The sequence below is a fragment of the Leptinotarsa decemlineata genome, unplaced genomic scaffold (assembly GCF_025532065.1).
Source record: "Leptinotarsa decemlineata unplaced genomic scaffold, Ldec_3_MD MMD2_P_RNA_scaffold_2, whole genome shotgun sequence".
In the NCBI taxonomy this organism is placed as follows: Eukaryota; Metazoa; Arthropoda; class Insecta; order Coleoptera; family Chrysomelidae; genus Leptinotarsa; species Leptinotarsa decemlineata.
In genome coordinates, this window is record NW_027412529.1 from 13,159,821 (window position 1) to 13,410,039 (window position 250,219).

Consider the following 250,219-nt stretch of genomic DNA (forward strand, 5'->3'; position numbering starts at 1 on the left):
TCAGATAAAATTTCTTTTTGATTTATAGGTTTCTATCATTACCTACATCGCCATTGGCATTATTGTCAAAAAAAAATCCTTCACATATTTCAATTGCAACATATAAACGACCGTTGAATAATTATTCACGATAATAGGGAGCAATTTTTCAATTATTAATTACGAATAGTGGCACGTTGAGGCAATGGAAAATGAAAACTAATTCTACTCAACCTAGTCTACTTTTGTCTAACCTCTCTTGTCCTTTACATATTTTTCTATCACAGAACTAAATTTTCAGATTTTAACTACTTGAGGGTTGAAAAGTGATGGTGTTCAGCTAGCTATTAATTTTATGTCATTTGTCAAATGTTGTTCTCGAAATTGTTTCGGCAATAAGACAAGTGTCTTATTCAGAAATCTTGGATGTTCGCCATTGAGGATGATAGTGTTCCATGAAAGTGAAATTTTACCCCTTTCATAAACTATATTGTGTAGCAATCCTATAAATCTATTCTGATTCAATTCCATAACAAGGAGTACAAACTGGAAAAGAAAATGTGTTTTTTGTATAATTGAATGTACTTATAGAAGTAGATGTTTCGAACGTATTTTTTTATGTAATTCAATGTTTATATAAAAGTAGTTATTTCGAATTGGCTTTTTCTTCCAGTTTGTGTCTGAAAATTACTTTTTTGCATTTTGCATGGAAATTAATTTGCTTTCTTTCTTTGGAAGATTCCCACATGTTTTGTACAAGGATGGAAAAGTAGAAAATTAAAACTTTTCATTCCTAAAAATACTTATTCTCAATTCGCATACTTTTCTCATTAGACAAGGGTCTCATAAAGATCTGCCACCCGGAGAATCGCAATGGGTAATGGCGTCCCTGACTGAAGATTTCCCTATTTTTTTTTATTGTAGGATTGCACGCATTTTGATCAATTGAACTTGATGTACAAGTGATATATATGATGAAATTTTTCATAGAAAAAGAAAACGATAATACATCATCAACCATCAAATTTCTGGAATTACTGATGTTCATTTCAATCGGTTAAACAGGTCTAGTGTATTCAATCGCTGTAAAACTCGGTAAACGCAATATAGCCTTCAACTATGTCATCGTGTTTATGCGTTGAAAGAATTATTCACTAATATTTGCTGATTTTGTTCTCTTTTGGAAGTTCTTTATTTTTAATATACTGAGAAATTATCAGAATAATCAGTTATATCTCCTGAAAATATATGTTCTTGTTTCACAACTATGAATATATGAAACATTTGCACATATTCAGGAATGATAATAGCAATGAAATAAGAGAAAATATCCAACCAAATTCAAAAGTCAAGTGAAGTTCTACAACATCTGGAATATAGAGCTCTAGAAATCACACGTCGAAAGGTAAGACCTGGTTAATCTGTGTATCTTGTGAGTTTGCTAGACTTTTGAGAGTTGTCGATTGTATGGGACAACTGGTTAGAGAAAAAACCTATAAAAACAAATTTTAACCCGTTTCAACTCGCATTCACTGATTTGAAGAAACTAATGAAAAATGTATCACACACCAGAAAGAACAAACATTCATGACTGATCCCAGATGAGTTTTACCAACATACATATTATTTTTTCTCTCGTATCTCGTATATCACTATATCAGCAGGTACTGCTGAATTTTCAGATTGAAAGTCATAAAATTTTAGAAATATGATGCTAATAAATTATTCAGAATTTTGAAAAAGTACAATAGTATGAAGTATATCCTTGCGATACATTTAAGCACCCAATATATTTGGGTGCTTAAAGTGTTTTCATTGATGTGAGTCTATTAGTTTCCAGTTACATCTACATACATTTAGGTGTGGTAGCAGCCAAAGATTTTGGAGAGGGGGAAATATATTGATAGTAAAACATGTAGAGTACGAGTAAATTGAGATATCATACGTAAGGTATGATTTTCAACTTAGACCAGGGCTGAAGCCTTCAAAAATGGTAAAAAGTGATAAAAATAATAGTAGGATGAAAATCTGTTTAAAATCTGTTTAAAATCTGTTTTTCCGTTAACCAGCTGTCGCACCCCTACGAACGATAACCCTCAAAAGTTGAAACTTGTGCGAGCTGAGGATTAACGAGGTCTTACCTTTCAACGTGTGATTTCTAACACGGAAACCCATTAGAAAAAGAGGAAAATATGATAAAAATGAAAGGAAAAATAAATTAAGGGTGGTCTGAGTTCAGAAAGTGGGAGGGGGTGAGTTTTTAAGGAAAAAAATGGTTTATCTCGATTTCCGGCAAAACTACAAGTCCTATAGAAAAAAGTTAAATGGCGAAGTTGTAGGTAATAAAAAGATCTACAACTTTTGATTATACAATTTTTTCACATATTCTCAAAATTTATGTGAAAAATTCGAATAACCAAGTTTTTGGTTTTTGTATTTTTATTTTATTATCATTATTATTACAGGGTTTTCTTGTAAACAAGTATAAGAAGATGCTGATGCTGACATAATTAAGACCTCGATAGAAATTGCCAGAGATACTAATAAAACTGTCATTGCTGTGGGTCAAGATATTGATCTTTTGATCCCTTTAAATCAATTGAATTCAAATAATCATGACATTTATTTTCTCAAATCAGGTTCTGGAAATGTGAAGAATCTATTTTCCACGTCTAATAGTTTCAAACATGAATCCTTCAAAAATATTGTTGCATTTCTGCATTGTTTTTCCGGTTGCGATCTGGATTTGCAAGTAAAGAAGATATAAAAAATTGATTACAATGGATCAAATCTATTTATAAATGTAAAATTGAGAAAATAACACGGAATCAATTAATATTTCAAAAATATCAATTGGGAAAAATAAACCTTCTTTCATTTTGGCAAACCTCCCACTCACAGAAGGAGCCGCAGAACAACATTGTTACAGGGCATATTATCAGCTTCAAACTTGGTTGGGTAACGAACTGACAGCAAGAGATTGGGGCTGGAAGCAACATCAACGTGGCATCATGCCCACATTTACAGAAAAGGGATTAATTCCGGAAGTATTGCTTGAAACTATTTGCTTCAGCATGTGAAACCGGATGTAACAGTTAAAAATGTGACTGTCGAAGACATGGTTTGAAATGCACAAATTTATGCTAAAATTGTCATGGTTCGGAAAATTGCTCCAATATGGAAGAAAAAAGCTATGAGGAAGTTAATGATTTAGATGAAATTGTGGGTGAAGAACCAATGCAGACTGGAAATAATATTGGAGACGAAGAACGTGATGGTCTCGAATATTTCGAAGATCAATTAGAATTGGAAATAATTGGCGATTCTAACGATGAAGAAATGCCATTAAAGAGACACAAACTAACAGATAAGTGATTAAAATTCAATGATAAGTTATTGATAAATAACAAGATTAACGTTTTTAAAACTATTATAATTAATAACGTAATCAGAATGAAGAATCTATTCAATAGTAGGATTTACATGTATATTTATATTTTATGAGATTTTCTATGACATCAATGTAATTAGAATAAACTTTTTAACTGAATAAAATTGCATTTTTTTGATGAAATTGTACAAAATGATTGAAAAATTTTTTTTTGAAAAAAGAAAAATAAAAAACTAAAAACTTGATTAGGTATATGGGTTTTTCACATTCATTTTGAGGTTGTGTGAAAAAATTGTAAGTACGAAAGTAGTAGATCTTTTTATTACCTACAACTTTGCCATTTAACTTTTTTCCATAGTAGGTACTTGTATTTTTGCCGGAAATCGAGATAAACCATTTTTTACCCTTAAAAACTCACCCCCTCCCACTTCCCGAATTCAAATCGCCCGTAACTTATTTTTCCTTTCATTTTTATCATATTCCCCTCCTTTTCTGAAGAGTTTCATCCAACTGTTATTTTTTTTATCTACCCTGGTCTTACTAATTATTCTTATTTCAATAATGAAGCAAAATTGAAAGAATAGATAAAAACAAAGTTTGTTTGAAAGTGGTTCCCAATGTTTCATGGTGATATAAAATTATTCAAAATCACTGAAAGAACGAAATAGAATTGAAATAATAATAATAAATATGCTTTATTGTCCAAAGAAAAACTCTTATTGACAAAGCTTTGGTGAACATTTTGAGAAAGAAAAAACATAACCTACTAATGAATAATAGACAGTTTTAGCTGCAGTTAGTCCTAGTTCGTTAGAAGTTATTTTCACAGCATAACATCCAGATGAAAATTTTTTGTTAAGAGATCCTCATATTACAACTTATTATCAATCAATAACCCAAGAAATTTGTTGCATGCATAAAAAAATTAATAACTGAAAATGAAAATCATAATAATCAAAAAATAAATAAAAAACCCTGCAATGAAATTATAGTGAAATAAAATACAAGCAAAAAATTGAAGATTGAAAAACTGAACAAAGAAAGAAAAAAAATTACCAATAATAATGACTATTACACCAAAGGTTCCAAACAGTTCATCACAAGTACAGAAGAAGCAAGATTGCCCGAGAAATGAGAATGAATTTTTGATCTATTTTGGCTTGAAAATACCTAACTAATAAGGTAATTGGTATCCGAAGGAAGTCAGTGTTTTAGGTCAATCGTTATGCTCTTCAAAACTACCCTTCGGAAATATTACTAGTCATTCTCTTGATAATCGTCGCGAAGGATCTGCCAAGCGGCTTCTTAATTCATATAGGCCTCGAGAACTATGTTGTGAAAATTTTTTCAGCGTTTTCCCGTTTATGTATCATAACATCGAATGCTATCTTCAACTCTAAAGTTGTTTTTGTGGCAACGTGAATCACAGTGTATCTGTCAAAATTATTTCATTGTTTAGACGATTCGAAGAATTAATGTTTAGAAGGACCTGCTGATTATAATAATCACTTTCCTATTTGCAATGCAGATTCCCAGCTGCAAATGAACTAATAAGCAGCTATTTTGTGAATGGTTAATTGCAGCACAATCAATTACGTTGAATCAAAATTATTCAAAAAAAAATATTGCTTCTGCTATTTCAGTTAAAACTTGTACAAGAACCACAAATATTCGAAACGACATAACTCATCAAAACCTCAAACACAACCCCGTTAGGGCCTATTGTAGTTTTTGTGATGTTCCATTGTGCCAAAGATACTTATTAGCACCATTCCAATTATAAATGTGTTCAGTGTTTGTATAATAATAATAATAATAATATTTATTTTCCATTAGACACAGATAACATGTATTGGAATCGTCAAAGTACACATAAAATAATGTCACAAAATTCACATTGTGAGCGACACCGTTGTTATTAAAACAACAACAAAATAAAATAAAATAAAACACAGCACAGATACACTTACATATTACGAATTGTGAAATTCTTGCAAAGTATAAAAACAATTCTCAATTGAATAATTCTGCAACAAGTTACTAAATTTATTGGGGTTTGTTATATCTTTTAAACACCTAGGGAGTTTATTGAAAATAGTAAGACCTACCACTGATAGACAATTTAGCGTTGTTTTATACTGACGAAACGGAACATGGAGATCATTTTTTTGTCTAGTGTTCACATTATGAATACTTCCGTTTGTAGGAAATCTATTGTTTTTAAAAACATAGATTGACAGTTCAAAAATGTACACACAGGTTAGGGTTAAGATTCTAAATTTTCGAAATATATCCCTACAAGAAAATGTACTAGGAACTCCTTCTACTATACGAATATTCCCTTTTTGTACAATAAACACATCTGAAGCTAATGTAGAGTTACCCCATATAGGTACATAGGCCATATCGCAACCTTGACGCAACTTGCGCGTGATATAATGTTAATAGTTGTTGTTCTGTTAAAATGCTTCTGAGGTTTCTGAAAAGGTTACATAATGAATTCAATTCGTTCATTACGAGGGTGCAATGTTTTTCCCAAGTCAGACATGCATCCATGGTTATCCCCAGAAATGCTGTATCATCTGAACTGTCGAGTGTTTCAATATTTATTTGAATTTGTACTTTTTCGCACTCTTTGACGATTGCGAAATCTCACCAACTGAGTTTTTTCAGCATTGAGGTACAATGAATTGTTTCCTGTTGTGTGCATAGTCTTAATTTCATTATCAAGAGGTACGAGTAAAAGCCATCAAACCATCGAAATACTTGATAGAAAACACGACCTTCCTATTATTTCCGAAAGGAAGAATACAGTTCCATGTACTCGTATGTTATAAGGGTCAAATAATCTGACATCAAAGATTGGGTCAGATTCTGAGTGGGATTTGGAAAACTAGAAGAATTTATTACTCGTTCAAAAATGTTTATGTCAATACTTTAAGCGTTCCACACCGTTATTGAAAACCTGTCGCATTAGAGAACCGTTACATGAAATTATCTCCGTGCGGAAACAAATAAGAAACTTATCGAAGTACTCACCAAGAATAGCAGCAACGACAAAACTGAAAGACCGGTGGCCAGCAAGTAAGTTTTAACTAACTATAACAATTAGACCGGCCACTTGACTTTACTGTTTAGTCACCACAAGCAAATGTGGAAATAATTGTTTACACACCCACTACACGAAGAAAAACCTCGAAGCGCACCGCGTTTCTGCCGCGTCCAGCGTGAATCAGCGATGGATGAGGCTAGCGGTAAAAATGTTAACTTCCACCTTTGTAGTTTCTCGCTGTAAAAGTTAGTCCGCAGCCATTAGGAATTGCACTGTTTCAAAGAGTCTATATAAAACATTTTCATTCAAACGACAATAACAGACCAATTCCAATGACAGAACAATTATATACACTTTAGATACATTTGAGCAAAACGAATCCGAACACTGCATCGAGGAGATACACGAACGTCCTGAGAAAATAAATGTTTCGAATTGATTTCAAAACACTCATCTCTTTCAAAGTCCATATACAGTAGGATGTGGCAAACACCTGCCGGAAAACAACCACTTCTCCGGCTAATACCATAATAAACCTTGAATAATATAATAATGAATGGATGTCCCCCTCTATTTTCTAATCACAAGATCACGCCGGCTTGCCGCACTTATCTTTGCCGGACAAATGGAGAGGACTGACATTCTTGATTCTTTGGGTCTTTTTACGGCAAATGATTCTTGGACCCAATGATCACTTTCCTCATGATGTGGGGGATAGCCATACATTGATGATGCTGGCGCGTCCTTCTGAATGTTAGGGTGCTTCTGGGACAAAATCCGAACAGCGCAATCTTCAAATAATAATAATAATAATAATAATGTCTTCATTAATCTTACATACATTCGTTTTACCAATGTCATGTATCTAATAAACATTTAAGAATAAATGACGAAGTTCCAGTCGGTGACAATGAAAGTAACTTTGTTGTTCTTCCACTTTTTTTTTCAAGTAATTATTTTAAATATTGCAACCTATTAGTACTGTAAATAAACAATGATAAAAATTTTGGCGGGCAAAATTTACACGAAAAAATAAGGAAGGTTACTGACTCTAGTATTTATTTTATGTGTTCATATTAATTATTTTTTCAATTTTAAACAAAATTCTGAATGATATTTGATGATTGGTAGAGGGCAGGGATAGCAGCAATGGTATGTGCATTTGCTATCATTGTATTTTATAGAAATTTTCCTCGTTTTCAGGATATAGTTCTTTATTTCAGTTTTGAAATTCCTTAGTTTGTGATTTGTTTTTCAAATGGTGTTGCCTTGTAAAATTTTGGACCGAAAAATAGAAAAGTTCTCTGTTTATAGCTGGTTGGTTGGACACATCTGCTTTGAAGTAAGTTTTCAGTTGTGTATACTCGAATTATACATTGACTGATTGGGAGGATTTTGGTTTCTACATATAGAATTTTGGGAAATACTTCCAGAATATGATTTTTATGATAGCATTTTGTAAATTGGACGTAAATTGTTAAGAAGGCTCCTCCCCATATTATAATACTGTATCTTAGAATGGATTTTACTAGGGAAGTACAAAGCATTAGTAGGTTTTTGAGTGATAGGATATCTCCTAAAGTGTAAAATATGTGCAGTAATGCTCTCAGTGGTTTATTTACATTCAAGATGTGCTCGGTCCAGCGAATATGCTGATCCAGAGGTATTTTATTGACGATACTTGATCTATTCCTGGGCAGGTACATGTATTAGTATCAGTGCAAGTTGCTTTGTGAAGGTTTATGAAATATTCTGTAAGGGTTTGCGTATTAGCCGTTGGTGTAAAAGGTATTAATTTAGTTTTAAGGTGAGTAGGTTATGGCTCAGCTAAATTTGCCATTTTTCTAGATCTGCTTCTGCGGTTGACTTCATTTTTTTCCCAGCTTGTACCTGTGAGTATCAAGACTGTGTCATCGACATAGCATATTTTGTCGGACGACACGCCTCGTACTTAACCTGTATTATTCATATAAACCAAAAAAAGAAGTGACCCCAGAATAGTCCCTTGTGGTACACCCATTTTGACAGTCAAATCTGAGCTCACTTCTCTTCCAATCTTTACTTTTTGTGTTCTGTATTTCAAATAGTTTAGCATCCGGTCCAATGCGATACCTCGTATTCCGTAGTTTTCTAATTTTTTCAAAAGGATATTATGTGAGACCGTATCAAAGACCTTAGCAAGGTCAAGGAAAATGGCCAGACACTTTGATGATTCATCTAACGCTCGCACTGTTTTTTCGAAGAAATCAGCTATGGCGTTTTTAGTACTAGATTGTTTAATGAACCGTACTGTCTGTCAGTTATAATTTTGTGCATGTTAAAAAATAGAGCAGTCTGTTTTTCAAAACTTGTTCAAATATTTTAGCAAAATTGTTGATGACAGAATTGGGTCTGTAGTTATTCATGAGAGAGGTGTCTTCTGTTTAAGAGATAGGGGTTACGACAGATTCTTTCCATTGTAGTGGTATTATAGATGTTTCGAAGCAGAGTTTATTTATATACTGTAGGGGTGTTGTATAATGGTTGTGTATATGTTTAATACTTATGGCTACGATTTCATCGTTGCCAGGAGAGCTGTTATTTTTTAATTTTGATATTATGATAATTATTTCATAATATTCATTGTTATTTAACCCTTTAGATATTTCTGTGAGCATGAATAAAGGCAAAAAAAAGTTTTTTAAAATGCAATATGAATATTGTTATAAATTTTACTTATTTGACAACTATATGATAGCCTAAAAACTTCTAAAAGAAGGTGGCGATATTACTCATTTTTGCCGAAAATTGACATTATGAATATATTATTTTCTGGTCTTAATTGGAAGGTCTATGAATGGTAATAATTTCATGGAAAAGATTGCCAGCATGAAAAGTTCTTCTATTTTTCATATTCACTCAACCAGTTTCGGGTAGTTTGAAAAACATTATCTTCGTTCTTCTCATTCCGTATATCAATCGTAAAATCGTAGGCATAAATTCTCAACTGGCTGAATTTTTTTACTTCTACTTAGCAGTAAGGTTTGGCCCATACACCAAATGAAGAGTAATTGAAATTTGATAACACCAATATCTCATAAATTTCCTCACGGAGAAAAGTCTTGCAGATACTTTCTTTTTTTCTAGCAACAGGACTTTGCCAAAATAGTTTAGATGATCATTTACAGACCGGTTACGAAGCATAACTCTTGGATAAGGCAAGACATATATAACTAAGACAGCACGCATTTGCCATATATTACTGTGTAGGAACGATGACAGTGGAAAAAGTTTCAAATTTATTTCGGAATAAGAAGTATGAACAAATCTTAAGCAATAGAGAATCTGCTAAAGTGTTATAAAGGGCAAAGTTTACCTTAAAAAGTTACCGAAGCGCCCAATTACTAAGTGAATTTCTCTCACAAATTTAATAACAAATGAAAAAAAATCAATTTATGTTTTTGATTGAATTGAAAGGGGTATATTTTTTGGAGGAATTAATTTTTGGGAAAGAAATGTTTAGGATTTCCACTTCAAAAAATTTACTCTAGACAGAGATTATGTAGATCATGCATAGAAGTTACTTTCAGACACAAACTAGAAAAAAAAATCCCTCTCGCAACAGCTACTTTTATATATAAATTGTTTCAAAATAAGTACTTTTGTATTAACACTGAATTATAAAAAAACTCTTTTGTATTCAGTTTGTATTCCAAACATTCGTTATGAAATTGAATCAGATATCAATCATAGGATTACTACACAATCTAGTAAATGGAAGAGGTAACATTTCACTTAAATGGAACACTGTCATCCTCACGGGTGGACATCCGATGTTTCGGTTTAAGACACTTGCCCTATCGCATCTTCAGTACCAAATCCAGATAACATTATGAGATGAAGCACTCCATTCATTCATAAAATTACTACTTTATGTCACGAATGAGTTTAATCTACTCATGTCATCGACGACAGTACGTAATGACATTCACTAGCTTATTTGATTAAATCTCAGCCATAGGAATCTTGTTTAAATTGGAAGGGGTATATTTTTGAGAGAGAATAATTTTTGGGAGAGAAAAATCAACTAGAGTTATAGAAAAGAAAAACGAAATGGAAGCTGAAATGTCAAAAGTTCATTAAATGAGCTGTAATACGTGACAGAATAGACGCGACATTTGCTTTAAAGAACATACTGCTTATATCCGATTTGGTAGACCAGAAAAGTCTAATTTCGCCCATCACACTTTCGAGAACGGGGAATTTTATTGATCAGAGTATTTTCTGTCTGATGAGAGTGTCCGCAACGTTTTCAAATTTATATTTTCTTCGTAGTATCTACTACTGGAGATTCTTGTGAAAGTACCTATCCCATAGTATTTTCATTCACGTCATCACGCAACATTCCATCAAAGGTATTAATTAATGATTTAAATGGACTTGGATCGAGCATGCACGTGTGTCTTACATTGCAGACAGTTTCTGTAATATTGAATGAGGTGAAACGAAACGACAACTACTGATTGAATTTCTATACCAGGCAATCAGATATTAGATTAGAAAGAAGTATTTGTCACGAAATTTTAGCATTCAATGCATTTATGAGCTTAGAGGCCCTTCCTTCACCTATATAGTAGGTACGGTGTGCGGACGTATAATTTTATATCAAATATGGAAAATCTGTTTTTTTTGAGGCGAAACACAAGCACTATAGGAAAATTCTTAAGATGTTCTTAGAGCGGTGCCTGTGCGAAAGTAATGATTCACATTGGATTTGAATCGCTGGAGATCAAATCCATTTGAATCGCTGGAGATCAAATCCATTTGGAAAAACGTTCTCAGGAAGTTTATTCCATATAAACGACGGTTCTCCAAATGAAAAAGTTCTTAAACAGTGAAATTCGAGGTGTACTGAGTTGAACCTCTTAGTAAAACTGTGCCAGGTCACTTGAACACTTCCCGTGAAAGTATCTGTAGAAGAGAGACAGATCTCCAACTTTTCTTCGATGTTCCAGACTATCAAGGTTGCAAGTGATGTTCGCGTCTCCAATCAGACGGATGGCTTTTTTCTGGCTGGAATCCAGCAGCTTCAGGGTATGTTTGGGGGCGGAGCTCCATACATGAGAACAATACTCCAAAGAAGGTCTGATTTGAACTTTATAAAGCATCAAAAGTTGCCGAGGTGTGTACAGTTTTCTGGTTCGGAACAGTCTTCCAAGCTTTTGAGAAGCAGCCTTTGAAATTCCAGCGATATGATTGTGCCAAGATATATTGGTTGCCATTTTAATCCCCAACAAACTGATCAAAGCAGAAAGCGGAATTGTCTGACCTGACATTATTATATCCCGTTCGGAATCATTTATTTTTCTGGAGTAAAAGATATTGAACCTCCTGCTGCCGGTGAAGATGTGCATCCGCAGCCGATGTCCTGGAATTCAAATGTAATTATGAGACGAGTGTGCTGTCGTCAGCAATGCAATAAATAAGTCGTTGATATACAATAAAAAGAGGGTTGTAGACAATATGGATCCCTGGGGAACACCAGCGTTGATGATGAAAATATTCGAGATACAGTGTCACCATTAAAGTGCGCACCATTTGGGAAACTTTTTTTTTCGAAAAGTTTCAATGAAGTTTAACTTCGGCACTTGTTTGTGCTTTAAATTTAACTTAAAATGATGCGGCCAACTGCGACCCACTGACGTTCAGTGTTTGTCAAATTCAACTTTTTTTTTTGAAAAAAATTGAAAAAGTGCATTTCTAGATCGAATTTAACAAAAAGTTACTTAAAAAAGTTGTGTCTACGGCAATTTTATATCCCTATGCCAAATTTTATGCAACTAGAATAAAGTAAACGTTTTGCTCATTTTTGACAGATATCCCCTTTATTTTAAAAAACAAGTTCGGTTAATTGTCATCAATTCATGCATACATAAAAAACTCATCATAGAGTTTAACTTTTCTGGTACATTTTTACTTATACGGACATTTTTAGGAAGAAATTGAAAATTTACTATAAAAATTTTAACATGACTGGTGCAAAGTTTCAATCACTTGGCTATTTTCTTAAACAAACCTTTGATTTTGAAAAAGCAGAGGCAACTAAAAAAATGCAAATAATTTCGATAGAACTATTATTATTATTATAAATTTTAAACAACAATAATATTATAGAAAATACAAATGGGTACAAAAAATTACTTATTGATCTAAATGAGGTTGTCAAACACTTATAGCCTACATTTCAGTATGTCGTCCTCTACGTTCGATACAAATTATGGTTCTTCTACTGACATCTGTAACTGCATTTTTAATAAATCGGAGATTTATATTTGCACAGCACTCGCGAATGGTATTTTCCAGATGTTGTATGTCAGTATAAATGGTCTACTTCGGTACACTTTTTGTTTCAGGTAACCACACAAGAAAAAGTCCAAAGGCGTCAAGTCGGGTGATCTAGGTGGCCAAAAATGTTCCCAGTTACGTCCAATAACTTTGCCTCTGAACATTTGTTGGAGGGACTGTTTTCCAGCAACTGTTTGATGTATTGGTGCGCCATCAAGCTGATGACATAGGTCGTATTTAATATTTAAAGGCATATTTTCTAAAACTTCACTAACCTCATTATTTAAAAGGTTGAGATAACCGACGGATGATAAATTTTCCATAAAGACAAATGGCCCAATTATTTGGTCGTTAAGTATCCCACACCATACATCAGTTTTAAAGGAATACTGATCACCACATTCAACTGGGAAATTGGTATTTTCTTGGGCCACCATCTGTCCATTCAATTTTATACGGAAACTTTACATTTTTTTCTCTCTCTCCTTGAAACAAGAATGAAAACCCCAAACGGACATCAAAATCTAGTTCTTTTAATGTGTTAATAAATTTTGGCTTGTAAGGCCAAGATTTATTCTTTAATAAAATTTGTCTAACACTTTCTCTCTTGTAATCGGTATTTTTTATAATATCGGTTATGCTCGTTTGCCCGTGTTCAATAACTTTTAAACAAATGTTGAGTTGGGCCTCCTCATCATATTTACTTGGAGTGTGCTTTTTCTTAAATTGATTTGCTACGGATCTTGTTTCTCTGAATTTCGACGTTATCCTTGACACAGTAGTATGTTGAACATTTTTTCCTGGATGCCATTAAAAATGTTAGCTACTTGCCGGTATGGTGTATTCTCACCACATATTAAAACTATTTCTATTCTTTCCTGAAGAGACAACATTATTGCAACAATAACTGTTAAAAATTTTACAAGTAAATCAACAACTTGACACTACCATAGCCTGCATTTTGTTTGTCAAGACCTACTTAAAAATTTTATTCAACGTAATTAAGCATCCTTACCGCCCTAGTTAGTGTTTATAAATAATCTGTAAATACTGAATATTGAAATTTTAATGTAATTTCAACTCTAGTAATTTTATTAATTATTAATACTTATTGCAGTTTTTGAGTTGTGTCTGCTTTTTCAAAATTGAAGGTACTGACGTTTGTTTAAGAAAATAGCCAAGTGATTGAAACTTTGCACCAGTCATGTTGAAATTTTTATAGCACATTTTTAATTTCTCTCTAAAAATGTCCGTATAAGTAAAACTTTATCATAAAAGTTAAACTCCATGATGAGTTTGTTATGTATAAATGAATTGATGACAATTAACCGAACTTGTTTTTTAAAATAATGTGGATATCTATCAAAAATAAGCAAAACGTTAACTTTATCCTATAGTTGCATAAAATTTGGCATATGGATATAAAATTGCCGTAGACACAACTTTTTCAAGTAACTTTTTGTTAAATTCGATCTAGAAATGCACTTTTTCAATTTTTTTCAAAAAAAAAAGTTGAATTTGACAAACACTGAACGTCAGTGGGTCGCAGTTGGCCGCATCATTTTAAGTTAAATTTAAAGCACAAACAAGTACCGAAGTCAAACTTCATTGAAACTTTTCGAAAAAAAAGTTTCCCATATGGTGCGCACTTTAATGGTGACACTGTATATCCATCGACGGCCACTTGCAGGAAACGTTCTGTCAGGAAGCTGAGTAGTCATACCCAAAAATGATTCGACAAGCCATAGCATCGAAGTTTGACCAGCAAACGATCATGTGTAGGTATAACTAAAGGTGCGTATTCACCAAAAAAGCAAGCACGAGCGAACAAGAGTGAACGAGCATTCTGCATCAATAATCGTCTGGTGAGTACGGGCTAGCGAGCGAGCAAACGTATGCTTGTTCTAGTTCAGAAAAGATCGCTCTGGTTTGGACGAGACATCAATATGTCGAGCGAACACGAGCAAACATACACGAATGCTCGCTTATGCTCGCTCGTGCTCGCTTTTTTGGTGAATACGCACCTTTACATGAGATTTTGATGCGCATTTAAATCCAAATTGTACCCGCTCCGGAAGATAGCTATTGTCAATAGTACAGTGGCGTCGATAGTTATCTCGACAAAAATAACAAATGTATATAAAATAAGCTAATAATATAATGGGTGTTATTTTTATAAGCTTCGAAAGAGCAGGAAAGAAAAATAACATCGTGATTTTTTGCATAGAAAGGAGAGAAAACGAAATATTAATTGCAGAAGAAACCATAAATATCCTAAAAAATCTTTTAGATATCAATCTTTTAAACATTAACCTAGATGAATCGGATCTGAACAACGTGTATTCCTTAGGTAAATCTGGAAAAAGTCCGCTAAAAATTGAATTCACCTCTCTCCTCAAGAAGTCTATGGTTTTGAAAAGTGCCAGTAAATTAAAAGGTACACTAATTCACATTGCAAACGACTTAACAGTTGAACAAAGAGGAGAAGGAAAAATCCCCAGAAGACATCTTCATCTTGCTAGACAAAACGAAAAGAAAAGTTGTTTCATAAAAAACAAGTTGTTTGTTGACAGAAGTCCTGTTGCAGAACGTAATTGCCAGACACGGAGTGCCCCAAGAACTACACTCGGATCAGGGCCGCAACTTCGAATCGGATTTATGGAAGGAAATGATGACTCTGTTGGGAATAAAGAAAACAAGAACCACTGCTCTTCACCCACAATCCAATGGAATGGTCGAGAGGCATAATTGCACCATCAATAAATACCTTGCGATGTTTGTCTTCGAAAACCAAAGAGACTGGGATTGGTTCCTCTTTTTCTGTTGGCATACAGGAGCTCCCAACATGACCCGACAGGTTACACACCATCCATGTTGTTAACTGGTAGGGAACTGAAGCTTCCGATAGATGTATTGTGTGGCAGTCCTTTCGATGAATCTCAAGAGGTACCTCTTTCAGATTATGTGAATAACCTGAAAGAGAGACTGGAAATTGTACACGAATTTCGATGAAACTCTAGTGAAATTTTCTTGCGCATTCGATTACGATATATAAACGCTAGCCACGAGCATATCGACAGACTCAAGTGGAAGTTACAGTGCGATACGCGAAGTGATCTAGTATGGCGATAGATTCGAATAATAGTTGAAGTGTTTATTGCATTTGAAGTGAAATGAAATTAAGTTTGATTATTTAGTGTAGTCAATTATTGGTCAACCCACGAGGAAAAACGTAACAGTTATATGTTTGATTCTCCTGCATAGTGAAAATGAATTCACAAATTGCAGATGACAAAACGGACTCTCCAATTAACAGTTTGTGAAAAATAAGAGGTCTTGAATGTACCTATTTTTGACATTATGTGTGGTATAAATAGGTACCTATATGAGATGATTCATAAAAAAAAGATTTTCACCTGACAAGCTGTTAATTTTGTTACCTTCTGAGAGCAATCGTCAATTTCAGGACCACCTACACAGGATTCGCCTATTCCGATAAAATAAAACGTAGGCCCGAATTGTCATGTCTACCAAAATAACAGTTCCCTCCTTTCTCCCAAAAGTGAGAAATTAATCATATGCTCACATTTATAGAATCTCAAGATTTGTCATCAAGTCAAACCAGAGTCTGTGAGTTTTGTGTAGGACATTTTCATTAGTAATTAAAACGAATTATATTTAGATCGAATGATAATCGAGCCAGTTCAAAAGTTGGTTGCAATTATCTCTTGTATCAATAGGGTTGCAGTAAAAAAAATGATTAATTATGATTTGCTTCAAGCTTGCAGACACATCGATCGAATTCGACTGATTGTCATCGAAAAATATCATGGAAATAAGGCTGGTGTGAATAGGACTGTTTACGAGGGTTGGTGGCAAATTCTTTCCTGTAAACAAGATAAAACAAGAGAAAGCAGATTTCAAACAAGTTTTTGTGTATCTTGAAAATTATTTAAATTACATATCAATTCATCTGTCGTTGGCAGGATGTTAATATTTCATATGACGCACATGAATTGTTCTTTGGATACTTTCACGAACATCCCTCAAAAGTCCTAAACATGTTCGAGCTAAGGATTGAAGAGGTTTACCTTATAACGTGCTATTCCTAGCACGGGTAAAAAATGACAGGTGACATCGAAGAATTAGTGACTCTGTACAGTATATTTGATTATATGATGTGACCTTTCATGATAAAAACACAAATCTCTTGTTGCACTCCTCAGTAACGACTAGGAAGCCCTGAATGTCTTTATATCAATCAATCAATCAATCAATCAATCAATTTATTCATTGTAAATGAAACATTACAACGTCGTTATTTCCTTAGTATTAAAATTAAAATACATATACACAGAGATGCACAGATCAAAATAAAATAAATATATACAAAATTATCATGCACATGTAAACCTACAAGAGATGTAGTACATGTATTATTCATTTATAAAATCTTCTATTGAATAGAAACATTTTTCTATTAGGACATTTTTCAGCCAGATGGAGAATTCATTCGAGTGTTTCTTTTTTGCATAGTCTGGAATTTTATTATATAATTTAGCGCCCCAATAATCGCATCCTTGCTGTGTTTTCTTCAATCGATGAAGAGGAACTTGCAGTAAATCTTTATTTCTGGTATCATAAGAATGATTGAGTACATTTTTTGAGAACATCTCTGGATTTGCGTGAACATATTCTAGACAACTATATATATGCACTGGGAATGGTGAGGATTCTATGTTGACGAAAAGCCTCTTTGCAGCTATCTCTATATGCAAGTCCGCATAGAATTCTGATGGCTTTTTTTGCTGAACAAATATTTTGTTTGAATCAGAACTTGTGCCCCACAAAAGGATTCCGTAAGTTGCTATGCTGTGAAAGTTTGAAAAATAGGTTATTTTAGCCGCTTGATGTGTTGAAATTGTTTTCATTCTCCTTATACAATATATTGCTGAATTAAGCTTCTTACTCATTTTGTTTATTTGTACCTTCCAATTTAGTTTTGAGTCCAGATGTATTCCAAGGAATTTTAGTGATTTTTCCTCTGTATTGTTTTTGCTTGAAATCATTAGCCTTTGAGTTTTTTCTTTGTTTAGCAGGAGTATATTTGCCGTAAACCAAATATCTGCTTCGGCTAGAACTTGCTCTGTCTGTTGTCTTATGTCACCTTCATCTTTGCCTTTAACTAGAAAAGTTGTATCATCTGCATATGCACTTGAAGCATAAACCTTGATTTTTTCGAGAAGATCGTTTGTGTAGATGATAAACAGAATTGGCCCTAAAATAGAACCTTGAGGCACTCCTTGAGTTACCTGAATTGTCTGAGATAGTGAATTTTTCCACCATGTCGATTGAAAACGATTTGACAGGTATGACTTGAGCAGTTTATACGAAATTCCTCTTACTCCATAATATGATAATTTCTCTAACAGTATTTCATGGTCAACAGTATCGAAAGCTTTACTCAAGTCACAGCTTAATATCTGGGAGTCCTCTTGATTATCAATGGCATCTATGATTTTTTGAATAATTCCTATCATTGCTGTCATTGTAGATTTTCCTTGCTGATATCCATGCTGAGAGCTGTTGAAAAATGCTGAACTGTCAAAGAACTGGACTAATCTCTTTTTGATTACCATTTCGAAAATCTTTGATATTACTGGTAGAATTGAAATGGGTCTAAAGTTATTTGGAATATCCTCCCCTTTTTTAAAAACTGGTATAACTTTTGCATGCTTCAGTTCATCTGGAAACACCCCTTCGTTTATGCATTTATTGATTATTAATGCAATAGGTTGCGCTATTACATCACCTAAGTCCTTCAAAATTGTGGTTGAAATTCCAAATATATCTTCAGTTCGTTTACGTTTAATTTCCTTTAAAATCTCTTTAATTTCTTTTTCATCCACTTCAGAAAAATAGATTGATCGGACATTATCTATATTATTTTTTCTCAGCATTTCAATAGAGGGAACATTGATTTTTCCTATTTTTCTTGCTGTTTCTGATCCTACCATTGCAAAATAGTCGTTTAACTCATCAGCCATGAGTTTAGATTTGTTGATTTTTGTAATATTCGGTGCTGTTTGAGACTTAATAATATTCCATATTGCTTTAGTTTTGTCGACAGCCTGTGCAATGTACTCTTCATTATACCTCTTTTTTGTTTCTATTATGTTTCTATTATAATCGTGTTTGTACTGAACATAAGCTCTTTCTGATGCTTCATCTGATCTTACTTTCCTTATCGTGTCTAAGGCATCCAATCTATTTTTCATCTTTTTCAGTTCTTCAGTGTACCATTTTGACGATTTTGTTCTTCTTTTATTTGTCTTTTCTTTTATAGGAAAACATGATTCATATATTGTCAGAAATGCATCATGGTAGCATGTGTAGGCTGTACAGGGATCAAGATTTTCAAGTAATGTTGTCCAATCCAATTCTGATAATTTCTTTTTGCATTTTTCAATGTTTTTAATATTTATGTTTCTCGCTGTCACCATGTGATTTTTTATTCTTTCATCTTTTTGAGACAAATTTAGTATTTGTCCCATATGATCTGACATATGTAAATTTACTGTTTGAGAGTTCGTTTCAGAAATTGTGTTTGTGAATATGTTATCGATGCAGCTTTGAGATCTATATGTTACACGTGATGGTTCTACAGTTGTTTTATGTAATCCATAGGATGACAGCAGATCCTCCACAGAACAGCATGTGTTACTTTCAGTCATGAAATCGATGTTAAAATCTCCCGCTAAATAAATATTTTCCATATTATTCGTTCCTGTTATAAATTGCAAGACTAAGTCCAGCTGTTCTAAAAATATATCGATTTCTCCTTGTGCCAGAATTATTTGCCTATACATACTCTATACATCCTAATTTCGTTAAAACTGCACTCAAAAAAACTCAACTTTCAATAAGGGTTATTGATAACATGCTGTGATAAAACCTATTGATTTCTCAATCTTGAGATACATTCCGAAATTGTGTTCTAATGGGTTAACGCATAAATATTCAACCTACTTACGATTAAGGTAATAAAACGTGATTGATGATTATTTTCCGTTCATCAATTTCAGAAAAGTAATGGGCGCTCCCAGTTCTTTCATCAAGAAGAAAATTCAGGGATAAAATGATTTATTAGTAAGAAAAAAAACATTCGAGTCCTTCGATCATTGAAAGCTACTGATATCGTGATGAACTTATCCCTGAGCACTAAATTCTTATTGTTGTGCAAAACTCTCAATTTATCCCAAATACCTCATTGAACTGATTTTTTAACATTCAGAATTGTAGCGTTGTTTCTCTTTACATTGGTTTTTTTTCTCGGGTAACTGGCTTGAAGGAGGTATGTCCAGAGTTCGACAAGTAGAAAGGTACGTCAGGTGGTATATAATAAAACTTTATTCTTGATAAAATTGAGTACTTATGAAAAATTAAGATCATTTATTCAAGAGTTTAATAATGAATTCCTGTCCAATAACATGAAATCAATTGATTACCCGTCCATTTCCAACTGTAATAGAAATCTTTCCAGATCGACTCCGCTTCCAATGTTGGACTGGTCTTAGACAGAATAATAGACCAGAACGGTTGGATTGACAACAAATAGGAGGATTCTGCCACAGATTACATACCACCCCACAGCTGTTCGTAATCAGTGGGTCAGCTTTTCCTTCACGAAATCTTGCACTCACCATGATTCAAGGGCTCCTGCAAATGACAGCCATCGCTAACCCAAAGGGTCACAGACTTAGTCAGAGAACACTTGGTGATAGAGCCACTAGGAACGGTTTTGTCCAGTTCAGCACGCTGAATAATATTACAGTCAAATGACTCTAGCAAACAACTCCCACTAGAGTACCTCTATTTGTCCTGTATTCTTCAACAGTTAATGGATGGTCTTCCCAGTGTCAAGCTCAGCACATTTGACTGTCGACAGATTCTTGTGACTGTCGAGTGATATCGCTTTGGCATTCCACTGTGGTCAACTCTTTTAGTGAACTATTAATGTGCTGGTCGAGCATGGAGATAATCTTATATAGGTACTCTGGCCAACACCATTCACCAATGGAGTTGAATGCTTTATGACAAGGGTCAACGCTATTCTGGAATAGAGTTACATTAGAAGCAAAGTCAGCAATATCCATCACAGAAGTATTTACAATGCCGCAAGCCACATGATCGAATCTTTAACAATGAAACCGTAATGTACTTGAACTGCGAAATATTGTGAATCAATCCACTGTAGATGAAGAAGAAATCGCAGGAGAAGAACTTCGTGTTCAGTGTTGCGAGGTCTACTGTTTTTGCTGTTACTGTTCTACTATTTTAGAGTTGAATTGAACTCATTACTCAATTTATTACTTTAATAATTATTAAATGAGTAAAGAGTAGAAATTACCCTGCGTAGTATGTGTCTATGTAAAATATATATTCTACCATTTTTTGTATCAATCTACTGATGAGCTTGAAAATCACCTGAAAACACTGAGCATGCCCCCATTTCGTGCTTCAGAAATACGATATAAAAAAGTTAATATAAATAATTCAATAATAATAATATAATGAATTGATGAATGTAACCATTACTACGTGGTAGGAAATCGTAATGAAGAAAAGAGAAATTGAACTTTCTATGTTTTTTACCACTTTTATTTGTAACTAACGTTAGTGCAGTTTCGTCCTATACGGACATTTTCAAACTTATACAAGTCAGCAATATCCATCACAGAAGTATTCACAATGCCGCAAGCCATATGATCAAATTTTTAACAATGAAACCGTAATGTACTTGAACTACGAAATATTGCGAATCAATCCACTATAGATGAAGAAGAAATCGCAGGAGAGGAACTTCGTGTTTATTATATAAGTTTGAAAATATACGTATAGGACGAAACTGCAGTAACGTTAGTTACAAATAAAAGTGGTAAAAAACATAGAAAGTTTCATTCCTCTTTTCTTCATAATAATATAATATAATGTTTTTTCCTTTTCTTTTACATTATTGTACATAAATATGACACAGTGTAGAAGGAAAGTGGTGGAGGGGAATGAATGGGCAATCATACAGAAGATCAAGTATATGTGCATAGGAAATAAGATGGGTAGGTGCAATTTAATCTAAAATTGATAATGATAACATAATATAGTTCATACAAAGATTATAAAATGTCTAAATAAACAAGTCCATAGTTGATAAAAATAATACGTACCTATATGATATAACACTAATTATTTATATGGAATATAATAATAAAAATATGCTCAACTACAGCCTGGGGAATCAAATGGAAACTATCTGTGGAAGGGTGACACCTTTCTCTGATTACCTAGATTCTGTGACTTGTGCCTCGAATATTTTTTTTATATAATTCGGCACCTACATCATCCATGTTTAAACACATCATCGAACGAAATTGTTGGAAATTGCAAATATTGGATAATGAATTGCAAGAATTGTAGTCATCTCCTGATGATTCTAACTTGGTTAGCGAAACGCGCGTCAGGAAAAAGTACTCTAGTTCTAGTGTGTTAATTTTACGGTTCCAACTCTACCTATCAAGTATCCAATATAAATGTTTCACCTCTGAAATGAAACAAAAAAAGAGGATGACACCTATATTTAAAGGCATAGTAGAAAAATATGAACAAACACTATTGTAAAGACATGTCAAAAAACATTGTTGAAATGGATATTTTGAAAACAAAAATAGTAGGTAGGTTGTCAACTGAGGTTGCTCAAGTGATATAGAGCATGAGCACTTGCCTCGAAAAAATACACGCGTATTTGTTTTAGTTTTGAACTTTATTAATTTTTCCACTGAATACGTCTTCTGCAATCTGCACGTTGTTGTTCATGGTGATCTCTTTTTTTGCTATACTGATTTTTATCATCTATTGGATGTGTAGGTATATACATCCATACATATGTATAACCAACTGCAGGATGAAAAATTCCTTGAAACCTCTCAATTATAATGTATTATGTTACTTTACTGAATGATTTGATCAAGTAAGCTTTTCTTTTCAGTGCACTTTTTCTTTCTTACACACCCACTTTTATTTTATTTGCACATTTTATATTTAATTCATGTTTACACATTTGATGTTATTTGTTTATTGATTGATAGTGTCATTGATAAGTTGAGGGAACTCACCACATGTTTTTAAGGTAAAATATTAAGTACATGACGAAGTCGGTACTGTATGTATTGGAATATTCGAACAATTAATAGGCTTAATTAATGAGTATCTTCATACTTTTTCCTAAATATTTCAAGCTTATTATCACCAACGCCATATTTGCATTTTGGTGCAGAATTCTTCACAGAAGTAGATATTATAGTGACTAAATCGAAAACCAGATTCTGAAACGGCATGACGACTGATGGTGGATATATTTTCCTTCCATCAAAAGCTTTATGTAAAGCGATATTTATTACTAAAAACTATATTTTTCAGTTGAAACATTCTTTTGTAAACCATTTTGTGAGTTATCACCATAAAGAACAAGAGAGCGCTTTTATTAGAAGAGGTGAGAAGTGACAACAATGAAGTGTCTAATACTAAAAATGTGATATTCAGAGGAATCAAATTATGTGAACCTGAAAAGTTATAACAACTGCGCATACTGGAAAAGAAACGAAATATAAAAAATTTAGTTAAAGACTGTAATCATACTTCAGGACTGCTTTATCAGTATTAATTGCAGTTCAAGTTCCAAAATTCAAAATAATACTCACTTTCCGTAAATTCATTTACAGTGTGTCAATTTTAAAACTTACAATGGGCTATATCTCACAAACGAAAGCTGAAATCGAAAAATGCTTGAAACCATTTCTAGGATAGTAAGGGGGAACTAAAGTGACATGAAAGAGAACTCACCCCATCAACTCCCTAGGCCCCACCCACCAATACACAAAAAGTTTAAATGGCAAACCCCTACTTGGGATACATCATTGAAAAGACTATAAAAAATGCTATCCAACGATATAAATAATAATTGTACAGGGTGAAGCAATAATTGTGAAACTTTGGCTTGAATGGAATATTCAATGAGGTTTTTGTTGAACTTCAAATTTATTGAAAATGTCAATTAAGTAAATGTTTAAAGTGGGTTCCGTTGTTTTGTAAACAATAATACAGCCTATTTTCAAATTCTGCACGAACTTTGGCAAATTTTGTTCTAGTAATGGCGCGACATGCTTGCGTAATTATTTCTCGCAATTCTCCAAGTGACGCAGATTGAGGTTTATAAACAACTGACTTGAGGTGACCCCACAGAAAAAAGTCAGGTGGCGCCAAGTCTGGTGACCTCGGTGTCCACTCAATGGGACCTCTCCTTCCAATCTATTTGTTCGGATAATTAGTATCCAACCAGTACCTAACTGGAGCTGCATAGTGAGGAGGTGCTCCATCTTGTGGAAGTGCAGCAAATCTTCGTCTATAGCTAGGTTGCCTTGGTCGTCCCTTTGGTTCTCTAAATCATGCACAATTAAAAGTTCGATGGTGTTTTCCAGCACATCGAGATAAATGTCGCCACTTAAATTGCCTGGTATGAACAAGGGACCAATCAAAGCATCGCCTGATATTCCTGCCCAAACATTCAGTTTTTCAGTGTATTGAGTGTCACCTTCTCTGAATCGATGCGGGTTCGCATCGCTCCAGTACCGACAGTTTTGTTTATTTACATTACCATTCAGCATAAAAGTACATTCATCACTGAAACAAATATTTTTTAACATTTTCGGTTCAACACGAATTCTGTCAGTCATGAGTTCACAAAACTCAATTCGTCGGTCTGGATCATCATCGCCTAATTCTTGAAGAATTTGTGTTTTGTTCACTGCAGATACTTGACGTGTTGATACAGTAGGCTCCATTGCAAAATTTCCAAGGACCTCAATTTGGGTTGCTTCATTCAGTAATCTTGGGGCATTCCTTTTTTTATTTTGCATTTATCCCATTTCTCTAAACTTTTCAAATAAATCGCGGACGTACACGTCACTTACATTTTTGTCCGGATGCCTTTCATGAAATATTTGAGCTGTTTTTAAATAACACTGGTTCTGGGAGGCAAATATAAAAATTATCTCCACGCGCTCAGGTATAATGTAAACCATCGTGACAACTACAGCTGAATGACGGTACAGATCATACGAATGATGAAAACTAATGACATTCAAACAAACCAAAATTTATTGACTCTGACAAAACCCAATAAACAGATCTTTCCAACTTGTTTTGTAAAAACGGCAAATTAAGTTTTTATTTATCAAAAAAAATATCGACGGACACTTATCATTTAAAATAATAGTCCGGGAGGTAGCATCACAAATAAAAAAGTCATAGTAAGCCGGCTGATATTAAAGTTCGTGCAGACTTTGACAATGGGCTCTATTATTGTTTACAAAACAACGGAGCCCACTTTGAACATTTACTCAATTGACATTTTTAATAAATTTGTAGTTCAACAAAAACCTCATTAAATATTCCATTTAAGCCAAAGTTTCACAATTATTGCTTCACGCTGTACAATTATTATTTATACCATTGGATAGAATTTTTTATAGTCTTTTCAGTTTTGGTGAGTGGGGCCTAGGGGGTTGATGGGGGTGAATTCTCTTTCATGTCACTTCACTTCCCCCTCACTATCCTAGAAACGGTTTCAAGCATTTTTCGATATCAGCTTTCGTTCGTGAGCTGTGTGACCAAAATGTGACCAAATCATAAAAGGCTATTAGGTATATGAAAAACACTAATATTGACTGATCCATATATCAAACTAACTTGTATTTCAAGAAAGTTGCCACAATGTAATTAAACTATCAACTATCCTTTAAAATAAAAGTGTAGTATATGAACAATCCCATTGATTGTAACAATTTTTTTAATGTGAAAGTTTGGTGTATGGTTACTTTAAATTATACCTACATGCCGGTGGGGTCTCAGCGTACCCCAAAATATTTTATTGTTTGGGACAATTACCTACTGCAGACTCATTGAACTGAATATATGCCAATATAAATACTTGAAGGCAACTGTTAGGTTAGGTAAATACTATTTGAAAGAATTAAGCAGATGCTTTTTTGCACTTTTTGCACACTTTCTTCGTTTGTAGGTCACAATTTATTGGGCAATCAGCACAACGAGCTTTTTTTATAGCAGGGGAGCCCACGATGCAAAATGGGGATTTACTCGAGCGGCATAGAGATCAATTAGGTTGCAAAGCTTAGATGATAAGAAGAAAAAAATGTTATATAATATATACCTTTTCATCGGTGGGGGAAGCGGCTATAGATTATTGAATATGTCAAAAAAACTGTTGCATGGACATACTCGAGCGCGTCAGATATTGATAGGCATCAATATCCTACATATTTCTAATGATGTTGGTATGTTAATCTGATCGTTTGCATGATGTGGGTTGTTGTACGTAAGGGTTAAAAATTAAAAAAAATCTAATCGAGCGCGTCAGATTTTCTAAGGGAGTATTAAGTGCACCAAAAAAAAGCTCTCATTCAATAATCTGACGATTTCGATCTGATGCAAACTCGCGGCCATTATTATAATGTGCAAAAAAAATCGTCATTTTGAAATACTCAAGCGCGTCAGATTAAGATATATATGGTTCATCTTTATGTTTCAGACGTGCTGTCTCATAATCTGACGATTATCTACAGGGATTCGCCTAATCTGACAAAAAAAATATTTTTTAATTTTTTTTCAAATCATTGAACTTAATTAATTGAAATGCTCAGGAAATAGCATGCAAATAAATAAGTGTATGTTTTTAAAGTAAAATACTTGTATTTATAAAAAAATAATTTAAAAAAAATGCTCAAAAAAAATTAATTTTTTATAAGCAATTGATTAATTAATGAAGAAAAGAAAAATGGAACTTTCTATGTTTTTTACCACTTATATTTGTATAAGTAACTGCAGTAACTAACGTTACTGCATTTACTTATACAATATATGTTTGAAAATGTCCTTATAGGACGAAACTGCAGTAACGTTAGTTACAAATAAAAGTGGTGAAAAACATAAAAAGTTTTATTTCTCTTTCCTTCATTATGATTTCCAACCCCGTAGTAACGGCTACATTCATCAATTAATTGATTAATTAATCATCATCTTCATCACGAACGAGTCTCTGTGATCAGCTGTGATGGCGTCATGGCAACAGAATTCAGAGTGGGGAAGGAGTGAGAGAGTAATAGATAGAGAAAAAGTGAAAAAGGAATAGAAACGCGGAGAGAGAAATATAGGCATCACGCAGCTGCACGCATTAAACTTTCTCGACGAATTTTTGCTATTTCGGCTTGCGAAAATCGTCAGATTATATATTTTTCGATATCCTTGAATAATTTTCTTCAAAATAAAAAAAAAATTAGCTACGCTCGAGAATGTCGAGATGACGTTTTTTTTACAACTTTGCTGCCCTCCCCTTTCTTTACGTCACTCTCAAATTGTCAGATTATTGGAATATACACTTTTTACCATGTAATTAAGTCACCCTACCTTAATCTGACGCGCTCGAGAATTTCTGATGATCAATTTTTTTTACTAATCTGATCCTTTATCCTTCATGGGCGGCCTTATACAGTGTAACCCATTTTTAATGGAAACACCCCCCTAAAATTTGAAGTTGTAAATCGATTTTGATAATTTTTTTTTAAATGTCAAGTACTAAAAGGTCTACCTTGGGACGAAATTTGAAATGTTCATTAAAGTTTCAGGGCATACTACGATATTTTTTCTTAGTCGAAAATCGGGATTTTTTTAGTAGCGATTTTTTTATTGAAAAAATCGCCACTGGATTCAGAGTGCCTCTAAACAGGTGTGACCGAAATTTCATGAAAAAATATTCATTATTAACAAAGTTATGACAACTCAAAAATTCGAAAACTCTGAGTTCAGTGGCGTAGTGAGTTTTTCAATAGTATGCCCTGAAACTTCAATAAACATTTCAAATTTTGTCCCAGGGTAGACCTTTTAGTACTTGACATTTCAAAAAAAATTATTTAAATCGGTTTACAACTTCAAATTTTAGGGGGGTGTTTCCATTAAAAATGGGTCACACTGTATATGAGGCTCATATTTGGTGGAGGTACTCAACCGGGTACAAGGTATCCCCCTGTATATTAATCTGCCGCGCTTCAGTAAATCCCGAAATCCCCGCTTGGGCTCCCCTATTATTATCGGATGTTCTTCAGATTATGTAAAGGCTTCTGAACTACCTAGTTTGATTATTAGCTGACATAGTAGGTATGAACGCTTGACTTCGATGTTCAGTTTGTCAGAACTTTTATCAGATTATAGCAGTGTTAACACCAGCAATATTCAAAATAACACAAAAAATTACAATTGACCATCGTTTGGTTGTTTAGTTCGACGTGTTACAGATTTGCCAGCACACATTTGGTCAAGTGTGTCGACTCCACACTTGTATGCAGGGGTCGAAACAATTGAAGGTCACTATCTACGTACGAGTAGGTACGGACTCTCTGTGTCGGAGATCGAGATTTTTCAAATGATAGATTTCTATGTAAAACATCATTATAACTAGTATTTGAAAAATTAATTAGTGAAATCCCCTAAGACTTTGTAGTATTTTCCAAAAAAGTTTGGGAGATTGCAATAATCAATTTCTCGAATACTTACTAGTGCAACAGTTGTATTGGTCACAAATAATGTTTCATTAATAATACTTTAATATTGGATTTTAACAAACCGAATCTCCTACATTCTGGGGTAAGGGTTTGTGGGTTTCAAGCAAAGTCACAATGTGCAACATTAGGCAATTTATAAATGTTGCACATTGAGACTGGTCTAAAACCCACAAACTCTAAACACAGAGTGCAGTCGGCTTCTGTTGCGTGTATGGACAATAAAAAAAAATAAAACGGCATTATTTAAAGACTTACAATATTTGTAATGAGGTAAAGTACAGTGACGGAAATTACACTTTCTTAAAGAATTTTGTTATTATTTGGGACTGTTTGGTTCTAACTTGATTTTCGACGGTATTAAGCTTTTTGGCTGTATTGCACTGTCTCTGACCTTGCCTTTGCCGCAAGGTTGATATAGCCGCAAGGTGACGGCCGCAAGGTGGCGGCTATAGCAACCTCATTTAGGTATTGTATTTTTAATGCCGTTTTTAGTTTCTTTTTTGCTTCCTCAAATAATTTGTCTTCTATCTTCCTTTTTGCAGCTTGGTTCTTCTTCAACTCCTTTATTTCTTCCTCTCAGTTTTCAAACCACTCATCTTAGTAGCAATTTCCAATTTCGCCGTCTCCGGCTTCTTTTTTCCTCAGAAAACTTTCTTCTCTTCGCTGTTTTTCCTTCTCTTTTTCCTTTTTCTCCTCTTCGAGGTATGATTTGTAGGAGTCACAGGTATGTCGCGCCAAATTAGCCAATTCCTTGCAACTTGGCACCAGCTCCGCTTTTCACTGTCATGACAGCGTCTAAGGTTCGCTCACACATTGATTTGTCATCTGTTAGGTATTTACCAGAAGCTGAAAACCCTCTTTCTACTTCGGCATTTCTATGGGACAAAGAAAGAACAGCTTTAACGACATTAGTGAATCTCAACTCTCCAGTGTCCGTTTTTAGGAGAAGAAATTGACGCCAGTAGTCATCGATTCTTGAGTTAGTTTTGTCCAACCGCACAGCGTCTTCTTTTAATTGTAACAATCGCTATTCATCTTGCACAATGCTTCAGTAAAGGCTGTAAAGTTTATTGCACTAGAGCCACGATATTTGGCAGGAAATATAAAAACTATTATTCCAGTCCATTCAACAAACATACCCAGTTGATAAATTCTTATTGGTAATGTTACGAAATGTAATAAACACTTGGTAAAAATTTACGCATAGTAGATTTTCAGAATTTTCGGATGATGTCAAAAATATACGGTAATTTCGGACCTTTACCGAAATATCGGAGTTTTCCGAAAATTTCGGACCCGGTTCGAGCCCTGCTTGTATGTATTAAAGTCGTTTGTCATCTAAGGTTTCCCATTTTCAGTAATAATAATAATAGTAATAATAATAATAATAATAATAATAATAATCGTCTTTATTGTTACCCAACTATAGTTACATACAAATATTTAAATAAATTAGAGAGCTAGCTGCTGACATAACAAAAGGCGAAGTTCAACTCAGTTAGCACAAGTGCTACTGAGTTGTTCTTCCAATTTTCTGATCATTATGCATTTTCGACAATGAAACGACAGATTTAATTTTTTTTTAGTTACGAAGGAACAGATAGTTTTTTCTTGATTGTTTCCAAATGAACTTGATCCCACTCGATTATTCTAATTCGCTTTGAATTCTGAAAGAATTTGGGATTTATTCATTTTCAATGTACCAAGTAGGTACTATAAGACTTCTTTTTGTCAATTCGTCACAAAATTCTATAGACAGAAACTAATTATCCACAACCACATTTTTATTAGTTACTTTAATTTCTGCAACAGGTTTTAAAACGGACTTGGTCGGAACCATAGTTTCATATAATATAATAATCCTACAAAAGCATGGAGTTCGATTATATCTAAATCTTTCGGATATGTAGGTTGTGCTCGCTTGAATTTCAGTCTGGACTCTGGAATTTGTATGTTTGCATATTTCAGAACCTCATTCAATGTTTACTGAAACGAATAATTTCCGGACGTTTCCAGCTTGACCCTTTGCTCCTGGCAAACGCGGGGTATTATTGGCATAGTTTTGGACCATTTTAATCAATTTTTGTTTTTTTTTCATAAAAAATTGTTGATCTGCTGGTTCGGACGCACCAATTTCATTCTGTTAGTCAATTGTTTCATTCAGATTATCCAAATTCAAAGTTTCATATTCCAGAACTTCAGTATTCGAGTTTTCTGAACCGGTACCAGTTTCAATATGAGATACTCAAAGTACATTCATCTTGAATTGCATCACTCTCTTCATCCGAATGAAAAAATTGAGTATTGTCTATTATTAAATACAATTCTGTATCTGACAGTTCAATATATAACACCAACACCTGTAACTAGTTTTATATGAGGGTATCTTCAAAAAACTAAATAAAATAGTAACTTACGCCTGAGAGTCACGGAGACTTTAACCAATACTTTTCGAAAGATATACTCACAATTGGGCGACAAAGATTCAGTTGCAACTGATATGATCGAGGATTATATAGACTACTGGGGAACCACCCGGCCTCGCACGGGTGCAATGCATGGAGGAACAGTGATGACCAGATAATTTTGTTTTATGTACGCGCCTTTTTTCCCCCGTGACTGGCAGCCCAGTTGGAATATTTGAAAATCCTTTCTTATTGCACATGTACAACATAAAAAGAACCTACATATAAAATTCCAGCCTCCGAAAATATAGCGTTATGGAGAAACAGTGATGAAAAGGTAACTTCATTTTGAATGCGCTTTTTCCGCCGCGGCGACGCCCCAGTTGGAATATTTAAAAATCCTTTCTTATTGCTCATCTACAACATAAAACGAACCTACATACAAAATTTCAGCCTCCAAAAATATAGCGATACGGGGAAAGTGATGAAAAGATAATTTTCATATGTAAACGCAACCCATTTTACCTCTACGGGGAGAGTTGAAATATTAGAAAATCCTTTCTTGGTGTGCATCTAAGACCTAAGAAACACCTATATACCAAATTTCAGTTTCCTAGGACTTACCAGTAGGGAGAAACAGAGATGAATGAGTGTTTAATGACTTTCGCATTTATAAGTATAGATAAATACCATCTGAATAGTAATTAGATAATTAATTAGTCTATTTACTACGTCAGGGGTTCACACGGACCCCGCCAGCACAGTAAAGGGTTAATTTGGTAAAACTACTAGACAATTAATAATTTCACTCTAATCTTATTACAACTTGAATGACATCAACCCTTTTTTTGTTTTTGTTTACATCTCTGCATATAATTTTCTTTACCATGAACACAAATAGATCATTGTAGGAAAAATTTATATATTTACATGATATATTTTTCAAGAGTTCAAAATTTAGACCATGCAAACTAATGACCCACTTCTTGAAGAACCAGCTTCAAAATAAGTCATAAGTGAAATTAGAAGGAATCTTAAGAATATCTCATTTTGAACAAAGTTCTAATTCCTTAGAGCAATCTCGGATCTTTCTGACATGCAATTTTAACTAATCAGATTTCTACATTTTTTAGGGTTTTGAATTTCGAACAAGTCATTAGTTTCAAGTCATTGGAGTTAAAAATTGTTTTTCAATATATGTACAAGAACAGTGTCACTATAATTCAATTATCTAATCATCACTTTGAACTTCTGAAATATAATTCAAAACTACTGCCTAAATCTACCCCAAATTCGAGTTATAGACAATATTACCAAAGGTGAGTTCACATTATTTAAAATATCACTTTGTACTTGACACCAATTGGTGATTTCATTAATTTGTTCTTTGATACCATTTTATCATTTTTTGAAAATGTTTCATCTGTGCCTTGCTCTCGACCCTGGAGTCTTGAGTTTGAACCCTACTTTGATACAGATAGTTTTTCTCGCAGTCGATTTTGAAAAGAATGTTTTCTAATTTTGACATATACAGTAACTTCTCAAAATTGTTGCTTACTTTTCGAAACCAACTGAAAAACAACTTTACTTGTTATTTTATACATTTTCTATCAATATTAAAAAACATTTTGTATTAAACACGTGAAAAAAAAGTTATTTCGTGATCCAGGTGGAAGTGGAGACCTCTGCCTTAAAATAAATACATAAGTACTGTTTCCAAATACGGTAAATGCAAAATTCTTCTCGATTTTGTCACTTCAGTATGTTTTGTATGCGATGTATTGAATAAAAGATGTGCATCCAAATTGTCAAAATATTTTTTTTTATTAAAAAAAATTGGAAATTTTGTATCAACGTTTTAATTTTCCTCAATTTATATAAAATTTTGATTGAGCTGAACTGAATATCAAAACACCATTCACATTTCTAATTTGATACATAAATGTTTTAGAAACAAATTACATGTCATGGTCAGGGAATGTCACTCTTCTATACAAAAATGTATTATTCTTAGTGTGCAAAAAAGTTTTTTCTTGGTGACAATTAGAAACCATGGAAATTTTCCCCTTTCATCTTGAACCGAAAACTAGTGTAGGAAACCAGTTCAATGAACTCAATTATTTTCTGAAGATTGTCTTTCATTTTCATTCGTATTATTAGACAACTTTTTGCTTTGTTCGGAATTCCCTTCTTTTGATATGGTTGGACTTTCAATAATTTCCATAGCATCACTACCGTTTTTTATGTCAGACTCATTTGTAATGTCTTTTGGAGCGTTTTGATCTTTTTTTTCTGAAGTACTTTCTTCAATACATTCTTCATCAGAAGATTGTTTATCATCATCATCTTCCGAAGATGGCGATGATTCACTTTTTAAGATTGTGTCAGTGTTTGGTTTTTTCTGTTTTCCTTTCTGTTTCTGTTTTTTCTTCAATCGTTTCATACGCTTTTTTGCGGTCCGCTCTTCAGCCTTCCTTTTATTATCCTCCAACTTCTCATGATACTCCTCTTCTAATCTATCCTAAAAATATAAGAATATTTAAGCAATAAGTATATTCAAGAAAAAACAATTCACCACATATATCTTCGAATCAAATCAACACATGAATGAATTTCAATGAATTTTAAAGAAGTTTATTATTTGAAAACTGAAATTCAATGTACCTGAAAAATCAAAACTGACCTTTGGTTTGTAATTTGAAGAAATGTAACTCAAATGTAGTCTCAAGATGTGTAAAAAACTAAATACTTTTAATTAAAATTTTAATTGAAATTAATTAGTCCATGTTACATCAACATAATTCCATCAAAAATGTAACTTCCCTACCTACGGTCGTGATGACACTTGTCTCAGATTTACACCTTTACGGCTAGGCTACTAGACCCTCTACTGCAATCCGCAATGGTTTACTGTGGCTCATACATATTTGAACTCGACCAAAGAAATCCAGCTTCTTAACAAAATAATTACTTTATTTGATAAGTGATCTTTCAAGTGAGACACTAGACTGTATTAGATGCTGAAATCCTGATCCGTTCTTTGGCAGGGTAGCCACAGAGTATGTACTCTGACTATGTATTTAATTTTCAGTTTACAGTTGAAAGTACATTTTCATGAAATGTTTTTTTTTCTTTTTTATAATTTTTTTAACTATTATCAAGAAAAAAATTCAAGAACAAGCTTTCAGGGCCAGAGTCACAATAAAAGAGAACAAAATCCGGACTAGTAGGCCATGGTCGAATAGAACCTGAAGTACCATATGCTTTGTCTGCATATATCATCAGTGATATGTGCGTTTACTGCGAGGATGGAAGTTATATCACGAAGTCTCAGTAACGAATGATTTGTTTCAAAATCAAATTATTTGGATTAATTTCTGTTACACTTTTGAGATTTCCACTGGACAGTTTACGCAACCGCAACACGTGTTTTGCTACATAACAGCTTCCTCAAGTGTTTTCATACTGTGAGTAACCTAACAAAAATCAGGGAAAATATAGTATGTGAGTATCAAGTTGAAATTGATGCTGGGTAGGTAAGTTAGAGATTATGCAAAGAATTCGTCAATGGTGTAGAAGTTTCTGAATATCAGAAATCCGTTTGATTTAGTTTTCACTTTTTCAAGAAGCATCGCTTGGAAATACTCTTTTAATAGATTTTATTACATTATGTCAGGACGTATGTTCAAAAGATATGTTTTTCGAGCATCAATGCTTCCGTATGGCTTTTCAGCCCTTGATAGAAACATGTGTTATTCATAATTTGTTTTTCTAAATTAAAATCTCTTTTCACAGGATCTCTTCAAGTTCAGCAAGTTCATCAGGATCTTCTGGTTTGCATCCTGTTACTACGTCTCAAACAGTATTACTGTCATCTGGAATTTCCACTCAGTTTGAGTAGAAGTAGTTGATTTGAGCTTGTTCCATTTTTATTTGCTACTTTCAATTGTCAATTGATAATACACAAAATGTCTGTCTACTGAAGATAACTCCTCTGTTTAAATGTTTTTATGCATTCACTGTGCTATACTAGACTAGAATTAATGTATTTTGACTAGGCCTATAACCTGTTGGAATTGAATTTGAGATACGTCGTTAGTCTCTATTTTCTTTATTCATTTTACTGTCAAAGCAGAACTTTTTCAAAATACAATTCTGACAGCTATTATTTATATTAATTGCTAAGGAACAACACTCAGACAAAAAAAGAACTATATTTACCATTTGAATTTCACAAGGTGTATCATTAATTTTCAGTGAATTCACGCCTGAGCATATATGTGAGTACAAGAGGTAAGTATTTACTGAAAATTTATAAAAAAAAGCATGAATTCTTATGACCAAAAATTGTGACAGTTTTGACCTAAGATTTATGAATGACCCACTCTATACCTATTCTATATAATATGTACATCTGTAGGGAGATTCATCAAAATTTAAGATGGTTAGCTGTAATAGGTGTGTGTTGATTTGACATTTAATAACCCTAGGTAATAATATTAATCTAAAAAGTATGTATGTTTTCGCCATTGTATTGCTTGAGAAATAAATTTCAATAATTGATAATAACTTCAAACCTTTTCAGCTTTCTCCTTCATATATTTCTGTCTTGCATATTCTTTCCTTCTAAGATGCCGATAAACATGGAATTCGCCAGAACCAGCACCTGCACTAGATCCCATTACATTTCTTACAAAATCTGGCACATTCGGAACCCCTTTTTCTTTTGGTTTCTCGGAAATAACAACAGGTTTTTCCTAACAAAATTTGAATTTTTGATACATAATGTTTTTAAATAAGACTAGTAACATACTGGATTTCTCATTAATTTTTCCAATTTGAGTCGTTGAAGATCTGTAGAGTTTCTAACAATGATCGGTTTTTTCTCTTCCTCACTATCATTATCACTTTTGGAGTTTTTATGCATTATAAAAAAGTGAACCTGAAGAAAAAAAATACACTTTTTAGAAAAAATTCGTAGGTATTACAAGAGACTGTTCCAGAAATTCATAATTTTCAAATAATCTAATGAAAAAATATAGGTATTTCATCTTCTCTATTATTGGGCTAGGTTTCGGCCTTTTGACACAGAATAATTTATTCTATGATAATTTCTAGCCGGACATTGACGTGCACAAAATTGCTCTGAGTACAACCGGTGAGCATTTTACCGACATTCCTCATAAACTAATAACACATGAACTTTTGGTTTCTGTTATGAACTTGGGGCATTTTCAACCGATCTTTGTCAAAAATCTGATTTACAATAATATGTTCAATTATTAACTGACAATAACAGTTTGTCGAAATGTCATAATTTATTTGTAACTTACTCTTTTATCGAATGAAGACAACCACGAACATTTTTTACGGCGAGAGGGCGCTGAGGGGCATGATGTCAGTTGTCGTGGATCTTTCTTTATTCACATATAGATGAAATGAATTTATTTGAATTATGCAACGAAAATTTCAGAAATCTTCTGAAGAAGAGGGGTTGAAACAAACGACACTAAGGCGGAAAGTATTTAATGGTAACGTGATGAGTACTGCAGCCTAGCTACAGCTGACTGTGTGTTCTAACAGAAATAGTTGTGAATTTTATAGGTGTTATCTGAAGGTATTTTTGAAATCTCTGATTACTTAAAATAAGAAATGTGCGAATGGAAAATTACCAGGACCGAAATATTTTGTTGATCTAGTTAGAAAAGGGAATATTGAAGAATGAATAAAAACCTATTCGTCTTTATTTTTATTTTTTACATATTACTGACAAACTTATTATTCGATCCATGCAATTATCCCTTTTCAGTTCACAATGATTCGCTTACTTTACAAGTGAATGTTTGTGATTTTTTCTAAATGTCATATTCATTGTTAATTTTTTGTCTAATTTTCTACAAATCATTTCTTTTTGAACTTTATATTTCATTATTTAAATTTATTGGATTCAGAACATATAGGGCTGAAGGCTCATTCATGCTTATCCAACTACCTATTCGCAATTTTCTTGCGAATCGCATATTATCCATTCCATAGAGCGTGTTTACGCTAATAGTTTATCTAGTGTCAGTTGTTATTCTCATTAAATTATAAAAAAAACTCGTAAGTAGTTGTGTGTTTTCTTTATGATAAATAATATTATTGAATGTATTCAGTTTGGAAATGAAAATAAATAATCCAACATGTCTAGCTTGAGAGATACAGCCAGTCTTTTCGCTGGTGGTATAAATTCTGTAATATTGAACGACTGTACCAATATTGGCCTCATCATCAACAACAACTCGTCAAATTCAGAATGAAAGTTACACAAAAATAATTGAAATCAAACTTAAAATGAAATTGCTTAGTCAATAGTGGTCTTATCGTGAAATGTTATATCTATTCACTATCAGCCCTAAAAATAATATTGAATATGACTTCATTTCATTTTCTGTAATGTTTTTTTAAACGTGGTTAAGTGGAAGAATAGCATTATGCTACCCATCGTCACGTCGAATGAGGACCAGTCATTATAATCTTTTTTTTCTGTGAGGATCATATATCCTCCTATACCCGACGATGAGGTTGTGGTATCTGTTGAAAACAGTTTTCCCCTCACCTGAGCAAAAGTGCTGCCTCTCGACACGCGTTTTGCTAACTGAATATGAATAATCAGGAGATGATCGGACTACTCTTCTAACGACTATGTGGATGTTTTTATAAGTACCTATATAGTCGAATCATTATCTGAAATAATGAGTGTCATTAAATTGAAGCCTATAGTGGATACCCTATTATTTGCCGCCTAATATCTAATCTTCACCTGTATTTTACCTGTAATTCCTTCGGTTGATCCCATAAAGATATGTTTCATTAGGTAAATGAAGCCGTTAGTAAAATGATAGGACATATGACTATTCGTACATTGCGGAAAGGTATATTTGATATCGAATGAGAAGTTCGGCATTGAAAGTTTTTCAATCGATGAATATAAAACGGAACACAAACACATTGCCATAATGAAGTCACTCTGAAACATCCCAATTGAACCTATCATTATATTCCAAGTTAGATTCCATATTACGTTAAGATCTACACATATCTATCCTTACAATGAAACTCAACAAGTAAGTACATGATAGTACAAACGTGTTACTTGAAACCACTGCCTAAAACAAGAAGTGATCCAAAATCACAGTGCTGTTTCGACCTGCTATAGGTCTTATCAGTATTGTATGGCTGAACCAAGAATGTCTTGTTGAACCCAAATGTTCTTAAAAGACAAGCCTGAGTGAGCAGAGGCAATGCGACATCTTTCCTATAATGAAGACATCATCTATGGGATCGACAGAAGACTCAATATAGGAATGTCAATGATAAAGTAAGCTCCCAGCAATCCTTCGCAACGCCAAGCTTTGAAATCGACCTCAGAACGATTATATTTTACTGCAAGGCAACTACTTGATATAAGTTCCCGAAAACAGAGTGTTCGTGATCCAAAACCAGACAGCTGTTTCGACCAGCTCTAGCTCCCATCAGTGATGCTAGACTTGTTCCATGACAGTCCAGCAATGCATTATAGTTCAGTCTAGCATCACTGATGAGACTTATGATAAGTCAAAACAGTGCTATGTGGTCTTTGATTACAAATGACTTGTTTTCGTAGCGACGTCATTAATAATAAGATTCGTCAGTCACCAGAATGGAATGATTCAACTTGTGTTAGATGTCAAATTCAATAAAAAAAACAAACTTTTCAATTTTCCCTGACCTCAATTGGAATCGGATTTATGCATACAATTTTTGCATAAATATTACAAATGTAGCTGCATATGGACCAACCAAGGGAAGTGTTAAAATCGATATTCAAGTAATAATTTCCCAGCTTTATTTTGTACATCCTTACAATGTATTTGATAAAGAGTTTCATTCACGACTGTTTTAATAATACTTCATTTCCATGAAGACAATATGAAGTTGTATAGAAAACTGTCAACATAAACATGTAAAAGATAAAATGAAGGGTTGATATTTTTTTTAATATAAATATCAAATCTATTGGTACATGAGCATGAAGAAACATTCTCTCAGTTATCGCAAAGGTGCGATTCAGTTTCATCTTTTTCATGAAAGAGGACGTATGTCTCCCCACTCACAACTGATTCTGGTGACGTGTGTGTGAATCGTCATATTTATGCCACGTGCCAGTATAAGGGTGTCTGCAGTATGCTGTGTAATGCCCACTGTCAGTAGTTCCACTGTGATTCAAAAGTTCATATAGAATTTATAGATTATAACAACAAGTAGCCACATTGTCTGCTGCATATTTGCTCATATCCAATCCTTCTAGAGAAAATTCGATGACAATATTTAATTTGTCTTTGAATCTTTCCGTTGGAGAAAATCTTTTACAATGAATTACTAAAATACGGGGAAAATAATGGATTGATGCATTTTCTCCTTTCTTTGCATCTCGAACAGGACGGTTTCTCATCACCATCCAAAGTTTCTTCACTTGTGAGGTTATCCAAGCAATGTGATACATTTAATTGGTCATTTCTTTGTGGTATATGGGGAGACAAATCCCAGAAAGGGATCAAAGATTACTGATGAGTGTCTACAGTGTGTGCATTTAATCGTGGATTAAATGCATTATCTACAATTTCAAAGTTATACATCCTCATGGAAACCTTCTGGAAGGTAACGAAGGAACTCCTGGGCATCTTGATGGGTATGACCCATGCATCAAGGGGCGAAACTTTGACTTTTTAAAGAGACTGCATTTACTATAGTATCGAATGAATCTTCTGACCACAATTCCTTGATGACTTCTGCGAAAGCTTTGATTATAGCCTTCATACTAGAAATACTAATATTGATATCTTTCATGTATTCCTCCCTTTTCAAATATTCCAATAACCATCATAAACATTAGATTAGACTATTCATGAAACAGATCTTGACTATATTTTTTGACCCATTAAGCCCAAGAGACTGAAGAATATATTACTGAACAATTCGAAAAATCTTTGGAAATCATTTCAGAATTTTGCTGAGATGAAGTAATTTTTCGAATTATCTTTTATCCAAATTCATGAGAATGAGAAAGAAGTGGCTCTTGAATCGTCGGTTTCATTGGTTATTTTTTTTTCAAATTTCATTGTAAAATATAATGGCACAAGACCAAAATCACCTAAATTTTTACCAAGGTATTGGGCGAAAAATATAATAATTTCCCAAATTCTGATATTTCCGTAGTTTGGAAATTTCGCCTGATGAGGCAGAAGCACTGGCTTTCGCAAAACTAGCAGGAAGGTGGCAAGTTGTTAATGTATCTACCCAAGTAAAGTCCCAAACAACTGATTTACCATTTTTCCATGAAACGAGTGTCATACCATCCGGTCATTTTCAGTCGTCTCATCTTGTATCTATGAATTCCATAATCGCAGGAATGTTTGCTGAAGTCAATGTCCTTTTGATCAGATCATTTATGACAAAATGACGAGATAAACGTCCAGCGCTAAAACGGCAGATCAACCCATATAAGTAACCTGATTCATCCACAAAGCATCACATTTACAAAAGTGTAGAACACACAGCGGTGTACCAAGTCGAGATTAAATTGCAAGTTTGAAAGAGTCATCATCCAGCAGTCTCAAGTGATGCTACAAGAATAACATTTATTCAAGTACCAGATTCTTTCGCAGAAACTGCGAGAAGACGAGCCTTATTTTTAAAGTGTCAGAAGCTGTCTTCAGTAGAATACTATAGTTGCTTGATCTAGTTATGGTTTTTATCCCATGCCCTCTAGTTTTTCATGTCTTAAATTTTTACTGTTTGTCCAGTTCTGGCTTCCCAAATAGATTTGCATCGATCAAAAATACAATCAGATATTGACTTTGGGTATTGTAAAATAGTTTATATCAAATTTGAAACACTGCAAAATGGGGACAGAAATGATGGCAAAGCGAGAGAAGTGGCTGAATGAATTCCTAACCCTCCTCTAGAAACTGGGAGTGATGCCTGTAACCAAGTTTCATCTTCGATACGGTTATTGGTGATGAGTTCCAGCATCCTTCTTAATTCGTCATCGATAGTAGGGTAGTAGTAGGATAGTAGGGCTGTATCTCAAAATATAAGATAACTTTCGAATGGCCAATGTATTCTTCAATGAATGGAATGCGTCATGTGTTGGCAAAGTTCACATTTCTCGAAATCGAGCTCAAGTCCCAGGTCTTTCGAATGACTTATTTTGTTATGAAAATTTTTCAATACCACATCTGCTTTGTCATCTATTGATCCACCAGCTGTTGAATTCAGTGGATATTTTAGTTAAGATTAGGGATAGAAAGACAGAAAAGTAGTGGTCCGAGTGGATCTCCCTGTTGTAATTCTTGTTCGGACATTATAATTTCATTACCAAATATTAGGAAAAAAAGTTTACTGTAACATTAAAAAAAGGTATATTTCTGGTATGATGTTGACAACTGGATGTAACATAAAATTACTGTCTATAGTATTGAATGCATTCTTGAAATCAAGTTTCAGAAAAACGTTTCCAACTGGGTAAGGGTTTTGGTAGATCTCTCGTAAATTGAAACAAATAAGTTTCGCTACTAAACGTCTATAAAAATTTCCAACAGCTATAGGACGTAGGCAGACAGTCTTTTTCTTTGAGGCACGTAAAGAAGCATCGTATAAAATAGGACGTATGTCTTGTTTGGCTTTTCCAGAAAGTAGCATATTGCAAAGGTTCGTTAAAGAATTCAGAAGATGTTCGCCACAACTACCCGAACTATAGCTAAGCATATCTTGAATATGGGGAAGTTGCAATGAATTAAGACCTCCAGAAGAACTAGTGCGAAAAGATCTGACCGCTCTGAGAACATCGGCGCGTTCTTAACTTTTAGAGGACTATGAGAAGTTGTATACTGTCCAGATTTGTATGAAATTTGCAAAGATGGATGTTTACTTCGTAATTCTTTCAATGTTACAGCATTAAATTCACAGGTCTATCAGTAGAACAAATAAATCTAACAGCTGCTGCTAAATTACCATCAGAAACTTTCGAAATTTGGTACCTACTTGTTTTTTGAGGTTGTCCTCATATATTTTATGTTTAATAGAATTTTTGGCATAACATTTAGTTGATTTTATAATGTTATTAAAACTACCCAAATTTTTCTTTAATATTGTTGTAATTGAAATTTTTCGATTATCTTCAGTTCTGTGAATATTGAAACTTTTACAAGCCAACATTATTCATGGCAGTTATAAATGAGTCATTAATCACTGCTGTCAGATGCTTCTTTGATTTAGCTAAAAAATAAAATTGTTTTGCTATAAACAATCGGTTTTAAAAATGTTATCGTGTAAACCACCAAATATAATTTCAATTCAGATCTGTACCTACCTATAAAAAAAATGGATAAAAAGTGAATTTTCCTAGACCAGATTCGATCTCGGGAACCTTATTGGAAGGCAAGGATCACCTACACTACACATACCATGTTTTTTTGAAACATTTTATACATCGAAATTGCTTTTGATACAAAGCAAATTTGACTCAAACTTGCCAACATTATTGTTTGTGTGCGTAGATTTCTTAGTGTTTTGATATTTTGTGTTGAATTGTGTTGAACAACTAAACAAAAATTTGTGTTAGTCGTGGATAAAGTAAAGTATTCTACTCGCGTATAATGGCTATTATTCTATTGGTGATTTAGGCAACTCGCGGCTTGTGGACATAAACTTCACCTCGTGAGTAATATCCATCATTATACGCTCGTTGAATAATAAACTATTAAGCACTTTATAAACTATAACGATCAAAATAAAGCAGAAATTGAGAACTGACGTAACATTTCAAAACCAATCTCACGCTAGTTTTGAATCACCATGAATATGTTTCAAATCATAGTTGATGTGACGTCATTGTTTCAATGCCGGAATAAATATTTTGATCACAGACGAATATGTTTTCAATACATGACCGCTAGCAAACGCCTTTGGCTTTGTATCGAACCGCCTTTGGGAGGCAGTCGTCGATCATCATTGAGATTCACGGATTGAGTTCTCTGTCGATCTCATAAATGGTGTCGTCGTAAAGTCGTAAAAGGGAAATGTCAACGCCCTCACTCAAAATTACGACTTCAAACTTGAAATTTCGACTTTAATATCGAAATTTCGAGTTTAAAGTCGGAATTTCCAAAGAACAAATGATGAAAATATGTAGACCTTTTGCGCTTTCGTAGATTTGATATGACACTGACTTAAAATATTATTTCATGTTATGATGTGTGCAATTGCCTGAATTTCCCGATTTCTTTTGATTACTTTAGTAAATCTATAAGAACCATCGGTGTTCATCATCAGTTCCATGTTCATAATTTTTTTGTGCATTGAAAACAAATTTTTTGTTTATGTGAATATTGAAATGGAACTGTTTGTATTACAGTAAGTAAACAGGTTTCCTTTTCTGTTTACATATTGTCCTGAATTCAAAATAACTTGATTTTACATCTGTAGATTCTCTCTAGTGATATTGGATGCATTGTTCGCAACTGTTCATTTCAGATCTGTCAGACTAGCTACTGGTTATTCGTATTCTCTGCTAGATCAAGAAATGTCAAACAAGAGAAAGCGAATTTTTGGTGGAATAACTCATTCAGGAATGAAATTAGCGGAAACAAAACGCACCTTTTAATATCATATGTAGAATGGCACATAGTGAGACAGTAATTTGGTTCCGTTAAAAAAAATATGTAGGTTCCTTTTGTTTATATATTTTGATTTATAATACAAATCTGAATTTCCCTTTCATTAATATTGAAATGCTCACTTCTCTTTTACGTCTCTCATTAGTTTCTTCATGGTTTATAATATAAACAATATTATTGTTTCTTGAATATTCTGCAGATTGACACCTCACACTTTTTTTCGTGGTAACCTAAAATATTTGTTTTTGTAGAAAAATAATAGTATTGGCAACATCATTTATTGAGATCAATAATTGATCACTAATTTACCCATGATCTTTATAATTTCGCTTACTATTTTGAATCAAAGATCATTAAATTAATAAAATAATAATATTGAAACTCTAGACCCAAATGTATTTTGTTTGAGAGACACGGAGCAGTGATTTATTCTTTCATGGTAGGTAGTCGTGTCCCCTGTCCTTTGAATTTGTTTCTGACTGGTTGCCTGATCAAATTTATAATTCCAAGTTCCATGCGCAGTTGGCGCAGTTTGTGTTTTATTGGCAACTGGCAGTTCGTGGATTGAAAGTGTAGTGGACGTTTTTGTTCTGAGAACTGTTCGAATTTTATTGAATTTGTGAAAACTGTGACTCATTCGCCAATCTCCTCTATAAACTGTGAGTATATTTATTATAAACTTGTGTTATATCTAACAAGACATCGAAAACTATATAATGCAGTAACAAAAGTATTCAGCAAAATGGCCGATATCGATTTTATCTTCGGGTCACAAAAATTCATCCTATTTAAAACCTTTCAGAGGGATCAAGATTGAATAAGAATAATGTCATATCAGATGTGATAAATAAACGTCAAAATTCGCTTCCATATTACGAAACTATCATTCTAAATTAAATTTAGATGTGACAGTTACATTTATTTGTTGTTCTATAAAAGCCTGAATAATTCATGAGGTATATTCCCATCGATATCTTCTAACTATTGGTAATTCAGATGACATGGCATGTGCTTACCATCACTATATTCGAAACTCCGAGGATTATTCTATTTGGGCATTGAGAATACTGTTATTTTTCCAATATCTAATCTGATTAACTGGGATGATGATGAAGGAATAAAGTTCACTGGAGTCTCAAGAATAATTAAATTGACAATTTGGTTTCATGGTTTCATGGGTCTCCATGAAGTCAAAAACTTTTCAAAATAACTGAACAAGGACAAATTACTGAATATGCCCAGAAATGGTTCTGTATTCAAATAAACTTCAGGTAGGGATTTATCCAAATTATCAGTTAAACTTTTTATTATAAAATGTGTCTCTGTATTTTGAATAAACAAAAAAATATATGAATTTTTAAGGAGAATTTTGTTGGATAAAATCTCTATCTAATTTTTTTCCATTACAGTACCATCTTTTAAATTTAGTAATTTACCCTTCTGATTAATTCCATAAAGAGAGTCAATGCCACAAATAACTTCTGTACAGACAATTCTTGCCAATATATGATTTATACTGGACATTATTGGGGTTTCAATACCTTACTGCTCAGATAAAATTTGTGTGTAAGAGATTTATTTTGTTCTCAGTAACATTTATGATATTTTTTTAATTATACCTATTTTTCACAATACAAGATCAATTTTAGCTGAAAACATGTATTACTTATCGGAAATCACACATTGTGAAATGAAGTTTTATGGCTTTCACTTCTCCATAAAAAAAATTGTGGGAAACTTCCAAAGGCAGGAAGAAAGCAATCAGGTTCAATAATGTTATGGCTGAAATGAGTTCTTCTTCTTGTAATATTATTCAGAACGTTAACGTTAACAGAAACTTAAGTCCAGTCGTCTTTGAAAGAGCCCAGGAGAGTCAAGACCAAAAGAGCACGTCAAGTTCGATAAGGCTAAGCTTTTGCTCACTGTTTTCTTCAATTACCGTGGCGTAATGCATCAGGAGTTCTTGCCACATTGTCATAATCAATAAGGAGTATTAACTTCAAGTTATGCAGCGCTTGTGAGAAGCAATATGAAGAATGACTTTTGCATCACGAAAATGCACCAGCTCACTCGTCATTGCTTCTTCGTTTTTTTTGGCCAAACAATACTGTAATCATGCCTCTCAGTCGCCGTATTCACCAGATCCCCCCCCCCCCCCCCTGCGACTTTTTCCTGTTCCCAAGATTTAAGAGACCCATGAAAGGACGGCGTTTTGCGACGATTGAGGAGGTAAAAACCGAATCACCAAGAGAGCTCAAGGACATACCAAAAAGTGCATATCAGAACTGCTTCAAGGATTAGAAAAAACTCTGGCATAAGTGTACTATATCTGAGGGGGATTACTTTGAAGGGGACGAAATAGAAATCGATGAATAAGATGAATAAGTAAATATTTTTGGAGAAGAATGAAAATTCACCTTATTTTTTGAACACAACTCAGTACAGTGAAAGCAATTTATAGCAAGAAATGTTTATTTTATATTATTACATCACACCTAAGCTAAGAAATCTTCTGAATGAATGAATTAATTAATATATAAATGTCACAGTTGTGGGACTCTAATGATAAGGATATGAAGTGTTCAAGATTGGTGTACTGCCTTCAATATTTCAATAATCCCAATTGAATGACGTATTTTAGGTGTCAAATTTAATGAAAAATACATTACTATGACTGAAGATCCTTTGTATTTGATAAAGAATTCAAGTCATCTTGTGAAAAAAAAAATTAATTATTGGAATATTTCTAATGAATGTTTTAAGTATTTGGTATTTTTATGGTTCATTTTTTAGCTCATTATTTTCACTGTTTTCAGCTGACTATAATATATAACTTGTCCTTATTAAAAATGATAAATGTACTATTTGAGTATGTTTTTCCGATAAGAAAGTATTACCCTCTAAATTAAATGCCTGTTAAATATAGATACTTATTTATTCAGATGCATTGTCGATCTGGGTAAGCATAATATCCTTATTTTATGAAGAGAAGTCAATTGAACTGTGTATATTTGATGTGAAATAGGCAGGTTTGTAGAATTGTGGAAATGTTTTGATTTATAACTGGGGACTTCTTTGAATTCATTATTTATTCAAAATATTTCTTTTTGTCTTTTTTCTGTTGTTTTCATTTTTGGTATTCTATATTATTATTCATTCATTCAATTCATTACTTATTCAAAATATTTTGGAGTTTGATTCTCTAAAATTCATTTCATGTTTATGATGGAAAAAAAAGAAAGTAATACAAATTATGAAACAGCAAACATTATTTGGCGCTGCAGGGCGACTTCATTGATTCCAGTGGCGTATTTGCTTTTTCAGCTGCAGGAAAACTCGGAAAAACCTGCAGCACCACATCTGAAGACCTTGATCTTCCAATGTCCCCTCTTTCATAGAATAAGTGTTACTTAGATGTTTCCAGAGGCTCAAATAAATTAAAGATATTGCTAAAATATTTAGCGACACGACTATCTTCAAACTTAAACCAGTCCATTTCGTCTTTGACCAATGCGTAATAACTACCAGATGCAACGCCAGAATCACAGTAAACAATGACTGCATAAATATTATAATAGTGGTCTGCTAGATTGAAATGTTCATCTATTTCCAACCTTCATAAGAGTTTGGTGCTTTCGTCAGAGGTTGAGTCATGTTTGAAGATCATCAGTCTTATTATTAGGTTGACTGGTGCCTCAGCCATACTTGTTGTCTTATAATAGTCAGTTAGTTTGGCGCATATTTGGCAATACAGTTGATTATCACCTGTTAAAAGTTCTATTTTCAGATGATTCAACAGTAAGCTTTGCACGGGCTGATTATCAGTCATATTAGGAAATGCTAATTGAAGTTTCAGAAAGTCACATACGTTTTTGCTCACTCTTGAACATGTACTACAAAGTAAACTAGTGAGAATGTTTCCAGCAAAAGATCTACAAACACAAGACAATGCAGACTGTAAGGAGTCATTCAATCCAGAGCGGTCAGGAGTATTGATTCTGCTATTTTCCTGCTCACCATACTAATCTGTATCTCAATATTTAGCAAGATGAGATTTTCATTAACAGGGATGAATATATTTAGGAAAAATATTTCAGATGTAAAAAGAGTTTCTAAATTGTACTTTAAGAAAATGGTTAACGAATTTGATAAAATCTAATCCAGTCTAGCTAGCAGAACCATTTATTTTCCGGCCATAATTTCAGACTAATTGATTGATCAGACTACTCTTTAACTTCAGGCTGATTTTGGACTCCATTTGATGAAAGTACAGTTGAAAAAGAACTATTTTCTATAGTATGTTCAAATGAGCTCGTTTCATCAAATATGTAGTCGGCAAGATAGCACAGAAACGAAATATTATTATTCTGCACCTGCCCCCTTATCATTGGGAACTCAATCCCATTCAACTTGTTTGGGCTTCGTTTCAAGAAAAAATATCACAGTTGAAATAAAAGATGTGAAAATACTCTTTGAGGCCTTAAAAAATGTCTATTCCGAAAAAATGGCGAAAATGTATTGAACATGTTATAAAAGAAGAGTACAACATGTGGAAAATAGACTTATTAGTTGTGGAAATTGTAAAACCTTCTTTCTTAACATTCGACGATGATAATACACCATAATTTCTACTTAGAAACATGTTATAAACCAGCCTATACCAGCTGTGACAAATCTTAACGTGTGTTTGAGCACTCTCTTACCTTGCATTCATCATGATCATTTATTTCTCTTTACAAAACAAAGTATATCTTTTTTTAGATGGTCGATGTTTCGAAAAATAATCCATTTTTCGTTTCCAAAATCCAAAATCCACTTGAAATAAATAGCTTTATATTAGGTTGTTTCAAAAGTTATGCTCGTTTATATGAGTATACTTCAAACTGAATCGAAATAAGCGCCATTTGAATCGGTGCATTTATTCCGCCTGCTCGGGATTCGATGAAGTCAACGAATGCCGTTTTTTCCTGATCCTGATTGGCGAAACTTCTTCCAGTGAGAAAAAAATCGATTTATTTCCAAAAGGAGACCCAGTTACAGGAAATGCTATTATTACAGAGTATATATGTAATAAATATTAGAAATAATGGAATACAGAATTATAGAAATGTATAAAAAAAGTAAATGCTAAAACAAAGTATATATAAAATATTCGTATAAGTACAATTTCAAGAGAGGAATGAAAAATTGAGTATATAACACAAAAAGTTACAAATCATGCAATGTAGCAGTGCTGACACAAATGTTATTTATAGTATTATCAAAAGTGATTGTGGATTCGAAATACCAAGGCGTTCAGAGAGTCGAAATGAATATCGCAGTGTTTACAAATTTTATTGAAGCTACTGCACATAAAATTCAATGGTGATCGTAGCATAACATTAGTGCGTGATGCTTCGCAATATAATTTCAGATTGTGTCGACCTTCACAACTTGATACTAAGAAATTGATCTATTAAGAAAGAACCGTACTGTCAATATTGTTGTTAAGTAATTTATGCAGGAATTTTATACCAAAGATAACTCTCCTATTTTCCAAAGATGTCATATAAAATCGTGTCAATAAAATGTTATGATGCCTCTCATGGGGTGTTAACCATCAACTTTTAGAGATAAGTATTTTAGGAACTTCCTCTGCACGCTCTCAATTGATGTTTTTTGGTAGTCGTAAACTGGATTCCATAACACAGAGCCATACTCTAACTTATATCTGGCATACGCAAAATATAGCAATGTTAAGGACTTGGATTCATTTCTGTAAATGAATCCAAGCATCCTATTTGTATCAGCAGTCATATTCCTATATGTGTTGTAAAATGTTAATTTACTGTCGTATGTTAATACCAAGATCTTTTATTTCATGTACGCGGTTGATTGTAGTTTTGTTGATTGAATAATCGTACACTAAAGTTCGCCTTTTTGTTGTAAATTATATTATTTTACATTTTGATGGGTTCAGTTGTAGACAATTATTATTACACCAAAGTTTGATCACGTCTAATTAATGTTGTACACGTTAGCAGTCAGTAATGACGTCGATTTTATAATATAGTTTCAGGTCGTCTGCAAATAGTAGGCTAGAAATATTCAGAGAGGTTGTCAAGTCATTAATGAAAATTAAAAATAAAAGAGGTCCAAGATTAGTACCTTGTGGTACCCCAGATGTAACTACGTACTGGGCCGATTTGAAAGATTCATATTCGACGATTTTTTTTCTGTTAACTAGATATCTTTCAATTGGAGTAAGCAGTTGGTTAGAGAGTCCCAAATTTGTCAATTTGCTGAGAAGAACGTAATGGTCTATTTGATCGAAGGCTTTTTGAAAGTCTAAATAAACAACATCGACTTGTTTTTGCTTGTCCAGGTACGAACAGAGATCACTGAGGATACACTAAAAACACACTTTTGTCTATTTTGTCTATATACAGGCCAAACTGGGAGAAATTTTGATACAAGGTACCACGAACATGTCATTTCGGATAAAAAATCATTGATGTACGAACATCTTCAAAATTCGAAACATAAAATAGATAAAGATAATTTAAAGATCCTACACACATGCGAAAAAGGGAAAATGATGAATCTGTTAGAATCTATGAAAATAAACAGGTCAAAGAAAAATCCAAATTCTATTGTCCTCAACGAACAATTTGATTTGAATAATAGTCCTCTCCTGAACCTATAATCCAGACCCCAAAACCTACATTATATTGAAAGCTTTGTTATGTTCATGGATTTTACAGGTATATGAAACGCAGGTACCGGGTATCAGGTATATCAGGTATATCAAATCATTTATGATAGAATAAGCAACATAGGTATAAATTACTCAGATTTAAATGTAATCAGTTAGTTTTGAAAATGGTGTAATAGCCGAAACCGGTCAACAATAAAGAAATATAGTGGAAAATAGACAAAAGTGTGTTTTTAGTGTATCCTCAGTGAACATGGATTTCCACAAAATAAACAAGTCGTCAATCGAAGAAGTGACGTACAGAGATATTGATTTAAACATGCAAGATTTGTCATACATGATCTTTATTGTACGAAACCATGCTGAGTAGGAGAAATACCTTTTTGAATATGGGAATACATAACATTTTGCACACATATTTCGAAGAGCTTACAAAAGTTTGGCGGAAGGTCTGGGGAGAATGGTGGGTGAGGCAGAACTTCGCGGCTCAATTCGTTTAATTTTCGGACGGTGATTTGTGAAACGTGCGGACGGGCGTTGTCGTAGAGCAGGATAGAACCTCTTCTGCTGACCAGTGCCAGCTGCTGCTGACGCAATTTTCGAAACATTTCGTCGATTTCCTCACAACAAGACTGTGCTGTGATGGTTTGGTCCAGTTGTAGAAAGTTATAGTGTATCACACCAGCCTCTGACCACCATACAGTGACCATGTTTTTTTTTTGTTGGGTTTTCGCATTTGAAAAGTGCCTGAGTGGCTCATCGGTGTCCAACCACTGTCTCGAACGTCTCATGTTGATGTAGAGGATCCACTATTAATCACATGTAACGATCTAATTCAAAAACTGATCGTTTTGGTTGGGCAAAAGAAAGGAGAACAGACCTCAAAACGTGATAATTTCTGTCGATCGTTCAAATCGTGGGGCGCCCACGTTTCGAGCTTTTTGACCTTCCGTCATCCTACGCAGCGTTTGTGATAGATCAGTCTCCACCAGGGTCCTAAAATCCTCGTCCTGGATTAATGTAGGTCGACCAATGACCACGTGACATTAAATGCGACAGAATTTCGAAACATCCCAATATTTTTTAACAGTGTAAACGCCAACTACGGGAAATCGGTGTCATATTGGCCTACCCCGTATATTTTGTGCTTATATTTCTATAAAATTGTGTCACTATTATCGTTCGATATGCTTTAATATGATTTTGAGATTCTCATCTCCCTACGGAACACTGTTTCATTTTCAATGCCATCCTGATGTATATAAAGGTGACACTTTTATGTCTTTATTTGTCGTAATCTTTGAGGCTTTGCCAGAATGAGTTCGTTTCAAATGCATTTATGAATCTTCTTCATTCATTTTTAGGTTTCTAAAATTATCGGCCTCCTGCGCGTGCATTTTTAATTCCCAATTTGAAATTACTTTCACGAAAGTTACTGGTGAAATGGCAGCGAGTAATATTGGAATGTTCATTTTCACGAGCTTGGTTACTTTTTAAATTGAATATGTGGTTAATTTTCAAAATCATACGCGCTGATTTCAGTTGACGGAAATATACGTTTCTATAACGGCTAACCCCTAGTTAATAAAAATGCAAGGTAACGAGATAAGGTAAGGTAAGAAAGTTGAAGCATTGAGAAAACACACTTGCGTTCTAGATAAAAAGTAAGGTAAGGTAACGTCGATAAGACAAGGTAACGCAAGGTAACAAGTTGGCTATTTTCAACTTTCCGACCAATCAGAAAGCGCCATACTACGAACTTTGACAGATATATCCGAATGGTGTGAAGGTAATGTCACCAGATAAACTTAAACGTCACATTGTGAAATTTGGGTATTGTTCTTTTGATGATATAAAATATGCGTCTTCCATAATATTATATAAATGAAAGTTATTATTTATTTCATATGAATGATTGCTTCTGTCAAGATTATGAAAAGTCAATATCTGTTTATGCAATCCTGCCAACTCAAAAATTACCAAAACCTATAATCACTATGGCAATTCTTCATACTTTACGTTTTCGTGACCGTTAAAAAATGGATACCTTACCTAACCTCTCTGCATTACCTTACTTTACCTTGCTTTATTATAAACTAGGGGTAAGTTCTGATCGAATTATACCATAACAAAATATGTAGTATATCTCTAAATGATTACTCATTAAAAAAATGAATGAAAAACTCACAAGTTATTGAAAGGTGTGAATTTTGCGAGGTTTTTTAGCAGACTAGTGACAAGCCCTGGCTTCGCAAAGGTAGCATCTTCATATTTCAGCCAATTCACATAAAACTTGATAGTGATAAAAGGTTGCTTTCTTTAGTTTGGCTCCGCTGCCTTTGCTTCGCATCGGCATATTTTAACTAATTCACATAAAACTTGATAGTGATAAAAGGTTGCTTTCTTTAGTTTGGCCCCGCTGCCTCGGCTTCGCATGGTTGGCATCGGCATATTTTAACCAATTTACATAAAACATGGTGAAAATATGTTGCTTTCTTTAGTTTGGCCCAGCTGCTTTTTCAACCAATTCACATAAAACTTGATAGTGATAAAAGTGTTGCTTTCTTTAGTTTGGCCCCGCTGCCTTTGCTTCGCATCGGCATATTTCAACCAATTCACATAAAACTTGATAGTGATAAAAGGTTGCTTTCTTTAGTTTGGCCCCGCTGCCTTGGCTTCGTATGGTTGGCATTGGCATATTCTAACCAATTTACATAAAATATGGTGAAAATAGGTTGCTTTCTTTAGTTTGGCCCAGCTGATTTTGCTTCGCATCGGCATATTTCAACCAATTCACATAAAACTTGATAGTGATAAAAGGTTGCTTTTTTTAGTTTGGCCCCGCTGCCTTGGCTTTGCATGGTTGGCATCGGCATATTTTAACCAATTTACATAAAACATGGTGAAAATAGGTTGCTTTCTTTAGTTTGGCCCAGCTGATTTTGCTTCGCATTGGTATATTTCACCCAATTCACATAAAACTTTATAGTGATAAAAGGTTGCTTTCTTTAGTTTGGCCCCGCTGCCTTTGCTTCGCATCGGCATATTTCAACCAATTCACATAAAACTTGATAGTGATAAAAGGTTGCTTTCTTTAGTTTGACCCCGCTGCCTCGGCTTCGCATGGTTGGCATCGGCATATTCTAACCAATTTACATAAAACGTGGTGAAAATAGGTTGCTTTCTTTAGTTTGGCCCCGCTGCCTCGGCTTCGCATGGTTGGCATCGGCATATTCCAACCAATTTACATAAAACATGGTGAAAATAGGTTGCTTTCTTTAGTTTGGCCCAGCAGCTTTTGCTTCGCATCGGCATATTTCAACCAATTCACATAAAACTTGATAGTAATAAAAGGTTGCTTTCTTTAGTTTGGCCCCGCTGCCTCGGCTTCGCATGGTTGGCATCGGCATATTTTAACCAATTTGCATAAAACTTGATAGTGATAAAAGTGTTGCTTTCTTTAGTTTGGCCCTGCTGCCTTGGCTTCGCATGGTTGGCATCGGCATATTCTAACCAATTTACATAAAACATGGTGAAAATAGGTTGCTTTCATTTGTTTGGCCCAGCTGCCTTTTCTTCGCATCGGCATATTTCAACCAATTCACATAAAACTTGATAGTGATAAAATGTTGCTTTCTTTAGTTTGGCCCCGCTGCCCCGGCTTCGCATGGTTGGCATCGGCATATTCTAACCAATTTACATAAAACATGGTGAAAATAGATTGCTTTCTTTAGTTTGGCCCAGCTGCCTTTGCTTCGCATCGGCATATTTCAACCAATTCACATAAAACTTAATAGTGATAAAAGGTTGCTTTCTTTAGTTTGGCCCCGCTGCCTCGGCTTCGCATGGTTGGCATCGGCATATTCTAACCAATTTACATAAAACATGGTGAAAATAGATTGCTTTCTTTAGTTTGGCCCAGCTGCCTTTGCTTCGCATCGGCATATTTCAACCAATTCACATAAAACTTGATAGTGATAAAAGGTTGCTTTCTTTAGTTTGGCCCCGCTGCCTCGGCTTCGCATGGTTGTCATCGGCATATTTTAACCAATTTTAATAAATTGATGCCTTTTTTACGTGGTAGATCATTATGATAAATGAGAGATTAAACTTTATGTTTTTTTACCTAACTAACGTGACTGCAGTTTCGTCCTATTTGGACATTTTCAAACTAATACAAAACGTTTTGCAGATTTGGCGTCGAAGAAGTTGAAAACACAATCATCCAACCATCATTATAATTTTCTCAATTTCATTTTTCGTATTCCATTCTGAATGTGTAAATTCCTGCAAATTTTTCAGTAATATCCAAAGAAGCGAATTATTTTAATAAATAATGGTTAGCGCATTTATTAATATTTTATATAAACATCTACAAAAATTTTAATAAACTTTAAACTTCTACAGTCGAAATATAAAAATAAACTCTTCGTGAATGATTCACCAAACATTTCAAAATATTTTCTATAGCTGTTGTCCGCGACCTATCGCGTGGACGCCAGTTTTTAGGTTTTTTAAGATGTTCTGAATGCAAATAGATTTCATGTGTTTGCCTATTTTAGATTTATAACGAAATAATTTTATGAACTACAAATAAACTGATTCTTATGGTATTGATTCCAAAAAATGTTTGACGTGTTCTTTCAATTGGCATAACGTTTTTATTTATGAAACGAATGAAATAAATCAAACGCACAATGTTAAGTGAAGCTTACCACAATAGATTAGAAAAAATGTACCAAAATCGGCCGAGCCATTTTTGAGATTGGCGTGTACACACACACAGGCAAACATTCTAAACTTCATTGTTTTGGGTTTCATTGCGTTAATAATGCCTTCAATAATATTTTTGCTCAAATGTCTTCCATGTACAGTCAGCGATCAGTTACACTGTAACTGTATTGTATTGATTAGATAGAGAATAGAAAGTTATTGCGAATAAATGAATGAATATTGAATAGGTAGAAAAACTCTTTACGATTGTATATTGTTGTTTCAGGTAATGCGATAGAGAATCATTGAAGTTAGCTTCGGAACATTATCATGAAAATGGTTTTATCTCAACGCCAGCGAGAAGAGCTGTAAGTATTTTTTAAATTCCAATCGTACGAGATAGTGCATCGCCAACTTGTTTGATCGGATCGATACAACCTAACGAATCGAAGCCGCAAAAATCGTTCGGGAATTCTTTTGTTTGGTTTCTTGAAACCACGCGAATAAGATAGATAAATGCCGGGGTCACGTTACACTCTCTAGGTTATGTGCTTATTTATGGAAATAATCCTTTTCTTTGTATTTGTAAAATGAGCTGCTAGATACCAGTATGCGATCAGGATGTTTGTTCCACTACCTCATAAAATGGTTTGTAGTGGTTTTTTTGTATAACTGTCATTGAAAGTGACATTTTTAATGGTGGTCAAGAGTATTTAAAAGATGATGTTTACAAAGTAGCGTGTTAAAAATATTTTTAACACGATTTTTTTCGAGCATATAGCAATAAACAAACATAATTATTCAATTTTCAAGGAAGTTTATTATGTTACAAATGTGTTATATACATTAATTACATTATTATTATTTATGAACATTAGTATTAAAAGTACAATCAGAACAACTGCTGATATTAATACCTTGCGATGTTGAAGAGCCTCATAATATATTTGAACTAGCTGAGATGACAATCTCATGGGCATTAACATTTAATTCTTGAAGTGAAGAGGACGATGCTGTTACGCTGGAGCTAGCTGTTGGGATTATTCTTTCAGCAATAGTCTTTTTATAAGAAATATATTGATTGATATAACCCTCAGCTACTGTTGTAGACTTCCATCCTCCGTGCTTCTTAATATCCGTTATATTTGCTCCTGATTCTGCTAGCAAAGAAACAGAAGACCTTCTGAAACAGTCACCTGTATATTCCTTTGGTTCCGGGAGGTTCTGAAACTCAGCAATAATAGAGGGCATTTTCCCAAACGAGTTTATGCCAACTGGGTTGGCACTGCATTTATAATTTGAGTATTTCAGAAAAAACGTTGATGATTGATAACAGGAAGGCGTAATGCAACGTATTTATTAAAATAGTCAATGTTTTTCCAACAATGCAAAAAGAACGACCTATTTGGGTTTTTGTATTTGGAATTTGAACAATCAATGATTTATCCATTAATTTAATGTCTTCTATTAATAAATGGCACAGCTTTCCGACAATAGTAGCAACTTTTATCATCAAATTTTTCTCATCTGAAGCCTCATTTATAAACCTCTGGACTTGTTCAAAGGTAAGAGTTTTTGATTTGCATGCCTATAACTTTCATTTTTCCGTTTTAAGGATGCTATTACCTTGAAATATTTGCTTGCATTAACACCATTTTTAACGAGCGCACTCGACTCCACAAAGTTGATGAGTTCCATATTTTCAATTTCTCATCTAGATTGGCTAAGAAGACGGTTTCGTTGAATTTCCTTCGACGTTTTTAAGTTTACATCACCTAAGAATATTAGAATATGCGATGTCGAACTGCTGAGCCAATTTTTTTGGTAACAGTTCAATTGAAGCTCAGGAACACATAATTCCTCACTATTGTTCTTCATTATGCAAGACATTAAACACCAGCAAGAACTTTAAATAAAACGCGTGAGCTGTACAATACTGTTTGTTGGTAACCAGGTGATTCGGCGTCACCTGACACGGCCACTTCATAACAAATGCGATAACATGAAAATAGTTAACTGACAAGAGATGTCAAAATGTGTTTTTATAGAAATATTAAATGTATCTATGGTACAAAAAACTTTGTATGATATTTGTGTTGAAAATAAGTTTTATTTGGTTCGTGAAATTGCTCTACTCGCTACGCTCGTTTCGCAAATTTTTTCACAGAAAAAATAAAACCTTACTTTCAACACTAATATCATAAATAGCTATTATAAACTTTTGAATATTTTTAATGGATGAAGGAATTATAAAAAACAAGGAAAATTATTGAGTAATGGATGGCATTGTCAATAATAGTCTCTAGTCTTTAACTGTGGAATTGGCCGCGGTGGTAATGCGCCCGACTCACGATCGGAAAACCGTGGGTTCGATTCCTGCCTCGACCAGATATTTTTCTCGAGAGACGTTATCTGGATGAAGCTGGGATTATTCTGCAACCGTGTTAGGAATCACATGTTCAAAGGTAAGACCTCGTTAGTCCTTAGCTCGCACAAGTTTCTCGACTTCTGGGAGTTGTCGTTCGTATGGGGGCGATAGCTTATTAACGGAAAAACAGATTTTGAACAGCTTTAACTGAATTATCATGCAATATCATCTGCATCTTTATTGAGTTTTAGCAAAATTAAGATATTATAATGTTAAATAAAAAGGCCTGTTTCTTAGGTATGAATGGGTTTATAATTAAAAAAAAATTGCAACCTCCAAATTGAAAACTTCCACTTTTTCCATTTTAATTATTCTTTATAAAAATATGGGTACTGATTTTCAACTGGGGGATGAAAATGCCCTTTTTTAAGATTTTGCTAAATCATTCAGTTGTAATTCATATACAGCCATTAAAAAGGACATATTTTTTCAGTTGAATATTTTTTGAAACTATGTTATGTTGAACACGTTTTGTGTGCGTTGCGAGTTAAAAGAAATAATATCATATAACTTTGTAGATATCAAAATGATATGAATGTGATATCTTCAAGGTTACACATTACTTCTAGTTGATACCATTTTTTGCATATGTTTCTTTCTATTTCTGCTTGTGATTTTGACATATGTTCTTCTTGACGCATTCAGTAGCTGAACTATTTCATTAAGGAAGTCATGAGTTTTGTGTCAACCTGTAATAAGTTTTATGTTTTGGTCAATATAATTTGTAGGAACTCTATTTCTGATACGGTAACATCTGTGGTCTTTTTTAAATTTGTGTTATCTTATTACATTTTTATAAACTCATTGAATGGACACGTGATAAACGAATTACCAATTTGAGTAAATTTTCAGAATTGTCAAATATATTTCCAAGACTTGAGTTTGTAACATTTTTTTTCAAAATGTAACATATAGTGTGTAAAAGTCAAATGGAATAAATTCATTATATCGGTTACTGTACATATTTGAAAAAAATCCCGAAACACGTCAAATGTAAATTATAATTTGATATTCTTCAACGTAAAAATGCCACCCCTACCTTCAACCCCTTTCAAATCACAGCTACAACCCCTAATTTTCAACTACAACCACTAATTTTTAAAATGGGAAGTATAGGTTTGTGATATATCGTTTGAAAGGTCTCTTCATTCTCGATTCAAAATTGTTATCTCTTTCAAGTTTATTGCAACAATTGAGATAAAATAAATTAAAATCATGTGGTTACCGAAATTCGATAAAATACACTCAAAAGCTAAAATGTAATGCGAAACGTAATGGATATTAACGAAGTTGATGTTCAAAATGTTCACGGCGAACGTCTTGGCAACATCCTAACCTCAAATAAAACTGTCTTCTACCATTATATTTAACATATCAGGCGTGACCGACCTAATCGCAAGTGTTATTCGTTCTTTTGAGTCATTCAAATTTGAAGGTTTAGTTTTGTACACATTGCTCTTTACATATCCCAATAATCTAATGATGAAAGATCAGGTGATCGCGCTGGCCATTCAATCGATCCTCGCCTCCCTATCTATCGATTGGGAAATGTTGTATCGAGGTATTGCCGGGCATTAACTTGGTAATGGGGTGGTGCTTCATTCTGCTGAAAACATCTCGTATCCACTGGAACTTGAGGGGTTTCCTGGACCAGGATATAAATTTGCTAAACTTGGAATGACATCATTTTGAAGTAGTGCCAAATAATTATCGCCATTCAAGTTGCCCTCAATGAAAAAAGGATCAATAATATGGTTTCCTACAATCTCTGCCCAAACATTAACCTTTTGAGGGTATTGCGTGTGTTCTACTCTCATCCAGTGATGATTTTCCGTTGACCAGTAGCGACAATTTTGCTGATTAGCATGACCGTTAAGAGACAAAGTACATTCATCAGAAAACATAACGTCGTCTAATTAGATGATAATATTGTTATCCAACATGTCCATCATTTGCTCACAAAAATAAGTTCTATCAAAATCGCCTTCCATGAGCTCCTGAGTACACTGATAAAAATAATTACACAATTTATCGTTGGCAATTTATTACCACAATCTATTATGTAATCATATAACGATACTAATTACGTAATTTTTTTTCAGTATAGAAAATGTAAAAGTCACACAATTTATTTAGTAAAATTTCACAGTAAAAAAGATTTGCAATTTGAAATTACACCACAAATAAGGTTATTATAAACGATATATTGTGGAAATTTTCAGTAATAATAGCATGGTTTTACCATCAAATCTGTAATCTTACTATACCCTTCATATAATTGTACATTACTCGAATTGGATTTTTTTTCTGAACATGAGTAATAATACAATATGGGAACTGTATCTTTACCATGCGAAATTTCGAATTCCTTTGTAAATTTCCATTATACATAGGGTAGGCATATGTAAAAATACATGGTAATTTTAGAATGTAGAATTACAAGGTATTATTACGTTTTTGTTGTAAAACTACAAGGTATTTCATGGTTATTACATATTAAAATCCAAAACCATTATAAAAATATTTATTAAAACAAAGTAAAATAAATATTTCAAATAAACAAATAAAAATAAATAGGTACTCATTTTTGAACTGAATAATGTAAGGAACGATAAAAACTAACACAATAATGTTACAAATATTAAATGCTATAAAAAGGGGAACTGAAAATGTATTCAAGGGAAGAACCAGTTATTCAATTTGTTGACATATCTAATAAGAATTCGAAACTAAAAATTGTAACTACCGTACTAGTAAATGGGCTTAATTATAAAAATTAATTTTCAAGATTGTCAACAAAAGATGATACGATTCTAGTGTTAATAGCAAATAGCCATTCAATTATCATTTTTATGTATCACAAGAAAGATTTCAATTCCATTTATTGATGTTGCTTGAAAAATACTAAAAGATAAATTTATTCTTGTATAAATTTATATACTAACAACCATATATTATCGAAAGTTTATATTACATTTTGAATTGGCTATAAATTTTGATCCTAAGTTCGAATTCCTCAAATTATTATTATTTTTTTCATTCACTTGGTACATAAAGATGATAATTTTACAATTAATTGGTTTTCAGTAAGTAGACATAGTTTCTAGATCTTCATTTTATTTGCAATGAATTATTATTAAATTTCAACATATAATTCAAAACTTTCTTCTTTGTCTGAGTAACCTTTCCTCTACTCTTGGAACCAGCATCAGGATGAATTTTGAGATACATCCTCTGTAGGAGCTCGAAGGTTGCTTGGAGTTGTGGAGGATATTTCAAATTAAGAATGAAATATAATGAAAACGCAACTTTTAGAACTTCCATAAATGTTCCATATCCTTGCAAATCAATGTTCTCTCTTTCCACAAAAGCAAAGAAGATTTCATTTTCTTGTGCATCACCTTAAATGAAAAAATAAATAGGTTTCTCATGAATAATTATATGAATAATGATATGTATGTACTGAAATAGAACTTTATTTTCTTAAAGAGTAATGTCGAGAACTATTTTTAGGATTTTATAAGGGCTGATGATTGAGTAGTTGAAGAGTATGAATGTACAGTGTGTGTATGAAAAGGGAAGTATTTTTCGGAGATATTTCTTTCTTTGAAGGCGGTTGTTTTGAATGATTTTTTTTTGGCTTTGTGTCTAGTAGAAGCTGACTAGAAGGAAAGGTGATTTTCGTATAATTGAATGTTCAATTAAACATAATTGTTTCGGATGGACTTCTTCTCCCGGTTTTTTGTATGTGAATATCTATCGTATGTATGAATTACACATCCTAATGAAGAGTTCAATTCATTATTTTCAAATATAATTTTTCTTTTTTCATTTGGAGGTTCCTATCTTCTGTTTGTTATTGAAGAAGTAGAAGGTCAATAATCTTCGTTCCCAGAAAGTATACTATCATGGAAATTTCAACCCCATACTATATACCGATATAACAATAAATAAAAGAAAAGTAAAGATTAAATTGGTGATATAAACTTCTGAAGGTCATTAGAAATGGACAACGAGAAATCTGGGTTGTAGAGGGAGTACAAAATGTTCTTTGTGGTATAATGGTTGACAATGAATTGGAGCCAAGAAAAAATGAAAACTCATCTTACCTGTAATACTCATTTACTCTGCAATATGACATACATGTTCGCCAGCAACTGCACTCCTAATTTTTCAATTTCAACTCTGGAGCAATTTAAGTCTTCTGAGTTATTAGTAGGTGCCGGCACTTCTTGTATATCAGTCTGATTTATATCACTTCTTTCAATTTGTGAATCAATGCTGAAAACGGTTGTTTCGATTCCTATAATTACGGAAAACATGTGATCTGAAGCTTCTGATATTAGAAAAAATCGTATTTATATTACATATTACAGAAAGAGGACAGCTTACTCTAACATTAGGTTCTTTGAAATGACTGTATAAATGGAGAAATGAATGTTTTTTGTTCAATGTAGCAAAATTACAACTAGCAACATTACAATTATTATTATTGTGTGAATTTCCCTCTCGAATTCCAACACTACTACTTTTCTTATAATTATGTGACCTGAATACATGTTGCCTGTAACCTGTATACGATTTTAAAATGACCCCACAGCCATTTCGGCGACAAATAAATTCAACACTTGGTCAATTTCTATGAACATAATAGTGAATATCATATTTTCTGATAGTGTGACAATGGAATGTACACAAATTACATTTGAACATCTTTGTTGTTTTCATATAAACAAAATATATGTACTTACTGAGACATTCGATGAAATTGTTACGTTATCCGTAAAATTTTAGAAAACTCCCAAAAGGTAGGCAACCAGGAATACATTTCAATTATCTTTCATATCGCATACGAGAGCTGCTGCCATCATCGAAGAAACGAGGAAACCTTTTTGTTTGTAGCGATAGGAACTATCGGGTACAAAAAAGGGATTGGAGAATTTCTTTTTGATTCAGAAAATGGCTCGAATGTCTTGAACGCTAAATTTTGTTGGTTGAATATTTTACGCTTTAGGCGGTTTTAATTGATCAGTGTTCTTTTCGACAGTGATATTTGGTCGGATAATTCGTTGGATTATATTATCAACTGTCGATTTGTCTCTACGGAGGATTTTAGATATCAGCCTTTTTTTTTTCATCTCGAGGAAAATAAAAATTACTTTGAAGAGAATATATGTCATTCGGTGGTCGCAATACTGTAATATTCATGGTCGCCTTCTAAGGATATAATTAAAGGAATGAACACCCGTTCCAGGAAGTGCAGTACTCCGTACAATCCAGTAATCTGGCTAAGTACCGCATAGCGGAATTTGTTTTTTTTGGTCATTTATTTTGCATTCCGTAACTTCCACGGGCCAATATCTACGTTTAGTAATCATCAACTGGGAACTACACTCAGCGGATATTGTTTAAATGTTTTCTGTATATTAGTTATGTAAGTTTTGCGTAATGTCTTTAGGGGACTGGACGAAGACCTACCATACAGATCTCATCCACTCCTCTTCTTCCCTCTCATGAGAGTTTTCTAAGTGCACGAAACCCCTCCAACCATTTCAAACCTTGTTTTATTGATTATATATTTATAGATAAGCCAGTATATAATATATTTCTATTGAATTGATACCGTAGTCTTTCTAATTATTGTTACCTGCCAAAGTTCATTAACAATTGGTTTCCTTTTTTTAGAGTAGATCTTATAGATTCAATTTCTCTAATTTCATTATTTCGAGTCAGGGTTAAATATTTGAATCTATTGGCGCCCGTTAAAGTGACACCTAGTATTTCAGGAACTCACCCCTCTCTCCCTGTTCAGGCTAGCTGTGAGCATAACCCTTTGCTTCACCTTGTTTACGTAACCATTTGATATAGTTGTTTTTTTTTGTACAGTTCAAAGCTGTTAAATTTATTACGTAACAAAATCAATAACTAGCAACAAACTTTATGATAAATTCTCAAATTCTAACCTATACGCAACAACCGCAACGTAACTGCTGACCATTATAATCAAAAATCGAGTGTGGCCTGGCAAATGGGGGATGCGCGCGCACTAGAATAACGACTTTTTTCCGAGTTTATTATGGAATTCTCCACAACAAATTCTTCAATATTACACGATTAGTAATGACTTTTATTAAGATTTATATTTTTACGTTGAAGAAGTCAAGCGTTGAAAATTCCTGTATTGATGTTGGAAATAAATAATTACAAAATATTTACTGGTTATTTACAATGTACTACTACAGAACTAATAAAGTGTGTTAACATAATACAATATTATAAACGGAAACTTAGTAAAGTACTATGACTTTTTCCAGGATAAATATCGAATCAATATTTTTACCAAATAGAACATGCAAAATTGAAGAATAATTTGTGAAAAGTACATAGCATATGTAAACTTACCATATCAAACTAGAAATAATACTGGGCTTTAGGATTTATGCGTTAAACATCACGAAAAATAATGATTCCTTAATATATACCGTGAAATTTACAGAATGCATCACGAAATTTTACTCACATTTTTTGCAGTGTAGGTGTCATTTTATAGATACATTTTATTTTCTTTTAATATACTTGTAATGCACTGTTTGGAACCTTTTATGTACTATCGATGTATGGCTAACATTGAATGTAGTGGATGCCTGTCTCCTCGATGTATGTGGGTTTTCCTCAAACTCAAGCATCACACCTAATTTAAGTTAATCACTCATTGCATTGGCAGCTGCTTTTTTTATCTGCCCCACATGACCAAGCTCGCGAAACTGCTTCTGTATTTTGCTTATTGTTCCTTGAGATATGGGCGATGAATTGGGAATTTTCTCATGAAATAGGTGAGCTACTTCCTTTTGTGTTCGGGTTTTATCTCCGAAACCAATCATTTGTAAAACTGTTACTTTATGCATTTCCGTTGAACTAACCATTTGTCAGACTTGAAGTTAACTAACTTTAAACTTAAATCAAAATACTGACAACTAATGTTATATTATACAAAACAAGTTAACAAGGCGTTTTAAACTAACGTAGCTACGGAAATTATTCAGGTTTTTAAAGGATACCATCTTAAAAGAACATTGCTATGGTTTTTACTTACTTCCTAATTATCAATACCTCAACATGAAATAAGTTTTGAGTGTATTTTATCGAATTTCGGTAACCTCATGATTTGAATTCATTTTTACAATGAACTTGAAAGCGATACCATTTTTTAATAGAGAATGAAGAGACCTTTCAAACGATATATCACAAGCCTATACTCACCATTTAAAAAATTGGGGTTTGTACCTGTCATTCGACGGGGGTTGAAGGTAGGGGTAGTATTTTTCCGTTGAAATATGTCAAATTATAATTTAAATTTGACGTGTTTCGGAATTTTGTTAAAATATGTACCGTAACCGAAATAACGAATTTATTCCATTTGGCTTTTTACACACTACATAGTTGTGGTTGAACTCCAGTTTAGCCAATATAAGAATTTGGACAAGAACCACAAGTCAAACCATATACTCCTGATTCATCTAAAATGTTCACTGAAAATTCCACCATAAAGTGTTGCATGAATTCGTTATATATATATGGTTTGTTATTGCTTCGAATGATTTACATTTCAAATATTTTCCAAAATCGGATATATCTTGCCAGAGATGTATTTTAGGTATAAGACATTCTTCATGAATTTGATATCTTTTTTTTTCGTAGTATCAAAAAATGATAGAATAGTGTATGGTTTCCATTTGAAAAAATCGTGTTTCATTAGTTTTCTCGATGTTATGTTTTAGGTGGAAATTTAAACCACCCTGTAAATTATTTTCGAAAATTCGATGGACCTGTTCATGACTTGATGCTTAAGGTGTGATTCTGTGAAATTTCACATTTTCAACTGTTAGTGTCTATGAGTTATGATTTTTTCGGAGTGGTGCTGTAACTGTCAAATTTTTCAGAGAAAAATCAATATCTCGAAAACTAACAAATTTGGGTATAGGAATTGTTATACAAAGTGAATCTAAAATGTGCTGAGAAATTTAAAAATGTAATAAAATATAAGGTGTTCTATTTGAAATAAGGAAGTTGCCCTCAACTTCCGGTATAACGTAACCGGAAGTTGAAAATATTTTAGTTGAGAAGACCATTTTGTAAAACCCACTACAACAAAATTTAAAATTTTTATTTTGAATCGTTCTCCATATATTCCTAACGAACGCTCGTCGTGAAATACCCTGCATGTTTACGATAGTATTAATTAAATTTAAAAATCAGTCAATACAATAAATATTTTCATTTTATCTATTATCTCAATGTTCTTCGGTTTGTAGTTCCCGGGTGCGAATTATTATATATGTGGGGCGCCGGCTTTTATGTTTATTCGATTAAGAACAGGTTTTTTTCAACTTTGTTGTTGATTAATTTATTTTCGTTTGGGATTTGACACTGTCCAATAATACTACCAATTCATCCTCATTTATTCATTTGAAACACACTATGCGTTTTATTTCTCGTAACTTTTTCGAGGAGGGGCTCTGCAAGAGGGAAACGAAAGCCCTAGAAATGCAACTGAAACATGCAATTTAATTAGAGAGAGTAATGATGTAGGTAAAGTTGAGTGAACTTCCCGCGTTGCACCCTTAATATGCTTTCGGATTGAGTTTCAACCCCTGAGATGTGATCGAGGGGTAGAGGAAGTACGTATCGTGACAAGAAGAAAAGTATGCGTCGACTTCGTTTGTTTTTCCCGACGAGAGGCGTGAAAATTTGTTAATTTATCACTAATAACAAGAAAGTATTTGGGTGTAATGATTGTCCTTGTTGAGCTGTTCCCGTGATTATTTAAAGAACTGGACGCATGAGGGTGGATTGATGACATGTTGAAAAATCTGAGATCTGAACACATTTTGTCATTCACGAAAATAATTCCGATGTGATTTTGTGTAGAAAATATTATTTTTGTCTGTCTACTTTCAGAAACATACAATCCTAATAAATTTCCGGTATATTATAAAGTTTTTTCCCAAATTTCAATTTGATGATACAGTTTTCAACCTCACTTGGGCTTTTGAAAGTACCCGTTGCCATATTTCAATCGATGTCTTATACTGAATACAACAAAATGATAAATAACTTTCGAACGAGTATCATTGAAGAAAGTTGAAGAGAAAAACTACAAGAATTGAAGTCACCAATATATTTGATGGTAATAACAAATGGCAGATATGGGTTAACGTAAGTACAAAGTTCAAATATTCTTGAAAAATTGTCTTTATATGTAGAGTGTCTTTCATTAAACACTTCCTGTCTCTGAATTTAAATAAAACAAAGTGTGTGTGAGATGTCATCGAAATTTTTCATTCCTTTGAAAAATCTATATATTGATGCCATTATACAGTGCATTTCTTTAATGTCCCCCCTTTTAATTTTTTGAAGAGGTCAACTCAAAAAATTTAAATTTGGGGTAATAAAATTAATGCACGAATACTTTATTTTGAAGTGAAATTGTCAGATAAAATTTTGAAGCTCCTGACGAATACTTCACAACCCTAGAATATGAAGTCAATATCTTCACCTACTATAAAATGGCGGAACATTTAATAATTTCCTGAAGACAAACACATTAATATCGATATTTCTAGAAATATTCCTTTTTATCTGCCATATGGTAATTCCAACAACCCGATAAGGTTTGTCAAGTTATTTTTTGTTTATAAAAACGACAAAAAATGTCAGTACGACAATGAACATCATTCTCGTACTGACTCCTCAACAATCTCAAAAATGATCAATTCTCGTCCATTGGAAGAAAAAATTTAAGCGATTTTTATTTACAGTGCGACGCGTAACTTTCATGAGACCGAAAGAATTTTCAATGAACGTTTTCCGATATTTCAATCTGTAGAAAATATTTGTACTACCGGTAGTGTACATAACAAAAAGTTCCCAGGTCATCCGTCCTTCCGGAAGAACAGCAAGTTCAAATAATTGTTGAGATGGTAGTAAATTCTGAACAGTCTACTTATTCCGTCGCGAATGTTTGTGAGGTGTCTCCTTCTACTGTGTGGAGACTTTTGAAGAGGAATAGGTATCATCCATAAAAAAATAAAATGGTACACCCATTAACTGAAGATGACCCTGATCGAAGAACAGAATTCTACAAAATCATGACCGAAACCATTGCAAGGCATCCTACCTATCTCCACAATATTTGTTTTAGTGACGAATGTACATTTTTTTTAAACGGCAATGTTCTCAGACAAAATTGCCATTATTGGAGTGACACCAACCCTTACATTTTCCGGAAAACACATACCCAATATCCAGAAAAAATTAATGTTTGGGCAGGAATATTGGGAAACCATATTGTAGGACTTCTATTTATTGATCAAAAATGAACAGGGGAACTGTATTTGAATATGCTGGACACTACTGTTGACCCTCTCATCACTGAAATCGTCGAAGCGAATTCTAATGAATTTGATATGGATATTGTATTCCAACAAAATGGAACATCATCGCATAACTCCACACAAGTGGATTGGTCGTCGAGGTCCTGCAGAATGGCCAGCCCGCTCGCCAGATTTGATACCTTTGGACTTTTTTATGGGGCTATTTGAAGCAAAAGGTGTTCGAAACTGAACCTGCTTCAATATTGAATATACGGCAGAGAATAATAAATATTTGTAGCGGTATTGACGGTACTGTGTTCGAAAATGTTTGGCGTGAAATATCGGATAGGCTGTCAAGAAGTTCAAGTCAACCATTTCAAGCTTCTTCTGAACTGACCTCAAGTTATTACCTCATATTATGTAGTTGAGTGACAATGTATTTAAGCTTCAAAAATATGTGTCACAAGACCCTCTTTTCATTTAATTTTTTCCTCAGATAGCGCCCAGTCGCCATTTTGAAATTTTCATTTGTCAAAATTTCATTTCAAAATAAAGTATTCATGCATTCATTTCATTATCCCAAATTTCAATTCTTTGAGTCGACCCGTTCAAAAAATAAAAGGGGGGCATTAAAGGAAAGCATTGTATGTGTCATAAGGTTGTCGCTTGTTATATTATCTACAAAATGCATATCATCATCATCATGAAAAGTTATCCGTTCAAACTCAAATAAAACAACTGTCATTACAGCTGTACATGAAGAACATTGAGGGAATGCCAACTTGATGGTTGGTATTGGTACAAAAAAAAATATTTACTTCAAAACAAAATTGTTGAACATCTCAAAAAAGTTTGAATTTTATTGATGTGAACAAGTGTACATTTTTTACCCAAAATCAGCTTGGGATTCCAAGAAAAAAAAAACAAATGTTTCAACAAACCCGTATAAGTGGCGTTGAAATAGATGGCAAAGTATTAGCCGATACCCCTTCTCTATATCTCTGGAAAGGCGTAGGAAATTCAAATCTATTATAAAGAGAAGGGATTGGTATACAGACCGATTATCGTGAATTGTTTTAACAAAATCGTGAACTTGTAATAAAATATAGTCAAATATTTTTTTGCATATTCAATATCATGTATTTTTTGAACGAAGGCATATTGTTTGAAGCAGAATCAGAACAAATTTCATTCAAAGAGTATAGTTTATTTATTGAGAGTAATTTCCAGTTCCAATTTGGCGAATTAGTTAAGAAACACCCTGTATACAGCTAGAACAAATCGTCGAAAAGTTTAAAAATAAAAGTTTGAACGAAAAAAAAATGCATTTCATGAATACACATCTTGAAAGAAAAACAGTGAAAAGAAAAAACTTAATAAAGGTAAATCTTCAAACTAGAAAAAGTAGAAAATCGTCCTGTTACTTTTCATAAAAAATAATTACTCAAAAATAATTTATGATAGAGCGAAATGTAAATAGCTACCAGTAGATGATATTAAACAAGTATGATATTAAATTAAAAAAAAATGACAGCAAGTGAAATTAAAAATCAACGGGATTTTTTCCCCCCAGTCACTGACTTACCAAATTATTTTTTTTTTTCATTTCCGCTATACTATATATCAGTAGTTACATTTTTCTAATCGTTTTTTTGCTATAAATGATATAGAGTGGATACAGCGTAAACAACTGTCGTTCTTTGACCTTTTCCCTCAAGTCTTCTACATTAATTGTTGAGTCAGACATACAATACCGGATTGTGATAGCATATCTCGAGAAAAAATGTAACATCTCGTGACAAACAAGCTTGTTTGAAATGCGTGGCGGTGATGTCCCAGGATATAGTGAAACGGGTAGCAAATCGTTTCAATATCTGCCATAAACAATAACGCAAACAACTAAAAATTATTGAGTTGTTTTATATGCGAGGGCGAGTTTATTCGGTTTTCCAGCAGGTAGCGAATAAGTTAGCATTCATACCTTATGGTTTTGATAGCGGGGATAGCGGATCATATTCCAAAATCATCTGGTGATCACGCCATAAAATGGAGTGAAACGAAAATTTTCATCAAAGGAAACTCATGAAAACATTTGAAAACTCAAAGAATCCACATATATTCTTTTAGCAGGTAACAAGTGTATTTTCACTTCAAAGCTAATGCCACGACGGACGTTGGATGCGTATCTTTACAAAGAAAATATTTACAGATGGTTCTAGTTCGTCCAGCAATACGACCTCCTCACTGATGTGTTGGAATGTGCAGAGAGGTGAATAGTTTAAATCTTGATTCAAAAAATTTTCTAAGCACACAAAGACGATATGACAAGCCATAACTCCGAAGTCTAATCAGAAAACTCTCATGCTAGGCACGTTTAAAGAGGTCCTGGAAAATTCAAGCACAACAATTGATTGAAAGGATCCAAAGTAGGTGACATATGTAAGAGAGTCGCCTGTTGATGTTTGCTAATGGAAACTATATTGATATGATTGTTATGATGTTGAAGCATTCCAAATATTTGACATAAAATTAGTGAGCATACTGGGAGACTGGCTGTAAATCAAATTATCTAAAAGAACAATTCGTTCCGGCTAATCTCAACATACCTATACTGCAGGTTAATGGCCGGACACCTATCAGAAAAAAGCTACTCCCCTGGCCCTATGAAGGGCGTTGGATTATATCCGACAGGTGTCAGTGCAGGATTCTTCACTGAAGTTATTCCTGCATACGCTGTTGACGATAGAACTGCCGGAATCGATTTTCAGTTATTGGAACACACTTGCAGATAGGTTTCGGGATGTTTGGCCACTCGTCAGTGCAAGGTACTGTCTGTCATCAACATGAAGCCGATGATTTTCTATGATTGTAAATCGAATTTCTTTCAGAGCATCATTACTCGAACTAGGCTGAAGCGAAAGACAAACATCTTTGTCATCGCCCCATCTGCTCATGAACGAGGTAACCAACCGCATATCCGAATTTCCCAATTCGTCGTATAAGGAAGAAAACTTCACATAAAATGAGTGAGCGTACTTGGAGACTGGCTGTATATTTAATTATCTAAAATAACAACTGTCGGATATAATCCAACGCTCTTCGTGGTATTTGCCAGGGAGTTGTTGTTTTCTGATAGGTGTCAGTCCATTAACCTACAGTGTAGGTAAGTTGAGACTGTCCTGAACGAATTGTTCTTTTAGATAATTCCACATATTTGAGATGAACAGTTTCATTTATGGTTTTTGATATCACTGATAGTAGCACAAGTAATTTATAGTTAATGGGAATATTTTTCTTCTCCTATTTGAATGTAGGTTGAACTCTAGTAATATTCCAACTAGAAAGAACAACCCATTTTTCGTAACATAAATTTGAAAGTCTATGAAACACTGATGCAAGTTCGATGACATGTTTTCAAGTACGATGGCAGGTACTGAATCAGTACCAGAAGCTTTCAGTATAATGATCTGTTTCAGTTGGTATTCGTTTAATAACACGACGTCGACACATGGATTATTCAGGAGGGAGAGTGGTTCATTAGATATATCTGTATCTGTAGAGTAGGGAGGGTGAGTGTAAGCCCACAGCACTTAGGCCACATGTGACCCATTGTATATCCCCCCGAGGAGTTGTCTTCCTAGGTCATCGTCCATCCTGTCCCTTCCAGGAAGGTGTAGGTGCAGGTGTAGGCCAAGACTCGCCGAACACACACTCTCTTAATGACGATAACTCCAGGCATTCGTATAGGACATGCCTGACAGTCTCATCTTCCTGTAAACACATTCTGCATAGAGGTATGTCCACTAGCCCCATATTATGGAGGTGTTTCCTTAGTTGACAGTGACCAGTCAGAAATCCTACTGTTAGGCATAGATTTTTCCTGGTCATCGCCAGATATTTCTTCAGCGTCAGCTTCCCAGAGTCGCCCAAGGTGGTCCTGGCAAAACTGCATCCTTTGATTCCATCAGATCTCTTTAGGAATTGAGCATGGGTGTAACATTTGGCTAGTTTCGCAATTATCGAAGTTATCAGGCCGTAGGTGCTACTGGGTCCTAAAATTCTTAGTCCATTCGCTTCCTTGGCTAAAGAGTCAGCAATGCGATTGCCTTTACTCCTGTCGTGCCCTTTAACCCACCTCAGAATAATGTTATCATCTATCGATGCTTTGGCTAAATCTTGGTGGCACTCTAGTACTAGTCCTGAGGTAACACGTTGTCTGTTCAAGGCTAATAGGGCTTGTCTGCTGTCAGTTCAGATTGTTATGTTTTTGCCAGAAATTCCTTTCCTGGTTATTTCTTTTGTGGCGATTGAGATACCAGCCAGTTCTGTTTGGACCACGCTGGTATTTTTTCCCATTTCCCACTTAATCCTTCGGCTTAGTGATATGGAGTACAGTCCACATTCTGAGCCTTCTTTGGTTCTTGAGCCGTTTGTATATATGCGTATTGCATTTGTAGCATCTGACTGTGTTCTGTTTTATTTGTATTTTGTAGGGTTTATTAAACACAAACCTGGGTTCAATTGCATCACTGGTTGCCTGTAGCAGAGGTTGCGCAGTAAGCACTTCTCGCCATAGGCCCAGCCTCAATTGACTCATTCCTACTTCGAGGTTTACACCAGCCGTGCGCAATCGTTCCATGGCCATTAACGCAACTTTCTTAACGTACAGGTCCATAGGGGCCAGGCCCGTAATTAACTCCATTGCCGCGGTTGATGTTGTTCTCATGGCTCCTATGATGTTTGAACAAGGCAATCGGTGTATTTGATATAATTTTTGGATGGCCGTTGCTTGTAGAACTCTCGGTTCCCATGCGATGGCTACGTACGTTAACATAGGTCTTATTATTGCAGTGTGGATTCAGGTGACCACACGGGATGAAAGATCCCATGCGCGTCCCACTGTTCTCCGACATTGTTCATACTCGTAAGCCACATATGCTCTTTTTGCTCTTCTCTGTAGTTGAGAGTTCCATGTTAGCTTCCTCTCGAGGATAGTCCCGAGGTATTTCACCTCTTTAGAGAAGTTTAGTTTGCTTTTGAAGAGATTTCGGGAGGTTTTAAGCCCGATAAACTTCTTTTCCTGTCTTGGGATTGATCGATAGTTCCTTACACCATGTTTCTATTAATTTGAGCCCATCCTGCGCTCTATAGCACAGTGTGTTCATACATTTTCCAGTCTTATTAACTATATCATCTGAATATACAATTGTGTAGAATCCATTATTGTTGAATATATCAGCATCAATCACCCTGATGTCAAGTGAAAGAAAGTTGAAGAAAGGATATAGTTATAATAGCCCATCTCGCATCTTGATGCCGCATCCACCGTGTAAAGTCGTGAACTTCGATTTCTTCACGTAATGTCAGAATAGAAAGGGTTCACTACACTTCGTGTCTGCCTCAGGGTAATATCTTCGCGTTCAAGATTCTAAAGAGGAATTTCAGCAATTCAAACGTGTAATATTCGCATTCGGAATGAAAATAACTGTTTCCTACGACGTACGGCTCTCGCATTCGTACTTTTTAAGGTTTACGGTATGCAATTTAATTATAAATGAGTTAGCTTATGTTTTTCTCGACGCGTATATGTGCGATCTCGTTCTAACGCGCCGACAGATAGCGCTATATCGACAGGTTTCTTGTGTATTCCTTTCGTATTGGAAAAACGAGTATTTATTTCCTGTTACATTTCCTGAATGGTTAATCGAGTAGGACGTATACAGTACTCGTCAAAGGTATATGCACCTTATGGAAAACCATTACCTAGTACCTAGTTGAACATGTGTTTTTTTTTAATTCAGTGCTTTCTCTCAATAACACAGGCCGGGATCGCCAACTTTTAGGTATAACAAAATTAACCCATTGAGTCCCAACTTATTTTTTTTTTAAAAAAGATAAATTTTCTCTAAAGTCTTCATTTTAGGGGTCACTTAGTACATAAATATTCTTAACTTGCAAATCGGTGCTTAAGGGTCAAAATTGTAGGGTGTCCTATAAATATGACGCTGGAACTTAAAGGTTTTATTTTATATAATTATTACAAGAAAAGTAACAAAACATTTATTTTAAATGATAAGGATTGAAGCAGTCTTTGCACAGAGTTACTAAACATTTTACACAAAATGTAAGAGGCTTTGATTTGCAAGCTTTTCCTTGACATCTTCTTTGTTTGTCCCTACGTTCCATGAAATGTCCCTTTCGGTCAAATCTTACATCATCAAAGACTTTAGAAGTTGAAGATATAGTGGGACGTCCCATAACTGATTTCACTCCCAATTTCATATATGCCACTGCAATTGCTCTTCTAAAATTTAGCAAGCACTTCAAGATAAGAATTTCACCATTACTGTCAAATCTGTGATCAAAAGTTCCTCGTGGATCTTTTGCTAGGCTTTTGGAATCCTCAATGTGCCAGTGGCTCTGAATCCCTTCTCTTGCAGATGCAGCAATAAATCTCTACTAGTGAATAAATTGTCGAAATAAACACAATGACTTCTAGGGTTTTCAACACAGTCTAGTAAATTGACAACTACCCTCGTTCCCAAATTGAGGTCTTGATTTTTTGCTACGTTCGTAGAGGTTTCAGCACCACAGTACAAATCGAATTTGAAGCAATAACCATTAGAGCCACATAAAGCCCAAAGTTTATATCCAAAGCGGATCGGTTTCCCGCGTATAAACTGTTTCAGGCCATGTCTACCGAAATATTTTACAATCATTTCATCAATGGACAAATCTTTAACGAAGATCCCAAATTGTTGAAATGATTCATTGATCATAGTAATCAACGGACGAACCTTGAAACCCTTGTCATTCTTATTATTGTTATTTTGTACCAGGTCGTTATCATTAAAATGTATGTATCGTTTTATTTTGAGATACCGATTTCTAGACATACATTTCTTTACAATATCAACTCCAAGATCTTCTTCTTCCGACCAGTAGTTTTTTTCAGAAGGCAACTTGTGATAACCCGAAAAAATCAAGATACCCATAAAAGCTCTTATTTCTTCTGGTGAAAGACTCATGCTTGTATCATTTTTTACTGCCGCAGCGTATCTAACTGTTTCTTTAGTTACATAGACCATAATGTCTTTTCGAAAATTTGAACAGGAGTCTTGTCTTTTAACAACACTTTTAATTCGGCTAACTTATCAATAACTTCTCCACCTTCTGCTGGTAATTTTGTGTAAATAGGGTTAATTTTGCGCCACTTAGGTGATATATCTGTAAGGAGTCTTTTCTTCTTCAATCTCGGAGGTACATTTGGAACGCTATGAGAAGGTCCTGCTATTGGTTCTGCTTGTAATTCTTCGATTTCGTCTTCTTCTTCAATAATATCTTGCGAGATATTGTATTGCAACTCAACTTCGCCTGGTACATCATGGACATCAACTATTCCTATAAAAGAACAAATATTGTATAATAAGTATACGTAATAATATTATGTTGTGTAACATACCTATTATATCTTCATCTGGCGGGAGCACGACCATGGTAGCAGATTCAAGTTCTTCAAAAAATTTTGGGTCATCTATTATATCTTCCAATTCTTGGACAGTTAACGCCCGTTTAGTTTGATACATTTTCGGTTATTGCCGTATAAAAGACGCTGTACATACACTTCACGTAATACAGTAACAATCAGTAATCAAACTAGGTTATGTTTAATTTTGTGTGGTTATGTTTCTCATAACAGCTGTAGACAGTTGATCATGGGAAGTGCCAGCGTCTTATAAATAGGACGGGCATATATAGAGCACTGTATATCTTTTGCTCTTTCAAAACATTTTGTAAAACATACCTATTTAGTAACAATAATATACTGTGAGGTCAACCTATGCAGTTATTTCATTTACAAAATACACACAACACGAAAATCTAAAAATATGGTAAGTGATGTTCAAGAACCAAATGAAAGGAAATATTATAGAATGCTTTGCAATAAGAAATTACGGCTTATAAAGAAAATAAAAATATTACACACTTCCTACAACTATATTTGAACAAAAAATATTAGACTTTCTACAATTATGAAAAAAATGGCATATTAAAAAAAATGATTTGTTGTATGTCCTATTTATAAGACACTGGGACTTAATGGGTTAAGGAAAAATATGTAAATACTGAAATTAATAGGAGGCAATTGCGTGGGTTACGTTGAAGCAATATTATTATTATTACTGTCAACGTTACAATATACTCATAAGGATATTTCTTGCTGTTTTTTTGGTATGTAACTTTCTACAATTTGAATAATAAATAAAAATAGATAAGTAAAAAATCTGATATAGTGTAGTAAAAGTCAGTGTAGCAAGTTCACCCCGACAAGTTCCTGTATAGTATAAATCACTGAAAAGTCCTAAAATTGGTCAGCAACTTGTCGTATTCACAAATTGAATAATCTCGGGAAAGAAATTAAATGTATGCATTTGACGTTTTCACCCGTGAAAACACCTGAGATAATAGGTATATTTCCTTTGACAAACTAAGAGAATAAAATGTCCAGAATAGTCTGGGTCATAAGATCCTTTTTTTGGAACTTCCAAGGGCACCGAAAATTATGATCCAGGGCTCATTCGATTCGGAATGACTTCTAGCAAAAAATTGCAAAAGTTATAACAATTTAGTAAATAAAAGAATTTTCCATGGCTTTTCGTTTATTCAAGTGTCTAGAAGGTATGTTTTTTTTTTTCTTAATGATATTTAATAGGTTAAAATAATTTTCATTGTTCAAAGGTCCGTATCGGTCAGCGAGTGCGGGACGCGATATTTTCGCCTCTAAATTAAAATTATAAATATTGGTGATAGAGTTCCGGGAGGTGGGAATTTTTTTAGGAAATTTCCTCCTCTTTAAGGATCTTGTTTCAAATTTCGGATATCTTTAATATTTTACGATATATTTGCAAAAAACCAAACCCCCCTTTTTTACTAAATTGTTGATACTTTTGCAATTTTTTCGAGCCTCTCTGGAAATTTTCCAAAAAGTTGCTAGAGGTCATTCCGAATCGATTGAGTCCTGGATCACAATTTTCGGTGCCCTTGGACAGAAGTTCCAAAAAAAGGATCTTGTGACCCAGACTAAGAAGTCACATTCGATAGTCTACCTACATGAACACACATATAGGATATCTTCAGTTTAGTATATTTCATATTTATTAAATAATTACGACCTGTTATTTCTGCGCAGAGTTTATTTTTAGTCAAGGAATACACAGTTCCATTTTTGTGCTTACTTAAATATATATATATATATATATAGAAAGTTTGTTGAGAAATGTAGGTGGTTGAAGGAAAAAAAGAATATACGAATAAGTACGGTCCTGTGTCCAATATCGATGGTATGCGTTTTTGTACTCGATGTTTTGGATTTCTGTATTGAACGCAAAAATAAAGACAGTTTTATGATCAATGGCGTTTCAATAAACTACACACGTCTCTCCCTGATATTTTCAAAGTACCCAACAAAATAGAGCTTGAATAGTACCTATTAAATCTGTTTTTCGATTAACCAGCTGTCGCCCCCCCCCCCCCCCCCCACTACGAACAGCAACTCTCAAAAGTCGAAGCTATTGTGCGAAACTACTTGTTAAATAAAAATGCTGTCAGATATCTCCGAAACTACTGGATGTTTTAGTTTTTATATAGTATTTCGTATGGATAACTTGTTTTAACTGCGATGGTTTGGAACTGGCTTTTGTTTTACAGCACTGTGTTGAGCCAATTTTGTTCATTCATTAGCCTCTCGTTTGTAGCTTTTTGATACTTATAAAAATTAATGGGGGATATTTGTATTTTGTGTCACTTCTGAACCGTAAATTTCCTAAATGAGTGTTTTCTGAATGGACTATTATGACAATTATCTTCAATTAACATATAGTGACAGCTGCAGCTGCATGCGGCGTGAAGTGCCACAACTGCAGGTAAGACTCCTCCTAAATGACGCATCATCCTAAGGTTTGTGTATCCCTTCTCAAAGGATATTTGAGTCTACTTAGTGTCACTTTCGGGATATCAGGCGCCTTGTGACGGTGTCGCGGGACTTTGACATGATGAACCTATTTTTCTTAGCTACTTCTGGGACCCCTTATGGACCCTTCTGGGAATTTATGGACAATTAATCCGACCCTGAGTCTACAGACGAGATGAGCGTCGACTAAATGACCTCAAATTTCATGCGATAAAGAGCAAGAGCTTTTCTGTTCTCTATCTAACTCTGGATCCTGTTAACAAACCTAAGATGCTAAGTGATACAGCCTTGCATCGAAGTTTTTAGCAGCAGGAGCAGAATCCGCCCCAGAAGATAAAGGAGACTCCCTCTGAACCAATCAGCAAATGCTTACGTTTAATCTAATGAATCGTCAGATATAGTTGACCAACAGATGGGAATGTTGCTGCGGTCATTGATATGGAAATCTTGCACATCCAACAATCTCAATGTCGACCCATCATCATCAGTTGGAATCTTTTCAGTATGCCGTTGTAACTGCCGTGTGGGATATCCCGGAAGATGGCTCACAAGTTCGATTCCAGAGCTGCACATTCCGGCCTGGACTGCTACAAGTAGCCTGAAAAGATGAGGTGAAAGTTTCCTGGCAGGTGGGTAAAGTTATAGTACCCTGCAGCCAGTACTCTTGGACGAATCGCCGATCAGGTCCTCAATAGATTGAGAGAAATGTACAATGGTCTGTCAACTTTACAGTGGATTATTCCTAACAAGAAAATTCACCCCTTGGTAACTAAGCACATACTCCGTGGCCGCTTCCACAGATTTCCAATTTTGCCAGCTGACTTGACCACCAAATAAAGAAGTTGGTTTCGTTAAGCAGCTGGATTTATTTGGTCGAGTTTGAGTAAGTATGAGCCATAATAAACCCTTGCGGGTTTCACTCAATTTGGACCCACCTTCTTACCTTTTTCCTGAGTACGTTCTGGTGAATTTGTGAATTTCTGAAAGCATGAAACTTACTGGGATCTAAAGAAATTTATATGCCTAAGAATTTTCTGATAAATAACTTGGGAAAATATTTCATTATGCATAAAGCTGGCAATTATTAACGAATAGGAATGAATATAATTTAAATTAAAACCTCGTACACTTCTGTGGATTCATAAAATTCAATTGTTCACCCATTCTTGTCATCGATAAGTTAATTTTGTTTGTTTTCGGAAACGTGTTCAATACAATTATTTATTTACTATCGTGTTGCTTAAACTGTTTACTTTATGATTATGTAGTACTTAACGTATTGTTTTGTTTGTAATCTTCCACCTAGCGGGTGTTCCATTGACAATTTCTAATGAGAATTTGCCGCCAAAATGATTCAGTTCGAATGAATCTTGAAATATGAATAAGATGTAAACGAGAGTAACACTTTTTTAGGCATCGGCCACTTCGTTTTCAATGTTTATTGTAAATAAACATGGGGCTGTTGATGGAGTTGATGGAGTGCGTATGTGTTGGGATTTTTCGGAAATCGTGGCATTAAATTCCCTTTGATATTCAGGAGTCCCGGTTGCTATTCACCGGTTTCCAAATCAAACGGTTTCCACTTTTCCACTTGATGAATCCAAGAGAAGTCATTGAACTGTACTTACAATCTGGCGATTGTAATTACATTTTTTTAACTAATTCCTGCTCGTGAAAATTGCGCCACAGAATTTTTGTCGAGAGATGAATTTCCTAAGAATATTTACAAAATTTTCAGTTCGAGTGTAGTCATACGAACCGAAGTTATATGGGTTATATGTTTTTTGGTGAATAATCACATATGCGTATAGTGATTACTGTTTTCAAAAAAAAAAACGACGAATTCTTTCGGTACTTCTATCGTGAAAAATCCATTCAACCCCTCCCCCACACTCAATTGACAGCCTCGAAATATTTTTTTCTGAAGGCTTGTATTTTTAGTTCAGATCACATTTTAGTGATGTAAAGTTGAGTATTGTAAAGTCAGAACTTCCGGTACAGAGGCGCTCGCAAAGGTACATTCAAAGCAGCTCAACATTTATGAAAAACTAGTAAATATAAAACATGCATAAAAATTGGGTTATCGGGATTTGATAATGTCGACGAAGGCCGTTTTTACTTGATCCTGATTGGCGAAAGTTCTACCGACGAGAAACTTATCGAAGGCTTGAAAAAGATGATAGTCGGTTGGCGAGAGGTCTGGGGAGTATGGTGGGTGAGGCAGAACTTCGACGCTCAGTTCGTTTAATTTTCGGACGGTGATTTGTGAAACGTGCGGACGGGCGTTGTTGTGGAGCAGGATTGGACCTCTTCTGTTGACCAGTGTCGGCTGCTGCTGACGCAATTTTCGGTATATTTCGCCGATTTCCTCACAATAGGACTCTGTTATGATCGTTTGGCACGGTTGCAGAAAGTTATAGTGAATCATACCAGCCGCTGACCACCATACAGTAACTATGGTCTTTTTTGTAGTGGGTTTTTGCCTTTGGAAATTTCATGGGTGGCTCATCGTGGTCCAACTACTGTTCTGAACGTCTCATGTTGTCGTAGAGCAGTGGTTCTTAACCTTATAGTCATGCGGGACCATTTGACAACATTTATGTCAGGCCATGGACCACCAAGTTGGTTAATTAGTTCGTAGTTAATCTAAGGTACCTTACGATAACTACAAATAAATACAGTACAGTAAATAAATGGAATGGTTGTTCTAATTCATCTATAGATAAAATACGCATAAAATTATTTAATGTCCTTTAATCATTTGGTAAAAATTCGTAACTGTAACAAAAATTGCTTTATAAATTAATGCTAAATTCTGAATCTTTGGTTCAGTGTTACTTAAACTTGAACGCATATCAGCAGTGGCATCCAACCGATTTCGGTGCTTGTTTTTAATATATTCTTCAAGAATAATTCCTGATTCGAATGTATCTTTTAAGTTGCTGTCGTGTAGCATATCAATTACTTCTTCTTGAACTCCATCAGGCACTTCAGAAACGTTTACAATAAATGGATTGCGGATCAATTTTTGAATACTTTTATCCTCGCGGTCGGGAAAATAGCGATTGAATTCAATTTTTAAGTTTTTTAAATGTAATATGTTCTCTTGTATTTCTCCTTTAGATTCAGCACTCTGTCCATGAATAATTTAAGTAAGCTCATCAAATACTTTCGACCTTGTGGATCCATAGCTCGATTTTAGCGATAAACGCACTGATTTTATCTTTATAAGCAAAAATATTGCTCATGCCTTGTAACTTCAAATTTCCCGACCCTTGCAGTAGAAGGTTTAATTTATTCAGTTGCGCAAAAAATCGACCAAATAAACAAAATGTATTTGAAATTTGGACTCGCAAAACTGATCAAACAACTCTTTTCCTTGTTAGTTGAAATATTTTTATTTCCTCTCTTAGTTCGTACAACCTCAACAACATGTTTCCTTTGGAAAGCCAATGCACTTCCGTGTGAAAAAGCAAAGTTTCATGTTCAGAGTTCATATTAGAACACAATTGTTTGAAGAGACGAATATTGAGTGCATTCTTTTTAATGAAATTTACTACTTTTATAGCTATTTTCATCAATGGAGGGAAGCGTCTTGGCAGCGTCTTGGAAGCGTCTTGGCAGCTAGTGCTTGATGATGAATAACACAGTGCGTCGTAATTGCAAACGGATTTTTGGTTTTTATCAATGCTGCAAGACCAGAGCGAGAACCAAGCATAGCAGGAGCACTGTCCGTACAAAACCCCTGATTTTGCCGTTACCACATAAGTCCATGTTTCTCCATATATTGACTTCATAATATCTGCACCTTGCGACGTCGTTTCAAGTTCTTGAGAAAATAGTAACTCTTCTTCAAACATTTTAGCGGCGGGTCGCATTGTATCGTGTCGACCCATCTAACATATTTATTAGGATGGCTCCTTGGACCGCTTGATGCTTCCAAGGACCACCGGTTAAGAACGAACCACTATTTTAGAGGATCCACTTTTCATCAGACGTGACGATCCGATCAAAAAAAGGATCGTTTTGGTTGCGCAAAAGTAAAGAAGAACAGACCTCGAAACGTTATAATTTCTGTCGATCTTTCGAATCGTGGGACACCCAGTTTTTGAGCTTTTTAACCTTTCCAATACATTTTAAACTATCAAAAATCGCCTGAAAGCTGACGCCCAGTTCTTCCGCCATCACACGCACCGTTTGTGATTGGTCAGTATCCACCAGGGTCCTCAAATACTCGTCTTGGATTACTGTAGGTCGACCAATGCGGGGCTCATCTTCGAGGCTAAAATATCTGGAACGAAATTCCGCAAACCACCTTCAACACTGCGTTCATTAACACTTATCGTTGCCACCTGCCTGGGTAATTTTTCGGGCTGTTTCGGCGCTTTGATTCAGTTTGAATTCGTAGAGAAAAAGTGTCTTGAAAACGCGTAACGACATCATATGGTAATGAGCTGAAAAGAGACGAAAAATTAAATTTTGGAAAAAATTGCCAGCAGCAATATACAGAGAATTTCAAAAAGTTTGCACCATATTCTTGATGAATTCTTGATAAAAATTGGTGCATTGCAGGAAACTTGGATCTGAGTGGTCAGAATTCTAAAATTCCGAACGGTGTACAGGAAAAAACAAAAAATAAGAAATTTTGAGAGTAAATAAACTACCCTTATTTTCGGCATTATTAAAAAAGTTGATTTAGAAAAGTTGTTTAAAATTTGAAAAAAATATACAGATTTGAAATCACAGATACATTTACAGATTTTTATTACTTGATTGTTTAGCATCAATCAATTCAGTCAATTATTTTTTGTCATCAAATCATACTGATAGTTATTATGGATATGAATACAGAGTGAAATATCAATTTTGCATTAAAAAACTAGTAAAAATTTAAATCATTTTCAACAAACATCGATATACTAGTTCGAATAATGAATTGTACTAAATTTCGCATTCAAATATTACTATAGTAATATAAGGGAGGCGCCTAAGTTGAACATGAGATACGAGTACTTTTCTAAATGAACTTTCTTAATAATGTCGAAAGTAAAGGTACTTTACTCTTGATCAAAATTTCTTATTTTTTGTTCTTCCCTGTACACCGTTCACTCTTTGATAAACATTTCTATATTTTGTTCTCTCCGGCACACCGTTCAGTAATTTACAGTTTTGACAACTCAAATCCAATGTACCAATTTTTATCAGGAATAAAATTTTCTGACAAATGGATATTAAAAAAGTTTTCCATATGATGCAAACTTTTTGATAATCACTGTATAGAATACAGAATTCTCCCTCGATCAGCATATACCACGATACTGTAGAATAAATGTTTATTGAGATACGGAGCTACAAAAATACAACACACATGATATCAAAAAGAGAAAACTCTTGAAACAACGCAATATTTGTTTCATAAAAAAACATTTTTGATTGTTTTAAAATAGAGTTGAAAGAATCGTAAAATGGTAAAAGTTAACCAAATCCGAAAATCCGAAATATTTTACTTATTTTCGACGTCAGTTCTCTGGCTATTTATAGTAATGTGTCCTAGGCACTTTTTAGTAATATTTTTTTTGAAAATGGGTTGGGCTTTTGACGCCATACTTATTTATGAAAATTACTTCTCTTCAGATTTTTTACGTCGTAAAGGAATGAAATATATTATTCAGAAAGAAGTTCTTTAATACTTTTTGGGAAAGAAAGTTTTTGGCTTTCTACTACTCCATCTTAATACAAAAAAAGGATGAGGGAATCTTCCAAAGAAAGGAAGGAAGTAATCAATTTGAAAATAAGTAACTCTATACACGGATGTGTAGATCATGCAAAGAAGTAACTTTCAGATTTTCTTTAATACTATTTTAGACTGTGACAATTTCGTATTTTTACATGAACAAAAAAATAAAAACTCAATAACTCCACACCCTTTGAGAAGACGAAGAGTAGATCCTTATAGAATAACGAATGCCGCATCAACGATTGATGTTATCAAATATTTGGTTAATCCATTTTTGTCAAAAACTGGTCATAACTGAAGTATTTCCATTTTTCCATTAAGATGAATCTGAATCTTCAACTTGCAGAGTTTGTACAAATTTTTATATAGGGCAAACGGGTTGAACAGATTTTTAGTACGCAATAGAACAAGCATACCTACTTCTGAATGAAAAACCACTCATCATATTCAAAACCCCTCTCAACAGAGTAGAATGGAATAGAATATATATGAAATATTGTATTTTAGTCATAAACAGTTCTTGTAGTTTGATGATACATCTAATTTGCATAATCATATTTAATGATATAGTCATATAATGAACATTATAACAGTCATATAAGGAAACGTCGTACCATATTTCAAATAATTTAGTATTGCCCCGACTTAGAAAAACTTGTATAGGAAAACACTTGCACACCCATTCTGTGAAAATCTTTATAAAATTATAATTTATGAATAATGCTATGTTTGTAGAATATTCAAAGTTTCCGATCTTGGTGTCCATTGAAATAGGAATGAACTTGTATAATTATACCGGATGGATTCAATATGGAGTTACAACCATATATACAGCAAAACATTACGTATATGACGACCGCATTTTTTCTCTCGCGTTTCATAACATAATCTCCTTTAATTTTTCCGCAATGTGCACGGCACCTTGTAATTCGTATTATCGAATACGTTCATTCATTTCGCTCGCTGCACTTGTTTAATTAATATTATTATTGTTTGATATAACGTGATCTGGAGTGCCAGCGTTAAACAATCGAGGTGTGTCGTGAGAAATGGTACTTTTGTTATATGGATCGCTATGTAGACAAACTAGTTTTCGTTTTTTCGTGTGGGTGTTGAAAGGAATTTCGTAAACAAAGCGCCAACTTTCGATTTCTTGTTTTTTAATGAAGATCAAATTAGCAACATTCCTATTTTTATTTGGAAAAAAGTACCTTGAAATAATGTAGTTCAATGAATTGATGGATGAAGCCGTTAGAAATAAAAATTCTTATGTTTTTAATCACTTGTATTTGAACGTAACGTTACTGTTTTTTCGTCCTATAAGGACATTTTCGAACGAATACGAATTCAATATAGTTCAAAATTGCCATTACATAATATTTACGATTGCCTTCATCAAAAATTATGATTGACGCTAACAAATAGTTCATGATAAACAATTCAGTTGTTTTTTGCAAATATTTCAAGAACTATGGCAGATATTCAAAATTTGAAAAAACATTCTTATAGAGCAGAACATTCAGTAAAATGTCCGCTTCACGAAACTTTATCACTCATATTCATAGTTTTAACTTGAAGGTGCAAATATGTCCTCGTTTAAACGTAATACCTAAATTTTTTTTTCACCGTAGTTGGCATTGGTCAGGCCCTATCCCCCGAAGCCCCGATACAGTCGGGAGGGCGCGCCAGCATTATCAACCAACGACCACTCCCCACAGCGTGGGGTATGTGAGCATTGGATCCGAGAATCATGTGCCCTGAGCAAGCGGAGTGAGCCAAGAATGACAGCCTTCTGCATCTGTCCGGCTAAGATTTCTGCCTTAGTGCGTCAAGCCGGTATTATTTTAAGATTTGAGAGTAGGGAGGGCATCACTCACCAAGGACTCCAATAATTAGAACAACCATCTTGATAGGGTGGTCTGGATAGATTCTGCGGAGTTCGAAGAGAAAATCTCGATATTTTATCCGTTTTTCCTCCTCTTTTCTGATTATATTCGTCTCGCCAGGAGCTGAAAACTCCACGACAAATATCGTTTTGCTCTGGTGGTCGATAAGGACTACATTCGGCACTTATCGTTCCTCACAACGGAGTCAATATCCCCCGGAGCGTAGGGCAACACCGGTGTCTCGTCAATACCGTAAGAGTGTCGTAGATGGTAATATAGCACTCTTAGGGCCGCGTTATGTTGATGGATATAGGCCGAGACCGCATATGCTGGACATGCTGGTAGCAAGTGCATTAGGGTCTTGGGCGCCTCGCGGCAGGCCCTACACCTTGTGTCGGGAACCTCTATACCCATCACACAACTGCGGTAGACTAAGGTGTTGAAAACACCATCCTGGCAAGCTATGATGAACGCCTCAGTTCATCATCAGTCCACTCGACCTGAGAAAAGCGAACGTCAGGCGCTTTGATAGGCCAAGGTCTCCAATGTTATTGAAGAAGACCTCATGCATTGGCTTATCCTTGTGTTTCCGCAGAAGTGAGGTGATCTCTGCGGCTTTTATCTGAGCTTTTTGCTGAACGGGTTCCAACTCGGTGACAGAGTTGTGGTCACATCGTTCAGTGTCGAAAACTAAACCGAGTCCATCAGCTGCTCGGGCAGCTGCACTAAAGAGAAATGCTCCAATTCATGTTCTCTCATGGTCACGGACCATACAAAACAAGTAGCCCATTATACATATATGAATATTGAACAGTGACCAAAAATTATTGCAATTTTTCTACTGATAATGCTTTTGCTAATTAGCAACTTCATCCAAGTGAAAACCTTGACGATTTTTTAAATTGTGGCTTGGATTTAATTTCCTTTCTTGGAGCTATTTTTTGCAGATTTCAGAAAATATATCAGCAGAAAATTTTGAAAAAAATAAAACATAAATGAAGCAGGTTTTTTTTTCAAATAATTCAATTGTTTTTTTTTGGGAACATCTGGTAATCTGATGAGCAAAATATGATTGTGAAAACTCGGTTTTCAAAGTGTTATTACATAAAAACGGATGCATTAATTAACTATTTATTTTTGTCAAAAAATATCAACCTTTCTTCAAATCATCATTTTCATTGCTCTTTTGTATTGTGTATTCATCAATATTAAGGAATTATTTTCAATGATATTTTCACTGCTATTTTTTATTCTGAGATAAATATTAGTTTTGCAAATTTTTCATTTGTTATATTTATTTGTTTGATGCACATTTTGTTATGAACAAATACATTCCTACTTTCTTTTGTAAAAGGAAAAAAAATAATAAAAATGCCATTTTGCAAAAAACTTTTTTTAAGTTTAATTTTTCACCATTGAAACAAACTAAATTGTAAAAATGTATTTGTTTCCGACAAATTGTTTATCGAGTACACAAATAGAAAATTAGCAAGAATATTATTTTTCTTAGAATATAAAATAATAATGAAAATAATGATAATAATAAATAATGGTAATAATGAAATGACATTATTTCTTAATATTGATTGAGATGAAAATCTTGGTGAACGTTAGACATTCAGACGACTCCCATTGTCTAAAATGTGTTAATAGATTTGAAATTTATGAGAAAAAGAAAAATTGAATTAAAAATATATAAATTTTCTGATGAATAATATCAAAAAAAATGAGAAGAAATGTACAGTTAGTATGGAATTTAAAAGTATAAAAACGCTACTTGCAAGTTACTTGACTAAATTATGGATTTTCATCAAGTATCGGCTAGTAATAAATGTGTTAAATAACAAAATGACAATATATAAATGGTAAAAATGCAAAAAAAAGAAATAAAAATTGCAAATAAAATATAAAATATGAAAAAGAGGAATGATGAAAATTGAAAGAAAAACAAGTTGAAGTATTTCAACTTGCTTCAGTTACAAAAATGATAGAAACAGATTGAAAACATCAGAAATGTATCTGAACAATTAGCCATGTTGAAGATCATTTTCACACATAAAACCCACATAAATGAATATTTTAACATTTACATATACTGTCGAAGATATATAGTGGACATTCCGTCTACAATACAGTTCCTGTAATGTTATTAATATTTCTTAATTTTATTCAGTTAGTTCTTAATCAGAAAAACAGTTTACTCAATAGTTCGTCGCTTTGTTAATTGAACTTCTCGATTTATTTTTGACTATTTCACAATTATGTGTTGCTCAAGGTTCTAAGATATTGTATGGGTTGCTGAATAAGTGGTACGCGGTATAAAATTCAACAAACTTATTTACTACTTAAATTACGTCATCACAACTCTTCTTTGATTACACTTATACCTATTTAATTTATTACCATCGCCTGCTAATCCATGATCGTTCAGTAGGAACCCTTATTTTTTTCGATTACTCTTTCGAAACCTTTTGTACCCTTATCCGATATTCTTCCACGATGGCTCATTATCAACTAATGACTTCTCGGATACGAATTTTTCACGAATGATTTTTCTAGTCGATTTTTTATTTTGGTATACCTTACTCACTTTATATGATGGTAGGCTTGACGAGGCTTTGTTTTTAACCTTAGGCTGGAGCCTCACACTATGCGTTTTCACCGAAGCGTTGAAATCGCTTCGTTTTGGAGGGATGGTGACAACATTAATCTAATCCAACTACCAACACAGTAGATTCTGGTAAATGCAACAACTCCCCTGGCTAATGCCAGGCTGGATATTGAATTATATCCAAGCGACACCTCGCAGAGGTCAGTCTCGCATATGTTTCTCGTACATCCAGCAGCAGGACCATGCTGAGATATTTCGAGCAGATTACCTTCAGACCGATTTCGAGGTATTGTCTCTCATCTGTACCGGAAAGAGCCGAACCAGACAGGAAAGTGTGTGGGACTAAATTAATTTCAACGCGGCACCGCTGCATATATGAAACTTTCGTCTAAGAGAAATATTGTTAACTAGTGACAGCTTCATCTCGAAAACAACGCCCAAAGCGGAAAAATGATCGTTGCCACAGTTGTTGCCGCATATAACGGAAGTTATCCTAAGTGACACTTAGTTGAATTCAGTAGAATTCTCTTTGAAGATACATTAGGTACAAAAAAGTATAGTGATAGGTAACATTACCGCACTAACAACATGAGGCAGATTCGGTTTAGGGCACAGTGACAGATTGAACCATTCCATCTGAAACGCACCCGTTTCAACCCTGCCGGATGAACAGCAATGTGTGACACCAGCTTTAGATCTTCGGTTGCTTGCACTGAGATTCCAATTGCAGCTTGTTAGATGTCTGATTTTTCACTCTAAGTTATGAAGACATCCTAAAACCGAATACTATGAACAAATAATTACATTTCTAAACAAATATTAGTAGAAATATATTAAGTACTATTCATTCAATTATTATAGTTCAGAACATTTACATATTCTCCAATATAAAACTGCGAATTATTCAGCAGGTCTAGGAATGAATATGGGTGTCAATTGATTCATTGTTGAATAAAGTTCTATTGTAAGAATTATTTTCAGTCTCATAAATAATTTATTGCCTGATTATCTCCAATTTGAATTGATTACCGTGAGAAATATTCATGAATTACAATAGTGAATTGTCAATAAAATGTAGTTTCACAAAATCTGGCTTTTTTATTCAGTTTACTTTCTCGAGAATTTAATTTATTTCCCTTTGTCTTCAAATCAATATACAGGGTCCTGCAACAGTGGCGCGGTGTTCCATATCTCTATTTAGAAAACAGATAGGAATCTAAATTTCTATAATATTACCTTATTACTCTAGCTCGACAAAATAAAAATATTGGCGGTCACACAGGGTGTTCAAAACCTATATTTTTTATCGTTTTTTTGGTTTCTACATAGAAAATATGCTTATAATTTCAAATATTCCGAGTGACGAATATTGGAAAAAAACCTGTCATGCAAGTATCTCGAAAACCGTCAATATTTTCGAAGTGAAGATATACATAAAGTGTCTTTCATTTTGTATTTAGAAACCGAAAAAGCAATAAAAATATAGGTTGCTATTTAAAAAAACACAGTTGGGATCCGCCCAGAAAAAATTGAACACCCTGTGTGACCGCAAATATTTTTATTTTGTTGAGCTCGTGCAATGAGGTAATATTATAGAAATTCAGATTCCTATTATAGAAATTCAGATTCCTATCTGTTTCCTAAATTGAGATATGGAACACCGCGCCACTGTTGCAGGACCCTGTATAGTTAGAAAGTGGCAGTTTGATGAAAAAGAAATAAATTTACATTTTATTAGAAATCAACAAAACGAATGCCCACCTAGTTTTTTCTCATACTTGATTATAGGGCGCTTATTTTGGTTTGATAATTTTCCCATAACCTAACTAACAGACAAACTTAAATAAAATCTTTCCTTTTTTGAGTCAATTTCTTGTATCTAGTTCTGTTTTTAATGAAAACGAAAATTCCTCAAATTTCTCATTGCATACATTTAATTGTGACAACATACATTGTTAGAGTCATCCTCATAAATTGAGCACATTTTATTTTAATTTCGTTTGTTTATTTTTGGTGAATTTTCTTTGGAATTTTAAAAAATATCGCACATGGAAAATTCTTCGTTCTGCTTATACATTTTTTTTCATTTGTAGATAAAATTAAAAGGGGGTAATTAGAAAGAAAAGTTTTGGATTTCTATATCTCTATATCTTTCAAAGGAAGGAAGATAGCATTAATTTCAAAATTGATGTTGTATAAAAATGTGAAGATCATGCATAGAAGTTATTTTCTGATACAAACTGGAAGAAAAAGCCCTGCCGAAACAACTACTTTCAAATGAAACTTGAATTATATAAAAATCACAAATATTCTCCAAACATTCGTTATAAAATTGAATCAGATATCATTTTCAGGAATGCTACATGATATAGTATATAAAACTATAGATGAGTAATGTTGAATAGATATCCCACATATTACTTTTGTAATATGTGATTTGTATATTCTACATTTTAAAATTTGATACTTATGGAAATAATAAATGGTTCAATTTTATTTGTTGAAGGTGCGATTATTTGAATTTTTTAATCGAACCGAATAATAGTTTGCGAAGGATATTCCGAATGAGAGTGACACCATTAAATTTCATAACCAAAAGCACCGTAAAAAAGCATTCAAAAACTTTTTTTCATTCAATTTCCTATTGTTTGCATATCGAGTGGTTGAAAAATGTGGGCTTGACAGCTAGTATTCCATCGATTACTATACTCAAGCCCAGTATTCAAACAACTGATCCAAGAAGCTGCTTACAAATTAGTGTTTTTGTTAGCAGTTTGAGTTTCAAGTTACTCTAATTTTGTTATTAATCGACAAATTTTGATAAACATCGATTTTATCGCCTTTTTCAAATTTCAAATCATTTTATTCTTGTTTCTCTTTAGAAACTATATATTTTAAAACGATCTGATTAAGTTTGACGTTGGATAACATATTTTGAAGTGAGTAAAATGTCAAGGCTTACTTGTGAATGAAAATACTAATTCACACACAACTGTAAACTAATGAATTTACTATGTGATTGGCCTAGACAGTAGTAAGTTTTGTAACCGGTCAACTATGATTGGTTCGAAGGTGTAAGGTAAGTGTGACTTACAATTAAATGTGACTTACAATAAAAATCGTTATTTGTTTTAAAATAATGAACTACCGGTAAAAGGCATGTGGTTGAAGAACAAAGAGAGAGACAACAAACAATTGACACTTACAGCTGTCATGTGTTTCAGTTTCAAAAAAGTGTGTTTCTTCTTCTTCTTCTTATGGCTCTGCCATTTCGGCAATTTGCCAGTAAAAAAGTCTGTTTGTTTGTCTATGTTAAAACTATGGAACTGTTATAGATGATATATATGACATAAACATTATTGACTGTCATCAATTACGTACAATCATTTTGATCCCAACACGGTTACAATGCAATAGATATGGGTCGTACGAAGGCCGATGTAGTTGTACCTTCCGAATGTTTAGTTCGATTAGACGTTTGTGGACGATTTCTGCCATTTAACAAAAAGGTACCCCCTTACATTGCTACTTGAAGAAACTATTACTGTTGATGGTTGTCTTTGTTAATAGTATGTATTCGGTTACCTTTTAATATTTACCTATAGTTCCGTGCAGGCTCCAATAAAAATAACCCTATTTTCAGTTATTCACACCGTGTGTTACCCCCGACCCTTTACCTAAATTAGTGAAAATATTGAATGGGCGAAATCCTTGACATTGGAATTGAAAAACAACACCCCGTTCTCGCTTTGCCAGGGGAATGACGTCGATGGCTGGCCCGCCAGGCGTCCTTTTATCGATTGGGGCGTCCAAGGCGACATTTTACGAATTCTCTTCGATAAACGATGAAACTGCGTCTGTTACAGCCGGTTCTTTTTATTTTTATGAAGCGATTGCTCATTTTGTCGTGTATGCCGATGGTGTTCGAAAAATGCTGTTACCGGAAAATATTACTTAAATACGGGTGGCTATTTTGGGAAAATAAAATCGTTCGGGGCTTGTCTTTTTGTTGAATGGATCTGATGGATATAACTGAAACAGAACATTTTTCTATCGAAAATCTATCAAACATGATGTTCATTGAAACTGACGCTTTTGATAGATTCGAATTATTTCAACGATTCAACGTCAACATGTCATTAAAAGGTTTTAACAAAGCTAAGCTACGAGCAAAACAGTTTTTTTACTTTCTTCTTGTCAATTATTATTTAAAAAAAAACAGATACCAATGAAGTATTTTGAAAAGTATTTTCCAATTAATTCATATCATTCTGTATTCTTTCTGTTTATCTCTTAGCTGTTCGGTTTCCTTATTTAATTCCTTCAATTCGTGGCCTTGTGCACCTACATTGTTCTGTATATCAGATAATAGAAACCGAAAGAATGAGCCACTACTAGTATTATGATAAAGAAAAGTTTTTGGATCAAAGTTGTAAAGTTTCACGTCCGGTTATAACTGTGTCATAGCTATTTTCAGAGTTTTTTGGCCGTGGTCTGCAAGTTTGCATGCATGACGTTTCGTCTACAACTGCGGCAGATATTATCAAAGACGACGAGGTATCGGTCGAAGTGCTTGAGTAGTTTTCAACGCAGAAACTGCAATGTTGGAATTTGTCTCCAAATGGGAAACAATGCTGGAGACAAATCTCAACGTTCCAACAGAATTTTTCCAGATACATAGAAAAATATTGATGTTTAGAAAAGTTGATACACAATTTTACATTTGTTGCGAAAGTTTTTCATTAAGTGAATTATTAGTATGTGTATTAAAAATGTGAATTGTGAATGAGCAATTAATACCATATTAGAAATGAAATCTAAAATGGAATTTCTGTTATCTTTCTGGTTAAACGTGGCATTTCCAATTAACACACCTGAAAGTGAAGGCCATATTACAGTTAACTATAATCAATTCAAAACATGTAAATCACATTTGTTTAAAGCTGTAGAATGAAGCAGAAACAAGGGAGGGGTGTTACGATTACTCGAATTAGTGAATGAATATGTAATGAGCTACAGCTCAATGAAAACTGAGACAGGTTTAAAAATGGCACCATTATTTTCATTCATATTTTTCTTAATAATCGATTCAATTGTTATGTTACTCTACTGATTTGATTTCAGTTGTTTCTATAGTAACTTAAATCTTCCTACTATAACTTTCTACAAACCTTACCTGTCGAATGTAACGTTCTCAAAAAAAAAATTTACTAACTTCGGATTACTCAAATTTCGTTTAAATATTTCACTCAATCTGAATCATAGTTTTTGTTAAAGAAGGATTTCGAGTTCATTTTCATTATGGTCGACATTTATGATAGGAATTTCTCTCTTCTCTTGAAAAAAGCGACCTCTATTGTCAACAAAAAGAAACACTAAAACTTCAAAACTGACGTTATGTATTTAAAAAGCGGTAAGCGATTGAAGGTAATCGTAAAATATCCATTGTTGTAGTTCATTCATAGACTAGACGCATTTCTAGTGAAATACCTGAGTATTGAAGAAACATCTAGACCACTTACTGAATTTGAAGATCTTCAAGGTCATTTCGACCTTTATCCTCTCTAGGTTTTCCAACGTTCACAAAGACCTTTCCTTACACGTATCCTTTGATGTGTTGAATCTAGGCTGATTTACTATAGATCCTGACCAATCAATAAAAACCTTGTTGCAATTCTGGTCTTAATGATCCTCCCACTCACCAGATCTGTAATGCCAATCTTTACGCGGCTCAGATTGTTCTCAAACATTTATCGATAATTCACTCAACACTGAAATGAGTTTGTGATCAGAATATCCCAATGGAGACCTTACGGTGGCTGTGTAAATTTCTGGATTGGTTGTTAGGTATAAATCCAAGACTAGCATATTCTCCATCACGGTCAGGAATCCTGGTTGGCTCTTTTATAATCTGAGTAAGTCTGCTGCTTTTTGAAAAAGCCTCAGCTTCGCGACTTTGTTCGTCGTTAATATTTGAAATTTGAGCCATTCGATACTGTGGATATTGATTGAAATCACCGAATATGGAAATTTCGGCACTGGAATGATTGATTTGCAGAAAATCAATGGTGTTTGCAAGGGAATAGAATAATGTCCTATATTGTGTTACGCTTGGTGGTCGATAAATGCAGCTTATGAATTTAGTGATCTGTGATATTATTTTAAACCACATAACATCAAAGTTTTGGGGTTCCAGCATTTCCTCTCGTTGACAGGAGAGATCGCTTCTGGTAAAAAGAGATATTTCAAAGTTACGTCTAAATCGGAAGTTTAAATAATAGCCGGGATATAGAAAATTGCCAGGGTTTGTTGAAGCACTAACTTCTGGAGGGCTATTTTACTTCCGAAGTATTTTGACCCTAGAAGCGCCATCATACAATTTTTCCTTGTATTCCCTCCCTTGAAACAGGAAACAGCGGCACAGAAACGAAATGTTAAGGTGGCCCTAAACGATCAATCTGCTTGATCACACTATTGAGTCAATCGATTGACGCGCGCTTCAATCAACTGCAATCAGCCCTTCCATCTTTTGATCAAAACCTCACCAGAAATGGGACCAGTGCACACTCGTTGTTCGTTCGCTGGTGGTTCATTTGGCCTTACTCTCCCCCACATTAGTTACCCTCAAGCGGAAAAAACAACAGAAAAAGAAATGACTGTGGTCGAAGGAGTGGTACATGATAATGTGCAGTTTTCTTGTAATAGTCCTTGCTCTTCACTTTCCATAATTCCGGACAATCGCGATATAATTCAGTCAACAGGTTAATGAATTCCCGCTCAAAGTTTTCGGTAAGCTCACTTTCCGTAGCGGACGCCATGACTTCTACCTAGTGACTGACGCAATGCTTGACGAAAAATGCCTTAGACGGTCAACACCCTCCTTCATCCGCTTGAGCCATTCAAACTTTTTATCAATCACCATCAAGCCACGCTTCAAGCGTCAAACAGATTCCTTCACGATCAATCACGCTTGAGTCAATCGATTGACTCAAGCTTTTAATCATAACTTTCAAAGTATGAGTCCAATTGCATTGATTTTTCAATACTGTCATAGAATAATGTTTTCGGATTAAGACGCGCAATTGTCTCAGAATGTCAGTGGTGTGGTCCTTTTTTCTTAAATAACATGTCCAAGTTGTTTACGCTATTTCAAAAATGCTCTAGATCTTTCCAACATGGAAGAGCTGGTTCGGGGTGACCTTGAAGCACCTTTAATACTGACGATCAATTCATTCGAATGAAAAGTTTAAGCAACCTGCGCTTAAAATATCTATGGAGATATGTAGGTAATAAACTAGTTAGAAGTAGTATGCCAGCAGCAGGTTAGATACTGCCTATCTGTTGGTTATCAAAAATATGGAGAAAAACTAGTGAAAGATATGAACAAAGCATAATAAGAAGGCTGTATAGTTTTGAAGGATGTTCCGCGGTGATTTGAGAAGGGATCATTTTGGAAGCTTTTCATCCTATATTGCAGCCATCAAGTAATATGTGATGCCATACGGAAGTATCATAGTTTGACCTACCAAAAGCCCCGATGTGAACCCAATCGTTTATTTGTGGGAACCAGGGTGCGAATTAATCCTTGTTGAATGATGTTAATTTTGGAGGTTATTTTGTTGTTATGATTTTATTGTGTAGTCGTACTGAAATAAAAATTATTGTTTTTTCTTCAAATTATGGCATAGACGAAGGTGTAATTGAATATAATAATAATAAAGTTTCTGTCTGTTGAACCAATTAAGATGCAGATATGATTTAAAAACTAAACTAAAAAATATTAAATTCACAATGCGCTTTGAAAATATGGTTAAGAATTCAAATCTGCTATTTAAGAAAAAACAACACTTACAAGGTGAACTCAAAGTTACCAAGTCTACCAACTTTATTCGAACAACATTTCAATAACAATAATAGTACACCTTATTTTTTTAATAGAACCCTCACTCACTAAGGCGATTTTTCAATCGCGGCAACTAAAAAGTTACCAATGTGCGGCTAGCTTAAGCAAAATTCAAGTTGTCTTTGTTTATTTCACACTTGGTTCATATATCACATTATGTTTTATATCAGTTTTCAGAATATAATTACATATTTTCTGATAAGTTTCATATTGTTGCTGTTGTGATGGGATAATTAGAAAACAAGACCGGAATGGTGGGTTCCACCAGACATTATTAATATATCTTGTGGATCCCAACTTTTATCATCGTAACATTCTATTTTTAGATATCGGGAAGTGAAGATATTTCTTAATGAAGACAGCTAACGAGGAAAAGTTTACTCATACCTCTCTGATAAACTTGAAAGCACGATTAGTATTCACATAAAGGTAGTGGAATGAAATCATAAAATGTTGTACTTTTACTTCCTTGTGAGATATTCATGAGTATGTGACAAACTTCTCTGTTTACCGTTGATAAATATTGACTCGGCGATATACTGAAGGTATTATACCGATCTTGGCTTCTCTTATTCGGATTTCAAGTACACAGCCAATTTCAAGTGCCATCGCTCTCTTGAGAATTTGAATTCTATATATTCTTCATAACAGAGGATAGATATGAGATGTAATATTAACGACTAAGTATAGTTATTAGATTTTTTAGGTATGTGGTCACTTTTATATGTCCGTTTCATTTGAGTTTTCATATTTTTTTTCTGGGTACTTTTATTTTCCACAGACTGAAAAAAATAACTCCGTTAACTAGCATTGAATGTTGTGTAAATTGTGTAAGTACTATTTTCATCCAACCCATTCAAGTAATATGCACTTACACATATTAGAGGTCGAAACTGTAGAACATAAAACTCCGTTTTTCGTTTCGACGGCCTTGTGTTCTGGGTAGGTTGTATTATTAACTTTCCGAGTCATTCAACGTAGTCATTCATTTAACGTAGCATTCAACCCGTCTTTAACTAGATTCAATCCTCGCGAGAAAAATATCTAGTTGAATATTTCTCTTTACTTGTTTCGGAAACTAACATTCGCCTCTTTCAAAACATAAAAAAATGTAAAGTGGACATCAATTTTGTCTGAGTATTTACCATTTCGTTTGACTGATACAGAATGTTGGTTGTCTTGATTCGCTACATCTTCTCAGGGAACAAGATTCTTGGACCCAACGATCACTATTCCTACGGTATACGGAGTGGAACTGGAATACCCTGTGAATGGATCGGAGTTTCATGTTTAGAGTCTGGCCAGCAACCCCTGTCTAGTTTTTGACACTGGCCAAGTTGGAACCCGTTCAGCTAAAGTTCCATCTTGAAATCGCATAAATCACTCCTCTTGCATTGAGTCTTCTTCAACAACATGGAAAACCTTGGCTGAATTTTGAAATTGTGAGTTCATTATGGTCTTCCAGATTGGTCTTCTATACCTTAGTCTACCGTAATCGCGTACATATAAACATTACATTTGCTGTAGGTATGTCCAACATATGTTCAACTTTGATCGACTGACATATCACGACCCTATTATCGTTGTCACTCCTACGGAATTGAAGAAACACCTGTGTTGCGTTATGCTACATGGTGTATTAAATTCGTTGTCAAGAGAAGAAGTGACGAACTATTCATTTCCCAATGTCGGTCTAATGTAGTCGGATGTAAACGAATGAAATATCTAGATTTTCTCTTCGAACTCTGCAGACTCTTACCAAAACAGTCTGTTAAAATGGTAGCCGGTTCGTTTCGTGAGTGGTTTGTTCTAATCAGTCGATTGACTGCTATGTAGAATGGTAGTTCTTGCCCGATGACCGGATGATCGACTTTTACTGCGTATGATCCAATCTGGACGATAAAGTGAAAGGTAATAATAATAATAATAATAATAATATTTATTTTCCATAAGACATGAACATGTATTGGAATAGTCAGTTATATGAATGAATACAATCAAGAAGATCATACAGTCACATTAAAAAATTCTTGCACGGTATAAAAACTATAATTCAATAAAAACATTTTCAAATTGAATTTAAAAACATGGATTCTTTCAATTTCTCTGAGGAAAGAAGGTAACTTGTTGAACATTTTCAATCCCAAGTAAAAAGGGGACCGGCCAGTTAGGTTGTATTTATAGGGTTTCACATAGAAATTATTACGATTTCTTGTGTCGATACTATGATAGGAGCTATGTCGTTCGAACTTTAATTGATTTATATAAATATAAACACACATTTCAAATATAAATATATCCGCAAGAGTTAATATTTTGTATTGCTTGAAAAGGTCTCTACATGATGTTTGAGGTTCAACTCCTGCCAAGATTCGGAGAATTTTTTTTTTGTGCGACAAAAACACTTTGCGCTGATGAAGAACCACCCCAGAGACAAATGCCATAATGCGATTCTACATGAGCATGGTAATAATTCAGTATTTGATCACTGGTTAAAATCATTTTGAGGTTTCTCATTAAATATGTGGTAGATGATAATTTGGAGGTAAGTTGGCTACAATGTCCTTTCCGGTTCAGACAGTGGTCTAATGTAAGCCCTAGAAATTTACATTCAGTGACATTAGAAAGTATCCTGTTGTTGGCATTTATTTTGATGTCAGAACAAGTTTTTTGTCGATGGTGAAATTGAATAGAAAAGGTTTTCTCAGAGTTAAAAAACAGAGAATTGGAATTGCACCATAAAACTAAATTATTTAGTGTAGCTAAATGTAGTTCTTTTGATTTTTTATAAGTTGCTGCCAACTCTGGATAAAAGTTTTTGAGGATGTTTAGATCTTTTTACGTTCTACTTGATGTTTTTACTTCATCTGTGACCTCATTCGTAAGGGGAGACAGCTATTTAACGGAGAAACATCGGAAATGGGTTGTTGATCAGATCCATTGGGATCCGCGGTGCCTATTTGAACCTCAAAGCTGAATGCAAAAGGCTAACATTCTTGACCCAACGATCACTTGACCTCACCGTTTGGGGATTGGTCATTGGTTATTGATGCCGATCCGCCTTCCGTTTCTGAACCTGATGTAATCCTCCTCGATCATCGGAGTGAACTGTTCGGCTTCGGGTGACGAGTGTATCGTACAAAGCAAAAAGGGAAAACGGATATGTCCGTTCTCTGAACTACGCAGGTCACTCGGTTGAAATGGTTGCTGATTATTGAAGTGCTCAGTGGAATAATGCCTACCTTATTATAGACCGAGGATCACACCGGTTTACCTAAAAATGTTAGAAATCTTGGCGGAACAAGTGGAGAAAGCTGTCATTCTTAGCTTAATAAGAGTAAATTAATCTTGGATCCAATGCCCACTAAGCCTACGTTGTGAGAAGTGCTCATTCTATCGGAGCTTTGGGTAAAGAGCCTGATCGGTAAAGCCGTTAAAAATATTGTCTTTGTTTCCAAAGTTACGATAAGGGAGAGAAATACCTACATGATTCTTGGAAGGTATGAAAATGTTTGGGTGCCTGTATCTGTAGAGTAATGAGGGTGAGTGTACACCCACAGCACTTAGGCCACATGTGACCCATTGTACATTCCCTCGAGGAGTTGTCCACTTAGGTCATCGTCCATTCTGTCCTTTTCAGGAAGGTGGACAGGTCACTAGGAGACATCTCCTAGTGACTCGCCGAACACACACTCTCTTTGGCAACTTTGAGGTGTCTCACGGCGGGCTTCGTGAAGGTTTTGGAAGGTGCAGCGTTATTACTGTCATTGCGCGGCTTCTTCAGCCTTCTTGGGGTTCCCTCCGCGGAGGTGCTTAAGTAAGGGCGCTTTCCTGCAGGAGCATCCGGTTCCTTGTCTTTATTCAAGGCGGAGCTCTTGGCGCCCGCCGCAGGTGCCCTTGTTGGTGGAGGTGGAGTCGGGGAGGAGGAAGGTGCACTTATAGTTGCTGCCACTCCTGCCTTGGCCTTTGTATTATATCACGAGGTGATAGGTAGATTGAGGTGGACATTTCTGTTCATCTCAGCCACCGCCATAGATTGAGGTGAGCATTTCTGTCTAGCCTCGGGATTGGTTTTTGTTTTTTCTATATCTGTTTTTGTGTTTGTTTTATTCATGTGTGTTCCCACGAGTAGCAGGGAAAGAGTTGGTCTTTCTGGCAGAGCCCCGCATTTCCAGAGGAAGGCTGATTACAATGAGGTTTCTCCCGGTTCCTTAAGGGGATCGTTCGTAACCGCATATCACCCTGCGGCCATTCAGCTCTCGGCACGATTCCTTACACCTTAGCTTGGGTAGGTTGGTCCACAGTGGCATGTTTCGCAACGGCTTTTGGGGAGCTACCTGGGGACGCGCCCGATAGTTAGCCCAACCCACGGGATGTTTAGCTGTTAGGGGGGTAATTCTCATAAATATACACCTCATTCCACTTGTTTTCCACCTACCTCACTGGAAAAACATGTTATGTTTCAAACTCAGCATCTTTCATGTTTCACTCAAGTTTAATCCATTTATATTGATAATGTTCCAGTTTCAGTTAGTAGACTGGAGTATAGAACGAACACCCTATGATAAATCAATTTACCAAAAAACCATTTCTGTACTTATTTCTTGAACGGATACTAGATACACTCTTACTTGTTCCAATATTTTCATTTCCTCCAATCGTATTTTTAAGGATCAAGTCTAGTAAAGCAAAAAAATTGCTAATGGAAACAACTTTCTTTTTGGTGCAACGAACTCAAGTTGTCTCATACATTCATTAGTAAATTCATTAAGATACACACCCAATACAACGCTATCAATTTATTCATGAAATCTAAGATACTTTCTACAAATCACATATAATGCTTGAAATGATGCTAGTGAAAGTTGTATAAAAAAGATTATTATTATTTCATTCAACTACGTGCGAGGAACTGACGTAACGAAGATGCGCGGGTAATTATGTCTCGTTTATTTTCAGACAAGAAGAGCCTTCTTGGTCCATCACGTCAGACGAGATCGCGTATATTGAAGTATTTTTAGAGATCCGTTTCAGAGATGAAAGAACTTCTTTTTTTGAGAGGTATTCATTACTTTATCAAAAAGTATTTGCTGCTAAAGATAGGCCATCTGCCACTTCAAATAATTCCTAATTTCCTTTACATCCCTTGCACAGTGGCGGAGAAGATGATACATTTCTCGCCTTCTTGAATTTTGATTTTCAGTTTGCATTTCTTGATTCAGTTAATTTATTTTTTCGATTGATAAGAGGCGAAAGTGCTACTTAGATATCATACACACTGTACTTCCTACTGTTAGAAGATATGAGGGCTTTTCAACCGATCAAGCTACTCAAGCTCTATTCAATAACTCCTGCCCATGTTGCTAGTATTGCTGTTCTTTTCCTCTTTGCTTTGCTATGCAGATATCTTAATCATCTTTTTCTTCTAGTTTTTTTTTGCTCATTCCAATAACTTTTCCATGTCCTCGCGATTTAGTTTTTCGAGGAATTATTCTGAATTCATCATTGTTTCCAGAATTATCAGGCCTCTCACCCCTTCACTCATTCCTTGCACTCCTGTACTCATTCCTTGCTCTATTTACTTCCATCGTTTGCAGATCGTAATGGGTCATAAGTTTCATTTTCTGAATCCTGTCAAAGTAGAATATTTTCTTGGGATGCAGTTGAATGATGTAAGAGGGCATTAGGGTTGTTATCTTAGCATTAGCAACGCAGTTATGTTTTGGTTGCAGCTCAGGTAACAGTCACCTTAGCGACAGTTTCAATCTCTGAGTTGCAGTTTTACTAAGGATGTACCTGTGAGCCCTTCAAGAAATAATACTACCAATATCAGTTTTTGCTTTTCTTTATCCTGGTATTCCATTTCAATGACCAGTGAACTTATTTAATAAAGGTGTCATCGATTGACTCACTAGTTTTCTCATTACCTTGTAACAACACTATTGCCCTTTGACCTGATTGCTATGTCACTTCATTGTAATTCCTTTGTGACCTGGAATTCCTCCTTCTGTCTTTTGGAAACTCGCCATAGAAGTTTAAGGAAAAAGGAAAAGCTTTTTCATGTTCTATGTAACAGGATTTCTTTGTGTGACTTTTCAGTCTATACTTGAGTTTATATAATCCTTACGGCTTTGTCTGTTGTTTTTATTATGCTTGTTTTTGAGTGCACTTCACTTATTAATAGAATTGTCAATAGTTACCCATTTGCAGTTCAATTTGAGTTTCAATCAAACCATTGTTTTAGCACATCTCTTCTGATTTTATTCTTTCCAGTATCACCTAGAAGCGACCTATTTTTATTATGGAGGTTGTTCATTGAAATTAAACCAAATACGACTTCATTGTTTCATAAATTGAAACTCGAAATGCATTCTTAACATATATGTAATCCAGTCATCCTCCTAAAGATCTGTTTCGTAAAATTAAAAGCATTTGTTCACTCGTCGTGATAAAATAAAGTATCGCGTTTCATAAGAGTTTTGAACTTTTTATATAATACTTAACTAGTACAGCTTGTACAAATGACTGCGTCACTTGAAATATTATCGCAAATGTGACTATCGAGTGAAGTAGAAAAACAACGGATAATAATCTCGCCAATTTGTAACATTTCAATTGAAAACAAAAGTAATACGTAGACTTATTACCTTGCAAGTATTGTTCGCTGGAATACCTGATATTCTAGAAGCTAGTGTTAATTACTAATGTCACTAGTAACGGCCGATTCTGTAAGTGTGAAGTGGGGGTGAGATTTTTTTACCAAAAGGCACATTTTTACAGAACTTATCTGAACGATAATCAGGCTGTAATTATTTTTGGGAATAAAGGGAAATTCTGCCGACTTGATGTTTATTATTTGACTGTAGCTGCTTTAATTTTTCGAAAAAAATAATGTGGTTTAATTATCAGTATTATTATGACTCAGCCTGCAACTCTAGTTCGTCATTTTTTGTATCTCTTGTGCCGTTTGTTCTTATCGTCATGCCAATAAAAGAATTGGGCTAAGCGAGTAAAACTTTGTACTTTGAATGTTACCATGAAATGTCTAATGATATAAATCAGGAGATGTATTATTCCTTTTTATAGGGGGTCTACTCCTTTAAACCATCATCCATAGGACAATTGAGGACATCCTACAATTGAGTACCGAACCAACAAAGTACGGTGTAAATTAGGAATTTTATCAAAATAACTGTAGTGTCTGTCATCAGCGGATAATTTACTAGATTAGAAAATGAAGTTTATACAAATTTGGAATAAAGCAAGTCCTTCAATAGATCCCTGAGGCACCCCGCCGGTTATGTTCTATAAGACCATATGTGTCGAACTAATGAGGAAAAATATTTGCATGTTATAAAGAAAAATTAATATTTCATTTCGTAAGCACTCTCTTTTGTTGTTTATGAGAATTCTCCTGCAATATTAGTAATTAGTCATAAAATAATCACTACAACATTAGTAATCGGTAATGCATGATGTCTTCCAACTAGACGTTTTTTATTAATTATGTATGTAACGGTTTCATGGAAACGTTTCATCCTTTTAACTCGGCCACGGTCAAGATTTTGTGTGGGTTCCGTAAGTGGACGGAGAGGAGACTCCTTCAAGAGTGTCAACGAAAAGAAAATTGATGATTAATCAGGGCAGTTATGGCATGTTTGCTAGCGAGAGTTTTTCCGAAGGTTGGTGTCGATAATTTTAGGAACATTAGGTGCTAGCAGTGAGGTATTCGTATCTCCACGAAGCAGCTTCTTGAAAAGTTGGATTATTTTTCTTAAAAATGTAAAGACCTGGCAGAAGAAAGTATCGAATGAGTGTTTTTTTGAATACATTTGTGTTTTAGTTTCGAGTTTCTTGAATCGAATATAGGTTTTTACGAGGTCCGACTATTAAATAACGAGACTGGTTACAAACAAGGGTTTTATTATAAAAATAATTCTAGATTCGAATGCTCCCCTTCAATATACTCCCCTCCCCTCACCACACACCTTTTAATACATTTTTTTCATTGATCGAAGCAGTGCTGGAAGTCTTCTTTGGAAGTCCTTTAGGAGCTCTACCGTTTTTTGTTTTACCGCTTCCATCGACTCAAATCGGGTCCCTTTCAAGGCAGATTTTATTTTCGAAAACAAAACAAGTCGCACGGTGTCGGTGTCGTTCTTGCCGTGCTGGCAAAACTGAGAAATATTAAGTCTGGTTGACAGTCTGACCCTCTGAACCCTTTCAGTCATCACGATACCGTTAATGTCGATTGGGCGATTCACGCGTCTTCCAATGCATCAATTGCCGCTTTGTTTCAACGTCGTATTGAAAAATCCACGTTTCGTCGCAAGTAATAATGTTTTTCATCAGTCCGGGATCTTCTTCTAACTTTTCAAGGAAATCTGAGCAGACCTGTTGACGCAAGAGCTTTTGGTCAGGAGTCAGGTTTTTTGGCACCAACCTCGAACAGACTTTTGTCATGTGTAATTCCTCGTGTAAAATTTTTCTAATCGTTTTTTTATCGGCGTTTACAGCCTCGGCAATCATTCGGATGCTTATTCGACGATCAGCACGTACAATTTGGTTGATTTTGGTCACTGTTTCTGTAGTTGAAACAGTGACAGGGCGACCTAGGCGCTGGTCATCTTCAGTGCTCTCTCGGCCATCACTGAAGCGCTTACACCACTCAAAAACACGCGCACGAGATAGAAAATTGTCCTCATAAACTTCTTGCAACAATTTATAGCACTCACTCGGAGTTATTTTCAGTTTAACGAGAAATTTGAGATTGATACGTTGCTCCTGTTTTTCGTCACACATGGATTTCGGCACGAGAAAAAAACACGTTCGTTTCAAACTGCTACTGCACAAATACTATAATAGTGACGAAAACGTGTTTTGGTTGTTTTGGTACGTGAATAGAGAAGATTCCAGATCCCCAACGCCCTCTAGGGCGCCATCTAGGCGCGCAGTCTAGTTATTTGATAGCCAGACCTCGTAAATGGATTGAAATTGTTTTTTCATTAACCAGATGCCGCTTAGTAGCAAACGAAAACTCTACGAAGCCAAAACTTGTGCGAACTAAGGAATAACAAGGTCTTACCTTTCAACGTGCACTTCCTAGCATGGGCAAAAATGAAACAATGATGAAGGGTATATGTATTACTAATTTTTTCCAAGTCTAGTTCTGTGTTTAAAGAGAATTCAAAAAGTAGACGTTTAGAATTTTCCGAAATTCTGTTTTATTCTATTAATCAACTAATTTATTTGGTAATTGCATCTGTTTCGGGTTACTTTTTTTCATTTATGTCTGCATATCGGAAATCAAGTAGGACAGTTTGTGTGTTATGCATGAAAATGAAGGCAAAACTGTACACATCTTCTACTTCTCTATCATTGCATACAAAATGTGGTGAACTTAAAAATACAAGAAATACTATAAAGATTTGTAGATCATACACAAAGGTTCTTCCAGAAAAACTAAAAGAATTTTTGGAAACAACTACTTTCATATGAACATTAAATCAAACGGAAATAATTTTTACAATTCAGTTTATATTATGAACAATTATACTGGTATTGAAAGAGGTACAATGTATAGGAACGCTTCGCAACACAATATATAAAGAGTGTCGATATAAAATGTCACTTACATTGAACACTATCATGCTAGGTGGTTTACTTTGAAGTTTCGGGATAAGACACTTGTCTCATCATCCCGTCAGCACCGTTATGAATAACAGTACACTCGTTTCTTTCAAACATTACAACTCTTTGTTACTACTGTTTACAAAGAAGTTCGAAACTACTTTTATATGAATATTGAATTAATTATTCAAAAAATATTTTTTTCTATTCAGTTTATGATAAAATGTTTCTATGGTAGCTGTGTTGAACATTTTCACAATTGCCATACCTACGTAATTTAAAATGAAAAATGACACTGAAAAATTGAAATTTCATACACTGTCATTTTTTAACTTTTATTGGTTGTGGAAAAACATTTATTTATATTAATTCATTTTCTTAGAAACACAAGATGTCATTTACAAAATCCAACTACGTAATTTGAAATGTGAATTGACATTGAGTTAGTAAAATTTCGTACACTGTCATTTTGCTCATTTTTGACGTTGTAGAAAAACAGATATTCGGTTTAATTTGGTTTCTTATAAACACCAGATGTCAGTCACAATTTTCAACGAAAATGTTGACACTGTTTCAGTTTGTCATAGATCAAATATTTGTTTACTCAATAGGATCTCGTTTATAACTTTTTTGTAATGTATGTTATGAATAATTTTCCTTCCGTACTCTTGAATTGAATAACGTCAATGCGACATTACATAACTTCTATTTTTAAATTATTTACTGACACCCACTTATTCATTTTCTGAAACCAATCAATTTTTTACCTGTGAGTGAAAAGGTCTCTGGAACAGAATATTAATGACTGTTCATTTTGTTTGAATCGGCTAATATGGAAATGAAGTACCATTTCTTGTTTTAATTTGCCTAACAAACAGCAAAAGATAAGCATAATTTTTATTTGTTAACATAAAGAAAATATACTACTCAACAAAATTTGAAATTTTTTCAATGAATAGTGAATTTTAATGTATTTTTGTTTTTTGGCATATAAAGTATAAGCAAAATAATAAATCTGTAACGTCGTAATATCGAAATATATTTTGATTAATTATTTACAGAAACTTTGTTTATGATTGATATTTCTTAGTACGATATATATAACCTCACATGTGTACAATTCTTTTGGAGAAATTAACGTTTAGCGATGAACACGGGAGAAATTCCATCAAGACTTCATGATGATAAAAAAAAATACCACTAACAATGATGGCAGATTTGTTCAGTTATTGAAACGAGATTATTCATCATACAACTCTCTCAGCGATTCAGTTCTTATCTTCTTAATCGTCGCAAAACGCCCTCCTTTTATGGGTCTATTTCCACCATTAATATGGAAAATAATTTTTACGCCTGATGATTTCCCCAAATCAACTCGATGGGATTGAAAATATAAAAATAGGGTGGAAATCTCAGTATGGTGTGTCCATACCTTTCAGCAATACTCTCAAGGACATACACTTTTTCAAATGTTTTTGTCTGTAAAACTTCAAGTAGTTGGTTTTTGGTATAGTAGTAATCTTCAAAATACAAATTGATATCCATTGAAAAACTTTGTATTTCATCTTTCGTCTAATTTTTATTCGGTACTTTGATGAGCTGTCACAAATGATAGGAAGCGTTGTCAAGATCTATTACACTATTCGCATCCAAATTTGGGATCAATGTGTTTTCAAACCATTCCTCAAAAACATTAGCTTCCATGTTGTTATGATAGTTATTATTGCAGTCCTAAAGTTTTTTTCCACATAATTTCAAAGAATTCAGAAACCATCCTTTACTTCCTCCGCAATGCACAATGATTTGTCGCGATCCTTTGTTTGCAGGCATGTTAGGCGTACACATTCTCGAACCATTAGTCCACCCTTTCGTGAGTGTCATACCAAGTTTCGTCCAAATAGAAAATTTGCCGTTGTTCTTGCTATATTTAGTTATTTATTCTGAGTATTTGTTATGTAATTCCACTATCTTTCTGCTTTCCATAACTGCTTGACGTTTGTTTATTATTTCAAATCTAAATCCTAGTTTCTTTATCCAATTCTGAAGAGTTTTGTCACAGCAGCTCACGTTATGTCCGGAAGTATTCAATTTCTTTCTTATGATTTCAGTTGTAGGAATATCATTGCTTTTGTGACAGTCGAATATTGTTTTTTTTTTCAATGATTTTATTAGATGTACATCTGAAGGTTTTGGTCATCCCGTATCACATCGCGTCTTGCGTTCATATGGTTTGTTTTTGACTATTTTACGTACAGTTGAGAAAGGAATTTCGATCAAATCTGTTTTTTTTCCCTCGAAACCAAACTTGATATGTAGATTCTTGTATACATTGAAACATACTCTCTGTGTTTCAATATTCAAATGCATCCGAATCTAATTCACTGGTATCTCTTTTGCGCATTGTTCACCATTGCCATTGGAATTACTACACTGGAAAAATTCTGCGTTGTTATCACACCCGTTATTACTAGTACTTGTCCAAGGACGCCACATTTTAAACAGATAACAAAAATTTTTAATAATTATAACGGCACCAATATCGAATTCCAACACTCAAATCGCGATCAGTTCCTGAACTGAACATTCACAACACGACGGCTCGCATTCTATTCGTCACCGTAACATGACTTCGAATTTAATTTTATGACTCTTCAGCCAATCATAAAACTCGGTTAGTAAAACTCATCCAATACGAGCCGCCAATTCTTCAGTCCATGTGGACTAGTTGACAGCGGCTTTACTTCTCTGTATTAGTTTTTTTGGCCTTTGAGAACGCCGACACTTTAAGTATGCGCAATACCAGTTACTTCGACTATACCACTTTTTTTCTGATTCAGAGTACAATCACCATATGCCACAGTCATCGTTTCAAGTGTTTTTTAGCACTCAATTCAATTTTTTACACAAAATTTGATGAAAATTCTTTTATCCATTTTTTCGATAGCAGAAAATCGCCAAACACGCAAAACACTCCTAACTTTCATGCCTCTCACCAACAAACTGATAGCTTAACAGCTGGAACTGAAAATATGTGCTGAAACTGTGGACTAATGTTCGAGACGACTGTAACAACATAAAAACTAAAAAAATATCTCTATTCGAATGAACGTAGCCCACGAAACGTGAACATTCATCTTATTTTTATAACAGCCCTCGTATTTTTAGGTTTTTATTTATTAAATATGCTCCATTCTGAATTTATGTATACACAAATATAGTACTTCCATGTAATTGTTGGCAATGTAATATCTAGGATCGTCGTAAGTGTTTTGTTCACAAAAACCTCTGCTTCATAAGTATATAATAACTTTTTTTTTCAGTAATAAAGCCATCGCTGATTACCTCAGCAGTAATGGATACAGGGACGCGCTCGAGGCTTTCAAGAAGGAGGCCGACATGCCGGGAGAGGTGGAGAGAAAATTCGGAGGTCTTTTGGAAAAAAAGTGGACATCCGTCATCAGGCTACAGAAAAAAGTGATGGAACTCGAGTCGAAATTAAACGAAGCCGAAAAAGAATACATCGAAGGAGCACCGACGAGGGGAAAACGTTGCCCTTCGGAATGGATACCGAGACCGCCGGAAAAGTTCTCTTTGACTGGTATGTTTTTCAATTATCATCTTGAAATGAAAGGAAATGATTAATTATAGTATATGTCATCATATTTTTTATATTGTATGCCTTTCTGAAAAATTATAATTCATGCAATTGTGACAGCCCTATCAGGCTAGCAAGGCGAATCCAGCAAAATTTCAAAAAAAAAGATACATTAATTTGTAGCTAATTAGTTGCCAAAACAACGATTTTGTTGCTCGTGCCGATCCCTAGAAATCGCAAATAATGCTATCGTGATATCAAGGTAGCAAGGTAACTCAATAAATTATATAATTTCCCTATGATCTTTACGGAATATTTAGTGGCTAAACCTTGAATATAGCGAAACATTTTTAAATATAATATTTTTTAAATTTTTTATGATCTTGCTATCTTGATACTGTTTTTCCTGGAATTGAAGATGTTCTAAATTTGTTGCTCACCAAGAGTAAATTTAAATAAACCTTGAGTAACAGCCACAAAATAGTTGAAACCGATCGGCCGATTTTCAATTTTTTTTTTATTTTCCACGTTCTTGCTATCTTGAAACTGGTTTTCCTTAGAATAAAAAGCGTTTCAAATTTGTTGCTCACCAGGAGTATACTCAAATACACCTTGAGTATCAGCAATAAATATTTGAAACCGATCGGCCGATTTCAATTCTTTTTTTATTTCCTCATTTTTGCTACCTTGAAACTACTTTTTTGCAATCAAAAGTATTTTAAATGTTTTGCTCATCAGGAGAATACTCAAATACACCTTGAGTATCAGCAACAAAATAGGTGAAACCGATCGGCCGATTTAAATTTTTTTTTCCTCTTTTCTCGATCTTACTATCTTGATACTGGTTTTCCTGAGAATAATAAGCGTTTCAAATTTGTTGCTCATCAGGAGGGTACTCAAATACACTTCGAGAATCAGCAACAAAATAGTTGGCCTTGATCGGCCGATTTTTAATATTTTTTTAAATTCTCCCTGTTCTTGCTATCTTGAAACCGGTATTTTCTGGAATACGGAGTATAATGAATTTGTTGCTCACCAGAAGGGGACTCAAATACACCTTGAGCATCAGCAACAAAATAGTTTAAACCGATCGGCCGATTTTTATTTATTTTTTTTCATTTTCCTCATTCTTGCTACCTTGAAACTGCTTTTCTTTGGAAAGAAAAGTGAAGGCCGATTTTTGAAATTTTTTTCTCTTTCCTCGTTCTTGCTATCTTGAAACTGGTTTTCCTAAGGATAAAAAGTGTTTCAAATTTGTTGCTCACCAGGAGTATACTCAAATACACCTTGAGTATCAGCAACAACAGAGTTGAAACCGATCGGCCGATTTTTTATTTTATTTTTTTTATTTTCCTCGTTCTTAGTATCCAGTTTCACCAGTTTCAAGATAGCAAGAACGAGGAAAATGAAAAAAAAATTAAAATCGGCCGATCAAGGCCAACTATTTTGTTGCTGATTCTCGGAGTGTATTTGAGTACCCTTCTGATGAGCAACAAATTTGAAACGCTTTTTATTCTCAGGAAAACCAGTATCAAGATAGCAAGATCGAGAAAAGAGAAGAAAAAAAAATTAAAAATCGGCCGATAGGTTTTCACCTATTTTGTTGCTGATACTCAAGGTGTATTTGAGTACTTTCCTGATGAGCAGTAAATTTAAAATACTTTTAATTCCAAAGAAAAGCAGTTTCAAGGTAGCAAGAATGAGGAAACTAAAAAAAAAAAAATTGAAATCGGCCGATCGATTTCAAATATTTGTTGCTGATACTCAAGATGTAGTTGAGTATACTCCTGGTGAGCAACAAATTTGAAACACTTTTTATTTTGAGGAAAACCAGTTTCAAGATAGGAAAATAAAAAAAAATTAAAATCGGCCGATAGGTTTCAACTATTTTGTTGCTGTTACTCAAGATGTATTTAAGTTTACTCTTGGTGAGCAACAAATTTAGAACATCTTTAATTCCAGGAAAAAAACAGTTTCAAGATGCAAGATCATAAAAAATAAAAAAAAAAATTAAAAATGTTTTGCTATATCCAAGGTTCAGCAACTAAATAGCAACTAAATATTCTGTAAAGATCAAAGGGAAAGTATATAATTTATTGAGTTACCTTGCTACCTTGATATCACGATAGCATTATTTGCGATTTCTAGCGATCGGCACGAGCAACATAATCGTTGTTTTGGCAACTAATTAGCAACTAATTAGCTACAAATTGATGTATCTTTTTTTTGCAATTTTGCTGGATTCGCCTTGCTAGCCTGATAGGGCTAATTGTGACAGCATATGTGCATTATTCAAGAATTCAAAGAATAATACGAGTTAAGTTCAGAAAATAACGGGAATATTTTTGGGCAAAAATATTCATTCGTCTACATTAATATTGCCTCTCTTGATGTTTTCGTGCACTTACTGGTGGAGAGAGGGTCAACACTAAGTCAAAAGTATTTCAATTTAACCCGACGTTTCGGTGTGCTGAAAGTTTAATTAAAATGGTGTAAATATAAAATGATTACATAAAAAACTCGGTAGTTTTTTTCCTCAAAATTGTATGAAGAATCTTATTAAACATTCTTTGGCAATACCAAAACTTGGTTAAGTTTATTTAATTATAGTTACTTTAGGCACAGATCAAGTACCAGATGCGAAAGCTTTGATGTTCGATGGCTCAAAATTCGTAACCTTGAGTATACACCTTCATATACACGAAGAAAAAAAAGTTTGGTTGATTTCAACGATTTCCTGTTAAAGTACACTGAAAAAACATGCTTTCGCCATTCACAGAAAAAGTGATGGTATTTTTGTGGTACATTATAATGAAATAAACTCGCATATTGACAAATTTGATTATAGAGATAAGTAGATATTATCAATTAAGTTCAATAGTGAACTTTGATAAAAATTAGGAATATTTCTAATATGTTTAAAATGTTTTTTTCCATTAACCAACTATCGCACCCCTACGAACGATTACCCTCAGAAGTAGAAACTTGTGCGAGCTAAGGACTAACGAGGTCTTACCTTTTAACGTGTGATTCCTAACATTTTGTATATTACAAAAATTACACTTCTTATTGGTTGAGATAAATTTCGTAGATAAACGAACGATACAAACAGCAAACAGACTACCTTGTCACCTAATAACTGGCAAACATAAACATATTCCAATAGCATAGCCAATAGTTATTGAAATAAAATTTGTAAACAATAACAAAGGAACGACAAACCTCAGAAGTCGAAACTTGTGTGAGCTAAGGATTAACGAGGTCTTACCTTTTAACGTGTGATTCCTAACACGGGTGCTTTAGGTCCTATGGATTTTAGTTAGAAATAAATATACATTACACATTTGATAACTTTTACAAACATGTGTTTCAGTCATCAAGTGTCCTGCTGTTCTGATTGGTTAATAATGGACTGGTGAATTTTGTTTCTGCGATCTGTATCATGAAATGTAAGAACATCATTGGTTTTAATGTTTATAAATTTCAAAACTGGAATGATAATGGATGGATCCATAATGATTATTTTATTTCCGAGAAATGTTGGGATATCAAGCCCCAGAAACAGGAATTCAGATTTTCTATCTGTCTTTTATTTATACTATAATTGTTTTTTTATTTATAGCATTTCCCAATGAGAGTTTTTTTTTCAGAATAGATTCTCGAGCATTAATATTGGTATTATCAAAATTGAACTGAAGCAAATCGTTAGAGGCAGGTTCTGCTAATGAAGTTTTATTTTTCTCTAGTAACAAATTGTGAGATATAGACTGTATGACAATTTCAACATGGGATCTTGTAATTTATATTAGTTCATAATTCAAATGGAGTGTCAGTTTTGAGTTTCGAAAAAACTTTTTTGGGAGTATTTTCGTTTTGAAAAGCTATTTGTGTATTTCCGTCTTTGAGAGTGTATGCCCTCACATTTGTACAATTTTGTTGGATAAATAAAAATTTTGCGATAAACACGTCGAGAAATTCCATCAAGACTTCATGATGATGAAAAAAATACCACTAAGAATGATGGCAGATTTGTTCAGTTATTGAAACGAAATTATTCATCATACAAACATGAGAGCAAAAAGGTTAACTTCATCAGAATAACAGAAACATGATAGTTTTAGTTGTTTTCTGCACCTTTGAACTAATCACGTACCAAGGAACATCAAAAACTCAGTTGCGAAGTATACCAAAAATTGGAAAAATATTTCGTTATCCAATGTTATTGACTTCCACTGCGAATTATTGTTTTCAAATTATCAAGTGCCGTATACGGGGTCTGTTGAAAAAATAAGTGGAATTTTCATTTTTTTCAAAAAATATTTATTCATCAATTTCTATTTTGTTCCCTTCGAAGTAGTCCCCCTCAGATATAATACACTTGTACCAGTGTTTTTTCCAATCCTCGAAGCAGTATGTTCTTGAACTCTCTCAGCGATTCGGTTCTTATTTTCTCAATCGTCGCAAAACGCCCTCCTTGCATGGATCTCTTGGGAACAGAAAAAGTTGCAAGGGGCCAAATCTTGTGATTACGGTGGCTGAGGCATGATTACCGTATTCTCGAAGAAACCAGTGAGCAATGACATTTGATCGAACTTGGTCAGTTTTTTTGGTCTTGACTCTCCCGGGCTCTTCCACTGGAACGATTGGACTTTGGTTTCAATGTTATAACCATATACCCATGATCCGTTACCAGTAGTGACTCCTTTAAGCAAATCTGGATCGCCGTTGACGTCATTCAACAATTCCTGAGTGATGCTCATGCGACGGTTGTTTTGGTCAAAATTCAGCAATTTTGCAACAAACTTCGCTGCCACAAGCTTCACTTTTTCAACATTTTCATCAGTTGCTGATGTGCAGGGACGTCAAGGGCGAGCGAGCAACATTGGACCTTGTAATTTATATTAGTTCATAAATCAAGTGGAGTGTCAGTTTTGAGTTTCGAAAAAACTTTTTTGGGACTATTTTCGTTTTGAAAAGCTATTTGTGTATTTTTGTCTTTGAGAGTGTATGCCAGTTTTGACAGATTGCATTTATATAGAATTCTGAAGATAGTTTTTTTATGAGCTTCGATTGTTGTGTCTGTCATTTAAGTTATTTTTTGTGGTTTTTTGAGGCAAATAGTGTTTTATTGATTATTTAATTATGTAATTTGGTTGGACAATTGTTCTGTTTCAGATATCCTTTCATGAAGTGTATATTTTTATCCCAATAGTTGTAGTCCGATATCTGTAAAGCTGAGTGTTATATTTTTTATGATATTAATCTTTTGGGTGTTCAGAATGATAATTTAAAAGTATTTTCAAAAAGGTTGGTTCTCTGTACCACTTCGTGATTATTTGGTTATTCTCTGCTGTGTTCGAAAGCACATCTAAAATAAAATTTTATTGTTGGATTCAATCTCTAAGGTGAAAATTAGATTGTCACGATAGTTATTAAAAGATGTTCAATACCGTATAAATTTGGTTGTTGGGAATTGTCGCAAAAACATCATTCACATGTCTTTTGAAGAAAATATTTTCTATTTGAAGAATTTTAATACATTGTTTCTGTAATTATGACATTGAAATATCTGCCCAAAGCGCTGAAATTGGGTTGCCCATGCAAGGGCTAATATTTGCTCATAGAAATTACCTTGAACATTGAAATAGCTACTATCTTCAAGGAATCCATATATTTTTAGAAAAACTTCCGAACTCTGCATGTCATTTTTTTCTATTACTATTGTGAATGAAGTGAATGAAGATTTTACATCTAACGAAACCATTTTATAATTCTGGGGTATTTGGAAACTTTTGATGTCAAAATAATTTTTTAAATACCTTTTATTTTCAATAAAGGCATTTTTCAATATGTCTGCAATGAATTTTGACATATAAAACAACATACATACAAACTACACTGGAAACGACTTGATCTTCGTAAACTTTTTTCTCGAGTCAATCAGAAAATTTATTGATGTATTTTTGTACAATGGCAGGACTAGTAACATTTTTGATGTTGAGATATTTCAGAATTTGTTTAGTTAGATACAGTCGAAAAATAATTTTCAGTGTTAGGGGTTGTATAGCGGGAATGCTAGGTGTTATTTTTTCCTGATAATCAATCTGTTTCGCAACAATCTGTTGAAGCGATTTTTATTTACGGTGCGACTGTAGAAAATATTTGAGGAAACTTGTATCCAAATTCATAACTACCGATAGTGTACATAACAAAAAGCCCCCAGGTCATCCGTCCATTCCGGAAGAATAGCAAGTGCAAATAATTCGTGATATGGTAGTAAATCCTGAACAGTCTAGTTATTCCGTTGCAAATGTTTCTGAGGTGTCTCCTTCTACTATTTGGAGACTTTTGAAGAGGAATAGGTATCATCTATAGAAATGATGACAAAGGCCAAAAAACCAATACAAAGAAATAATGCCGCTACAAATTAGTTCACGTGAAGAACTGGCGGCTTGTATTTGATAATTTTTACTAACCGAGTTTTATGATTGGCTGAAGAGTCATAAAATTAAATTTGAAGTCATGTTATGGTGACGAATAGAATGCGAGCCGTCGTGTTGTCAATGTTCAGTTCAGGAACTGATCCTGATTTGAGTGTTGAAATTTGATATTGGTGAAGTTTAATTACTTAAAAATTTTGTTATTTGTTTAAATTGTGGCGTCCTTGGACAAGTACTAATAGTAATAACGAGTGTGACAACAACGCAGACTTTTTCCTATGTGGTGATTCAAATAGCGCTGGTAGTGAATAAGATTCGGATGCATTTCAATATTGAAACACAGAGAGTATGTTTCAATGTATATAATAATCTAAATATCAAGTTTCGTTTCGAGGGAAAAAACTATTACAAGCAACATCAGATTTCACCGAAATGTCTTTCTCAACTGTACGTAAAATAGTCAAAAACAAACCTTATGAACGCAAGACGCGATGTGATACGGAATGACCAAAACCTTTAGATGTTCATTTAATAAAATCAATAAAAAAAAAACAATATACGACTGTTAAAAACGCAATGAGGTTCCTACAATTGAAATTATAAAGAAGAAATTGATTACTTCCGGCCATAACGTGAGCTGCTGTGACAAAACACTTCAGAATTGGATAATGAAACTAGGATTTAGACTTAAAATAATAAACAAACCTCAAGCAGTTATGGAAAGCAGAAGAATAGTGAAATTGCGTAACAAATACTTAGAACAAATGGCAGTGTACAGACAAAATTGCCGTTATTGGAGTGACACCAACCCTTACGTTTGAGCAGGAATATTGGGAAACCATATTGCAGGACCTCTATTTATTGATTGAAATTTAACAGGGGAACTGTATTTGAATATGCTGGAAACTACTGTCGACCCTCTCATCACTGAAATCGTCGAAGCGAATCCTAATGAATTCGATATGGATATTGTATTCCAACAAGATGGAGCATCACCACATTACTCCAGACAATTAAGAAACTTTATGGATAATATTTTTCCCGGTCGTTGGATTGGCGTCGAGGTCCTACAGAATGGCCAGCCTGCTCGCCAGATTTGACACCTTTTGGGGCTATTCGAAGCAAAATATGTACGAAACTGAACTCGCTTCAATATTGGATATACGGCAGAGAATAATAAATATTTGTAGAGATATTGACGTTACTGTGTTCGAAAATGTTCGGCGTGAAATATCGGATAGGCTGTTCATATGCCAAGAAGTTCAAGGCAACCATTCCAGCATCATCTGAGCTGACCTCAAGATTATTACCTCATATTATGTAGTTGAATGTCAATGTATTTAGGCAATTATTAAAAGTTCCGTCATTTTGTAGTAGTTGAAGATATTGACATTATTCGAGTATTCTAGGGTTGTGAAGCATTTGCGAGGAGATTCAAAAAGATGTGTCACAAGACCCCCCCTTTCCATTTAATTTTTTTCCAGATGGCGCCCAGACGCCATCTTGAATGTTTCATCTGTCAATTCCACTTCAAAATAAAGTGTTCATGCATTAATTTCATTATCACAAATTTAAATTTTTTGAGTTGACCCGATCAGAAAAAAGGAGAGGGGGACATTGAAGAAAAGCACTGTATGTTCACAGTTTCAGTAGTTTGGCATGTTTAGTTTCGTTGGTGAGAGGCATAAAAGTTAGAAATGTTTTGCGTGTTCGGCGAATTTCTCCTATCAAAAAAAAATTGACAGTGGCATACGGTGATTGTATTCAGAGTCAGAAAAATGTTTGCAAATGGTACATGTTTTTCACAGAAGATCGAGACGATGTGAATGAGGACGCTCTCCCTGGACGCTAAAGCACATCAGCAACTGATGAAAATGTTCAAAAAGCGAAAAAAATTGTTGGAGAATCGTCGAATCATTATTATAGGAGTTGCTGAGGATGTCGGCATTTCTGTTGTCTCAAGTCATGCATTTTTTTTCAGAAATTTTGAGCAGGAAGCATGTGGCAGTGAAGTTCGTTCCAAAATCGCTAAATTTTTACCAAAAAAATCTTCGTATGAGCATCGCTCAGGAATTGTTGAATGACGTCAACGGTGATCCATATTTGCTTGAAAGTCCAAGTGCATCAGGAGTTCTTGCCACATGATCGTACGGTGAATAAAGATTATTATTTTGAAGTTATGCTCCGCTTGCGAGAAGCAATACAAAGAAAAGGACCGGTATTATAGAAAAACAATTCATTGCTAATGCATCACGATAATGTACCTGCTTACTCGAAATTTTTTGGCCAAAAACAACAACGTCATCATGCCACAGCCACCGTATTCACCAGATTTGTCACGCTGCGAGTTTTTTCTGTTCACAAGATTCAAGAGATCCATGAAAGGACGGCATTTTGCGACGATTGAGGAGATATAAAAATCGAATCGCTTATGGAGCTCAAGAACATACCAAAAAGTGCACATCAGAACTGCTTCGATGATTGGAAAAACGCTGGCACAAGTGTCTTATATCTGAGGGGGACTCCATGAATAAATAAATATTTTTTTGAGAAAAATGAAAATTCACCTTATATTTTTAACAGAGTATGTATTATAATTGTGTTCATAGTATTCAGCCGTAATTTAAGTTATCGAATAAAGTTGACAAGCTTGACTGAGATTACTATTTATTATTTATTGATGAATACTCACATATAGTCGTAACAATATCATACTTTAAACCTCTATAATCCAAACCGTGATGTTATATTAGCATGATGATTCTATTGTTTTCAAATTAGAATCACTTGAAAAGCATTTTCGAGTATACCTAAAGTGGCCCTAATTTGAAGAACATGTTATTTGTATGTGAAACCAAATCTGGGTGAAAACTTAATCAGCGTGTGAAATATATACAGAATTTCTTCGAGTTTCAAAATAAAATTCAAATTAGCGTGAAGGCAGAACAAACCATTCAATAATCAAAGTTAGTGAAGTGTCATCTGAATTAATTTTGTTCCAGTGCTCATTGAACTTGAATAAATCGATAATTTATTAAAGAACGGTCTAATTGCTGTATTTTTATACCCCGCACCAATATTTGTTCTAGTTTAAGAGAAACAGACTGAGGAAAAATGTTGAAGCATGATAGCTTTCTCTTGCCTATATATATGACTCATGTTACAATATTGCATTACTTGGCCCATGAAAAATTAGTCACAGTTGCCTCATAAAATTTATTGGTGTTGAATTTCTATGTGACAGTTTTACCTTAATACCGTGCGGGGCGAAATTACGGGCAAATTTGTATAATTCATGAACTTATTATGTATGTCCAAGTATTGCTATATCGTTTCCAAACAATGTTTATTATAAGACCTTCGTTGAGTTCTGTAACAGGTTCTTCTCGACTTGTTTGCAAGGCAATTGATAAAACAGTTACTGTTGAGGAAAGAGTGACACTGAAGAGATTCAAGATTCATAAGTGATTTGCAATCACAATTACTGATTTTACTCAAACAAATTATAATGAACAAATTTGTGTTATCGTTGATCTTTGTGATTTCGTCTCATGTTACCTCAATTGACGCATTACGTATTTTTTAATGAACCATGTTATTTCTTGTGCTTCTTTGGCTTGGTGACAAACAGAGCACAGGGTTCAAAGACTTGATTGTTTGGGAATAACGGGTGCAATGAAAGCCATACCAACCTACCTCTTTTACATCTTGTAATAACAGGAAAGACACGAGTGGGCCAACTTGGACTGGAAAATTCGCTATGCTATATTAAAATTTTGTGATATGTGGATAACGAACAGTAAACGTGACACACAGTGCACACAAAATCCATGGTTTGTCAGAAACAGTAAAGAGTGGATGATGAACAGTCATTCCGAGGATATGCTTTGAAACACCTGGTATACAGACGGGTTGAAACCCGAATATGGGATGGCAGCTCAAATATACCCGAGAAAAAAAATTACATTACAATTACCCTTTTGGTCAGTACACATCCTTCAATCTATCTTCTGAACTAAAGTCTTTGCAATTTTTAAATATGAATAGATTATTAATTTGAGACCTCAACAAAATGAGCGAATCAACATTCTTACAAATACCCAAGAGTGATATCAAGACTAATCTAGGAATGCTGTGAAGAACTGTCGAAACTGGCAAATCGAAATAGATTGACTGCAAGAGGTGTCTGGCCACTCAGAAATTTCAGGCAAAGAAAAAGCTGATGAGTATGCCAGACACGGATCATCAGCTTAATGTCCATGTCCAGAATATGTGACATGAAATGGGTTGATGATAAATTATAAGAGTACTGGGAAAACACACCTGGCAAATACACACGAGAAAACCTTTGAAGGGATATCTGGAAAAAACCGAAGAACTACTTCAACATAGTAGGGATATGATTAGAATAATTTCAAAACACCTGTCTTAAATAATGCAGGAGACAAGCAATTTATGAACTACCAAATGATGTCCAAAATAATATGACAAAAATAAAAAGAAATACCTTTTCAAATTAGAACACTTGGAATAAATTGGTGAGTCACTAGGCTCCAAAGTAGCAAAGACTAATATAACTCTATCCATGTATATTCAATATTGGGTTATTTTAAAGATAGCACAAACCATCCACACAGAATAATTGATTACATAGAATTAAGGAAAAGAAGAAACGAAAATAACTTGAAGAAACGAAAGATTCTGCTGATATTCAGGAATGAAATTGATTGTTGTTATTGAAGAGAATGTAATCAAATGGTATAAAATATGTCCTGAAGTATATTCCCGTGCTATATATTCTTATTGAAAAAAAGAACTGTTAACTGAGAAATAGATGGAAAAGAAATTCTATTGTTCATATAATGAGAACGGAACAGAGTGGATAAATAAGTCATATATGATGTTATCATAAATTGAAAGTGTGAGAAGATCGCTGTTTAAAATGGTATGTATACACAGGGATCTTCACCTTTAAGATCAAACAAACGCTAGGGTTTTATATTTTCACTTTTCTGTAAAAAAGACATGTTCAAAATCTGGTTAACCAGTCGTCGACCCCTTACGAACGACAACCGTCAAAAGTCGAAACTTGTCCGAGCCAAGGATTAACGGGGTCTTGTCTCTTAACGTGCGACTATGGAAAACTAAATGAAATGTTGAATATTCAGACGAGTGAAATAACAAAACACCATTAGAGAACAAAACGGCAGAACGATAAACGAACCTTCCGAAATCGCAGAGATTTTCAATGATTTTTTCATTAATATCGGGAAAACTTATGTTGAACATAAAAAAAATCATGGGAATACTATTTTCTTGAATCCGACGGATGAACTGAAAATAAAAAATGTTATATCTGAACTGAAAAATGAAAAGGCTCCGGAAATCGACCGTTTAAAGGTAGAAACATTAAAATTCACAGCAGACTATATTAAAACAAATCATTAAATATTATAAATAATAAATCTCTGGAAACAGGTGAATTTCCCTGTGCACCAATGTTATTCATAATATACCTCAACGACCTACTGTGTATGGAAAAAATGGGAAAATCACAAGCTTAGCTGATGATACTGTCTCTTTTTTACACAGATAACAACTGGTATGACCGGGAAAATAAAATTCAAGCAGACCTCAATAAATTGAAAATGTGGTTTGCTCTTATCAATAAATTTCTAAAAAACACACTACCTACCATTCAACTGTCAAGATACTTCCTACGTTTGATATCACTTCAACAAAATGTACAATAAAACCAAAGGAAAAAATTAAATTGAAATGGTAAAGAAGAAAGAAATACCAATCATGAAATTATGAAACAGCAACAAAAATTAAAATTATTTTGTGCTCTGAAGCGACTTCATTGATTCCAGTGGCGCATTTGCCTTTTCAGCTGCAGGAAAACCCAGAAAATCCTGCAGCACCACATCATCTGAAGATCTTGATCTGCAATGTCCTCTCTTTCATAAAACAAAATGTAGGGTGTCTCCAGAGGCTACAATAAATTCAAGACATGCATCGGCAGAACAATTAGTCACACGACTATCGTCAAACTTGAACCAGTCCGTTTCGTCTTTGACCAATGCGTAATGATGACCAGATTCAACGACAGAACCACAGTGAACAATGACTACATGAAGATTATAAAAGTGGTCTGCTAGATTGAAGTGTTCATCTATTTCGAACCTTCGTAACCTTCGAACCTTCCGTCAGAGGTTGAGTAATGTTTGAAGATCATCAGTGTTGTTATTAGATTGACTGGTGCCTCAACTATACTTGTTTTCTTGTAATAGTCAGTTAGTTTGGCGCATGTTTGGAAATACAGTTGATCATCACCCGTTAAAAGTTCCATTTTCAGATGATTTAACAATAAGCTTTGCACGGACTGGTTATCAGTCACATTAGTAAACGCTAGTTGAAGTTCCAGAAAATCACATACGTTTTTGCTACCTTTTGAACATTTACTACAAAGTAAACAAGTGAGGATTTTTCCAGCAAAAGATCTACAAACACAAGATAAGATATACTGTACGGAATCATTCAATCCAGAGCGGTCAGGAGTATTGATTCTGCTCTTTTTTTGCTCACGAAGAGTATTCAACAAGAACCCCAAGAATACGGAACAATCCTCTTGTTGTCCTAACGAGTATCTAGTGGACTTTAAAGACTCCAGGAAATCGGTTGGTCGGAAAGATGATACATTCTTACGAAACTACAACTGCATGAACAATTGTTTGAGTTTGATGAATAAGTAGGAAATATTCTCGTTCATCGTTTAAACCTCGTTTTTGAAATTCTTAGTCATGAACAACACTTGTAAAGTGCTATTCATGTAGCAAGTGTTTCCTAAATTATCTAGTCAAATTTTCTTCCCAAGATTTTCAGGACAACTGTCTACTGATTCGTAAGGAAGAACATGTTTCACGGAATCTGCATCAGAACCATTTCTCAAGCTGCAATCGATCCTTCCAAGTGATGAAGGGTTTCGTAGAGGGATCGATTTGGCTCTTGCTTCATGAAGCTCTTCCACTGAAAGGTAACCAAAACCACGAGGACTGCAGCTTCATATTTGGGAGGCAAGAATGTCCTGAGTCCATTGACCGCACTGAAAAAGCAGAAGGTGGATCAATCACTTGCGAATTAACCTTGATAGGAGACTGATGAATATACACATATCTCGGCTTGTTTCGAAGAGATATTAGTTCCGTACTGAAATGAGGGCAATGCATGATCTCATCAAAATTATGTGAAGGAGGAATAGTTCCAAGGACCGAAGCAGCATTACCACGTCGAATAGCAATACTAATTCTTTCCATCAAAAAAGAGGTAGAACGGTAATATTTCGTTACTTGGCCTCTTCTCCTTCCAAGTTCATGAACTAATAACAGAAACTCTGGGCCATAAACACCAGTCATACCTTCGGTGGGATCAGCATATTAGCTATCTTGCGATGCATCCTATATAGATTTAAGTATGTGATGGAGTACTTTGACCAAAATTAAAGATTAATTTTGTACAAAAGTCTTGTCGAACCACACTTAAAATACGGTATTCTCGGATTGGGGCGGGATCTCAAGAACGTACTTTAATGCATTGTAAGTATCCCAAAGAAGATTCTTGAAAATCATCCTGAATAAAAATAGTAGATACTCCAGTGATCAAGTATATAACGGGACAAAAACGTTTGATCTGAGAAAAATATATTTCAAACAGCTGAGTCTTGCAGTATTCCAAAAAAATTGACCTTTTCAACCTGGATCATACGTATTCTACCAGAGGAAAAAACAGATTTGTCCAAAAAGCTAATGAGCAAGTCAGTGGGCCAGAAGAGTCCAAGGACTTTCAACATTCTTCCTGATGAAATGAAAATTCAACAACTGATATCAAGATTCAAAAGAGAATTGAAAACGTGTATATCAGAGGAACCGGAGAGAGATCCACCAAATAGTTGAAAACATTAAAAATCTGTTTAAAATCTGTTTTTCCGTTAACCAGCTGTTTTGCAAAGGCTTTTGGGGTTTTAGTTCCCCTCACTCTATTTATTACTGCCACTGACCAGGAGTCTGGCGACCCCGTCCGTAAGGCCACATTGGCTTCCCGGACAGGCCCTCCAGGCCCCTGGCCGTTCCCTCATCTTTATACAAAAAAATATAGAAATCTTCCAAAGAAAGGAAGAAAGCTATTAATTTCGAAATAAATTATTTACAAAGAAGTGTAGACCCTGCAAAGAAGTAACTTTCAGTCACAAACTGAAAAAAAGCCCTCTTAAAACAACTACTGTCACAGGTTTTTATGAAAGTAGTTCTTTCGAGAGGTCTTTTTCTTCCAGTGTCTGTCTGAAAGTTACTTCTTTGCATGATCTACACATCTTCTTAAAGAATTTATTTTGAAATTAATTACTTTCTTTCTTTCTTTGGAAAATTACCATATTCTCTAATAATATATTTTTTGATAAGAAATTACAGTATTAAATTCAATGAAATTTACTGTCTGCTCAATGTCCATGAATTGCATTATGCTTTAATGGCAGCATAATGCACTTCACGTTGTTTTATCCATTATGCCATTTGATGATGAACATTTTTCCAGGCCACAGGGCGCCAGTTACCAGAGTAATTTTCCACCCAGTGTTCAGCCTAATGGTATCGGCCAGTGAGGACGCTACCCTAAAAGTTTGGGACTTTGAAACAGGAGAATATGAACGCACCTTGAAAGGTCACACAGACTCCATTCAAGATATAGCATTCGATGCATCCGGAAAACTTCTAGTCTCTTGTAGTGCTGACATGAGCATAAAACTTTGGGATTTCCAACAGACTTATGACTGTATACGGACCATGCTGGGCCATGATCACAATGTTTCTGGTGTGTCGTTTATGCCAGCGGGAGATTTCGTTATATCTTCGAGTAGAGACAAGACCATCAAAATGTGGGAGGTCTCGACAGGGTACTGTGTCAAAACGTATGTTGGACATAGAGACTGGGTAAGTTTATTGTTTGTGTTAGAATTACATTCAGAATATTGGTAGGGAGTTTTTGGGAAGTGCATATTTTTTTGTTTTTCTGACTAACATTAAGTACCCGAATACCGATCACATGAGGTTGTAAAATTGTTTATCACTGATAATAGGTGCTAACACTACAGATCTCTTGAATATATGCAGTTTTATACAAAAAAATATATTTTTTTGGTGTCAACGGCATCGTGGTTATTAGAATCGTGTTCTGAATTCGACCTAAAGTCAATTGTTTACACCCATATTATGTTATACAGGTAGAAAATATATTTGTAATTGATAGCGTGTAAAAGTAGACAAATTCACTCATTTTCAGCCACAATGAAAAGTGCTTCCTAATAACGACCTCTTGTTTACCTATTTCCGAGTGAATGTTTTAGCATCTTGGATATAAAACAACTGTTTCGAACAGAAATAACAACAGAAATGAAAAATATCTTCCAGAAATGAACTGAAAATAAATAAAATAAATGCATTCCTTTAACGATAAAGCACTTAGTTTGGGGTCATCAACATGAACTTCTTTAAACTAATTTCTTAATCTAAGAGTTTCATGGCAGTTTCGTTTGTCTCTATTAAACAGTTTATTTTACAGACATACTATATTTCTTGTTTTGTTATTGGCATCAATGGTTGAATTTTGGATATATATTGGTCGGTCACAAGACCCCCCTTTCCATTAAATTTTTTTCCCAGATGGCGCCCAGTCGCCATCTTGTACGCTTCATTTGTCAATTTCATTTCAAAATAACGTATTCATGCATTAATTTCATTATCCCAAATTTCAATTTTTTGAGTTGGCCCGTTCAAAAAATTAAAGAATTGCTCTGTATAGACAGGAGGGAAATTGTTTTAGATATACCCTTTCAATCTTTTTCGTGTATCAGTTGATTTCTGTCAAATATATACACATTGCTCCAAAAAATCTCAAAATTTAATACTCTCTACCTCAACCCTAATACAAATAGATTGAAAAAACTTTTCTCTTTTTTTTTAACATAATAAAAATTCTCAAATACATACATCTGGAAATGAACATATTTTATTGTCAGAATCTAACTCGCAAATTTGAAGTTTTTTTGTAGTCCTCTGTTCTTCTGTCTAGTAAATATTTTCTACCAGCTACTTTGATCCATATGACAACTCTATGAAAATAAGATCAGCTGTTGAACAACAATAATACTGAATAAGACCATAGAGAGAGAAAATGTCTCATCTTGTTGGTAAATTGCCCAGGCTGGAAGAAATTTTATGTAATGAATTATAAGTGATTGAATATTTGGTACAGCGAGAGAGAATACTTTGGCTCTCATTGGTAAACTAATTAGTAAAGATGTTGCTATTCCCAAAATTTTCTTGGCTTCCGCTTCTATACAGTTCCTTATTCTGTGACTACACCAAAAATCTCTCTATAAATGAATATTTGAACAGCTCAAGTTGCGAGCTAAAACAGGGGATATAACAGAAAAAAAATATAGTTTAAAAAACTAAATATGACACAAAGCACCCACCCACCCTTTTCTTTTTAGTTCAATGTTCTTTAAAAGCGTGTTTTATAGTTTTTAAACTACTTTTATTTTTCATTTTTTAGTTTCGTATGTTATAAAAGCGTGTTTTTTAGTCTTTTTAAACTATATTTATTTTTTCTAAACGTTGGGATCAATCAGCCGTATATTGTTTAGAAAAATGACCATTGATATTTTCCGATTCCGGAGAGGGAGCCTGAAAATCATCTACCTAGTCCACAGCAGGCGCGCGAAGGAGGGTTACAAATAAGGCAGCAAGCAATAATATCGATATATCAAGGAGGTTTCATACAGCGCCATCTGCCTGCGAAAAGATCAATCAACAATGGCCGTAATTCTGTCAAATACAGATCCCGCGCTTGAGAGATACAAACAAACATACATACATACAGGTGAAGCTAATATAAAGCGTGTAAAAATCTTTTACAGAGCTTCGTCTCTTATGGAAATAGAGTTCCTTTGACCAATTTGAAACTTTTATTCTAGAAGTGAGGGTATGTTTTTATTAGGCAAAAGAAGTTTAGCGTGTGACAGTCAAAGCTCTATTAACACCATCTCGATTGTACAAGCACCTTTTGATTAAAAATTTCTATTTCTTCAATATATGAGCTTACATTGTTGCCAAGTCAAAAGAATCTTTTGTCTCAGTTATAAAAGAAATATTAACCAAAGACTTTTTTTTAAAGTAAACGATATTATATATAGTTTATCATAATATCACTGTAAAAGTTACTTGAACGGAAACGATTCCTCAGTATATACATTTTTTCTTTCAGGTTAGAATGGTGAGAGCTTCACCAGACGGCACGTTATTGGCGAGCTGTTCTAATGATCAGACAGTGAGAGTGTGGGTAGTTTCGTCAAAAGAATGCAGATCAGAATTGAGGGCACATGATCATGTTGTCGAGTGTATATCTTGGGCCCCTGATTCGGCAGCTAATGCTATAAATGAAGCTGCAGGCGTAGATAATAAAAAGGGTGCTCACATGGGACCTTTCCTTGCATCCGGATCTAGAGATAAGACTATTAGGTGAGTTTTTGGAAATTGGCTCTCCGGATTTATGAATATCCACCAAGAAATGTTGTCCACCAGGATTAAATTATCCTATTTGTAGTAAATTTGAATAAGAGAATCTCTGTGTTGATAACCGCTTCTTTGACTTTTTCCAAGTTTCATCTGTTGTTGATCTGCTGGGCAACCCAGCATGTTGGAAATGCTTATACCACTCGTAAACTATTGTTTTACTCATAGCAGATTTTCACTGTCTTTGTCATTTAATACATTTTGTTGTAGTTTATTTCAATTTGTACGCAAAGTTTGACACAAATTATTTTGTCTATTGGTTTTGGTTGGTTTCTGGGTTTTGCCAAATGTTTCGACTGCAACTGCGGCTGTCATCTTCAGTGGCGTGGTCGAAGTACTCGTCTTGACGTGTCAACTGAACATCAAGAAGAGTACTTTGAACCTGCCACTGAAGATAACTGACGCAGTTGCAGTCGAAACGTTTGGAGATTATAACCAAAGAAGACACGGGCAAAATCCGGAAACCATCCAAAACATTGACGCTAGCTGTGAAAATCTACATTTTTATTTTATCTTCAAAACACGTCATACATTAGCGGCTGCCACAGACAAAGTGAACAATATACAGCTGAAAATTTTATCATACTTCGGGGGCATGACTAACATAAAAAAATGGGAGTCAGACTCTCCAAACCCGAGATATCTACTTACTTTGTAACCCTATGTATATTTTGAATCAAATTTATATGGTACCATACATGTTTTTAATAACGGTAGAAAAATAAACAATTGAAATAATCCATATTCGTCGTACATGATTATGCAGAAAATAAATTGAGAATGGGTGATCAGCAGTCTCTTGAAATGAAGTCCAAGTTTTCAATTGTGTTGACTATATTCTCGTGTCATATTTGAATATAATTTTCATTGCAGGATATGGGATGTGGGAGCTGGAGTAGCTTTATTTGTTCTCGTAGCGCACGACAATTGGGTTCGAGGACTTGTATTCCATCCTGGCGGCAAATTTTTGGTTTCGGCCAGTGACGATAAAACCTTGCGAGTATGGGATTTGAGAAATAAACGTTGTATGAAAACTCTGGAGGCACACAAACATTTTTGCACATCCTTAGGTGAGTTATTCAATATATATTATTTTGATTTCTAAGATTGTAAATACTAAAATGGTTGAGTGATCCAACATTTATTTTATGGATGAATTGGTTCAGATAGGAATCGGTTTGATTAATGGAAAAATTATTGCTTACTTGGTAATGTTTCAGAGTTTATTAATTCCATCATCAGGAACCTGAACAACAAGTTTTTTTAGAAATACTATCCACAAAACTATTTTAAACTCACCAAAATATTAGCTCTCCTGGTTACATATTTTCAATACATAAATGTGATTTTTCCTGCATGTTTTCATATTCTAACACAAATCATTAGAACTCTTTTGCATGGTGGATGCATTGAAAAATGGTTTCTTTTCATATATTTTTGAGAATTAGGTACTAAACACAGAAATGGAGAATACTTTCTTGGATTTTTAGTGGTAACAGTCATGAGCAAAAGTAAGGGCGATGACATCTCTCTTTCGAAGTCGCCATTTATGGGATTGACAGATAACTTAAACCTTGAATATCAAAGATAAACGAGGCTTCCCAAGGCGGTCAGTTGCATAGCCAAGTGGTTAAATATCCCCACAAGATAGGGGGGGTTCCATTTAAAATTATTAAGTGGGGGTAGCTAGGTGTAAGGGGGCTTTAAACTTCCTCCTCGATATCTAAATTGACGTGTTTTTTGCTTACGGCAAATTCTCCCTGCTAAACGAATTACTAGGGGTGGGAAGTTTTGAAATGAAGGCTCTGTATAAAATATTCATATACGTAGAATTTGAAAAGAGGAAGGAAAAATTGAGTACATAACACAAAAAGTTACAAATCATGCAATGTAACAGTACTGACACAAAGATTATTTATAGTATTATTAAAAGTGATTGTGGATACACGATACCAAGGCGTTCAGAGAGTCGAAATGAATATCGCAATGTTCACAGATTTTATTGAAACAACTGCACATAAAATTCAATAGTGATCGTAGTATAACATTTGTGTGTGATGCTTTACAATAGAATTTCAGATTGTGTCAACCTTCACTTCTTGGTACTAAGAAATTGATCTCGGGTAAAAGAACCATACTGTTAATTTTGTTGTTAAGTAATTTATGCAGGAATTTTATACCAAGGATAATCTCCTATTTTCCATAGATGTCATATCAAATCGTGTCAACAAAATGAGTACTTTATTTGACCATTTTACATATAGTTGTACATTTATGGCAAGTCACAAATGCAGAAAGCCTTGATCAGAGATAATATTCATCTACTATGAAATATACGTCAAGAATATATGTATAAATAAAATCATAAATATAAAATCTTTGGAAATATGTTATGATCGATGCCTCTCGTAGAGTATTGTATATGTATATGAAACGTTACTGGTGTTTGAACTGAAAATCAAACAAAGTGAAATTTTGTTTTTTTTTTAGATTTCCATAAGTCTCATCCTTACATCATCTCTGGCAGTGTGGATCAGACTGTCAAAGTGTGGGAGTGTCGCTAAACGAAGAGTAACAAACCTCAATATTCCATGCGGGTCAGAACTGTCTGTTCTGAGTTACTGGGAAATCTGCGATTCTTTTGCAATCAATCGATGTGCATAGTTGATCTTTAACTTAAATGAAAATTATAGTTTTTGTGCTTGGCTGAAAAGATTGTATGGAAATTATTATATTGTAATTGTGTTCGGAAAATATCCAGCCAAGTACATTCCAATCCATTTAAATAGTTTATTTAATAAAGTTATTTAACACAATTTATTTAAGAAATAACGTATATTTTTTTGTTAATTTAAAAAACGAGCACTCTAGGAGTTTCACGTTTAGTTTTTACTTTGTTGAATATGTTTTATAGAAACCGAATGCGGTATTTGTATAACTTTTATGTTTCCATGTGATATTCCGGTGAAATTTTTAGAGTGAAACCACATCAATAAACAATTAGATGCTTCATAACATAGATTCCAAAGCATAGCCGAAAAAAGTTGGAGTTCCGTTATTATTAGTGTTTTTGTTTCCTTTCCTTGATGAGTCTTGAGGTTCACAGTTGACTTGGAAACATTTTTCGCCAGTGCATCAATTCTAAAAGGAGACGTTGGTAAAGCGACACAATATCTTGAAAGCTTTCAACTGTCATGACAGCGTTTGAAAAAGTTCAATCTAGACACTTAGAAACATCTGAACTGTTATCATAACAATTGAAATTACATGCTGATTCATAGAACACGGAATTGTTCAGTGATTCTAAATGATTCATATCATGGCGGTTACATAATTTCCCGGTGTTGATTCTTGAAAAACTCGCTTTATTGATTGCGGCAACAGAAAATGATTTTTTAAATATAAATATTGAAATTCTGCTATTGAGTTGATGGACAAGGTGTGAGGAACCTCGTGTAACTGACATTGATAATTATATTTCATAAGCGGAGAATTGGTTGTCTTAGTTTTTATGAGGCTATTATTAAAATAATTCCGCCGACGAAAAGACCTGAACGATCACAACTGGTGAGTCTCTAATTTGAAGTTATTCTCACTAGTTTTCGGGTAGATTTCTCCATAAGTAGATAAACTATTTCTAAGTAGCTTATGCACAGCTAAATAAAGTAGCAACAGCTGATTTTATTTTGTTGATATTTGTTGTTTAATATTCCAAATTTTGTGTATATAAGGTGTTTCTTGGTAAGTTTTCTCAATACTCGCGTTGTATTTCCGTTCCAATTCTTTTATTTTATGATTGAATAAATATTTGAAAGGTTTTTTATTAGTTTTTTTCCCGGTTGATTTCGTGGCTGGTTTTGATGTTTCAGTAGGTTTTATCCTCTAATTGGATAAACCATGTTGCATATAAATAAACATAAAATATACGAATAGAGGAACATGACTAACAGGTCGACATTTTTACATATCAACGTCATCTGTCGAGATAATTGTAAAAGATATGCAACAAACCAAGTTATTTTTTAATATTCCATCCTAGGGGATACTAAAGAATACATAATAAGAAAAAGTTTTCAAATTATTGAACATACTTATGAAATGCTGTATGCAATATATAAGGAAGTAATCTTTTGTTCAATATTCTTCTCAATCATAGAACTAAATTTCAGACTTTATTTCTCTGTTTTCAACACACAAAGTACTGTAATCCGTAATGATAGCAAGAACGGAACATGACGCATAGCCCCATAATGTGGACAAATGAAATGTCTTACGAATGTGCAGTTATATGTGAAAATGGCGGCTCCTCTATCTCCCTCTACTCTTCATCTACTCAGAGGAATGTCTTTTACTCAGACAACACCAGGACATATGATGAATATTCATTAATAGTCCAATTTATGTCCAAAGGATACCTTAGGGATATTCATTACAAGTTCACTGAGGAATATGTTATGAACATCCATTTCATGTCTGAATATATTCCTACCTGAATTGAATATCTACAGGATATCCAGTGTTGTCTGGCTAGCAGTGGTATTCTTCTAGGTATTACTGCCTTGTGACCAACTTGTTTTTTTATAGTTTGAATTAACTATACTCGGTCATTTCTTACTTTCTCAGGCGGTGTTTTCCTAACATACATAACATGGCAAAAATTGAAAAAAAACATCACTCAAGATAATTTTGAGTCGGTGGTTAAAGATTTGAAAAGGTTCTGCAAGAACCAGCTTTTACATTTAATTCATTATGAAATTGATTGATATATTGGTTTACTGCTTGCTTGGTACTGCATGGTGCACAACTTTTCATGTATTCTTATGTACTTGACATGCATATACATATATTATCGTATTCAAGTAGAATTGTGAATATTTCTTTTCTGTATATAATTTCGAAATAAAGTATCTCCCATCGAAAGCATTTTTATGTTGTCTTTATACAGTATTCAAAGCATTCTTGACTGTCATTTCAGTGCCGTTGCTTGCTGATTATCTGACTGAAATGTATTTATGATAACGTGGAAAATCCATTAATTGAACAAATATGAACTTCGTCTCTGCCAATATATCATAGCGTTTTGGAAAAATGAAATTGAGCTCTCCAAAATTAATGTGTTTGAAAAGAAATCTTTTGTATTTTTCATTTCTTTATCATTAGACAAAAAATGCGGGAAACTTCCCGCAAACTACAATAACTCTTCAGCAAGATATGTAGATCTTTCACAGAAGTTTCTTTCAGATACCAACTTCAAGAAAAAACTATTTCGAAATAACTACTTTCACATGAACGTTGAATTACTTGGAAAGCACTATTTGCAATTTAATTTGTACAGCTATCACCCTTATGAATGCTACACATGATATAGGCAAGAGTATTGACAAAAAATATCACATAGAAGGAATAATATCATCCTCAATGGTATACTTCGAAGTTTTGGGACAAGTACAAAATGAAGCACTCATTTCTTTCATAACAGTATGATTTTGAGTCTCCGAAATGGTAAAAAGTAATTTTTGTGTAATTTAATGTTCTTCCAGTTTGTATTTGAAAAAAGTGCTTATTAGCCTAATTCGCACTATAATGTTCCAACTATATTGACTGTCTTATACAACACCATGGAACTCCCTGGAAGCCGGTGGAACAACTCTTCAATAGATGCAGCGTTCCAAAAATTTAGAGAGACACAAGTGGGGCTGAACGCCACCTTGACCAGATCACAGTCGGTCGGAGAAGACAAGCATAGTCTTCAGTTATTTTTTGGAAGATAATTTACAACATCTTTTGAAAAAGTATAAAATATTTTTAAGAGTTATTAAAAATACAATTCACTTCCCTAATGTATTAACCACCGTGAATAGCTGAAAAGTAGAACTGGAACCTCTGTCTGTCTGGGACTTGATTTGAATCTTATTGTTCATCTCCCGCTGACGCTAACTTGGTTGTTAGAAGGACCGTCGAGAAGAGAGTTGCAGTTTTGTTCGAGAATAATTTGAATGAAGGTACTATCCTTTTTGACGAAATTGAACTATGCTGGCACCTCTGAGAAAAATGCTTCTACTCCTTTTTACTCCTGTATGATATTGAAATTTTATTTAAAGAAAAAACAAGCGGAAGCTCAGCAAAGTAAAGCAGAGTTTTAATTTTCGTTTCATTTGCAGGTTGCCTCCTGTTATGATATTTAATGGTATTTCTCTCATTCAGGATTTTTTTAACAAATGAACCTCATTTTAAGATATTCCAATTATGTCATAGAGAAAGTATAGTATTCTACTTGTCATTACTCGCTTGAACGATTTGCAAGGTTCGCCTTCGAGTCGTGTCGACAAACTTCATTCTCACAAGTAATGGCCACATTTCTTGAATTAATGACACATAATCAGTTTCCACTGAAAAATTTCAAGTATAAAATCATTCTTAATTGTCTTCAATTTGATCCTGGTATTTACATGTGTTACTTTGCACTAGAATTGTATGTTCAGCTCTGTTGAATATATTATATCTTTATAATTATATACCGAATGAATATATGAGATTGAAACAATTTTATCAACCTCTGAACAAAGGCAAAAAATTGGATTGGATAACGTAAAGCCTCTAAAACATTTTCGAAGACATTTATCCATGAAGAACAGTTATTGTTGTTATATTTATCATGTGGCTCAGGCTCCTTCTAAAAATTACAAAAACACATTTTGAGTGACAGGAAAAGAAGGCTGAATTAATAAGTTGGGTCTATTTGTTGTTTTTCAGTGTCAGATCTGTCCAAACAAAAAGTACATGTTTATTCATCACCCTTCTTTCAAATTATTGAAGGAACATTTTGAATGACCAAAAAGAAGGCAACATTTCTTATATTATATAAATATGACAACAGTGCATCCATTTTTGTTTTTTCATTGATTTTGAAACGCCCAAAAAGCCCTTGTATAAATGACATTTACTATCAAAATCTATTATAAGTTTCTTGAAAATATAAAATTTTGAAAAAATCACTTTTGGATGGTCATATCTCCGAAAGTAGACCGGAGCGCCTCGTTTGACTTTAGATTCGTGATCGGCAGATAAAAATTTGTGAGTCTAAAACATTTTTTCAATAAAAGGTAAGTATCCAAATAATTACCCCACTTTTTGCTGTACTACTAATATTTTCGACAGAGGTCGCGTCGGAATGGTTAATACATTTCTCTCTGGTTTCAGTGTTCTATGGTTGACTGCACATCATAAATGTCAGACAGTGACTATTATTAATTATTTAGTTTATGGTATTATCTTATAGGCTAACTTATTACAGATTACGGGGTTGTATTCATTGTGCTATTATTTTATCAGTTGACTGGTAGATTTAGTAGTTGGACACATTTTTTTGTCAGTTTATTGAGTTTTCAGTTTTTTAACAGTGGGTAATTTGATTTTGAAATAAATCAATAATGGTACTGAAATTTTACTATGACTTTATATCACAACCTTGCAGATCTTTATATATACTTTTAAAATTAACGAATACACCTTTTCAAGCATATCCTGTTAATTTACTCAAAGGTTTGTATGTTGGTGTTGGTGGATTCATTTCATATTACTCCTAAATTTGTATATTCAATAGAAGCTTTTTCATTTGCTCATTGAATATTATATAAAACAATTCGTTCAGGTCAGTCTCAAATTACCTACACTGTAGGTTAATGGACTGACACCTATCAGAAAACAACTACTACCCTGGCTAATACCACGAAGGCTGTTGGATTATATCCAACAGGTGTGGGTGACACCTGTGTGTTCTAGACATCAATTCCGGCAGTTGTATCGTCAACAGCATATGCAGGAATACCTTCAGTGAAGAATCCTCCAGTGACGCCAGTCGGATATAATCCAAAGCATTTCGTGGTATTAGCCAAGGGAGTAGTTGTTTTCTGATAGGTGTCAGTTCATTAACCTACAGTGTAGGTAATTTGAAACTGGCCTGAATGAATTTTTCTTCTAGATAATTTGATTTACAGCCAGTCTTCAAGTATGTCCACTCAATTTGTGAAATATTAAATAAAACTTCTTTTGTGTAGAAAACCGAATATTGCATTTTCATTCTATTCGAAAAATAATTTCTACTTTCCCATTTTGAAAATCTAATTTCATATCAGTGAAAATGTATATCATGAAATTAGTATCACACAAGTTTTTTCACAAATTGTGGATGAATTAACTTCATACCAAATGCTACAGTACTACAATTTAATTTACAGTACCGCCATTACTCGTATAATTATTTCAGGAGAGCAATTGTCCGAGGATTTCAAAGAGAAATGTTCGAAATTTCAGAAAGTACCTGTTATTCATGATGGAAATTTCAGACTGACGGAAAGGTAAGGTACCTTGATACAAGTTTTTATTGACCTTCTCTATATATCTAACTATAAAAAACATTAATATTCGTGGCTTAATACCCTAGGCCTTTTGAAATAATTACTTTTTATGTTGAGAATGAAAATTGAAACCATTGTGATTCTAAAGATATTTTTCATGATTTGCGTTTTCAGGATCACAACATTAAACAATGCCAGGCTATTTCTATATTTGTTCAACAAACAATAATACCTTATCTTCATTCCATCAACCTTCAAATATCCTCTGTATTTGTATCTGTATATCTCTAAATTCAAAATATACAGGGGATAACGAAATAATTGAAAACCAACTGTTAATTGAACTTACCTTCAAGTGCAGTTGTGGTTCAGTGAAATACAGTGTTGCCAACCCAATAAGGTTGTTTTGCGCGAGGTTGTCAAAAATGCGCAAAATTTGTTACGAGAAACGTGAAATACAAACTCATATAAAAATGGGCGCAAACTTGAATCAAAACTCGAAGAAACCTCTGAAATGAAATTTTGCGAAATATAGCTTAATGAATAAATTGATAGAAATGAACGAATACATCAAATGATCGTGGGGTGTAAGCTTCCTCGCTTGATATCTAACAGAGTATTTGCTCTTTTCGGCTTGACGCATCGTTTTTGATAATGTTTTCCGCAGTTGCAGGCGAAACGTCATGCACGAAAACCTGCAGCCTACAGTTTATGAGTTTGAAAACAGTAAATGATCTGTTGGATCGAAAGGTATTTGTTATATTTTTTTGTCTTTTTTTTTTCGAAGGCGCAGTAAGGCAATTTTTTTGAAAAAAAAATATATACTAGGTACAGATTAAAAATCCGCCATAGCCAGTAAGCGCAACAAATGCTCAGAGACAAAAAACGTGCAAACTTTGCGTATTTTGCAACTTGTTGGCAACACTGATTTTTCATTTTCAGCTCATCTAATTTCTCATTATCAAGGTGGTTTTGGTAAATTCGTTTTGCAGGGTGCAAAATGTAAAGAAAATGCACAAAAACTGAAAACGGCAAGTAATGTGCAAAGATGATGAAAATGCGCAGGTTTCGAGCATTTTGCGCTTTATTGGTAACACTGGTGATGCTGCCACAGATCTAAAGCAGAAAGCATAGCAATAAATAAGTAGTTGAAAACTTTACCGATGTGGGGCTACTATTTCCAACAATCAGTCAGCAGCTGATTCATACAGTGGAAATTGAAACATACTAGGTAATATCTATTTGAAAAATCAAAGACTGATTCAAAAATTCTCATTATAGTAAAAACACCATTAATTCCTTATAATACACAATGTAATTAATTAAAAAAAATTGCCATCTCCAAAAACATATATCTGTTTCTGTTTAAAATCCGTTTATCCGTTAATGTGTAACCATTATCATAAGGAGTATATTTATTTATGTACATTTATATGTATATTCATATATAAAATCAAAATTATCCATACTTGACAACTGGTCGGTGATAATGTTGTTTTCTTTATCGATTTTCCTCTTCATTCTTCACTTTCACTTCCTCCAAATAAAAAATATCAAAATTATACCAATTTTTGACATATTTTCCATTTTTCGTGTATAAAAAATATTTTTTCAAAAGTAGTTAAATGTAAAATCGTTACGCGCAAATCTTCTTCAAATTACTGTAAATAACGAGATCAATGTAGGTGAATGAGATTTTAATAATAAATTATTGATATTACTTACCGTAGGTTGCGCTGGACTGGCCCTATTCTCTAAGCCCAGATATATTCGGCATGCACGCCAGTATCACCAGCCAATGACTACTGCCCACACCGTGGGATAAGTGATAATGTGTCCTGACAAGACGCAATGAGCCAAGAATGACAGACTACTGATTTTGTCTGGCCAAGATTTCTGCCATAGGGCAGCACGCAGGCATAATCATGAGATTCGCGAGCAGAGAGGGCGCCAATTGCACCAATGACTCCAATAATTAGAGTGGTCTGTTTAGAGTCTGTGGAGTTCAAGAAGATAATCTTGATATTCTATTCTGTTTTTCTGTTCATTTCGGACGATATTCGTTTCACCCGGAGCTAAAAACTCGATGACGAATATCGTCTTGTTCTGTTAATCGAAAAAAAACAACATCAGACATGTTAGCTACTTCTCATTCCTTACAACGGATTCAATATCTTCTGGAGGGTAGGGCAACATCAGTGTCTGGTCAATACAGTTAACGTGACGTAGGTGATAATAAGGCATTATCAGAGCCCTACACCTATCACGAACCTTTATAGTTACCTATCTCGCGACTGCGGCAAACTGAGATGTTGGAGACACCATCTCGGCAGGACATAATGTACCCCTTAGTTAGCGACTTCACCCCACTCGACCTGATTATTGAAGCGAAAGTTGGTTGGTAAAGCAAGATCGCAGGAGTGCAATGATCTCTGAGGTTTATATATGGGACTTTTGGCTGAACAGGTTCAAACTCAGTTACAGAATTGTCAGTCAAAACCAAACCAGCTACTCCGACCACTGCCTCCAATATCTGTTCTCACAAAATCGCGGACTATGCAGACAGAGGGTTCCGAACTTCTGATGATTCCATCCATTACCATTATGTCCACGGCCTTCTTGTTGTCGGGGGAAGTACAACCGTGGAACGTACTATTTGGGATAAAAACTCCTATGTAGATGCAGTTCCTCTCGAGTCCATTTCACTACCCCAAAGAAATAAAATCGGAATGGCAAGCAAATTTGTGGCAACAACTTTGTTCTTCCCCGACAGTTCCTATTCATCACAAACAAACAAAGGTTTTCTCTTTGAAATATTAATTTAGATAAAAGCAACAACAAAAATACTGATACATATTTGGGGAGTTGAATACTATTTTGTTACTTGCGATATTGAAACAATTAGCTTTGTATTTTACCAGGATATTATCAGTTCCAATATTTTGGGAAACGTGAGTCAGTATTTTAATATTGTTATTGAATATCTTGAACTTTCATTTTTTAAACAAATATTGACTCTTATTAGTCACTTGTTATTACATTGCAAAAAAGGAGTCAAAATTACAAGTTGAAAGGCAGTAAAACGAAATTAGGTTGCATTTTTACTTGTACTGTCATGTTCTTACTTTTTTTCAGCGTTAGCATCTTGAGATATCTTGCAAGGGAATACTCAATAGATGACCACTGGTATCCAAAAGAAAGTAAAGAGCAAGCTAGAATTGATGAATTTTTGGAATGGCAGCATTTGAATCTCAGACTAAACTGTCTTACATTTTTTCGAACAACGGTAAATATACTATTCGGTAATTTGACAGCGTTAAAAAAATTAATTTCGATCAATCAACCTTACAATTCAGTATCATTTTATCAGGGCGAGTAGAAAAATATTATCGCATATCAATTTTTTTGGGCTACTTTTGATAAGTCAATAATAATTGTTGAATTTATACAATAAGTTTTCGGATCATCTCCACTTATTTGAACTAAGTTTTCTGATGATTTTTTTCTCAAACTCTGTGTATTGTTCACTATAAATGTAATTAACTACAAAGTGCGGAAATTTTATATTATATCCAGCAGTGACAGTACTGAAGATGATACAAAAACGTTTAGAACGAGGTCGTCCCATTCTGCGTTTTTTATATCACTATTAACATTACTTCAACTTTTATGGATTTGTATTCTAAACATTTTATCACTTTTTTCTCTTAGTGGATACTTCCTCTGAAAACAGGAGTGCACCCCACAGAAGAGAAAGTTTCAGGAGATAAAAAAGCTCTCTTGAAAAGTCTTACAGATTTTGATCAGCTGTTTTTGGGAGATGGTCTTTTCATTCATGGTAACCAAATATCATATTCGGATATCCATGCTGCATGTGAAATAGAACAACCAAGTGAGTATGTTTAACTACTGAATGTTAAAGAATATAAAAAATACAAAGGTATTTTTATTATTTATTGTGATCAAAGAATGTAAACTTTCACGGCCAGAGATATATAGAGCGGCGATAGAAATTCTAAAACAGGGAAAATTTCAATAGAAAAGAAGAGGGAATTAATAAAATCTGACTACCTGTCCTCACAGGTACAAAAACAAAGTTAGGTAATCCAATAATTAAGAAAAACTAAGTCAAGCCCACTAATAATAATATACAACCAGAGTCAAATACAAGCATCCTATTTACCGCTTTTGAAACATGACTTTGATAATGTCTACAGCAGTAGTAGACGAAACTTCAGGCATAAAAACCTGCAGATCACGGCAAAAAACCCGGGAAATAGTATTCACACACATATATGATCTTATACCAGACAGAGCTGTTTTAATACATTATAGATCTCGGAAATGGTGCTGACCGAGTTATAGATGCAAGTTTTGTCCTCAACAAGACTATCTACGACTAGGAAAAGGTTATGAAATCTCTCCTCGCAAAGGGGGCACTTGTGGTATCGACAGAAAACAAACCAAAGATGAATGAAATTCCCAAACTCTGTCCATTGCAAAAACAAACTTTGACATCGATCGACAAGTAAGATTAATTTCCTGCCTTTCACTTAAGCTGTCACTTTCCTCTGATAATAATCTCTTTCTGTACTTATGGATTCAACCTATTCTAGTTCACAAATTGTTTTGACTTATAATAAATATACCAAAAATGCATATACAATAGCTTTCACTTTCATATCTTAACACATTTTTGAACATATCATTCTGATTCCTAGAACTCTACCGGTCCAGTTTCATAATAGTGGTCATGTGCCCTACTTTTTTTTTAATTTGTAATCTGGACTTCAGATAGTATATAAGGCAAACTTCGTTGAAAACCGAAAAATTGAAGGATCATCTTTTATTTTCAACCCATACTCTCTCTCGCAAACTCCTTGAAATAAATCCCCTCATGCGAGGATAGGTATCAGTATTCCAAGAATTAAATACCTTTTCGCCTGGCTATTTTTTATGTATATATACTGTCATATCGATACGATTATTGACATAAACTGTAATATGCTAGTTATGTAGTTTAGAATGGGTTTCGAGATGAAATAAATGTGGGAAAAGTATAAAAATGGCAAAGTAGGCAAATTTTGTATGATAATTACGTTTACACGACTATATAACATCCAATGTTACAACAACCGGAGTTTTGCCAGCAGAATACATTTGACTAACTTCGTGAATGAGATCAATCTTATTTTACTTATAATATAGAAAATTTTGAGGAAATACTTTTGCGGTGGCGGTAATACTTTCTTTCTGGAACCATATTATGTCGACATTTATAACACCAAATATGCAGGGGAAAAATCTGAAAAATGTATTACAGAAATTCTTCGTTTTTTAAAACGAAACGAAATTGTTCTATATCTTCATGAATTTACTTTTTTCTTCCAGTTTGTATCTATAGGTAACTTCTATGCATGATCTACACATCTCTGTAAAATGTTTATTTTGAACGTAATTGCTTTCTTCCTTTCTTCGAGAGTTTGTTTCTCAATTTTTTTGTATTGAGATGGAGAAGTAGAGAGCAAAAAATCTTTTTTTCCCAAAAACTAGTCCCTCATCAAAATATAACCCTTTCATTTTACCTTTTAATGTTCTGAAACGTTTGCATATTGTTGTAAATCATTCCCGGAAAAAAAATTAGGCCGGCCGCCTATGGTCATCGTAAATCAATTGTGACGTGGCCAAGATCTCGCTCAACTTGACTCGCGCTTCGAGATTGTTCTAGATGCCGCGTCGCTACGATACACTTCTAGCGAATTCTCTATCGGCTTTGAGATTACTACACATAAACACCACCCACACCCAGATCTAAAAGTCTAGTGGACAGTGCGGTACGGAGTGATATAATAAGGCGATAGTCATTTGAATATAAGTTTGTAGTCTCAGTTGAATTGTTTGGTTGTATTATCAGTGAAATAAAGTTCAGTTTAATTCTACAGTGTAATCAATTATAGGCAAATCCGCAAGAAAAACATAGTAATATGTTTGGCAGTTTTCAAATAACCATTTCTTGCATAGAAAATGTTTGATTACCTAAATCTTTGCCGTTTTAGTTTCATCCACGACTTACCTTGTTTTTAATAAATCAAAAAGTAAGTGAGGCCCTATCCCAACGGTCAGCAATAAGCGGACCGCGGTCCGTTTACGGACCACGAAAGGTTGAACCTCGGACCGCCAAATATTGTAATGTGTTGTATACCAAGTATAAATTTATACGCAGATAAGGTATACTATGAAATAATGAACTTAATTAAAAACTGAAAAGTTTTTAAAAAATATAAAATTAATATGTGATCTGATATGTGACAAAGTGTGTCTGGTTTTCGTCGCAAGCTGGATATCTTTGAAAAAGATATTGCAAGACAATAATTTACTCATTGAATAGAACTGGCCGATACTTGATTTAAACCCATATTAAAACTCATTAATACAGTGTATTATATGATTTTCATTTAATAAATGCTTAACGCTTTCTCAAGCGTTAAGCATTTATTAACGCTTGAGAAAGTTATTGTATAGCTAAACACTTGTTGCGGTTTTTGTAAAACCCTTTGTAGTGAAAACGAACTTGCTACAAGATTCCAAGACATTGCAAAGATGGGCAAGCTATCTCCTTTTCTTAAATCGCCATTTGAAAATGATGTAGCAGCAGAATGGACAGATGTGGCTACCAAGTTGTTTGAACTGTCAAAGTCATCACTTCAAATAGAGATAATTGATTTGCAAGAAGATGTGTCTTTGCAAATGTATAAAACGGTATCCACTGAATAATTTTATACCAAACATGTCCCAGAAAAATATGGAAATTGCAAGAAACACTATGTTTAGCTCGACATACATATGTGAAACATCTTTCTAAAAGATAAATTGAAAAAAAACCAAATCGTTCGAGTTTAACAGACGCCCACCTAGAAGACACCCTTCGTTCCTCTCGTAAACCAAACTATTAAAAACTGACTTAAGACCGTCGGTGTAGTTTCTCACATTAATTTTAGGCCTTGTTTTATAGTTCAGAATTAGATTTGAAACCAAAATAATACATATGTAGCACTTATTATACTTATTATCAGTGTTTTTTTCTGGACCTCATTAAAAAATTTCCGCAGTATCCGGACCCCACCTAAAACTACTTATCGATCCCTGCCCTATCCTATCTTTATCTTTAGCTATCATTCCTCGACACTAGAGAATTTTCAAGTCAACTAAATTATTATACCGTTTGAAGCTTGTATTTACACGACTCAATAAATCCTCTTTCCAAAGATTGAGCGTTATTGAATCGGTTTGATAACATTCAACGGAAACGGTGTTCAAGCAGATTAACGTTGGTTTTTTTAACATCAGTTGTTGGAAATACTCCTTTGAGATGTCGTGTGAACATGGTCAATATTATTTAGTGCATTTTATATTTTTACGGTTTTTGTATCACTGTGTCAATAAAATATACAGGAAGATTTCGAATGAGTTTTATAGATATTCGATATATTTTTAATGTACTTATTTCGAATGATCATTGAACGGATTTTGAATACATAAATATCATTGATTGTATTTGGATATATTTTCCAGATATTTAGAATATATGAAATATCATTATTATATAGTATTCAATTGACAATATGTTATACTTGATAATCAATATTTTTTTCTATCGATTTCTGACATTTTATTATCTTATTCTCTTAGAGTTTGGTGGATATGATCCGAGGGAAGATTATCCAAGAATAAAAAGTTGGCTTGACAATGTAGAAAAGGCGTGCAACCCTTATTACGCTGAAGCACACGAGTTTCTCAATAAAGTGGCAAAGGAAAATGAGGACACGTAGATTAGAAATGGATAAAGTTGAAATTGAAAGTGGTGAAATTTTCTCGTGGACAAAGGTGATGACAAATATTCGAATAGTATATACTTCATTTTAAATTTTTTATTCATACAAAAGTATACAAAAATTATAAAAATTTTTATAGTAAATTTCAATAAATTAAATGTTTAAACTACATATTCAGGTATAAATACACTCATATTAAGTAGATATTTTTACATTTACAAGTAATTCTTTAAAATTTATCTAATGCCTATAGTATCAATTGTTATTATTATTTCAATAAAAAATAATAAAACAGGATTTCAGTTGGCGAGTTGTTTAGTTATTTCGGTAGTCTTAGGATGACGAATTTGGAGAAGATAGGTAGTTTAAGCAACTTTAAATCAGAAAAATGTACAATGTTACGTTATTTAATTTGAAATCCGAATCCGGGGAGCCTTTGCTGTTATTTTGTTATTGCATATATTTGCAAAAAGAATCAGTTCTAATTACCCGGCATCAACACATTTCATTTCTTTGCCAAATATTTTTATATCCAAATAACGTAGATGTTTGAAAAGGTGTCAAAACAATTTTCTCATAAACATACAGATACAGATATTGTAGTAACATACAAAAATAATATCTGTCGTTTTTATTTCAAGTTGCAAACATATTTTCTCCCAATTCATCATCTCTTCGTGGGGTACATATTTTTCATGGGTAAAATAGTTCTTTCTTTTAAAAAACGTAGATTATTAAAGGTTCCTTCTGTAAGAAGAGATTTCAAAACCTAACACTGTCTTTCATATATTTCTTTTCAGGAAATGGTTCAAGTGACTGATAACTGTATCCAAAAGTATTACACATTAATTTTCTCTCCAATTTTGAATACAATTTAAAAAAAATTAATGAATATCAATACTCTGAAATCTCTAGAGAGAAATATCCCTAAAAAAGACCGGTGATGAGTCCTAGGATTGATAGAAATCTTAAAATTTATATTTCGTTCTAGATTTTGAAAATGGTCCTGAAAAAATAATAGAAAATATGCCAATATGCCAAATATTCTGAAGTGGTTGTGTACGAACTTTCAATTATCAAACCCATGACCAGCGGCATATATATTTTCATAATACGTATTATTATTCCCTACATGCATTACAGGTCTTTATCATCAAAATAATTTACTGAAGTTGAAAAGATAAAAAGTTCAATTCAGCTGTATGTATATACAGGGTCATCCATCGAAAACTTTCCTCCAAACTTTACAGGGTGGAAAAAAATTTTATCAGCAAAATCCAAAACACGCCGTATTTTTCTGAAGGGAACAACTTTTGAAGTAAAAAGCATAGGAGCGTCGAAAATTTGGAGAATGGCATCCTCTCTGATTTAAAATTTCGCTCTTACGAGCAAAAGTTGTTCCTTTCCGAAACAAACGTGTTTTTGGATTTCACCTACAAGTTCTTTTCCACTCTGTGATGCCTTGCGGTACATTTTCGATAGGCTACCTGATGTTTTTGGTGACATGATATGTTTTTGTTAGGCTCCTGCTGAGTCCACATTCAATATATATGCCACTGGCCACTGCATATGACTGCAAAAACCAAAAGAGAACAACACGAAAACCTACGAGTACACGTAACATGAAGCACACATACGCATTATGTGTATGTCTGTATGTACGTACATACATACATGCAGACACACAAAAAAGTTTTCGTTACCAACATGAACAAACACTTGCAATTTATCTGGGGTTTGTAATCTTTCATTCCTTAGAAACGTGCAACTTTTCAACTTATCATTATCCCAATTAGGCAACTGGATATCTTGTCTAGTGGTCACTCACTGCATAATATTAAGTTCTTTTTATCAATATATATTTGAATAACACGGAGGAAATCCGATTCTTTTCTTCCACACAGCGTCTAATCTAAAAATAAATTAAATTGACAACAAAGTGAAAAAAGTAAAGCAAATAGCAAAATAAAATGCACAAAAAAAGAAACCTACACAAACTAAAACCTAAACTTCAGCCGTCAGAATATTAAGCTTGAAAGAATTGGAAGATATTTTCAAGAAAATTTGGAAATTGAGTTTGAACAGTTTTGGAGAGCGAATCCTTGAAAATCAATAAGAAATGTAAAGTATGGTCAGCAAAGTTTTTTATTGATATTATTCAAAATTGATATTCTGGTGGTTACAACTTTGTGTTATGTTCTGAGGTATTTTTTAATAATTTCGAGGAAAACAATAATATACAAATCAATTTACAACAAGTTCAGCTAACAAAATAACTAAACATGAACAAAAGCTGTAGCGTTAAATTTCTCTTTTATTATGCAAAAACATTACCGACAGGTTATTTTGCAACATGCAATAATTTTGGATATGCGTTCATTTATATTACCTAGTATTGATGTTGAGAAAAATATGTTTTGGAGATAGCTACACTTCAGTGATGGTAAGTGTTGTGGATACTGCCAACAAATAATTCTTTTTTATACAAAATATTACAATTAGTATATTACGACGAGAAAAATATAAACAAAAAAGAACTTCACAGAAACGTATTATTTATCGAGCCTCCTGTATTCTCATAATTCCAATACAGAATATCAAAGTGAATTTTTGATTCATAACCTAAAAAATATAACTGAAATTTCGTTAGCGAGATGACTAGTATTTAATACCAAATTAGTTAACTTCTAGTGACAAAAAATTCAAGGGACGAATTCTTACAGTGTATTATGTAAAGATATCTGTAGAATTATATAAAATCTTGAATAGTTTGTTTTCTATGATGTTTTGGCCTCTATTTCGAACTCTGCTCACGTCATCAGATCCAGTTGAAATTCAAGTTTTTATTAACGAAACTAACGTGTCCATAACTTTTATATTCTGAACTGCCATTTTCCAACCAAGAAAATGTAACAACAATATACTAATGGCTTTTTCCATATTTTTTAGAAACATTATAAGGTAGGTACACCTGTGTAAATATATTCAAGAAGCAAGTGGAACCCACGCTTAATTTGTCTAAACTATTATGTAAAATATTCCGTCATTTGCTCTACGCCAAATCGAATGAATGGATTCCAGAAGGCAATAATGTTTTCATTTTGCAACTCTAATATATCTGTGGAAAGTTTCTAACCATACTCTTATATGCGTTGGTTCTCTTTTAAGGAGAACGAAGGAAAAAATGAAGGCGCATCTACTACAGATAGGGCTGCATTGCCTGCTGCCGCAATCGAGAAAAAATCCATAAGAATCATCAATATCCAAAGTAAACACGCCAGTGGATGCAACCGCAACCGTGGAAGAACATCCACCAGAACCGCCGTTATCCGGAGGAGATATATAGAAGAAGAATATTATAGAATTGAAGATAACAAAATTTGAGCTAGTCGAATTGAACCTGAAGTAGGTACCAAATTTCATCTACTACTGCGACAGTCATCATCAGGGATATGTGCGTTGACTGTGAGGATGAAGGTTATATCTTGAAGTCTCAGCAGCGACTAACACTCCAAGTTCCATTCGATCAAGGCTTACCAGCCAAACCTTATAATTCTCATAATATAATAAAAGTTTTGAAGAATTGTTTTTACAACAAGAAATTTCAAAAACTTTAACTTTGAGAAAGGAAATATGTAGAGTGAATACCTCAAAACATGGTAGTAAAGGTCTAACAAACCAAAAAAAGAAAATTACAGAAGGCGAAGTAAATAACGAAACCTTACTACATTTGAGGGAGATGCAGAATCAAAACAGAGGATGAAGATGGTAGCAAAGGGATATGGGAGAAGAAAGCAAGAAAAATGAGACTATTAGTTGGAGAGAACAGCGGTGACCATACTAGTCTTGAAGATATTGAAAGCAGTTCAAGCGGCTATATTCAATATGGGAAAGGAATTCTGTTAGAAATTAATTAACTGCTAGATCTGTCGAAAATAAATATAAGTGATTGATTGGTTGTTGAGTTCGATCCGAAGAAACATATTAAAATGTACATATCTCAACTTACCCGTGCCTAAAATATATCCAGCCAACAAAGAACTATCCCAAACAAAGATAGATGCGTGATTAAAGCATGATCACCAAGCACATCTGCATCTATTGGGTAAAATAAACAAGCCTCCTCAAGCTGGCTAATCAGATTCAACTGCAATCGGCTGGCGGAATTTATTATTACACTGTCGGAGTGGTCAGTTACGTTTTAACGCCTGTGGTGTGTACAAGTTTGAAATTTTTAAAATGTCAAGAATTAATACGGCTGGATAAACTGTTACACATACAAAAAAAGTCCTATACCCAGCCGCATATTGTTAAAAAAAATAAAAATAAAATGTCGGTCCTTCCTTAGTGCGACTCTGTACAAGCAGCCTTGTCTGGAAGATCACGTGCACTATGCATGATAATGTTTTTTACAGAAGGACAGAGTATAGAAGTCAAATTTTGTAAAGAATTGGCAGAAACTCCATATTTCATTGGCCTTATGTTGAAGATGAAAGCATTATCAACGAATGTGAACTTTTCATGCCTACCATGGATAGGAGAAGAAGAATAGTGTTCAGTGTTATATTAGACTTTTGTAATGTCGGTTGAATTATGGTTTTAGTTTTTGAATCAATCTTTTCCGCACTGTAAGCATTTCCACTCACCTGAGCGAATTGTATTTTTCTTTAAGTGTCATGAATTCTACTTGCTCACTCACCCTGGGTGAGTGTAACCTAATGACTTTAAAAATAAAAAAAAATCATAGCACAAAATAATGGAAACAAGTTTGGCTTGGAACTTGATCCACCCGTAAAGTGAAGTTTCTATCGTCACTTTGCCAAAGACGACAGTGGAAGGAGTTAAGATTTTATTTTTAACACTTTTGTAGACATTAGATTAGATTGCCGAGGAGCTAGCCCATGACCCGCTTCACTGCGAACTTTTCAGACTATTGTGATGCTCCTTGGTTGTTTGAGCCCATTGCCTAGCTTGATCTCTTTGATGAGATTCCATAGCCTTGACACTGACCCCTTCATATAACTGGCAGCCTCTGGTTTCTCTTCCTCGCATCTTGCGTGTCTCAGCCTTGCTATCGCTTCGCATTCACAGAGCATATGCAGTGCGGTTTCTTCCTCTTCTTGACAGAACCTGCATTGGGGTTCTTCTGTTAGACCCATGTTGCTCATATGTTTCCTGAGTCGGCTAGGCCGATGTATACATGAATAACATACATTTTTTTTCTTTGAAATACTCCATGATTTACGATTTTTGTTCACATTAGTCGCATGCTTCAACTGTTATTAAAACGTGAAAAGTGAAGCACGTTGTTGAAGTTTTAGTGTACAAAATAATATGGAATCTGCAGTACCAGACGTTTCGTCTGCTACCGCGGTAATCAAACTTTGAGTACTTGATTTTGCAAAAAATGTTTTTTCAACATCTACAAACAGCAGTACTTACTGGAGTTCTTGAAGTATTGTTAGGTATACTATTCTGCTGTCTATTTTGAAATTTTAATGTCATCATGTTTACCTTCTCATTCAATTCGATCTTTTGACGTGTGCTGAGTATTACAAACTAAAAACACTAATTCGACATGTTCCTGATTGATTATTATTCTCAACTGGGTAATACCAGTTTCTGACTACTTTTAGGCGCATTGCTTTGCCCCAATAGATTATTGACATACTGATTAAAAAGATATTTCATACTGTCAGTGTTGTGAAAAGTTAAAAATGTTTGAAAGGAAATCGGCGGGTGATTGTTAATAATTTGGTATCCAGTAACGAATTTATAAAAGTGTGAAAAATCCTTCGGAGAGTACTTTAGCGCATTCGTAACTTCCTTCACGTAAAGTACTGGTTCAGCGATAAAATCTTCTCTTGAAAAATCGGGGTCCTCCGATAATCTTATGACTTCATTTTGTTCCAAACCTCCTAAATACGTATCGAGATTATTATTTCGTTCTATACGACACTCGGCTTTCAGAAAGTTCGAAGTATCGGTGTTACAATTGACATTTTGTATAAACTGCGCCAACTGGTTTTCATCGAAGTACCTAATAAAAGTTGTCGTTTCTCGGATATAGCGCAATTTTCCTCTGGGTATTTTATCGTAGAGCGATTTTTTTATTCTGTACCACTTCGAGTTCACTTTGATTTCTACCAGGTCCTGTTCGGGCATAACCTTAGGTATGTAGTCACTACCAACGCTGCTTATGGTTTCCACCGACTGTCTTCTGCTTCTGCTGCGGTTTTGTTCGAAATCAAAAAAGCCCCTCCTTTGCTCATCGGATAACCAAGCTTGCCAGTTCATTCCAGGTTTGCAGTGAGCAGCAGGTGAAGAAATAGAAACAACGGGAGATTGAGCTATCACTGGAGATGTGACCTCTACATGGGGTGAAGGGCCCATTTCTCGCGGTGATCTGTAACCATGAGATACTTTAGAGTGAGGGACTTTTTTCTGTGGAAAATCCGGAGAGGTTTTGTTCAATTTGGTCGCTTCTGTCATCGATTCTACAGCTGGTATCGGCCTTGCATGGGTGTAAGTTATGACCGGTCTATGGCCCATCGGATCCGTAGGAATGGCTTCTGTTATGCGGTTTGACTCCATAATCGTGCTGGCATCTTTCATGCGACCATAATTTTTCAAAGATTCAACTGGTCGAACGGGCTCGTCGTCCGAGGAAATGTCCTCGATGACCGGCATATGTCTAACTGACGTTGTGGAGCGTGAATTTGTTTCACTTTCGGCTTCAGAAACGGTAACAATATCGTCTGCTTTATTTTCCAGATCGATAAAGTTTTGATTCAAATCCCTACCTTGAGGGTCGCCGTTATTCGTCTGTGAAATAGTATCTTCATCATCTACAATCATAATTTCTTTCGAGGGAGTGTCTTTTTTTAATTTTTTCTCACTTTGTTCGAGCGATTTGTTGGATTCAGTGCCTGCGCGTTCCCCCAATTTCTGTATCTGCATATCTGAAACATTAACATATTTTTTTATATGTAACGTACACGAACGAACTGAAATTGTCGTAAATTAACCAGTGGTTTTGAAAAAAAGTACTATTGAAGTACTTTTGAAAGTACTGTACAGAAAATATACTGCTATGGATTTTAACTTCGATTCTCAGAAGATTCAACTCTTCAAACTGAATTATACAAATGAACTTCAATATCACACACGAATCATTGATATCAATCGTATTGAATCAGTGAAATTGTTTCTTTATCATTTCCCGAAGGAATTTTTTGTTTAAAGTTTGTTTAATAATGCTCCCTTATATGAATCGGGATGTTCTTCACAATTTAAAAATAATGATATGAAATGACCCCAACAAATTCCTCATCATAATACTCGTATGCGGTCTGTTACGTAAACAGCAATTGCCATAAACACCCATTCGTAACACTGCTCCTTTCTTGAAAATATTCCAATCCTGATGAATCATTATTTTGAACCTTTTCAAACCACTTAATATTGAACGAGAGTTATCTATTGGCATTACGCATGAATTTTCCCGTTTCCTGAACACCAGTTTATTGAATGACCCAAGAAACGGTATTAGTTAAATTGATGGATGTAGACTATGTGGCAGATCATCATGAAGAATGAAAAATAAAACTTTGGATGTTTTCATACCACTTCAATTTGTAACTATGGTTACTGCAGTTTCGTCCTTTAAGGACATTTTCAAAGTTTATTGTATTCATTTGAAAATGTTCTTATAGGAAGAAACTGCAGTAACGACATATACAGTGTGTCAATTTTAAAACTGACAATGGGCTATATCTCACGAACGAAAGCTGATATCGAAAAATGCTTGAAACCGTTTTTAAGATAGTAAAGGGGGACTAAAGTGACATGAAAGAGAACTCACCCCCATCAACCTCCTAGGCCCCACCCACCAAAACACAAAAAGTTTGAATTGCAAATCCCTACTTGTGATACATCATTGAGAAGACTATAAAAAATTCTATCCAATGGTATAAATGATAATTGTACAGGATGAAGCAATAATTGTGAAACTTTGGCTCAAATGGAATATCTAATGAGGTTTTTGTTGAATTGTAAATTTATTAAAAATGTCAATTAAGTGAATGTTCAAAGTGGGTTCCGTTGTTTTGTGAACAATAATACAGCCTATTTTCAAATTCTGCTCGAACTTTGGCAAATGTTGTTCTGGTAATGGCGCGACATGCTTGCGTAATTCTTTCTCGCAATTCCCCAAGTGACCCAGGTTGAGTTTTATAAACAACTGACTTGAGGTGACCCCACAGAAAAAAGTCAGGTGGCGCCAAGTCTGGTGACCTCGGTGGCCATTCAATGGGACCTCTCCTTCCAATCCATTTGTTCGAATAATTAGTATCCAACCAGTGCCTAACTGGAGCTGCAGAGTGAGGAGGTGCTCCATCTTGTTGGAAGTTCAGCAAATCTTCGTCTACAGCTAGGTTGCCTTGGTCGTCCCTTTGGTTCTCTAATTTATGCACAATTAAAGGTTCGATGGTGTTTTCCAGCATATCGAGATAAGTGTCGCCACTTAAACTGCCTTGTATGAACAAGGGACCAATTATAGCATCGCCTAATATTCCTGCCCAAACATTCAGCTTCTCAGGATATTGAGTGTGACCTTCTCTGAATCAATGCGGGTTCGCATCACCGACAGTTTCGTTTATTTACATTACCATTCAGCATAAAAAAACATTCATCACTGAAACAAATATTTTTGAACATTCTCGGTTCAAAGCGAATTATTTCAGTCATGAGTTCACAAAACTCAATTCGTCGGTGTGGATCATCATCTCCTAGTTCTTGAAGAATTTGTGTTTTGTACGGGTGAAACTTATGTAATTTAAAAACCTTTCTAACCGACTCATGTGAAAGTCCTGTCACTGCAGATACTTGACGTGTTGATGCAGTAGGCTCCATTGCAAAATTTCCAAGGACGTCAATTTGGGTTGCTTCATTCAGTAATCTTGGGGCATTACTTTTTTTATTTTGCACTGATCCCGTTTGTCTAAACTTCTCAACTATATCGCTGACGTACACGTGACTTACATTTTTGTCCGGATGCCTTTCATGAAATATTTGATCTGTTTTTAAATAACACTGCTTCTGGGAGGCAAATATGAAAATTATCTTATCAGTTCGGACTTCCATTGTCTAATATAACATAAATTGATTTGAAATTCTTGAAAAACTATTAAAAAAGATTAACCGAAAATAACAAAAAAAACTGAAATTACAAAGAAATAACATATAACCAAACAACAACCAAAAAATAAAAATTGAAAAACCAATAAAAGTTGAAAATTAAAATGTATTATTAACAAAAGCTGAAAAATAAAATTTTTAATAAAAAATAATAATAATTTATAATAAAAAATGAAAAAATTATTTTTATTTTTCAGTTTTTGTTAATAACAATTTTTAATTTTCAGCTTTTATTAATATTTCAATTTTTATTTTTTGGTTGTTGTTCGTTGATGTTATTTCTTTGTAATTTCAGTTTTTTTTGTTCAAATAAAATTGTTATTTCCGGTTAATCTTTTTTAATATTTTTTCAGGAATTTCAAATCAATTTATATTATATTAGAGAATGGAAGTCCGAACTAATCAAATACACCACGAAACGTTGTCAACCACCTTCAAACAAATGAAAATTATCTCCACGCGCTCAGGTATACTGTAAACCATCGTAGCAACTACAGCTGAATGACGGTACAGATCGTACAAATGATGAAAACTAATGACATTTAAAAGTCTCAAACAAACCAAAAATTATTGACTCTGACAGAGCCCAAAAAACAGATCTTTCCAACTTGTTTTGCAAAAATGGCAAATTAAGTTTTTATTCAACGAAAAAAGTATCGACGGACACTTATCATTTAAAATAATAGTCCGGGAGGTAGTATTACAAATGAAAAAGTCATAGTAAGCGGGCTGATATTAAAGTTTATGCAGACTTTAACAATAGGCTGTATTATTGTTAACAAAACAACGGAACCCACTTTGAACATTTACTTAATTGACATTTTTAATAAATTTGTAGTTCAACAAAAACCTCATTAAATATTCCATTTAAGTCAAAGTTTCACAATTATTGCTTCACCCTGTACATTTATTATTTATACCATTGGATAGCATTTTTTATAGTCTATTAAATGATGTATCACAAGTAGGGGTCTGCAATTCAAAGTTTTTGAGTTTTGGTGGGTGGAGCTTAGGGGGTTGATGGGGGTGAGTTCTCTTTCATGTCACTTGAATTCCTCCTTACTATCCTAGAAGTGGTTTCAAGCATTTTTTGATATCAGCTTTCGTTCGTGAGATATAGCCCATTGCAAGTTTTAAAATTGACACACTGTATAGTGTGGTCCTAAAGTCCTAAAGTAACGGATAAATTCACTTTCAATGTGTTTATACATTAATAAAATAATAATAAAATTATTCAACTGCCCCATCAACCTCTTATGAGCTATAGATACCATTACAAAAATTTTCAATAGAAAGGGGCGGCGTGTGATATCTCATTTGAAGGGTTTTCAATTCTCTATTCAGCTACATGGTATTTTTTGGTTTTTGGAATGAGATACTCAAGAAAAAATTAATGTCATTCAATACAAACACATCTCCGTCGAGACAAATACCTGCCACGATTGACTTGTCTATTAGTTATTTTGTTGTCAAAAAAGTAGTATCGGATGTTTTTGTGACATTTGAGTGTCAAAAAAAGACGTATTTGAAATTCAGTTAATTCGCTAGACCTCTCCAATTATTTGTATTGTATTTTGTTATAAATCCTTTCTTCGGGATTTTCCAAACTATTTTGTGAATTGTTTCGAAATGCGCCTATCTGAGACCCAAAGAATTGAGATATTGATATTGCTTGGGGTGTGTAATGAAACAAGAACACCATCTGAGGTATGCAGAATATTTAATGAGAAGTAGGTATGCTGACCATCACATTTCCCAGTCTACGGTGAATAGAACAGAACGCAAATTTCGTGAATATTGAACTGTCAAAGATCTTCCCAAAGCTGGGAGATCAAAACTGAACGACGACAAGAAATTGGATGTTTTATCTTTTGAGGAAAACCCACAAGACAAGAAGCTGGTGATAATGATGTATGTAAAACTTTTGTATTGAGAATTTTGAAAACACAAATACCATCCATATGATATTCAACTACATCAAGAACAGAATAAGGATGATCCTGATCGTAGATTAGAATTTTGTGAAATAATGTATGTATGTATCGAGGTTGCATGGAAGAGCAACGTGACAATATCAGAAACTGAATTCTGCCGTGGTACGTGGGTGGATTGTATACAGTGCTTTTCAGATAAAAGTATCCACCTTTAATAACTTTTGTAATACTGGTATTTAGGAAAAATCCAAAAACACGTCAATTTATGTCGGAAGGGGCAAGCATTATGGCTTATTTAAACTTACTGGAAAAGCCACCCCCTTACCCCTAGCATCATCCCCCCTTTTTTTAATTACTTCTCATATTTTTTATGTAAAATTTGGATACTCCTCTTTGAGCTGATTTCAAAAATGTATAATACTTGTAGGTTAAAGTGGTTAGTTTATGAGATAAACAGTTTTTCTTTTAATAGCACAAATTTTACTTATTTTTTACTTTCACCTTATTTGCCTGTACTAAAATGGGTTGTACAATAGTTCAAACTTTTCAATCTGTTTAACTGTGCTATTTATTCTACTTCAAAAATCCAAACAACCATAAACTCTACTTTTTATTAAAGTTTGACATTGTCAACTAGAATTTGTAGTCACTATTGATAGTGTACTTTGATACATTATTTATTTTGTTTCGCTGAAATGGTTTACTCTTTGCAAGAAAGAATTGAAATTGTAGGTTTATACTACCAAAATAATAATTGTGCAAGAGCTGCTGCTAGAATATTTAACGAATTACATGACGGAAGACATGCAACTCATAAGTATGTAATTCAACTGATGGAGAAATTTACCACAACAGGGTCTGTTTGCAATAAAGTGCCTAAGCGAGAGGGACTCGTAAATAACGAAGCAATCCAAGTGGCAATTTTAGGGCAAGTCAGCTTAGAGGCTCAACAACCCCAATCGTTGTCAACAGTAAGTAGAGCGATCGGTGTTTATTCTTCTACAGTTTTCCAAGTTCTACATAAATTCAAGTACCACCCATACAAAGTTAAGTTCGTGCACGAGTTGAATGAAGATGATTTTGATCGTCGTCTAGAGTTTTGCGAATCAATGACGCAATTTATCAATAACAATCCACAATTGTTAAACAATATTTGCTTTTTTGATGAATGCTCATTTTCATTAAATGGCTTAGTAAATAGGCATAATTGTAGATATTGGGCTGAAAGTGATCTACATATTATGCGTGAATTCCATACACAACATCCCCAAAAGTTAAACGTTTGATGTGGTATCCTAGGTGACCACATTGTCGGACCTTCCTTCATCAACGGAAATTAGAATGGTGAATCATATCTTGAGTTACTCAGGGAAGGGGTTGACCCACGTATTACAACAATAATAGAAAATGATGATAACCTTTCCGAAGATTTACTTGTATTTCAACAAGACGGAGCTCCCCCACACTATGCTATGCCTGTCCGACAATTTTTAAACGAAACATTCCCCGCTCGTTGGATAGGTAGAAGAGGGCAGATGATGGAGTGGCCACCTAGGTCACCGGATTTAACACCCCTAGACTTCTTTTTATGGGGGTATTTAAAAACAAAAGTTTATGCTACCCAACCAGAATCTCTGGATGATTTACGAGAGAGGATAGAAAATGAATGTCGACAATTAAATCCAGCCGTATTAAGCAATGTCAGAGAGGCATTTCAAAATAGATTATACCATTGTATGGAAGTGAATGGTACTCATTTTGAACATTTATTGTAACTTCATAATAAATAGCACAGTTAAAAAGATGAAAGAGTTTGAACTGTTGTACAACCCATTTTATTACAGGCAAATAAGGTGAAAGTAAAAAATAAGTAAAATTTGTGCTATTAAAAGAAAAATTGTTTATCTCATAAACTACATAAATTGACGTGTTTTTGGATTTTTCCTAAATACCAGTATTACAAAAGTTATTAAAGGTGGATACTTTTATCTGAAAAGCACTGTATATTGTATTCCATACATTGTATATTTTTCTTTCCTATCTTACCTATCAATTATTATTTTTATTATTATTATTATTAAAGAGAACGTTTGGGCTGGCATACTGAATAACACAATAATTGGACCATATTTTTTTGAAGGAACAGTAACTGGGGCCAGTTACTTGGATATATTCCAGAAGGTTTCAATACCTGATCCACGACAACGTTTTCCTGATAGTGTCAACACTGCAGATATCAATAGAAACACATGTTTTCAACAGGATAGAGCTACACCACATTATGCAGCATCAGTACGAGATTATTTGAATCAAGTATTTCCCCGTCGATGGATCGGTAGAAGTTTCGAAATTGAATGGCCAGCCTGTTCTTGCGATCTGACTCCACTTAATTTTTTTCTGTAGGGCTATTTAAAATAGAAAATTCACAAGAGGAAACAACCTAATATTTAAACACCGCATTCGGCAAGAAATTCGGCAGATATGTTGCAAAACGTTGTCGAAAAATTTCAACACCGTCTATTTTTTTGTCAGGGGATGAACGTTTCCAATCTCGAGCATATGCTTCAGAATATTATTATTTCAAATATTGTTGAAAGCGTTAAACTTTATTTCGTTTCATGGTATCATTAATAAACCGTACAAATTGAACAATTGAATTTTTTTGTTACCAATGTCCAATTATGAAAAAAAAACATATTGCTGAAACAAGCATTGAAAACTCTTTTAAATGAGGTATTATACTGTACCCGTTCCTATTTAAAATTTTCATAGCGGAGACTAACCGCTAAGGGTTTGATAGGACAGTTGAATGATTTCATTGAAAAAGTGCATTTTCAAATATGAAAATTAACCTGTTTCAGTATTTTTTTGCATTCATAATAACGTAGAAAATGAATTTATCCCTTACTTTATGACCCTACTGTTGTTACAATGCAAGTGGTTTAAAACATAGGAAACAGTATTTAGGTCTATTATCTTCATTATTTGACTGAAGTGCTCCTCTTTCAGTATATTGTTTCTCTGTACTTTTTCTTTCTCTTGTTTATTCAAATTTTGTTTCTGGTGACATTTTTCTCCACCAATCATATTTCTTTTTCTGTACTGGTTTTTCTCCGTATTTTCTTGAGTCATTTCCCATATGTGAATATTTTATTTTTGTGGCATAATTTTTACTACACAATTCTAAATCATGTTTCTTTATATTCCATTTTCATAAAAAAATCGTTTCTATTTCTCGATAGCCTGTTTTAACTTGTTTCCTGTTTTCCTTCCTTTGCCTTACGATTCATTATTGTCTATATTTCTTGTTCTAAATTGGTTATATAATCATTTTGAAAGTTTCTCTGATTGACATGCTTCACCATTCTTTGTTTTGCATTCTTCTATTGCAATTTCATCTTCTCCGTTACTAAGTTTCACCTTGCATATATTTTTTCAATTTTCTATCTGTTGTTACCTCTTGAAAAAGTTTTTGGAATCAGTGTACCTGATCTATTTCTTGCTTGATTTTCATTCTGTATTCTTTTTGTTCATCTCTTAGCTGTATGATTTCCTGACTTAACTCCTTCAATTCGTGCCCTTGTGTACATTTATTCTGTTCATATTCCTTTAACACCTACTGTGTTCCAGATGTTTTTCTTTACTTTCCAAAGTTACTTTTTTTCTTCTTCATCTGAAGTAGGAAAATCAGATTCCATATTATTTTTGTGTATCAGACTGTTCCTCTTATGACTCTCGGGTTGTGGTTCTGTCCACTTCAACAGTCTTCGAGGCGTGTTGTCATTTCCATGTACTTGGGATGTTAGAAGAAGAAGATTCAAATCATAAATGGAAAAGAAAATGAAGATTTCTGAAGGATTTATCATTAATAACTGAAGAATCAACAGGAGTTACTAGTTTCTGTAGTAGGAGATTGTAAAAGTAGAGTGGGAAACACAATTTTCAAACACAAACGCATGAAGAAAATATGAGGAATGATAATAACTAATACCATATATGCTCAAATATATACATACATATATAGTGAATATATAGTAAAAGATAAATATTAATTATTGATTATGAATTGAAATTGAAACCTAACAAGAAAACTATGATTTAGTACATAGTTTGAAGAGCCTATAAATTATTATACTATAATATACAGGAAAAGTTGAAGGTCATCAATGGAATCTAAAAATAGAATTAAAATAATCCTAGAAGTGTCTAATATTTTTCTTTTGTAAAAATATGTATTAATTTGTTTATCATGAAACAATATTTAGTTGTATTTCCATAGAATATCTACATACATTACAAGTGGAACTGCTAGATATCTACAAGCAATCAGTTCTCTTGGTTTCCCGGTGTAAAATTGTCATGCCGAGTCGCTTTGATCAAACGCTGTACTGATTAGATTGCTTGCGTTATAGTCTGGGTCACAAGATCCTTTTTTGGAACTTCTGTCCAAGGGCACCGAAAATTATGATCCAGGGCTCATTCGATTCGGAATGACCTCCAGCAACTTTTTGAAAAATTTCAAGAGCGGTTCGAAAAAATTGCAAAAGTTATAAATACTTTAGTAAAAAAAGGGGAGGTTTGGTTTTTTGCAAATATCTCGGAAAATATTATTGACATTCGAAATTTGAAAAAAGATCCTTGAAGAGGAGAAAATTTACTAAAAAAAGTCTTCACTCACGGAACTCTATCACCAATATTTATAATTTTAATTCAGAGGAGAAAATAGGGCTAAAAGCGAGCGATGCGCGTCCCGCAATCGCTGACCGATATGGACCTTTGAACAATAAAAATTATTTTAACCCTTCAAATATCATTATTGAGAAAAAAAAAATCCCGTGATTATTTCATTAGATATACTTCAGTTGATTAACATTTTTTTACAAGTTTCAAATTTACACCCTGATAATATTTAAACTAAAAACCTCTATTTTTTTTCACTTCCTGGAGCTTTTCTTGAAAGCCTTCAAAAAAGATTTCTCTTGGAAAAATTAAAATATTTTGATTTTCCACTTTGTTATCAACAATCAAAGACGTTAAAAAGTGAAAAATTCAATTAAAGCAATGAAAACGTTTTTTTATATACAAATTTATTCGTATTTTTATATATACATAAAAATGATTTTTCATAATTTTCAGCTCTATTTGTTTAAAACATTGTTATAAACAAATGTATTGTTTATAAGATATTTGAAATTTTTTTGGGGGATTTTCATCAGTAATAAATATTATGAAAAATTTTTTTTCCATTTATATTTTCTTTATTTATTCAATAAACAATTTATTTTAAACAAATTATTTTTTACGATATATTTTTCAATACCACAAAAAAAAACAACCAGGTGTCACTTTTTGTATTTTTTACCAATTTTTTAATGTTTTTCTATTTTTGCGTTTGGCAATTCGTCGTGGTTCTCAATCATTGTTATTAAAATAACTCATAAATTAATGAAGATAGGATTTTTTTTCTTAATACTGATATTTAATGGATTAAAATAAATTTTTATTGTTCAAAGATCCATATTGGTTAGCGCGTGCGAGACTCATATCAACCGCTTTTAGCGCTATTTTCGCCTCTAAATTAAAATTATAAATATTGATGATTGAGTTCCGGTAGGTGGAAATTTTTTTTATTAGAAAATTTCCTTTAGATATCCTTAGTATTTTCCTAGATATTTGCGAAAAACCGAACCCCGCCTTTTTTTTACTAAATTATTTATAACTTTTGCAATTTTTTCGAGCCCCTCTTGAAATTTTTCAAAAAGTTGCTAGAGATCATTCCGAATCGAATGAGCCTTGGATCATAATTTTCGGTGGCCTAGGACAGAAGTTCCAAAAAAAGTACTTGTGACCCAGACTATTATTAGTTATCAGCAATATGATATTCTTTTACGCAAAAATGTTATGAGACGAAGGTTTATCTCAAAATCAGTAAATGTTCGATAATGATAAAATTTCATGCCGAATTATACACTGATCGAGTCTACCAAATATCTTGTGGAAATAAATCGAAAACTTGCAGGTAATAAGAGTGTTTTCGCTGGCACGAGCTAGATATCTTTTTAGTCCGCCTCAAAAACACATTTTCGTCCCTGATGAATAACGACTATGTTAGGCATTAGTGGTATTGTCATGCAACTACGGCGCTCTGCTGTGATAGATCTGCTTCTCTAAGCTATTCATGGGTCTCTTTATGAACCATGACGTAAACAAAGTAGAGATGTATTCGAGCCGATCCGAGCTTTGACTTGAGACAGCCTCGGCTCGACTGGGCCTGGCTAGACTCAAAATCGAGCCGAGCTTCGAGTCGAGCTTTCAAGCTCGCACAAGTTTCTCAACTTCTGAGAGTTGTCGTTCGTAGGGGGGCGGCAGCTGATTAACGGAAAAACAGATTTTTTTAAACAGATAAAGAGGCCTGAATCTTCTTGTGACACAGTCGTCATTCCCAACGTTAAAAACATAAACATACTGAGTATCTTTGCTAAATACAAAAATACACTTTTATTGGGGGTTTTCAATTTTCTAGCTCATAGAGGACGAGAAATGGGCTAGATCTTCTCACAGTAGGCTACTCCTGCCATTTTCAACATCAGAAACGAGAATATTGGTATAAAATTTCTTAGACATGAAAGGAAACATCGAAGGTATCAAAAGAACATTTTGAGAAATTGAGTTGTCGTTGTTCAGTTCGTGTTAACTGATGTTTAGAGCTGATGTTCGTGGATATTTGTTTATTTTAAGACTTTTGGAATGATTTGGTTGCAGTAGCTTTGAGATCTACGCGATTTTCTTCTGAGCATGCGCGAATCTCAGTTATTGTGAAATTCCCAAGAATGGGAATATTTTTAAAAATAAATTATAATTTTAGACACTACTTTGACAATTCAGTATATTTTTTCTTCTTTACGAGTTGGACAACCACTTTCAGTATCCATATGTAATGACAGGGTTTAGCAAAAATTAACCCTTAAATAGTTCAAAAGGGAGCTAGAAACCCTCTAATTGCACTTAGTAAGATAATTGAGGACACATGCCTTTACTACCTCTAAAGGGCGAAAAGTGATCAGGACTTTCTCATGGTTTAGAAAATCTTGTCTCGGATCGAGACCCTTAGGATCGAGCTCGAGCTCAAATAAATGCGGCTCGGATCGTGAGAAATTCCGCGGCTTGGCTCGATTTCGATACACCTCAAAACCAAAGAATCTGACTGAACGACCACAACTATCCTCTCGGTAACTCTTGATCCTGGTAACAAATCTAGAAGGCCAGGTGGTGCAGCATCGAAGCGACTTATCATGAAAAGAGAGAGGTTTGATTATTACCGTACGACAGGTCTTTCAATCCTCTATTCAATACTGGTTTCCTTTTAGGAATAGAATAAGTCGTTTCTGAGCAATCAGCAGCTCTCTATTCTTTTTAATAGTCTTCAAACAAACTTCATCAAAATTTCAATAAAAATTGTTTTCAAAACTCACGCCAGTGCATCCTAATTCTTATTTGAAATATGCAACATTCACTTCCAGATATCTGGTAATGTTGCCTGATTTCTGATATGGGATTCAGCCGTAAAACGTATACTTCAGACTTCACGAATAAATCTGCACTGATGCAGAAGGAAGTCCACAACGAATTCCGTTTCTTAGACGTATTGGTGAAGAGGACCGACACTAAATGGGAAACATCTGTATATCGGAAACCCATTCACACAGGACAATATCTGAGCCAGAAATTCAACCTCCATCAATCGACTAAGAGAGGAATCATCAAGACTCTATTAGACCGTGCTTTCGGGCTCAGCAATACAAAGGAAGGTCTCCAAAAGGAACTAGGCATCATCAAAAATGACCTTCAACGGAATGGTTACTCCAGAGTGATGGTAGAACAGGCTTTAGCTAGAAGACAGCAAGAGAAACACAAGGAAGAGAAGCCGCCACAACCAGTACTTGTACTTCCCTACATCAGAGGATTATCGGAAAGGATAAGAAGGATTGGGTCCAAGTATAACATCAGGACCTGTTCAGATCTGGGAACACTATCCGTAGCAGCCTCACGAAAACCAGGCCACCCAGTGCGGACTGCGATTCCAAGAATTGCATTTACCGGATACCCTGCGAGTGCGGAGAATCATACATCGGTGAAACTAAGAGGACATTGAAAGTTCGCCTTGCTGAGCACAAGAAATACATAGAGCGAGAAGAAACCAGCAAATCCGAAAAAGCAGAGCATATTTGGACTCATCAACATAACATCAAGTGGGCTCAAGCTGAATCATCCACAAGGAGGAACACTGGCTTAGGAGAAAATTCAAAGAAGCCGTATATATGTTGTCCAACAACGTATAACATATGGAAACCTTTAATTAAGCGGAAAACGAGCAACTCCCGCTAAACGGTCATCTCCCGCTAAAACCAATGAAGCGGAGAGAGGGAAGAAGGGATAGGTGAAAGCACTCGAATAGTCGAATCTCGGAGGAATAAGTCCAGTTATAACCAGAAGATGATTGTGGATACGAATCGAAACGTCGTGACGTAACTTGGTTTGGAATCTTTTAATTTTTAATTCTCATTTCTTGTTAATAATATTTTTTAATTTTCAGCTTGTATTAATATTTCAATTTTTTTTGTTGTTGCTTGTATGTTGTTTCTTTGTAATTTAATTTTTTTGTTTAATAGAATTGTTATTTTTTGGTTGATTGTTTTTTTAATTTTTTACAGATTCTTTCAGGGATTTCAAATCAATTCATATCATATTAGACAATGGAAGTCCGAACTGATGAGATATAGATCAGTTGATCTAGCGAGCCATTCTAAGGGACAATATGTGCCTATCCACCGATTTGCATACTTGCCATCCAACCACTCTTGAACCAGTCTATGAGAAGATACTTCATCTTGCATCAGTTGAAAACTTTTTTGTCCTTGCCTATACTATCCATGAATAAACGATATGGCATATTTTAAGTTATTCTTAGATGCTGAAAGCATAAACTGCATTACTCCAGAAACATTCCAGAAGGTATGAAATGAATTCATAAAGACACTTTATGAAGGTCCGAAATTGAATTGTGGACATTTTGAATCCCAAATGAAATGAACTGTAGTGTATTGAAAAGGTTTATTTTTAGGAGAGATTATTTTTGGGACAGAAGGGTTTTGGCTTTCTACTCCTTCATCTTGATACAAAAAAAAATGTGGGAATCTTCCAAAGGAAGGAAGCAATCAATTTCAAAAATTAACTCTATACTAAAATGTGTAGATAATGCAAAGAAATACTTTTGAGACACAAACTGGAAGGAAACGGTCTCTCGAAACAGCTATTTTCATATAATTGAATCAGATATCATTCACAGGATTCCTACACAATGTAATTAATGAAAGGAGTACAATTTCACTTATTGGAATATTGTCATCGTCACTGCTAGAAATCCGATGTTTCGGCATAACACTTGCCTTATCGGCTCTTCCATAGCAAATACGGATAATATTATAAGAAAAAACACTCAATTTGTTCATAAAATTACGACCTTTTGTCACCCATTCATGTCTTCGATGACAGTACGTAAATAACATTCATTCGCTTATTTGACTAAATCCCAGCCATAGGAATCTTGTTTGAATTGAAAGGGTATATTTTTAGGAGAGATAATTTTTTGGGAAAGGTTTTGGCTTTCTACTTCTCCATCTTAATACAAAAAAATATGGAGATGTTCCAAAGAAAGAAGCAATCAATTTAAAAAATTAACTCTATACACATTTTTTATATCAAGATGGAGAAGTAGAAAGTCGAAACCTTCCTTTCCAACTGTGATGCAGATTCATCAAAAATGGAAAACTGCTTTTCATTCAAGAACGACTGGTCCGATATCTGAAAATAAGCCAGTATTGGACAAATACTGAAAAACCTGAAAACCTATCAAACTAGGTATCACAAGACTCTCCCCTTACTCAAAGTTGATAGTGTTCCCTCTACAGTGAGTGACTTCTTAGTAGTATGTTTTTTTGTCGAAAAGTACTAAAAATGATTATGTGACTTTCGACCAACCTTGATAACTAGCCCCGTTCAAAGTTTCGAGGGAGAGAGACTTTTTACGTTTGCCCTGTATATAAAACCACAGTTTTATGAAATTTCTCTTACCATCGTCATCAACAATCATTATAACCTCAGGCTTCTTGTTATTTGCCACTTTTTTCATCACATTTTTGTAAACACCCTTGTTTTCTTCCCATAAATACTTTTTAAAATTTTGTAATTCTTTTGATTCTTCAGTCGGCTCCTTCTTTATATGAACTTTGATGGCATCATTATCTTTTTCATTAGTAGGAGGCTGAACTTTTTCCAAGATGATTTCATTGATTGGTTCTTTGGAAATATTCGAGTGTTTGTCACCTTTAGTAATCTCCATCGAATTGTCTTTCACTATAACAGTTTTTGTTATGGCGTCCTTTTTACTCCCATATGTTTTATCTCTTTTGCCTTTTGTAGGCGTACCTTTGATAATGTTGGTCCCTATGATGATATTAGGTGCTAGTATTTCTTCCAAATCTTGGCCACTTTTTCTCTTAGTATTTTCTGTACCTACGTATGTCGTATTGTTATAGTTGTTGAAATTGACTTGAAAGGAATCTCTTGTATTGTTAGCAGGCTGTTGTGGATATACGTGATCTGTGGGTGGTATACATCGATTGTCAGTCTGATAAAAAATTACAGGATTCTGTTGATGCATGTTTGGAATCACTCTAACATCAGGAGGGTGTCTCATGGTGTGAGGCATCGCTTGTTGATTCTGACTGTACATTTCTGGTATGCTGCTTCTGGAAATGTGTTGTTCTCCTAATTGTGGTATTTGATTAAACGGCATTGCAGCATTCTGTTGCTGTCTCTCAATACACGAATTTGGAGGAATGCTAGGAGGGGGGAACTGGAAATTTGGATAAGGATGGAGTTCCTGCTGACATGTACTTGGTGTAAAATTTGGCACAGCTTCTCCTCTTAACACTTTGACATATGCATTGATTGCTACTTCGTTTTTGGATCTGCTGATTCCTCTGTTGATGAAATCGAATAGTATGGGTTTTTGTGGTTCCAGATCCACCTCCATAATCTTGTCGGTATACATTCGAAACTGTGCTGAATCACCTCTTCCAAAAATTTTGTAGCTAACGTATGTTATCAATTCGTTTATGGTTGATGTGATATTTACTTTCAATTTGTTAGAAACGTTTCTTTTGTTCAGAAAAGACTGAAGGTTTCTGTAGCATCTGTTCATTTCAAACAAGCGATCAAGACAAAAAGGCTTAACCATTGCTTCTTTTGCGTTATCTATTAACCATCGGATGCCTACGTCTTGATCCATTTTCTCTTGCATTTTTACCCTTGCCAGCTCTTCGTCATAATGGGATGGTTGCGTATTACAATTTCCGATTCTAGAAATTTGGTCATGTATTCTAGGGAATGACCATATGGTGGGATGAGAGGGATTGTTAGTGTGTTGGGAAACGTGCGCAGAGGCTGATGGCTCGGAGAACTGTCTTTTATTTGAAGATTTGTTACGATTCATTCGCAACATATCGTTCACCGTTAAGTTGATTGGATCTTCTTGCGTCTTCACATCGTTCACTCCTCTTGAACCCACACCCCTTGCATGATGGTTTCTTGGTGGATTTTCACTATTCACGTTCGAGGACATGGGGTGTACTGTGTGTGAAGCACTATTAATTCGATAGTTCGATGTGTCCATACCACCATTATAGTTTGAAGTTGGAATGTATCGTTGCCCATTTAACACATTGTCCCTGGCATTTGAATTATTGTTTGGTCTCTCGTTCATTTCATGTTGGTTTTGTTGCAATGGGTAAAGTAGGGGAGGTGTATACATTGAATAGTTTGACGATACTGAATCTGGTTGATTTTTTGAGGGTGCCATTTGTTCCCGAGGTGGTAGTACTTGGCTATTATTAGAAACTAGATTTTCGGATCTGAGAACTGTTGGATATCCGATAGAATTAGGGTTAGGAGGATGCTGATGCAATTTTAGAAAGTTGTTCGCAGCAACAGCGTTCTGGGCAAGCATCTCATCCGAAGATGGTAATCTATCGCGTGAATTATTATTCAAACTTTGAGATTCAGTAACGATTTCTTTCTGTGGAGGGTTATTGAAAATGTCTGCCCCAGTAACTGTTTTTCTCCTTTTGTTTATGGGAGGTCTTATTCCTTTGCTTGATTCGCCCTCGAAGTTTGTACACTTATATCCTCCTACACTGGAATCATCACTATTTCTGGATGGTTCTCTTCTGCTTGTCCAGTGTGAGTCTGATACTATTTCAGGTACTATAGCCGGCAATATGTGTCTACCGGAATTTATTGTATTACCAACATCTTTAGTGGTTATATTCGAAGAGGATTTTCTACTAGGAACGTTTTTTTCTGAGTTGAGTGACGTAGATCTTTGCAAACTGTCTTTTCTTCCTTTTCCTTCAATGGAGTTTATTATGTGGTTAGTAATGACTTCCTTCGGGAGATTTTCATCAGCATTTTTATTTTGTATATTTTGGCAGGACATTTGGAGATTCTTCCCGGTGCAAACATTGTAAGGATCTTTAGTCTTGCATAGAGAAGATGGAGCACCTGAAATAAAAATTACATATATTTATGGGAAAACCAAAAATAGCAAGTTCTCTGTGGGTGAATTCAGAAAGAAAGCAATGTCACCATTTCCTGTACACGCAAACTAACAATTTTTGTTCGAAAATGATGGACATAATGGTGTCTTCAAGAATATGTTCTTTGGGGAAGTAAGATCAAACTTTTGGCATTGTATAGACATAACATAACCTAACATATAGTTTCATCCCGGAAACTACATATAGAATTCAATGGAATAATATGATGAACATAATAATAATAATAATAAAATGAATGAAAAAAAGTAAACGTTTCACTACTTCTCACTCATGAATTCATATTATGAAAATTATCTAAAAATTAATCACCCACAATCTACCTATCTCGAAGCTAATACTGGACTACGGACATTTGTAATGGAGAAACTGAAACAAGACCAAATATACTGGAAAGTGTAATGGATTGCTCACGGTATAAAATATTATAGTAGCTTGAATAAAAACTTATTACGTTATGAAATAAATTACTTGGTAAATTAGTAAATATATGGTGAACGATTGAAATTATTATTTGGATTATTTTTATGTAGATTATCCGTTGTTGAAAAATCACAACCTGCCTATAACCTTTTTAAAGTTTCCTTATGATTAATGATACTCTTTTTCCACTTCAATAATCGTCTATAAACTTCATTTGTAATTTACTTGAATTGAAATTATATTTTTGGGAAAGAAAGGTTTTAGCTTTCTACTTCTCCATCTTGATACAAAAAATGTGAGAATTTTTCAAAGAAAGCAAATAGGTATAGACTTCATTTTTGAAATTGATTGCTTCCTTTCTTTCTTTGGAAGATTCCCACAGTTTTTTGTATCAAAATGAGGAAGTAGGAAGCCAAAAACTTTCTTTCCCTTTCAATTTGAACAAGATTCCTATGGCTGGAATTCAATCAAATGAGCGAATGAATGTTATTCACGTACTGTCATCGATGACATGGATGTATTCAACTCATTCCGTGACAAAAAGTCATAATTATGTGTTTTTTCTGATAATCCGTATTTAGTATTGAAGAGCCAATAAGGCAAGTATCTTAAGGCGAAACGTCAGTGAGGATGACAGTGTTCCATATAAAGTGAAATTTTAATTCTTCCATTTATTATATTGCATTGGAATCCTGTGAATGGTATCTGATTCGATTCCATTACGAATATTTGGAATACAGACGAAATAGAAAAAAATGTTTTTTGATTTGAAGGCATTACACGTTTTCTGATATTTTGATTACCTTTTAACTATCATACTATATACTAGACACTTTGGACACAAAAAAACAATGAAATTAAATTGTTTCTGAAGCTTGCTTCAAGAATCTGAATACACTTTTCCAATTCTGAATACACCGGCTGATAAAATGGTAGAGAGCATACCCTGCTCCTTCCCCCACCTTTTCAATTTAGCTTCAAAATTAAAAAATTGAGAATATTTGCAGTTTTTGGAAAAACAAGCCTTCCTTGACTGTGAAGCGAAAACCATTTTCACTTCAGGTTCATGATAGGTCAAAATATTACAAAAAAGGATGAGAATGAGTCTAGGATGAGAAATTTGGCTCTCTTCGGGATATCAGGAAGATTTAACTACTTTGATGAAACCGCAATTTTTCAGATTCAACAAAATGAATTGTTTTCTCAATTTTATATAAATTCAGACATCGTAGGCTGGCAAATACTTTCAATAAATTCATTGTACATAGATCAATGACATCACTACCTTCGTGAACCAGAAACATCGAACAACGAAAAACTTAAGACGCGGTACATCTCAAAATAGAGAGTGGTCTGGATTCCTGGACATACTGGCCTGGAAGGCAATGAAGCTGCGGATTCTCTTGCAAAGGAGGGTGCTGCAAGCGGCTTTATTGGACCAGAACCTATCATTGCATCGCTTTGGGCTTTGCCAAACAAACACTGAACACCTGGATGACAAGAAGATTTATGGACTTCTGGCAGAATCTTCCAGGATTGGCTCGCTCCAAGGCGTTTATTCACCCTTCGAAGCTTGATTCCAAACAGTTGTTGGACTACAGTAGAGATGAATTACGATGTCCAACAGGCCTTCTTACAGGTCACTGTCATTTGAATCATCATATGCAGAGACTTGGACTGTCGGAAGACAGTGTGTCTGGAAAATGATGAAACAGCAGAGCATATACTTTGTGTCTGCCCAGCTGCCGAATCAGGTTCTTTGAGTTCGGCAGATCCATACTCTCACCAGCTGACCTAAAAGACCACTCACCATACAAACTAATCCGGCTTCGTTAAGAAGGTGGGTTTATTTGGCCGAGTGTGAATATGTGTGAGCCACAATAAACCCTTGCGGGTTGCGGTGGAAGGTCGAATAGCCCACTCACTTCAGACCTACCTACCTACCATACTAGAGAGTCTCAGAATCAAGACATAAGTTGACACAATAGTAATTATAATAGTACATTCTTGTTTGATTTGTAATTTGATGCAACACTTGAATAATTATGAAAATATATCCTCTGACAGTTTTCATTTTAAGTGATCCATTATATCACACTGAAAAGTTTACGCCTAGGCATTGGGAAAGGGCGATAGGATACAACTTTTGTGTGTATCTATTTTCCACTTTATTTTTGAATATGTACTCTTCCACAATCTGAAAAATAAATAAAGCTGAATCGATAAAGAATTTACTGATGTGAAAAGTTACTGCGTAATGTAAATCACCATAGAGTTCGAATTTTATTCATAAATTTTGCTTTCAAATGGAAGAAATGGAATTTTTATACTATAAAGTTGGTATACGTTTGGATAAATAATCCTTTTCTTTTTTCAGATTTTTTTGTCAGAATACCTCAACATACTTTCAATTCATAAAAAAAGAAGTGATTAAAGTTTACAAATCATTTTTCAAAAGCTTTGCGTAAGGCTCTATAATAGAAGCTACTCTTTGAAATTCGAAGTAAACAGAAGATTATTGTATCAGTGTTATTCGGAACATATTACCATTATTCAGAGTGTTTGGAACACCCTAATTATTGATGCTACGAATTCAATTAAATGGGCAAACTGGTAGCATTTTTAATGACCTTCAAGATGCCGAAAACAAAAAAGTTTCATAATAACATTCTCAACAACAAAGCTCACATCACCTTTCTTCCTAAAGTTGAAAATGAGCGACTTATTTGATAATCGAATAGAACTGGCCGATACTTGATAAAAATCCATATTAAAAAATTAATAATTAACACTTTATTGTATGATTTTCACTATAAAGGGTTTTACAAAAACAAGCATAAACTTGCTTGAGAAAGCTATTGTATAGCGAAACACGTGTCGCGGTTTTTGTAAAACTCTTTATAGTGAAAATCATACAATAAAGTGTGTTAATTAGTTTTTCAATATTCATTTGTTTCACTAGTACAAAAAAAATCTTTGTTTTGACAAAAAAACCTCATGATTGTACAAACACTCAATTTTGGTACTTTCGAATGACAAGGGTGATGGGTGAGGGTAGAATTGTCATTATTTGAGTAGACATAATCCATTTCTAGTCCATCTTCACAATCCACAAAGATGATTTAGTATTAATGTTTGATCTGATCTATTTAGAGGCAGGATGGAGCACCAGCACATAATTTCAGTGGCGTAAAAATGATGTTGCGAGACTGTTTTGAAAACAGATGGATTGCTACAAAATAAATGGTACTGTTAAGTATCATTTGTTGTTTTGTATCATTGTTTATTTTCGGTGATTTCTGAAAAATGAGGTGAACAAAATAATACATAATAATGTAGATGAACTGAAAAATTATATTGAAACTATAATTGATAGAATTGATGGCCGTGTTCAACAAGAAGATGGTGTTTTCGAATATTTACTCGATATTTTATAGCTCTTCATTCGCCAAAACAAAGAAATTTTTTGTACTAGTGAAAGAAATAAGTATTTCCACATTTCCAACTGTAGGAAGAAAGGAGCTTTGTTGTTGAGAATGTTATTACGAATTGCTTGATAAAATATAGGGTGTTATATTGAAAAAATAGCATAATATGAAATACTTTGAAAACGCGACTGTCTTTTTTTTGTTTTCGGCATCGAGAAGGCCACCAGTTTGCCCATGTAACCGAATTTGTAGCATCAATAATAACGGAGTTGGCAATGGTGTCGACTTAATTTGGAACACCCTGTATATGAATTTCATATTTTTACTGGTACTTGTATGATTATTTTTGGAAGACCGAAAGTATATCAATTAGTTTCATAGATATTTCGAATATTTTTTGAAAATATTTGAAATAAATAAAATATCGTTCTTCTATAATATTCAAATTCAAAATATGTTACTTTGGTAGGGTAACTTGGTTCCCATTGAATTACCAACAAATAACCCACATACAGTTTTATCACCAGTCGTTAATTACAACGTAAATCATACTCCGTTATATATACTTTTGTAAACACCTGAAATCTTATTTCCATCCAGCTTTGTTACACCTCTGCTGTTATTGAGTCCTTATCTTATCGTTGAGAATTGATAAATACGTGTATCATTTTATTCAACACTAATAATATTTTATGATAGTAAATATAAGATTAGATTGAGTTGTTTGTTCAGGTTATATAACTTCCACGCAGTAAGTTTTTTCCGAGTATTGTTTTGGAGCGAAAAGTTTTGATTATTCGTCAGAAGAAACTACATTTCACAGTTATAAGAAGCCTAATTTCACCGTGAAGAAACCAGATGAGAGTGAAACACTTTTTGTATATCATTTAATTCATTTTGTGAATATATTGAACAGGAAAAGTATCTAAATTTTCAACTGAATACTCAGTATACAAGATAGCTACAAGATAGCTTCAACGAAAGCTGGGTAAAAAAAGTCTCACCTAATTTGTAACGTGTTTCATTAAATGGAAAAGCAATGGTATGGAACCTCTAACAAAATCAATCTTTTCGATCATACATAAAGTGGTAACTATCCTATGCAATAAAGAAAGAAATATTTTGTACGTTAAGTTTCTGATGGATTCGGATTACTTGATGAAGATCCATATTAATCCTATTGATAAATTTGATAACCGAAATCAAAATTATATTTTGGAACATATTTTGAACGAATAACCGAAAAAGTGGCGTCATTTTTGAATGAACAAGATATTATAATTTCATATTTTACAGGTAATAAGTTGGGAAAGTCAGTTAAAAATAATGAAGACAAAACATCCAAATTCGAGAAATCAGGAGTATATAAATTCAAATATGGAACTTGTCCTGAGGTCAAACTGACAGAACATTTAGGAATCGTATCCAGGAACATCCTATTAGCTATGTAAATAAGAAAACAAGTTCAACATATTCAAATCATCTTTTAGAATAAAATAATATCTTTAAGGAAGATTTCTAAATTTTTCACATAGAAAAAAAAAGGTTTAAAGATAAATTATTTGGAAGCAATGACATTATACTTAAAAATTCAAACATTCTAATGAATGACCAATCAAATTTGAATAGATCACGATTATTGAACTAGTTTTTCTAAAAACCCATGAAGTATTACTATTGATGCAGAATTGATATAATATCCTTTAGGTAATCATAATTAATAAAATCAATAAAATTTGATCGAGTAAGTACCTGAGTAGGTAATTTCAATTGTGATTACGTCGGGTATATAAATATAAGAGTAAGAATGAACTTTTAGTACGTAATTAACTACAAAAAAGCTACTGTGTTAGCGAAACATACATTCCCCGTTGGTGAATGAAAAACCAACTTTCGTCAATTACAATGATTGTTACGAGAATGAATAAGCCGAAATTTTGAGTCTTGTAACTCGAAAAAGAGAATATTATTTACCCCAAAAAAAAATAACACATGACTTCACATATTTGCTTACCTTGTAATGATTTATGTTTATTTTTTTTTATCAGATTTATGATATAGACAAAAACAATAACCTTACATGGTGTACAAAGTCGTCAAATAGAAAATAGAATATGATAATCATTTATGAATAAATAATAAACAAAATTAAAATCAAACCACCTTTTTTTCCTGAAAGAAATTTAAAATTGTAATGGAGAAATTATGATAGGTGAGCCCAAGCGAGGATTTCGGGATTTACTAAAGCGCGGCAGATTAATATACAGGGGGATACCTTGTACCCGGTTAAGTACCTCCACCAAATATGACCCCCATATATAAGGCCGCCTGTGGGGGATAAAGGATCAGATTAGTAAAAAAAATTGATCATCAGAAATTCTCGAGCGCGTCAGATTAAGGTAGGGTGAGTTAATTACCTGCTAAAAAGTGTATATTCCAGTAATCTGACAATTTGAGAGTGACGTAAAGAAAGGGGAGGGCAGCAAAGTTGTAAAAAAATAACGTCATTTCGACATTCTCAAGCATAGCTATTTTTTTTTATTTTGAAGGAAATAATTCAAGGATAACGGAAAATATATAATCTGACGATTTCCGCAAGCCGAAATAACAAAAATTCGTCGATAAAGTTTAATGCGTGCAGCTGTGTGATACCTATATTTCTCTCTCCGAGTTTCTATTCATCTTATCTCTATTCATTTTTTCTCTATCTATTACTCTCTCACTCCGTCCCCACTCTGAATTCTGTTGTCATGACGCCATCACAGCTGATCACAGAGACTCGTTCGTGATGAAGATGAAGGTGATGATTAATTAATCAATTGATTAATGGATGTAGCCGTTACTACGTGGTAGGAAATCATAATGAAGAAAAGAGAAATTAAACTTTCTATGTTTTTTATCACTTCAACTGTTATATTGTATAAGTTTGAAAATGTCCTTATAGGACGAAACTGCAGTAATGTTAGTTACAAATATAAGTGGTAAAAAACATAGAAAGTTTCATTTCTCTTTTCTCCATTATTTATTCAATTGATTATAAAAAATTAAATTTTTTGAGCATTTTTTTAAAACTGTTTTCTTATAAATACAAGTATTCTACTTATAAAACATACACTTATTTATTTGCATGCTATTTCCTCAGATTTTCAATTAATTAAGTTCAATGAATTGAAAAAAAAATTTAAAAAATATTGTTTTTGTCAGATTAAGCGAATCCCTCTAGATACTCGTCAGATTATAATATAGCACGTCTAAAACATAAAGATGAACCATATAAATCTCAATCTGACGCGCTTGAGTTTTTCAAAATGGCGAATTTTTTTTGCACATTATAATAATGGCCGCGAGTTTGCGTCAGATTATGGAATGATAGCTTTTTTTTGTTGCACTTAACACCCCCTCAGAAAATCTGACGCGTTCGATTAAATTTTTTTCTTTTCACTTTTAACCCTTACGTACAACATTATTAAAAATACGTAGGACATTGATGCTATCAATATCTGACGTGCTCGAGTATGTCCATGCAACAGTATTTTTTTACGTATTTTAAAATCTATAGCCGCTTTCCCCCCCACCGATGAAACAGTATATATTATATAACATTTTTTTTTCTTATCATCTAAGCTTTGCAACCTAATATGTCTCAATGACGCTCGAGTAAATCCCCCTGCTATTATTATTATTACAGGTGTTGAAAGGATAAACTGTTTAGTTCACCACGATAAGTTACTGAATGAGTCAGAATATTGAATGAGAGCTTTTTTTGTTGCACTCAACACCCCCTCAGAAAATTCGACGTGCTCGATTAAATTTTTTTTCTTTTCACTCTTAACCCTTCCGTACAACCACCCACATCATGCAAACGATCAGATTAACATACCAACATTATTAAAAATACGTAGGACATTGATGCTATCAATATCTAACGCTCTCGAGTATGTCCATGCAACAGTATTTTTCAACATATTTAAAAATCTATAGCCGCTTCCCCCACCGATGAAAAGGTATATATTATAATATAACATTTTTTTCTTCTTATTATCTTAGCTTTGCAACCTGATATGTCTCAATGATGCTCGAGTAAATCCCATTTTGCATCGTGGGCTCCTCTGCTATTATTATTACAGGTGTAGAAAGGATAAACTGTTTAGTTCACCACGATAAGTTACTGCATAAACTCAAAAATATTTTTCTCAATGAAAAATGTTCTTTTTATCAGTAACTTGCCGTATTTAATACTATGCTTAATAAAAACATAGCTAATAAAGAATACAGATACTCATCTTAACGTTTCGGAGGCCAAAAACTGCTTCCGTCTTCTGAACCAAAAAAAACTAACAAATGTTGCAGTTTTTTTTGTTTGATTTACTTTTGAAAATCCTCGATAAAAATCATATTTACTTAACAAATATGACTTTCAATATCACACAAATTTTTAAAATTACAAACGAAACGTTAGCGATTCTGAAAAAGAAAAAAAACTAGGAGAAATCCAGGTTGGCATTATATTGAGCAAGAATAATTTTATGGTCGATCTTTGATTACTTTGCTCGTACAAAGTCAAATACCATCTAGTTCATCAAGACAAGCTTTCAATGTTCAATGTGACCCGTCTTGTGATTTTTTCACAAACTCAAAAGTGAAATTCATTTTTTTGAGTTAGAGTAAAAAAAACGCTACGCTGTTTGAAATAATAACAAACTCGTAATATTTTAGCGAATAACATGTTTTCAATTTTTATATACTCGGTATCGTATCAATTGTATTTATTTGTAGGATGTTTTCTCATAATCCAGTCATTTCATTCGGGTATCTTAATCTTGTTCCAGATAATATTTCAGATTGTGAGATATCAAACGTTATCAACATTAGCCTTGATAAGTAGAACTTGGCATCTCTGGATAAAATTAATCTATCGGAAACACTTTTTACATACCAGAACAAAAACACTGTCTGTCGATGAGAGTTTCGTTAAGAAATTTGGCATCATCAGGAGATGACCTTGTCTGTCATCTCGTGAAGCTCCAAATTATAATTTATGGATAATATTTCAGATTGTTAAACAGGTCTAATAAATTCAATCGTTATATAATTATATAACAGCTGCTCCGACTTTTGTCTTTTTTCATTGCAATACTCACAGTTGAACTCTGAAAGTTCTTATGTACTATGCAATTATTCACAATAATTGAGTATATGTACTTTTTATGGATGCTATTCAGCTACTAGTTGCATGATTACATACATCATTTGCGATATAGGCTTTTGTTTCATCTCTTATCTTCGACATAAAATAAAAAATATTAATTTCATTAATTCTAACAAAAAATAAGGTACCGACCTACAACATAATTCAGTGTTGTAATAATTAGCATTGTAATAATATGTAAACTTCAGGTATACATTATTATTTGGATTGTTATTTCGAATTTTCAACATATATTTTTTGATACGAATAACATTCAGTTGAATTGATTTATAGTAGGTACCTATTGTATAAGGTATGAAATTCCTTTGGAAAACATAGCGAGAGGATTTGAAAATAAAAACCCATTTATTTTTAGGACTTCTGAAACCAACACATCGTATAGAAGATAACATTCCTTAATGAGTTTTTTCTATTATTAAATTCAATATCTCTGTGAGCAGATTTACGTATATCTCAAGTGCAAGTGCACTTGCACTCGAGAGCTAATCCACAAAAAATTCAAATGCTTATATACAAAATATTACAAGTAATATTAGTATTTCATAGTGGCCCCACGTTGGACGCCAATGTTCGGAAAATGTCAATGGGGAACCTGGGAGAACATTCTGGAGGAACATTGAGTGTAAACGATATTTGGCTGAAAAATACATAAGAGAGAGTCTACAACAGAAAAATGTCAGCAATACTATGGGTATACCTGATTCCTTTTAGATTTGAATCATTCTACATTGACATCATTGAAGTATGTTTCTCACATACAGTCAGTGGGCATACTTGAAGACTGGCTATAAATCAAACCATCTAAAGGAACAATTCGTTTGGGCCAGTCTCAACTCCCTACACTGTAGGGAGCAGAACGGATTGTTCCTTTAGATGATTTGATTTATATCCAGTCTTCAAGTATGCTCACTGACTATATGTGAAAAGTGTTCTTTCCTTATAAAAGGAATTGGGCAAATTTTGGATATACCGTTAGTTACCTCGTTTACAGGCAGATGGGGCGATGACAAACCTGTTGTTTGTTGTCCGCTTCAGCCTAGTTCGGGGAATGATATTCAGAAGGAATTTGATTTTGAATTATCGGAAAGCATCGACTTTATGTTGATCATAGACACTACCTTGCACTGATGAGTAGCCAAACAGCATGAAACGGTCTGCAAGTGTGTTCCAATAATTGAAAATTTATTGCGGCAGTTCTATTGCCAACAGCATATGCAGGAATGACTTCAGTGAAGAATTCTGCAATGACACCTGTCGGATATAATCAACGCCCTTCGTGGTATTAGCCAGAGGAGAAGTTGTTTTCTGATAGGTGTCAGTCCATTAACCTACAGTGTAGGGAGTTGAGACTGGCCTAAATTAATTGTTCCTTTAGATGTTCCATAGTATGTGTTAGAATTTGACTCTGTGAACGTAGTCGAAATTGTTACCTCAGGTATACCGACAAATCAATATTAACCATATACTTAGAGAAGATAGTCACATTATCATGTTCGAACAGATCCAAGTGCTTGACAGAGCTCTATAACTTTATAAAAAATATTGTATAATGATACAATAGAAAGTCGAAAACACAGAAACAATGTCAACTGAAACAAAAAGAGAGTTAGCAGAAATGAGGTCTCATCCTCACTATGAAATACATGAATCTATACCTATAAATGCGAAAGTCCTAAGAACCTTGAATTCAGTACTTCTTAGGTCTTAGATGCGCACTAAAAAAGGGTTTTCAAAATTTTTCAACTGGGGAGCATCTCGTGAGGGTAAAAAAGGCGCGTTTACATTTGAAAATTATCTTTTCATCACTGTTTCTCAGTTCCGCTATATTTTCGGAGGCTGACATTTCGTACGTAGGTTCACTTTATGTTGTAGATGTGCAATAAGAAAACACTTTTGAATATTCCAACTGGGTTGCCACTTGCGGCGGGAAAAGGCTCGTTCATAAAATGAAGTTACTTTTTCATTCCCGCTTCTCCATATCGGTATATTTTCGGAGGCTGAAATTTTGTGCGTAGGTTCGTTCCATGTTGTATATGAGCAATAAGAAACTTTTAAATATCTCATCTGGGGCGCCAGTCGCGGAGAAAAAGATGCGTTTATAAAATTATCTTCATTTCATCTTTTTCTTCATCTGATCTGTCAATATGACTCCTTACAGCATGTAATTTGAATGGATATTTTCGAAGATATTACAGATTCAAAATCAAGGGACGTAGCGGTTGCGGCGGTACCGGGCGAATTAAATGTCGCTCTTTCAAGAGTATCCTTCAAAGAAAACATGTTTGTATTGTCTACTGACAAAAAAGCCGGGGCGGGTAGCTAGTTGAGCCAATAAACCAAATCATTGAAAATAAAACTAGGACCACGAATGACGAGATAAAACTAAAATGAATTGATGGATGTAGCCGTTACTACGTGGTAGGAAATAATCATGAAAATTGAGAATTGAAACTTCGTATGTTACTGCAGTTTCGTTTTATAAGGAAATTTTCAAACGAATACAATGAGCTTATTGTATTCTTTTGAAACTGTCTTTACAGGGCGAGACTGCAGTAACTTTAATTCCAAAAAGCAAAAACCAAAATATAAAAAGTTTAATTACTCATTTTTCACGAAAGAATAATTTAAAATACTCATAAATGTAAATTGATGGATGTAGCCGTTACTACGTGGTAAGAAATCATAATGAAGAAAATAGAATTGAAACTGCAGGAACGTTAGTTATTGCAGTCCTATAAGGACATTTTCAAACTTATACATCAAACTAACAATGATTTATTACATTAGCCTTTATATAGCGCCCCTATAGGTAATAATTTAGGTACTTGGCTTGATTGAGTACCTGAATTCACACTTTACAATGCGGATGTGCTAATTTGAAAACCGATGAGTAAACTAAATTGATTTGATAATTTAACAGGTTGCACCCACAGTGTTTATGCTTGTGAATTTCCAGAGTTTCAAGGAATTTTAGTACTAAACAGTTTATCGAGTAAACAAACACGGGGATAGTATGAATATCTCTGAAAAACTAAGTTACGGAAACAGCTCAATGAATAATCTATTAGGATTATTTTTTAAGTAGCACTTGCAGTGGCCCCACATTGGGCGCCGATGTTCGGAAAATGTGAATGTTCATAACCACTACTACATCTTTCAAGAATTTCAGATAGGAAATGATCTGGCCTCCTTTCTGGAGAAACATCTAGTAAAAACGATATGCAGGTTGTAAAATACATCAAAGAGAGTCTACAATCAGGTAAGAAGCCTAGATATGAGAGCAACTGCGTTCTTTCCTTTAACAAACATAAAAATGCAGCCTACGGCCAACAAAATCGGAAAGTATCTTTGATACGGTAGTCGTCAATGTTTGATATATAATGTATATTTCTTCGAGTTGTATGTACAATTGAATACTTACTGGCACCAAGTTTGAATATTTCCATGTCCTTGTGTCGGAATTTCCCCCTACATACTGCCCTCTTCTTGGCAACTCTTGTTTGAACTTTTTCTTCTCTCCCTTTATTCACATTCTGCTGATCGTTTGGAAGGCAGTTATTAGATGAACTCGAGTAGGCTTCATCATTGTCATTATTGTCTTCGTTTGAAGTCTTATCAGAACTGTATGAATTTGGCTTCTCGTGTTGGTGAATCAGTCTCTTTTTGAAATGCTCCATCTTCAAGTTGAGAACCTCGGCAGCGTGCAGCTTATGTTTCAGGCGAATTGAATACTCTGAAATAAAGATTTTAATACTATTATCTCATCAAGACACAAATGGAGTTTAAATAGTTCTAATAGTAAAGTTCGAGTAATCTACAAGTTGTCATGAATATCTATGAAAAGATGCTCTTGAACTAAACTTTCCAACAGTTTTATGTGTACGAAACAAAATCTACTTCTATGTATCTATGTAATAGGTTCGTTTTCATAATTTTTACTCCAGATCATTTAGAGCAAATCCTGCACTAGCGAAAATAAAAATATTGTAGCGAATCTGAAGCCGCCCCTGACCAGTACGCCGGCCGAATCATGACACAAACACATGACATCACCGCGAAAGAATGCAGTTGGGAATCGCCGGTAAAATTCTATTACCGAACCGACTACAGATTTCTAGAAAGGACCGTTACCGATATAATCACGTCTTCCCGATCCAAGAGGGCAGTTCAGAAAATGAATCGAGCGGCTAAACAAGAAATTCATTCAAATGGTGAACATAAATTAAGCGTTAGTTGCTAAGTGTTGTAATAAATAAATTAGTTTATGATTAATGCATTTTTTTTAAAGTAAAGTAAACTTTATTGACTACACTGTGAAAAAAATCAACTAGGTATGTAAAAACAAGGTGAATGTATAGCAATGGACTAGTGAATTTTGGAGTTCATGTATTCTTCTATTGAAAAGAAGCAATGTTCAGTCAATGTTTTTTTAATTTTTTTCTTAAAAAGATACATGCCGAGCTTTGTTAGGCCTTCATTGAGTTTATTGTACAAATTCAAGTTGGGAGAGTTGGAAGGAGACATTTTCAGTCTGAACCTGTTTGGCTTCACCTGACTATTATTTCGGGTGGGATACTTGTGGAAGTCTGAGTTCAACTTTAGATTTCCCTCATTTCTGTGCAATTCAATAAGGGTTTCATGTATATAGATGCAAGGAAGTGGCATTATTCGATTTTTGATGAAAAGTGGCTAACAAGGTTGGTCGTAGCGCCTACCTTCATATTTTTCAGTTTACGCAGCAAAAATAGTTGGCTGGACAGTTTATTGCATAGATGGTTTATGTGGCTATTCCACTTTAATTCATCATTGATAGTTATCCCCAGAAGTTTAGCAGTAGATCCATTCGAAATGTTTTTATTAGAGGAGAATATGATGTGCTGGCTCTTATCATTGTTCATTTTGAGTTTATTTGTCGTAAACCACAGATCTGCTCTAGAGGCAGTAGTCGCCATAAGTTCATTGAGTACGAGTCGACTATAATGCGAATTTATTAATGAAGTGTCGTTACCAAATGCAATACACATATCAGGAAACAAGTAATGAAATATATCATTGACATAAATGGTGAACAACAATGGCCCAAGTACGGATCCCTGTGTCACGCCATGATCAGTACGAGCCCTTAGCGAAGTGATTCTGTTGACAGACACCACTTGTTGACGGTTGGTTAAATAGGAGTTTATTGTTGGAAATATATTTGTTTAAGACAGTTAATTTGTTACAATATATATTGAACTATAGAAAATGTCTTCTCATGCATAGAAGATGCGATCTGCCACAAAAAATTCTAGATCATACTTTAGTTATCATTCAAAAAATTTTTTCTTAAAACCTCAAATACTCCGTGAAGATTTAGTTGTTCTAAGGTTTAGAATTTGAAAGGGATATATTTTTAGGAGTGACAAATTTTTGGGATGGAAAGTTTTTGACTTTCTACTACTCCATTTTGATACAGAAAAATAGAAGAAAAAGCTTTCCTGAAACAGCTACTTTCATATTAACATTGAATTACACGAAATAAAAATTCTTTCGAAACAAATACGTTTATATGAACACTGAATTATATAGAAAACGCTTTTTCCTACTCAGTTTGTATTCCAAACATTCGTTATGAATTTAAATCAGATATCATTCACAGGATTTCTACACAATACAGTGTGTCTCACTTCTCATGGAAACACCCCCGTATCTTCCGTAATATTCGAGGTAGAATGATGAATCTCTCTGAACTGATGGAAATTCTCAAAATGCACCTACCACCTGAATGGGGTTGGCCAAAGTGATATACACTGTCCGCCACTCGCGATAAAACACCCCATTTTTACGGTAAAACATATTAGTGGGCAAAATAGGCTCAAAATTCCTTCAGATTCGTGATCAGGACTACCAACTTACTACGATTACACTTTTTTCCTGAAAAAGTTTCAGTCCTGAAAAATCCGAATTTGTCTCACTTCTTATGGATACACCCTCGTATCTTCCGTAATATTGGAGGTGGAACGATGACTCTCAGGACTGATGGAAATGCTCAAAATGCACCTAGCACCTGAATGGGGTTGGCCAAAGTGATATACACTGTCCGCCACTCGCGATAAAACACCCCATTTTTACGGTACATTTACGATTTACGATTACAATTTTTTCCTGAAAAAATTTCAGTCCTGAAAAATCTGAATTTGTTTCACTTTTCATGGAAACACCCCCGTATATTCCGTAATAATTGAAGTAGTTTTTTTTTTGGTTTTTACATCAAAACATGAACGAAATTGTTTAAGAGAAACTCGACTTTTGTTTTCACATAAATAATTTATTTTTTATTTTGTTGTCAGGAAAGTTATTCCTTCTCAATAAGAGAGAAAATGGTAATTTTGTAAGAGGAACGGAAACATGTAATCAGTGGGGTTTGAGGATGGTTAATGTTAGTTCATATTCTCATTTTCCCATTATTTAAAAAAAACAAGGATGTTTTGTGGCGAAAAATATTATGTAGTTCAAAATTCTTTCTAAGTACTACTTTCCAAGTCACATTTTCAATTAAAAAACAAAACAATAAATTTCAAATGATTTAACTGTTGACAATTTTATATTTTCGTGCCTTCTATGCAATTTCCCTCCAATCAAACACATTTTTCTATGCGCCTTCTATTATTTTCTACAACTCTTCTCAGTTCTATAGGTGTGATTTCTCTACACGCTTGTATAACTCTTGCATGGAGATCTTCTTCATTTGTTGGCCTATCCTTATAAACTTTATTTTTCAAGTTCCCTCATAAATAAAAATCCAGTGGAGTTAAATCTGGGGATCGTGATGGCCATACTACGAGAGGGCTATTGGGTCCTATCCATTTCATAGGTAGATTCCTATTCAACAAAACCCTTGTTATGCCACTATTGTGAACTGGTGAACCATCTAGCTGAAAAATCATGCTGTGTCTCACATCCAAAGGTAGTTCTTCCAACACATCGGAAAATGCATTTTCGAGAAAATCAACGAATAGTCGTCCGCCCGTGAAGGATAAAAGATCAGATTAGTAAAAAAAATTGATCATCAGAAATTCTTGAGCGCGTCAGATTAATATTGGGTGAGTTAATTACATGCTAAAAAGTGTATATTCCAGTAATCTGACAATTTGAAAGTGACGTAAAGAAAGGGGAGGGCAGCAAATTTGCAAAAAAATAACGTCATTTCGACAATCTCGAGCGAAGCTATTTTTTTTATTTTGATAGAAATAATTCAAGGATAACGAAATAAAGTTCAATGCGGGCAGCTCTTTCACTTTTTCTCTATCTATTACTTTCTCACTCTGTCTCCACTCTGAATTCTGTTGCTATGGCGTCATCACAGCTGATCACAGATACTCGTTCGTGATGAAGATGAAGGTGATGAATAATTAATCAGTTGATTATAAAAAATTAATTTTTTTGAGCATTTTTTCAAAATTGTTTTCTTATAAAGTTAAGTATTCTACTTAAAAACATACACTTATTTATTTGCATGCTATTTCCTGAGCTTTTCAATTATTTAAGTTCAATGATTTAAGAAAAAAATTAAAAAAAATTGTCAGATGAGGCGAATCCCTCTAGATAATCATCAGATTATGAGACAGCACGTCTAGAACATAAAGATGAATCATATATATCTTAATCTCACGCGCTTGAGTATTTCAAAATGGTGAATTTTTTTTGCAGAGTATAATAATGGCCGCGAGTTTGCGTCAGATGTAAATCGTCAGATTATTGAATGAGACATTTTTTTTGTTGCACTTAACACCCACTTAGAAAATCTGACGCGATCGATTAAATTTTTTTTCTTTTCACTTTGAACCCTTACGTACAACCACCCGCATCATCCAAACGATCAGATTAACATACGAACAGTATTAAACATACGTAGGACATTGATGCTATCAATATCTGACGCGCTCGAGTATGTCCATGCAACAGTATTTTTTTACATATTTAAAAATGTATAGCCTCTTCCCCCACCGATGAAAAGGTATATATTATATAACATTTTTTTTCTTCTTATCATCTAAGCTTTGCAACCTAATATGTGTCTATGGCGCTCGAGTATATCCCCCTTTTGCATCGTGGGCTCCCCTACTAGTGCCTCCACACGTAAATATAAATGGGAATATTGACCAACCTGTTAGTTTTATTTTTGAACAGAACTATCATCGATAATGATCGTAAAAGGGTATTCTAAAATTATATCAATTATAAAAGTGAACAATAGATTCAATTGTCATTAACTATAAACTCTATCTGGTATCGATCTTTTATGAAGTAACCATAAAAGGGTAGTCGAATTCTGCTGAATGCTTTTCCAACATAAACATTGGGTAGAAGGGCATGTCATGGCTGAAAGTTTCTTTATTCACTGCATGATAACGAGCTAATATTTAAAGATATGTCTGGATCAACTTTGGTAAAAAAACTTCGTATGAATATATGCCCTAACTTCTGAAGTTCCTTAACTTCAAGAAAAAATTATATTATTTGAAATTAACTGATCCTGGGCACTTTTGTAAAATATAATAAACATCTTCTATGTAACAAAAGGAGTCTCTGAACGGTACTTCATCTTAAATGTCTTCGAGAGTCGGATTATGTTACCTATAGAGAAATTCGCAAAACTAACATAATCGTCAACGACGTCTACCCTCACGGGTCTCGTTCTCGATGGTAATGCTTCATTGCTTAGACCGCCCCTCTACCCCCCGCGCAGTGTCCCCCGTCGTCTTACAGTAGACGCGACGCGTAATGGCTCACCGAGTTGCGTCAAGTTTATCTCTTAAACGATTTGTCAAAATTATTCAGTGTAAAAAACTGAGTTTATCTATATTAAATACTTAAAACGACAATTGTATTAATTTTTATATGAATTGGAAAGGTATTCTAAAATGTGCATCGTAAAAATTATTAAAAATAAGAGGTATATATATATATATATATATATATATATATATATATATATATATATATATATATATATATATATATATGATATCGCGGACTTTTATTCAAAACTATTCAAGATAAATAATCTACTCATATTTGTATAAAGTTCCCTCATACAGTAGAGTCGCGTTGAAGTCAGTCTAGTTACAGGCACACTAATGTTTGGGTTAGATCTTGCCTGCACTGATGAGAGGTATTTCTTCGAAACCGCTCTGTAGGTGATCCATTCGGGAAAGTAGTTGATTACGGGCAGACATTTGCCATATTTTACTGTTAAGGTACGTTGGTAGAGATTATTGTTTCGAGATTTCATTTCTAAATATTAATTCTTTATGTTTCATTATGCATCAAGCAGGCTTTCCCGAGGATTAGCGGTAACTTATGGCTCCTTTCTGCAAAACAATACTGAGCTCATGAGCTGATTGCTGCGCAGAAACTCCAAAACGAAATGTCATATATTAAGTCAGTGTATCTCAATGAGTGAAATATAAGCAATTCTTTTTGAAATTACTTCAAGTTCACTGACAATAACTACAAATGCATAGCATCACGATTTTTGTTATAGGTCCTAATGTGATTATCAAATCTTAGGTTATTATCTATGTATATGACTACGAATTTGGTTGAGATTTTGTTATTTATAATTTGTTCATTTATGGTCAAATCACCATCATCAAACTTGAAAGTCAGGAAATTGGTTTTATTTCCGTTTAAACAAAGATAATTTGAGTTGAATTTTTACTATCTGTACATCTAGCCACAAACTCAGCCGTTGGCAATTTTATCAACAGTAGTCATGAATCATCTAAAGCAGAGTTTTCTAGAGTCCCTCGTACTATCAAAACCTATAAAAATCAATATCAACTGTTGTAAATATGACTCATGAAAGAGTTGAAATCACTGGCTCATAAATAGCCATTGTTGTGTCTACGAATATATGACTAAAAGTTTCATTGTTTAACGTTCAGCAGACTACTCATTGGAGAAATATTTTAATTATCTCGTCAACGACCTGTAATTTTTCAGTTATGATTATTTACTGTTATGCTATGAAATGAAAACAAATCTGATATCGCACAAATCTTCAAGTAAAAATTAATGCCTTTTATGGGTTTGGATATTAAGTGCTATCAAAAATAGGGATATATCAACTAATAATTTTTCAAAAGGTCTACAAATTTTCAATTAACATATAACATTAGCAAATTCTTATAGAAAAATTACATACACAGTTTTTTTATTTTTACGGGGCAAAGTTACCCCCCGCATTTGAGGCTTCTTTGCCTTGACTCATACACATTATAAGGAAGTCTATGGAAGAGATAACTTTACCAACTAAAACTTTGCCACAATTACCTGCAACAAATTTTCAAATTATTTTTTTTTAACTTGTGAAATTTGCAACATTCATTGAGGATAATGTCCTAATAGAAATATAGTCTTACTCAAAAAAGGTATAGTGGTTTGAAACTCTGGCTATTGAAGAAGCCCCGAGTCTGGTTGAGATACGTAGACGACACCTTCATAATACGAAACCATGGGAGTGCAGAACTAGACACTTTCCTGAAGCACATCAACAACGTAAGACCTTCCATCACTTTCACAATGGAGAAGGAAGTCCACAACGAATTGCCTTTCTTAGACGTATCGGTGAAGAGGACCGATACTAAATGGGAAACATCTGTTTATCGAAAACCCACTCACACAGGACATTATCTTTACCTGAAATCCAACCACCATCAATTGACTAAGAGAGGAATCATCAAGGCTCTATTGGACCGTGCTTTCGGGCTTTTTAATACAAAGGAAGGTCTCGAAAAATGACCTTCAACGGAATGGTTACTCCAGAGTGATGATAGAATACGCTTTAGCTAGAAGACAGCAAGAGCCTCACAAGAAAGAGAACCCACCACAACCAGTACTTGTTCTTCCCTACATCAGATGATTATCGGAAAGAATTGGGTCCAAGTATAACATCAGGACCTGCTCCAGATCTGGGAATACTATCCGTAGCAGCCTCACGAAAACCAGGCCACCAAACGCGGACTGCGATTCCAAGAATTGCATTTACCGGATACCCTGCGAGTGCGGAGAATCATACATCGGTGAAACTAAGAGGACCTTGAAAGTTCGCATTGCTGAGCACAAGAAACACACACAGCGAGGAGGAACCAGCCAATCCGGAATAGCAGAGCATGTTTGGACTCACCAACAAGACATCAAGTGGGCTCAAGCTGAAATCATCCACAAAGAGGAACACTGGTTTAGGAGAAAATTCAAGAAAGCCGCGTATATGTTGGTCCAACAACGCATTTAGTCAAGCTAGCGTAGATATACGTAACATATGGAAACTTCTAATCAAGCGAAAAACGACCAACTCCCGCCAAACGGTCATTTCCCGCTAAAACCTATGAAGCGGAGAGAGAAAAGAGGGGATAGGTGAAAGCACTCGAATGACCTATAAATAGTCAGATCTCGGAGGAATAAGTCCAGTAATCACCCGAAGACGATTGTGGATACTAACAATCGAAACGTCGTGACGTAACTTGGTTTGGAATCTTTTAATTTAAATTTTTCATTTTTTTGTTAATAATATTTTTTAATTTTTCAAATTTTAGCTTTTATAAATATTTCAATTTTTTATTTTTTTGGTTGCTGCTTGTATGTTTTTACCTCAGTCACCGAATTCACCAGATTTTGCTTCCTGTGACTTTTTTCGTTCCAGAGATTGAAGAGGCCCATGAAAGGACGGCATTTTGTCTCGATCGAGAGAGCTCAAGAACACAAGTGGCACAAGCGTATTATATGTCAGGGAGAGTATTTTGAAGAGGGCAAAATAGAATGAATAAATATATTTTGAGTAAAATAAAAATTCACCCTATTTTTTTCATATAGATGAATAAATATTTTGAAAATGAATCTCGAAACATTCATCTCTCCCAATGTACCTACACAAGATATCTTAACACATGCTTCTTGTTCATCAATCAGCAGGGCCACGTAGGACACATACAGATCGGTTTCGAGGTATCACCTTTCGTCAGTGCAGAAAATATTCAATCCAAATATGCAAATAATTTCGACGCGGCTCGACTGCATGTATGAAACTTTCGTCTAAAAGATAAATTTGTAATATCTCCATCTCGTAAACAAAGCCCAAAAAACAGGAATGAAACATTCCATGAGAAGCATATCCTCTGTCGGATATAACTCAATGTCCAGCGTGGTATTCATACAGAGGTCATCATCCAGAAAATGAAAAAAAATTCATTTTTCCCGTGCCATTTCTTGAATGGCGTTTGGTTTCGAAAGATACCAGAACTTCTTAGAAATTTCTTCCACTTTGGGTTATTGTTTTCATTTTGGTAAGATTTTTACGTGCACCATCTGGCGGCTTAGAGCCTAAACTGATTGTTTGTTTCAGTACAATAGAAATATCATATATTTTTAGAGGTATCAAATAATCCCATGAAAATGTAGAATGCGTTTGTGTCAAATCTTCTGAAAATGATGATGTTATCTTATGTTTACTTCTCACTTACCTTTTATGTTAGGTGAAATAATAATAATAAAATTCATATTCCAGTAGACAAATGATTTGTGTTATAAAATTGGCATCTAATCAATTCGACTTAAAATACATAAATACAATATACATACATACACAATAGATTACACAAAATTTTGTATAAGGCAATTGAACCCAGGTTTGTGTTTAATGAAAAAAATCTGTTTTTCCGTTAATCGGATGCCGCCCCCATACGAACGACAACTCTCATAAGATGAGAAACGTGTGCGAGCTAGTAAACTCTACAAAATACAAATAAAACAGAACACACTACAAATGCAATAAGCATATATACAGACGGCTCAAAAACCAAAGAAGACTCAGGATGTGGAGTGTACTTCAGATCACTAAGCCTAAGGATTAAGAGGGGAATGGAAAAAAATACCAACGTGGTTCAAACCGAACTGGCTGGTATCTCAATCGCCACAAAAGAAATAACCAGGAAAGGAATTTCTGGCAAAAACATAACAATCTGCACTGATAGCAGACAAGTCCTATCAGACAACGTGTTACCTCACGAGTGACACCAAGATTTAGTCAAAGCCTCGGTAGATAATAACATTATCCTGAGGTGGGTTGAAGGGCACGACAGGAGTAAAGGTAATCGTATTACCGACTCTTTAGCCAAGAAATCGACTGGACTAAGAATTTTAGGACTCCGTGGCAGCTATGGCCTTATGTTTTCGACAATTGCGGAACTAGCCAAGCGTCACACCCATGCTCAATCCCTAAAGAGACGGAATGGAATCAAAAGATGCAATCTTGCCAAAATCACCCTGGGCGACCCTGGGAAGCTGGCGCCGAAGAAATATCTGGCGATGACCAGGAAAAATCTACGCTTACAGAAGGATTTCTGACTGGCCACTGTTAACTAAGGAAACACCTCTATAATATGGGGTTAGTGGACACACCTCTATGCAGGATCTGTGAACAGGAAGATGAAACTGTCAGGCATGCCCTATGCGAGTGTCCGGAGTTATCGTCAATAAGAGAGTGTGTGTTCGGCGAGTCTTGGCCTACACCTGCCGATATAAAGGAGATGTCTCCCAGCGACCTGTCCACCTTTCTGAAAAGGACAGGATGGACGATGACCTGGACAACTGCTAGGGAGGATGTACAATGGGTCACATGTGGCCTTAGTGCTGTGGGCCTACACTCACCCTCCCTACTCTACAGATACAGAATGATGATGGTATCTCATGTCTACTTCTCACCTACCTTCTATTTTAGGTAAAGAAATAATAATAAATTTAAATTTCCAGTAGACAAATTATTTGTGCGGGAATTGTTATAAAATTGGCGTCTAATCAATTAGACTTAAAATACATATAAAATACATATACAATATACATATACACACAATATATTACACAATATTTTATATAAGTCGATCTACTTCAAAAACAGTTCAGGAAATATAAAATTGTAAAAAATTATCACAATCTGATGAATTCCTCTATATTATGAAAATCATGGTCTAATGAAAAATATTTTAATTTATCTTTAAAAATGTGGATAGCTATAGTTTCTATCAATACTGTAGGAAATTTATTGTACAATTTTAGCCCCAGGTAAAAAGGCCGTCAGAATGTACTTATATGGTGTGAAATGAAAATCTTTAAGATCTCGGGTATTAATATTATGGGTGAAATGAAAACTGTCAAATTTTGCTTCGAATTGGAATTGGCCCCGGTGGTAGTGCGCCCGACTTAAGATCGGAAGGTCGTGGGTTCGATTCCTGCCTCGACCAGATATTTCTCCCGAGAGAATTTATCTGGTTGAAGCTGGGATGATTCTGCAACCGTGTTAGGAATCACACGTTGAAAGGTAAGACCTCGTTAGTCCTTAGCTCGCACAAGTTTCTCAACTTCTAAAAGTTGTCATTCGTATTCAAACAGATGGTGTGAATATAAACACACATTTCAAAAATGAGAATATCTGTTAGAGTAAGAATTTTATGAGAATCAAATACGAACCTGCATGATGTTCTTTGACCAATACAAGAGATAATTCGCACAATCATTTTTTGAGCAATAAATACATTTGTGGTTAGTGTAGAGCAACCTCAAACATACCTTATTCTAGATTCTATATGTGCCCGGTAAATGTTCAAACATACTTACTAGTCTTCTGTATAGATATTTTATGTAAATCGATGAAAAAGTGTGTTGAAATGTGCTTTTCTCTTAATCAGCTGTCGCCCCCTTACGAACAACTATCCTCAAAATGAAAAACTTGCAGTAGTTTGTAATATGAAAATCTAAAATTTTCTCGTCTGTATGATGATTATAATTCAGAACAATGATTAGTCAGCACCTTTTTTGAATTGTCTATTGGAATAAGTTGGAACAAATCAAATCACGTTTCTGTAATAACGTTAACTCAGGAGATGAAAATAAGAAAAATTCATACATAGAACATTGTATTTATGATAGTTTTATGGCGTCATTTCACTTTTTTTATTTTTGAGCTGATTAAATTTCGGAAAACAATGAAGAACCATTTCAGTAAATAAGCAGTATGGTCAGATTGTATGCGTATATACCGAGTGGTCCAAAAATTATGCCAAATGGGAATATTTGTAAAATGTAAAATTTTTCAGTGTCGAATAATGAATTTGTAAGAATCTTCAATCTTTCTTGGATTTTAGTCTGTTCCTATTTTATGTTCAGTAATTGAGTGTGGAACCACTGACATATGAATGAATGAAGCTGATTTCAATTTTTCTTGAATTGAAATTTGATGTTCTAGAGTTATTGATAATAAGATTGGGGGTATAACGAACTATCGAATTTAATTGAATATTCCAGAGAAAAAGAGATGGTCAGACTAGGATCACAATGTTTTTTGAGGCCTTTCCAGGAATATAACCAAAATCGGTACCATCTCTCCCAACTACCTAGACAATAGGTTCTGATAAATGCCTGGCGGGGGAAATACTACTTTCCCGGCTAATGTCACTCCGGATATTGAATAAAATCCGATAGAACTTTATGCAAAATACCTCACAGAGGTTAGTCTCTCAGATGTTTCTCGTTCATCCAGCGGCAAGATCATGCTGAAATTAATCGAATATATCACCTACAGACCTGTTTCGAGGTATTATCTATCATCAGTGCAGGAAAGATCCGACCCAGACAGCAAAGTGTCCGTGACACAATTAATTTCAATGCGGTTCGACTCATGTATGAAACATTAGTTTGAGAGAAAGATTGTTAACTAGTTTCAATTTCACCTTTTCCTGAGTTCTTACAAACTTTTGAATTGAAAAAGTTTGGACACAATGTGGTTCAGAACACGAGGAATCCGGACTCCTTCGCCAAAATTTTGAATCGCCACGATTAAAAATTTGATGATACGATAATTGCCTAATGTATAAAAACTATATTGGATGAATAAATTAACTAAACTCTTGCAGATATCACAACCTATGATAACCTACTCCATATCATCACTGCATATTACGAAATAAAAATTTCCGTTGCGTATATCCGTCTGTCTGTCTGAATGTCATAAACACAAATCCTACCGAACGGATTTTTATGCGATTTTCAAAAATGAAGAGGGTTATTAAATAGAAAGATGTTTGTGTATATCTCATTAATATTTTGTTTGCAATACAAGGATTGTACCTGTGCAAAGCTGGGTAAGGTCGCTAGAGTCCAATAAATATGATTTTATGTTCAATTTTGAAATCGTTACTTCATGAAAGTAGTGAAAATATTTTCTGCAAGTCAACTTTATTTCCTGGCCGGATATTGAATTAGTTATGTACAGCAATAGGCTGTATACCTTGCATCATAAGTCCAATGAATGAAATTTGATATGAATTTGAAAATAAGACTATGCCCTCACCTTCTCCATCCTTCTTTCATCTATTTATGATCACAAAAAAATAAATTTTTCAGTTGTTCCCACCGGCATGATCATACGTCCCACAAAATCTTTTGGAAAATTATCAAATATAGGTACATGTTTCGATGGAAAGGCAAACATTTTTCTTTTTGCAAATCTTTGATTTTTTATGAAAGCTATTATTGCGATAACAGTCAAAGTAGGCTTAATAGCTTTTTTTCCAGTCAAATTACTAGGCAAAAAATATGTACTGGGTTCCGAATTATGACTTGATTGTTCGTGATTTCCTCGGAAGAAGAGGCAGCATAGAATGACTCCTACAACCACCAGATTTGTAGACCCTTGGTTAATTTCTGCTTTGGGAGAACACTTTAATAAACTCACACTCATAAAAATGTTCATGAAAATATTAATTTTCTTCATTTTAATTGTCATAAGTATTTATTTACATCAAACGGCCAATTCCACCTTTTATGATACTCACATAGATCACATTTTTCATTTAAAATGATTCATTGTCTTTATTCCATAAAAAATTGCTATGGGTAATTTTTATTCAATTATATCATAGTTATATCATAATCATATTCAAACTAATGAATCAAGTGATAATTTATCAATACTCGGTTCATAATTTTCAGTCAAAATATCAAAATTATATCCAGTCAATGTTTCTGAAACTACTTTATCAAGCGCTTTCATACTGACTCATTCTGACTCAGTTTTTCCAGAATTGGACGGGATATGTTTTGAAATTTCGAAAAACCCAAATTATTGAACGAATATTTCAATAAAATTACTGATCTATATATAGATTCACTTGCCAGTAATATTCAGGAGGTTTTGAACCCTACTGGGTTCACAATTTCCAGTCAAAATATCAATTCAGCATGTTTCTGAAACTACTTCATCAAGCGTTTTCATACTGACTCATTCTGACTCAGTTTTTTCAGAATTTGACGAGATACGTTTTGAAATTTCGAAAAATCTAAATTCTTAAACAAATATTTCTGTAACATCACTGATCTGTATATAGATCAACTTGCCAGTAATATTCAAGAGGTTTTGAACCCTACTAGGTTCGCAATTTCAAGTTAAAATATCAATTTGGCATGTTTCTGAAACTACTCTATCAATCGTTTTCATACTGACTCATTCTGACTCAGTTTTTCCAGAATTTGACGGGATACATTTCGAAAAACCTAAATTCTTAAACAAATATTTCAATAACAATACTGATCGGTATATAGATTCACTTGCCAGTAATATTCAAGAGGTTTTGAACCCTACTGGGTTCACAATTTCCAGTCAAAATATCAATTCGGCATGTTTCTGAAACTGAATACGTTTTGGAATTTCGTGAAACCTTAATTCTCAAACAAATATTTCAATAACTTTACTGATCTGTATATAGATTCACTTGCCAGTAATATTCAAGAGGTTTTGAATCCTACTGGGTTCACAATTTCCAGTCAAAATATCAATTTGGTATGTTTCTGAAACTACTGTATCAAACGTTTCCATACTGACTCATTCTGACTCAGTTTTTCCAGAATTGACGGGATACGTTTTGAAATTTCAAGAAACCTAAATTCTTAAACAAATATTTCAATAACATCACTAATCTGTAAATAGGTTCACTTGCCAGTATTACTCAAGAGGTTTTGAATCCTACTGGGTTCACAATTTCCAGTCAAAATATGAATTCGGCATGTTTCTGAAACTACTGTATCAAGCGTTTCCATACTGATTCATTCTTACTCAGTTTTTCCAGAATTTGATGGGATACGTTTTGAAATTTCGAGAAACCTAAATTCTAAAACAAATATTTCAATAACTTTACTGCTCTGTATATAAATTCACTTGCCAGTAATACTCAAGAGGTTTTGAATCCTACTGAGTTCACAATTTCCAGTCAAAATCAGTTAATTCAAAACCTGCTGCTAAAGCATAAAGGCTTCCATGTCTAAATTTTCATGAACCATAAAAATGAATCATATGAACCCAACGAATATCTTATTTGTAGAGAACCTTACCTTAGAAATTACCACTGAGCAGCCAACTACAATAGAGGCAACTGCAAGACTAACCACAGTACCCCAATGATTTCAGTCTAGCCACCTGCAAACTTAGTGACCAAACAGTATTTGAACATTCTTTGCATACTCTTAGGTGCTTTATCTGAGAAAAACAATTCATATCTCATTATTTATTGATGATTCGAATAGACGATAGCTTGATAAAAAATGACGAATAAGCAGATGGAAAGTGTTTATTGTTGAACATAGATTTGCGGTCAACTGAATGCTATGCAAGAAGAAAGCAACAAAAGTCTGTCCAAAACATACAGTGTGTGTTACACACTTCTATTAGGAATTGAGGAGATGCAGTGGAATTATTTAAACATGTTTCATATCAAAATTTCAATTATCAACACATTGGGCTTTTCTTAATCTTTCACCAATATACAGGGTGCCGAGTAAAAGAATGGCGTATTAGAGTTAGGCCTTTTCGAGTATTAGTTGTAGCACAAATATTTCTCTGATACTGTGTGATTCAAAACTCAAATTAGGAGTTTCTATACTTAATTTCACATGTGATTTTCTCTTGGCAGAGACACTGACAATCAGACCTCTTGTGGTGAACCATATTTCCATAAAAAAAGGGATTCAGTCTTTTATAGGTATTTCACGGGAGGTGTTCAAGTGACTTGGCACACTCGGATCCACCAAGAGCGGTTCATATCAGAAATACGCTACGGACTGTGGCTGTTCATCGTTTTGAGATTCAACTCAGTACAACTCGAAATTCACTGTTTATGGAAAGAACTCTTTCATTTGGAGAACTGCGTTTATGTGGAACAAACTTTCTGAGAACGTTTTTCCAAATGGATTCAATCTCTAGCGATTGGAATAAAACGTGAATCGCTACTTTCGCACAGGCACCGCTCTTAGAGCGCCTTAAGGATTTTTCTGTAGTGCTTGTATTTCGTCCTTAGAAAAACATTCAAGTTGATTCCAAAAAATCAATAGGTAAATCAAATATGAGCCGTTCAAGTACAATAAAATAATAAACAGAAGACTTGAAGAATATTTTCATTATAAACATTCCAAGAAGATTCTTTTCTGAAACCAACTTCGAACAATTGAATCCTGCAAACAGAATTCAATAATATTGGATGAATGGTGTTTACACTCCATTAGACCTTTTTCCAGAATTTTTTGGTCTCCATCCTCGATCAACTTGTAATTTAGTCCATGCTGAATTTATTCATAATTGATCGAGACTTATTCTAGCTGAAGGTGACCGCGACCGCTGAATAACGTAACTATACAATAGTTACGATCTTCATGTTTAGACTGTGGTGGAGGTGGAGAGGAAAATTGTCATTTTGTTGTGATAAAAAGTAATGATTGGAAAAAAAGTATTCAATTGGTAATAAGGTTTTTTTTATAATAATAATAATAATTTTATTGCAATACGATCTACAAGTGGACACAGGAAAAGTCAAACTTTCGAGAAGTTAATTCTCATTTACCCTGGAATTACCAATTTTAAAATTAACAGATATTAATTTATCATCATCGACAAATTACAGTTGAAAATTATATAAATTAAAGAGTTTTTCAAAAATATTCATGATAAACAATATTTACATAGCTATTTTTTTAATGATTTTCGTAACAAATTTCAAATTAGCCAGCAGTTAAACGAATAGTAGCATTTATGTCTCAAGTAAGAAATGACTGAACTTCTAAACTTCTTGAAGACTGTGATATTTTTAAGTTCCTTCGTTAGAGAACTATATGCTTTTATTGCCTGATAGTAAGCTCCTTTCTCATAATATGTTGAGTTATGGCTTGAAATAGCTAGTTCGTTACATTGTCTGGTGTTAATATGCATATTATTCGAATATTGACAACTATTTCTGGGAAACAGGTATGAATATTTTTTTACGAAACAGACAAGACCCAAGAAGTACAACGAGGGCACTGTCAAAATATCAAGTTTACAGAAGAACTCTTTACGAGAGCTTCTTTGATCTAGATTTAGGATACATCTCAGGATTTTTTTTTACGTAACAAATATTTTTTGTGAGTAAACTGAAAAACCCCAAAATATAATACCATATGTGCATAGGTATATGTTCTCAGGCTACAAACAGAGACTTGATCCCTCAAGTATCGTATCACACCACAAATAGAGCTTAATCTGTTATTCAATAAATTTATATGGGTTTGCCAACTGAGGGTTGCATCCATCGTGACACCTAAGAATTTTGTGTGATCCGATATTGGAATAGACCTATTTTGGGGTTTTACATACAGAGATTCCTCACAGTTTAATGATTTGTTAAAAATTACTAGTCCTGTTTTGGTAATATTTAATTTAAGCATATTTGCCTCTGACCATTTGACTATACTATTTGACATGACTGAAGCTTTGGTTGAGAGTTCTAATGCATTTGTTCCAGTGATAATGGATGATGTGTCATCTGCGAACTGGTATACACTACCAAGATTCAAGGCTTTGGGTCGTTCACATATAGAAGGGAGAGTATTGGTCCAAGGATAGAGCCCTGAGGTACACCCTGCCCAATCATAATTCTACTAGATATATATTGGTTCTCTGCGTTCATTATGCTACCAACTTGGGATCTATTTGATAGGTATGATCTAATGAGTTCATAACCCACATCCCTTATACCATACTCTTCCAGCTTATTTAGAAGTTTTTCGTGGTTTACCATATCAAAGGCCTTTGAGAGGTCATAGTACAAGCCGACCGAGGTTATTTTGCTATCAGCATTCTCTGTTATTTGTTTTACCGCATTAAATATCGCCAGTTCGGTGGACATTCCTTTAATTTCTTTAATTCAAAAAATTAATTAAGACAAAAATGTTGTAATGAAAGTCATTATTTGTGTTTTCAACACAGTTGAGAAAAATTGTTTTCAATCCATAATCTGACAAAACAATTGAAATAAACAATTTAAAATAATTGTCACCATTTTTTAATAGTAAATGTGATTCTAAGAACAAGTATGTGTGAAAAAATACAAAAAAATGTAATTTTTTTAAATATTTTACATAACATAACACGTAGTTGTTTTTAGAATTACATTTGCTTCTAAAAAATTGTGAGAATAATCCTAAATGGTTTGTAACAATTGTTTTCGGTGACAAACAAGAAAATCCAAAGGACAGAGTCGAGAATTCGAAAAAGTCTGGAATTTACGAAATAAAATGTAAGGACAGCGATGCAAAATATCATGGACAGAGTAAAAGATCTATCAAAATAAGATATAAGGAACAATTACAACCTATTACCTATAAATAGTCATCTCTCGGAGGAATAGTCTAGTCATTACTCGAAGACGATTGTGGATAATCAAAACGTGTTGAAGTAACTTTGTTTGAAATCTTTTTCATATATTTATTTCATTTTTAATTGTTAAATTTTTGAATTTTTGCTTACTTTTAATTCGTTGTGATTTCATTTCATGTTTTATTGCTCAATATGCTTGTTATGTTCAGCTATTCATTTTAATTTTTAATTTTATTTGTTCTTCCAGAGTTTACAAATCATAACGGACAATGGAACGGACAATGGAAGTCCGAAATAATGAAATGTACCATGAAACATTGTCAACCACTTTCAACCACTCAGTTATGAAACTAGTTGACATTTTGATTTGCATGGGTTTTGTTCGCCATTATCACAATAAACTATGGAAAGCAGCAGCAATAATGAGGTTGAAAATATGTGTTACGAAATTTCCAGTGCACAGCTGCTACTACAGCACGATTATTGCTTGAAAATCTTGAAACTTGAAAGTCCAGGTACGAAAACGTTTATGATTTGTTATCGAAATGGATGGATATGTAAAAATGCAAAACTATTACAAAGGATGTAATTTTGGCCTATTTTGGCGCAAAAATCTGAAACAGTCAAATCTTTTACCTTGTGAAGCATATACTGTATGTCGAAGAGTAACATATCAGTGCACAAAGTATGTGCTCTACTGTTTCATCATTTTCCAAAGAGAGGCGACACACACTGTCTTCCGACAGTGCGAGTCTCAGCATATGATGATTCAAATGACAGTGTCCTGTAAGAAGGTCTGTTAGATATCGTAGTTCATCCCTACTGTAGTCCAACAACTGTTAGGTATCAAGCTTCGCAGGGTGAATAAACTGCTTGGAATGAGTCGATCCTGGAAGATTCTGCCAGAAATCCATAAATCTGCTTGCCATTCAGGTGTTCAATCTTATTTTTGGCAAAGCCCAAATGAAAACATAACTATTTTCTCAAAGGTTATCGAATTCCTTGAAAGGAAGATATTGATTATGGGGTAAAATAATCAGTAGTTTTCAACAGTCATTCTATATAGATTTCTGTGAGATTTCTAATTGATATTTTTAAGTTTGAACTGGCCAAAAGTCAAAATTAAAACGTCATTGCTTTCAAAACCAAAAGTGTTGCTGGGCAACATTTTTTGGCCGCAATAAATGAAGAGTAACTTAGGTCACTAGACAGAATGAAAGTGTTCTCTATAGATTCATTTTACACCAGAGCTTCCAATTCTACCTATATAATAGCTTCATCAAGCATTTTCATACTGACTGGCTCAGTTTTTGCAGAATTTCACGAGATACGTTTTGAAATTTCGAAAAACCTAAATTCTTAAACAAATATTTCAATAACATTATTGATTTGTATAAAGATTCACTTGCCAGTAATACTCAAGAGGTTTTGAATCCTACTGGGTTCACAATATCCAGTCAAAATATCAATTCGGTATGTTTTGGAAACTACTTCAATCATTCAGTTAATTTAAAACCTTTTGCTAAAACTTATAGGTAGGCTTCCATAACTGAATTTTCATGAACCATAAATATAAATTATATGAACCCAACGAATCGTCTTATGTATAAAGAACCTTACCTTAGAAAGGACCACTATACAACTAACTACAATAGAGGCAACTGCAAGACTAACCATAGTAGCCCAATGATTTCAGTCTAGCCACCTGCAAACTTTGTGACCGAACAGTATTTGAACATTTTTTGCATACTCTAATAGGTGCTTTATCTGAGAAAAACATTTCATATCTCATTATTTATTGATGATTTGAATAGAGGATAGGTTGATGAAAAATGACGAATAAGCAGATGGAAAATGTTTATTGTTGAACATAGATTGGCGGTCAACTGAATGCTATACAGGAAGAAAGCAAAAAAAATCTGTCCAAAACATACACTGTGTGTTACACACTTCTATAAGGAATCGAGAAGATGCAGTGGAATTATTCAAACACGTTTCATATCAAAATTTTAAATATCAACACATTGGACTTTTCTTAATCGTTCACCAATATACAGAGTGCCGAGTAAAAGAATGGCGTATCAGAGTTAGGCCTTTTCGAGTATTAGTTGCAGCTCAAATATTTCTCTGATACTGTTTGATTCAAAAGTCAAATTGAGAGATTCTATAGGATATTGACGTTAAGAAGAGAATGACGTCATTTTTGATAATTTTGTATATTCAACATAATAACTTCAAAATTTCCAATGAAATGCGTTCAATAGTAATGAAACTAGTAAAATTACATTTTGTAAGTTGCTCAACTGACGTTGCCGAATCGAAAAAAACTCGAAAACTGTCAATCTTTCTTTTCTTCTCAGAACTAATCATTTTTTTTATAAGACCTGCGTATATTCAAAATGCTTAAAGCATTGTCGAAACAGTCTCAACAAAGTGGTATTTCAACTAAGTAAATTAGTAATAAGTAAAGTTGATATCAATAAAACAAATCAACAGTACAAAAAAATTTGAAAGTTCGAAATAGTGCACATGTTGGCAACGCCGTAACATCTTGTGACGTCATTTTCTTCTTAACGTGAATATCCTATATATTTGATTTCACATGTGATTTCCTCTCGGTAAGGACACTGACAATCATGAAAAAAGAGATTCTATATTTCATCTCTATATAGTCCAATCTCCATATAGTTTTTTTCAACTGAAATTACTTTTTTAATCTTTTTCTGCCAGTCTTCCTCGGTAATATTAGATACTTCTTCTTCAACTAGCTTTATCACCTTCCTATCAAATTTTGAAAAATTATTTTTACGCCTGATACTTTGTTTCAATTTTCCCCAAATCAACTCGATGGGATTGAAAACACAAAAATGATGGAAAGTCTCATTATGGTGTGTCCATAATTTTCAGCAATACTCTCAAGGGCATACACTTTTTCAAATGTTTTTGTCTGTTAAACTTCAAGTAGTTGATTTTTGGTATAGTTATCTCCAAAATACAAATTGTTATCCATTAAAAAACCTTGTATTTCATCTTTCCTCGAATTTTCATTCGGTACTTTGATGAGCTGTCGCGAATGATAGGAAGCGTTGTCAAGAACTATTACACTATTCGCATACAAATTTAGGATCAATGTGTTTTCAAACCATTCCTCAAAAATATTAGCTTCCATGTTCTTATGATAGTCAACATTGCAGTCCTCAAGTTGTCTTCCACATAATTTCAAAGAATTCGGAACTCATCCTTCACTTCCTCCGCAATGCACAATGATTAGTCACGATCCTTTGTTTGCAGGCATGTTAGGCGTACACCTTCTCGAACCATCAGTCCACCCTTTCGTAACTGTGTCGTGAGTGTCATACCAAGTTTCGTCCAAATAGAAAATTTGTCGTTGTTCTTGTCTATATTCAGTTATTTGTTCTAAGTATTTGTTACGCAATTTCACTGTTCTTCCACGCCATATTTTAAACAAATAACAAAAATTTTAAGTAATTATATCTTCACCAATATCGAATTTCAACACTCAAATCGCGATCAGTTCCTGAACTGAACATTGAAAACATGACTCTTCTAACCGTCCTCACATTCTATTGGTCACCGTAACATGACTTCAAATTTAATTTTATGACTCTTCAGCTAATCATAAAACTCGGTTAGTAAAAAGTATCCAATACGAACGGCCAATTCTTCAGTCCACATGGACTAATTCGTAGCGGCATTATTTCTTTGTATTGGGTTTTTTGGCCTTTGAGTTCGCCGATAGCTTTAAGATTACTATATCGGTTACTTCGACTATACCTAGAAGTGGTACCTATGGTATGAATCAGGATAACTTTGTGAATATGATTAGTTTGATCTTCCTCTTGAACGTGATCACTTGATGATCGAAACACCGTGAAATAACGGTTTGGTGTTGGGAAAAACTCCAGTAATATCTTAGAGTTAGTTCTCTAATCTTGTAAGAAGTATAAGTGAAGTGAAAATCTTTTTCTAATCTCATCCAAAGTGCGACATATTCAATGAGTGGGAATATCTGTATTATTGATTTATTATCATTTCTTTGATGATGTTATTGAAGACTTCGCTTGTATAGAACATTCTGTCCAGGATTTTTCATGAACTTTTTCCAGGAGTATCTAGCTTAAACACATTGACAGCTATGTTTTCATTTGAACGACCTGAATATCAAAACCATGTAATGGTATGCATAAGCCTTGACTTCAGGAGGCACATTACCTAGTCGTTTTTAATGAAGTCTATGTTTCTGTCACTTTGCTACTTCACCCTTAAGGGAGAGGTACTCATGAGATGTGGACATGTAAATAGTTTATTTTATTAAAAGGATTTTTGCTTGTATAGAGAGCGATTCGTATCCAAACTGCCTTATTTTTAATCGGACTTGATCGTAGGAGACTATTGTATCAAAACTATTTGGGGGTGTATTATTGATTTATCAGATGTCAGCATTTATTGCGTATGATAAATATTTCATTTTCTTTCAATCGAATACATTCCATTAAGGGACTGTTCATGATGATGTATTTATAGAACTTCGTTTAGAATAATAAATCGCCAGAAGTGAATGTTTGGTTATTTGTTAATGTTTCATGTACACGTATTCGTTATATCATTACATTATCTTATATGGAACTAGCGACCAGGTTTCACACAGATGACAAAACATATATGACATATTGAACGAAAGTCAATTTTTGTGGAGGAAAATCAATTTTTTATTGATCATTTTTTGGTATTTTTACATTCCACAATATGCGTAAAATAAAAGTATTTTTCACAGATAAAAACGTTTGTTAAGAAACTAGTACAATACTTATCTTAACGTTTCTTTTGACATCTGCAGAAGAAGTTAAGAAATAAATCAGCAGAGGAAAAACAGCAAATATCTATGAATGTTTTTTGTCTATTTCTGAAGACGAAGGCTTCCGAAAAGTTTTGATCAGTATTGTATTATTTCTTAACAATTTTTTTTATAGGCAAAATTGTTAAATACGACAAATCACTGATAAATAGAACGTTTTTCTTTGTGAAAAATACTTTGATTTCACGCAGTAACTTATCGGGGTCAACTAAAAAGTTTGCCATTATAATTTCCATATTTTTCAGATTGTGGAAGAGAAAAATACCCCAAAAAGGTCGATAAAAATATGTGATATATTTTTTCTGTTGTAGTATCACATCACCTTGTCCATGAAGAAGTTTCCCATTTTCATCTGAAAAGCGTACTTTTGAAGATCCAAGTGTTGAAAACTCAGTTCTAGAAAAAAAGTCAATAATTCTCTACAACATTCTAGAACGTCTCGGAACATTTTCGAATATTTTGGAACGTTCGAGAACATTCGGGAACATTTCAGCTCATTTTCGAACGATCAAGAGAGTTATATGTTATGGTGGCGTGCTTTTGAAGATATGTGGACTACAACTTTCGCTTTCTAGAATATCCATTCGGAACTACTCTTTAGAATCCATAACATCCGCAAGTATTCTGAAATATTCGGGAACATAACACATAAAAAAACATATCAAATAATTTCGTTCATCTGTGAGAACCGCATGTAAATCCGTACACGCAAATAACAGCGTTTATTGCGTTTAGACAGACATACGTTTAAATTTATGAAATGCAGTTATACAGTGTGTGCGATTTCAAACCACAATACTCTGTTATTTTGGAACTTATGAACCGATTTCGAAAAATGAAAATTTAAATTATAGTACTCGACGAGCTCTATTCAAAGATGTTGATAGATATGGATTTTTCTTATTTTCAAGGCCTACTATAACCTGCTCAATAGGTAGAAATTTCGAGAAGGGCCATTAGGTATTTTTATCGGAAAAGTGGGAAGCCCATTCGATTCGGGCATATTTCAAACCCCTATATACCAAGTTTCAGCCCAATATCTCATATAGATATATGATGACAAAATCCCAAATTCATGATTTATTGACTGACCCTGTATAACAAACTGTACACTTCAATGGAAAGGTGAAGAAACCCTTCCTTGCACATTGCAAAATTTCCGTATCGTTTAGATTCGGAAACTTGTGGTTGTATGCCAAGGAATGGTTTGAAATTGTCGAATCATTTTTTCCTAGTCTGAAGGACCTTTCATGTTCAGCATACCGTTTTAGAAAATTTCAACCACATTGTCCCACATATACACTGTTACACTCCGGACACTTAAGCTTATAAACTCCAGATTTCTCCAACTTGTCCACCTTATCTTTGGCATTGAAAAGGAAATGAGACAAGCATAAACATTGCGGGTGCAACCTGTTAAATGATCGAATCGATTTAGTTTACTAAATTATATTGCATTGTAAACTGTTCATTCAGGTACTCAATCAAGCCAAGTACCTTTACTAGTACGTACAGGGGTGATATATAAGAGCTAATGTAATGAACCATTGTTAGTTTAGTGTATAAGTTTCAAAATGTCCTTATAGGACGAAACTGCAGTAACGTTAGTTACAACTAAAAGTGGTAAAAAACATAGAAAAATTCGATTGTGAACGTACTCCTTTATATGTTTTTTAAACATTCGTCTCAACCTAATGACATATTTTGGCAAAATTTTCATGATTTCATTTCATACGGCACATTCATATGATTAGATCAATAAGCCAGGCACTATTTTTCATAGCAGGCTTTGAAATTGAGTTGTCTCTTTTTTCGTTGTTATAATATCGACAGTAAGGTATCTTCAAATGCTTTCCACGAGTATTTGGTGAAGAGAGTTATAAAAGGGTTTCGCGAGTTATAAAAGGGTTTCGCGAGTTTTCAAAATGGTGAATCTCAACTTAATCGAGAGGACTGAGATTGTGCGTTTAGTTGGTGATAATGCTCGATCAACGAGGGTGACTGCGGAAGAATTCAACAAAAGACATCCATATCGTGAATCAATTCACCATATAACCGTCTCCAGGATCAATACGTTATTCTATAGAACCGGGAGAGTAAATGAAACACATGCACTAAGACACAGAGGGAATATAGAGATAGACGGATAAATTTCAGAGTATGTTCAAGAAAACCCGAAAAATAGCTTACGGCAGATTTCACGAGATTTACACGTTAGTATATCTATATATTATGTACATGTTAGAGGCGATGAGGAACGAAGGTTGGAATTCTGTTTATTCTGCCAAGGTGAATATTTGAATTATAATAATTTTCTGGGCAATATTCTCTTCACCGAATCGATATTTTCAATATCGATTCGAAATTTGCTTGAAATCGTAAATACCGAAAGATGGTGGAGATTTAGCAGATTAGACAGGATGAAGCGTCCAATATCGGGCAGAATATCGCGACGAAGCTATGAAGAAGTCGTCCTCTTGTTGAGGAGTCCAGCAATGTATCCATATCAAGAATGGCTTTTTTGGCTTTGGTTTCAAGTAGTTGCCTTATAGTAAGAGCTGCAGGGAAAGACAATAGGTGAATCCCGTTATTTGATGTTGAAAGTCAAAGCCACTATCAGATAATTTTCATATCCTCGCTGCATCTAAAAACCACGTGTATGCCCAAAAGTTATCCCGTTAGTATTTTGTTTCGGTATTTTTTTCAAGGACAAACACAGTTTTCCAAATGAAAGAGTTCTTGAACAGTAAAGTTCGAAGTGTACTGAGTTGAACCTCAAAACGATGAGCAGTCACAGTCCGTCGCGTATTTTTGTTATGTCCCGCTCTTGGTGGAATCAAATGTACCAAGTCACTTGAACACCTTCCGTGATTTCAATGTTTTCGAAAGTTCTAGGTCTTTAGCGCCTTCACTTTGGAGTTTGCATGTATCAAGATGACTGGTGTTTTTCTTTTTTTATTCATTGTTTGAACTCTAGCTAGTTTCGACTTCTTGAAACAGGTTAAGCAAGTTGCATAGAACTAGTGTTCCTTCTGGAGAGTATACCTACATTTTGAAAAAATTGTTTCATTGGTGTCTAAGACAAAAAAAATCCTATGGTTGTTTCCGGAAAACACGATTTCTGAAACTAGATCAAGAGTTCATTTTTTTGGCAGCTCATTAGAGTCTAAATGATCTTGTATATTATCTTGGTTAAGTGTCTTTAAATTTTAATAGATCTTGGTTATACCTGTTTCGTGATTTTTTTACTGATGTTTGATTAAAGATTCGGGATCCACCAATAAAAGGTCATTGGCTCAAAATGACAACTTTTGGATATTCTTTGTTAAACCAAAGACATATAAGAACGAATGGCTGAAATGAGCATGTTATCAGAATTTCCGAGAGATTTCTGTATTTGCACTTCATAGAGGTCAGGACTGTTTGATACGAAGCTGGGAATTCACATTATTCATTCTTGTTTATTCACTCACCAGCTGATGAAAATCCCGAGTAATTTATATCTCACGGTTTTGGTCGATAAAATAGAAGATTACTGTACATAGAATTACAGAGAAATCAGATTATTCTCAATCCATACACAAAACATACCTATATGATGGAAAATAAACCAGGGGAAACCTGGTTATTTAAGATGAGCTCTTGTCCTAATTTTCATGTGAAATAAATAATTCGTCTATCATCTATATATTTTTGCGAAGAGTTTTTGGTAGCTTTCAGGAAAGTCTTTCATAGTTTTCAATATTTTTTAATATAAAAAGTATTTACAGAGTCCTCCAAATTATCGATGAAATTGCTGCAAATTATGCGACTCAATTTGAACCTGCCGAAATATGGTAATGAAAAATACCACATCTCTACCCAAATGATTATAATTATTTTTTTAAATTGATTTTTGATGACATTTTTTCAAATTTTAGCAATGGTAGACTTTGGTAAAGCACCTACTTCTAGAAAACACGTTGGTCAGTGAACTTAATATAAGAAACGTCATTCACAAATTTTATGTAGAAGTAATATCCTTCAACAAATCAGGTACATGCTACTGGATGAACGAGAAACATTTGCGGGACAAACAAACCTCTGTGAGGTATATCTTGCATAAATGTCTGTCGGATATATTTCAATATCCAGCATGGCATTAGCCGGGGAAGTAGTTGTTTTTCGGCAGGCATTTACCACAACCTACTGTGTAGGTAGTTGAAATTCGAAAGATTAATTTCTTTGTATCTATGTACCTCTCCTCGATAAAGTATTCAGTTTTGATTTCTGTTAGACTTTTGGTACATGAGATGTGTTTTTTCAGCTTGGGGCTTTTTTACGAAGTGGAGTTGTTATTAGTTAATAATCTTTCACCTAGACGACGGTTTCATAAACAGTGTCACACATAAAGTTTGCGACATGAGGAAGTTTTTTTTATCAATAAATATAATGAAAATTTGACTTCGCGGTTAGTTTGTGTTTAAAGAATAAGTAAAAAACTGCCCCTTTCCTTTTGTCACATTTTACTGTAAACCTGTCATATTTGACATTATTTTCGAAAGTCCCCAAGAAATCAAATCATCTAAAGGAACAAACTTTTCACATATAGTCAGTGGGCATACTTGAAGACTGGCTATAAATCAAAAGTTATATCTATATATGTGTTATATGTTATATGTTTTTCCGTTAACCAGCTATCGCACCCCAAAGAACGACACACCCCTAGAACGACAACCCTCAGAAGTCGAAACTTGTGCGAGCTATGGACTAATGAGGTCTTACCTTTTAATGTGTGATTCCTAACACGAATTGGACGATAGCAAGTGAAAATCGACTGTTCCGCCTGGGGCTTGAACTATCGACTCACACTTCGGCCGATTGACTGAGTGAACAAAGCACCCACGTCGAACCGCCCGGCTACCGATCGGTAGCAGACTGAAAGAACAATTCGTTCAGGCCAGTCTCAATTCCAATAACTGATAATCTATTGCGGCAATTGTATAACCAACATCATATGCAGGAATAACTTCAGTGAAGAATCCTGCACTGACACCTGTCGGATATAATCCAACGCCCTTCGTGGTATTATCCAGGGGACTAGTTTTTTTCTGATGAGTGTCAGTCCATTAACCTACAGTATAGGGAGTTGAGACCGGCCTGAACGAATTGTTCCTTCAGATGATTTGATTTATAGCCAGTCTTCAAGTATGCCCACTGCCTATATGTGAGAAGTACTCAAGAAATAATTTTTTTTGTAAATTTCGAAAAATGTAAAAGAAAAAAGTTGCTCAGTTTCCAATTTTATACCCTTGCTCGAAATTTGGACTCTCTGTTGTTACTTCGACTTCTTTCCAATTTTTTTTCATTTTTCGAATCTTTCGCTCTATCGATTCGGTATAATCGGAAAAGGGCTTCGAAAGTAGTGAGCTGCGGGATGTAGTTTCAGTCGAATGAAAAAGTTTTGTCTGTTAACTTTCTGGTATACTCAATCGTTCTTTCGTGAAGGTAAGGAAATTAATCCATATGGAATCTCTAAACGATCTATTTCATTTGTATCAAGTTTACTTTCCAAAAGGGCAATAGTTTTTTAGGTTTTTTACCGAGATTTTTTAAAGTGGAGCGAGAACATTTATTTCTTACTGTCGCATTCCTTCTTCATTCGATTAGGGCAATTCAGAAAAGCCCTAATTTTGACATTTTTAAACAATTAAAATATTGAAAGTTGAAGAAAATGTTTTTAGCATTGATGCTTTCCTGAAGTTCTCTAGAATATATGAATAGGTACATCTGTAATAGATGATTCTATTGTTTTCGAGTTTTTATTTCAGAAATAATCAGAAACTGCCTATTTGAAAACTCTAATAAGATATATGTTCGAAATATGTTTTTTCCGTTAACCAGCTATCGCACCCCTACGAACGACAATCCTCAGAAGTCGAAACTTGTGCGGGCTAAGGACTAACGAGGTCTTACCTTTTAACGTGTGATTCCTAACACGGGTTGTACGATAGCAAGTGAAAATCGATCGTTCAGCCTGGGGCTTGAACCATCGACTCACACATCGGCCGATTGACTAAGTGAACAAAGCACCCATGTCGAACCGCCCGGTTCGACTGTCAAATTATTTGCTTATGATCCTACTATAAATTATGTGTTACGTGGTGGGTCATAATGAATTGTTTCGTGAACATCTATTCGATTTTTTCATTAACATACTTGGTAAATTTTCATATTTTCTTTAAATTCTGATATCCTTCTCTGAGAGTTGCAATGCAAAATATTCAGCTTTTCACCCTCTTTGCGACAGTAAGACTTCGATCACAACTGGCATATGTATTGAAAAAATATAGAAGAAGATCAACGAAAAATAAAAACAATAAGCTGGATACAGATTGTCAAATGTAGGAATACCTTTCTAAATTACTTCGATACTAGATGTGCGTTCGTTGGAACATGGTGAAAGCCAGAGAGACAAAGATGGAGAGGGAAAGGAAATTCTTGAGTCTCTTTCTAATTTTCACAAGCTGTACTTCGCAGAATGAATGAGATATTCAAATACGTGAAGTCGCAGAAAATCTCAACGGCGTTTTTTCTTGCTTGTTGAAAATCTCGAGATATGGAATTGGCCGCGGTGGTAGTGCGCCCGATTCACCATCGGAAGGCCGTAGGTTCGATTCCCGCTTCGACCAGATATTTTTCTCGAAAGAATTCATCTGGTTGAAGCTGGGATGATTCTGCAACTGTGTTAATAATCACACGTTAAAAGGTAAGACCTCGTTAGTCCTTAGCTCGCACAAGTTTCTCAACTTCGAGAGTTGTCGTTCGTATGGGGGCGACAGCTGATTAACGGAAAAACAGATTTTAAACAAATTTTTTTAACAGATTCTCACAAAGGCTGAATAGCTGTGACGAGAGAGTAGTGAGAAAAGATTTTGGATTTTTAAGAAGTGTACGTGGCCTGTTCAAAAAATAAAATGAATATTCATATTTCGCCGGTGACGTACATTTAATTTGCGATTTTTTTATATTGGTACAGCCGACAGCCGAGCAGCTAGTTAAAATGTTTAGTTTGTTGGTTAAAGGCATGAAAGTTGAAAAAGTGTTTTGCGTGTTCGGCGATTTTCTGCTATCGAACAAATGGATGAAAGGATTAGCATTAAAATTTGTGTTAAAAATGGAATTTAATGGTCAAAAACACTTGAAATATTGACACTGGCGTACCGTTATTGTATACTCTGAGTCAGAACAATGTTTACACGTGTTACAAGCTTTTCACAGAAGGTAGAGAAGATGTGAATGACGACGCTCGCCCAGGAAGCTCCAGCAAATGAACAACCGATGCAAATGTTGAGGAAGTGAAGAAAATTGTTACGGAGAATCGTTGAATCACTATTGAAGAAGTTGTTGTGGATGTCGGCATATAACTTGGCTCTTTCCATGCATTTTTTTTATAAACTTTGGTTATGACACGTGTGGCAGTGAAGTTCATTCCAAAATTGCTGAATTTTGACCAAAAAAACCGTCGTGTTGCTCGGGAATTATTGAGTGACGTCAACAGCGATCCAGATTTGCTCAAAAAGGTGACGAATCATGGGTATATGTTTATGACATCGAAACCAAAGTCCAATCGAGACAATGGAAGAGCCCAAGAGTGCCAAGACCAAAAAACCACATAGGGTTTGATCAATTGTCAATGTTTTTCTTACTGTTGTCTTCCATTACCGTGGCGTAGTGCATAAGGAGTTCTTGCAACTGTCTATTCATTGATCTCTCAAAAGCCTTTGACAACGTGGATCATAAAAAACTTCTGAATACATTGGAAAATAACGGTATTAGGGCCAATTGCCTGAAACTGTTTGAAAGCTATTTACTCAATAGATAACAGTCAGTAAGAATCGAAGGGATACAAAGCGAGCCGAGAAGAGTAGAATGTGGTGTGCCCCAAGGTACAATCTTAGGACCAACTTTATTCAATCTCTACATAAACGACCTATTCAAACTCAATACAGCTGGTACAATAATTGGATATGCAGATAATATAGCCATTTTTTATGAGGAAAAGACCTGGAATAACCTCAAAAATGTAGTTGAAATGGATTTTAAAGCTATAAAAGAATGGTTCAACTATAAATTACTCACTGTTAATATGGAGAAAACCAATTTCTTACCCTTTAGTTGCAATTCAAACAATTCCTGCCCTTTTGACAATCTCCTTATCAAAAACCAAACATCAAACTTTACAATTCAAGCTGTTAACGAAGTGAAATATTTAGGTGTTTATTTGGATAGGTACCAATACATTGCCAATACAGCTGCCAATACATTGAGTGATGAACTCAAATTAGATGTGATGCTTGGATTTGAGGAAAACCCACATACATCGAGTAGACAGACAGGCATCGACTACATTCAATGTTAGCCATACATCGATAGTAAACATATTAAAAAAAAAAATGCATCCCTATGAAATGATACCTACTCAGGAGCTCATAGAAGACGATTTTGATAGAAGAACTTATTTTTGTGATCAACAGATGGACATGTTGAATAACAATATGATCCAATTAGAAGACGTTATGTTTTCTGATGAGTGTACTTTGTCTCTTAAAGGTCATGCTAATCGGCAAAATTGCCGCTACTAGTCAACGAAAAATCCTCACTGGATGAGAGAAGAACACACGCAATACCCTCAAAAGTTTAATGTTTGGGCAGGGATTGTAGGAAATCATATCATTGGTCCCTTTTTAATTGAGGGCAACTTGAATGACCATAATTATTCCGCACTACTTCAAAATGATGTCATTCCAAGTTCAGCAAATTCATATCCTGATCCAGGAAACCCCTCAAGTTTCAGTGGATACGGTATGGTTTCAGCAGAATGGAGCACCACCCCATTACCAAGTTAATGTCCGGCAATACCTCGATACAACATTTCCCAATCGATGGATAGGGAGGCGAGGATCGATTGAATGGCCAGCGCGATCACCTGATCTTTCATCATTAGATTATTGGGATATGTAAAGAGCAATGTGTACAAAACTAAACCTTCGGATTTGAATGACTTAGAAGAACGAATAACGCTTTCGTTTAGGTTGATCACGCCTGATATGTTATATAATGTTGGAAGACAGTTTTATTCGAGATTAGAATGTTGCCAAGACGTTCGCAGTGAACATTTTGAACATCTACTTCGATAACATTCGTAGTTCTTTTTCGTATTCTACATTTCATTACGTTTTGCATTACATTTTAGTTTTTGAGTGTAAGGGCGAGGAGGAACTGCACTCAAGTATAAGAAATCTTGTTACTGAATTGTGCACAGCAGATGATTTCATAAATCGGCTCACTGAAACGATAACTCAAATAGTCAAGGAAAAATATAATGAAAGATTTAGTGAACTGAAACGGGAAAATGAAAAAATAGTCGAAAAACTTAAGCAACAGGAGGAGACTATTAATAGTTTGGTCAATCAGCAGAAGAAACAGGAACAGAAAGGAAGAAGTAAAAATTTGAGGTTGTGTGGTGTTACCGAAATAATACCCAATGAAGACGTTACTAAAACTGTTCTCGATATCTTCAATAATAAATTAAAATTAAAAATAGGCGATTCCAGTATTGAATTTTGCTACCGATTGGGGAAGAAAGATGGGAATAAATGTAGGGCAATAATAGTCAGATTTTCCACAAATTATTTTAAAAATCTTGTGTATAATAATAAGAGACTCTCAAAAGGCGGCAAACTGGTGATTAGAGAGGATCTTACAAAGGAACAACTGGAAATTGTTAGAGAAGCTTCTAAACGAATGGGCTTGGCTGGGAAAGTATGGACAATTAATGGAACAGTTTTTGTTAAACTGAATAATCAACAATACGTGTTAAAATTGGTAAGATGGAAGACATCACCAAAATACCTGAGGAATGTAACCAATAGCTAGATTAATGGGCAGCGGTGCGATCAGTTGAGATGCTCCCTTTGATTTGTTATCAGCCTCATTTAGAACACAAAAGAAAAAGGACTAAAAAAGAATCTGCTTCTTGTTAGTTTTAGGTTTTTTTTTTTTTTGAAATTGGATACGAATAAATTGTTTTGGAAATGTATTCTCTGAATATAGGTTTTTGTAGTGCAAGATCGCTGTTGCCGTCCTTACAGTATGTCAAACAAATAGTCCTTGACAATTCCTTAAATATATTACTAATTTGTGAAACATGGTTGAAATATTCCATTGATAACGATCAGTTGAACATTAATGGTTTTAATTTACACAGGGTGGACAGAAATTGTAGGGGAAGAGGTTTATGTTTATATGTTAGTAACAAATTGCGTTTTGGGGTAATTGATAGTGGGCGGGATTATAAATGGGAACAGTGTTGGATAAGAACTACTGTTGAAAAAAAGGCTATTGCTATTGGTGTAATTTATAATCCTCATGCATAATGCATTTTTAGATGAATTTGAGGATAGCTTGGCTGCAATAGGAACAGTGATAGATGAAATTGTATGTATGGGTGATTTCAATTTAAATCTATTGGATAATGAAAATCATTGCGTGAAGAAGTTTCACTCAATAATGAATACAATGCATCTTTGCCAGTTGATAGATGTTTCTACTCGAGTTACGGCCACGTCGGCAAAACTTTTGGACTATGTTATAGTTCAAGAAGGAACTGAAGTGGAGAGCGGTATTATACCTCACATCTCTGATCATGATATAGTGTACTGTAAATTAAGGGTACGTGAAGAGCAGTGTGAACCCAAACTCCGTACATACAGGAGCTTCACAAACTTTAACCACGACCTTTTTCAGGTAGATCTGTTGAATACTTCTTTTTTCAGGATATATGACCAAGAAAGGATTGAAGAGAAGGTGTCATACTTGGTAAATTCTCTATACAACATATTTGATAAACATATGCCAATAACTACTTCCAGAGTAACAAAGCCGAAAGCTCCATGGCTGACGGGAGTGGTAAAAATCATGATTGCTGAAAGAGAAAGAGCTCTAGTAAAATTCAGGAGAACAAAATTACAAAGACATTTGGACTTCTATAGACAAATGCGTAATTCAACTAACCAGGCTATTAAAAGAGAAAAGAAAGCCCATGCATTTAACAATAATTCACCAAAGGACATGTGGAAAATTCTCAAGGATAACAAATTTATATCTGGAAGGAAAAATACTATACCTGAAATTTTTAAAAATCCTCAGGAACTAAACAGGTATTTTATAGAGTCAATTTCACAACATGAACCACCACAAAGTTTACTGAACTTTTATAAAAACAATTAAAGGGTCGATAGTGATTTCAATTTTGAAGAAATTAATGATCTGTTTGTGTACAAAACTATCTGTGAAGTAAAAACGAATGCTAAAGGATGCGATGGGTCGAGTATAAAGCTAATAAAGTTGTGTTGTCCCCATATCATACCCTATATTAGCCACATCATAAATTTCTGTCTAACCGAGACCCAACGGTCTGGAAGAAAGCCATTGTGAAGGTTCTGCCTAAAAAACAAAGTCCATTGGAATTTAAAGATATGAGAGGAATGGGTATTCTGCTTGTATTATCTAAAATCATAGAAAGAGCCATGGAGTTTCAAATTAAAAACCATCTTTTGAATTTTTCTCTGTTGCCTTCTGTTCAATCGGGATTTCGGAAAGGGCATAGCTGTACAACCGCTCTTCTACATATTGCGGATGACATAATGAAAGCAATAGACGAAAATAAATGTACGGTGTTAGTCCTACCAGATTTCAGCAGGGCATTTGATACTATTAGTCACAATCTTTTGTTGAATATTTTGGAATATATCGGTTTTTCTGCTAATGCTTTGGCATTATTGGCAGACTATATGAAAGATAGACAGCAGATGGTCAGTATAGAGGAATGCACCTCAGATATTCTATATATTAAATCAGGAGCACCCCAAGATTCTATACTTGGCCCTTTATTGTTTTTTATATATACTTCTCATTTACTACAAGCTCTTAAAATTTGTCAAGTGCATTTATACGCTGATGATACTCAAATATATCACAGTTTTCCAGCGAAAATGGTAGACAATGCTTGTGAAGTTGTCAATGCAGATATAAATAGATTTGTTGAACTGGCAACGGACCATTTTTTATTTATAAACCCTAGCAAATCGAATGTAATGATATTCGGCCCAAGATATCATCGTTCCATTGTGACTAACTCTGCAAATTTTTGCATTTGAAATGAACCATTAGATATTGTTAGTGAAGCGAAAAATCTTGGTGTTTTGATAGATGTAGAGCTGAGATTTGAAAAATTCAAGAATAAACTGTTACAACGTGCCTACTCTGCACTGAAAATTATCTATGGCAATAGACATATTCTGCCTTATCATGTAAAAAAATCTTTATGTGAATCCTTGGTACTTTCGGTTTTCAACTATGGTAATGTTCTTTATGGTCCATGTTTAACCAATAAATACAAAAATAAAATTCAAAAAGTTCAAAACTCGTGCCTTAGATTAATCTTTGGTATTGGTCAGCGACAAAGGATCTCATATAAACTTCAAGAAATTGGGTGGTTGAACATGGAGAAAAGGAGGTTACTTCACGCTGTTTGTTTTTTCCATAAAATAATTACAACAAAAAACCCTCATATCTCCATAGAAAAATTACATATCGTACGGATATTCACAACTTGAATATTCAACATAAAAATATGCTAGCAGTGCCAAAATTCAAAATAGAAATGTTCAGACGGTCCTTCAGGTACCAAATTTGCCAAAAGTATAATTCTGTCCCCCCCTCTCTCAAACAACTGAATTCCACTAAATTTAAAAGTAAATATAAGGACTATTTGTTCACTGAAATGAAAGTAAATACTTGTAAAGGATAGGCGAATTAAACGTTCTAATGTAAGGTGTTGGCTCGTATTCAAACTTCTCTATTATTATATATAATAGTCACATTTTTAGATTTGTTTTTTTTTGTGTTCTTTTCAGGGTTAAGTGGAAGAACATTTTCTGTGATGCATTGCATTACAGACGATGAACTTCGTCCTTTATTTTATTTCGTTGGTTAAGGATATAATTATGTTAATTTCTGTTTCTTATTTTTTGTAATGAAATAATAAAGACGATATTATTATTATTATTATTTTATCGAATTTCGTTAACCACATAATTTTAATTTATTTTATCTTAATTATTGCAAACTTGAAAGCGATAATATTTTTGGATGGATAATGAAGAGACCCTTCAAACTATATATCACAAACCTATACTTCCCATTTAAAAAATTGGGGGTTGTACCTGCCATTCGAAGGGGGTTGAAAGTAGGGGTGGTATTTTTACGTTGAGGAATGTCAAATTATGATTTACATTTGACGTATTTCGGTTTTTTTTAAATATGTACAGTAACCGAAGTAATGAATTCATTCCATTTGGCTTTTACACACTGTATATGCAAATGAATAAAGAGTTAATATATACTTCATTGCTAAACAATCGATTATGTAGGTATCAGTTTATCTCTTGGATTTTTCATAATTCGTAGATAAAAATCTATTTTTAATCAATTCGAATCTTTATTTTCATTATTCTACTAATAATGATCAGTAGATATAACAGTTTAACTCTCATTTTCATATAAGAATAATCAAAAAACAGAATTTAACCTGATGAACACTCACGAATATTATTTTATTATTGGTAATTTTAAATACTTACCAGGTTCTGCTTGTTATTATTGGACACGTCAGGAAATTACTTTAAAAAAGTAATCCTCCTCCATTGGCGCATTCACTCTGTGATTTTGTTACTAATTATCATACTAATTGGAGCTTCATTTTGTTATAGAGAAGAATAACCTCTGACAAGTCCCAATAAATCCGAGTGGTATTTTTACATTTTTTGTTGGTTTATTATTCTCTGAAAAAAAGTCTAAAAACTTCTGTAAAAAATTCGACATGATACCTTTTTGTAGAAAATTTTATGATGAGCAAATAACAAAATATTTCATTTTAGCGCATCTTCTATATTTTTTATTTTCAGAAGGGTTTTTTCCACGAAAAATACTGTTTCACGTCGTTTTTTTCAAGAGAATTTCATGATGAACAATATAGATATAAATTAGGTCTTATTGTAGTCCAGTGTCTTTTAATTTTCACGTAATATATGAATATTAATGATTTGGATGTCGAATTGTTTAGAAACGGTGATTACTACGAACCCTTTATATACATAATTCTCCAATAAATGAAATAAGTAATTATTTGTTGTTTTACTGTTAGTTATCGTCATATGAGTAGTGTTTCGCAAATACAAAAAAAAAGTTTTGTCGTATCTTTTCCCAGGAAAAAGCTCATAGTCCTGGACTACAAATTTTGAAGCAAGAAACATCAGCATACATTTTTTCAAACTCTTAGAAACTAGATATCAAAACTGACCTTCGTACGTAGCAACTTTTTTATTTCGTTTCCTATTTTTCATCTTAAACATCGACTTCCTGGTCTCCAACATGTTCTCCATAACACTGTTCATAAAATACTGAATTATCTATAAGAAATAATCGGGATGAGTTCTGCTCTACAGTTTATCTCTTATCATTGTTTAGAGATACCTAAGTACATTGTAACTGATAAGTTATCATATGAGTTTCATATGCATATAACGTATAAATCAAAGTTTACAGAGGTCACAAACATTTAAAGAAATTTTTATTGATTATCTGATGAGGTGACACGTTTATACGTAGTATTTAATAAGAACAACCATTTCGAGATAAATAATAAAAATGTATACCGGGTGACTCGACCTCATCTTCGCTACAGGAAGTATACAGCGTGACTCACGGTCGATGGTAGGTTAGACGTTTCTGGAAAACGCAAAGCATGATTTCTCTGAAAATTTCACCTCTCACATTTCCTTACATGTTCTATCGATCTAAAATATTTTCAGCATTGCGGCGTTGCCACTTCCATCAAAAAGTCCTAGCAACTTTATTTTTTCAACTTTCTCTCGTTCATTGGTGTTAATTCAGGATACATTTGGTTGTATTTTCTACAAGTTCTGGCAATGATTTGATCACACTGTCCGTGTATAATAAATAATTTCATAAGAACTTCGTTTGAATAATCAATATTTGCATTCATTTTTGGCATTTTTTTGAAACACCGTCAATAACCATTTATCAATTACTTATAAAAGTCACCAAACTGTCATAAGTTTGATATTTCTACGGCTACCAAGAAATCAAATTCTTTAAAAATTATTTTTTGTACAACTGTTATTGAAAATCTCTTTGATAGAAACATTTCAATCAGAACACCTCCAAAAAAATCATTTAGAAAAGTTCACACATGCAGTTCGTGCTATTGGTAATATTAAATCCCTGTGAAGTTACTGACGATGACTAAGTAGTATTCAGTCCAACTGTAGAAAGTCCTTCATGACTAACCAATAATCCTCCTTAAAATAACGTGAGTTGGCGAATGTAGTTGTAACATATGCCTTGTTATCCAAAGATCGTGTGTTCAAATCCCATGGACCCTATAATTTTTTTTTTATTATCAGCAGTAACGTTATACAAAAAAATTTGTATGATACATTTGTTGAAAGTGATTTTATTTTGCTCGTGAGTTTGCAAAATAAAATGCCTCTTTCAACACTTGCAGGTAAAACGTGAATAACTATTTTTCCACAAAAACGGCTTTATTAAGAAAACTCGACGATTTCGGTATAGGGACATGTATATCATCTTGAAGCATTTTTCACCATCTTTCAATTTACAGGGGGTTTCATTTGAAAAAATGAACTTTCGACTACTTTTATGCACAATGGAAATAATAGTAATTTTAGCACGCCCTGTATGATATGGAGTCGATTTTTTGGTGTTATTTGAATATTTCGATTTTGTCCAAACTATCGTCAAAATATCAACTTTTCATGAATTGAGAGTACCTACTGATGTACTTAATTTCAAGTAAGGCTATGTTTTGGACCATACTTAGCACAATTTATTTTTTATCTCGAAAATATATAGAGATAGGTATAGGACACTATTAACAAAAAAATATTAAAATACTAGAGCGATTCCAAAAATGTATTAATATATGGGGTGTTCCTTTCAAAAAAATATAATTGCTTGGACTTTTTAATAGAAGTGGCAACGCCGCAATGCTGAAAATATTTTAGATCGATAGAACAGGTAAGGAAATGTGAGAGGTGAAATTTTCAGAAGAATCATGCTTTGCGTTTTCCAGAAACGTCTAACCTACCATCGACCGTGAGTCACGCTGTATACTTCATATTTTGTATCGAAAACAGATACAAATATCATCGAGAGTAATACTTGGAAATTTTATTGTTATTGCTGGTTGCCGGATCGATATTGCTCAAAAATCACAATGTTTGAGTTTGAAAAAATTAACGTTCATCTGATAATTTTTTTTATTTGAGTGGTATGTATATATTCTCTATGGAATTGAATATTTTCTCTTATATTAAATAAATTTTATTACCTGAATTACGAGAGATTTCACCAAGAACATTTTTTTTGAAATTACAATTTTCGAATATATGAATAGAGTCCGTAAATGACTGAAGTCGTATTTTTCAAAAATGACCTACCTACTTGACGCGGCTAGATGCATTACAAATACGTGGCGTATTCTTTTTGATTTAATTGAAATTCAGAATAGTCTCCACTCGAATTAAAAGTATGTTATTTTAAGAGTAATAGGTTTTGATTATGATCTTGAGATATTTGGATATCGTATATAAATGTTTGGTATTAAAGAAGGAGTTTGAATTGAAGGATCGTTATCGTATTTTTGTGAGAATGTGTGAATCAGTGAAGTATGGCAATTTATTTTTAATTTTGGTTTATTGTTTCTTCTCATTATATTGGTGAGCTTAATTCAATTCATATACTCATTTGAGTTGTGTCAACAGAATTAGAGTCTAGTTTTCTGATTGATTCGGCCGTTACTTGATGAAGATCCATAGTAATTTCATAAATTTCACCTTACGATTTGATCTCCACAAAGTTTATTTGGGAAATATATCACGACATGTTTTGCTAATAAAGCAGCTTCTTCAACAGTAATTTGAATGTGGCTACTGTGATTTGAATGTGGATGTTTACAATCCCAATAATTATTCAAGCAAGTATTTAGAAAATTGTATGAGCGATCACGAGCTATCGCAAATCATAAAGTCACCAACAAGAGTGGGTGAGAAAAGTTCGACACTGATAGATTCAATAATGGTTACACAAACAGAACTTATATCCAATTCTGGAATTATAGTTTGTGATATATCGGACCACGATGCGGTTTTTGCAGATCTTGGTATTTTAAAGCCGGAACCAGTCATGAAATACTGTAGAATCTTTAAAAATGTTGATATGAATAAGGTTTGCTCCGAACTAGAGAAAATGAATTTACACAGAATATACTATACTAAAAATATAGATGAAAAGCTGAAAATACTCAATGAATCTATTCTAACAGTAATTGATCGTCATGCCCCAATGCGGTTAGTAAAATCAACAAAAGCACCTTCTCCTTGGTTGAACGATAATCTCAGAAAATTAATGAACCTCAGAGACAAAGCCAAACTGAAATACGAGCAAACTAAATGAAAGGATAATTTTCGTCATTATCAAAATCTCCAAAACATTACCAACACTTCTATAAATCATGAAAAAAAAATTTGTTTCAACCGTGTTTGTGCCAAAAAAGATCAGAAGCAACTATGGAAAGAGCTGAGAAATCAGAATGTTACAAGCGGAAAGCCTTACGGTGCAATCCCAGAAAATTTGAATGACGCCAATCAGATTAATTCCCATTTTGTAAACAGTGTCCCAAATTTCAATAATGACAACAAAGAACTTATTGAATTTTATAATAACAACTTATCCCCGAATCTAGACGGAAATAATTTCGAATTTCACCTTGTATCTGAAGAAGACGTTGTAGATGCAGTAAATTGCTTGAAAACTAATGCAACTGGAGTAGATGGTATTAATATGACAATGATAAACATATGCTTTCCGATAATAAAAAATGCTTAATTACATATAGTCAATAGCTGTATTCTTGAAATTTTTTTCCCAACTCAATGGAAAATTGCGTATGTTATACCTGTCTCCAAAACAGCTGATATTATAGACTACAAAGATCTATATATATATATAAGTAATATATAAGTAACTGTAATCTAATGCCTCTCTTTCAGTCGGGTTTTAGGCCTCTACATAGCTGTACAACAGCTTTGCTTAAAATAACGGATGACATATTGGCAGCAACAGATACAGGAGACATCTCGTTATTGATCTTACTGGACTACAGTAAAGCATTCGACTCATTGAATCCAGAAATACTTATATCTACGCTCAATTACATTGGCTTCTCTGAAACATCCGTTAAGATGATGCAAGATTACTTCACAAATAGACATCAAATGGTGAAACTCGAATGCGAACTATCTGAATCGGTGAGATTAATGCGCGGTGTTCCACAAGGATCTATACTTGGGCCTTTGCTTTTTAGTTTATATACCTCAAATATACTGACTAAGTATATGTAAGTATCATGCTTACGATGATGATACCCAACTTTAAGTATCGTTCAAACCAGAATTGCTGAATGAAGCTGTTGCTAACATCAATACTGAACTTCAAAACATTTATGATTCTTCTGTGAAACATGAACTGCAACTCAATCCTAATAAAACGCAGGTTCTTATGTTTGGTCCGTTTGTTGTTTGTTGTTTGGTATCGTTTCTTATTGCAATGTCTAACTTTATTTCACAATATAATCATCAACAAATCACCGCAGTATCTTTATGATAAAGTTCTATTTCGTGAAAATGAACATACAGTGAATATCCGACACAAAAATGCAATAACTGCCCCTCACCACAGTACAGCAGTGTTCGAGAGATCGTTCAGTTTTTCTATCTACACTCATTACAATAGTCTTCCCACACATCTGAAAAAATCAAAACTACCACTTTTCAAGTTTCAGGCTCGTAACTGGCTATATGAAAAACAGCTATCGTGCAACTAAAGTCTTGCATAAAATGCAAAATTCAAGTTATTTTGTATTCGTTATGAATTACCCCTCTTTTATTCTTTTTATTTTTTTTTCTCTCTCTCTCTCTTACTAAATCGGTACTATACTTTTTTGTACATCATATGTTCGATGAATACTTTTAAGATTTGTATATTGTAAAGGAGTTGAATGGAAGAGCAGGATTCGGCGTGTTGCACACGCTTGTCTCCTGAATTCCGCTCCAGGATTTTACCAAACCCATTGAATTTTCCTTTATGTACTTTCTTTTTTACGTTGGTAAATGAAATACATTATTATCATTATATACTTCTCAAATAAAATTTGTGGAGATCAAATCGTAAGGTGTAGTTCATGAAATTAGAGTCTAGTTGTTATCATAACCATAATATCACATTAAACATGTTAATTTATGTAGAAGCATTCATGCAGTATTGATATTTAGTCACAATTATATTCGAATACTCGATTTCATTGGTTCAATTTGATTGAGCTATTGAAATTATGAGAATGATTGTTTGAAGGTGATTGACAATGTTTCGTGATGAATTTCACTAGTTCGGACTTCCATTGTCTACTATATAAAATGATTTGAAATCCCTGAAACAAGTAAAAAAGAATAATTAAAAAAGAATAGTTGAAAATAACAATTATATTAAGCAACAATAAACCTGAAATGCAATGATAGTGAAATAACCTACAAGTAAAAATATAATAATTGAATAAATAAAAATTAAAGGAATGCAAAAAGAAAATAATAAAAAATGAAAAAGTGTAGAGATTCCAAGTCACGTTAGTTCACGACGTTTCGATTGTTGGTATCTACAATCGTCTTCGGGTCATCACCCGAAGACGATTGTAGGAACAGGATTCTTGATTGAAAAATTATGGGTTTCTATTGGTTGATAATCTGTATCGTTATGAAAAATCTGTATCATAATGGATATCATTATGAAACGGATTATGGTCATATAAGTGTATTGTTAGAGTACGGGTGTAGAAAAAATATCCTTACACCGATTTTTTTGAAATCTGCTACAGTTATTCGAAGTAATAAGGTGCTTATTTAGCCCTAACTAGATTGAAATTATTAGATCCAGTGGAGTCCCAGTGGGCACCAAAGCCAACAATATTGGGAAAAAAAGTACCCCACTGACTTGTTTGTTGTATTTTTCAATTTTTTTCAATTGAACAACTGAAAATACAACGTCACTTGTATTTTCTTCATATCTAGCTTCGTTTTCGAAAAAAAAAATTAAGCCACTTTGCATATTATTGTAAATCATGCCCTGAAGAAAATGACGCCGGCCGCCATTGGTAGCCATAAACCAATTGTGACGTAGCTAAGGGTGCGCGAATGTACGATGTTCGTTGCTGCTCTAGATGCAGCGAGAATAATGTTACCGATTTCGACAGAATTTCAGCGAAATTTTCTAGCGCATTTTATTACGCTAGCCACGAGCATATCGACACAGTCAAGTGGAAGTTACAGTGTGGTACGTGAAGCGATCTAGTAAGGGATAGATATTCGAATAATAGTTGAAAGTGTTTATTGTATTAAAGTGAAATAAAGTTTAGTTTGATTGTTCAGTTATTGGTCAACCTACGGAGAAAAACGTAACATTTGATGTCGGAAGTGAAATAATTCACTGAAAATTTACTGTTTCATGGTTAAAACAAGGATTGTCGATTACTACGAACTGTTCGAGGCTTTGCAAGCGGGCCTGGCGGAGAATTAAAAACGTAGAAGAGAGGAAGATGAACGAAGGAGGGAGGAAGAACGATTACGGCGAAAGGAAGATCGTCAATTACTACTAGGTAGTCTGGAAAAACAAAAAATCTGAGAGGAATGTCATAAATTATTGGTAAATATTCAGAAGAAACAAGAAAAAGACAATGAGACGTACCTTCATTTATTTGAAGACTTGAAATCTTTCCAAGTGAGTAAAGGGGAGGTCCAGAAATTTATTCAGAAAAAATGTTTGAAAAAGTATTTCAGAAAAAGAAGGAGGGATTCGAAAAAGTAGTCGATGAGAAGCTTGAGGGGGTCGAAAGAAAATTTGAAGGAGAGTTTGAAGCAGAAAACTTCGGAAAGGAAAGAGTCACAGAAACGCAGACAGCCTCTCAAAAAGATCATGCCTGACATCCGAATGTAAATTCTGCCAACGCCAGAAGAACAAAGATAACCAACTACCAGTAGAAGAAGTTCCCACTAGACGTGATGGACAGCTATGATGAAGAGATAAGCTCCCCTACCTCCCGCCGCTTCTGGTTTCCTCTGACCTGGAGGGTAGCAACCTGTAAGGGTCCCTTGTTCATGGATACGGACAGACAATTTAAGGAATCACCTGATCATGGTGTGGTACGGTCATTAATAGCCTCTGAGGGTGGCACTACCTTCCAGACGAGGCAAGACATCATCGTAGCGCATCATGTACGAGAATGGATTGCCAAAGGAGTGAGGCCGGAATGGCAAGATATTACCCAGTATGTCCAGCAGAAAAAGGGTTACTGACTCCAATGGGACTCCATGAGCATTCGAGATGACCCACTCACTCGGAAATAAAAGAGCCTGGATAGAAGATCCCATAAATTCCAGATGAGCCTAAGACGTGTATCCTGAGTATTCTTGAACAGTTCCACGATCGTCGTACTGAAGGGCATTTCGGAGTAAATAGAACTCAACCGAGGGTGCGTGAGAGGTACTATTGGATCAATTACCGTCGAGATGTGGAAGAGTGGTGTAAACGCTGTGACTTGTGCTCTTCGAGAAAGGGTTCGAAGACGAGGCGAAGAGAAAAATTGAAGCAGTACCTCGGTGGGTTCCCTTTAGAGAAAATCAAAGTCGACATCTCCATGACCACATCCGGCAACATTTGTAGAGTAGGGAGGGTGAGTATAGGCCCACATCACTTAGGCCATTGGCTCATTGTACATCCTTCCGAAGAGTTGTCCTTCTAGGTCATCGTCCATCCTGTCCTTTTCAGGAAGGTGGACAGGTCACTGGGAGACATCTCCTTTATATCAGCAGGTGTAGGCCTAGACTCGCCGTACACACACGATAACTCAGATAACCTATGCGAGTGCATAGGTTATCTGTTCACACATCCTGCATAAAAGAGTGTCCACTAGCCCCATATTATGGAGGTGTTTTCTTAGTTGACAGTGGCCAGTCAGAAATCCTACTGTTAAGCATAGATCTTTCCTGGTCATCGCCAGATATTTCTTCGGCGCCAGATTCACAGGGTAATTCTGGCAAGATTGCATCCTTTGATTCTATCCCATCTCTATAGAGATTGAGCGTGGGTGTAACATTTGGCTGGTTCAGCAATTGTCGGAGTCATTAGGCCGTAGGTGCTTCAATATTGGATATACGGCAGAGAATAATGAATATTTGTAGAGATATTGACGTTACCGTATTCAATAATGTTGTGAAATATCGGATAGGCTGTTCGTATGTCCAGACGTTAATAGCAATCATTTCGAGCATCTTCTTAACTGACCTCAAGCTTATTACCTTATATTATGTAGTTAAATATCAATGTATTCAGGCAATTATAAGTCCTGCCATTTTGTAGTAGTTGAAGATATTGACATTATATTCTAGGGTTGTGAAGCATTTGTCAGGAGATTTAAAAAGATTTGTAACAAGATCCCCCCTTTTATTTATTTTTTCCCAGATGGCGCCCAGTCGCCATCTTGAAAGTTTCATCTGTCAATTTCACTTCAAAATAAACTCTTCATGCATTCATTTCATTATCCCCAATTTCAATTTTTTGAGTTGACCCGTTCAAAAACTAATTGGGGGGAGGCATTAAAGAAATGCACTCTATATGGAATTCATTATAAACATATTTAGGCTGAGTGCTATAATTGTACATAGTCAACTTATCCACTCTGTAAGTTGAGTTGGTTTGTTTTGAAATATTAATTATAAACATCTCGTGATTATAGACTGAAAATAACTTCATTTGGATACACGAGTGTGATTAGGGTCTGTGATTTACACTTGGACCAATTATTTTTCCTATGATATGCGTGATGAGCAATTCGCTCTTTAGTTTGAGATTTTGACCTGCGTTTCATAGTCTGAGGAGGAGTGGTAAAACATCATTCAAGATGGGTGGAACTAACAGTGGAATTGTTAGTTGGATACTAATGTTGAAAAATATTTATGAAGACTTGCTGCTTTCAGGTCAAAAATTGTGGACTTATCGAATAAACTTGATCATCGTCAATTCCCAACTGAATGGAAATTAATGATATAGTAAAAGACTTTCAACATGTCGAAAGCTCTAAGAGGATATCTATACAATCTCATCAAAAATTATACTGAAGTAACACATTTGAATCTTATGAACTTCTTCTTCTAATTTATGATTGATATGACAGAGTATAGATATAAACTAAATGAAAATGTAAGCATCATGAAAGAGGGTACTTACTTATGACTGAAATTTTACCAGTGTTTAGGTATGAACTGATGGAAAATATAAAAGAAATTCAACCAATTCATTGAATGGACATGTGATGAATTAATTACCAATTTTTTTTCAAGAACAAAAAACAAGCACTACAGGAAAACCCTTAAGGAGCTCTAAGAGTGGTGCCTGTGCAAAAGTAGCGATTCACATTGGATTTGAATCGCTGGAGATTAAATCCATTTGGAAAAACGTTCTCAGGAAGTTTAGTCCAGTCGAGCGCAATTCCACACATACATATACACTTACAATTTGAATGTCTGCAGCCATTTGTAGTAATCGGAATGTTGTTTAAAAATCTGTTTAAAATCTGTTTTTCCGTTAACCAGCTGTCGCACCCTTACGAACGACAACCCTCAGAAGTCGAAACTTGTGCGAGCTAAGGATTAACGAGGTCTTACCTTTTAACGTGTGATTCCTAACACGGGTTGGACGATAGCAAGTGAAGATCGATCGTTCAGACTAGGGCTTGAACCACCGACCAACACGGCAGTGTGTGAACAAAGCACCCACGCCGAACCGCTTGGCTACCGATAGGTACAAACGGAATTGTTAGATTTTTTATTACTTGGTAGGTCCAATCTAGTAGGTATGCTATAGGTACTTTTATTTCGACTACGTTAATGATTTCAAAATTACTAAAATTGTTATTGTAGAAATTATTTTTCGCTCCGTATCTTCGAAACAGAGTGCGCTATCAAAAATCATCAAAGGACAAAATATCCTAAGAATAGTCCAAGGAATAGTCCCTTACATTTTTGCCGCATGTTTAATAAACACCCTGCATAAACAAGTGTTTTGTATGACTGAAATAGACACTGATGGTACCAAGACAATAAAGACTAGCAGCAAGTCATCGTGTATACTATGTCTGTCGAGCTTTTATTAGAAGTGAAGCAGTGATGTTATCAAAACATGTTCCATGTTGAAGTATTATGTATATGTATATTAATACATTGTTTATTATTACATGGAAATTTTTTAAGATATTGAATCGAGGGGTTATGCCAGAAATAACGTCAAAAATCAATATTTTTTTTTAACCATACACATTTTAATGACAACTCATTTCAATAATCTATTCTGTTTTGGAGATGTATTGAAAATATGTTTTCTAATTTTCAATAATGAGTTGATTACAAACATTTTTCTAGTACTGAGTGAATCGAAAGTCGACTCTTTTTCATTTTTCTCAAAATTAAGCACTCAGTATTTCATGCAAGATGCCATTTCTTCATCAAAAGAAGTTATGAAGAATATGGGGTGTATTAGTAAATATCTAAGTTTTAAAAAATATTTCGTTTTCAACATTGAACTCTTCCGGCAAAAACTTCTGAAATAAAATTTCAGAGTAAAATAAATTCAAGATAAATGATTAGATTTTCAGGTGTTATTATAGTTACTTATAGAACAGCAGATGTCTCTGGTCACACTTGCACCATAATAGTTCTCCTTTATTCCATAGTTTTATCATCGACAAACTGACACACTTTTTCAAACTGAATTACATGACAGCTGTCATTGTCAATTGTTTTTGTCTCTTTCTTTGTTCTTTTTCAGTAAATTTTAATTGAATATTCTTCTTTGTATCCAGTGAGAAATCAACCTCTTTTAATGTGGTAACTTGTTTATTGTATTGACATGTTTCAATTATTCAAATGTAACATTCTTTTCGACACAGCCAACCTCACTCACAGTAAGTTTGAGACCTTTCATAATAATTTTTATATTGTATCACCATCATACAAATTTTGTAGCTTTTCTTGAAGATAATAATAAATTTTATCGAAATAATGGAATAACTTGTGTTATAAAAGTACACTTCTGCTAATCACCCAAAGATATTTTCCAACTTTTGTATATAATTTTCTCATAAATTTATTTTCAAGGGAAATGTAAAACAAATAGCACTTCGCCATGGTCACATTTTAAGGATTACACGATAACGTAAGAAGAATTTTTCGTTGAAAACATCATCAACTTTGTATTTTTATAAGGGCCAAAACTAAAGTATACCTTGCATACGACTCCATTTTTCATTGTGAACACAGCAACGCATCACACAATATGATCTCGCGCAAGATGAAAAGTGATTACTTAACCTGCTTTTCTTCAACTTTAGGTAGTACGCGCTGGAAAAAATGTCATAATAATACTGTTTTGTAGAATTTTTGACATATTACCATTCCTACTTTTACATCTCGTTACCCACCTAATAATAGGGGAGCACAAGCGATGATTTCGAGATTTACTGAAGCGCGGCAGATTAATATACAGGGGGATACCTTGTACCCGGTTAAGTACCTCCACCAAATATGAGCCCCATATATAAGGCCGCCTGTGAGGGATAAAGGATCAGATTAGTAAAAAAAATGATCATCAGAAATTCTCGAGCAAGTCAGATTGAAGTGGGGTGAGTTAATTATCTGCTAAAAAGTGTATATTCCAATCTGACAATTTGAGAGTGACGTAATGGAAGGGAAGAGCAGCAAAGTTGTGAAAAATAACGTCATTTTGACGTAGCGTAGCTAATTTTTTTTTTGAAGGAAATAATTCAAGGATAACGGAAAATATATAATCAGACGATTTCCGCAAGCCGAAATAAAAAAAATTATCGATAAAGTTCAATGCGTGCAGCTGTGTGATACCTATATTTCCCTCTTCGAGTTTCTATTCATCTATTCTCTATTCACTTTTTCTCTATTACTCTCTCACTCCGTCCCCACTCTGAATTATGTTGCCATGACGCCATCACAGCTGATCGCAGAGACTCGTTCGTGATGAAGATGAAGATGATGATTAATCAATTAATTAATGGATGGATGTAGCCGTTACTGCGTGGTAGGAAATCATAATGAAGAAAAGGGAAATTAAACTTTCTATGTTTTTACCACTTTTATTTGTAACTAACGTTTCTGCAGTTTCGTCCTATAAGGACATTTTCGAACTTATACAATATTAATGTTTTCTACCACTTTTATTTGTAACTAACGTTACTGCTGTTTCGTCCTATAAGGACATTTTCAAACTTATACTATATACAAGGACATTTTCAAACGTATACAATACATTGTTACAAATATAAGTGGTAAAAAACATAGAAAGTTTCATTTCTTTCTTCTTCATTAATTAATCAACTGATTATAAAAAATTTAGCATCTTAAAAAAAGTATTTTCTTATAAATACAAGTATTCTACTTAAAAAACATACACTCATTTATTTCCATGCTATTTCCTGAGCTCTTCAATTAATTAAGTTCAATTAATTAAAAATAAAATAAAAAATATTGTTTTTGTCGGATTGAGCGAATCCTTCTAGATAATCGTCAGATTATGAGACAGCACGTCTAAAACATAAAGATGAACCATATATATCTTAATCTGACGCGCTTGAGTATTTCAAAATGGCTTAATGGCTTTTTTTTTGCACATTATAATAATGCCCGCGAATTTGCGTCAGATCGAAATCGTCAGATTATTGAATGAGACCTTTTTTTTTTGTTGCAAATGATCAGATTAACATACCAACATTATTAAAAATACGTAGGACATTGATGCTATCATTATCTGACGCGCTCGAGTATGTCCAAGCAACAGTATTTTTTTACATATTTTAAAATCTTTAGCCGCTTTCCCCACCGATGAAAAGGTATATATTATATAACTTCTTTTTTTTTAATTGAAGGGGTTATATTTTTAGGAGTGATTAATTTTTGGGAAAGAAAGATTTTGGAGTAGTAGAAAGCCAAAAACTTTTTTTCCCAAAAACATTTGTTTCTTCTTATCATCTAAGCTTTGCAACCTAATGTGTCTCAATGACGCTCCAGTAAATCCCCATTTTGCATCGTGGGCTCCCCTGCTATAATTTGTGTTAAAAATGGAAAACGGCAGCTTTTTGAATACTGAAAAATTTGATATGTTGTCATGTAACATTTATTTTGTGCCAAAGTAATTGTGTTGATGCTGAACGTGCATACTCTAATAAGTATCCAGAGAGACGACAACCTGGTAAATCAATATTCATACGTTTAGCTCTCAATTTAAAAGAATACTGATTATTGAAAAAAACCTGTGGTTTCCCGGCAAAACAATAATTTAATGAAGAAAGTCAACGTAATGTGTTACAAGCTGTTATTGGTTGGGATATCCACTCGCACCATTGAACATAATACCGCAGTAGCTGAATCCACCGCCCCTTTCATTTTTGAGAAAAAATAAATATCATCAATATTAATTTAGGATTTGTTATGAATTCAGACCAAGTGACGATGCAAGGCGAACAACCTTCTGTAAATGGTACACTAAAAATGCCAAGAAGATGAAAATTTCCCTTTCAAAATAATTTGGTCTGATGAAACTAAGATCACCAACAATGGCATTTTTAATAGGCAGAATGTTCATTATTCATTATTGGTCACAACAAAATTCGCGTGTACACAAAGTATCCAGACATCAACATCGTTCCGATTTATTTTAACATGTGGATTGGGATTCTGGGTACGAATGTAACTGGGCCTTTTATCTCCCAAAATAATTTAACAAAAGAGCCGTACATAAATTTGTTAGTAAATGATTTATTTGTCTTTAGCGGTTACTCACAGCTGCTGGTTTCAACAAGATGGTGCTCCAGCACATAACGCTAGAATTATTTGTGATTATTTGAACCGTCGCTTCCCAGGACAGTGGATTGGTACTCATAGTGATGCATCCCTAGTGGGGTTAGGTCGGGGGGGCTGCAAGGCCTTTGGAGATATATCATGAGTCAAGTGTACTCTTATAATATTCAAAATGAAGAAGATTTGCTAAGAGTGGTTACTGCATCCTTTAACAATATTGTTCCGAATATGTTAACTCAAGTTTTCTTTAGTTCTGACCCTTATAAAAATACAAAGTTGATGATGTTTTCTAAACGACGAAACGTCGAGAAACGCTAGGAGAAAATTAAAACGAAATTCTCAAATTTCGGTTTTTCTCGGATATTTCCGAAACTACTTGGAATATAAAAACTTCTTGAATGGCATTTTCTTAGGTACATAAATGCGTCATTTTTCTCTAATTCAATCAACCCCGTATCACTTATCGTTTCCGATATCCCCATGCTGTTCATTCTTATCTTTTATCAATATCATGCATTTTGCACATTTAAAGAAAGGGAGATGGATGTTTTGAAAGCATTGGAAATGAATTGAATAAAAACCCCAATTTCAAAACCCTCAATGAACAACTAACACTTATGCAGCTCTTCCCTTTTGAATCTGTGAATTTTGACAACCAGTTTAGGATCAAAAGGTATTTAGAGCAATCCACATGTAGTGGTTTTTAGATAATCAGGAATTTTGGTACTTCATGGAAGTTAGATAATTACTGTTTTAGTATCTCAGATGAGGTATTGATGACTCGGGTAAAATTTTTGTTATTTCAGCTTCAATTCGTGCCAATGCTCAAATTAGTTTGTGTGAAAGTTCTGAGCAATCAAATTTGAGTAGAGAGAAAATCAGAAGATGTCTCGTTCATCATAAAATTAAACCTTATAAACCAAAGTTCTTGCACTCATTGAAAGAAGGTGACGAATATACACGATTAGATGATTGATATTGGTCCAAGAAAATTTTTAAAACGATAGAAATTTACTAAGAAACATTTTGTTCACTGATGAGGCTATGTTCACTATCAATGGAATTGTATGTGCTCAAAATTGCATATATCAATCTACTGAAAATCCCCACTGGATTATAAACTGTGAGGACCACTACCTACTCTCAAAAAATTGCGGCAAGAGATATAGTTTCAGCTAGACGAAGCTTCCATTCATAATTCTTGGATGATTCGAGAGTGGTTAAACCAACATTTTCTATAACGTTGGATCGGTAGAAATAGCGCATATGACCAATGGCCTCCTCTCTCTCCTGACAAAATTCCAATGGATTTTTACTTCTGGGGAACTGTCAAGAATAGGATTTAGAAGTCTAGGTCACAAAATCGTCAAGAACTTTGTGAGAGAATACGGCAAATAAGTATTCCAGAACTTGGGAGAGAGACAAAGAATTGAAAAATGTATCAGAATTGATGGCGGGTCAGTTGAAAGAGACAATATTTGGAAATGACTTTCAATGGTGGTGTTACTTCATTTTCTGTTGAACTCGATCCATTAATTGCCAATAAATTTCGACCGATGTGGGTTTTTTGGTAAAAAATAATAATTTTTTTTATTTCTACATCGAAACGAATTTATTATTTTCGTAGCTTCTTATTTGTAACCATCAATTGATAATCAGAGTTTGATATGAATATTAAAAATAAAACAAATTTCGAATTTTGCGTTGAAATTTGACATGTAGAATCAAAATCGATTTCGAAACAACTTTTTCGAATACCTTATTTTGGAATCATCAACGCGAAGCAAAATGTCGATAATTTGACCTTTTCGCAGGAACGCAGTTTAAGACTATCACTCGGGCTAAGTATTGCGAAAAGTGCGGCTTATGAAGGTCTATACCTGTACCAAAAATCGAAGATCTGTTTTTAAAAATGACTAAAATACAGGGGTGTCTTCATCTTAAGTGTGTCAAACTGTAGAATTTATTGCATGAAATCAAAATAGAGTTCACATCGTTATATGGAAATGGACAAATATTTCTGTTTTCCCGTGATCCCGTGATGAAGGGATATATTTGAAATGACGAAGATCAAAAGAGCATTTCTTTATTATCAAATTAAAATCTAACCGCAAATAATAATCTGTTATAAAAGACCTGATGATTTTGATGAGTGAATTGTTAAGAAAAATTGTTATATTTGGTGGAGGCGTAGGTTACGCATCGATTTAGAATGATAATATTTTTATGTTCGATAAATTCATGAAGATCATTTCATAGAAACTGTTCAGCCTGTTATTATAAAATAGAACTCCATGTAATGGATAAGATATCAAGTAACCCTCTTAACAAAACTTTTCAAATCTAGTACGATAGGGCTGGATTTCAGAAGTAGGTTAACCTTATCGGATTTTAGGAATGTGCTGGTTTTATCGAATCGCATAGTGTACTTCAAAATTACCGAATCGAACAAATATCTTCATTATTCGCGAAACTATTTCTGAAAGGACACTTCAAAAAAAAAACAAATCGCTTTCAAACTGAAAATTTGAAGGAATCCAAAAAATTATCAAATCAGCGTGGTAAAACACATCATTAATTATTTCGACAATTCAAAGTGAAGAAAGACTGTACAATACATTCACTGTATAACAATTTGAAAAACTCGTTGTGCAAATCTAAGTTTTTTCTAAGGGCAAAACACAACCACTACAGGAAAATCCTTGAGGTGCTCTAAAAACTGTGCCTGTGCAAAAGTAGAGATGCACGTTGGATTTGAATAGCTGGATATTAAATTCTTTTGAAATGAAATGAAAGAGTTTTTAAGCAGTGAAGTTCAAGGTGTACTAAGTTGAACCTCAGAACGATGAGCAGCCATCGTAGGTCGCGTATTTCTGATATGTACCGCTCTTAGTGGAATCAAATGTGCCAAGTCACTTGAACACCTTCCGTGAAAATATCTATAAGAGACAGAGAAATCTCCAACCGTTCTTCGACGTTCCAGACTATCAAGGTTGCAAATGATGTTCGTGTCTCCATTCAAGCGTGTGGCTCTTTTCTAGATGGTTTCCAGCACCTTCAGGGTATGCTTAGGAGCGGAGCTCCATACATGACAACAATACCCCAAAGAAGGTCTAATTTGAGCTTAATAAAGCATCAAAAGTTGCTGAGGTGTGTACAGTTTTCTGTTTCGGAACAGTGTTCCAAGCTTTTGAAAAGCAGCCTTCGCAATTAACCCCTAAAAAACTTATAGAAAAGTAATTTCCAACATTGTGGATTCTAGTGTGGGAATAGTGGGTGGTGCCCTTCCCAGAAAATTGACTGTGGAGTAGGTCGCAAATTGTTCAGTCAGTGGATTTGCTTTCTCTATGGCTGTTGTTGCAATTGAACCAATCGCTTGTGTTAATGATGGAATTGTGGATTTTGTGATGTTTTGATCAACAGCTTCAGCAACGACCGGAAGGATTTAGACACCTTGGGATTGGCAAGCAGTTCATCTCTAATTCTCTGTCAATTTTCTAGTATCAATCAAGACTTCTAAGAAAATGTGCGAAACATCCCAAGAATACGCATAAACAAATGTAACATGTTCCTGCTTCTGGATAACCTCTGTGCGGTATCTTGCATAAATGTATGTCGGCAGGCATATACGGCACTGATAGAAAACTCAAAAAACGATTATCGAAGAATGAAAAGTTTCCTTACGGCGGTTCTTCGCAAATCCAACTTTTGACTTCGACTGCTGAGTTGGAAATCACTTTCTGTCTCTCTCTAATCCAGCGTTATGAATAACCGTACCACGAAACCGAGAGACTAAGATCTACATCTAAATCTATACGAACCCAAAATGTGCACTACTATTGTAGCAAACTTCATAAGCTGTTTAAGTGAAGCAACAAACACAAAAGTAGGAATCAACTTTTGTCTACGGAAAAAAAGGATATACCTGAAACAACTTACCCCTGAATAGAGTATTGACGTTTTGGAAATCAAGTCGGTTCCCGTTGTGTAAACTGGAACAAATATTTTTTTAACACTACATCAACAAATCATTGGGGCTATTATGGAATAGACAGTACTTCAACATTAATTCCAGTTGATTTTATGGTACTCTAGAAATATTCATATTTTCCTTATTCTTATATTTTTGTCAACATATAAATACAAAATTCGGCAAATACTTATGGATATATCAGTTGAGAGACATACTTTGAAGTTACCTATGGTGCAAAATAAAATCAAAGATGCAAATAGAAAACCACCACTTTCGAAACTAAACACATAATTTTCGCGGTGGTATATATGGTAATAATGCCAAAGTCGATCATCTAAGATTCGGTGGAAACACATCTGATTATTCTAATCAGATATATTCGATGACTTTCATAGATGTAGATTATAAAAATGAAAGTTCTTCTTGAGAATGAAGGTATTCTTACAGCATATTTCCTTGGTATGCCCTTGTAGTGATTAGGATGAAATGACGGTCTCCAAAAAGGTGCTTGAATCTCGAAAATCATCGAGTTGATTGGAGTTGGTAACTAGAAAGTCACTTTCTCCATGGCAATAGTCGCCACAAATGTACTCTGAGAATAAACCAAATTGGGAACTGTACAACCAAAAAATTAGAAGCAGACTCCTTGCTAGTCCCAACTGGTTTTTGATCTTTCTTGTCAGTGGCTAAAACCTACCAAACAAATTCATTCACTATACAATTTGCATCCCAATCCAAAGTTGAGTTTCTGGGAAAAACACCTTCAACATAATATCTCTTATGTATAGTCCAGAATGTCGGATATTACTTTAGGTACCTATCTTCCAAAAGAAGGATTCAATTCAAGTTCAGCTTTTACCCAAAACGGCAAGAAAAACCTTCCTAATAACTATAAACCAGCTACATTGCTGTCAGTAATGCCTGATATCATGGTGTAAGCTATAAAGGAACATATTCATCAATATTTGACGTGCTTCAAAATTTCAAGCAATCATCGATATGGTTATGTGGTCATAAGGTAACCATCTTTCAGGTGTCATCCTTCTTTGGAATAATTGAATCGAGAAATATAGAGAGTCTCGGGTAGTTACGCTTTATATTTAAAAACTCTTGGAAGGTTTACTAATTGAACTTTGATGAACCACCATATCTTTGAATGTTCGAAAGGCTTTAACATATCAAGTGATCATCAATATGGCTTTGGAAATAAAGATCAACAGGCGACCTTCTGTCGTATGTCACCTATATTTTGAATAACGCAATCGAGAAAAGTGGAGAGTCAAGAGCTGTTGCGCTTGATATTTCTAAGGCCTTTGACCATGTGTGGCATGAGAGTTTGCTGGCCAAACTTCGATGCTATGGGTTGTCGGATAATTTTTGTGTTTGACTCTCCAGCTTCTTAAAAGAACGTTTCCTGCAAGTGGCTATCGATGGATATCTTTCGAATACTTTTGCCATCAACACTGGTGTTCCCCAGGGATCGACATATTCTCCAACCTTTTTTTATTGTATATCAATGACTTATTGGAAAAAAGAAGAATTCCATATATTTCTTTCTTGACGAGAGCACACTTGTGCTCCGACTCCGGATGGACATCTTCACCGGCAGCAGGAGGTTGCATATCCTAATAAGGATCTGGAGGTGATTTTGAGTTGTGGTACGTAACCAGGTTCAATTCAATGCCTCGAAAACACAGGCATCGGTTTTTTTCAGATATATAAATGTCTCCGAACCGGATATAATAATGTCAGGACAGACAATTCCGCTTTCTGCTTCGATAAGTTTGTTGGAGGTTAAAATGGATACCAATATGTCACTGGAATTGTGAAGGCTGCTTCTCAAACGCTTGGAACACTGTTCCGAACCACAAAACTTCACGCACCACAGCAACTTTTGATGCTTTATAAAGCTCAGATCAGACTTTCTTTGCAGTATTGTTCTCATGTATGAAGCTACCCCTAAGCATACCCTGAAGTTGCTGAATTCCATCCAGAAAAGCGCCATCCCCCTGATTGGAGACACGAAAATCACTTGCAACCTTATATTCTATTCTAGGGAATCAAAATTGATATCACACAAATTTGAAAGTATTGCAAACGCTAAAGATAGATGACTTGAGGTACAAATTGGTTCTGACTGTGAAAAGTTTTTGTACTGCTAGTTCTAAAATGAGGCACTCAAAAATTTATAAGAGATAACACCTCCATAGCATCCACATTGTTGTGAAGTAATTTATTTAGAAAAATTATTGCAGCAAGTTTTCTGTGTAATTCAAGACTTTGAATATTGAATGTTACGGTAAGAGATTCATATGAAATATCTCTATCAGGATAGATACCATAAGATTTGGAGTATATAAACTTTAGGAAACGACGTTGAACTTTTTCAATTAATAAATTATAGCAATTATTGAATGAAGACCATAGAATAGAGCCATATTCTAATTTTGACCTTATGTAGGCTACATAAAGAGTAATTAAAGCGAATATGTCTGAAAGAGATCTACAATTGAGAACTATGAAGCAATAAACTCTCAATGCTTCACTTACTTTCTATCTAATGTATTTGAAAAAAAAAGTTTTGATCAAAATATACACCAAGATCTTCCATTGAGTTACTACGTGACAGTGAAATGGTATCTACTCGATAATTATACTCGATGACTGACATTTTTTCAATATAAGACACTGCTTTACATTTGGATGCATTAAGATATTGTTTGTTAACTTCACACCAAGGCTGTATATTTCCTAACTGTCGTTGCAATATATAACAATCTTCCATAGTTTCGACAGGTAAATATATTTTTAAATCATCTGCCGAAATTAACTTATTACAATCGACATGGTTACTGAGATCAATAATAAATAATAAAAATAGAACTCGTCCCAGATTTGACCCCTGAGGTACACCAGATGAAGGATTGTAATGAAAAAAATCATAACCGTTATAAGATACAAACTGTTCGCGTTAAAGTAATTAGGATTTGATGAAAAGTACTGCTGAATCATGGAAACCAAATTGATGGAGTGTTTGTAGAAGAATCATGTGATCAAGTCGATCAAAGCCGAAGGGAAGCAAAGACCATAAAAAAAGAGAAGAAGAAGAAGTCGATCAAATGTTTTAGCAAAATCAGTATATATCACATCAACTTGAGTATCTAAGGCATTACTAACAATAAAATTAAATTTGTTATGGTGGATCTGTGTGACATAAATCCATGTTGTTTCGGAGATATGATATTGCGAAATGAGGAAGGTACGCGATTATAGATGACAATTTCGAAAGGTGTAGCTAAATTCGATAGGATTGAAATAGGACGATAATTTAGAACATCAGATGGATCTCCAGATTTGAAAATAGGACAAACTCGTGATATTTTTCATGATCCAGGAAACGTATTATTTTCAACTGCAAGATTGAAAACTGTCAGTGTTGTTGTAGCTCCCTACCTCAATATACCTATATTTATTCTACTGTTGTATACTGATCGATATAAAATTATGTACACTGTACATTGATGCTGTTCATTTTTTCCAAATTGATTTTTTTTGCCCCTTTTCAGTTTATCACAATATGATGTAGTTAAGCGATTTTTAGCCAATTTTTTTCTACTACTTCAAATCGAACCAAAGAGCTGTCGAAACAGCCCGAAAAATAAACGAGGTAATTAGCAATGCTAGTGTTAATGAACGCGCTGTTCGATGTTGGTTTGCGAAATTTCGTTCCGGATATTTTAGCTTCGGAATTTTAGCACCTTGGTTTACGGGCACTATTTCACAAATGATGGAAGTTGGGGGTTGGGCACTTAATAAAATCAAACTAGCGAGAAATAACCAACACTGGATTTTTTATAAGGAATTGCGAAACTCATCTCTAAAACTATTTTGAGGGGAAGAAGTTCTACCAGTGAATGCTAAAGCTGATATCCTACTTCATTTGCAGAATTCAGATGAAATCAATACTTTTTTTATTAACACCCCACCTAATATCTCTCCATCAGTTGATATTATATCTCAACATAATAGTAATGAACGTCACGACTCCAACTTTTAATAACCCCAGTCGGCCAGTCTTTGGTATCCCAAACTCTTTGCCAAATAAAAACCAATGCAATTGAATATGATGGTTTGAATACCAAAAGGATTATTCTTTGCTGTCCAGTAATCCTTCCTTTCACCCATATCATCAATTACTCTCTCATCAATTATGTTTTTCCTTCAAATTGGAAAAAGGCTCTAATATTATAACTACCAAAAACTACTAATCCTCAAGAACTGAAGGACCTTTGTGCAATAAGCATTTTACCCACGAAAAAAAAAATAGTTAATCATCATCAGCTGACGAATTACCTGAATATAAAATCAATCTTACCGCCGACACAATCTCACAGTTCCCACAGCTTCAGATGAATGTTTATGTACAGCCCTGATACTTCTCGATTTTGGTAGAGCATTTGACACTATAAACTTTGACGCACTAAAGTCAATTTTGCATCATATAGAAATATCTGAAGATAGTGTTGAATTCTCAAATAATCATCTGGGGGGAAAATATCAGAGTGTTACAGTAGCAGCTAATCAGTCGAACTTTCTTGAATTGAAATCGGGAGTGCCACAAGGTTCAATCCTAGGTCCACTACTTTTTTTTATTCATACCAGCCAGCTCGTTAACTCCCTTGCACGTTGTTCTCATCTATACAAAGATAACACCCAGATCTATATCTCTTTCAAACCGGAAGACGCTGATAAGGCTTGTGTACAAGGTTACAAAGAAATCAATAATTTTGTTGAAACTGCAATTAACACTGTCTAGTTAACAACCCAAACAAGTCAAATGTTTTAATCTTCGGGCCAAAAAATGTCAGGGGGATAATTAAGGACATTGTAGATCATCAAGCGAAAAGTCTGGGGCTTATTCTCGAAAGTAATTTAAGATTCGAAACCTACGTGGAAAAAACTTATTCAAAAGGCTTATGGAACTCTTGAGATTATTTATGGAAATAGAAACTTTCCTACAAAGGCAACAAAAATAATGGTATATGTGATAGTTTAGTTTTGTCTACCCTGAATTGTGCTGATTCAGTGTACGGTCCCTGCTTAGAGAAAACATATGAGCAAAAAATCCAAAATATTCAGAACTCTTGTTTACGTCTCATTCATGGAGTTCATGGAGTTGAAACGGGTTGGTTGAATATGGCAATGCGTAGGCGGCTGTATGCAGGGTGCTTATTTCACAGAATAATCATACCGAAGATGTCGATTTACTTTTATGAAAAAAATTCATTTCGAACCCATGTTCACACAATCAATATTCGATTTGAAGGTATTTTAACTCCACCAATTCACTATCATGAATTCTTTAAACGGTCCTTCGGTTACCAAATTGGCTGCGTGTACAACGGTATACCAAAAGAAATTAAAAAAATTAATGTGATTAGTTTCAAGTATAAGTATAAGAATGTTTTGTGGAAGCAACAAACCAAATAATATATTTCAGATTCTTGAATTGTTAAGAGTCCCTGTTATTGTTTTTTCTTTTTCAACTTCTGTATTATAGACATATTCCATAATGTTAGGCTTGTGTGAGGTTAAGTGGTAGAACAAATCAGTAATCTGAAACTATTGACTTGAACTTCGCCTTTGACGTCCATCCTAGGATTAACATTAATTTTCCAAATGTGAGAAAAAATGTATATGCATCCTAGATTGGCAGAATAAAGACACATCATTATCATTATTATAATTAAAAAGAACTGGCCGTCAGCTTCCATGCGATTTTTGATGGTTTACAACGTATTGGAAAGGTCAAAGAGCTCGAAAACTGCGAGGTCCGATCCTGCTCCGCGACAACATCCGTCCGCACGTTTCACAAATACCGTCCGAAAACTAAACGAATTGAGCTTCGTAGTTCTGCCTAATTCACCATACTCTCCAGACCTCCCGCACACCAAATACCATTTACTCAAGCTCTTTGATAACTTTATCACCGATAGAACCTTCGCCAATCAGGACCAGGCAAAAACGGACCTCATCCTCTTCATCGCATCCCGAGCATACAATTCTGATGCTGACGCAATTAATCGGCTTGTGTTACGTTGGTAAAAGTGCTGCACTGATTCAAATAGCGCTTATTTCGATTAAATTGAGTAAGTATTAGTTCAAATTAGACTCAAAAAACGAACAAAACTTTTGAAACAACCTGATACGTATATAGATAATATGGAGGTTCTTATAATAATAATAGATATAGATAGTGTTTCTGAAATATGAAGATTTTTGGATTGCGTTGGGTCTTATTTTGCAACAGCCCTGTAATTTGTATCAACTTATGCAGCTGAAATTTAGTATTTTTGCTAAAAGTTGCATTTAGAATAACTTTCTCAAATAACTTTTTTGATATTTTCAAAAATAATCCTATTATTGGAATGACTTTGGAGAAAAAATTTAAATTTGTCATGCATACATTGTGAAATACCCGAATACAATTTTTTCTGATTATTTTTCGAAACAAAATTTAGTATATTTTGAATAAAGCTATTGATGAAAAACTTCCATACAATGAGGACTTAGCATACTGTAGAAGTAGAATTTCATTTGAAACATCGAAGGTGATAAAGGAATGTAGGCTTTCACGGCTGGCGCCTCTCTCTCTCTCCAAACGTTTCAACTGCAACTGCGGCACTCATCTTCAGTGGCGTGGTCGAAGTACTCTTCTTGACGTGTTTTCACATGTCAGAAGAGTACTTGGAGATTATAACCAAAGAAGAACACGGCAGCCAATCAAAACATTGGAGTTGATATTCGTATTTTGTATAACGTGGAGTTACTTGAAAGTATATTCAATCAACAGATCTTCCCCAAAAATAATTGATATTGAATCAACATAATCCACTAATACCAAGTAATCATTAATTTTAATATTGCTACCAGACAAGGTGGAGAAATTGGGAGCAAAATGAATGAAAACATCATGAATCAAAACTTGTGATACCGTTATCTTAAAGTTGAAACAGTACCTGTGCAAATTCTGAGTGAGTTGAACATGCAACAATTTTTGGCTACGCAATTTTCTGCACCTACCTTGTATCTTCAGTTGCCCACGTGTTTTTCAGATTATGATATTTGGCCATGATGAAGTTAATAAAAGTCACAAGGTTAAATCCCCCCACAAAGATGATGGAGTTGCAATAAAACTGCACTATTTTGAGTCGTACTTTCAGTCAGGATAAGCGATTATAAATAGTTTGGTTGAAGTCACTAACGACAGTAATCACCTTTGAAAGACCACGTCAGGCAAGTCGTTCTATCGATTTTCACCACTGTTTATTATGGAATAAAACGTATGGAGGTTTTGTAAATTAAAATGTGTGCGCTCGTCGTCGATTCGCCCTTTGTCGAACATTACATTACTTAGATTGCCTTCTGGACGACCTGCGTCGCCTGAGACTTTTCTTGTACTAATAATACAGCATATTTAATGTGGAAATATTTTAGTGGTCTAATCTTATCTTGCCAACGATAAGCTATCTCCCATGGTTTGCCCTCCTTATATTCAATGAAAATTGCTTTATATTTTGTTACTACTTTGATAGCTCGGCATTTCCAGTTGAAAACCGCAAACTCTCAGATTATTAAAACGATAAATTTGCTACAGCTGTCAAAGCAAACTCAATTGGCTTTTGTTGGCGATGCAAATCAATGGAAAAAATATTAATTTTGCGCAATAGGTATTATTCTTTAGTTCGTTTAATGTGTAAGCGTGTAATTCTTCTGGTGTATTTATAGCACACTAGAAGTGAGAAAACAAAACAACACGACAATCCACCAATAAATCTGCGCCGTATCTAAAGTTCGTGCTATAGAAGGTAAACAGTTTGGAGTGAGAAACCAACGAATGCCTATAACTAACTAAATTAGTGTTATTGGAAGGTTGATGTGATGGCGATTTTCTTCATTACATCTACTCAGGTGCGTTATTATAAAACTTCATATACAGGGTGTTTCCTACGGTACGAAACTTCAAAGGATGATTCTTTAGGTCGTTTTAAGAAAAAAGTTCTCATGAATATATGTTTGGAGTTACTTCGTTTCTGAGATACAAGGCGTTCTTTAAAAAAAATGAATTTATGAAATATCATAAATATCCTTACACCGATTTGGTTGAAATTTGCTACAGTTATTTGAAGTAATGAGGCGCTTATTTAGCCTTAACTAGAATGTTATTATTAGGTCCAGTGGAGTCTCAGTAGGCACTACAGCCAACAATATTGGGAAAGAAAAGTACGCCACTGACTTGTTTGTAGTTATTTATTTTTCTAAATTAGGCTTCGTTTTGTTAAAAACATCTTCTGAAAACTATTCATGGAAAACATAAAATAAAAACAAGAAGTAAATAATAAACAATTTCTACCTTAAAGTGAATGAGCAAAATGTTCACCTTCTGATAAATACACGACTGAAATCGATTTGTTATTAATTGTCTGACACTTTCAAAAATACCTGGAGTATTCCTTATGACATTGCAACTGTCAATTATTCGATTCCTCAAGTCATTAACATCTAGTACAGAAATTTCGTGAACAAGAGCCTTCAGATGACCCCATAAATGGAAATCTAGAGGTTCGTATTGTAATAAAAGGAGCTTTCTAGCTCGTTTCTCATTTATTTATTTTCTGAAATAAATTTTAGCAGCGCTGTCACCAGATGCAGATTTCTCCGCATCAAATTTTGAATATTAAGGCAGGTCCGAAAAAGCTGTAGGGTTCGTGCCGCTCTCACGAAGGCCGTTCTTTTTGAAATCTGGAATACTTTGAATTTGGAATACTTACTTATCTTCTCTCTCATTATGTGGTTCCACAACTGAATTTTAATCTTAGTTAAAATGCTTTCCACTCACTATTCTCTTCTCGATAGATTGACAATAGGTCTCTTATGTGTTTTTGTTTTCATCTTACTCTTCTAGGATGGTATTTTTCTCAGTCCAAGAGAAAATGAAAGTCCAAAGGTTTCAAATATAAAGTATAATAAGTAAAAAATGACTCTATGGACAAAATAAAAACAACGAGTAAAATATTATATAAAAGGAAAATGTAAAATTCTATAGAATGAAAGAAACTATTACAAAGGAAATGCCGCCAATTTTACCATGCTATTTACTATGATTCTAACCTGTTTAATAATTACAAATGCGCCAACTTAGTTTTACTTTAGGGTGAGTGGTGTATAACTTCAAATTTTAGCTCTTTTCTGTAATTGTATTATCAACTTTAGCTAAACAATCAGCACTAGGAACCCCACAATATGTAACCTCTTTGCAAATAGGAAGTGGACTCGGACAAAATAATATGTGAACTCTCTCTGAACATCAACTGGTTAGTAAAAAACATAACAAACAAACCACTTGGGTGGTTCATGGTCAACCATCGGTTCCGTTGACCCAGTGTGTTTTCAACACCAACACTTTAATTTCGAACTCCCCTGTACCCATTACCTGTTTATGATTTCACTACCGATTTTACTTAAATTTCACACAACGCGCTTACAAACAAATTAACTCCCCTATTTAGGCCACCTCCCTCAGCCTCGAAGGCTGAGGGATGAGACCCCCGTGTCTCCCTGAAGAAACTCTCCCAAGCTCTCGCATCAACAACGCTAGCCACAAAAACCTCATCTCAGCGTTTTTTTACCTTCCCAAGCTTATGATAATCGGCAGGATGCAATATATTCATTTCTTTAGACTAGCTCAAATTTAACATGACCACAACGACGCTCGAAGGTCCGACGGTCATAAAATAACTCAGCGCTTTTTCAACAAGAAAAATATCGACACCGAAGAAACGGGTGATCCACCTCGATCTCAATGAATAAAATAATATTTTATGTTACTATCGCAATTACAATATCAGGATTACGAGCTGGCCAATGTTGAGGTCCTGCACGCCCAATACAACGATTAAGGTAGGTGATGTCGAAATGCTGACGAGCAAGACCACTAAAATAAGCTGAAGTCCCATCGTGCATAAATCACATGTTGCCTCTTACAAATACCGGCACTTATTCTAACAAAATGGGTAAATGATCTCGCAAAAAGTCCATGTAGGATTCACCTGTTACTCTTACTGGTAGAAAAAATGGGCCAATTAGGAAGTCACCAATCATTCATACCCAAACGTTCAGCGAAAATTGTTGCTGAAAATGGCTTTCTCTAATAACGTGGGGATTTTCGTCGGTCCAAAAATGGTCATTGTGAAAGTTCATAATAGCTTGAATTGAAAGGGTTATATTTTTAGGATTGATTAATTTTTGGGAAAGAAAGTTTTTGGCTTTCTACTACTCCATCTGATACAAAAAAAAATGGATGAGAGAATCTTCCAAAGAAAGGAAGGAAGTGTAATCAATTTGAAAATAAGTAACGCTATACATGGATGTGTAGATCATGCAAAGAAGTAACTTTCAGACACAAACTGAAAGAAAGTCCTCCTGAAACAGCTACTTTCATATAAACATTGAATTACACGAAAAAAAAAATTCTTTCGAAACAAATACTTCTATATGAACACTGAATTATAAAGAAGATACTTTTCTCTATTCAGTTTGTATATCAAACATTTGTTGAGGAATAAGAATCAGATATCATTCACATGAGTTCTACTTTGAATGAATGGTAATAAATTGTACTCACATGGAACACTGTCACCCTAACTGGTATACACCGGTGTTTCGCCTTAAGACACTTGCCCTAAGGCTCTTCAGTACCAAATTGGATAACATTATAGAAAATACACACACTTCATTCATGAATTACGATTTTGAATGTCACGGAATAAGCTTGATCTGCTTATGTCATCGATGACATCGTAATGACATTCATTCACCTATTTGATTTAATCCCAGCCATGAGGAATCTTATTTGAATTGAAAGGGTTATATTTTTAGGAGTGATTAATTTTTGGGAAAGACAGTTTTTGGCTTTCTACTACTCCATCTGATACAAAAAAAAATGGATGAGAGAATCTTCCAAAGAAAGGAAGGAAGTAATCAATTTGAAAATAAGTAACGCTATAGATGGATGTGTAGCTCATGCAAAGAAGTAACTTTCAGACACAAACTGAAAGAAAGTCCTCCTGAAACAGCTACTTTCATATAAACATTGAATTACACGAAAGAAAAAAATTCTTTCGAAACAAATACTTCTATATGAGCACTGAATTATACAGATGAACACTGAATTACGATGTCATCGATGACATAAGCAGATCAAGCTTATTCCGTGACATTCAAAATCGTAATTCATGAATGAAGTGTGTGTATTTTCTATAATGTTATCCAATTTGGTACTGAAAAGCCTTAGGACAAGTGTCTTAAGGCGAAACACCGGTGTATACCAGTTAGGGTGACAGTGTTCCATGTGAGTACAATTTATAAGTAGAACTCATGTGAATAATATCTGATTCTTATTCCTCAACAAATGTTTGATATACAAACTGAATAGAGAAAAGTATCTTCTGTATAATTCATTGTTCATATAGAAGTATTTGTTTCGAAAGAATTTTTTTCTCTCGTGTAATTCAATGTTTATATGAAAGTAGCTGTTTCAGGAGGACTTTCTTTCAGTTTGTGTCTGAAAGTTACTTCTTTGCATGATCTACACATCCATGTACATCGTTACTTATTTTCAAATTGATTACTTCCTTCCTTTCTTTGGAAGATTCTCTCATCCATTTTTTTTTGTATCAGATGGAGTAGTAGAAAGCCAAAAACTTTCTTTTCATAATAGCATCTCGTGAAAAATTAACTTCGTCCGTAAATATAATATTTGGTAAAAAATTATTATTGTGTGCCATCGTATCAATCAACAACCTGCAAAACATTAATCTTGGGTGAAAATCTCGAGGCAGTAAAGCTTGGACCCGCTATATGTGATATGGATATAGGAGGTTTATTTTTAGAACTGTTCATACGGTTTTTGGGCTCACTTCCAGCTGCAGTGTAATCTTCCTGGCACTATTTGAAGAATCTTCTTCTATCGCATCAAGTATATCTTCTTCTAGTTCAGGCGTTGTTACAGTTGTTGGTCTTCCACCACCTGCATTTTTATTATAACTCCCAGTTTTACATAAACTTGCATGTAGCGTTATGAATGTTTTAGCACATGGAATTACTCTGTTAAGATATACCTAATCACAAAAGTTGTACCGATAGGAAAGTTATAATAAATCTGATATACATATTTGACCCTTTTGGATTCCTCTGGAACTTTTCTATGAAGTCAAGAATTCTTGAACCAAATTTGTGGCGATTGAAAACAGGAAAAATAATGACAGAGATTGCATCCAAAGAAATTGAGTGGCTATTCATTTCTCCGGATACACGACACATGGGTGTAGCTCTGAAAGTGATCCTAAAAGTACAATATCCACGTGAAGAAGTCCTACCAACATCATTGGTAGAAGAGGAGTACATTAACAAATTCACGACCACTTGTACATGCGTCTCCATTGGTTCGCAACATGAAGAAGCTCTAACACTTGATCATTTCTTGATCGGTACCCTTAGTTCGTTTTCTGAAGATCATTTAGTCTCCCGAAATCAATGGAAAATTTTCAAACAACTTGCCAATTATTTCTGGCGTAGATGGGTGAGAGAGCATTTACCAACTTTAATATGGAGAACTAAATAATCCCAGAAAGACCTTCGGAATATCAAGGTTAGCGACATAGTTGTTTCAATTGACGGCGACCTACCACGAAATCACGGGCCCAAAGGGCGGATTGTTGCGGTATTCCCAGGTCATCAAAATGAAATCTGGGAGTTTATTGACGATCAGTTTTAAAAGTATACGTTCTATATGTGGAAAAAAAATATGGATAAAATGAAGAGTAATGAAGCGAGTTCCATTACTACAAAAAATGTTGCTGAAGAATTTTAATGTAAAGAATGAAAACACTTTTGTCTAATTTCCACTAGTTATTTTATGTTTACGAATGGTTTCGGGTTTGACCCCATTATCAAGTATAAAATGTGATCATGAATTTCCACAAAATAAACAAGTCATCAATCACACATAGTTGCTGAAGAAGAATATATATTATAATTTTCGTGTTTAGTTGATTCAATTTCATTTAATCTCTTTCTATGTTGGATTTTGATAAAAAGTCAGTTGATTGTCAAAATAAAAAACTATAACTTGAGTAGTTGTCAGTCACTATAAAAATATCTACTATTTTATATAGAATATTGGATCTATATAATAAAAACACAACTTCTGTGAGTATTTGGACTCATAATACAACGTCTGTAAACATTTACATAACTCTTATTATATATATATATATATATATATATATATATATATATATATATATATATATAATTGATAGTGTAACGACCGTATGTATATATAGAATAGTAGTTTTTCGGGGATTCGATCTGATTAGAATAAATATTTACTCTTTTTAGATGCCCGAGCTTTCGCTAATGTTTATTAGCTTTATCGAGGGCTGTGCTATGTGAGAATATTCAATTTGGAAATTTCAATTTTGAAAGAAGTCTTCAACATCAAAATGACAACTTTTTGACATTGAATAACATTAATAACATTATTCAATAACATTAATAACATTATGTTATTACTATTCTATATCTATATATATATATATATATATATATATATATATATATATATATATATATATATATATATATATATATATATATATATATATATGTATATATATATATATATATATATATATATGTATGTATATTATTAGTGGTGACAATGTGGATACGCTAATTTGAAAAGCGGCGGTGAATAAACTAGATCGATTTGGTCATTTAGCACAGATTACATCTGCAATGCTCAGGTAAGCGCTTATGAATTTCCAAGAAATCCAAATGATTGAATCAAATAATCAATGCCAAGGATAAAGTGGACAAGATGGAGAAATTTGGAAGAAATAAGGTTAAGTATCCGGAGTGTAATAGTGTTTGTGTGGGACAATGTGGCTGAAATTTCTCAAAACGGTATGCTGAACATGAAAGGTCCTTCAGACTAGATAAAAATGATTCGAAGTTATCAAACCATTCCTTAGGAAGCAACCGCAAGTTCCCGAATCTAAATGATACGGAAATTTTGTAGTATGCAAGCAAGATTTGGAAACTCAATCATTTTGGAATCCTTGGAAATTCATAAGCATAAGCATTGCGGATGTAACCTGCTAAATCAGCAAATCTATCTTGTCTACCCGCCAGTTCTCAGATTAGCATAATCACATTGTCACAGATAAACAAAATTTAGGTATAGTTCAAGTAAACGATATAGTGCAACCAGGGCCGTAACGAAAAGGAATACCAGGGGGGAAAGGGAATCCAAATTTTCCCAACCCCAACAGCAAAATTTCCCAAATTTAGAAAAAATTAAAGCCGAGGGATTAGATACTACTATAATATAGGTATTGATTTTCTTACCTAGCAATCCAAAGATTGGCTGAATGCTTATACCCGTTAGGGTATGCACAAACAAAAATAAATTTTGGTTATTATAAAAATAATAACGGAAATTATTCTACTTTGGACCAAGTTCCTTGGTCTTCCGCCATATCGGTGAGATTTGTTAAAACTGCATACACGTGACTGATAAATCAGGAAAGGAATCGTATTTCGTGTAAAAAATGTTTATTTGTAAATTGCAAAGCGCTTTCGGCTGTTACGCCATCATCAGTGCGATACCTGCAAGTAAGTAATATTCAATTATATTTATTTTAATTTTATATTGAACTTTGAATTCTTTTAATATTGTAGAATTACTTACTCGTCAAGAATATACAAGAAGATCCTGCTGTCTTAAGGTACAACAACTTTAGTAAAAACCACTCTCAGTGGACATGAACATGAACATCACAATAAGCAAAAAGAAAAATATTCAAACAAAAATATTCACATTTTGTGCAAATGTTTGCTTATTGTGATGTTCATGTTCATGTCCACTCAGAGTGGTTTTTACTAAAGTTGTTGTATCTTAAGACAGCTGGTTCTTCTTGTATATACTTGACGAGTAAGTAATTGTACAATATCAAAAGAATTTAAAGTTCAATCTGAAATTAAAATAAATATCATTGAATATCACTTACTTGCAGGAATCGCACTGATGATGGCGTAACAGCCGAAAGCGCTTTGCAATTTACAAATATTTTTTTTTTACACGAAATACGATTACTTTTCTGATTTCCACCATATCCACCATGTATAAGAATATTCAATACAAATGAAAGGAAACAACACTTGAATAATATTGTGCTTATTGTTTTCTACTATTTTTTTTCTATTT

General features: G+C 34.2%; 4 protein-coding genes and 1 long non-coding RNA gene across 12 annotated transcripts; 3 read left to right on the forward strand and 2 right to left on the reverse strand.

Moving 5' to 3' along the window:
- Positions 1–32,680: 32,680 nt before the first annotated feature.
- On the reverse strand, positions 32,681–35,916 carry LOC111507464 (uncharacterized). Its single transcript, XM_023162764.2, has 3 exons — positions 35,651–35,916; positions 35,415–35,594; positions 32,681–33,358 (listed from the first exon to the last, which is right to left on the reverse strand). Exons 1-3 carry the CDS (start codon positions 35,762–35,764, stop codon positions 32,951–32,953), a joined length of 702 nt encoding a protein of 233 aa, XP_023018532.2. The 5' UTR covers positions 35,765–35,916; the 3' UTR covers positions 32,681–32,950.
- Positions 35,917–44,038: 8,122 nt separating this feature from the next.
- On the forward strand, positions 44,039–130,960 carry Lis-1 (LisH and WD40 domain-containing Lis-1). The gene is made up of 7 exons (XM_023162763.2): positions 44,039–44,194; positions 55,229–55,310; positions 108,801–109,078; positions 124,105–124,499; positions 126,835–127,088; positions 128,016–128,212; positions 129,633–130,960. Exons 2-7 carry the CDS (start codon positions 55,273–55,275, stop codon positions 129,704–129,706), a joined length of 1,236 nt encoding a protein of 411 aa, XP_023018531.1. The 5' UTR covers positions 44,039–44,194; positions 55,229–55,272; the 3' UTR covers positions 129,707–130,960.
- A 3,389-nt stretch (positions 130,961–134,349) lies between these two features.
- On the forward strand, positions 134,350–143,638 carry GstT3 (Glutathione S transferase T3). Its single transcript, XM_023162762.2, has 5 exons — positions 134,350–134,684; positions 135,409–135,499; positions 138,635–138,785; positions 139,211–139,391; positions 143,189–143,638. The coding sequence occupies exons 1-5, from the start codon at positions 134,573–134,575 to the stop codon at positions 143,326–143,328; spliced, it is 675 nt and encodes a 224-aa protein (XP_023018530.2). The 5' UTR covers positions 134,350–134,572; the 3' UTR covers positions 143,329–143,638.
- Positions 143,639–144,473: 835 nt separating this feature from the next.
- On the reverse strand, positions 144,474–242,349 carry LOC111507460 (uncharacterized). Of its 8 annotated transcripts, none has more exons than XR_012467647.1 (6): positions 241,972–242,349; positions 234,855–234,907; positions 179,619–179,930; positions 164,595–167,084; positions 147,341–150,293; positions 144,474–145,243 (listed from the first exon to the last, which is right to left on the reverse strand). XR_012467647.1 is itself a non-coding variant. In XM_074183845.1 (6 exons), exons 1-6 carry the CDS (start codon positions 242,019–242,021, stop codon positions 145,183–145,185), a joined length of 3,888 nt encoding a protein of 1,295 aa, XP_074039946.1. In that variant the 5' UTR covers positions 242,022–242,348; the 3' UTR covers positions 144,474–145,182. The 8 variants fall into 8 exon arrangements, 7 of the variants coding, with proteins under 7 accessions (XP_074039946.1, XP_074039916.1, XP_023018529.2 ...); XM_074183845.1 differs by having other exon boundaries at positions 149,372–150,293; positions 241,972–242,348; XM_074183815.1 differs by having other exon boundaries at positions 144,474–150,293.
- On the forward strand, positions 170,808–173,475 carry LOC141486168 (uncharacterized). Its single transcript, XR_012467675.1, has 2 exons — positions 170,808–172,077; positions 172,285–173,475. It is a non-coding gene; the product is annotated as an uncharacterized lncRNA (long non-coding RNA).
- Positions 242,350–250,219: the final 7,870 nt, after the last annotated feature.

Excerpts from the sequence above, each read along its gene's own strand:
- Lis-1 (XM_023162763.2), top strand. The coding sequence starts at position 55,273 with ATGAAAATGGTTTTATCTCAACGCCAGCGAGAAGAGCT. Across the intron at positions 109,079-124,104 it reads GGAAAAGTTCTCTTTGACTG|GCCACAGGGCGCCAGTTACC; the intron begins GTATGTTTTTCA and ends ACATTTTTCCAG. Across the intron at positions 127,089-128,015 it reads TCTAGAGATAAGACTATTAG|GATATGGGATGTGGGAGCTG; the intron begins GTGAGTTTTTGG and ends TTTTCATTGCAG.
- LOC111507460 (XM_074183815.1), bottom strand. The coding sequence starts at position 242,021 with ATGGCCAAATATCATAATCTGAAAAACACGTGGGCAACTGAAGATACA. Across the intron at positions 179,931-234,854 it reads CGTCAATACTCTATTCAGGG|AGTATTCAATTCGCCTGAAA; the intron begins GTAAGTTGTTTC and ends TCTTTATTTCAG. Across the intron at positions 167,085-179,618 it reads AATATTCAAACTTGGTGCCA|GTGCTCCATCTTCTCTATGC; the intron begins GTAAGTATTCAA and ends TTTTTATTTCAG.
- GstT3 (XM_023162762.2), top strand. The coding sequence starts at position 134,573 with ATGGTACTGAAATTTTACTATGACTTTATATCACAACCTTGCAGATCT. Across the intron at positions 134,685-135,408 it reads TCCTGTTAATTTACTCAAAG|GAGAGCAATTGTCCGAGGAT; the intron begins GTTTGTATGTTG and ends TAATTATTTCAG. Across the intron at positions 139,392-143,188 it reads ATGTGAAATAGAACAACCAA|AGTTTGGTGGATATGATCCG; the intron begins GTGAGTATGTTT and ends TTATTCTCTTAG.
- LOC111507464 (XM_023162764.2), bottom strand. The coding sequence starts at position 35,764 with ATGCATAAAAACTCCAAAAGTGATAATGATAGTGAGGAAGAGAAAAAA. Across the intron at positions 35,595-35,650 it reads AAAAATTAATGAGAAATCCA|GAAAAACCTGTTGTTATTTC; the intron begins GTATGTTACTAG and ends AAATTTTGTTAG. Across the intron at positions 33,359-35,414 it reads TGAAGGAGAAAGCTGAAAAG|GATAGATTAGAAGAGGAGTA; the intron begins GTTTGAAGTTAT and ends TTATATTTTTAG.